Below are 243,269 nucleotides of genomic sequence, written 5' to 3'. Positions count from 1 at the left end.
TTACCCTTTCATAAAGTGGTAGTTCTCACTTCATAGTACACTAATGCCTACAGGGGGTACAAAACAGACTTTTAAAGGGCATTGTATAAGATTTAATAATATTTTATTTCTTCACACAAAATTACATTGCATTACATCTTTTTGAATTGAGATTACATGACATTACATTGAATTATTAATTGAGGTGAAATTACATTACGTTCTAAATCATATATACACATGGTCATTAATTAAGTACCACCAAAAGTAATTGTCGATTGTAACGAAAAAGGGATCAAAACAGAAGTCAACCAGTTGTATATAAATACCCATGCAGTTGGCATGAAATTCACGTGCTGACTTAAATGCATGCTTTTCATGCTAAAGTTCTGTCATGGTACAAGCGACTGAGGGGTTTGAAAAGGTGAAATGAAGTACGGTCTCTTTCTATCTCGGATTTCACTGAAAATCGGTCTGAGATTACGGTCCCGAATTCAATACTATATATTATCATTAAATCATCTCTCAATTATCTGGACACTCTCTATGATGGATCTCGGAGTGAAGTCTCGGCCCGACAGACTAACCTACTATGAAAACAAACCCTATAATCTCGACTGAGTATCATAGACAGCCAGCCGGCCAATTAGCGGTAAACTCGGACCGACAGACTAACTTACTATGAAAACAAACCCAATAATCCCGACTGAGTAGCGGTACACAGCGGCACTTACTTTGATTATTGGCAACTGACATTAACCCCGGTTATTACTGAGATGAAGATATCAACTAGTGTCACTCTCGACACCTGTTAAGACTTCGGACCCGTGAAGGTCCCGGGGTAGAACAGGCCTTCAGCAACCCATGCTTGCCACAAAAGGCGACTATGCTTGTCGTAAGAGGCGACTAACGGGATCGGGTGGTCAGGCTCGCTGACTTGGTTGACACATGTCATCGATTCCCAATTGGGCAGATCGATGCTCATGTTGTTGATCACTGGATTGTCTGGTCCAGACTCGATTATTTACAGACTGCCGCCATATAGCTGGGATAGTGCTAAGTGCGGCGTAAAACTAAACTCACTCACTCACCCAATTGCGGAGATCGATGCTCATGTTGTCGATCACTGGATTGTCGGGTCCAGACTCGATTATTTACAGACCGCCGCCATATAGCTGGAATATTGCTGAGTGCGGCGTAAAACTAAACTCACTCACAGTTAAGACTTCGAGCATCTGACATGAACATTACATGCTAAAATGGCGGACCGACAAATGAAACGTCGTCGGATTGAGCTGTCGTCTGGCACAAAGTTAAAGTTGATCGAAGAACTCTTCCCAAACCCCTTCAGAAAGACTTGGCCGAAAAATACAAGATAAGTAAGCAAACTGTATCCGATATTTTGAAGAAAAAGGATGAGTACAAGGTACAGTTTGAGACGAATATCGCAGCCGACAGAAAGAGAGTAAACATGGGTAACTATGAAGATATCAACCACGTTTTGCATGAATTGCTGGTACGTGCACGAACAAAAAGCATACCTCTGTCAGGACCAATACCGAAGGAAAAAGCAATGCAGTTTGACGTTGAATTTAAATTTGAAGACTTCAAGACATCGGACTACAATCGGCGACTATAATCAATTGTGACGAAACTGGAGCTCTACCGAACAAGACATTATCGGAGACAGCAGCAAAAGGAGGAAAAGTTTTCAAGGAAAGACTGACTGTGTTATTGTGTTGCAGTGCAAGTGGTGAAAAACTCAAACCTCTCGAATTTCGTTAGTTTCACATTAATTTCCGACTCGCTGTGCGCATGCGCAGAGCGTGTATAAATACCTACTGGTCAATTCCGCTTTGGACGTACGTTTACCGATAGTGTAAACACACGCTAAAGAAAACGAAAACTCAAACCAAATACGTAGTTTTATTTCTATTACAACTTAATTTTATACCTGTGTCCAAGAGCGTCCGTCGTGTTCACTCTCGGGTGGTAGTTTAGGATGGTGGACAAGAGACAGGGAAGACATGAGTCGGTGTTAGAGATGAAGACAGCAGCAGCCATATTTTATTATTGTTTGGTTGAATGATGGTCGAAATGGTATACACAGTGGTAAACATGAGACATAAGGCACATCGGGACTGAGTGGCCAATGATCCCGATGTGGAGACCCGCTCTGTCACTCACACACATTCAGAAGTCCGACGGCGATTCTTCATCGTCGACGTAGTCGTAGGTGGGGCGACGGCCTTGGCCGACACCTCGACTAGACGCACAATCCGCCCACTTCTGTCGATGATCTAGTCTCCATGGTTGGTCTTGCTGGTTGGTCTCGCTGGATGGTCTCGCTGGATGGTCTCACTGGATGGTCTGTCGACTGACCATATCAGTCAGGTTTTTATACACAGGGCCATTACGCCACATTGTGCATTTATTTTGTTTCAGACTGCCTGATGTTGGCGGGAGTTTTTGTCATCTACAAGCATTACTAGAGTATTTGATACATACATTGCATTAGAAACCTGTCCACAAGATGTAAAGACGTAAAGATGTTTCGTGAACATTGTGACCCATTTGTTGTGTGGAGCTTCTCATCGCTGGGCTTTATAGACTTTTTGGGAATCAATGTAGAAGAGGAGATTTTCAGTTTCAGGTTCAATCGATGTAAAGGTGACCAAAAGTTTGTCTTGGAAGAGTTCCGCTGACTACATATATTAATCCTTTTGCTCTGTTCAACATGCACGAAGCTGTGAATTATATCCTTTGAGACAACAACTCCACTTGCAATGTTCATAAGATACAGACATGGCACTGAATGGATTTACGTATCAATCCTGATTAGCACATTGGCATTTCTAGTGTTCGTTTTACAATGGCTTATTCAGATGGAACATCAAGAAAACAACATCAGACGCGTTTTATAAGAGGAACTTCAAATGGGAGTGTTTGGTCCTTCAGTGCCTACTAGCAGAGGAGAGAATGCTGGCTCTTCATATAGTTAATGGCATGGCAATATTGCAAATGTGCAGAAAGGGAACTGCTTCAAGATCTGGAGACTTGGATGATGCATTGAGATAAATTCGGAATAGAACTGACTGCATTAGAGCTGATGCTGTTTGGGACAGGTATGCCAGGCAAGAGTCGGTCGAAGTAGGGGAGCGAATCAAAGGTGATCGTCAACGTCACAAGACACACCACTACCAAGACACTGGGACAAATCAGTGGTCCTCTCAACAAGTCTAGTCTTGTCGCACATACGAACGAACGATGGAGTTCTGTTGGTCCGGCCATGCTACCTGTTGGTAGGCCGGAGGCATGCCAAGGTACATTTGTAGTTCTTAGGACGTCCTGACCTGCCTTAACAATAACTGTAAAAAGAGATTGAACGAACGGTATAGAACGTGTAATGATTATATAAATTACAATGCTCGTTTGATCATAACCAGCTGTCAGTATGTCTGTCTCATCTGTATCCGATCCCCAGACAGTTGGTATTACGTACAAACAGGGAAGAAATGCGCCTTAACCCCATGTGAACAACGTTTTCAAGCAGTTCAAACCCGTCTTTAGTCAGTTTCTATCCGTTCTGGATTAGACCTACTACTTTCTTAGCATGCACTACCCAGCTCTAACTCTTTCTTAACTCAACCAGTTCGTATTCAGACACCTCTTCCCGTTCGCACTACATTCTCATTCTGATTTTAGCGTGTGCAGTTGTAATAGCAGAATGTCCTGGTTTGATTTCTGTAAGTACCCAGCCCATTCTATTTCCGTTGTCAGTTTCAAGATGGAAACATCGACATCATCATGCCTCCACAGAAACATGAGGGTGGACCAAGAAAGACATCTTATTTAATGAAGGGGTGATGCATTCATGACATTCATCAAATGATTCTCAAGAAATTGTAGGACTCATGATCATCAAGTTCATGAAATGTTCCACTGCTGTTCCCCTCTCATGTTACAGACAGTTTCTCACCCAACAAGTTCTTGTTCGTTTCCTCCTTTATTGCTCTACCAACCCATTGTATTCTTGTTCTGCTTCCAATAAAAATTCCAGCAAATAAGCATTCAGCATGTTGACAGCTGCCAATTTGTTCATGTTTCACAGGCAGAATTTTTTATCCCAAATGGAGAACATGTTAAAAACGCATGTCGGTATACCCTACCGTGTCATATCGTAATACACACAGTGTTGTCAAAGTAAGACCTGTGTGAGACCCACATAAACGCAGAACGAGTAGAACTTGATGAGAATCTATTGCGCTCTTTCAGAACCGAGTATAGAAATGAACTACAAACTTCTAAAGAACAATTCATTTCGGTTTGAGAATATTTGCACGGAATACCAAAGTAACTAAGAACATAATGCGGTCGAGTTTCGTCTGTCTGCGAACGGAGTTGACCTGGTGGAAACCGTGTACAAACGTGTTGCAACTGATGCCCAAATATATTATGTCTGCACACATCCCCATTACGCTTGAAGTATGGAGATTCCGTTCGTCACTGTCCCAAATCATATCTTCATTACACCTGACAGCGTCTTATTAACACACTTCGGAAACAGGTCAAAACACTTCAGTGTAATATCAGACAATGTCAGAGAATGTTCCAGATTGTACACGCATACAAGGCAGCCATCAAATCCCAACGTCCATAATAGCAGGGTGAGTGAGTGAGTGAAGCGTTTTAACAATAATTAGTGTAGGATCGATCCCCCAAAGTGTTAGTTTTAAAGCCATTCTCAAGGATTCTCACGTTTAGTGAAGTCCTACATTATTATGCCCTCATTTTGTGCAGTTCATCCAGTCTACCGAATGTGCCCTTCCCCGAAACAAGACACAAGAAATGTCATTAAAAAGCCGGAATTTCACAAGAATATCTTTAAATTTTAAGGGAATAAATAGGAATTTGATACATTTATATAAAACATGTATTAATTTATATGTTCTATTGTCTGCAACTAGATCTTAATACACGCATAAGCAATGTAGCAATTATTCAAAACCAGATTTAATCCATAAATGTACAATCTACGATCATTTAGATGCAAATCTGAATAAACACATAAACTATCTACGATTATGTGAAACCAGATCTAAATCCACAAATGTTTAACCTACAGTGTACGATGACTGGAAGATGCATCCACACCAAGACTTGTATCTACGTTACAGCTGATTCAGCAAAAGAGCATGTACCTGAAAATGTAACCAAGAGGTATTCTAAACAATGGCTAGTAAATATAACATCTTATCATATGGAAAAAATAGCTGACTAGGAGCAAGAATTAGCTCTGAAACGTGTGAAGAATAAAAAAGAAGTACTGTTATCAATAAACGTGTCGTGTGTTTAAAGTTATATTGTTGTTGTTTTTAGAATATCTCATACCCGGGAGTATATCATATGTACTTTGTAAATCACCTAGGTGTCAATATTGTTGTTTCAAATGGATATTTCTTTAACGTCAAATTCATCCATATCGAGAGATTTAATTCAGTCAAAATGTATTATCCTACTTAGTCTTTCTAGGATGCATGTCGCATCACAACACATCTTTAGAACTAGTTTGCACAAGGAAAGGATGAACAAACCCACCACGAAACATGATGGGCTAAAACAATTCAGTGTCCACCATAGCACCATATATTGATGATGAAATGCATACAGCAATAGATGTGATTTGGGTGTTCCGGTGGTGTAGTGGTGGATGTAGTTGTGTCGTAATTAGTGGTGGCTGTGTTGCGTCCCATGTTGTGTCGGTAGCTGTGCACGTGGTGTCTATATGTAGTGGTGCATGTGGTGGTGGTGTCCCATGCATTCATGGATGTTGTGGTGTACCCACGTAAAGCCGGTGGTGGTGTCGCATGTACATGTATGGAGGTGTCCGATGTTGAGATGACTTCTCACTTTACACAAAAAGTAAACCAGACATAGTGAAATTGATATTTCGAATCCACGTAATTTTATCTTGCCAGTTGAAAATTGAGGTCTCAGAATTTTATTCAAGTTAGGATAAAAGTTATTTAACAAACGATCATAGATTCAAATCGTTTTTACTGGTTTGTATTACAAGGGAGTAAGCGCAGCAGTTAGATCAGTGAAACAAGAGCGCGTACGGTACGTGATGAGCGTTAACATAGACCTACCCAACTTCTTCTCGGCGTTTTATTTAGTGTGCATACCCCCTTGTAATACAAACAAAGAGAGTGATTTGAAATCACAATCGTTTGTTAAATAACTTTCATACTGAGATGAATAAAATTCTGAGAAGTAAATGTTCAGTTGGCAAGGTATAAGAATTTGCAATCTTAATTTCACTTTATTCGATTTACTTTTTGTTTACAGAGACATTCATTGGTACGTTTTCACGGCAAACAGACTGTAACCGCATAATAACACGAGTGAGTCACGAATGCGATGAGCAGTGATAAGCACATCGCAGTTTACAACATTACCACCCACGGACGACAGTTTGTTTTAATTCATTTGCATTGAATGATCCATACACCTGTGTCACTTTGAGTTTAACATGAAATTTTAAATTTACACTCCGTCATACCTGTATTGTATTAGCCGTTGATTACGTTTTAATCATATTGTCTTACATAAATAAGTCTGTAATTAATGAAAAATGTTTTTGTTTCGTTTTGTTTCAAAAAAGAATATTACCAGGTCTTTCTTGGCTCACGCTAAATCAGAAAACATGTCTCTGTGCAAACCCTTGTGATTGAGGTGTTTCAATAGCTTTAACCCTTTGTTTCGGTTTCGGCGACTGGGATAAGGTTGCGTAAGATGGCTGGTTTGCCCTTTGTTGTTTCCAGCTCCACACTTTAAGTGCGCGACCGAAGCGAGCGACTAAACCCGCTTGAAGTCTGAGCACCGACTCACAATGATGTGAAATATTCGTCGTAAGTCTTGAGATCCTGTAGAGGCAGGGCGACAGAGGACCAGACAGGCAGGTGTTTCCAAATATATTTTGAAGAAAATATGCGTCTTCATGAATGCTTGTTTAATATACAGTGCGCATTCATTCTATCACAGTGTACAACCATTTAGGTACAGATGGGAAAGGTTGATACTGGTGTCTGCATGTAAACGGAGTGGTAGTGTAGCCTAGGTTTCAAGTGTTGGCTAGTGCCAGTGTTCGAGTCCCCACTTCTGAGGCCTGTCTTCGGAATATTGCCAAAGCGGCATAAAGCCACACTTACTCGCTGTTGTCAAACCAATCTACACACGCGAGAAATGTGATTACTGATGCTTATGCATGACTCATTTCTTTCAGACGCAGGAACCCTGGCACATTCTGGATTTGGTGTTGTGTCCCTCTAAACCCTTCCACCTGGACTTCAGTACACTGACTTTCCGAGGGACCGATGGGATGAGCTTTCGTCTCACGGTGGCTCCATAGTACGTCCGCTCTCCGCGTAGCCCCTCGCTGACTGTACATGGAGTAGGTTCGGTGTTAGGGCCTAATTGTACAGTCAGGATGGTTGTTACAGCAACCCAGCTAGTTTAGGGTTGGCACACCCTGTGGCCCCAGTCTTTTCAGCATCCCCAGTAGGCCCAATGCTGACTGCACTTGACTGGTAGATTTAGGTGGTAGTGTAGATAGGGCCCCCTTCGTGCATGCCCTGTACGATGCTATCTATAGATAGTATAACTTAGTGTTAACCCACCATTCCGTCCTTCAGTAGGTACCTCGAGACAAGGCAAGTCCCAGATGGTCATTTTGAGAGTTTGGGTACTGGCCGACTGCGCGGCCACCTGCTGGTAAAGTATTTCAATATTTAAATTGAATATTTAGATAAAATCTTGCTTTCACGCCCCGGCATATTTGTTTTGCATTTAAATCTGTGGGGATCGTCGAATAACCGAATGGTTAAAATGTTCATCGATGACACTCCAAACAACCCCGAGTCGATTTCCCATATGGGAATGATGTGTGAAGCATATATTTGTTGTTGCTCACCGTGATATAGCTAGAATATTGCTAAAAGCGGTGTAAAAAGTGCACTCACGCAGTCATAATCTGTGTGGGAAGTGTTCTTTGCCCTTTTTAGTAGAACTGTCCCTTATGTAGCAGGGCTGCGTCAGTCACGCACAGACAACAGAAACTGCTTTTGTTGTTCCTCAATGGCCAACGGTTTGTGGTGAATACAGGTGAAAACAATAACCCTGAAACAATCAGGTGTACAATAAAATAGATGCAGCAATATACACTTGCTATTTAGACAGATATACACATATTATTCATGTATATGCTGTAACGTTATAAAATAGTTGCTTCAGTAACCAATTACTTTGTACAAAATGTCTTCCATTTGAGTTACATCATACTGGTATATAAACAATGGATAAACCTACCAGGTGTGTGGGCCTAGGTTTATTTCACACCTGGCGACGCTGTTGTCTCTATCAAACGATTGTCTGTAGAGGAAATAATAATACTAATATGTACAGACATGCTAATATATACAAAGAATACTCAGCAATGATACAGTATTCAAACATACAAATTTGGCTGTAGCTGAGCAAGATATAAAACAATACAAGAATAAGATCTCATTCATTCATTCATTCATTCATTCATTCATGGTTACAAAGCTATACTTGTGTTCATCTGTTTATAACACACCTTGCCTTATATCAATCATGTTATTAATATTACATTATAATGGATTCTGAGTGTTTATTGGACCATTTACACCAATAAGAACATCAAATACACAGTACTATGCGTTTAAGAATAGCAAACACTTATACAACTACTAGATATGTCCAAATATGATATCGCATGAACAATAAGTAAATAAAATAGCCAAATTACCTCAGAATGCGATCCACACCTGAACAACTGACGGTTGAATGTGGAGTGACCACAAACCTTGTAATGTGTAAAAGGTGTAAAGCTTAGCTGATTGCCCAAGCTGGCTATGTAGACAAAACAAAGGACCTAGGTGGGAAAGGGCTTTTGTTATTGTGTTGTGTGGTGAACATGCGATAAGCATGCTCAGTGAACTGGCTGTGAGTGATAGTTAAGGCAGGCTGAGTAACAGGATAAATAATATAGCTAAAACTATGTAATGAATTTTGAAGAATTTATTTACATGAATTCTAATCAATATACAACATGTTAAAATATACAAAATCTGTCACTGCCACAAGCAACCGTTTCTTTCAAACACTCTTTTGAAGAAAACATAGAATGCAATGCAACCTTGTTTACCATGACGTCTACTGCAAAGTTACACCTTGAGTTTCATGTTTGAATTTGTTTCACGTGTAGGCATATAACTTTCATTTATAGACACAGTAAGTACCAATGATGTAAAATATATTCACTTTACTTTTAGGAACGTGGATACACACCATCGTCCTGGGGGCAGAATTGGGCCCTGAAGTCCCCCAGAGGAAGGACGACTGCCAAGAATACATTCCATGGACAGAAGTGGTACAAGGATTCTTCTGGAGGATGTGGATGTGGATTTTGTCACAATGTACTATCCGTGTCTACTACTGCAAACCCTCCAGTAGAATAGGTACCGTTGCACACGTTGAGGGAACACGGTTCCAGAGTGGTGTTTTTTTCTCAAAAAAGTTTTTTTATCTCTGGTTTTACGTGTCGGGCTACAGTTACCTTTGACCTTGTTCAAATCTCAAATTTGAACTAGGTAAATTTAGACACACATTCTGCGGCAACAATTTTGGTGCTGTTCCATGTTGGGAATGATGACATTAAAAACGTAATCCGCACAGTTGGTCCAACTGTACTTGTTTGTTTTGTTTTTGAAAGTTGTGAACTCCAGAGGAACTGTTTTCGTCCCCGACTTTATCACCGTGCAGAAGTGCTTGTTTTTGCCATACACTGCCATACACTGCTGAACACAGAAACAAGTCCAACGTCAGTACACGGGCATCGTATAATATCTACAAACCAGAACAATACAAAAGCCTAACAACATTACCAGGTCACATCGCATAGACTTTTAGTTCAATGTATGTTCCAAACAATCCAGTGATGTCTGTACATGAGAGTGAGTGAGTGAGTGAGTGAGTTTAGTTTTACGTCGCACTTAGCAATATTCCAGCTATATGGCGACGGTCTGTAAATAATCGAGTCTGGACCAGACAATCCAGTGATCAACAACATGAGCATCGATCTGCGCAATGGGGAACCGATGACATGTGTCAACCAAGTCAGCGAGCCTGACCACCCGATCCCGTTAGTCGCCTCTTACGACAAGCATAGTCACCTTTTATGGCAAGCATGGGTTGCTGAAGGCCTATTCTACCCCGGGACCTTCACGGGTCATGAGACAAGACATTAAATGAAAAGCTCCCACTAACAGTCTTGGAAACAAGTACATGTTTGGAAACAGTATCTGCAACCAGTCATATTCCTTTACCACTTGACCATGGTTGCAGCATTTGTGGTGGTCAGCTTATCCCTTTTCTTGTGTTCTGATGTCGAGAGATCCTGCTCCCCCTGGATTGGTTGAACTGACACCGAGTACATGCAAAATCTCAGCATGAGTCAGCAGAGAGATCTATGTCAATGCAGATGAACTGATATATTGTGCACAGAGGCATGTCTTTTCGTATGACAGGTGATTGTTGCTCGAACAGCTTTGGCATGTAGATGACTCCAATTCTGACATGACGTAACAAATAATATGAAAGAAAGTGAAGAGACGAGTTAATTGTAAGCTTCTGAATGTATCAAAAGTGATTAAGAGTTATTTGACAGACCACTTTGAATAGCTACAACAAGAGCTTAGACACAGTTATCGATCGTGAAGTATAGTTTTCTAATACTTTGGATAACGTATTTTAGGAATGTGAAGCTTTTATTAACAATAACATTTTTTTCTATACTGTGTTAAACATGTGACACCAAATGAAGTGTTTGTTTTATAGATCAGTACAAACTTAGTCCTCTGCCATGTATAAGTAGTAAAACTACAATGGCGGCCACCTTGGCAGCCATTTTGAATTCTGGGTAATATGAAATAATTCCATATAACGTGCTGTCACTCTGGAAGTAAACAGGAAACCAAAACAACTGATTCTAGTTACAAGAATAATGTAAACTTTCAATAAATAAATCACCATCACACATTAACATGAAAAGTCGGAGAATCGCTTAAACTCCTTGTCTCAAAGAATAAGTATTACATAAAATGAATAAGCATTATATTACCATGACATGACCATACAAAATTCCTTGATTTGTGCCCAAGCCGCCATTCTAGAAGAGACAAGTGTCAAAGACATCAAAAGTATCAACATTGGATGTGAACTGGACACATTCGGTGTTAATTTTTATGTAAATTTAACTGCCGAGAGTGCACACGACAATTCAAGATGGCGGGCAAAATGGCGACCATTTTGATTATTTTTAAAAGCAAAAATATGTTAAAAAATATACATCCTTTACCAATACACAAAAGTCAAAATGAAAGTGATCAGATAGATAGTAGTAAAACTATTCATGATTAACTTTGAGATGTTGTTGGGCAGCAAACCTAATGTCATGAAAATGCTCACAGACCCCCATCACATAAAATGGCCTATGAAAAAAACTGATACCACAATCTAAGAGTATTACAGGCCTTTTCATGAGCCCAAGATATCATACTAACTGAAAACAGTGGGGTCAACCAAATCAGTTCTTGGGAGGCTACGGCATCAGATTTTTCACCTGCCTCCTCCTGGACTACAATGTGACCGTGAAGTATCTCCCACCAAAAACCACATCTGTGCTTTAGCCGTTTGACCAAGGCAATATCCGTGCTTTCAAGCATCGTTATAGGAGGCTGTTAATGAAATCTTTGCTATCACGTATTGATGATTGTGAGAGTGCTCCTGAACTTGCGAAATCAATCACCGTGTTGGATGCTGTGCAATGGATTCATACTTCGTGGCAGGAAACTACGAGTTTGACCATCACCAAGTGTTTCAGGGCATGGGGATTTTCCATTGATCGTAGTTTTAATCCTGATAATGACAGTGAGGATGATGACATTCCGTTGGTAATGCTTGTTGCAAGCATGGCAAACACAGCCTGTACAGCTCAAAACTTTGTTGACTGCGACGCAGATTTTCCAACGGAAGGTCCAGGTGACAAGGAATGGGAAAATGGCATTTTGTCAAGTTTTACTGACGATGCGAAATGTTTGGAGGATTGTGATGATGCAGGTGATGATGATGAGCCACCAGTCAAAGACCTACCATGCGCACAAGTATTGAATAAATGTTCCGAGAGATCAAACATTTTGCCATGGTGAAAAATGAATAACATCTGCGTCATAATGTCGCACATCTAGAATCTGTCACTGAAAATATGGTCATCAAACAAAAGATGACAACCAGTTCTCAATCCTTGCTGACAGATTTCTTTAGGTAGTACATGTATGTCAATAAAAAGAAATGAATTGTTTATCTGTGTTCCTGTTGTATTTGTCAAGTGTACATGTATCTGTCAAGGTAAGGGACGTAACTTCATTTTCTAACCCAAGACTCTACTGTCCGGACTTCTGTCTAATTCGGACCTACTTGACGGTCCCAAAAAAGTCCGAATTAGACAGAGTATTCTCATTGCCTTCTTATCGAAGCATCAATAAGTGAACAGTGCTGAAATTGAACTTGTTTGGACATGCCGAGGCGAAGACTTTCTGAAAATACCAGATGGCAGATTATTGATATGCATGAAGCTGGTTTGTCATGTCGCAGCATTGGGTCCAGATTGAATATCAATCACACTGTCATAAGTCGCCTTGGAAGGAGAGAGGTCTGATGTGAGTCCCGTCGGTGTGGTTATAAGCAGTGAGCAGCCAGAAGACCCTGCTGACGACAAGCTACGAAACAGTGAGATCCTGGCTGACCTGAACTCCAAGCTGGCCCATCTATCCCCATCGCAAAGAAATGACATGCGGTCCCTCATCGAGGACCACCTGCTTGTATTCCCCGATGCCCCAGGGGTAACCAACGCCATGCAGCTGGACGTGGATGTAGGTGGCGCCGCTCAAGTCAAACAGCATCCCTACCGCCTTAACCCTGCTAAGTGGGCCCGGTTGAAGAGTGAGATCGATGCCATGCTACAGCAAGGAGTCATTGAGCCGAGTGACAGCAACTGGAGCTCCCCCTGTCTGATGATACCCAAGCCTGGTAATCAGTTCCGCGTGTGTTCAGATCTGAGGCGAGTCAGCCTCCTAGTCAAGGGAGACTCACACCCACTACCAAGGATTGATGACTGCATTGACAGCATTGGTCAGGCAGTGTTTATATCAAAGCTGGATCTACTCAAGGGATATTACCAGATTCCCCTTACCGAGACAGCCAAGCAGATCCTTACCATTGCCACTCCTGATGGGTTGTACAAATACCGAGTAATGCCCTTTGGTTTGAAGACGTCCCCGGCTGCATTCCAGCGCCTGATGAACCTAATGCTAGCAGACCTCCCCGACGTCAGTGTTTACTTGGACGATGTCGTCATTTACTCCAACACATGGGAACAGCACCTGGCTAGCCTCAACCAAGTGTTCAGTCAGTTCCAGATGGCCAACCTCACTGTCAACCTGGACAAGTGCGAATTCGGACATGCTAAAGTGACCTTCCTGGGAGAAGGGATTGTGGCTCCTAACAACGCCAAGGTTACTGACATCATGAAGTTCCCTCAGCCCACTTCCAAGTAGGAGATCCGGCGATTCCTCGGCATGGCAGGCTAACTTCGCCCTAGTTCTGCCCTAACTTCACCTACGTAGCAGCTCCCCTGACTGCCCTCCTACAAAAGAAGGCCAAGTTCACCTGGACAGAGGAATGCAGCAGAGCAGTCGGCCTCCTTAAGACTATGTTGTGCTCTAAACCTGTGTTGGCTGGGCCGAGATTCGACCAGCCCTTCAAGTTAGCCGTAGATGCCAGTGCAACAGGGTGTGGTGCGGTGCGGTGCTATTCCAGGAGGACAAGTCCGGCTTCGATCACCCTGTCAGCTACTTCTCTAGGAAGTTTAACCGGCATCAAAAGAACTATTCCACCGTCGAAAAGGAGGCTCTAGGACTAGTCCTTAGTGCCACGCGACTTGCGTTTGTATCCCGCAACTTGGCCAATGGTGCCGACGCATCACATTACCCCACTTAGGCTGTTTGAGCCGTGCTTGACTAGTTCTCATTTTCTTACCTATAATGCCATGTAATTAACATCTCATCCTTTGATGTGCTTACCCTCTTGCAGAGGAGTCCACTAGTCTTCAGTACATGTAACTTCTGTCCTTCTATTTGTTAATATACCAAAGATAAAACCATTTATGCCGCCCAAATTCTCAGGTATACTATGTACTATATCAGGGTTTCGCTGTCTACACAAGTTATGAACCCATTGACCAACTATTCTCCTACATCTGTTTGTAGTAGGACTCTCGCTCTACCTGATCCGGTGCCCCTTTCGCCTATACCTACTCTTAGGACATAGTTATAGCCTTTGATATACCCAACTGCTAGCACACGGCTGTGCAGGTCAGAGATGAGTGGACATTTTTCATCTCGCATTGGGTACTGTCCACTCCGACGTCCGCGCGGCTGAGGTATAGCCGACCATGCACAGTCACTCGGCACCTTGGGGAAGACTAGACTGCTGCGCGCAGGTTGACCGGCTACCTTGCTGTCAAGAGCTGCATCGTGAGACGACCGGAAGGCTGATCTTGGGAGTCCAAGACAGGATCTTGTGATGGTATTTCTACCTCTCTTTGTCTGTCCGGTCTATTGGTCCTCCCTCAGTAAGGGGCACCAAGCAATTTATGGGCCGACCCCTGGCCTTGTCTGTTAAGGCGAGCTGTTGTTGTCACTTAATTCTATGTTTGTTGATCTAGCGGCTTGTTGTTATGCTGGTGTGGTACCCTGCACTCAATAAATGTTTTAAACTCACAGTCGGGTTTTTGTTCTTGGAACGTTTACTGGATCATTTTCCGTCCAGATTCCCTTGACGGTAGGTGACACCGTGACAGGCACTGAAATTGTTTCCTCTGAGCCTTCTCCCAACAATTTTGGGTGATGAAACTCACATTCTGGAAGGCCAAGGAAAAGCAGAACTTTCTAGAGTATGTCATTGTTACCTCAGCAGCTGATGAATCAGAGGTACTTAACACTGTACACACTGTAAACACATATATGCGACAAGCCATGCTTTACAGCGGTTTTCATACCGGTTTATCCCATTATTCAGGCAGATCATGCACTAAACCATCACACCACTTGTAGGGGAAATGTGGACCCACACGACCAGCACAAACAACGGGATGGAAGCCAAACCATTTTGTGGCCTGTATTGAAACTGGTGAGATGGAGAGTAAGTGCACTATGCCTGATACAAAAGCAGAGTTTTTCGAAGTGAAAACACAGAAACATATACTCAGCTGTTAGCGAATGGAAAAAGGCATCCCAAGAAGGCTTTACAATGTTTCTTACAATCCCATACCAGGGATATGAAGGACAGCAGCAGTGAACCAGCTAACAAAAAGCTGAGAATATCTGTGCCTGGCATTGATTCATTTGAGTCGAAAAGCAGGATATAACGGCATTGACGTTGGGGATGCTGTTTCAGGGAAAGTTAACCGCAGTTCTTTGAGTAAAGATTAAAAGAAAAAAATACCTGAAACGTCACTTCCATCCCACTTCAGAATATGACTGGTTTGTGTGGCAAACAAGGGCTCGACCACAACATGAATAAGTAACACGTCTCGTATTCTAGCTCAGCTGTTTGAATAAGCACAGTTGGCAAGTGTACGGCCCTTCAGCAAGTGAAGGAGGCTGAAACAAATCATCAAGAATGCCAATTCAACCTATAAAGTTGAAAAGAAAACGTGATGAAAAAAAGCCTGCGAAATCGGAGTTCAAACGATTCACTAACTTTCCTCCTGAGCCGAGGGAAAAAGTGGTTTCATCAGCTGTGCTGCGCTGCGCCCATAACGCATGCTCAGTGAATAGGTTTGCGGAGCTTGAAACAGTATGCATGTCTGGAGTATGAGGTCGTGAGCAGTAGTCTAAACTTGGTTGTGTACATAAACAAGTAAATAATCTACTCGTTACATAAAAAGGTTGTTGATTGTGGTACGCAGCCTCTGTCACAGAGAAATCTCAATGTCTGGTTTATTGACACATATGTTTGCCTGCCTGTCTGCTAAAGACAATATGCAATACACAGCTTCGTTACACTTGAGTGCACACCACCCGCTATGACTGGGTTCGGTCTCCAGAGGGCTCATTTGAGGGAAGTAAGCCCAAGTACAAACTATTGCACTTTTGAATCGCTATTGTACGCTTATAATTTTGTTTATTTTTTTTGGTTTTACTAGCCGCATCACGAATAAGTGAGAATTGTGTTTTAATTATGTTTGATTTATTTTGTTGCATGTGACCTTTAATAATTCTAATTTTAACTTTTTAAAAAGCCCGTGACTTTACGATTTCAAAAATGGCGGCGCCCTGTCTGAGGATGAATGCTATTTAAGTTTGTTTTCACCGACTTACAACTCAAAATTACATCCTACTGATAGTAAAACATGTATTTGATTGATGGACAATAGGATTTTGCATGACACTGCTTATAATAAAACAATTTCACTTTTTGATGCAAGGTGCATGGGTGTTAATATAATATTACTTACAATATTATTGTTACTTCGACCACAACCTCGCTTCTGAGGAAGAAATAGTTATGTTGATGCAAAATCCTTTTGGTCAGCAATGATTTACTACAACTAGTAAGAAGCTCTGATTTTATAACCACCCCCTGGAACCACTGATCTGTAGAGGTGCAGTGATGGTGTGACTGTCCGCCTGCATTTGCAGTGATCGTGTGCATGTTTTGGTGGTGAATCTAAGATCAATGTTAAAAATCTAGTCACTATTTGTGAAACACGAATAATATCGTTTAAATATTAACATTTCATGAATGCACAGGTTCTGATGGTGATATGTTGAAAGTTTCAAGCTGCTAGGTTAAACATGAAGAAAGTAATCGTTGCTTATTGGCAGAACATATCTTTTCACGTAGACAAATACTGATTTTATTTCAAATATATTTCCACTTTTCCTATGAAAGACAAACAGAGAAGTTATTGTACAAAATGTAAACCACATATTCAGTGAAGTGATCGCGGGAGTACAGTGAACACATAATTCAGTGATCGGAAATTTGGAATATGCAGTGATAGGAAATTTCTGTACACTTTTTTTCAAAATTTATCGAAAATATGAAATAAGTACGTTTTTTGATGTAACAAAGTATATTTTCAGTCATTTTCAGACTTAGCAACATGCATGAGGGGGTTAGGTGTTGATATTGCCCTTCTATGGATGACTTTTTCTGCAGTTGTCAATCACTGTGCAGAAACACGGAGATTTGAAAATAGAGACAATGACAGTAACACTTAATAAAAACAAAGGCAATAATTCATATTTACCAAGCCTACACGTATGATAATGTATATCAAGCCAACTTGAGGGTACAGAAAGACATTACCCATCTGCAAAAACACACAATCTCTACCCATAGTACCGTAACCCACAGCTAGTCCCCCAAGCAAGACAGCGACTCAGAGACACATGGGTGTGTCGCCAAAGTGTGAAAACTGATCAGTGATGTCATTTGGTAGAAATATGCGTCGTACTTCGACTTTCCATTAACTTACTAACAATTACTCACAGAGATTTGTTGTTGACCAACTGATCAGTGGTCACCACACAGACAAGCATATAGACGGAGGTTTCCACAATGTGGAGTACATACAATCGATCCGTGTATCATGTGAGGCGTGTAAAGAGAACAAATTGTACTTTTTGCACTATTTTAATATACTCTGAATAATTTTCATACAACACATTCAGGGATATTTGTAGTTCCAAATATATTACTTGGAATTATACGTCATTAGTATCATCAATACCGGTATTGTGAATTTAGGTTTATGCTGCCCTTAGCGATATTCCAGCAATTTCCTGTCAGGGGACATCAGAAATGGGCTTCACACCTTGTACCCATATGGAAATCAAACCCGGGTGTTCGGCGTGAAGAACGAACTCTTTAACTTCTAGGATACCCAACCGCCACAGTAACGGTGTTGAAGGAAGGCTAAATTCACCCTTAAGTCTGCTAGGGTCATTAATGAAGGGCCAAGCTATTCGCAACAACAATTCAAACAATTTCAAACAAATACAACTGGACTTTTTTAAACCGTCTTAAGAGTATGGAAAACCCATTTAGTTTTTTAATGTCCGATGCATTCTGTTTCAAATGGCACACATTTTGTTCAAAATGTCGACATGGAAATCCATTTGTTGACACTGGCTGAAAGGAGTCAGACCTAGACTAATGCTAAGTCTCTGAATAGATAATTATAATTTTGATGGCAACCAACAAACCTATCATAAATTGAAAAGGTACAAGATGGTTTTGGTTACATATAGAGGTACAAGTTAGTTTCAGTTACATACGGAGGTACATGGCAGTTTCAATGACATATAGATGTACAAGCTAGCTTCAGTTACAAAGAGAGGTACAAGTTAGCTTCAGTTACATATAGAGGTACAAGCTAGTTTCAGTTACATATAGAGGTACAAGCTAGTTTCAGTTACATATAGAGCTACAAGTTAGTGTCTGCTATATATAGATGTGCAAGCTAGTTTCTGTTACATAAAGATGTACAGGTTAGTTTTAGTTACATTCAGAGGTACAGGTTAGTTTCAGTTATACAGAGGCACAGGTTAGTTTCAGTTATATAGAGAGGAACAAGCTAGTTTCAGTGACATATAGAGCTACAGGTTAGTTCCAGTTACATATAGAGGTACAGGCTGGTCTCAGTTACATATAGATGTACAGGTTAGTTTCAGTTACATACAGCTACATGCTAGTTTCAGTTTTATAGAGAGGTACAAGTTAGTTTCGGTTACATACAGAGGTACACGTCAGTTTCAGTGACATATAGACGTACAAGCTAGTTTCAGTTACATATAGAGATACAAGCTAGTTTCAGTTACAAACAGAGGTACATGTTAGTTTCAGTTACATATAAATTATAGAGGCACAGATTAGTTTAACTGACATAGAGGTACAAGCTAGTTTCAGTGACATATATAGAGGCAGAAGTTCGTTTCAGTTACATTGGGGTACAAGCTAGTTTCAGTTACATATAGATGTACAGGTTAGTTTCAGTTAGATATAGAGGTACAAGATGGTTTTAATTACATATATAGGCACAGATTAGTTTCAGTTATGTATAGAGGTACAAGCTAGTTTCAGTTACACATAGGACCCGTAGAGGTCCCGGGATAGAATAGGTCTTCAGCAACCCATGCTTGTCGTAAGAGGAGATGAAAAGGGGTCGGGTGGTCAGACTTGGTGACTTGGTTGACACATGTCATCAGTTCCCAATTGCACAGATCGATGGTCATGCTGTTGATCACTGGATTGTCTGGTCTCGATTATTTACAGACCGCCATCATATAGCTGGAATATTGCTGAGTGTGGCGTAAACTAAACTCACTCACTCACTCAGTCACATATAGATGTACAGGTTAGTTTCAGTTACATATAGAGGTACCAGCTAGTTTCAGTTATGTAGAGAGGTACAAGATGGTATCAGTTACACACTGAGGTACATGCCAGTTTCAGTTACACATAGATGTACAGGTTAGTTTCAGTTACGTATAGAGGTACAAACTAATTTCAGTTATATATGGACGTACAGATTAGTTTCAGTGACATATCGAGGCACAAGCTAGTTTCAGTTACATATAGAGGTACGGGTTAGTTCCAGTTGCAAATAGAGGTACAGGTAAGTTCCAGTTGCACATAGAGGTACAGGTTAGATCCAGTTGCACATAGAGGTACAGGTTAGATCCAGCTGCACATAGAGGTACAGGTTAGTTTCAGTTGCACATAGAGGCGTGTTTTAGTTTGAGTTACATATAGAGGTAGATGTTAGTTTCAGTGACATAGAAGTACAAGCTAGTTTCAGTGACATATAGAGGCACAAGCTAGTTTCAGTGAAATGTAGAGGCACAAGCTGGTTTCAATGACATATAGCAGTGCAAGCTAGTTTCAGTGACATATAGAGGCATAAGCTAGTTTCAGTGAAATGTAGAGGCACAAGCTGGTTTCAATGACATATCGCGGTGCAAGCTAGTTTCAGTTACAAATAGAGCTACAAGTTAGTGTCTGCTATATATAGATGTGCAAGCTAGTTTCTGTTACATAAAGATGTACAGGTTAGTTTTAGTTACATTCAGAGGTACAGGTTAGTTTCAGTTATATAGAGAGGAACAAGCTAGTTTCAGTTACACATAAACGTACAGGCTAGTTTCAGTTACATACAGATGTACAAGCTAGTTTCAGTTACATATAGATGTAAAGGTTAATTTCAGTTACATACAGAGGTACAAGCTGGTTTCAGTTTCATATAGAGGTACAAGCTGGTTTCAGTGACATATAGATGTACAAGCTGGTTTCAGTTGCATGTATTGGTACAAGCTAGTGTCAGTTGCATGTATTGGTACAATCTAGTTTCAGTTGCATGTATTGTTACAAGCTAGTTTCAGTTGCATATATTGGCACAAGCTACTTTCAGTTGCATATATTGGTGCAAGCTAGTTCCATTTACTTCTAGAGGTTCAAGCTAGTTTCAGTGACATGTAGAGGTATAAGCTAGTTCAGTGAAATATAGAGGTATAAGCTATATTCAGTTACATACATAGGTATTAGTTAGTTTCAGTTACATATAGAGGTTGCTATTATTATATGATATGATTACTATATGAACCTATGTAGAGTATTTAACAATGAAGCTTATATGGGTCAGTTTGATAAAAAAATGGCCATTCACAATTTGCAAGAAAACCAGCATAGCCATCATACTATATAGTCGAATACATGTGTGTGTGTGTGTGCATGCGTGTCACCGCTCTCTCTCACACACACGCACTTTTTGTCCTGAGAGTTTATTTATTTAATAACCATTGAATATCTTATGCAAATGAGGTGGGTACTCCTTTACCAAGTGTGTGCACCCCGTTTTTCAAAAAGCTGCATCTTTCCCTATGTTCTACAAGGGAGACTATATATAGAGGGAGAAGAAACTCACCGAAAAGCCGCTGAAAGTATGCCTCGGGTGGTTATGTAACCAGTGTAGCCAATATGGCGGCAGTGTAGTATTTAAGACTGAGCTCTGTTTATTTTCAATTTGCTGAGTGTTGTGACAATTGAAATTGTACATGTAGAAGATAAGTTAACTATTTTGTCACTTCCGTTTTAGTCAAATAATTGATATTAGTGTCCGTATTAGGACAGTAGATTTGCAGTAAAGTTTCAAGTCAATTTGGTTCGCTGGCTTCCATTCTCTATTCACCGCGAAGATGGACTAAATTTTGCCAATAGAACCTTCTTTCACACATTAGTTTAATTTTTAGAAGGGAAAGATGCCTTTAGATGAAATGTATTTGCAAGTAGTAGTGATAGTTTTATGACTTAAAATATTATTTGGGTGTATTTGAGATGTGTGAAAAACAAGACATATCGCCGATCTGATCTGATCCGCCATTGGTGCTTGTGATGCTTGAGAGTTATAGTTCCATAACTTCTTTCTTGTTTATCTTATTATTTGACAAAACTAGAGAGGCGTTTACAATGCTTTGTGACAGTTTTACACTTTCTGTTTTGAGGGGTGTGTCACAGTGTCAGTTAACATTTTGTTAATGTTCATTCCATTCCCCACATGCAATAAGATATCTGAATTAATTATCAATGTCAACAAAAATGACTAAAGGTAGATTTTTTAAAAAAGGACAGCTGATGTTAACATGTGTTCTTGTGAAACTTCTGCGTTCTTTAACATGTTTTGGGAGGGAAGGCCGCAGTGTATGAATTATTCTTTCATTCATTCACATTAGTATTTCCTTTCATTCGTTTTCTTTCTTTCTTTCATTCATTCACATATAATTCTTGCTCTTACTTCTTACTATAATTAATTCATTTAATTATTGTAAAATTCCGACTGATACAATTTTAAACACAGATGAAGTTGCACTGGGAACGAGCCAAGTCACTGTGTGCGAGGCACACGTTAATTTGTACAACTGGTAAGGAAAGCAAGCGAGTGACCTATCCCTGTTGCAGATTATCCGGTTCTACCATTCCCGATTAGCAACTTGGCGAGTCTTAAAAACAAGACTACTGTCACTAGTACTGTTGTGTTCGCGGTACAGCCACGTACGCGATCGAATGGTGTTCGTGAGAAACAAGAATCTTGAATTCACACTGTTGAAGTGTAACATGCTTTCATTACACAATTCTCATGACATTTGATCTTATGCTCCACCTGTTAAAAGTTGCCCCACATATCCCTATCGCACGGGATGCTACATCTAACAAGTGCTGATCACACCTTGTTTATATCACCGTAACGAAGCCGTTTCAACTCTGACCCCACTGTATCATTACGCCAGGTACAAATATTTATTCATTTATTAATGAGGAACAGAACTTTTAATCTTTATATGCGAACAATAATGTTCGTTGGTATAAACAGAACGTGGTATGAATACTTTAACTAAACACAACTGTTGCAATAATGGAACAGAACTACTTTTATTCGAACTCACTTCCGTTACACGCACCTGTTGGCGATACGGTTAGTGAATGTGATAATCTGGGCGAGACATGTCAAAGTGGGTGGGAATGGACTGGTCATCTAAATGACATGGAAGAGAACGAATCGTATGAAGAAAAATTAAGAGACATATTTGATTTTTATGACGAAGATCATGACGGATATATAGCTGTGGATCATGTACAGAGTGTGTTAACGAAGGAACAATTCGGTGCTGCACAGCCTCAGGTGTGTTAGCACAGTAAACATGCGTCGAAAGGGGATCCATATACTTTTTCAAATGTATTTACACGTATTGGAAAATGTGTTTGTTTCGGTATGAACTTAAGAAAGTGATAGTTAATTAAACCGCCTGCATTTATCTCTCAATCTGCGATCTCTAAAATCAATCGTTGTGATGTCATCTGTTGAGCTTGTAACTCTCCTCAATCATACAAGCAGGAAGAGGAAGCGATCTAGTAATTAATATGTTTGAAGAAATTCGTTTTGAAATATTTCCCTTGAAAAAAAATCACCATAGTGAAGAGTGTTGGAAAGTTGAATAAGCCGGGCATGCATTAAATGTTCATTTCCCAGTCAGAACCCAGTTGAGGCGTGACAACTGAAAATATGTATTTCAGCTCAGTATGCATTTCTTACTCTTAATGTTCACATCCAAAAGTGCTCTCTTTTATGTTTTCATATATTATGTGTCATAAGCATGACAATGCGAAACACAAGCAAACACTTACCGTGTATTCAACTGGTGTATTTCTTTGTATTAAGAACTTCCTGAAATGCCAGCATCATGGATGGCCATGGCAACATGTTGGGATTTAGATTATATGAGATATAATATATGAGTTTATTGTTTTAGGAAAAGGCATATTACATTCAATTTTAAACATCTGGTGTCATAAAACCCTACCTGGGTATCCCAGATATAAATAGGTCACCAAGTGTTTGAAAATGTGACTAAACAGATTTGGAGGTGAGACTCAGTGGCTTAGCTGTAAGTGTTACATGTTATTGTGATCATGGTGATGTTGTGGGATGAAGCTGTCAGTTACTGGTTTGTCTGGTCAATAAATTCATTTGAGGATCTAAACAAATTTTTAGTTCTCTAAAGCTGAAACCTGGTTAGCCTAACAAGCCTAGATGCTTATATATACTCTTCAAAAAAAAAACTAGGGCATCTTCATTTTTTTTATTTATGATTAAAAATATTTAGGAGATTAATCAAAGTCAATCAATGTTGATATGATATTATTGAATGTATTTAGAGTGCATCACCATTTGCACTTTCTTACAACCATAGTTATTTGGAATGTAGTCGCTTTTGAAAGATGATTGGTGTATGGCATGTAATTTGCATGTGGCCATATACATGTGACTGTTTTGTATGATTATGCATGTTAATTGAGAGATGTGTGTCATCTGTGATGCACATGTTAGACATTAATCTCTTACCCACATGCCTGGATATGATGCTGACAAACCCAGAAACACAATTTGTGGTCCTGGGCGAGTGAGATTGTTCTAATGGAGCAGAAAAATGAGTACCCTGTGGGATAAGTTATGTGGCTATTATGTGGTTTTAAACCATACTATACAAACCTTTAATTTATGCTTGTCATTCTTTTCCAAATATTTGGAATTGCAATGTTTTCTATACATGGATATTACTGTTACACTTATCAGTGTACTAATAGGAAATTTATCAGAAATATTACTACATGTTATTATATAAAGAATATTATATGGAAGTTGACAAAGCTAATCATTTATGGCATATATTAAAGCATATTAAGTAATTTGGGGCTGTTGTTTCAAAGGCATTTTGAAGTTGGTGGAATCAAACTAAAAATGCTTTATGGTTCAACTTCTTTATTATTCAAGGTCACAACGTTTCGAGACAATTCGTAGTCTCTTTTTCAGGTGAAGTTAGGATAAAACTAAAGGGATGTAGTATATATACACATAACAGTCGACCAATAACAATGGGTAACAAGATATACAATGGCAGAGGTTGAAATAGTACTTGATTCATGTACCATGGCTCAGCACAAGTTGACATGGCACAGAAAAAAAACTTGTCTCACTAACTATACTATAGATTGATGTTTAGATGGAGTGAGACAGCACTCATGTATAATAATTTACTTATGTTAGTCCAACATAAGTATTGTACCACATACAAAAATATATGTGGACAACAAGCATATATATTTATATATTTATACACTTTCACAATTGATTCAAACAGCTTAAGACATATGTATGTTTTTCTGTATTTCAGGAAATAACTGGCATAATCAACCTTTTGGACCCTGATGGAACAGGCATTATAGGCTTCCGTGACTTCTGTGAAGGGGTTAAACAGTTAGCAGCCATTCAAACTCAAGGTAAGGCAATTAACTAACTCTCTAAAAAATAACATGAATTCAGAGTTTTTCCTACCTTTGCATGACTGTCATCATGGTCATTATATTGTCAAGAATATGAACACCTAAACATGCACAACATTGGTTTGTTCATCCCTTGCAAAAACATCAGTGCAATAAATTCGGTAAAACCATGGGTTAAAGCCTGGCTCCAAGCATGGTACACATTGTGTAATGACTGTAAAGCGATGACCTAATGAACTGTATATTACAATGCATGTTCTCCATATATGATTGGGATCATCAATTTATCCTTCATTGTTAAACAAACATATACATATATATTGCCACATTGTCTGTTGTTTGAGTAAGTTAATGAGATCAGCTCTTCAAGAAAACTAATTTGAACATCAAACATGCGATGTCTTGTCATTGGAGTACCAACGTAGCAGATATATGTCTTCATCCAGAACAATAACCAGACAAAAGCTCGGAATCCAATAAAGAATAACAGAAAAAATCCACATTCTCATGACAGACAGACTGAAACAAAGCATATTTTCAAACTTTTCTATTATGTAGCAGTCGTCTCTTCAGCTGGTCTTATGTTCATAATCCATGCTTGTAGTCGATCATTTATTGATAAGTGATCGATAGAAGACATGGATAATAGATTATTGTTTTAGAGATCGATTCCCATTACAGGATGGTCGCATGGGTAGCTAGTGGGGTGTGTTGCATACTGTAGTTAACAGCTCGGAAGCTGTCTTATAAGGAGGGTAGCATGGAGTACATGGGCGAATGGATAAGAGAGACCTTGTTCCACTCAGTGTCGAAGCAAGAGGGAGAAGTGCATACTGTGAGAAAAGATAAGTACAGTCATCCCTCGCAAAAACGCGCTTCGCGATACCGCGGAGTTGGTTAAACCGCGGGGTAATCTGTGGCTCCCATAAAAAGGTTGTACTGCGATCACACCCCTTGACAAAATCGAAAATAGCTCATCAACAAATCCGCTGCTGCGCTCTTATAACTTACGTAATCTAGTGAAATTCAGTGCAGGTGGCAACTGACAGTGTTTATCGTACATATCCGTTGTGTTTCACACGCTTAAAACATGGAGGGTTTTCTCGATAATAATCATACCAACATCGTAGTAGTAACTTATGAAAAACGAGACGTGCTATCAGTCGAGTTACGATGAGTACTTACAATGTTTGCTGTGATGCAACACACTCATCCCAGGATGTATGGTGTCAGAAACCACACTTTCTTTGATTAAATTCAATCCCAATTTTTTTTATTAAAACTGTTGACAGAGACAACGGAAACACCGTGAGAGCATTACCTCATTCCATACACGTACAACTTCCACTTACCTCATTCGCGAGGGTCCGTCCGTTTTTCGGGCCTACCCCGATAGCAGCAATATTCACATTATTCTTAGCAGTCACCAACAGATTACAGTCTCGTAATCCATGGACTCCGAGACCCGCGTTATTGACTCATTGAAGTCAGTTTCAACAATTAAATGGGCAAAATTTTGTTTTTTTACAATCAAAGTTGCAAGTATCGCGGGAAGTCAGCTGTGACTTGTCAAACTATCTCCTATGTAAATTGTATCAAGACAGGTAACGGCCTGTGTTCATTGTTATGTTAAATATGTTTGCAGAAAACTTGGATTATATACTACAGATAGCAATGTAAAATAATCTGTTGCAATAACAGCTTAATATGTAAAACATTCTTTGATGTAATATTATGGGATCGTTTTTACCTGAATCACCTGTACATTGGACCAAAACATCTGTGCACAGCTGATTGCTATTTCCGGCTTAGTTGAATAACTACAAAGGCGTACATTCACGTTAATATACGTCTTTGATAACAGGTAGCATAACTGGTGCAACAATCAGGTTATCATGTCTAGTGATTTTTGATTGCAAGTTTCCCATACATATATATATTTTCATTTTCAAAATATAACACACACAAGTCTAAAATATCCAATAATATATTGAACAAACCGTGAGCAAGGTACAGTAATTCACAATAGAGATTTCTAGTACAATGCAGGTGAGTCAAATCTAATGAAATGGGTAACAACATATAGTACATTTATATCAACTGACCAAAGTCTTAGTTTTCAGTGAGAAACAGTTCTGCTAAATGTTTCACAGCGAGCAGTTTTGAATATAGGTCAGGCGTTGAAGTGGCAGACAGATGTAGGTAGGCCGAATGGATGGCACAACTCCATTATAACTCCGAGAGTAATTCCGTGTGTGCGTCCCGTCACCAACCTGCCATTACATACTCGGTCACTGATTCTTGAGCATTCCAGCGAAAGTATGGAACCTTCACGATTGGCCTGGTGTTTACCAACAGTCAAAACACACACTCATATACAGAAGAATTCCTAAAGGGAGGCAACTCTAAAGCCCTACCGTAAAAGGCATGCCGCTAAAATACTATTACTGATGATACGAACTGTGACCCATAATAAATATCACTCAACACTGTAAACATCGTGACCCCATAATAACTATCACTTAATCAATAACAATACAAATTACAGAAAATACACACTCGTAACACAATGCATAAGTATCTTTTCTTGCTGGCAATATAAAATGTTCCCCAAAATGAAGTATAACATAACTAGGTAAGGTCTAGCATAAATTAGGTAACCTTTACAAACTTTTCTATACCTTTATTTTTCCAGTACACTCTCCTGAAAACAGTTTGCGTGGAAGCTGTAGCCTTGAAACTCTGGTACCAGTTGATATACCTTCTCCAGAACCTTCGTTAACAGAGGTTTGTACTGTTCCAGGTTTTCTTAATGTCTTTACATTCTTGACAAACTTATAGCTCAGTGATGTAGAACACAGTCTCAATGTGTGAAATCTGCTCCAGGACAGTAGTAATACAGACGAACCCTGTTTACCCGGACGCTTTGGTTTCACTCAAAAATCGTCCGGATAGCGAGACGTCCAGTTAACTGGATCAAACATCCAAACCGTAAAAATTAAGTGAAAGTAAAAAATATTCATGTACGCATATCAATAAATCAACAGTCAGTAGTAGTAACAGTGAATCATCATAACATATAAGTGTACCGATAATACATGGAAGGCGGAACGTAGGTTACCATTTGTCAAGTTGTCTCAGACGTAATTGTGTAGCGTGTGGAGCTTCAGATGGTAAGTTAAATGAAAAACATAAATCGATGACACAAAGTTTCTATTTTGCCAATTGCATATTCTTTTGTTAATTTTAAATGCCCTAAAACATACGACATCGTATTGAATTCATGCTGTCTGCAGAAAGTAAATTTCCGGACGGGATCACATGACTTAGATCATGTGGCAGGCTATTTTTAACTTGCATCGCGACAGATCTCTCTGTCCGGATAACTGGATCATTTTTCAATGGAAATGTATGGGAATGGTTTGAAAATTCGCCGTCCGGGTCCGGAGGCACGGGGTCCGGTTAAGCGAGTACAAGTCATGAATGTAAGTTTCGTTTCACATAAAAATTGTCCGGAAGGCAGGGTTTCCGGATATGTGGGGTCCGGGTAAACGGGGTTCGACTGTATACCATTTTAGTTGACATTTTAACCTGTAGGCTATATATCCATGTGAGCTTCATTTCTGTTTTTAGATTGATGCCCTAGTCACAGATTAGAGTTTACATTGTACTTATACAGTAGGCACTTACTTGTTTTACAAACAAAACTAAAATATTATTAGTAATGTATATGAATGAACATCTACTGAAGTTTGAACAGCAGGCAGAAGGGGATGGCTGACGTTGAAGGTTATACTCTTTGAGGCTTTTTTTCTGTTAGTGAAAAACCACCAATGTGCTTCATGGGACTGATCAAGAGAAAACAACTTTGTCACTGAAATGTGAAACATGAGATAAAACATCACCTTTTTGTATATATTTTTTCATAAGAAAAAATAGGATGTTTAAAACCTAGAGAAATATGTTTCAGTATGTAAACTGCAGTTTTTATGATATAAATTTGAAATGATTTTACACATAACTAGGGTTGTGCAATTTTAGGGTTATTAAGTGTAGATATATTTGACCTGTTCCTGCTGAGGTTTGAAATGATTTTGCTATTTCAGTCATGAAAGCAGTTTGTTGTCAGTCCTTTTACTGTCAATTAGCATTAGTTTTAAGGTGGGATGTAACATGTTTGTGCTGAATGCAAATAATGTCATATCACATTCTAGGACCCTATAGAGTGATGAAAATAAGAAGTTGCAATTTTGAGTAAATTTACTAAGGTAGATTACCAAGATAGGTTCACATAATGTTCTCAACATGTTTCATTTTGTAATAGTTAAATAATTTACATATTTCAAAGTGAAATGAGTGATGTTTGTACAGCTTATATGCCGGCTGGGCGTACCAGTTTGATACAAACTTAAGGATCAAGTTATAATAATAACAGCTTTTGTAATGCACTGAATTTCACACCATGTAAGGGCATGCTCAGTCTGATTATTATTACCCCACATAACCCAAGCAGGCCGTGAGGCACTTGAAGGTTAACAACCTCAACTTATCCCACTGGGTGCTCATTTTCTGCTCCATTAGAACAATCTCACTTGCCCAGGATCACACACCATAACTTACGACATCTGCATGTCTGTAAGACGGACTGTAAGCACTGTCCTTTGTGATACATGTACATTTAGAAAATGCAAACATAGTAAAGCATAAACTATATTGAGATTGGTGTTGTGACTGGGATCCCACAGGTTTTTGTTTCATTGAGATCCAACCCCCATCCAAATTAGGTATTCTACAGAGATGTGATCTCAAAAGAATTTGGAAGCTTTTCCCTTGAGAAAAGTTTGTTCCAAAACAAGCTTGAAAACTGCTGGCCCAAACTCTTCCAGTTGACATGTACTGCCATGACAGTGCACACAACACTCTTCACTTTTTCAGTGTTTTTTATAATGCGTTCAATTCTTTGTTTGTCCAGATTGGTTCTTGGTTTGTGAGCAACACACCCGTGCTTGTCGGTTTCCCATTAGCAGCCCACCTTTTTATGTGGTTTTCCCATTAGCACTGCTATAGCAGCACATCCATGCTTGTTGGTTTCCCATTAGCAGCACACCTCTTCATGTTGATTTCCCATTACCACTGCTATAGCAGCACATCCGTGCTTGTCGGTTTCCTATTAGCAGCACACCTCTTCATGTGGGTTTCCTATTAGCACTGCTATAGCAGCACATCTGTGCTTGTGGGTTTCCCATTAGCAGCACACCTGTGCTCATGGGTTTTCCATTATCAGCTTGCCTCTTGATGTGGATTTCTGATTAGCAGTACACCTGTGCTTATGGGTCTCCCTTTAGCAGTAAATATCAAAGCATGCATCACTTAAGGCTTTCCTGTCATATTATACATGGGATGTGACAGGAGTACTGTTAAAAGCAATGTTCACACCAACACATTCATTTTATTGTGTAATTATGTGGAAACCAAAGAGCATAGGGGAGACTGGGGTGTATTGGGACAAAATTTGTTTTATTCAGCCTATCTCCCTTTTAAAATGGATTCACAAAAAAAAGCAAATCTTCTAATCAACACTTTAATCACGCACCAGGAAACCGACTTTTATTTCACAAATATTGAAATTAACAGTGCCAGAGTGATTTATGAAACCAGAATAAAATAATGCGCCCCACCTTGTGGTGCATTGAGACACACAGTTGGATGGATTTGGACAATCATTAACAAAATGCCGAAAGCATCTTCACAAGAAAATAAATTATTCTAAATATATATCTTAGAATGTAATTCTGTTTCAGAACCTTAACTCATCAGAATCATACCTTCAAAAACAAACAACTAATTAAACTTCAATAACTTGATAACTAAACTTCAGCAAGAAGCTCAATCTAACGCCCTTTTCAGAATGTGACAGTATTGAACAATAAAATGCTGGTAGAAAGGAATTCCAGTAACATTGTCTCCATTCAATGTGAAACTCCACTTCCACAAACAAAAGTAGAAACTATTAAGAAAAACTGATCTTGCAGATGTACTCTGACTTGAAAATACTTGAACAAAACAGAGCAGTCCTGTCATATGGTCAGATCAGAAGAAGTCAATGAGATTAATAATATCAAATCTTAGTTGCTTTGAAGCTCAGGCTGTCCCTCCAACAGAAAGTGGTTTAGGAAGTTTAGCGACATCTTCAATAGCAACAGACCCGTGAAGGTCTGGGATAGGATAGGCCTTCAGCAACCCATGCTTGTCATAAAAGGCAACTAATGGGACTGAGTGGTCAGACTCGCTGACTTTGTTGACACATGTCTTAGGTTCCCAGTAGAGCAGATCGATACTCATGCTGTTGATCACTGGATTGTCTGGACTCGATTATTTAGCTGGAATATTGCTAAGTGCGCCGTGAAACTAAACTCACTCTCTCACTTGCATGGCAACAGTGTCAATGTCCTCCATCTCTGTGAACATAAACTGGATGGTCTTGTTTTTCAGTTCAGAAAAATGATGACATACTGGTCATGTAAACAAAATCACATTCATATATTTGTGGAGCAGTGGGACATGACAGTAGTGGTCCAGCTGGCCCAATGCACCCTGACCTACCAATGCACCCTGGTCCAGCTGGCCCAATGCACCCTGACTCACCAAACGTTTAATTTTAATGCCTTCCTGACAAAACCATGTCATCAAAGACTTTCATCTCTTGGCTGATTACTTTTAATTAATCACTTATAATTTATTTATGTAATTGGGTAGATAAAGCTTCAACATAGGTATGAGAATTTGACAATGAAGTTAAAAACTCATGTTTTACTAACCAAACTTCTGTTAACCATGCTGTGTCCACATGCTACAAAAAATGCCAGGATACATGATGTCACTTCCTTTAGGTTACATTGTTATGTGATTGCACGCCTATAAATAGTGGTTTTAGGCAGTGCACCCTGTGTCCCAATGCACCCCGGTCTCCCTTATAGTGTAACCGGGAGTTACACTCTCGGTTTATAATGATTTATTGTTAATTTAAATGTTAATTAAAATAATTTTGTACATTATAATTTATGAGTTAGGAAGTGTGTATGAATTGTGTGTTAAAAATATCAAAGAAATTGTACATGAGGACAGGGAGCGCAGATAGTAAGGGATTTAGGTAATTAATTGATTGTCCGAACTCGCTTGACATCGGGCAGTATTACAAACTTTGGCGTTATGTCTATATCAGTAAAGACAGAGTACGTTATCAAGGATAGGGGGGATACAAGCGGAAAATTGTTAAAATGGACACGGGGTGATGTAGTGGGGGATTAGTAGGGCCAACTGACATGGGCGATGAGATACAAATTGTGTTTTTTTTCATTTCTATAAGTCTTGATAGTTTATCAAGACTTAAAGGTCACATGCAACCAAAAAATCAAACATAATTAAAACACATTTATCACTTATTCATGACATATAATATACATTGATGCTTTTAAATAAACAAAATTCTAAGCGTACAATCGCGATTCAAAAGTGCAATATTTTGTACTTGGGCTTACTTACCCCGAAACGAAGTGCTCGGGAGATCGAACCCAGTCACAGCGGGTGGATGTGCACATCCATGCATTATCCATGAAGAATGTATATAGAGATGCTGGGTTTGGAAAATACATGTCCTCTGAATTTGCGCTCGATCCAATAAAAAATCATGTCAGTAGAGATAGTAAACTAATGCGTGACTGGAATCTGTCATCCGTCAAAGTACAAAGCAGGACTTGAAACTGACAAGAGTTTGCACCAGTTTCCGTCAGATGCAGTCATCTGAAAAAAATGAGTGTAGTTTGTTTGCAACCCACAGACATAAAAACATGTCGTATGTGTCACACGTGCCTAATTACATAATGTGGCAGACACGGGACTCGGGTGCACGAGTCATAAATCAACTTATTTTCTTTATGTCGTATAGTCTGATAGGTGTTAAGTTCAAATTGCACGTGGTCAATGATTGAAGCTGTGTATTGCATGTTGTCTTTAGCAGACAGGCAGACAGACATATGGGTGTGAATAAACCAGACACTCAGCTTTCTCTGTGACAGAAACTGCTTACTACAATCAACAAGTTGTTTTACGTAACGAGTAGATTATTTACTTGTTTGTGTACACAACCAAGATTAGACTACTGCTCACGACCACAGACGCTGGGCATGCATACTGTTTCAAGCTCCGCAAACCTATTCACTGTGCATGCATTATGGACGCAGCGCAGCACAGCTGTTGAAACCAGTTTTCCCCCCCCAGCGCTGGGGGTAATTTAGTGAAACGTCTGAACTCCGATTTCGCGGGCTTTTTTTTCATCATGTTTTTTCCAACTTTATAGGTTGAATTGGCATTTTTTATGATTTGTTTCGGTAAGTGCATACCTAAAGGTACCAGAATCTGCAAAGTTGTGTTTTACGTTGCATGTGACCTTTAAGAAGCAGGTATAGAGATGGACAATTAAAGGACAGTCCAGCGATGTGTCATGTTTTTAGAATTGTGGGTTGATAGATTATAGACTTTGATGTTAAGGGGACTGGGATAAAACTAGGGGGAAAAGTTAGATTCGGGGAGACAGTTTGCGGGGCTAAGTTAGACGGTCAGAGGTCGCTGCACTCCCAAAGATTCAGGATTGCTTACAGTAGGTTTGTAAAGCACCTGAATAGTCTTCTATATAACCGTTGATGATAACTTCCATAAACCACTAGACGATCTACGAGAGACTTGGCTGTTTGTTCCTGTTTCGAAACCACTTGAACACGAGGCCCATACAAAGAACCGGGTCACAATAGCATACTGTATACTAGTATATGTCTACTCCTCACAGACTCCTTTGAAGCTATCAAAAGTAAGGAAGAACTACTTCAGCATGGTTACCATAAAGACTTTATTCTGGCTTTTTGGTGGTCATATCATGCATCAAGCTTCTTCCAAGTGTGTGACACCTTATCTCAGTAACAACGGCAATTACAGGAATCTCAACAACTAGCCCTTTATCCCTAAAATATTGTGGCCTTTCTATAGTAGAGTTATAGTTTTTCAGTGCAAACGTTCAAGACTTTGGCTTATTATTTCTGAGGTGCATTTGCCTTTTGCATTGTTCAAACAGATTGCTGAATATCAAAGTGCTGATCCTCACAGTCTAATTATAGCAACTGCACGATGCCATTTAGAAAGTGGTCAAATGCAACATATGTCACATTTTCTGAGAAAGTGAAATCCCAAATATGATATATGTTGCATTTGACCACTTTCTAAATGGCATCGTGTAATCATAGCTTTCGGCCGTGGGAGCTGTGCCAATTCACACTTATCAGAGGGGTACACAAAGCATGCAGTCTAGACTACCAGTTGTCCGACTTTCATTTTTGTGGAGGTCACGGTGGCTGAGTGGGCTAGGCGGCTGACTTTGTGTGCTGGCAATTAGGTGCCTGACTCTGAAGGTGCAGGTTCGAATCCCGGATGGGACTCAACCAAAAAGTACTAGAATTTGTACTTGAATTTTAATTTGAAATCCCAAATATGACATATGTTGTAACTGCACAGTGTTGATTAAATACCTGATTTGCCTTTTCTTGTTTTTTGTCATTATTAAACGATCACAGTTGATGTCTTGATGAAAGTTCTAAACTGAAGATGACTCCCAAAAGCTTGTCCGTGACTCTCATTACACCAGGGAATCACGATGACTCCTAAATTTTTATGCCTAAGACAAACATTGGTGAACGAAATATTTGTATGGAACATTTCTTACACTGTTTGATTTATCATTGATAATATCATTGTGGGAAAGTCGGACATTCTGTGATGGGCAAGTTTTCCTAATGCTGCTGGCTTGCTTTTCATATATGGCAGGGATCAAAATTATGAGTGCCATTGTGCTGATGGATTGGCTCTTATGGCACACTTGATTTGTTTGTGAGAGTGCATTAAAGTATGTTTTAACCATTATTATCTTTCATGATTTAAAATGACTTTATGAACAATGATCAATTGTATAGGTCAGACAGCTACTCATCAATGTCTTTTGAAAGCTTTGAGGTTGGTAAATAAAGAAAACTACATACCTAGCATTGTTTTGTTACTCATGATTTATAAGTGAATGTTACAATACAATTACAACTTTTACATTTATGTCAAGTCATGTAATGCTTTGAAGTTTAGTTTAACAGACCACAAATTTGTGATACACCTGAAATTGAGATGGCACACTTAAATTATGATGGTGTCAATAAGGCACACTCAAAGAAAACTTAATTTCGATCCCTGCATTAGCAAGATGTAATAGTTTTGGAGAAAAGACATAATGCATTTGCTTTCAGGAGGTTCTCTTGTAAAAAATTATCAGTAAAACATGATGAAATTATAAATCTTTCCTTATCCTGACTCTATCTATCTATCTCCTCTTCCTGGTGAAGGTAGTGGAACACCTGAAATCCCTTGGAGTTCCCTTCTAAAAGAAGCGGACGTAAAAATACACTCACCCACAAGTAGCCTCCCCTCCCACGCACATGGTCAGCTGATTGGCCATGATTATCACTCTCTCTTTATTGCCCAACGAGGGCGGCTGGAGGCACCTGGGGTCCCGTGTACGGCGATAAGTTTTTCATTCCTTTGGTCCTTTAACTAAATTTGTGTTGTATGGGATATTTGGCTTTTGTATATACATCAATTTTGTGATTATTGTGTCTTTATGTAACATGTATTTCATCGTGTCTACAGTGTAGATTACAGCTGTCAGAGGTTGGCCCACACTTACTTTGTTCGGCATGTAAGCCCTTATGCTCTTCTGATACTCTTTTGTGTAAATTTATCTGAATCAGAATTTATTTTATACATACGGTCTTGATCGCAGACGTGCAAGAGACAGGCAACATTGGCTCACATTAGCCATGTCTAAATCTGGTTAGATAAATTTGGGTAACCGTTTATTTATTGTTGCTGACATTCATTCCAGTGATATGTCAGGCATATCTCCGAGGTTACGTCCAGGGTCGGGCAAGTCGTCTCCGAAAACTCGGAGACCGTCTAAAAAGGCAGGGCAGTCACAGTCAAAGAAATCTAAGTCATCAAAGTCGAAGTCCTAGTCTTCCAGATCATCGCTGAATTAACATTCTTCGATGAAGAAATCGTTTGGGGTAGAGATCGTTCCCCTACAAGAACGACACATCTTGGACGAGCGTCTGTTGATGATGTGCAGTGAGCAAGGTATCAACCAACGTAGTCAATGTGTGTCGTCCGCTAGATCGACACCGACAGCATCATCAACACCTCAGAACCCTTTATGATCATCATCAAACATTGCAGACATTGTCAGCAACCTCGGGCATCGCAGCAAGCAACTCTAAAACTCAGCTGTCACTGCATTCAACGCAGCCATTTGACGTAGGCTTCTTCATGCAGCAGTTAGTGACACAGATAATGGGCCTTATGAAGAAGAGAGAAGACTGCACTCATCAACAGTGTCAACTGCAACTCACGAAGAGCACTCGTCTAGACCTGCACTCATGCCCGAAGACGAGGGAGAGGTGTATGCACGTACATGCTCCAGAAGATCTAGGTCCCTTTCATCTCTTTGCAGTACAGAGAAGGATCCACTCACGCCAAATGAGGTTAATCACTCATGTGAGTGCACTCGCGGATCTACTCATCAATGCAGAAGATCTGCCACAGTCTCCCCAGCTCATAAAAGGCGCCGTCTGCAGTCATCCTCCCCTCCAGACTTGGACTTACAGAGTCGGGGTCGTAGTGAATGTGTCTCACTCTAGAAGGTAGAAACCACTGAGAGTCGTTGCTGGGGGAAGCCCTCTTCTCGGATTTGGAAGTCTCATCGTGGATCACGGATAGCTTAAACTTAGTCTCACCATGTAACAACTCAAGTGAACTTAATACGTACAAGATGAAGAATTATGACATCGATAGGTTATTGTTCCCGTCAATAGCTCCCATATCTACGATCCCTGAGACCTTGTCTACAGTGTTTAAATCAGCAACCAAGTTTCAACAACATGTGTCGCCATTCAACGCAGCTCATTTCCCTCTTCATTACATGGAGCCATTCATCAGAGCACCTGATGTAGACGAAGGTTACATGGTAATCAGCACAGTCTGCAGCAGATCCTACAAGGTAGAAGAGTAGTATAGGGAATAGCGGTTTTGGACCACACTCCATATAAGCTATATAATCAACAATAACATGAATCTAGACCCCTCCTTCTTCACAAACTCCCCAAAAAACAGGCACTGCCCATCTGCATTCACATAAGCACATAAGGTGACTTTGGGGTCTGAAAAATCCTTTCAACTGTGTAGGGGTACCCCACACTAATCAAAACATAAATGTTTAAATGTGAACTAGCTGGATATGGCCTCACATGATTGAGAAAGTGAGCTCGCCGGCTGAGAGCTGGTTACACAATGTATACGACCTCACACGATTGATCAAGTCCACGCCGGGCTTACCCCACATCAATCTAAGATATTGTCTTCAGCAAAGCAGTTTAATGTGTAGTTTCTATTATGCCGTTGGTTTTCATAATAAATGCTTGTTGGGCTTGTTGTATCCCTTGTTTTATAAATCTTTTTTTCTCGTCCTCGCTTATAGAAGAACTTTTTTATGAACCTTTGATCAAATCTCTTCTTTCATTTTGTTGTATTTTTCTAGTTCGCCTAGAATTAAACAAAACTCCTTCTGAGATTTTATTGTCATTGAGTGCATTTGGAACATGATCTTCTGTTGTGTTTAACTTTGTGCCAGCAAGAATTCTAATTTCATCTTGTCTCTTTGCTTTATGATTCAATTTGCGGGAAACAAATTTAAACACCAACCCAACTATTCCCGTCACTACAGCTGGTAATTCAAGTCCAAACACCACCGGTGCGACTATGACTGTTGTCAACAGCCCAACTCCTACTGCTCCTAATCCCATGCTAGCTGCCATTAGGTTGGTATCAGCACCATCTATGTAGTTTAAAGCTCTATTGTATTTTTTATGTAGTGATGCCCAGATATCATGCTCATGTTCTAGCTGATGTTTTATTTCACATATCTCTTTCAGTAGAAATCTGTCTACACTTCCCTTTATATTTCCTTCATCATATACGGATCGATACAGCCCCATTCTATTTGTCTATAATATAGTTTATAAATTATTTTTGAATTATCTGTCATTAATTTTTGAATGTTATATTTTAAGCCTATAAGACCTAAATTATAGTACAGGTAAACGTGTGAGACAGAAATATCTGCGTCATCTATAATACAAACCCCATCGAGGCTTCTTGATGGTGGGTAGCCTTTCCTTATTATGATTCGACAATGTTTATTCTCACGCCTTTTATCCCAAGATATTTTAAGACCACCTAAAAGTAATCTTGGAATTGAAATGAACAAATGAATTCGAAAAATAATCTTCTTGGTAATCGTATAAATTGTTAGCGGCTAAAATGGCATACGAGGGGCCAGCTGTGGCTAACATGTTGGCATTGTGATCTGGTATTTGTAACACTTTTACAGCATTATCTTCTACGGGTCTAAAGGACGTTGTTAGTAATTTTGGAAATGAGATTATTTTTATTAAAAATGATGTAAGGGTTGGTTAGTTTTATTTTAATTAACCATTCAAGCTCTGTAAAATCTACTAGTGGCTTTCATTTGTATACGTTGTCTTTAAAGTATATGAGGTATGGGGTGGCTTCCTCACCAAGTAAATTGAATCTTTTTGTGTTTCCTAGATCACTGAGTGTTACATTAGACCTTACCATTGTTTATAATACTGTTAGAAAATAGTTTCCAATTGTTTTTCTGATATTAGCACATGTGCGTACTTTAAATTAATAAAATCGAAGTGCTCAGATAGAAAAATCTTGGTTAGAGATACAGTGTCATCCACTATCACTGTGGCTCCAGGCGAACAGGTGTCTGAATCACCCCCAACCCGCACGTACATTTTGCAAACTTCACCCTTGTGATTTCTATGCCACTGGATTTTGATTCCTTTCATGATCTCAACACTGCTCTGCGATGGTTCACCTAGTATGACTTGCATGGCCAGCGTCGTATCATCCACGAGGCTTTCTAGGATGGTGGCCACACCATCGAATTCAGTAACCAACTGCAATACAGCGTTCTCCCTCGGTTTACATGACAGCATGTGGGTTGCTCTACTCAAGACTGGTGTGATGATTACTCTGCGTCTTTGTGATGGGATGTAAGCCACGAGCAGGGTTCCGTTGTTTACGATTTTGTTTAGGTAGTGGTCTTTGTTTTCCATGAAAATGTATGGGGAAATTAGTGTTACGTTGAGGAGCAGGTTGATTTGAACTGGTGATATCATCCATTTGTTGCTGCTAGTGCGTATTAGATAGTACGGTATGTTTTGATAAGTCTGTTCTTCCAGTCAAAGTCTAAATCGCGAAATTTACCACTGAACGATGGGTGTATTCTCCATTCGTCTGCGTCGTTGCGAACTATATCGTATCGTGTGTTGCTGTCAGATCCTAATGTATCTAGGTTAAAAGTACTACCAGAACCACCAACGACGGCAGGAACTTCAACTTGTCTGTAAATGCTGTTCATAAGCTTAAAAGCAGATATTTTACCATCTATTCCTGAGTCATCAAACCCTCAAGTATCACCTAGGTCTGATAAACCAGCATTAATGCATTTTTATATTTGCATTCCTGGCCCTTGATTACTAACCATTTTGTATATGTAGTGTTACACTTAGGTATCCTATATTTAGGGCTCCTTGCTGCTAAGCAGGAGATCTATTGTAAAAAGAGCACCAGTTTACAGAATCGCTTGAAAACAATCAGGCAGATGCCCATCGAGGTGTAGATATTCCCCATTAAAATCTCAAGGCTTCTAGGCTCAATAGGAAAGGGGAGATAAATCAAAATTAATTAAATTTTTTCAATTTCAACTTCAAATATCTCCCAAACTACTGATCCTACGAGTTCCAGATTTCTTGAGCAGATGCGCAATCAAACTGTCTAGCATTTCGTCTGGACGAAAAAATGCACCGTTTGGCCTCTATTTTGGATTCAAGCTTTTGGTGCTAGTTTTCAAACAAAATCCTGATTGCTTTACTCCCAAAATCTGCTGCACTCAAACTACAAGACCTACGGCTTTCAAACTTTCCAGACGTTATGCCTATCTTGACATGTTGAGTCGCTAAAATACACCTTCTGGCCGCTGACAGAGTGTGCTTTTACTGAAAGAACAAAACTACATTTGAGACGTGCCCCAAGTGAAAGAAAAAAGTCGGTCACAGCTCATGGCAGCAGACAGCGGGAATCATGCAAAAAGGCTTGAAAGAATGTACCAGTCATGGTAAGCAATACTATCTTTCAAAACCCACAAGTTCCGGCAGATTAAGAAAATAGGCACTTCTTTTTATCACCGACGGCCCAGGGATACGCGAGGGAATGTGTGAAGAGTAACAGGAGATTACCCTCACTAAGCATATGACGATTATGGCCTCTTCTTCAATCACTCTGTCAAGCTGTTTCATGGAGACAAGTTAGTGATCTTTGCGCAGGACTACACACCACCATTCTCCATACTCTGCATGTTCAACAATTTCGTTTCGTTTAGTAATATCTGTATAAATATATGTGCTTTGGTGTATGTAGTAGCTATTCCGATATTTAACGTGTGAATGGGCTGGTATGCCAGCAGTTTAATGAGGGGGGTCCTTTTGAGGCGCAGTTAGTGTAATCGCTCATACACTCGGAAAACGATTGAAATAAACTACTTACCCCTCTTTTTGAAAAACAGATAATGGACATGTTTGTAACTTATTTGCAGTTTAAATTGTTTTCGAACCTTTACTGGGACCCATCCTTCAAACTGTCTAAATGCCAAGACAATAGTTGTACATTTCATGTCTATTCTTATCCGACGCATGATTTTGCATGTTTTTCTCGTGTAGGCACATGCGTTTCTCCTCTTGTAGTGTGGTGGTATCGCCGTTTTGGCGATATGTTTGATTACTTTATGCATAAAAAATAGGCGCATGGTAAATGTTAAAAGTACTATCGCTTACTGCATGAAGTTTATTGATTACTGACAGTTAAATGTGATTCACGACTTGTCAAGTACATTTCGGCATGCAATGCAGATCAAGAGTATAACAACATAATGTTTAGAAAAGAGCTAATAGTAGTAAGTTAGGTTAGGTTAGGTAGTGGAGCATGCCTCTGGCGTCGTGGCCCTTGCATGTACCCTCTCGTTTCTCCTCTTGATTATATTGATGAATTGAGCCCATTCATTATTTCTGTTTTCAAGGGCTTCTTTAAGATTGTTGTTGGCTGTTGACCTGATTTCATCATATTCGGGGCATCTGAATAAGATGTGCTCAAGATCTTCCTCTTCTTGATTACAAAATGTGCAGATGGGGTCAATTGCCAGATGATATTTGGCTAGATAGCTCCGACAGGGAAAGTGGTTCAGTCGGATTCTAGAGATGGTAACTTGATCCGTTCTTTTGATATTTTTGTAGAAAATTCTGTTGGGTTTTTCCTGCAGTTCAAAGTACTTTCGACCTTTGCTGTTATTGAGCCAGATATTTGACCATTTATCACTAGAGGTTTCCTTCACTCTGCATTTCAAACTAGGTAGAGATGACATAGGTTTTAGCAGAGGGCCACACTCAGATGCTTGCTTGGCAAGTTCGTCAGCCTTTTCGTTCCCAATAATCCCTACATGGCTTGGGATCCATTGTAGGCAGATGACAGTTTTCAGGGTTTGTAGCAGACTGTTGATGGCTTTGGTTTGATGGTAGTACTCAGTAGGTTTGTATGACAACAGAGTGTGCAGGGATGATAAAGAGTCAGTCAGGATGGTGTAAGGACCGGAGTTGGAAAGATCTTTAATTTCCAGCAAGGCTCTTTCTATTGCTGTAAGTTCTGCACTGAGGATTGAGCAGGGGGTGAGTGGAATGATGACACTACTCTCATCGTCTTGGAGATATATGCCTGCCCCAGCTTTTCCATTGTTTGGATCCAGGGAGCCGTCAGTGTAGATCTTTCTGTATTCTGAATATTTAGTCTGGATTAACTCCAAGGCTAGCATCTTCAACTTGACTGGGTTTTCTGACTTATTGGCTTGTTCTGGAATTGATGTTACTATGGTTGGAGGTTTCCATTGCCATGGTGGTATATCATTCATGATTGCTGTTGGAGAGAAGTTGGGGTCTGACCTAGAAGGGAGATAGATGTTTCTTTCCTTGAGTAGCCTGCTGGATCTTGCATAGAAGGAGTTCTTTGCTTTGTTTTTCTTGAGATGCCCTGGAGAATCTTTTGGAAGGAAGTGATTTTTAATCCTTCTGTTCAGGATAACTGATTCCGAATGGATCTGAAGTGGAGGGATGTTTGCTTCTATCTCAAGTGACCCAACTGGCGTGGTTTTCAGAGCACCAACTATGAGACGGAGAGCACAGAGCATAGTAGTAAGTTTTGAATGCTTTAAAAAGAAACTGATCAGCAGATATTAGTGACCGAGGAAATTCATACATCAATCAATTTTATAAAATAAACAGGAGCAGTTTGATTGACACATTTATAAGAAAAGGTAAGAATCTTGTATTGAACTCAAAGGTTAGCAGTTGTGTTGTTTGTGCTTACTTCTTAGTTTGGGTCACGATCCATATTTCATCAGTGTTTTGGACATGTTGGAGTTCGGTAAACTGTTCCTGGGTTATATTTCCCAAAGAGCTATTTACATGGTCAAGTACTGCTTCTTCCAGTGATAGCTGTCACTGCTGGAGTTTTCAAACGGGCTAATAGAATTACCTCTGATAACAAAATTCCACTGACAGGCCACAGTATGAAGAATATACTGTCGTTACATTTTGTTACGTATGAACAAATGTTTATTTGGTTACGGATATTGTGAACCAAACTTTCCTAGTAACACATCTTTGTTGAGTCAGGTGCAAGAGAAATGCATGATCAGAGACACTCAAACTGTCCTACAGTGTTAAACTATTTCCATTTTAAGTCACATTTTCACATTTGAATGGCAGAGTGAAGGGCCTGCTTCCTGCCTTGGCAAAATGCGCAATGCATACCTACCACTTGATTTCAAAGATAATTCGCAGGAGGTAGTAAGCAACTGTGCTTCATGTACTGTATACAAGATAGCATCCAATAAAAGGCATTCGTCACTGAAGCTGATATCATTGGCCTAAACCCGAGAGACAACGCTGTATCACCTGCATGTTAGGGAAACTTGTTCCGATAATACATTTTGTAGTTTGTGACTGTTCGAACTAAGTTTCCCTTTCTTTTCAGATTCATGATATCTGAGTGACATTTTTTCAAAGGTTTTGAGAACAGCTTCTAGAAACTTCCAGTAGTTCCTGTTGAAGTGAGTGAGTGAAAGAGTTTAGTTTTACGTCGCACTTAGCAATATTCCAGCTATATGGCGACGGTCTGTAAATAATCGAGTCTGGACCCGACAATCCAGTGATCAACAACATGAGCATCGATCTGTGCAGTGGGGAACCGATGACATGTGTCAACCAAGTCAGCTAGTCTGACCACCCGATCCCGTTAGTCGCCTCTTACGACAAGCATAGTCACCTTTTATGGCAAGCATGGGTTGCTGAAGGCCTATTCTACCCTGGGACCTTCACGGGTCTCCTGTTGAAGAGCATTCAACTATTGGTGATATTCATATTAACAAACCATTAGTACTTTTAAAAAAAAACGTCAACGTGTGAGTTACAAATAGTTGAATTGTATTCATCGTTGCTTTTAACTGTATTTACATAATTATTTTTTGTGTCTAAAATTGATATTTTTAATTCAGAAATATCACTATTTGTTAAATTTTTATACTGACACGATGAAAATGACTCGGTGCGATCCTCATTGTAGTTTTCTGTTTTAACTGGGACAGCCCTCAACAATGTGGAAGGATGTTCATTTTGTACATTATCCGTTGTGCTAAGCTGTTCAAGATGAACACAAATCGTGGTATGGAATGAGCTCTGGTACTTTTGTACAAGTGATGACAGACTGAGGGTTTATATCGCTTGTTGGCAGGCCTAGTGTCCTCGCCAACAGTGTGTTTTTCATATTATTGTTGTCTACCGCTACTGTTCCATTTGAGTCGTTTATTTTAAGTTCAGCTCCTAATGGTTTGAAAATTTCATCATTTAGAGAACCCATGCTGTAGTAACCATCAACTATTAAGTTTCTGATTCCATTGCCGAATATCTTATTATTATTTTTATTAATGTTTGTCCATCATGGGTAGTAGTTTATATCGCATAGTGCTATTTTGAGTTGGCCAGACGTGTTATCAGTAGCGTGTATAAGTTGAATGGTCTCACCATTCTTTATATCTGGAAGTGTAATGCACATATTATAATTTAAATTATATATAATTATAATAATATAAATAATGAGGGGTAAGTAGTTTATTTCCATACTTTTGCGAGTGTATTAGCGATCACGCCAGGGATACTCTACAACACTCTCTATATAGGCCCCCTGATTACACCAACTACGCCTCGGAAGGGCTCCCCTCATTAAACTGCTGGCGTGCCAGCCCATTCACAAGTTAAATATCGCAATTGCTATTATGTACTCAAAAGCACATACATTAATACATATATTACTCAGCTTTGAACATGCAGAGTATGGTGAGTGGTGGTGTGTAGTCCTCTAACTTGTCTCCATGAAACAGCTTGACAGAGTGATTGAAGAAGAGGCCATAATCGTCATATGCTTAGTGAGGGTAATCTCCTGTTACTCTTCACACATTCCCTCGCGTATCCCTGGGCCGTCGGTGATAAAAAGAAGTGCCTATTTTCTTAATCTGCCGGAACTTGTGGGTTTTGAGAGATAGTATTGCTTACCATGACTGGTACATTCTTTCAAGCCTTTTTGCATGATTCCCGCTGTCTGCTGCCTTGAGCTGTGACCGACTTTGTTTTGCACTCTTTTCTTTCATTTGGGGCACGTCTCAAATGTAGTTTTGTTCTTTTAGTAAAAGCACACTCTGTCAGCGGCCAGAAGGTGTATTTTAGCGACTCAACATGTCAAGATAGGCATAGCGTCTGGACAGTTTGAAAGCCGTAGGTCTTGTAGTTTGAGTGCAGCAGATTTTGGGAGTAAAGCAATCAGGATTTTGTTTGAAAACTAGCACCAAAAGCTTGAACCAAAATAGAGGCCAAACGGTGCATTTTAGCGACTTGACCTGTCCAGGCAAAATTCTAGACATTTTGATTGTGCATCTGCTCAAGAAATCTGGAACTCGTAGGATCAGTAGTTTGGGAGATATTTGAAGTTGAAATTGAAAATATTTAATTAATTTTGATTTATCTCCCCTTTCCTATTGAGCCTAGAGCCTTGAGATTTTAATGGGAAATATCTACACCTCGATGGGCATCTGCCTGATTGTTTTCAAGCGATTCTGTCCATTGGTGCTCTTTGTAGCTCTGGTACAAAATCTGGTGGAATAATAAATAATAATAATAATAACAAAAACTCGAACAATTACAATAGGACTTTTAATAAGCCCGAAGTATGTTATCCAATGACATAAATGCCACTGACTTCACATATATGAAAATCTTGGTTGATGCAGATGGTTCGTATTTCAAAACCGACTTTGTAGATGTGTTTGGAAAGTATAAGCTATTAGTCACTGATAAGAAATTTGTCCACACGTGGTTCAATAATCCGATGCAGTTTTGGCAGAACCAACTCAATTTCACGATATGGTGTGCTACAACTGGGTGTAGTCTGGCGTTGACAGACACAAGGCGCAATGCCTTGAGTAAATCAGTTTTCACATTTCATGTATACTACCAAATAGGCGTATCCTCAAAGAGATCAGTGCCCCGCTTCCACAGGACAAGGTATGGAATGTAACGAACAACCAATATGATAGACGGTGTTACGAACGAGTTCGTAGTGAATTCGGTTTTGATACGAAGACGGACTGGCGTTTGCCCGGTTTAAACCATGGTTTAGGAATTCCTTACAGCGATGGGATCTCAGGAAAAGCATTCAAAACAGATTTAGTAACAAAATTTGCGGAAAGTGATCAGTTTGGGCAATTTTTTCAATGTACTGTAAATCGACAAAGTTCTCCGTCGTGAATGTTTTGCGAGATAAACAACCCAGTCAATTCTATGTCTTGTTTGTTTTGCGAGTCCACCTCTTGTAAAACCAAGTGGAATAGTTGACAAGATATAATTTGTAAAAAGCACACCTCCCAAAGACAATAGCGATGTACATACACACGCGCTCCCACCATGACTGATCACGTGATTTACCAGTGTAAGTGGGGATTACAGTCATAATGAAAAGGTCAAAGGGTGCTTATGTGCACACATGCCTTGACATATGTAGTTCATTGTCTTAACTCAGTAATTAATTATTAACTCAGTGTCACATTGTTTGTTTTAAACATCCGGAATTATACACCTTTAAATGGTCAGTCAGTCAAGACGACCATCAATTCACAAAATGTTGAAGTTTGTGACTGTAAAGAAGCGAAGAATGACTGCAGCTAACAAGGGGACTGAAGACGGTATGAAGGGAACACCAGACACTACTACAACAAAATGTGGTGTGAAACGGAAACACGAGAACAATCACTTTTCAAGGGAGACACGTGCAGAGATTGCAAAATATGCGGCTGAACACGGTAACACAAGGGCAGCTAAACATTTTAGCACTTTAATGAAGAGGAACATTGGTGAAAGCACAGTGAGATTTATGAAGAAATCTTACTTACAAAAGAAAGGTGAAGATAAAACAGCAGAAATTGACCAGTTGCCATATAAGAAGATGGGTCGGCCACTGCTCCTTGGAGAAATTGACAATCTCGTCAAAGATCACGTGATAGGCATTCGGAATAGTGGGGGAATCATCAACTTTTCCATTGTTATTGCTGCTGGGGATAATTGCTTATTGCAAAGGGGATAATAATCATGGGCAGAGTCGTTTTTGAATCGATTAGGGTTTGTGAAAAGGAAGGGTACAAAGGCTGCGAGAAAACTCCCGGACGATTTCAAGAAACAAAAGGACCAGTTTATTTCTGGAGTGGGTGATATGGTCACCGAGTACAACATTCCCCTAGAACTTGTGATCAACTTCGACCAAACAGGGGTTAAGATCGTTCCAGTCTCCAACTGGACACTGGCGACACAGGGGTCGAAACAAGTAGAGATTGTAGGTCTTGAAGACAAGGGGGAGGTGACAGCGGTGTTGGGAAGTACTGCTACAGGTGAACTCCTCCCACCGCAAATCATCTGTCAAGGAGTGACAGACAAGTGCCACGCCCAGGTCAAATTTCCAGCTGATTGGCACGTGACACACACAGCCAATCACTGGAGTTGTGAGCAAAGTATGCTTGACTACGTTGAAAACATACTGGTGCCTTATATGAAATCAGTCAAAAAGAACTTTAAATTGCCCATTAGACAGAAAACTCTTGTAATTTTTTATGTGTTTGCAGCACATCGCTGCGACTCTTTTTTGAACTTGTTGAAGCAGCGACTTTTGGTTTGGAAATTCGTTCCGGCTGGATGTACAGGGGAATTGCAGCCGATGGATTTGTCCGTGAATACCTCCTTCAAAATTGTCATGAAAACCCACTTTACACAGTGGTATGCCGAGCGTGTTGCCAAAAACTTGAAAGACTGTGTTGACAAGCGTGTAGACTTGAGGATAAGTGTCATGAAAACTATTCACGCGAGGTGGATCATTGCAAGCCTTGATGCTCTCAAGACAAAGAAAGAGGAATTCGTCCGTGGCTGGCAAACTATAGTGCCTAGTAATCTATTTGTGTTCATAGTACAATAGCAAATATGGCCGCCATGTTTAATCACATAAACACAGACTAGTGTTAATTACTGAACAAAACGAGAGAGGTTAATTATTACGTCTGGAAGGTTTTGCGCCAACAGTTCATTCGCAATACTAGCAAAACTTTCCTGCTCGCAAAACTTTGTCGATTTACAATATATTAAATAATATTGTTCCTAAACCTACCAAATATGGACCACAACCAGTGAAAGATGCCAGCGATGATTTACTGTAAAGTAATGAATGGAGAGATGATCGTATGAATTTTAAAGGTGATGTTGCTTTCATAATCCAAAGTGGAGCAGCCTCCAGGTTCGGAAGATGATTGGAAAAAATTTATGCTGGATACACTTGCGCTGGTATTATCCAATTAAATGATTCGATTAGAATGTATGTGTGGGCTGTTCTCGGTGCTCAATCGCAGACATGCTCCAGCATCATAGGTCATGGAACCGCTTACGACGCACAGAAACAGATCGTGGCTAATATTGAGGATGCTATCGGATCACCAGTAGATCTACCTAGTGCTATAAAACGATACCAGGACACGCTACAATATGCCAGGTCAAAAGTCGACTACATGTTTGGTGTGGGATTGTACATGGCTCCGAGCGACAAGCGTCTGATGATCAATAAAAGAAAGGGCTACAACAATGAAATCATCGTTGCCATGGCCGACTGAAAATTGGGTGTTAATGCTGATGTAAACATCTCCTACATACCACCATCCACTGGGGGAACCCCCGCTACGGGTAGTGGCATCACCACCAGAGCTAGGGGTTAACCCAGTGATATCGTCCTCATTATCCCCCACCATGCAGACGTCCAATCAGCAGCATATTGTTCGTAAAACGGCGCTGGTTGTCGGAGGTGTCACGGTCGGCTTGTGTCTTATTTGGTTAAAAATTCTGTAACATACACCAACCCAGCCAAGGCGACGATTAATGCCCACAGATTTTGGCCAAGACACAAGGCAGTTTTAACCAGTGTGCTGATCAGCCATGATACGATACTTCCTAGGATGCCGGGCAGGGCTTCTGCGGCCGAGTTTAGCCAGGGCCTCCCCGAGCAATTTCAGATGTTTTTTCATCTAGTCTCTGGTGTCACCACTCGGTGTGGGATGTGGTGGAACCACACTGGGTGAACCCCCACTCAGCTATACGACTAGAGTCGATATGATGAACCCCAATGCCATCACTTGCAATGGTGATGCCTTGCTTTCAGAACTATATTCGTATCCTGTTGGCAATGTGGTTTCCTTGTTCAGTGTTCTATCGATTGTTTCTCGAATGCGGCTGATCTGGGATCGCATCTGTTCACGATTTGAGGATGAGGATTCCAATCGTGTCCGTCTCTTGTCTTCTAAATTGCTTAGTCTTTCCGTGATACGACGCTTCATATCCTCGTCTTCTGTTTCTCTGAGTTTGTTTTTTTCACGAGCTTTGTGCTCATCGAGTTCGTTCAGTTTTCCCATGTTGTTCACGAGTTCTCCGTGTACATATTTCAAGGCTTCGTCTAGGCCGTACAGTTCCCTCATTAGAAATTTAAACCCCAGCAACGGTTTGTCCCAGTAATTACTCAACAGTTTTTTTTATACTGTCCGAGGCTTCTGTAGTCACCACTACTACTCAGTTCGGATCTTGCGGTTAGCAGATCTTGAACGACCTTCAGAGGAACCTTAGGTTTTGCACCACCATAATCATGCATGTTTAGTTTTTCATGGATAAATTCAGTACCATGTTGATTGGCTAGAGTCGACATGGCAAGTGGTTTTCTAGTGCACCTGTTAATGAGGTCAACATCCAGGTTATCCTTAAGACGTGGACTACCCTTATCATCTATGGTAAACTTTGAATAGTCTCAGCCCTGAGGCTCGGTGTAGTTTCTATCACTTTTTCATCCATTGTAGTAATCGTCCACTGCTGGTTTCAAAAGTTGGTTGCTCAATGGTGAACTAGTAAACGAAGTATCTTCATCGTAATCAACATCAGGAGGAGCAGTAGCTCCAAAATCATCCATTTGGATATCATCCATAGTTTTGAAATTATAGTTTTATTAAATATTAATATATATGAATGTCATATGGTAGAAAACTAAATCCTTTTTGAAGATTAAGAGAACCACTAGGCGTCAAAGCCATGCGTCAAGTCGGTTACTATTACAAACAATTCCAGCAAGATAGATCAGAACCAAGTACTTTTGGTTAGATTCCCAAACTTGGGTGAGAACTACGTCATAGTGCCAGGTACGTTGACTTCGGACGATGGCGACAAACGGGAGCTCGTGAATAATGTGGGCCGTGCTATAGTCAACCATAAAAATTAGCGGCAACAAGGTGCATAACATAGATGATAGCGATGTATATTACTGTTACACAGACCTGTGGAAAAGTGAGGGAGAACGTGCCAACAGTGCGTACCAGGGAATCAGCACCAGAAAATCGAATAGGTTACATATCGGGTACGCCTTCACACCAGAAGAGACAGCCAAACTACCGGATAGTGTAAAATCAATCGCCGAAGTGTATGGGAATAGGTTTTGTATCCCGCTTGACTTTGAGTTGCTAATTGGGCAACTTTTACCAAGCCGAAGTGGGCAACTCACGTTCAACGATTACAACAAGGTTGTGCATACGCCGGGTGGTGATGAGAGTAGTGATGGAATTTTATTGTAAAGAATCAACTGCCAGGTCAACCGGACAGACAGTTCCGCATACTGGCCTTGTCTTCAGTCTTGGGACCTCATAATATGCAGGACTGACTTATCATTATGACCAGTCAGAGCATTGAAGATATACATTGCACGTACCAAGTTTAGAAGACAACATTTCAAGCGCCTATTTATCCCTATATCTACAGAGACACCTATGGAAGTATCCCGCAACACTATCTCAGTGTGGATCAGAGCTGTTATACTAAGAGCATATAAAGCAGCAAGATTGGAACCTCCGCGAGCCTCCAACCTGCATGACGTCAAAGCCCTAGCCTCTACACTAGCGCTACATGGGAATTGCTCACTATCAACTATATAATGGAGGGTGCTTTTGGAAGTCAAACACAGTGTTTGCTAACCATTACCTACGAGACAGCCATGGAGGACGTCACTGGCATTCATTTGTTTGGGCCTCTCGCCGTTGCTTAGCAACTAACAGTTCCCCGAAGGCTCTGAGTTCACTCACCCGATTTATCATGGTACTTGTGGAAGCCAGACGCTCTGCGGAATATAATGGTGGAAAGTCCATGCCCACGTCTTGTACAGGCTAGCATGAGTGATTATGACCCTGTATTCTTAATGAAGATACTTGTACATGAAGAAATGTCGCAACTAGTCTTGACATTTAGTTGCCTCAGAAACTAGCCGGACGCTAGTTACTTTTGAGGTCATCACGTGCCAGTATGGAAGACAAGTTTGACTGGATGTGATTCTCCCCAGAATCTGCAACGAATATTAGAAGAAATTATCGCCGTTACAAGTCCCCAAAGGGGGGAAGATTTGGACGTAATATTAGCAGAATCTGTATGACAGAAAACACGCACTAGATCGTGTATAGGGCGTGTGTGAAATAGGATCCACATTGGCAATTTAAATGTTGCAGTCATGTTAGAAATTTACTATAGGTATAAGCAGACTGTGTGTTCTTTTAATTATTTTCAAAATCATACAAATATGACAATAAACTAATTAGGGTTATGAGACAAATATAAAGACGTACATTGGCTGTGTTATTTTTCCGTCCTAACATTTTTTTACCATTTCTACCACGGTAGAACCAATGTTATAGCAACAATGTCAGGCTACTACCTTTTTCAGGAATGTATCCATCAATATCCACATGAAAGAACGATATTCCATTCATCTGCAGCTGGTAAATAACCTTGCTCTCTGTCATGTGTCTTACAACAGTATGATTTGCTAAAAAGTAACACATCGTTTCACATCTCTCACATTGGTGAAAACCTGATAAACCTCTCATTGGTCACCCAATATAGCACACCTGGCAACTAAGTGCATGATCTCTGCCATTCTAAGTAATTTAGTTAACCAATAATGAGCAATCAATCAATCAACGCAAGGGTGGTTGATTCTTTGAAGGGAGGATGTTGTTTTTACACTCGCACTTTACGACAGGGTGTAGTCAGTATAGATTAGTACATCTACACACACTGCCTTTTGACAAATCCGCTGTAGAAGATAAAAGTAAATAATCAATCAGTGTGTTATCGGTTAATCCTTTGATCGATGTTTGTTTTTGTAAGTCAGCTGATAAACTCTCTTGCATCACTTACATGCACATATTACATAACATACAATACATTTACCACTACAGACCTTAATTTATAATGTTGAGTATTTACTCCAGACAGGAGATATACCACTAATTATACCTGTTCTAAATTCATTAACTGACCATCACGTGAATGATGACAAAGAAGATGTGTAGGTTTACACCAACAAACGCGAGTTAGAGCAATCTCTGTGTTGCATGCATTCTGAAAACACTTATGGGCCGAAACTGTTTTGAGTATACCAACGGAACTTCAGTACATAAAAAATACACACAGGCATTTGCTGTGTACTTAGGTAAAAGGTGTAATCAGGTTTTTTTACGTAAGAAAATCTTCAGATTTCTCTACCAATGGCAAAGTCATTGTTTTTAGTTTTTGGACTGGAACAAGTGGCTTGCTACGTGCCTGTAGACATCATAATTTGACATGACATGATTAAATATCGAGATAAAAAACACAGAAATAGGATCAAATTGGATAAGTTACAATACCATCCAGGCATCAGAAAAAAAACTACACTGCTGGGATATTTTGTTACAATCAGACAAGCAATACCATAGATATTTTTAAATAATGGCATATGATGGGCATCCGGCCTCCTGATTGTTTCAGGTGAAGAAATTCTGCTAATGTGGACCGGAGCCCAGTCTCTCTGTTCATCACGTTCGAGGGAGCGGGCGCTGATCAATTTGCAACTTGGTTTTGTAATTAGACTGTTAGCGAGAAACGTTATTCGCTCTGCATCAGTGCCCCTTTAAGAATGAATGTAGCCTCTTTTTTTCTTCAGAAGTGATGAGTCGTAAAACCACTTATCTTACTGTTTTTTTTGTGTGTTTTTTTCAGAGACAAATAGCAGATGGAAAGCATCCTTTTCCAGACTATGACATTTCCAGCTTTAATGAGCCCAGTAGTAGTGATTTTGTTGTGAACGGTGGCCTGTCATCCACCCTGACTTTCAGTTCTCATCTGGCTCCACCAACCTCAGAGGACGAAGGGGATAGTGCCATTAGTGGCAAGTCATCAGAGCTTAATGACAATAGGTATGTATTCAACATGTATGACTCAACTTAAATGGATATTAAAGCTCTGATGAAAAAATGCACTTGAGGGGTGACTTCACAGGAGGATATTGTGATGTTTGAACAGCATTTGTAAATATCTTAAGTTCAAACTGTAGTTATGAAATACAGACTGTAGTATTCAGATGGGACTGTGAGGGCACTTTGTGTTGATAGGTGTATTTGTGTCTGAATAAGCTGCCATCATAAACCCTGGTGCATTTGACTATTGTTTACGAAATAGACCAACTGGCCAGCATAGGCATTTAAAATTTGCTGTCTAAAAATATACAGGATCAACATGTCTTAAGCTACACAATGTCTAAGCTGGCTAGTTGAATACAGCACTGAGCCAGTCAAGCAAGTGAACTTGCACAGTAGTATGACAACTGATAGTTTTGGTCCAGGTCCCTGTATAAGGTTTATTTAAAAAAAAAAAATATGGTAATCACATTGTTTTCTCTTGAACATTCCTCTAATGATTCCCTATCCTTGCAGTGAAATAAGGCAACCCAATTTGTGTGTGGATCCAAAGACTGATTCATAAGATGTCTTGGAAAAGCTAAATATGAGACCAGATCTCTCTTTTTGGTGATTTTTTTGTTTGTGCTGCAATCACGTTGGATAAACAGTGTCGATTTTCCCTCGAACTTTTTGTGAAAGGCTCGCAATCAGTCCTGTAAATGTACTCCCTTTGTCAATGTTATACACTGCATTGTTCATCACCCGTGTCTCTATCTATTTACTGTAAATTTGGATCTCATTTCACTGTTGGTAGGCACACATACCTTGACTGAACAACTGAATAATGGGTATGCCCTGAATAATCACTTTCACTTGGTAATCTGAGGGTTCCAGTATTTTTTGTAGACTCTTTGAAACCGCGAAAATTCTTCCACCATAATGGTCAAAATGTCCATCATTAATGTTAAAAGCAAAGATGCTAACTGCTTAAGATGGATGTTGAGATCTGCTGTATTCCCCCCAATCCTGGAATTGCAAAGTGACCTTTGTGCTATGGGCTTAATTTTGATGGTATAGACGCACTCACACCACTCTCCCAAAGGTAGAAAAACAAAACAATTTGGCCATCAATGTCTTCTGACACAATACGGGTACTATTGCGCACTGAATAACCCAGCTGTGGAAAACATACCCAGCCAGGATAATTTATTCCTAATTGAAAAAAAAATCAATTTCACTACAGGTGGAATAAAATTTTGAGGAGACTATTCAATGATCAGTCAAAGCATAAGGGAAAGAAACACTTATGTGAATGTTGCCTGCATGGTTACAGTAGATTAGATCTTCTTGAAGTGCATAAGGAAGACTCTGGAGGTGTGGAACATAATGCTTTTGAGATTGACAAGCCCGAAGAAAATAAAAATAAGCATTATAACAAATGCCCATGCCCTATGACATCTATGCTGATTTCAAGGTACTCATCAAACAGGTCGAACGTGTCAAGCCCAACACAACTGAGCAAAGTTCCTTTTACAAAACACAGGAACACGAGGTACGTGATCATTCGATGCAATGGACAGTTAAATGCTCCTGTGATCTACAGAGGCCACGACTCAGCTGAAACGTTTCTCATTCATCAACAATCAGGGACACTTTATCTTAAATTGTGCCCATGCGCATGATGAAGGATATGACCATTGAACCCACTAAACATTGACTCATTGTCATGTGTGGAACCAACCCCTGAACGTGGCAGAGATCATTGTCACATCACAGGTACTGAGGTGCTGCTCACAACACTTGCAGTTTGAAATTAAGAATCAATCTCCAAGAGATACCCATCCTGTGGTGTTTCACAACCTTTGCAGGTATGATGCCCACCTTATCATGCAGGCCATCTTGAAAATCGATGGCAACATGAAGCGCATTCCCAACAACATGGAGAAATACATCTCCTCGTTGGCACCTTCACCATGACCAATCATTACACTACAACTTCCCTTTTATTTTTGAGTAAGGGTACATACGAGTACATCCACGAGTACATGGATGATTGGTCTATTTTGACTAGACACTGTTCTCTCCAATCGACTGTTTTTATAGCCCCTTAATCGAATCCAATATCACCGAGGACTATTACACCCACTCCCTTAATGTGTGGGAGAAACTAGGTCTCTTTGCCCGAGATGATCGACGTTGATGACATCGCACCAGATTCAAACAAAGGCAACATCCTCAAAGTGGACTTGCACTATCTCGTGGAATTACGCAAACTGCACAACAGGTATCTGCTCGCTCACTGTGTGAACTTTCCCTACCCTTCAATCAACTTTATGGCTACTTTTTCCCACCCTTGTTCCTATTTCATGTTTGAACCAATACAGTTCCCAAATACCAAATTTTTAAAAATGATATACTATAACAAATAATATTACAAATGTTTTTCTTTACTTTATCATATATTATGTGATTGCTGTTATCATTTGACCCCTGAAGGTCCCGGGGTAGAATAGGCCTTCAGCAACATATGCTTACCATAAAAGGCGACTATGCTTGTCGTAAGAGGCGACTAACGGGTTTGGGTGGTCAGGCTCACCGACTTGGTTGACACATGTCATCGGTTCCTGATTGCGCAGATCGATGTTCATGTTGTTGGTCTCTGGATTATCTGGTCCAGACTCGATTATTTACAGACCGCCCCCATATAGCTGGAATATTGCTGAGTGTGGCGTAAAACTAAACTCACTCACTCTGATTTCACAGGCTTTTCTTTTCATTGTTTTTTTTAAAAAACTTTTATAGGTTGAATTGGCATTTTTGATGGTTTGTCTCAGTAAGTGCTTACCGAATGATATCAGAATCTGCAAAGTTGTGTTTTACATTGCATGTGACCTTTAAATTTTTTTCCATAAATAGAACAAAATTAGATAATAAACAGCATGGTAAGAGAGCAAGCAGCCTGTGTATGTCACATCTTATTTACCCATGAAATGCGTGATTGAATGTTTACATCTAGTGGTGACATAAATTGAACAGATAAAGAGATAAAGAACTAATGCATTGTGTCTTCGTAGAAATGGCAGCAGTAGCAGCATGGGTATAGAGAAATATGCTGTTCAAACATGTATGTATTCAAATCACAACACACAGGTTAGAGGCAAGAATGGACTATTTGGCAAAAAAGTGTAACAAAATTAAGTCAAAACTACTGTCAGTTTGATGTTTGTAGTAACTTGGTCTCCTCCTTTTGATTTAAGAACAAGGGTGGTGAAGTCTCAGGTGGCCTAGCTAGGCCTGAATCTCCTCCTTTTGATATAAGGACAAATGGCCTAATGAGGCCTGATTTCTCCCTCTTGACGTAAGAACAACGGTGGGAAAGAAATGGCCTAGCTAGGCCAGAATCTGCCCTCTTTCATAGAAAACAGAACAGAAGTTGTTTTGCTCCTACTGGTTTAAATAATTACTCAGAAATGGCCTGAGCAGCAAATGTGTAGTATATGGTATGACATGTATCATGTTTTTAAGGATCTTTTGACAACAGCGTTTTCAACATCTTTTCAGAAATTACAAGGCCCTTAAGGCTGACAGGTTGCAATTTATGATCCCTGCTAGTTGTAATCCCTACTGTAGTGCTTTTTAAAATCTGCTTGTTATCAACTGCAGCGTGTTAGCGCGAAACATGGGGATATAGTATTAGGCTCTGTCTGTCTGTATGTATGTATTTGAATATCTTAAAGAACAAATAAACTCAATTTTTGGGTACTCTTTTTATCACTGCATATGAAGACTCCTGATTTGTCATGAACGGAACACCATTTTTTAAAAAAATAACCCTTGTGGTTAATTAATACCGAGGGATAAAAAGTTGCTAAAAAAACATCTGCTTCTCTCTCGCCCGCAAACGAAACCACAGACAGATTACGTAATTCTGTAACCAGAGCCCTACAGTGATGTCATAGAAGGAATGATTTTCAGTTAAATGTATAGAAAATGTGTAGGAAGATCGTCATTTTGCTGATTTCTCGACGTCACCAAAGACATGCCGAATTGTTGTGTTGCCGTCAATTGTTCCTACGGGTCGGGTGATGGTGTCACTATGTACAGATTTCCACTGGACCCTGTAGTTTGTGCTTAAATTGGTTGTTACTGTGTGCAAAGTGAGCATTGTGGAAGCCTGTGGTATATACTAAATCGGATGGTTTGCCCCCTACCATGCTTCCAGGATAGGAAATGGAGTTCAAGTTTCATCAAGTTTATAAAATCAAGACTGCTTACTACGCATTGCTGACCAGAAGGATTTTGCATTGATATAACGCTTTCTTCCTTGGAAACGACGTTGTGGTTGAAGTGACAATATTATCATAAGTAATATTATATTGACCTCTTCCAAGAGTGAAATTGTTATGTTACAAGAAATGTCATGTATAATCCTAATGTCCATCAATAAAATACATATTTTACTACCACTGAAAAGTAATTTTGATTTTGTAAGTTGGTGAAAACAAACTTAAATAGCATTCATCCTAAGAGAAGGCGCAGCCATTTTTGAAAATTGTGAAGTCAAATCCATTGGCATTAATTAAATTATGGTTTGTTTTCATCAAAACGTTAGAAAAGTTAGAAAATCAAAACTACATAAATGTGTATTTGAATCATTACCAAAAGGAGTTTGCATGACACAACCTGTAACATAACCTGAGCGAGGTTGGTGTCGAAGTGAAAATACAGGAATGTAATATCTAGACATTTTATAGTTTGCCTGTATCAATCATAATTCGCACGCATGTCGTCTGCATCATTACACTTCACGATGAAAACAATGATTCTGTTGAAAGCTATGACAACTTAATAAAAAGTGATGTGTCTTTTAACAGGCTAATATACAAAAACGTGATGTATCGTTTCAGGTTTTTCACAATGCTGTATAGTTTCATTGGTTACCCAAGATAGCACACCTGGCAACTAATTGCATAATGTGCGTCATTCTTTTTAAAAAGTTATTTAGTTAGCCAATAATGAGCAATCAATCAATGTATTGACGGTTAATCCTTTGAAGAGGGGTGTTGTTTTTACATAGACACAGACATGACAGAGTGTATTCAGTATAGATTAGTAAATGTACAGACATAAACACTACCTTTTGACAAATGCCCCATTTAAATCTGCATAAAACCAATTAATCAATCAGCGTGTTATCGGTTAATCCTTTGCTTGATCCAGACACAAGAAATGCCAAATTGGAGCCTTTGTCGGTTAATCTAAGTGGCATTACCACTGATAATACCTGTTATAAATCCATTAACTGAGCATCAAGTGAATGATGACAAATAACGTGTAGGTTTATACCCCCTAACATGGATTACAACCTAGAGACACCAAGTGATTTTGACAGAATCGTCTATGAAAACAAGGGTTGTAACTCGAAAACTAGGCAAAGCAGGAGATAGTAAAAGATAGTAGATTGTGAGAACATATTATAGCTTTCATTTTTCACAACAGCTTTCGCGATTTCAGGTTTGTACAAACCTGTAAATGAAATAGTTTAACCACTGAAATGTAGATGAATACTGCACAGACCCTCATTTCTATACCTATAATTACATCGCGGAGATGCGCTGCTCTGATTGGTTGAAGTTTCGTTTGCGGCTGAGAATTTTGCAGTTGACAAAAAGGTCGATTTAAGTTAATTAAATTGAAATGAGTAGTTTTAATGACGAAGTTTCATTTACAGCGATGTCAGCGAGTGATTTTATATTTGTACCCTACTAGAGTATATGTGATCTTTAAGAACCGTTGACAAGATTCTTTTCATATTTGGTATCTATTTTTGCCACAGTAAAAGAAGGGTCTCAGTCAGGTCTTTATCTCAAGGTCACAAGAGTACTTTAGCGCTTTACCTTGTCAGTGAGAAATCTCAAGAACCATTCACTGGATTTTCTTCATATTCAACACCAAGCTTTATTTAGGAAAGGTGCAGGGCCCAGTTGATTTTGGTTCCTTCAGTTAATTTATCAAGGTCATGGAGACTGTGTTTTTTTTGGAGTTTCATACACTGGTCAAGGTCTAACTCTTCAAATATTTTTGGACTCGTGAAGGTCCCGGGGTAGGATAGGCCTTCAGCAACCCATGCTTGCCATAACAGGAGACTATGCTTGTCATAAGAGGCGACTAACAGGATCGGATGGTCAAGCGCGCTGACTTGGTTGACACAAGTCATTGGTTCCCATTGTGCAGATTGATGCTCATGTTGTTGATCACTGAATTGTCTGGTCCAGACTCGATTATTTACAGACTGCCGCCATATGGCTGGAATATTGCTGAGTGCGGCGTAAAACTAAACTCATCCACTCACCCATCAAAAATTTTTGTGTTTGAACAACTACAGTGCAAGATATCAAGGGAGTTTGCAAGTAATGTTTTTGTTGACATTTTACTTCATCTTAAACTACGACCTTCACTTTCATTTCTTTTTTAATTGGATTTGATAACATGCTGTGGGGGATTTGGTCACATTAGTGACAATGCTTGTAGAATTTTGTCCTGATGTTAAGGATTGCCACAGCAGCAGTTATATTGGAAAATTAAGAGATGTGCCATCTTTGACCATTTCAATTGAGTGAAATTGTTACATTATAAGCAATGTCATGTAAAGTCCTAATGTCCATCAATAAAATACACATTTTACTACCAGTGAAAGTATTTTTGATTTTGTAAGTCAGTGAAAACTTAAATAGCATTTATCTTCAGACAGGGCGCCGCCATTTTTGAAAATTGTGAAGACACGGCCTAAACATCCGTTAGAATTATTGAGATCATGGTTTGTTTTTATCAAGTTGGAAAATCCAAACTACTTTTAACTAGTAAATAAGGCGAAAGGGATATTTCAGCCTACAATCCTGTCATTGAGTCCTTGCGGCTGGAACGTATGGAGCTAAAAAATCCTCTTCAGTTCGAGAGATCTTCTTTTCTTCATGGTTGTCTCAGATTCCGGATTGTCTTTGAGTTGGGTGATGATTTGGAATTGTAAATCGTTTTTGCCATGATGTTCCGAGTTGAAATGAAGTGCGACGGGTTTGTTGCGCTTGTGGATGATATCAGTGTAGTTTTCTGTTAATCAGATTCTGAAACATCTTTTTGTCTCACCTACATATTGTTTCTTGCAGCGTTTGCAAATGAGGAGGTATACTACATTACGGGACTGGCAAATGTAGCGTTGTGTTTTGAAGGCCTTTTTGGTGACTGAACTGGTGAAAGTGTCACTGTTGCTTAATATTTTGCAGATTTTGCAATTTGCTTTGTTGCACTAATCGTCGACGAATTTCACTGTCTGTCCACTAATTTGTGGTAGTTGTCTGGGATAGGTCAAAGTGGCTTTGACTAAGTGATCCTTTAAAGTCTTATTTTTGATGTTGAGTTCCATGTTCATGGGATTATAGTTACTAACTAGAACCATTCTATTGTTTATTTGGTTCTTTGGTAGGAGAGGATAAGAGAGATTTCCTGTCCTTTAAGTCGGACCTGGTTTTGTTTTGTTGTATATATTTCTTTGTATACCCTTGCTGTAGGTATGATGAGGCTGTGTTTTTCATATTCCTCAGGAGTTGAACAGATGTGTTTCAATCGTGGAATCTGACTGAAAGGAACATTCATTTTGATATGTTTAGGGTGACAAGATGTATACAACAGGTATGAGTGCGTGTTGGTGGGTTTGCAATAAAGTGTGAACTCCTGTTTGTGGAGATCTTTATTGTATGAGACCCAGGTGTCAAGAAATGCAACTTTGTTTCTTAAGAATTCAGCAGTGAATTGTAGTGCGATGTGCGCTATTGAAATACTATCCAGCTGGGCATTTTGGAGCTGGATTTGCATGCACAATAAGCTGATAGTGTATGGTTTTGACGTTTGGGCTCTGGTTTGGGCAAGCTCAATGGGGTATGTGGCTTGTATCGGTGGTGGGCTGGCCACAAATTGTGAGGGAATTATGTCTCCTTGAAGGCATGTTTCCAAAAACTATGTATGCTTTCGGAGGCGGGCCCTCTTTTAGTTAGCATTCCGGACGTCCCTATATGTAGGCATCAGGGAGTCTGCTACTTTAACCGCTTTTGACTTGGTGGTTACATTGGACTTGGGTTTGGACTTGAATGTGAGTCTTCTTCTTTTCCTCACGTCCGGTGGGTCGGGTCCATGGACCTGTACCTCAGTGGTGATACTAGAGAAAGAGCTCTCTGATATGATCGGTGTAACCTCTTTGGACATCCTGTCCGTGCAGTAGAGAGGGAGAAGTTGAAGTAAAAGTGTGACTACACTGGGCCTGATCGGCTGAGATGTATCTTGGTTACGCATTTTGTATGAAGTGTACTCATCAGACGAAGATACTGGAGGCGTGTGTGCCTTTTTATAGAGTCTCGGTGGCGGTGTCATCTATGACATCACAGAGGTGTTCTCATGCCGTGACGTTATGGCGGCACAGCTTGTCAGTGGGGGATTGCCCGTTGGAGCACTGCGGCATGGGTTGGCTATATTTAGTTTGCAACATGTCATATTTGGGATTTCACTTTCTTAGTAAAGTACAAATTCTAGTACTTTTTTCGGTTGAGTCCACCCGGGATTCGAACCCGCACCCTCAGAGTCAGGCACCAAATCGCCAGCACACAAAGTCAGCTGTCTAGCCCGCTCAGCCACCGCGACTTCCACAAAAATGAAAGTCGGACAACTGGTAGTCTAGACTGCGTGCTTTGTGTACCCCTCTGATAAGTGTGAATTGGCACAGCTCCCACAAGTGGAAGTCGCGGTGGCTGAGCGGGCTAGGCGGCTGACTTTGTGTGCTGGCGATTAGGTGCCTGACTCTGAGGGTGCGGGTTCGAATCCTGGGTGGGACTCAACCGAAACAAGTACTAGAATTTGTACTTTACTAAGAAAGTGAAATCCCAAATATGACATATGTTGCATTTGACCACTTTCTAAATGGCATCGTGTAATCATATATTTAGTTTGATGATTAGGCTTTTTAAATCTACCCTTTGTTTGGGCATGTGATCCCAATTTGGAATGTTGTGAGAACAGAATGAGTTTCGTGACTGTATGGTCAGAAGGATAATCTGACTTTTGTTTTAAAATAAGCTATTTGTAGTTGGGATTAATTAACAAATAAATGGGTAAAACAATGCGTGTGTTTGTTGTTTAGAAAAGCTACTCTCTGGGTTAGAGAGTCGGGGTCCCGAGTTTTTGGCTTGATAACTGGGGAGGAAAGACAACACTACTATTGAGTGAGTTGTTCTCTATACAATTTAATAATCGGCTTGATTGGAGTATACAAAAGGTTTTGTACAATTGGATATATAGCACTAATGTGCCGAGGCAACTGGCTGGTTGCCCCACTTTGTACTGCTAATTCCGTGAGAGTTAGTAGCATTGAAGTTTTAAGAATGTCCTCGTGGGTTGCTTCAGGTTTTAATCTCCTGGTAATCCTTTAAGATGTCATCCAGGAACGCGGATCCAGGCTGGATGTAGCCGGCTTCACCGGGATGGATTCTGTTGGGGACATCGTCCCGATTTTGCTGGCGGTACAGTGATAAGTTCCTCCTCGGCAATGGTGTGTGACCAATTAAGGAACGGCGGGACAGGCATAAATCCCATGTATGTGGCTTGCTCTGTAGCTGGATGTTTCCAGATGTTTTTGAAGATTGGCCCCACTAAGAAGCCCAAACCAGGGCCTAGCCAAGTCACCGACAAAGTTATCCATGAAGAATCTTACTTTCTCATTACTCACCATACTTTCTAAAATGCCAATCAAACATTTCATCTCTATGTACATACATTGAACTCTCAGAACCAGCCAATGAAAGATGCCATTACATTTGAGTCTACACACACTTGCTCTGAATAGGTCAGCTGCTTCGTTTGGAGGAAAATAAACCCAAGAACAAAATTTTGCACTTCTGATTCGAAATTGTACACTTGAAATTTCATTTATGTGTTTTTTAGCAGTCAGCTATGTATATCATATGTCATGAATAAGAGATGATTGTGTTTTAATCATGTTTGTGTGTTTTGGGTTGCATGTAACCTTTAAAGTAGAATATTTATATAGTCAAAAGTTAATTAAGGAATGATATCTGGCACCAAAATGAATTGCTTGAGTGTGTTTGTAATTTTGTTGACAGCCGCCATGAAGTGACTGATGAAGAAAACTATGAGGATTATGGGGAATCGGAAGCAGATGTATCAGATCAGGGACTACTGTGAGTACTTTAAATCTAAATAAGGACTCTTAATAATAACTGGAAGGCTCTTTACTGAAAGACAACAGTGGTTTTAAAAAGCCTTGTTAGATCTGCTAGCCAAAGTTGGCTTTTATCTAGGTTTACACATAAGCAGTGCTATTAGTTTGTGTAAAGAATAGCCCTTGTAGTGGATCAGGAGGATGGTGCTGACCCACACTAGACATTGACAAGACAAAACAAAACCTTCTTTGAAAAAAATCAACTGACATTCCTGATGTTAAAATCAATTGTCTATCTGCACTGATTCAGAAATTAATATATCTCTTGTAAAAATATTGCGGGCATGATCATGAATCAATAACCTGAAACTAGAACCAATATGGAAGGGAGGTAATAAAAACCCTGCATCCATGAATTTCATGGAGCTAATGGTGGCGGGAAATCAACTGTTCTTTTTTCCACCCATCTGTTTTTCAATATGAAATCAACGCCGGAAAAGTTATCTTTGTCCATCACAGGTAATCACTCGGTTGGGGATGCTGTCACCCATTTGGTTGAGAATGACTCTGTCATCTTCAACATGAAATGCAGCGCAGTTGCAGATGGTCAGTGGCTAATAATGATGTCAGGTTGATTGTAATAGTGAGGTAACCACATTGTACGGGTGATTTCAACAGCTTTTTGCAGGTTGATTGTAATAGTGAGGTAACCACATTGTACGGGTGATGTCAACAGCTTTTTGCAGGTTGATTGTAATAGTGAGGTAACAACATTGTTCAGGTGATGTCAACATCTTTTTGATAACATTACAGAGTTTTAAGAAACTGAGTCCTTCACTCTTATGACTTACAATAATTGCTCTTATCTTACAATATCAAAATTTAGATTTTTTTCAATCCTACCAACTCGAATGTTTTCAACTGTATTTTTATTTTGACCACCGAACCAAGGTTTTTTTTTGGGAGAAAATCCATAAACCAATTAATGAAAAAAATGTGGTCTGAGCGATTTGTGTAGTTTCATCATTTTTTGTCCAGTAGCATGTGGTTGATCATCTGACATCCACATGTCAAGGTACAGTGCTTACTTTGAAATTAAGATTGCAACTAGTGAGACATTGCCGTACTCTTCGACAACCAAGGGAATTTTGGGATGATGTTTAATGCTTGAAGCTTTTCAACTGTATCCACAGTTCATATAATAGCATGCTTTGACTGTATAACCAATTCACCATAACCCCAGTTTGGTAATACGGTATTGTGGAGGACCTCAGATTCTATGGACATACTGTACCAGAATATGAATTGTCTGTACCCTTAACATTATTCCAAATCGTTAGTGTTATTGTATAATTGTTCTTATTGACATTCCTAAGATGCTTACCATGTATTGGTAAGTATTATTGTTGGAAATGCCTGCCTGTCTGAGACAGGTTATTTCAGTACAAACTGAGAGATTCTCAAATTCACCTGCCCGACAGTCAGGTGAAAGATTAGACATGTACATGAAGATATTCATCATATTTCAGGATAATAAATCATTATTAATTTACTCGTAAGAAAAATGATGAATTCCAGTTGTATGATAAACTATGTCAAACAATTATTTGCACTCAGGTTAGTTTTGTTCAGGTTTGCAAGTCTTACATCTAACCAGTCCTGTGGCTGAAATTTTCAGGAGTTTCATACAAGAAATGAGTTCTTTGTTGGTCGTTTAGAGTTTTGTACACCTAAGACTGTTGAACAACTGGATAAAATTGTATTTTACCCCATTAATACAGAAGTGTAGGTATGACACTACTGAGTAAGAATGAGTGACTGGAGGTTAATATTCTTTCAGCCTAATCGACAGTTCAACATATGTTAACATCATGATGTAGGGAATGAATTCTTTGAAGAAAGATGACTGTTTCTCGATATTGTTAGTGTCCGTACCTTTGTAATATACTACAAACAAAAAGTAAGGGAATACACTAGTCATATATAAACTTAGACTTGATAAGGTTATTTATTCTCTAAGGTAAATGCATACTGTTTTAATGGGCACTTTAAACAACATGCTAGAACTTGGAGTGATTCAATATTCGTTGAGTCTGAGTGAAATGAAACCTTACATGAAGACCAAGATTTTCAGATTGGAGACATCGGTTGGACTGGTATCTGGTGAACAAGACAGTTAAATACTTTGGAGCTAGGTTATTGAGGCACTCGAGAAGAAGGATGATGAGTTTGTATTGGATTCTGTCTTATATGGGAAACCAGTGTAGTCCGTGCAGAACAGGAATTATGTGATAGTATTTCTGTGATCTGGAGACAAGTCTAGCAGCAAAATTCTGTATCTGTTGGAGATTTCCTATTGAGGACTGAGACTGGCCATAGACTAGACAGTTGCAGTAGTCCTTGCAGTAAAATAGAAATGAAATATACGCATGGATCAATGAACAAGTTGTCTTCTCATCAAGGTAGCCTTGCATTTGGGAGATGTTACATAAGTGGTAGAATGACTTGCTGCATACTGACTTACTATGAGTATCAAGAGATAGGCGAGAGTCAAAAACAAAACCAAGGTTTCTTACTTGGAACAATAATATGACCGTCAATGTGGAAGATATTCAACATCTCACCTTGAGGTAATGATAACTTTATGCTTGGAGTTGGATACAACAGCACAAGACACACATGATGAGCAATCAACATGTCCTATGACTTGATCCCCTTGCAACCTGATTTTGACTGAAGTTAAGGTGCGGATTTCACCAGTCTCACAGACCTTCTCAGCTACATGTGTCAGATTGACTGCATGGACTACACCAGCCCTCAGTCTCAAGTGAACACCTCTAGTTTTTTTGACCAGCCTATGTGCATGGACCTCACCAGCAACCAGACCAGCTCTGCCTTTTAGTCCACATCAACAATGCTTTTCGGGCTAACCATATGATGCTCAACAGCAGCACAAACCACACCAGCTATCAGAGATATTGCCACAAACAGCACAGGCTTTTCAAACAGGGCAGGCTCTGCAGAGTCTCACAGAGACATCTATTATGACATCTGTCAAGATCTGTGACGTCATAACTCACTGTGTAATCATCGCAGCATCAGTACCCAAGACTTACGTCATCAATAACTTCAACAGCAAGAGACATTCTGTCTCAACGTAGGTCTATTTGTCTTCTCTGTAAACATCTTGATTTGTAAGTTATACATACGAGGGGATGTCAATAAGTTTTGAGCCTTGCATAGAAAAACACAAAATATTGGTATGAACCACATGTATTTTACAACATAGTCAAGAGTCAAGAGAGTCAAGACACTTGTTCCATCTTTCTGCCAGTCGCTGATGCCGTCTCTGTAGTAGGTGCCATTTTGGTCCTCAAACCAAGCCTCAGTAGCAGCAATAAGTCCATTATCATCCTGAAATCTACGACCACGCAAGTGTTTCTTGAGATCTGGGAACAGATTGTAATCACTTGGTGCCAGTCTGGAGAGTAGGGGGGATTTCGTACCCGCATTCCTGGACAGCAGCGGCTGAAACGTGAGAGATGTGTACTGGAGCATTGTCTTGATGTAGAAGAATACCACATCTGATCTTGCCCCGGCGCTTCTCCTTGATTGACTGTCGCACTTGCCTCAACAAGTTAGCGTAATAGTCCCCATTCATTGTTCTTTTGGTAAGTAATCTGTGTGGATGAAGCTTTTGCTATCCCAGAAGACTGTCGCCATTACCTTCTGCACTGATCTGGAGGCTTTGAACTTTTTGGTCCAGGGAGAAGTGACATGTTTCCATTCGATGGATTCTTATGTGCTCTCAGGATCATAGTGGTGGATCCAGGTTTTATCACAGGTTACTAGCCTAAAGTGAAAATCTTCTGGATTCTTGTTGTATCTGGTTAGCATGGAGTTGCTTATGGTGACCCTTGTTTGCTTCATTTCATCTATAAGCATTCTTGGCACCCATCTTACGCACACCTTACACATGACGAGAAGTTCATGAAGAATTGTCTCGATGGATCCGTGTGAAATGCCTGTGGTCTCCTCTAACTCGAGTGTGATTGGACGATTTTCCGGCACAAGTCTATATGCACTCTGTCAATGTTTTCCTGACTAGTGCTTGTTGTTGGGTGACCTGGACGGGGGTCATCTTCAAGACTCTCTCTACCATGCTTAAATTCATTGACCCATCGTTTGATGGTAGCAGATGAAGGGGAAGACTTCCCATAAACTACTGAAAGCCTTTCTTCAATGTTCTTCGCCGAGTTTCCTTCAAGAACTAAACACTTAATTACTGCTCTATACTCAATTTTATTCAATAACTTCTGAGAGTAGGATACCAAAACTTATATATCACATCAGCTACACCCCAAATTTTCAATGTCGTACCATAGGCTGTGACACCTGGGTATGAAAAATGCTCAAGGCTCAAAACTTATTGACATCCCCTCATAGTTGCCTTCCACACCTTGCCAAGGGTACTCTGGGTTTAATAAGCATATGTGGGATTCTGTAATCAAGTGTTAAAGGGATGAATGTGTAAGAATTTTGAAATATTATCAACAATGAGAGGAAGTATGTTATAAATTGTACTTTGAATCTGATTCTGCATCCTGACTCCTTATCTACATAGCAAAAACACTTTTTATGATGTCCAAATATACACTGTCCTGGCCTGTACATGTACGTGCAGTGGAATACAGCATGGCAAACATACAGTGGAATACTTTTATAACGAACACGGATATAAGGAACTGATGGATATAGCAAACTGTTTTAAAAGTCCCGGATTCACCACTGTATATTATCATATAAAAAAAGTCGTGAAGAATGAATGCTCTATAACATACTAATGGCTATAGCAAACTGATTTCGAATCCCCGCGAGTCCCAGGTAACACTAATTAACGGTGTGAATAGCAAACTGAGCAAACTCAATCAGTGTCACTGCCAGTTAGCGATGCTCACTTCGAAATCCTCAGCAGGCCCATGTCAAAACTGACGACATCGTAAAGGCCGTTTCCGATCAGCTTGACGGAATATCCCGAGTTGATTCGGAATGCGATGATGAAGACACGAACATTGATGAAACAAGACTGTGGGACGTATGCAGTTGGTCAAGCGTGCACAGAGTAAGATCATTGACTTTGTAGTGAAAAGAACGTAATATGGATGAATGAATGCGTGAATAAACTGAGTAGGAATATGTTGTACTGAATAGTGTGTTTTATTGTTCTTTCAATGGGATTTTCGTGAATAGCGAACTATGGATATAATGAACTAATTTCAGTGGTCCCTTGTAGTTCGTTATAAAAGTATTTTACTGTAACTGTTGTAGTGTTGTCCTTGACTGTGATGAAACAAGCTGACAATTCAACAAGGGGAAACACAACTCAATAGATGTTTGAAAATTGTATTCAATAAACCTGTAGACAAGAAGCAAGTACCTTTAGCAATATCATAGTGTTGCTTGGTCCTTTATTACTGACCCAAGATAAGAGGTGACTGACGGTATCAGGTGGTCAGACACACTGACTTTGACGACTCATGTCGTCAGTTTCCATTTGCACAGATTAATGCTTATGCTGTTGGTCAGTGGATTGTCTGGTCAAGACTCGATTATTTACAGACCACTGACATTTAGCTGGAAAATTGCTGAATGTGGCATTAAACAACATATCAACTAACCAACATTCTGTTAGCATCTTTGCTATGCTTGTGGTTTCAACTCAGGCCCATCAGTGGTACAGCCCAGAGCGCATCATAGAAAATAACAATTACAGAATTCTTTGGAATAGTCACATATACTGCTTCAGGCTTATCCAAGTACTGTCCAGTACTGACAGTACATTGATGAGCGTAAGCTAGGTAAAGTCATTCACCAAGTCTGCACAGTGTCACTCACTTAAAAGCAGCTTTCTGGGAAACCACTGCACCATGTCAATCTATAGTGTGTGTAACAAATCCAATAGCATTCCAACCATGTCCTTTGCTTGGACCAGTCACATCCCACTCTCGATCACCAAAATGTGAACTTATTCAATCTCATGTTATGCACTTCTCTCTCTACTTGGACCAAGGTTGGGAAATGTGTGTCATATACCAGTAGTAACCAAAGTAGCCACAGCAGAAGAGTAAGTTATTTTTAAACTTTATTCCTTCCCTTAATGGTCACATGCAACCTTTGCAGATTCTGATACCTTTTTGTATGGACTTAAAGAAACAAATCATCAAAAATGTCAATGCCACCTATAATGTTGAACAAAATGTGATGAAAAAAAGCCAGTGAAATTGAAGTTCAAACGATATACTAAATTTCAGAGGCCAGTGAAAAAGGTTTGTTACACTTGAGTGCACTCCCACTGGCTCTGACTGGGTTCGGTAATGCTGCCGCTTCCTTTTGAGGGAGGTAAACCCAAGTACAAAATATTGCACTTTCGATTTGCGATTATACGCTTTTGTTTGCATTTTCTAAATCAGCAATGTGTTTTATATATCATGAATAAGTGATAACTGTGTTTTAATTATGTTTGATTTTTAGGTTTTATGTGACCTTTAAGATGTAATTAAACCCCAATTATTATACAGATCTAAAATAATTCTAAAGGTACCAATGCAACTAACTAATCTAACTACCTAACCTGGCTGCACATACATTTCTGCCTGCCACTAATATTGCTAAAGTTACACAAACAATACTGATACTAACTACAGTGGACTCTGTCAATATCGGCATCACTTGGGACCAAACAAAAATGCCGGTTTTGACAAAGTGCCAGTATAGGCAGTTTGCCTCATGACTCCGACGCACAATGGAAGTCGTACTGTCTCTTGATCATTCATGTTAATTTCAAACTTCTCAATGTATTCACATCTCCTCTTCAAAGTATCAGACACTGTCTGACTGCCGATGCTAATGCTTTCTGTGTGGGTCGTGGCGTTTTTAAAATCTCCTATCAGTTGCACTTTTTGTTGAAGTGTCAACTCACATCTTGCACGTTTTGGCAATACTGACTGTTATACTAGTAACATTATACGATTTTACCTTAAATACCCTCTAATTACTCTGTGTATGTGACACGTATCACTCACTAGTTAACAAGATACTGATTGACACTTCCCGTTTCTGAATAATATTGGGAAATGTATTGTTACAGTGTTTACAGTCAAAATGCCCACTATTCATCACTCTGTGTAAGGGACACGTATCACACACTAATTAACAAGACACTAATTGACACTTCCCATTTCTGAATAATCTCGGGTAGTAACCGTGAATTGTATTGTTACATCATTTGGACCTAATTACATCAAAAGGTTGCGCCGTCTTTCATGTGCCAGTTTTTACAGATTTGTTTTCATAACAATTTGTTCGTTGGGACTGAAAAACAATGCTGATATCCGGAGTAGACAGAAGACGATTTTTACAGATGTTTCTATATGATAATTAAGTGCATTTCTGCCGGGACTGAAACTCTGTGCCATTGTAGACAGAATGCCGATGTTTACAGAAGCCGATATTGGCAGAGTCCACTGTATACTAACATGCTAATCACCACACTTATATTGATCTTGACAATGTTCCGCTATAGCTGGAACTGTCAGCTCTGTAATAGTCGCATGAGGACCCACTACTGTCATTCTCTTTCTTTTCAGTGAATTTCACCCACAGATGTGGATGTGTTTTGCTTTGTCTGACACTCATGTCTATTTTTCATCATTCAGCACTTCATCAGTACTGTCGTGGTAGTTCGACTAATTTAATGTTTCCTATCTTTGGAAAGATCCCTTTCTCAGTGGTAATGGTTTCTAGGCTCAAGCATTGACTCTCAGGGGAATGTTTCAACTACGGCCTTTCAAATATTTTCTTTGTCTTGCACACCAGGATCGGTGACCCTCATGCGTTGACCCTCTCTCCTCCAGGGCTCCATTACCACCTCCAATGGTGGTTGGACAAGTTCACCTCCTCGATCATCAGGTGGCAGAACTGTGGTCTTCCGCAGACCATGTGTGTTACATCAATGTTTTGGAGTTCAGGACAGTCATCTTGGTAGCTTACTGGCAACACCTTCTTCAGTCTATCAGTCTTCTGGTTCAGTTGGACAATGCTGCTGTTGTGTGGTACATCAATCGCATGGGTTCCATGGGGTCTCTGCAGATCCGTCATTGGACACAGCAGTTCTCCCACTAGATGGATTTCAGTGAACATCACTGTCAAGACCAATGACATTTGAGGTGTGAAAAATGTCTTTGCTGATTTATCCGTCTCTCTCAGCTTGACCATTGCTGACCGGAGTGGAAACTACATCCACAAGTCTTCCAGACTCTTTGACTCCTGATGTCGACAGTGGACCTCTTTGCAACAACACTCAGCTTCCAAAGTGTGTGTTGCTGATCCTTTGGCATGGGAACAGGATGCATTAGCCATCCCAGTGCACACTCCTCCAGTTAAGCGTAATACAGCTTTTGGTCATGCCTTACTGGACAGCCATAAGTTTTTTTTACTTCCACCCAGCACTATTTCCTGACTGTAATGACCCTCACTCAGATCAGCTTCATTGGTCACTGCTCACACTTCATCTACAAGCTTGGTGCATTTATATAAATCGTTGACTGCAAAGGGATATTTCAGGCATGTTGCTTTACAGCCTGAGACCTCTCTGAAGTTCTTAGACCTGTCAACCATGAAGGCCCCGGGGTTGAATAGGCCTTCAGCTACCCATGCTTGCCATAAAAGGCAACTATGCTTGTCATAAGAGGCGATTAACGGGATCAGGTGGTCAGGCTCACTGACTTGGTTGACATGTCATCGGTTCCCAATTGCGCAGATCGATGCTCATGTTGTTGTTCACTGGATTGTCTGGTCCAGACTCAATTATTTACAGACCATTGCCATATAACTGGACTATTGCTGAGAGCGGCATAAAACTAAACTCACTCGCTCACTCTTAGACATCTCACGTCGGAGGATTTTTTGAGCATGTCATGTTTAAGATTTTCTTCCTCCTGGCTTTTGCAATTGCTGCCTGCATCTCCAGGCCTCATGCACTGGATTTCGCCTGTGTGCACTTCAGACAGTTTTAGGTGGGTTTGTCACCCAAACCCAGTTGCCAGGACAGCCATACACACTATTTGCATGCCACTGTGTACTTTTCTGGGCACTGACTACACCGAGGGTCTCCCCCTATGTCCTTTGTGGACTTTAAGAATCTATTTAGCTGCTTCCAAGGACCGTTGTAGGTTACCCAAGAGACTGGTGCTGCTATTGTCATTGGATAAGATGTGTTTCTTGCATCAATCAATTCTTTCTTGTTGGTATTGATTTTCATTAGGCTTAGGATCACTTTACCTAGCTTGAACCAGTTCCAGTTAGTACTATCATACCCATGACTTTAGAGACTTGGGTAGAGGTGGTTGACACACGATGTCTACTGTTATATCAGGGAAGTGCTGATTTTTTGTTTTCAAAGCATTCCACCCCAAAGTTCCTTTCTCACCTTTGGTGGGTATAGTGGCTTCCTGATAAATCGCAGTGAGGTAGGGCTTACTTGTCAAACTGCATACTTTTGCAGCAACAACCTTTTGCAACAACCACATTAATTTGGGAGTGCCCACTCCCAAGAGTTTTTGTCCTGAGCAAACCAGAGGGGATTTCACACAAGAGAAACCCATCACAAGTTCAGAGTTACCATATTGGGAGTTTGTGGTTTCTCCTTCTCTTTCTGTGATCTCACGTTTGTTAAGATAACCTTTGAGCAACCTATGACTGTCCAGTTAAAGGCGACATGGCTGAACGGATTTAAGCGATCAGACAACGGCGGGCACAAACCTTTTCAAGGTATAAGTTCAAGAGGTCTGGGCGAATGTCCACTTTTGCAATTTGGCAAGCTGGTTCTGATTTGTCAGTCTCAAAGGTTACCTGAAACGACTTCCCACTGATGTTTGTTAGCCTCAGTAGAGAAGTGTAACGAATAATACTGAGACTAAGCTTACATAGACTGGATAACTTTGAAAATTTGTAAATTTTATACTTACATACTTATCCTATTTCACTCGATGGATTCCCTCCCAACCTTCACCACATCACAGATTACTTACGGCTCCAAGACAATGACAGTAGTGGGATGCTATGTGACCATCTGAATGCCTAGTTCGCATTACAGAGAGGAATGACAGGTCCAGCAATAGGAGCCAGCAGCAATCAGGTGGAGAGAGAGAGGCCCAAAAATTTGATTCAACTAAGCCTACAGCATGGTTCCATGCCTTGGTCAAAGTAGAGACACAAGTGCATACTGTAAGATAGGATAAGTATATAAATATAAAATTTATAGTTAAAATTTTATTCCTGGAGAGAATGTAAATATAAAATCCTGATTAGGTAATGAATATCTTGAGACTGTTCAACACCTTGTCAGTGACTATCATTCTTTAGCACTAACAGCATATTTTAAACAACGTGATGGCATGGCTTATTACTTCTCTTACCACCATTGCTATACTTGTGACTTTGACCCAGAGATGCACCCATGGTACAATCATGAATTCAGGCATCTTGAAAATGATGCTTTGAATACTTAGGACAGCCAAGGACAGCTACGTTCAAGGACAGATTCCTGGCAGCAAATGCAGAGCAGGAGAGTGTCCAGGATCTCCATTGGGAGCACACCTATTTTGACACTCTGGATAATGCTGCCGGCTGTAGTGAAGGGGATTCTTCATATTCTCCAGAAGGTTCTTGGTGGGTTCAGCGTGATACTGTTTCCAGAGAGAAGTCCCATTAACGTTCTGTAGAGGGAGCTGATGATGAACCTTGCCATCCTGAATGTGCTGGCACCACCCAAACTCTGTCTGCTGCATACTCTTTTCAACCCTGTACTAAATGAGCAGAATTTTAAATACCATCAGCCAAACTGTCCCTAATGATAAGTACTTTTTAAGTAACATGAGAAAATCGAGAGAGCATGAGGCTTGATCAAAATGTCTGTAGCCTCACCAAGAAAATGGTACAAATGCAGTTATTTTAATGTTTTCTTTTTCTACATATTATCTTTCAACCTCAAGCAAATTGTTTTTTTATCCTGCACTATCTGCAATAAATGTGTCACAGCACAATCTGCAATAAATGTGTCACAGACTTTAGGAAACAAATATGCAAGAAATATTTTGTTTGTTTGAGATAGAAGACAGATCAGTAGAAGCTAATATCAAACTTAGATATTAATGAGCATAAATAAGAAATTTGAAACAACAATCATTTGTAAAAGTGACTGTCCCCTTTCATGTTTACTCAAAGCTTGTTTTGGAGACACTACCCATCCCCCTTTCAGAAGACATAATCTTTTACTTATTCATGTATAATGCCAAGGGTTCAACTAAATACTGAATGGTCACACAAGTGTCAGTTTTCTTTACGTTGCAAATATTGCCAGCTTGATATCTAGACACAATGTTTTTGTAAGACTGAAGTGGGATTGTCCTTATAAACTAGCCCTTGTCTAAATTTAGATCACACCCGTGAAGGTCCCGGGATAGAATAGGCCTTCAGCAACCAATGCTTGCCTTAAACGGAGACTATGCTTGTCGTAAGAGGTGACTAATGGATGGTCAGTCTCGCTTACTTGGTTGACACATGTCATTGATTCCCAATTGCGCAGATCCATGCTCATGTTGTGATGACTGGATTGTCTGGTCCAGACTCGATTATTTACAGACCACCGCCATATAACTGGAATATTGCTGAGTGCAGCGTAAAACTAAACTCACTCACTATATTTATTTAGATCAAGTAATCCAAATCTTGATGGGAAGTCATCCAGTACCATAGTAAGACCAGAAATTATTGAGAATTTTGGGAATATGTTTAATTGTATTTCTAGTATAAAGAACCTTCACCAGCTATACAGTGCTTGGTTTCATTCAAGAGGACAACGCTGTTACTCCTTTTTCAAAGGGTTATACCCCCAAGATTACTTGCTAGCAGACGACATTTTCAGTAATCTTCAGTATGGATGATTTAGTGAGGAGGAAGTTTGTTTTAGAGTATTAATACAAGGACACCAGATCAGCTAAAGTGATTTCAGGTAGAACAGGCACCCCTTTGTCCACTGTTTATTGTGTTTTGAAATATATTGCAAATGCATATGACATTGAGCACCAGGGAGGCGCAGATTGACTGTTGGTGACAGGAGGCAGTTTGGTATTCTTTTTTCTAAAAACAGAGGAATTTAGAAAACTTAAGGCTGGATATTATGGATAGAAGAAATGTGGCTGTCTGTGAGGAGACAATTAGGACTGAACTGCATTCTATGGGTTGGCAGAAAAGCCAAGGAGTTCCTCTCCGATCATGAAACCTGAACAAAAGAAGTGAAGGTGAAACTGGTGCTTACAGCAAAGAAATTTTACTTGGGACAATGTGATTTTCTCAGATGAAAGTTGTGTCAGGCTGTTTCCTATTATACTGAAATTCAGTGCCCAAAGTGCAGTCTGAATTTTAACTTGTGGGGTCGCATATCGGGCATCACCTGTTTGTGTGTTTGAAGGGAATATGAACAGTGACAGATATTCTCGAGGGACATTTACTTCCATCTCCTCATGTGTTCTATGGATTTTCCAGCAGGGCAATGACTCAAAACACTGTTCAAAGCATTCACAGGCCTGGTTTTGGACCCAAAATATGACCTAATTAGACTGGCCTAGCTTATAGCCCAACCTAAGGACAATAGAAAATGTTTGGTTACTCATGAAGGAAAGTGTCAGTAAGAACAATCTGACAAATATTGCTGAAATGAAAGAAGAGGTGGTCCATTATTGGGGCAGCATGGACCACGACTTTCTAACTTGTTTGATCTGTAGTATGCCCCACTGCACTCAAGCCTGCATTGTTGCCCATGGTGACTAAATACTAACTGTTCACCTTTGTTAGAATCTGTGTTCACATTTAATATGTGAGTAATGAGTGAAAAAATGTTAGCAATCTTTAAATTGGTCACACTATACACTAAGCATATTGTATATGTTATCTGAGGGCATACCATTATTCAAGAGGAATCAAATGACAGATTGTTTTTGAATTTCTGCAATTTTGTTAGGAATATTATACCACAAAATGTTGTGATGACTAATATCTCGTTAACAACATTACCAACATATGTGAAATGTTTAGTATGGCTTGGAATGTTATTGCAAGTACATGTGCAGTATCACTGATATTGGAGAAGTACACGAAAAATGATGATGTCCTGGTTTCCTCAACAAATATGTAATACGCAAGGTCAGTTGTCTTCACTCGAAGTAAACAGCTCCAGATATTCTAAGACTACAAGTTTCATGTCTTGATGTCTTCAACTTAAAAGAAAATTCTTTTTCAGTACTCCAGTAACTTTAAGGAAAAGTCAGGACAAAAGGGAAATACTGTCAAGGCCTCACAAACGAACATGGTACAAACCTTTTTATTACATATTATTGTTGTTCCAGTGTCTGTGGTGCTATTTTGCATGTATGTTTCTAACACCAGACCTTAATTACCTGCTTATACAGTATGGTTCAAAATTATTGAGAATAGCTAAAGCATTTCATATTATTAAACGAGAACAAATCAGATAAAATTGAATGTATTGTGAAAGTGAACTGACCTTTTCATGTTGTGTAGGTAACAATTTAATATTTTATCAAGTCTCCTTGAGCTTCACGGCACAGTCTAAGACGGGTAGGCATACTTCCTATCAGAGAGGTTAGTGTCTCGTGAGTTATGCTGTCCCAGTATCGGACCACTTCTCTCTTCATGTCTTCAATTTTTGTCAACCCCTTTTGATTCACACATTCCTTCATCATCCCCAAATGTTCTCAATGGGATTTAAGTCAGGACTATATGCAGGAAATGGTAATGCAGTCACATTTTTCTCATGAAACCACTGCTTGGCATGTTTTGCGGTGTGTTTAGGATCATTACCTTTCTGCAAAATCCAGTCATTTACATAAAACACATGTGCACTTGGAAGGAGAAAATTATCTAATATGTTAGTGTAGCGTTGACTTGTCAGATTTCCCTCAAACACACACAGCGGGGTCGTTCCTAATAAGGATATCCCTCCCCATACATGAAACTTTGGGCTGTATTTAGGTCGTCGATACAACGGTGCTGACGCAGACTTTGTCCATATTTTCACATTATTGGGATATACCCATATTGAGCTTTCATCAGTAAAAATCACATTTTCCCAGTCAAAGTTTTCATGTGCCAAACACCACTCAACACGCCTGTCTTTATGTTCTTGTTTCATGAGAGGAGAAGGAATTCCAGTCTTTTTCTCCCATCCAAGATCAATCAAATTTCTTCTAACTGTAGATTTTAATACAACTGTTGATCCCCGTTCTATCATTTCATACCTGATGTTGGAGATGCTTGCCCTTTGCTTTTTAGACGCTAAAATTCCCAGCCGGACGCGATCTGAGAAGTCCAATTTTCTGGGTCTCCCTGCTCCTTTCTGGTGCCCCAAATCCTTTCCCTCTTTAAAATTCTTCCTAATCCTATACACAGTAGAAAGAGGAGTTCCTGTTCTCTCTGCCAATGTATTTACATCATCAATTCCTTGATTACACAACTCAAAAATCAACCTTCTTTTATCTTCAGCAGACATTGTTGACAGTGCTGAGGAAAATGACGTCTGCTACAAATCCAGGGGAGGTAACTCTAATTGTACTATACTCAGTAGGCCAAGATGAGTTACCTCCCTTATACCATTACTTAGTTTTAAGTATCAGTGAATCAGTTGAGGTGTTAGGATAGCTCAAAGTAAGAAGAAAAATTCTCAATAATTATGAACCAGACTATATATAATGTGCTTACATTTGCATGTGGCTTGCTTGTACCTTATAGTATATACCTGTTATTATTTCTAGCCAAGATGTTAATGTGTATGTTTGGTAGATCTTAAAGATCCAACATTGAATCAGTGTAATAGGAATGTATGTAGTCAGTAATTCTATGTGTTATTGAAAAAGTGGGGAGCCTGCTATATATAGAACCCCATTAAATTTTAGGTGTAAGTATTCCGTCTGGGTTGTGTTGGCTGTGTCCTCTTCTCTTTGTGATGTGTTACAGATTTATAATAGATTAATTTTTTTAAAAAGAAATCAAGGGGAAGTAATACTTATCAAGTGAATTTGCCTTTTCCATGGCGCTTTGTGATAAGCCTTCATGTTTTTCCTGTGTGCTGACACTGTGAACACATGTTTGAACTGCCCTTGGATTCTACTTTCTTCTGTCAGCATTTATTCATCTACTACAGCTCTTCCTCAACTAAGTTAGAACTTTCGCATTGGTCAATGGACGTTCCTATTTCTTGAGTTATTGACTGGAAATTGGAAAAATGATGGACTTTGTGACTTCCGTATTTTTCCTGCAGTTTTCCCCGATCCATCATAGTGAGTATTAGTCTCATTAATCATATCTCAAAGGAAATGCGTTGGATGTCAAAACTTTCAATTGGATAAGGGTCTTCATGCACTCTGTATTTCATGCTCACCTGACCCGCCATGCCCTTTGTCCTAATGTTGTGTATTGTCAGGATATGTCAAGAATGGAATGGAATATTATGAGCAAGGCTTGTCTTAAAGCCAAGAAAGGTATGCTTTCCTCTTCCTTAGACACTGTACAGAAAGCTTTCACCCTCTGATACTAAACCTGCTTCTGTTAGGTTTGAGCTGACTGTTATGATCTATGTCATTGTCCCATAAGGAAAATTTGAGTGCCTTATTTGGACCCACTCTTAAAGATTTGGAGCAACACAGTTTTTCAAAAATGAAGGAATTAAAATGCTCTTTTGCTAGTAGCGCTTCCTGATCAGTACTTAACAATTTTGGACTCTCAGTCAGATACAATTCCTAATTCTCAGGAGGACCAGAACTCTCAATTAACTAGCTGTAAACCCCGTTCCGGTTATGCTACTGTCACCACAGAGTCTGACGGACTGGGCAGTAATGATCATAATGTAGCCACAGTTACTGGCAATTTCACCATTACCATGCACCCTTCATCCAATGATACTGGCATTCATATAAATTGATATAAATAAGTTACCTAGTCCCGAATGACCACTTATCAATTAATGAAGGTATTATCACTGTCCCATCAATGGACATGGAGACTGCGAATTTTACTCACGTCTTTGCATACTGCGATAAAGTGGCTTTACCCTGTGTACGGTACCTCCGGTTTCAATGGCTATTTGAACTGCAGTCTTCTGGATCGCTGACTTCTCAAAATGTACACAGTTTACTACTACTTCATTCCACTATGGTCTTGGCCATGAGTTAATTTAACAAAACAGTCTCTAAAGCTTCCAATGTTCAGTCATTACTCAGGATTACCCTTCGGCAGTTATATCATTCATGATTGCATGTTCCCTTCTACTACTGACCTGGATAAGGATTTACATTTGAAAACTGCTCAGTAATTAAACAAGACACTATGCTTGTAATGCTGGCTCAAGTGACAGCCTTAGCTAACACTATTTTGAATGTAGTGCGTATGACAATGCTAAACATGCTGAGGGGGATATAGTAGAAGGTCTGGAGTAGAACAGGCCTTCAGCAACCCATGCTTGCCATGATGGGTGACTATGCTTGCCCTAAGAGTAACTCACTCACTCATTATTGTTTTCAAGGTCATAGTCACACTTTGAAGATTTCAGCACATTACTCTGTATGTCGAAATTGTCAGCAAGATACCCCAAGAATGGTTCACTGGATGTTCTTCATAGACTTTGAAGACTTCCCTTGAATGTTTTTCAATATGCTATGTCTTTATTACCACTTTTGAATATATCATTCACTAGTGGAAGTCGCGGTGGCTGAGCAGGCTAGGCGGCTGACTTTGTGTGCTGGCGATTAGGTGCCTGACTCTGAGGGTGCGGGTTCGAATCCCGGATGGGACTCAACCGAAAAAGTACTAGAATTTGTACTTTACTAAGAAAGTGAAATCCCAAATATGACATATGTTATCATTCACTAAGACATTCTTGTCAAGGTCAAAGTGATTCTGGAAAATATTTGTGTGTTTGAACAACCCCAGAGCAAGATATCAAGAGAGGTTGACTGGTCGTGCTTTTGTTATCCCCCAGGCATGTAATGCTGGTGGATATAGTCGAGGCCTCGTCTGTCCATCTGCCTGTCCATCTGCCTGTTCGTCTGTAATCATTTTGTTTCCAGAGCATAACTCAGAAACTGTTCAATATTTTTAGACCAAACTTGATAGGTATAATAATCTCAACCTATAGTTATGCCTTTTGCTATTTACAGAGTTTTGGCATTTTTGTTCTTTTTTTATCCCCCAGGCATGTAATATAGTTGACGCCTCATCTGTCTGTCCGTCTGTCTGTAATCATTTTGTTTCTGGAGCATAACTCAGAAACCGTTCAATAGTTTTAGACCAAATTTGATAGATATAGTAATCTCAGCCTATGGTTGTGCCTTTTCCTATTTACAGATTTATGGCATTTATATTTTTTTCGTTTTTCCGTGGAACATTTTGGTGTTAGTCTTATGGTAGGATGGGCTTTGTTTCCGGAGTAGAACTCAAAAACTGTTCAATATTTTTCTGCAAAACTTGGTAGATATATCAATCAGAACCTAAAGTGGTGCCTTTTGCTATGTACAGATTCTTATGATTTATTTTTTTCACGGTTTCCATGGAAATGTTTCAGACGTAGTCTCATTTCCAGAGCAGAACTCTCAAACTTCTTAATATCTGCTAGTAAAACTTTTTGATTTTGACAGGTTTTTGTGATGTATTATTTTCTTGGTTTCCATGGAAATGCTTCAGACTTAGTCTCAAAATGGAGGGGTGGGCTTTGTTCCCAGAGCACAACTCGAAAACCATTTCATATCTTTCAACAGATCTTTGCAGATATATGAGACAGATCTTGAAATTATGACTTTGCTGGTTACAGATATATGGCATTTACAATTTTCATGATTTCTAAAAAAACAATGAATAACTCTCCGATTATTTGTCCTTTCAAACATGTGGGGGCCGGGGAATATGTCATCTTCTGATGACTCATGGATTCTTTACACGATGTTTCAGAGTTAATTCTTTGCTCCTTTATCAGGTGAATGTTAAGTCAGTACTAAGAGTATGTATAGACTCATGCACGCATGCACGTGGGCTGTGGGGTGTTGATATAAGTGAGAATGTACAAAGATAACAATATAATAACGGAGGGATATAATCGACGCCTCAACTGTCTGTCCGTCCGGCCATCCATAATCATTTTGTAGCATAACACAAAAACAATTCAATATTTTTACACCAAAATTGGCAGATATGACAAACTGAACCTAAGTTTGTGTCTTTTGTTATTTTACATTTTCATTTTTTTATCCCCCCGGCATGTAATGCGTGGTGATGTAGGTGACGTCTCGTCCGTCCGTCCGTCTGTAATCATTTTGTTCCCAGAGCATAATTCAGAAAGCGTTCAATATTTTTAGACCAAACTTGATATAGTTGTGCCTTTTGTTATTTTTCTATTTTTCAGAGTTTTGGCATTTTTATTTTTTTTTCGTTTTTCCATCTAACATTTTGGTGATAGTCTAATGGTGGGATACGTTTTGTTTCCGAAGCAGAACTCAAAAAACGTTCATTATTTTGTCAGTAAAACTTGGTAGATATATCAATCAGAGCATAAAGTGGTGCCTTTTGCTCTTTACAGGTTTTTGTGATTTATCATTTTCTCAGTTTCCATGGAAATGTTTCGGACATAGTCTCAAAAGTGAGAGGTTTGTTTCGTTTCCAGACCAGAACTCAAACTCCGTTTTATATTTTTCTGCAAAACTTGGTAGATATGCCAATCAGAACCTGAAGTGGTGCTTTTTGCTATTTACAGGTATAATTCAGTATTTTCTTGGTGAGATGTGTGTTTTGTTTCCGTAGCAGGACTCAAAAACTTCTTAGTATCTGTCAGTGTTACTTAGTAGATATGTATGGCAGACCCCAAAGTGGTGCCTTTTGCTACTTACATGTTTTTGATTTATTATTTTCTCCGTTTTTATGGAAATGTTTCAAACTTAGTCTCAAAATTGAGGGATGTGCTTCGTTTCTGGGGCAGAACTCAAAAACCGTTCAATATTTTTCTGCACACCCCAAAAGTGGTGCCTTTTGCGACTTACACTTTTTCTGATTTATTATTTTCTCCGTATTTATGGCAACGTTTCGGACATAGTCTCAAAAGTAAGGTATGGGCTTCGTTTCCGGAGCAGAACTCAAAAACCGTTCAATATGCCATCTTCTGATGACTCTTGTTTTATGTAACGAATAGATTATTTACTTGTTTATGTACACAACCATGGTTAGACTACTGCTCACGACCCCACACTCCAGGCAGGCATACTGTTTCAAGCTCTGCATACCTTTCCCTGCGCATGCGTTATGAGCGCAAAGCAGCATAACTGTTGAAACCAGTTTTTCCGCCAGCGCTGGCGGAAAATTACTAAATCGTTTGAACTCCAATTTTGCTGGCTTTTTTTCATCGTGTTTTTCTTTTCAACTTTTTAGGGTGAATTGACATATTTGATGATTTGTTTCGGTAAGTGCATACCAAAAGGTATCACAGTCTGCAAAGTTGTGTTTTATGTTTCATGTGACCTTTAACCTGTGCTCATGTATGGGGGGATGTCAGTAAGTTTTTAGCCTTGAGCATTTTTCATACCCAGGTGTCACAGCCTATGGTACGACATTGAACCTTGGGGTGTAGCTGATGTGATACATAAGTTTTGGTATCCTACTCTCAGAAGTTATTGAACAGCTCACATTGACAGAAAGAGACCCCCTTCACGGCAGTGAAAGTGAATAAAATTGAGTATAGAGCAGTAATTAAGTTTTTAGTTCTTGAAGGTAACTCGGTGAAGAACATTGAAGAAAGGCTTTCAGCAGTTTATGGGAAGTCTTCCCCTTCATCTGCTACCATCAAACGATGGGTCAATAAATTTAAGCATGGTAGAGAGAGTCTTGAAGATGACCCCTGTCCAGGTCACCCAACAACAAGCACTAGTCAGGAAAACATTGACAGAATGCATATACACTTGTGCATATAGACAATGAATGGGGAATATTATGCTAACTTGTTGAGGCAAGTGCGACAATCAATCAAGGAGAAGCGCCAGGGCAAGATCAGATGTGGTATTCTTCTACATCAAGACAATGCTCCAGTACACATCTCTCGCGTTTCAGCCGCTGCTGTCCAGGAATGCGGGTTCGAAATCTTGCTGCATACCCCCTACTCTCCAGACCTGGCACCAAGTGATTACAATCTGTTCCCAAATCTCAAGAAACAAGTGCGTGGTCGTAGATTTCAGGATGATAATGAGCTTATTGCTGCTACTGAGGCTTGGTTTGAGGACCAAAATGGCGCTTTCTACAGAGATGGCATCAGTGCCTGGCAGAAAAGATGGAACAAGTGTCTTGACTCACAAAGGGACTATGTTGAAAAATAAATGTGGTTGATACCAGTATTTTGTGTTTTTCTATGCAAGGCTCAAAACTTATTGACATCCCCTTTTATTACTTGTGGGATGGCTTGTTTGAAGACACCTGATGTTTTGATCAAATGTTTCCTCTTCTTGTTCTCATGAGCAAAGCATTAAGGGAGATGGGAAACTGATTGCCTCAACATCATATTCAAGCAGTGTAGAATACACTGGCTTGGACTGGGAGATCCTTTGAGTTGGATTTAGGGAACCCTTTGCAGAGTTATGCTATTATGTTTTTCTTTATAGAACCCAATCATGAGTTGTGTCGATACTTACTTTGGATTGGCTCGGTGCCATCTTCTTTGTGATTTCCCATGGTAGAAGTCTTCTACACCCACTGTTACCCTGGCATTTATAAATGGAAAGTGTGAGATAGGATAAGTTTCAAAATTTGAAAATTTTACAGTAATTTGAATATTCATATACTTATCTTATGGCACATGATAAACTCTTGTTCATCCTACCTGTCCCTGCCTGCCTCAGAGAATCAGTATTTCACAGGGGTCACATGACCAGAGAGGTCAAGATGCTGGGTGTGTTTGGACATGTTGTTTTGAAACTGAACACATTCTAAGGAGATTCTTCAAAGTCACATGTAGCACAAGACACAACTTTGCAGATTCTGATACCTTTTGGATTTGGGATTATCGCTGTGCTTAAGGTTAAAAAATGAGATGTTTCTTGTGATTACAAGCATCTTGGGTCTGCAGTAATACAAAATACTCTGGTCCCATACTTTCAGATTTCAGGAAACTAGCATTAGGAATATGAATTTCATTGCTAAAAATGCCCAGTAGGAAAACTGGAAAAGTATTTTGATTGTGATGTCAATGTCTGTTTATTGACCCCTATATGTTTGCTTGTGTGTCTGCTAAACACAATATGCAATACACAACTTCAATCATTCACCACATGCAGTTTGAACTAAACACCTATCAGGATATAAACCATCAACAAGACTGTTGATTTATGGCTTGCACCCCTTAGTTCTGTCTCTGTCACAGTATGTAATTACACAAACAGGCAGGTGTGATACTTGTACACATAACATTTTATTATGTCTATGGGTTGTAAACAAACTACATCCATTTTTCTTGGATGAATGGATTGGATGGAAACTGGTCCAAAGTCAGATTGTCAGTTTCAAGTTCTGCTTTGTATATGGACGAATGATAGTTTCCAGTCACGCAGTAGTTCACTATCTCAGTATTTATTGATTGGATCGGACGGAAATACAGAGAGCATGTATTTACAAATCCAACATCTCTATATACATTCTTTATGAATAGAAACTTCTTCTATTGTATATAATGTGATGTTTCGGCATGGATTCTTATACTGCTGTCACTCTTGCTTGACAACTGTTTGAATCTGTACCACATTGGAATTAAAGAAGTTGTTATCAATAAAAATCTCAATGCTAATCAAACAGATCATCTCTATATACACACACAAAACCCTCAGGCTATTGGCAAGTGAACCAGCCAATAAGAAGTCATTGGTTCACTTGAGTGCACCCCTACCTGCTCTAATGGGGCTGCATCTCCCAGGTGCTTTGTTTTGGGGAAAGTAAACCCAAGTACAAAATATTGCACTTTGATTCACAATTGTTCGCTTATGATTTTGTTTATTTGTTTTGTTGTTTTTTCAGTCTTTATTATATATCATGAATAAGTGATAATTATGCTTGGTTTTTTTTGTTTGTATGTGACCTTTCAAAGGAATTTAGAAGTTCAATGTTTCTTAGCTAGTTCTTGCCCATTCGTGAGGTGGATAATCAAATAGTGAACAGTACTGTATATTTATATGGATGGATTATAACCCAGATATGTAAACAAGTATGTACAAGCACAAGAGTAAAAGGCGATATAATTAAGTATGTACAAACAATGAGTTGAAATGAAAGAGATGACTACAATGAGGCAAGATGAAAGAGAGGACTACAAGATTGTCCTATACCCTTGAATATAATTACACACTTTCTTATAATTTTTTTTAAATGTATGTTTTCAATGGACAGTTCAAGAACCCAAAGAACACAACAATTGATTTTAATACCAGGAACATCATTACGGTGGCCCTGAACCATGGAACTACATGGTTGAATACTAAACGTACAGTTTGTACCTGCAAGAAATGTAAACAACATACCCTTTTAGACAGTTGTAGAATCAGGCTTGCTTTATTTATTAATGTTGTCCAGTTATAGAGCTAAGCCTATGTTTTTTCAGGTCCTGTTTGTTTCAGTAATTTTGTCTTAAAATGATCTATGATTAAAACAAAATATGCAAAAGCAGGGTTCGAAATTAACGCTTTGAGATAGCAGATTTGCTATTCAAAATCCTGTTATGCTACCTGAAAAAAAACACACAGTAGCAGCAACTTTCTACCTGGCTTGTTTTAGTGAACCACTGATGTTCATCAATTAGCTATCATTTTCAAATAGAACATCTCCACTTGCGCGCTTTCCCTCGTAAACGTACCAATTCTGTTATTTTAACTTTAAAAAATGCTCATTGTACTTACGCATGGCAATAATCACATAACCAGTCAGCTCAGTTTCCATGTGCAGTACTGCTTGATATGTTTGATAATGGAGATTCATCTTTTCCTAAAGCATAAAGGTTGTGACCGCTGCAAATGTCTGTACAAATAACTTCTACGGTTCCAACACAGCAAACCTTTATTCTGTTCATCATTCTGTGTACACTGTGTCCCTGTTGTTGCCGGGTGAAAAACCGTATGGCAACGCTGCTTTCTGCCTGACACTGTCACTTGCGCCAGCCTCCCAAAACTGCATAGCACCGCATGCCCCTCCCCCAGTTATCTTCCCTTTTTTAGTCATGTGACTTACCACAGATCACATGATCCCAATGTAACTATAAATAGGCCATTTGACCGCAACATTCCGGCCCCTTAATTGTTACAATTAACAATTACAATAACATACTCTGCATCAAACATGTGGAACATATTCATTTGTAAATAAACTGATACCTTCAAACTGAACATAGCTTTATAACTGCCTTAATAGCTCTGAGAATGTGAATTGCTCCAATATACACTCATACACACGCTATGACTGCATAATAAACTTAAAATACCCATTGGTTCAATTATAAAAAATGTACATTTCTCTTCACTTCTGTACAGCTCAACTGTAGAACTGAAAACTGATACTGTTAACAGTCACTTTCAAGCAGTAAACACAGCTTTGTAATTGGTCTGTTCAAGACACCTGACTTCGTTCTGACTTCAACACTGCGCACAAACCCTTTGTGATCATGATAAACTTTCTCAATCCTTGCCATAAGCCATGAATTTCTGGGTGCTGTTTCATCCACAATGAGAACTACATCTCCCACATGAACAGTGCGACGTAACTTCAACCACTTTTGTCGCACATGTAGCGACGTGAGATACTCTCGAGACCACCTCTTCCAAAAGAGATCTGCTAAATATTGGACTTGTCTCCATCGACGACGTGGGTAGGCATCACTCTCAGAAAATATACCAGGAGGCAGGTTTGGCTTGCCTTTTAACAATAGCAGGTGATTTGGTGTCAAGGCATCTAAATCACTTGGATCATCTGAAACTCTTGAAATTGGCCGACTGTTAACTATGGCCTCTACTTCACACAGCACTGTGTGTAATCCCTCATCATCTACAGGCTGATTCTTGAGAACTGAAAAAAGTATCTTCCGGACACTACGTATTTGTCGTTCCCAAACACCACCATGGTGTGATCCAGTAGGGGGACTGAATATCCATTCCACATTTCTCTGTATCATACTTTTTTTAATGGTAGATTGATTCCATTGCCTTATTGCCTCCCGAAGTTCTCTCTCTGTGCCTTTCAGATTGGTACCATTATCTGACCTGATTTGTTGAATCTGACCCCTTCTCGCCACAAATCGTCTCAAGGCGTTTACACATGAACTGGTATCAAGTGAGTGCGCAACCTCAATATGAACTGCACGTGTGGTCAAACAAGTGAAAATTACTCCATATCTTTTGACCAGGGCACGCCCACGCTTAACTTCAAAGGGACCAAAATAATCCGCTCCTACAAATGTAAATGGAGGATCATTTGGGGTAACACGATCTCTGGGAAGGTCAGCCATCTTTTGTTCTAGAACACTAGCATGGTGTCTCCTACATGTAACACATCTGTGAATCACTCTCTTGATTAAAGAGGTAGCTCCAATTCTTTGGCTTAATGCATCTATCAAATGAAGTGCGCTCCAGTTGCGGCAATTCCGCAATCCATTTCTTCCAGCAAGAGAGATACTTGTCTGGAATCTCATCATCCCAACCGCATTTTATCCTGCATAAGTCCTGCAATAATTGCTTTGCTGGTAAAATAACTGGAGCTACAAAGCCCATTGGGTCATAGACTGAACTTGTAATGGAAAAGATGCCCCTTCTGGTTGCTGGTTTGTCTTTTATTAAAATCTTGAACACAAACTGATCTGATTCAATGCACCATCCAAGTCCTAATGCTCTTTCCATTGGTAATGTGTCTTGGTCTAAGTCCAAGTCTTTGAACTTTACTGCTCTTTCTTGTTCAGGTACTGTCTCCAAAACTGACCGACTGTTACTCACCCACTTGGTGAGATGAAAACCACCTTTTGAACAAACATCACTTATGTCTGCAACAAAGTTAATGGCATCTGTTTCCGTTTTTACAGATTTCAGGCAATCATCAACATAAAAGTTTCTTCTGATGCTATCAATTAATTCTTTGTCAAAATATGCTGAGTTATCTTTCCCTGTCAATCTGAGTGCATAGTTAGCACAACTTGGACTTGATACAGCACCAAAAATGTGTACTGTCATCTCATATTCTTCTAAATCCCTTGTAATGTCACCGTCTGCCCACCACAAAAAACGTAAGACACTGCGATCACTTGGCGGCACCCTCACCTGGTAAAACATTGCTTCAATATCGGCCATTAATGCAACAGGTTCTTGACGAAACCTCAACAGGACCCCTAACAAAGAATTAGTCATATCCGGCCCCTTTAGCAACTGGTCATTTAATGAAGTTCCCTGATAGCGTGCAGAACAATCATAAACCACCCAAATCTTGCCTGGTTTTTGTGGATGATAAATGCCGTGGTGTGGTACATACCATGTCTTCTCTGTGCGATGACTGTCATCTGCTAGCACCTTCTGTGCATAGCCCTTCTTCAACAAATCATTCATGAATGCTGTATAGTCCATGTGAAATGATTCACTTCGTAGAAACTTCTTCTTCAGTTGCTCTGCCCTGTATTCTGCTTGTGCTCTATTGCTGGGTAAAAATTCAGATGATGACTTAAATGGCAAAGGGATTTCATAATGTCCATCAACAAGCTCAGCAGAGTCCATAATGTTCATAAATAGCTTGTCATTTTCAGACATTTCTGGCTTGTCATCTATAAGCCTTTCACTGAAGTCTTGGTTGTACTGACTGATTAGATGTTTCTCTAAATTCTCCAATACATCAATTCTGTTCACTGACACCCTTGGCAGACACTCATCGATGTCGCCGCAGTCACCACTTACAGTCCACCCTAAAAGAGTCCGTACAGCATAAGGTCCACCTTGCTGAGAGTTGATGATCTGCCATGGTTCTAGAGCAGTGGGTACATTACTTCCTATCAACAACTGTACTTCAGCATCAATCTGTGGAGTAGTATAGGGAATGACAGTTCTAAAACACTTTCAAGAAAAGTCTCTACAAAGCCTTATTTAGTAAATAAGGCTTTGGTTGGGTCCTTAGCTCTTGCTACTATTACCCCTACTACTTAACGTGTGTTGGAGGTAACACTGTGCCGTACGGTACGATCAATAATTCTTCTCTTACAAACCCCCTACCCGGCCCATCCCTCAAGTAGTATAAGTTAGGTTCGTCGGCTTTCATATCCACTTTATCTATGTTGTAAGTTTTGACTGACCATATAGGATCGGTGGCCCGCTTACGGCTATCACCCTCGTGTTCCCCCGGCTGGTATAGATACATTACCCCTACTACTTAACGTGTGTTGGAGGTAACACTGTGCCTATGTCACGTTTATATCGATGAAACAGTTTAATGTGAACCGCCTACGATCACTTTGGTGTTCGTAATAAAGGCTTGCTGGGCTTTTTGTATCCCCTGTTCTATGTACTTTTTTTTCTCGTCCTCGCTGATAGCAGACTTACGAGACTTGGACCGAATATCTTGTTTCTTTCCGTTATATTTTGTGAGTTCAGAGAGGATTGAACGAAACTCCTCTTCTGAGATCTTACTATCAGAGAGTGCCGTGGAAATACGCTCACTCACTGTGTTGAGCTTTGCTTCGGCCAGAACCCTGATCTCGTCGTGTTTCAATGCCTTACGATGCAGTCTGCGTGATACTAACTTAAGCGCCAACCCTGCCAACCCTGCCACCCCTGCCGTTATTTCAATACCTAGCACTATAGCCACGATGGTGGCCAACAACCCAACACCTGCCGCCCCTAGTCCCATGCTGGTTGCCATAAGGGTAGTGTCAGCCCCGTCCACGATATTAAAAGCTCTATTGTACTTCTTACATAGTGCTTTCCGCGTGTCACGGTCTTGTTCTAGTTGGCGTTTCACATCACATAACTGCCTCAAGCGGAACCCATCTACGGTTTCCAGCGTCTTCGCAACTTCCTCTACGACTGGGTACAGACCCATCCTATAATATATATTTTGAAAGATATTTTAATTGGGTTTCAGTTAAAAGTCTATCAATGTATTTGAAGTCTACAAGGGATAGATCATTACCAATGATAATAGGTGAGAGGCTAATAGACTTTCCTGTTGTAATAAAAACCCCACTGAGGTTTATTAAGCGGTTTATAGAACCCCAGGTGGTATCCTGTTGTATAATAATACAACAATATTGGTGCATGTGTTCGTTAGACCAGTGTATTGACACCCCGGGTAAAATTTGGTGTACTCTTGAGGTGTTTTCATTGTCTAAATCAAAGAAGACTTCTATGATGAGTGTGAAAGGGACTAATATTCTTTCAGGATTACTAAATGTTAATTTATTATTTGACCTAGCACTTAACCCATTTTTTTTCCTGTCCCAAATAGTTATCATGCGTAATTCCCTTTCCGGAATGAAATCCCCGGGCCAGATACCGTTGTTCCTAATCTTAGTGGTATACCCAGTATCTGCGTCTAATGTGATATAAGGTGAGGCGAGTGTTAAGTTGATCAGCCATTTGGGCTCTTTAAAATCTGATAACGACACCCGTCTGTACACGTTGTCTTTGAAGTGCAGGATATATAAGGCGTCTTCCTCACCAGGCTGATCGAATCCCTCCGTATCTCCTAGGTCGTTAAGCATAGTGTTGGGACGATGACTGGTCATTGTTATACTATTTACGATATAATTTCCAACTGGTTTTTTGATAATAGTTCAGGGATGAACTTCATACCCATGAAGTGTATGTTGTTAGGTAGGAAGATATTGGTTAGTGATATCTTGTTTTCCACGATCACGTTGACCCCCTGCAGACTGGTGTTGGAGTCGGCACCCACCCGCACGTAAACGTTGCAAACTTGATACTGGTGTCGTTTCACCCACCCGAGTTTGATCCCATTCACGATCTCGACATCATTCCCCGATGGTTCCCCTAGGTAGACTTTGATGATCAGTGTTGAGTTTGCCGGTAGACTCTCTAGTAGAGTGGCCACGCCTTCGAATTCAGACACCAACTGCAATTTCACGTTTTGTATGGTCGGTTTACTCGATAGCATGTGGGCTGCCACAGTGTTGACTGGGCTGACGACTACGCTACGTCTCTGAGTTGGGACGTAAGCCACGAGCATGGTTCCATTGTTCACGACTTTGTTTAGGTGGTTGTCTTTGTTATCCGTGAACACGTAGGGAGAGACGAGTCTAATATTGATAAACCAGTCGTCGTTATCGGGTAACAACACCCACTTGTCATCTTCGGTGAAGACGAGCATATATGGCTTGTTTCGGGCGACGGTAGTGCTCTCAACATCGTCTAAGTCGAACAGTTTACCCCCGAACGATGGGTATATTATCCAGTTATCACCGGTGTTGACAAGGGCGTACTTAGTGTTGACTGTTGCTCTTGTGGTATCTACTATATCACTTAGGGTTCCACCGGAGACTTCAACGCGTTTGTAAATGTTGTTTTTCAGTTGCAAGGCGTACGATTTACCATCTACTCCGGGAGCGTCGAAACCGCGTGTGTCTCCGAGGTCGGAGATCCCGATATTGGCGCATTTTTTCACTCAGGGCCCTTGTGCGCTGGTCATTTTACATGAAGCGTTAAGCTGAGGTATCCTATATTTACAGGATTATGATTTATATCTAACACCGATATCAGCTCAGGTATGTTGCCCTGGATTAATCTCTTATACTGCCGTGGTGAAAACGACTCGGTTCTACCGTCGTTGTATTTCTCAGTTTTCACCGGCACTGCTCTCAGTATAGTGGAAGGGTGACCTCCTTGAATGTTGTACGTTGTGCTCACCTGACCGAGATGAATGTACAGCTCTCGGTACGGTACTAGGTCGGGTAACTTCGTGCCTGTGACGGTTGTTGTTGGTTTTATCTCGTCAGGAGACATACCGAGTATCCTCGCTAATGGTCGGCCGAGCCTCAAGGAGGTTCTTCCGTTGTTGATTAACACCACTGTGCCGTTTGAGTCGTTCCTCTTGAGTTCGGCTCCCAGGGGTTTGAAGACCTCGTCGTTTAGAGAGCACACGCTGTAGTAGCCGTCAGTTATCTGACTGCGAGCCCCACTGACGAACAGCTTATTGTTGCTGGCATTGATGTTAGTCCATTGCGGTAGGTAGGTGATATCGCAGAGTGCGACTTCGAGTTGACCTGACGTGTTATCGATCGCGTGCGTCAGCTGAACGGCCTCACCGCTCGTTATTCCTGGAAGTGTCATGTACATATTATAATATATAAATTATATATTATAATATGGATTTAGCACACTTGAAAATCGTGGTGAATGCAGATGGTACGGGGTTTAAAACAACCTTTATTAATATCTTTGAAAACTATATCGTGACCGTTAATAACGCGCAGGCGGTGGTAAACTGGAATCAAAACCCAATGCAGTTTTGGCAGAACCAACTCAACTTTGCTGTGTGGTGTGCGACGACAGGGTCGGGTGTGACACTAGACTACGGTATAGACGAACTGAGTAAGGCAGTCATTTTGTTTCATATTTATTATCAAACGAGACGAATATTGAAGGAAATAAGTGCTCCTCTTCCCCAAGATAAAGCGTGGAGTATGACGAATAACCCCTATGATAAACGCGCTTATGAACGTGTTTGTGGGGAGTTTGAGATTCCAACGAATAAAGACTTTCGCCTTCCTGGTGTTAACCATGGTCTCGGTATAGTTTACGTGTACTTCTACAGGTCAGGAACATATAGGGCTGGTTCTAAAGATGGTTCATACAACCCAAGCAAACATACATTTACAGGTCCCACAACGAATGAAAAGGTCCATGTCAGCTACATAAAGCAAACCAATCCTGATGCAGCCACAGCCTGGACTAAAATGATCTCAAAAACATCGAAAGAATTCACTCGTGCTGGTACAATACGCTTGAACGACTCGATTCGAACGTACGTGTGGGCGCTGTTGGGTGCGCAGTCGATGACGCGTTCCAACATCCTCGGTAAGGGAACTGCTTACGACGCTCAGACACAGTTCGTTGCCAACGTTGATGATGCTATCAATGCTCCAGTTGATATCCCGCGGGCCATCGACCGTTACCAAAACGTGTTAGAATACGCCAGATCGAAAGTCAATTACGTGTTTGGCGTGGGGCTGTACATGGCTCCGAGTGATATGCAACTGATAGTAAAAAAAGTGGTGGGTTATAACAACAAAATAGTCATAGCCACGGCGGATCAAAAGTTGGGTATCAACCCCGATATTAACGCCCCCTATATCCCACACATCCCACCACGTGAAACGGGTATAGTGGCGCCACCCCCGGAGTCTAAAGTTCATGTGCCTCCCACACACCCCCATATGCATGTGGGGGTACCCCCCTATCAGCAGCATATTGATAATAAAACGGCCCTGGTGGTTGGTGGGGTAACTTTGGGACTTATTTGGTTAAAGATTTCTTAGCCGCTACGTACACCAGACCCGCCACGGCGACGATGGCTGCCCACATGTTTTGACTGAGCCACATGGCAGTTTTAGCCAGAGCGCCCAACAACCACGAGACGATGCTACCCAGGATGCCGGGAAGGGCTTCGGCGGCTTTACCAGCTAGTTTAGCTAGGCCTTCCCCGAGTTTTTTTATCCAGTCTTTAACACCGCCGCCTGTGGGAGTTCCCCCGCCGCCGGCAGGCCCCACAGGGGTACCCCCTGTCAGTGACACCACCAGGGTTGATATGATGAAACCCAATGCAGTCAGAATGCTGGCGATGGTGATCCCTTGCTCCCGGAACAATATCCGAATCCTGTCTGCTAACGTGGTGTCTCGGTGGAGGACTTGATTGATGGTTTCCCGTATACGGCTGACCTGGGATTGAAGCTTTTCTTTGAAGGAGGACGCTGTCTCCAGCCAGACCTTCTTTTCCTCTTCCAAATCACGTATTCGTTTCTCAATGGGGGGCTTTCAGAACCTCGTCCTCAGTTTCACCGAGTTTTTTCCTTTCATAGGCGATGTGGTCGTCTATCTCACTCATTTTGGCCGTGCTTTTCCAGAGATGACCACGAATGGTTTGCATTAACAGGTCCAACCCCCGCAGTTCCCGAAAGGTACTTTTGAGCCCCGGGAAGGGCTCGTTCTCGTAGTCGGCCAACACCTTTTTAATATCATAAGTCATGTTTTGATCCGATGGGGCGTCCCTGATGCCTTCCAGACATTGAACTAACTCCGGAGGAATCTTAGGTCGCGCGCCACCGTAATCTCTGAAGCCTAGTTTATCGCGGATAAAGTCAATCCCATATCGCTTTTTCAGTGTTGATAAGGCAAGCGGTTCTCTCGAGTTTTTTTGCATGAGCTCGCTCCCCGGGTGAGCCTTCAAACGCAGCGTGCCATCGATGATGGTAAAATCGGAATAGTACCTTCCCGGCGCCTTGATGTTGTCTCTCTTTTCAACTTTGTTGTAATAACCGTCGACTGCGCCCTTAATGAGTTCGGCCCTTTGCTTCGATAATGAGGTCTCAACTGCGTCGACAGCCGGCTGTAGGCCCGTACTGAATGAGGTCTCCTGGTCATCATCGAATGCCTGGGCACTATCGCCCGGCATCTCCGTCATATCTATGTCTTCATCCATTAGTATTAAAAATATATTTCTTTTATATAACAATGTACGGTAGAAAATTAGATCCTTTCAGAAGATTGAGAGAGCCATTAGGAGCCAGAGCCGTGCGCCAGTCGGTGACCATCACCAACAATCCCAGCAAGATAGACCAGAATCAAACTCTGCTGGTTAGATTTCCAAACCTTGGTGAGAATGACCTCATTGTACCAGGCACTGTTCGCCTGGCGTTCAATATCACGTTGACCTCCGACAACAACAAACGCGAGCTAGTGCGGAATGTGGGTAGAGCTATCATCAAGAAAACGACCGTCAAGATCAGCGGTAACGAGGTGCTGAGTATCGACGACAGCGACGTGTTTCACTGCTACGGGGATCTCTGGAAAAGCGAGGGAGAACGAGTCAATGATGTGTACCAGGGTATCAGCAAATCAACCCGGTCGCGCATAGGGTATGCCTTCACGCCAGACCAGCTAGACAAGCTATCGGACGGTGAAAAGGCCATCGCTCGAGCATACGGGAATCGATTCTGCGTGCCGCTCGACTTCGAGTTGCTCACGGGACACGCGCCGTTTTACCAGGCCGCGCTGGGTGATAGGCTTGAATACGAGCTCACGTTTAACGACTATAGCAAAGTAGTGCGTACGCCGAACGGTGATGAGGCCAGTTATACCATAGACAACATCTCTCTGGAGTTCGACATGGTCACTGGCCCGGAGCTGGCCAGGCAGGTTCGAAGCCAGTACTCTGGGAAGATGGCCATTCTGTACGATCGCGTACTGAGGCATAGATCAGTCGTGCGAGATAAGAGCGACACTGTGTGGAATATCAACCTGAACGTGCCGGTGCAATCGATGAAAGGTATCCTGGTCGTCCCAGTGGAGGATTACGAGCCATTCCGGAGGGACAGCGAGAAGTTTTTCAACCCCGAGATTGAAAAGGTGGAAGTGACCATCGAGGGCGTGCCCAACCAGCTGTTCAGTCATGGTATGAGACCACACCAGCAGTGGGATGAGATAAAAAAGCTACCAGGGACAGTGGGGGGAGCCCCACATTATATAACAAAGGACCTGGGCCTAGGCTCCGTGCAGATCGGTGAATACCTGACCACCAAGTACGCCCTATGGTTGGACATGCGATCCACGGATGATGATAAACTGCACGGTAGCGGGCGCCGTATAGATAACGGCAGCGAAGGGATAACCATCCAGATTACTAAGAAGGCTCAACCCGCTGGTAAGTTGAAATTATATCTGTACGTTATTATGGACGCGCAACTTAATATAGACAATGGGAGATTCGTGCAAGCCATCTACTGATGGGGGGTACCCCCCCACACCCCCCAACAATAAACAGTCCCCAATGCCCCACCTCCCCACTGACCCACACTGCGCCATAGTGTGCGGGCAGACTGGCTGTGGGAAGACCGTTTTCGTGTTGGATATGTTGGAGGGTTACTACAAGGATGTGTTCGATAACATCGTTATCATGTGCCCTACTCTGAGCATGAATAAAACGTACGCGCGACCTTGGGTGATGACGGACCCGGACGTACACAAAATCGATCCTGGAACACGCCTGCAGGACTGGTTGAAAGCTCTTCACGAGAAATTTAAAGGGGAACCGACGCTGTTCATACTGGACGACTGCAGCGCTAATCGCGAGATAACAAAAAAGAGAGACATGCTATCGTACCTGGCCTTCTCCGGCTGGCATGCAAATCACAGCGTCTGGGTGCTAACGCAGAAGTTCAACTCGGTGTTGAAAGACCTCAGGGAGCAGACGCGATGGGTGGCCTTATTTCACTGCAAGGACAGGGATTCGTTCGAGGAGTGTTTGAGAGAGAACGATGTGATGAGCAAATTAGAACGGGAACGGGTGAAGAAACAGCTCGCTGAAACTAAACACGCTAAGCTCGTGCTCAAGACCGACCAACCAGTAGCATATATAGTATGCTAAGCAAAGCTAAGCAAAGCTAAGCAAAGCTAAGCAAAGCTAAGCAAAGCTAAGCATATAGCTATGATATTTGAAGTGTTTGTCGTGTGCAACTTAACCTTCATTTCTCTGTGTTTTGTCTGCATCGGGTATTATATAGTTAAAACTAAATCTTACTTGTTATATTATAAGATGGAGTGTGAGGAATTGCTCGAACAGTTGGGGGTCTCCCCCACTGGGGGTGTGGGGGATTCCCCCAAGCGAGAGAAACTGGTGGCGTTGGCTGTTGGTGGCAAAGCCAAACATTACTTTGGAGACTACACTCCGGATAAAATTCACAAAATGTCAGCCGAAGAAATCGATAAGCTGTATGCTAGATACGAGTCCCGGCTCGGAGCAGAAATGACAAAGACAATAGGATCGGCTATGACCCAGATATACACCGGTATTGTGTCATACTTCCTTCCCATTCCACCAGAGCGCCGACTTTACCTGTGGGAGGTTCTAGATAAAGACCCTTTTATCGAACACGCCGTGAGCTCTATCAGCTGCGGGCTATACCACAAATATGGTATGTTGTTGGCTCCAGTGACGGCGGCGATTATCACGGCAAAACATTGTCAATTTGAGAGAAAGAATAATAATAATAGTATAGATGGATGCCAGGGAGGAGGAGGAAACCCCAGTGGTGGTACCCCCCACACCCCAGTGGGAGGGAAACCCCCACACCCCCAACAGTGAGGGAAACCCCCACAGTGAGGGAAGTGACCCCTTCACAGGAACCCCCAACAGTAACCAGACAGAAGAATCCTAAGAGAGTAGCTGCCGGTAAAAAACGGTGGTGTAACCAACATAAAGTGACCAACCCAACCCGACTGTTGTTGGCTGTAGGCGTAACTGCTGCCTTGGCTATCTCGTGGTTATATACACGTGAGGGAAACCCTCACCGTGAGGTGGTACCTGAGGTGGTAACCCCCACTGTCGACCCGCATATCATGTTATAATTTAAAATATTTTTATATATACATAATGTCTGAGGGGAAAACGTTCGTCAACGACGCATACCACGCCACAGTGGTCGCCAGTCTAGCAGTAGGGTACGCTCGGTTGACTAAAATGGTGCTTAAACAACCAACTATCAAGCTAGATTTCAACCTGCAGGATATGGGTATGCTCATAATGAACCTTGGTATGGCGATGGCCACAAAAGACATCCTAGTAAAACAAGGGATAATACCTGACAATATAATGAAATAAATATAGGATGGCCACGATAGCTATGATGGTCGGTGGGGCGTTAGTGAATGCCCTGGCATTTTCCGGGAGTAATTTCCTCTTCTCGAAACTACGAGATGATCACGCGGCTGAAATACAGGAAGAAAGGAAGCGGCACGATCTCGCTACTGAGAACTTACAAAAGGCACAGGCCGAGTACGCTAAAAAACGCCTCCAGAGGATCGATTTTATTAACGAACAACTCCAGCGTGAAAACCATGCCGTTCAAACATTCAACGATGTCGATGAAGCAATGAAAGAATACTACCTACTAACTGGTAAACGATTGGAACCGCTCAATAAACCCACACTCGCTCAGTACTACACACCATCCAAGGGACAAATGAATCGTGAACTGGGCTTCATAGTGTTGGGTATAGCAGCTACTGCGTTGGTTGCGAAGCAATTAAATTAAATACCTATATAAGTAAACATGAGACCCGCTCCATACCGATGCGAATACATACTTATGGGGAAGACCGAGGCCTGTGGTAGGAAATGCAGGAATCAGGGGTTCTGTTGTTTCCATATGGGAAGTCCTAACTACACGTGTTCTGTGTGTGGTATCGGGGTTAAAGGACACTACTGTCTATGTAAAGCTCACGGAGCGAACGTAGTCAGACATCAACTCATCTACGAGAATAAAAAGGACTACATAAAAGAACGTAGGCGACTGCTCAAGATAGACTCCAAATAAATGCCACATATTTTTTATCAAGGGTTACCTCCCTTTACTGTGACCCAATTAGACATTGGTTATGTTAGGTGTAAACACTATGACTACTGTGCGCGAGCTGAAGCGGGTCGCAAAACAGAGAGGTGTGATCGGGTATTCTAGAATGCGGAAGTCAGCATTGTTGAGATTACTAGGTTTAGAAGCCCCTCCTACGGTAACACAATTAAAAGCTCAAGCAAAACAGCTTGGATACACGGGTTATTCAAACCTGGGGAGAGCCGGGTTAACAGCATTGTTATCACATGCCCCCGTAGCACGTCCCACTGTAAAACAACTGAAAGCCGAGGCACACGATTTGGGTTTAGGCGGGTATTCCCGCATGAGAAAACCACAGCTTGTAGAATTATTACGACAGAATAGAGCTATTGACCTACAGTTCGTGCGCACTGAGCGCGCTGTAGGCAACTATTTGAGAGGTTGGCGCATGCACGTTGATAGAAACATAGACATTACAGATATCAAGCCTCTGATAGCTGATAAGGTCAACCAGGAACTAAATAACCTAGGAAGTATCAAGTTTCAGATCACAGTGAAAATGTCGCTCGATAAGCAGGTTGGGGGTCCCACAGGGACCACTGAGTATGTTCAGCCTTACTTCCGAGGTCAACAAGAGGTCGTCACACATACAGAGACCATTGACGCATCAATCGATACCAGTTTTCAGCAGATACGAGAATACCTAGAACGCTACACACACTTGGGGTCCGGGTGGGCTGTAGATAAAATCGATAATGTCTATCTAGACATAGCTAACTACGTGCCATTCAGAGGCGGGTCATACCTAGCCTTGCCTCACTACTATAGGAACAAACATGCCATAGTAAACGTTAAGAATAGAGGAAACGATTGCCTGAGGTTAGCTATCAGGTCAGCCTTATTTCCAGCTGACACTAATCCGAACAGGCCTTCTAATTATCCTCAGGATGATGGGCTCAACTGGGATAGTATAGATGAACCCACCCCCATATCCCAGATCACTAAAGTAGAAAAACAGAATAATCTGGCTATAAATGTCTTTGGACACGAAGGTAACAAAACAATAGTACACAGGGTCAGCCCGGTGAAGGATCGCCAAGTTATCAATATATTCATGATCCAACGAGGTGAAAAGTATCACTACACGTGGATAAAACATCTCAGCCGGTTGTTGCACGACCAGTCGAAACACGATGGGGAAAAACACTTTTGTGTACGATGCCTACACGGTTTCAGTCGAGCTGATTTATTAGAATCCCACCGGGAGGATTGCCAAGGTGTGGGGCAGACGGCCATACGAGTCGACATGCCTAAGGAAGGTGATAATATCCTAAAATTCAGTAACCACAAGAACCAAATGTCTGTGCCTTATATCATATACGCCGACTTCGAAGCCTTGGTTGTGGGTGGGGATTCCACCAGTGATGCCGCCGGCGAGGCTCCCTTCACCCACAAGACACAAGAGCATAAAGCCTGTGGGTTTGGATACATTGTCGTCCGTTGTGACGGGGAAACGAAAGCTCCGGTAGTGTATAGGGGCCCTGACGCGGCTGAAAGGTTTCTAAAGTGTTTGCAGGAGGAAGAAAAAATTATTAGGAATGCATTGTATAGAATAGCTCCCATGCGTATGACCCGAGTCGACAGGCTAGCTCACGCTAGTAGCACTAAATGTCACGTGTGTGACTCACCACTTAACGGTGATTCGGTGAGAGATCACTGCCACATAACTGGTAAGTATAGAGGCGCCGCTCACAGCGCGTGCAACCTCAAGCTTAAAATCAACCCTAAGACAATAAACATCCCCGTTGTCTTTCACAACTTGAGAGGGTACGACTCACACTTGATCATGCAGGCCATTGCGAAAATCGATGGTAATATAACGTGCATCCCCAACAACATGGAGAGATACATCTCCTTCAGCTTAAACGGACTTAGGTTCATTGACTCGTTTCAGTTCCTCCTGTCGTCACTTGACAGTCTGGTCAAGGCCAACAATACCTTCCCTATCACCGATCGATACACAGACGCCGAGACTAGACCCCTGCTTATGAGGAAGGGTGTGTACCCCTATGAGTACATGGATAGTTGGGTCAAGTTCACCGAGACCAGACTACCCCCTATTGACTGCTTTTATAGCAAGCTGAATGAGGCGTCCGTCTCACGAGATGATTACTCGCATGCGACTAACGTATGGAATAAACTGGGTTGTAAGAACCTGGGTGATTATCACGACCTGTACTTGAGGACAGATGTACTGCTGTTAGCCGACGTGTTTGAGACGTTTAGGCGGACGTGTTTCAAGCAGTATAAACTCGACCCCGCATGGTATTACACCAGCCCAGGTCTGTCGTGGGACGCCTTGCTTAAAAAGACCGGAGTTAATTTGGAATTGCTCACAGATTACGACATGCACCTATTCATTGAGAAAGGCTTGCGAGGTGGGATTTCCATGGCATCCAAACGATACGCGAAAGCAAATAATCAATACGTGAAAGGTTACGATCCTAACAAGCCAACCAATCACATTCTAAACCTCGACGCAAACAACCTGTACGGCTGGGCCATGAGTCAGTATCTACCTACAGGGGGATTCGAATGGGTACCCCACGTTGATGTTATGGGGGTTGCACCAGATTCGAACAAAGGTTATATCCTCGAGGTTGACTTAGAGTATACCAAGGAATTACACACATTGCACAACAGCTACCCCCTGGCCCCCGAACGTATGAGGGTTAACCCAGACTGGATGTCTGAGTACCAACATAACTTGTTAGGTGGGCGTGTGACAGACGTTGAAAAACTCGTGCCTAACTTAATGAATAAGACCAAGTACATCGTTCACTATCGCAACCTACAGCTGTACCTGTCGTTGGGTATGAGGCTGACCAAAATACACAGGGTGCTCATGTTCGACCAGAGCCCATGGATGGAGCCCTACATCAGAATGAACACAGACCTACGAAAAAAAGCCACCAGTGATTTTGAGAAAAATCTCTACAAGCTCATGAACAACTCGGTGTTTGGTAAGACTATGGAGAACCTGAGGAAACGCGTGACCGTGAAGCTGGTTCGGTCGAGTGAGGAAGACAAGCTCAGGAGATTGATAGCCAGTCCGGCATTCAACCGTAGTAAGATATTCACAGACAACCTGGTTGCCCTACACATGAAGAAAAGTCACATAAAATTCAACCGGCCTGTGGGGATGAGCATCCTCGATTTATCCAAACACCTGATGTACGACTTTTACTACAATGAGCTCAAGAAACAGTACGGCGACAGGTGTGAAGTGCTGTACACTGACACGGATTCCCTGCTGATGGAGATTCGAACCGAGGACGTGTACGAGGACATGAAAAAACACCTCGATTTATACGACACCAGCGACTACCCTAAGACCCATGCCATACACAGTACGGTAAATAAAAAGGTCCTAGGTAAGATGAAGGACGAGTGTGCTGGCACGCCCATAGCCGAGTACATAGGTTTGAGACCTAAGATGTACTCCATACTGAAAGCCGACAATAGTGAGATCCGGAAGGCTAAGGGGGTTAAGAAGTATGTGGTGAAACAACACATCAAACACGCCAGATTCAAGGAAGCCCTGTTCAAGACCCGTACCTTTAGACATAAAATGAACACACTTAGAAGTGATGGGCATAAGATATACGGACTGACTATAAACAAGACGTCCCTGTCGCCTATGGACACGAAACGTTGGATAGCTATTGATGGGATAAACACATACGCGTATGGACATGAAAATTTGAGGCTATTTACTACAGCCCGCGTGGGTACTGGAAAGGAGCTAGCGCAGTAGATAAGCTAGCTAAAATAGCGCGAGTACCCCCGGAGGAAGCCAAAGCGTGGCTTGAAAAACAAGCCCTGTGGCAGATCTATTTGCCGGCACCACACTACGTGCCTAGAAGGAGGTTCGGTATTAACATACCTAATAGCGTTCACCAGGCAGACCTACTGTTCCTACCCCACGACAAGAGGTACAAGTATGCCTTAACCGTAGTGGACGTAGCCAGTCGTTACAAGGAAGCCGAACCCTTGACCACGAAAGATTCGGCCCAGGTAGCCAGAGGATTCGAACGCATATACAAACGCAGTCCGCTGACGTGGCCAACAGAGCTGCAAGTTGACCCCGGACGGGAGTTCATGGGTGCCGTGTCACAACTGCTAGCCAAACACGATACAAAGGTCAGGCGTGGCACGGCCGGAGCCCATCGCAGCCAAGCCATAGTTGAGAGATTTAATAGGATTTGGCTGAGCGCTTGTTCGGCCATCAGTATGCTAGGGAGATGGTCACCCCTGGAAAACGATCGACTGAATGGGTCACGAGGTTACCCAAGGTGGTGTCGGCAATCAACCATGAAGTCACCCGTCTCACCGGTAAGAAACCGGCAGACGCTATCAAACTAAAATCAATAGTTGCAGAGTCGGCCGCTCCATTGCGTGGGAAGGAGAAACAGATACCAGATAGGGCCCTAGTTAGGTATCTATACCAGCCGGGGGAACACGAGGGTGATAGCCGTAAGCGGGCCACCGATCCTATATGGTCAGTCAAAACTTACAACATAGATAAAGTGGATATGAAAGCCGACGAACCTAACTTATACTACTTGAGGGATGGGCCGGGTAGGGGGTTTGTAAGAGAAGAATTATTGATCGTACCGTACGGCACAGTGTTACCTCCAACACACGTTAAGTAGTAGGGGTAATAGTAGCAAGAGCTAAGGACCCAACCAAAGCCTTATTTACTAAATAAGGCTTTGTAGAGACTTTTCTTGAAAGTGTTTTAGAACTGTCATTCCCTATACTACTTGTGGCAATGTAACTTCCTCTAAGTAAGACCACTTACCCAAAGCTTTCCAATCAAATGCATCATTTCTGGTGACCGGAATCTCTTTCTGAGTGTACAGTTTTGGTAACTTCACACAATTTTCACCCTTCAAATCTGTCACTACCAAGCCTGGCACTGTATAACACTGAACTGACCTTTTCTGATTCATAGTCTGCAACATAATGTGGGTTTTCCTACCTTCTATACCCAAATTTCTCATCAGACTTTCTGTACAAAATGAAGCAGAGCTTCCATAATCAAGAAATGCGTAGGTTTTGTAACACCTATCACTATTCTCCAACATCACCCTGACAGGCACAATAGGCAAAGTGCCGCTTGTTCCACTACCACAACCATATGTCACACTTTCACACATGCTTACAGAGTTATTACAAGCAACCTTCACATCTGTTTTAGTGTCTCTAGCATTATCCTTGAATGCATTATTATCTTTGTCATAAAACTGAGAATGTAAAACAGTTGCATGCATGCGTCCACACACATTGCATTTCAGTCTGTTAGTACAATGTTTACTCAAATGCCCTGAGCATAAACATCCAAAGCACAAAGCTTTTGATTTGAGAAAGTCAAGCTTTTCAGAATATGGCATATTTCTCAGGTTCTTACACAAGTTCAAATCATGCTGTTCCCCACAAAAGGAACACACTGATGGAAATTTCCACTGTCTGTTTGACACCTGAGAGTTTCTACATTTCATCTTATCAACCATTGTTCTGTCTTGTGTTTCGATGTTAGTCACAAAGCTACTGCCTCTTGTACTTTTCATCCTGTCTTGTCTCTGTCTGTTCACTCTTGGTGGCACTTGTTTTCCATCCTCAATGTTACCATACAATGGATCCGCTAATATCTGTGCCTGTTCTTCAACAAATGTAACTAAATCTTGGAAAGTTAGCTTTTTGTCCTTTTTCTCCTGAATGGTAAACACAAGGCTACGCCATCTGTCCCGCATCTTGTAAGGTAACTTAGAAATGATAATTTTCATGTTTTGGGGGTGCTCCAGCTCCCTCAAATACTCAATGTCTGCCATGCTGTTGTAGCACTCAAGCAGATATAATGAATATCTGTTCAGTTCATCACTATCTTCAGCTTTAATATGTGGCCATTGTAGAGCTTTCTCTTTGTATGCTGTAGCAACTTTAAACTTGTTTCCAAACTTGGTCTGAAGCAGCTGTTTAGCTCTTGTATAGCCACGCTCCGGATCCATGTGAATACAACTCCGCACCAATTCCCCTGGCATTCCACTAGTAAACTGCTCCAAATAATAAAGTCTATCTTTGAAACTGTCTGTCTTACTTTCTATGCAGTGTTCAAATGCCATGATGAATGTCTTATATTCCAAAGGATCTCCTCTGAACACAGGAACTTTTCGCTCTGGTAACGTAGCTAATCGCTGATTCTCAATGACCATCTTCATGGTGGCATTTTCTATATTGTGTGGAACACAATAATCCTCAAGCACTTGTGTCTGAGGCACATGTTGAACGTAAGTGTGACTAGTTGGAAACTGTGCTGTTTGAGGAACAGATGTACCACTCTGAACCACTGGAGGAACAGATTTACCACTCTTAACTTGTTTGTTGTGATTCATTCTACTCACACTGTCTGTAATCTCCAGTTCCTCAAGTGCTTCTACCTGAGCATGAGCAACTGCCAATTCTGTATCCATCGCTAACTTTTCTTTCTTCTGTTTAAGATAGTATTCTTCCTCCTCTAAGGCATGCCTCTGCTGAAGACACTCAGAACGTGCCTTTAACTCTGCCAGCTTAGCTACCATCTTCACTCTTGTAGATGACACACTACTACTATCTGAATCTTTGGAGCAGTGACCTGAAGATTTCTTGCTGTCAGATTTATTTGACCGAGCACTACATGCTACACTAGCCTTCTCAACCTTTCCAAGGCTCTGTGCATTATCTTCTATCCACACCTCCATTTCAGCCTTGAAACTACGAAACATACTGTCCTTTTTAGCAAACCATGACTGAACATCTGCATCAACAACTTTTGGTGTAACTATATTGCAATATGAATCATATGACTGAAGAAAAGCACTGTATTTATCCTTCCATTTAACATAATGTTCCTGAATATCTGTCACTTCAGCATTACTCTTCAGCAAATCTTCAATAATGCTCTTTTCTTTTGTTACAATCCAACAAAGTTTACACTTTTCTTCCTTTAATCTCTGTATTTTATACAAACGTCCTTTCTCTGACAAAGTCCTTGATCTGACAGACATACCGTCTTCCTTTAAGTCTGTGTTCCTTTCCATCCTATCTAATTCGCCTTCTGACGACATGCTGACATCAACTATCATTTATCAATGCAGATATTCAACTTGTAATTCAAAACTGCTAATTTCTGAGTGAAACTTCAGACCTCTGACTCTGCGCGACGAGACAGCGGTAAACCGGAAACATGCTTGCCACTTTGTAAACAAACCTCAGGTCGTCGCTTCCGGTTACATGCACGAGATTCACGTGCGAAGTGGGAAAATTCGGCAGATCCAAAATACAAACAAAGTCACTATAAGTCAATATTTCACGACAAAGCCCTTTCAGCGTTCAGAATTATCAACTGTCATTGTAATATTTGAGTGTAGAGTGCGAAATATCAACTTAACTGAACACCACGTGCGCTGTCAAACTGTGTTGTGTTGTCCACGCTCTCTCGCTGTCCTAGGTTTTTCAACTTTTTGTGACCGCTGCAAATGTCTGTACAAATAACTTCTACGGTTCCAACACAGCAAACCTTTATTCTGTTCATCATTCTGTGTACACTGTGTCCCTGTTGTTGCCGGGTGAAAAACCATATGGCAACGCTGCTTTCTGCCTGACACTGTCACTTGCGCCAGCCTCCCAAAACTGCATAGCACCGCATGCCCCTCCCCCAGTTTTCTTCCCTTTTTTAGTCATGTGACTTACCACAGATCACATGATCCCAATGTAACTATAAATAGGCCATTTGACCGCAACAAAGGTGATTAAATGTCATCTGCTATTACTTTTGCAGAACTTGATACCAGTACACAGAGGTACTTATCATGCTATGAAATAGTTACATAATGTATTTTACGCAGTAGGAAATGCTGCTTCCAGGTAAAAGAATTTGCTACCTATTACTGGTTTCTTCAAGACTTCTGATATATGAATTATAGATTCAAACAAGATATGTAACATGACGATTCACATGAAGATTAATTGAACATTTTGTAAAATACCTTATACATTGCCAAAATTAAATAAAGAATAATTATCAATGTGATAGTGTTAAAAATGAATACACTATGAATATATCTCTTCAGCTGCTTTCTAGAAATGTTAGTTACTTATTTCCTCTCCATGAATTCTTCACTAAAAAACCTGAAGAAATAGCAACAAATCACTCATGTTGAATACATGAAGGATTTTAAAAAACTTAAATATATATAGGTTATCAAGCGAGTGTGTTTTAGGATGGTCAATATCCTTCATTGGGAGTAAACATTGTATTTAGTGAGCCTTGGCAAGCTCAATACATAGTGTTTTTTGTTAATGCAGGGTATTAACCTTCCCAAAACACACGAGTGTGATAACCTATTTATCATACAATGTCATTCTTACTTTAAAATTAAAAAAAACATGATTTCATTTGCCACAGATCTTGAAACTAAACTTCCAGAGATGTGCCTGCATATCTATGACGTTACAAATACGTGCGTAGTAATATGTGATGTCACAAGCTTGGTGAAGCAGTTTTCTACTGATCACTCATTTGACTGCGTTATGTCATGTAGTTCCCGCCCTTGCGAAAAGATCATGAATTCTTCATGAAGACTTCATGAAAACTTCATGAAAACTTCATGAAGAATTCATGAACATTAAATGAGACATCTACTTCATGATGAGTTCATGAAGATACTTCATGAAGACACTTCATGAAGAGTTCATGAAGAATTCATGAAGATACTTCATGAAGAGTTCATGAAGATACTTCATGAAGAGTTCATGAAGATACTTCCTGAAGAGTTCATGAAGATACTTCATGAAGAGTTCATGAAGAGTTCATGAAGATACTTCATGAAGAGTTCATGAAGAATTCATGAAGATACTTCATGAAGAGTTCATGAAGATACTTCATGAAGAGTTCATGAAGATACTTCATGAAGAGTTCATGAAGAGCTTTTTCGGCCTTTTTCTGCAACACAAGTCACATAATCTGACCATGCCATGCAAGCTGGCAGGCAACATATAAATTCATCACCAATAGATGTAACATAAATTAAACATCAAGCAGCAAAGAGGACACAAACAGAAAACTAGATTTTGATGGGATTTCCTTTTTATTCAAATCTTCAGCAGAAAATTCTCATTAATTATTTAAAAACAACACAAGAACCTGTACCCAAACATTGTGCTCTATAATTAAAGAAGATGTCATCCATATTTACTTGTTCTATCTTTACTACAGCTTGGATGTCAATCAGTCTGTATCCAGGAAAATGAACTCATTAGGAACACCATTTCATGCAGTAGATTGTAATATGCAATTTCAGAAAGTGTAATCCCTTCAGACTATATGTTTTTAAGTAGACAATGAGAGTCACAACCAACAGAGAATTTACAACAGGGCATTTAATCATCTACCTGGAAGTTGTACATGGGGCATCACAATTAATCTCAGAAGACACAGGATGGAAGAACCTTCAGGAAGAGCAGTGGTAACATCACTGAAGATGCCCACTTTGGTTTACGAATGGTTAGTGACTGAGTTGAGTTCCAGCAATATCACAACAAGGAACCCAAGAGAAGGGCTACATACATTGTACTCATGTTACGAATCAAACCCAAGTCTTCAGTGCGAGAGTGAACACTTTGGCTCAGGAATATAATCATCGAGGAGAACTTCATCTTTGTGTTTCAACATTTGCAGAATCGCCCCCATTTCCTCAGAATCGCCCAGTGGAAATCTAAAAAACATTGCAACCAACAACATTTAATCATAGTCTTTCCATTTCAAAGAGTCTAAAGCAAATACTGAAACTTTGTTGTTTAAAAAAAAAAATAGCTCAAAATGTTAAGTATATATAACTTGTTTCAGATAATTTTTCACCTGATTAATTAAACTATTTTAAATAATTTAATAATTTAATTTTACACTGATGACCTTAAATTATTTTAATACAAAGAGTGCATATCAAGTAACAAAACTGGCTTCTTAATCACTAGTCTACATTCATAATCAAACATATTCTGAAATATCTGCATTTCCCAACACTTAAAATAATCAGCACATCATAAAGTAGAAAAACGTATCTTCATGTAACTGAACCTATTTCCAACTCAAATAGATGACTAAACATTGTGGCACATTCACTTTTAATTTACAATCGGTAATTATTCCAAAACTGAATACAAAAACGACAGAGAGAAAATGAAACATCCCTGAAAGTGCCTATAGCAATTATCTCCCTTTTCATTTGAATTTATTTTGTTGTTTATAATCTAAGCCAAAAAAACTTAGCACCAAACTAGCACCTTGAACTCTGACACCATCTGCATGTGCTCAGATTTAAGTCACCAGCATTACATGCCCCTGTGTAAGTCCCATCGTACACAAAGTTCACATTATCATTCCGTACACATTACTGATTTTCCTTCTGAGACTAAGAGACATACACTGTGTTAAAACAACACTTGATACACTGCTATATGTTTAATAAATGTTTCTGTCATTCTCCTCAAAGAGAGTTGCTTATCCCTTCACCAATGTTTGTTTATGCATATTCTGGCACTCAAAATAATTTCAAAATTGTTGTTATTTACGTACCGCTCATGGAAATCACCTTGCGATGCATCCATAGGCAGTTAATCTAGTCGATTCCTTTATCTTGAGACAGTTCTTGACATATCCATCGTTGTATTATCCACGAAATGCGCGAATCACAAATTCATTAGTGATATTCATCGCCTGAATCGTTGTCTGTTGGCGAAGTTGCATTTGGCGCCCTCCGCCTCACTCTCGCACTCGAAGACAGCAGCAATGGCGTCATGCTGGGAAATGGTCGTGTCTTTCCGTATCGAATGTTGCAAGTTTGAAGTAAAGACATTTTTTGATAGAAAAGAAAAATTAAGTGTAAATATAAAGCTTAGATCAGGAATAAATCGTGTCTATAAATAAAATAAGATGTATGATTATTGTTATCCGTTCTTAAAGTCGCAATAGATTTCGGAAGAACAAATGTGGGGCAGTTTTGGCGCGAAAGTTACTCCATCATACCGACAGTGTATAATTTCTCGTCTTATGAACAAATAATGGCAAGAATTACAATATTTAGGTATCAATATTGAAATTAGAACTTGTCAATATACATGTCGTATTATTGTCAACGGCGGGGATCCCGTAAAAACATGTTCTGAGTTCACGTTCCGTTGTCGATCATAACTTGGAAGAATAGTTTATAATGCACATGTCCTTGGTCATAAATTTTATTTCATTATTCTAAACTGACGTAGTTTTAGGGTCATATCGTGCTGGACAGGGAGTGACAGTGGAATGTGTTCTAAAATTGAGAGCATTGAATGTTTTCAACGAAAAGATCAACTTGCGGGTTATGAAAGCTGTCAGAAGCATGGCGATATCAAAATATTTTTCCACGTTTCTTTTTTTTCTAGTACCGAGTCGACTGTTAATGTTTTTGACAGTTTTATGTTTTTGCTTCGTTATGAACTTTGCGGAAGACGTTCTTGCGATAGTAAAGTATCTGCATGCATGTCCGATCGTGAGCAATCACGGGAGAAATTCAAAGAAATGAGACGATTTTGACAGGAAAACTTTACTTTATGGAGTAAATATGAATAAGGAAGACAAGTAGAAAACTTCCACCGTACCAACTGGTTACGCAGCTATTTTAGGAAGGTAAGTTTTAACTTGAACTGTCCCTATGTTACTAAAACAACTCCTGTTAGGCACAGAATCGTTTAGCGTTCATTCATGCATTGTTTGTTGTATAAATTATGAAACAACAACAAAAATTACTAGACAAACACTAGTAATGCCACAAGAGATAGGATTTACAGATAATTTAAACTTAATTAAATATGTGGAAAGTATGTTTATGCCTCATCTGTAATCATTTACATAACAACTTATGTAACATGAATAAAAGTATTGCAGCTTGTAATATTTATTCTGTATTTTCTTTTTAATGTAGTTTACTCTGGAAATTTGTAGTGAATAAGATTAGACTTACTTCATGAACAAAAACTTCATGAAGTAACATATAACTTCATGAAGTGTGAAATAACTTCATGAAGTTGAAGAACTCTTCATGAAATATGTCTTCATGAAGTAACAAAACTTCATGAAGTGTGAAATTACTTCATGAAGTTGACGAAGTCTTCATGAAGTGTGTCTTCATGAAGTAAGTTCATGAAGATTTAAGCGAAAGTTGATGAACTTCATGAACTCTTCATGAAGTCTTCATGAACTTCATGAAGACTTCATGAACTCATGAACTCATGAACTGAGTTTCGCAGGGGTACCCATTGTATGATGAAATCAAATATGTGCATGATTATCATTCTAAACGTGCTCAACAGAGATTACTTAGTATGCAGTCTCAGCATTCAGGTGGAACTAGTCAAGATTTACTCTCTCAGACTAGGAGATTGGTTAATCAGTTTATAGTATGATGCCAACCTACATGTTCCCATAAACCTGTGTTGTTTACCTTACCTACACTTTGCAATCAGTGGTCAAAGGTTCAAACTGCTATCTGGCTTATCACTATTGGCATGGTCATTTATTAGTGTTACCACACTGATCATTATCTCATGAGACCATGAAGGTGACTTTCTATGAACTGGCAAAAGAAGTTGTGAATAAAATATACTGCCATAATTCTCCTCTCGCACCTATCATACCTGTGTTTCTTGGGTCATCCTCAGAAGTCCAGATTCGATCCAACTGAAGACATCACATAATGTCCCGATATGTCCCTCGTGTACACTTCACTGAGAATTATATCACACATGTTCATTGAAATTAAAGTTACTTCACAACTATTGCATATGAAGTAACAAGTATCACATGATAGAAATTTAAACTGAAATTCCTTTAATTTTGTTTTTGTCTCTTTCAGTCCCAACAGAAGACTCACATCTGCTGCTTATGCTAGGTGAGTATATGAAAAGATTTCATTTTTCATGTATACATACAACTGTCCAGTCAAATGGTGTATGCCTGTACAACTGTTTAGCTGGCAAGCTGTACTCATGTAAATGCCTGTTTGTCTTTCATCGGTGCACTTGTTATACCCTGAAGAGGGTGGGGGTAGGGTGGTATTAAACTTGATTCTTTCCGCAGCGGTACTTCACAAGTGTTAAATAATTCTTCATCAAAATTGGCAGATAGATAGGTTAGTGGCATACTGGTGCCTTTTAGTAGTTTGGGATTTCTGAATGAAATATTTTTGGCATTTTCAAACTTAACTCCACCGTTCTATATACATGCCAAAACATTTGACATGATCATAAGTAGTAGACATATTCATAAAGAATACCATATATCATTGCATATAAACTGACCCCCATATACAAGGCGATCCCCTAACTTGACCCCTAAAATCAGTGTCAGTATGGTATGTTTTTTGCATAAGTTGACCCCCCTCTGCGATGGGTCACAGTCAACTCACAAGACAGTCTTGGATGTAAAAAGTAAGTATGCAAAGTGAGAATAGTACCTGATTAAGATTATACTGACCATTATTCTAAAAATTTGTTTTTTTTCCTTTCTATATCTACAATAATACGTTAACCTGACAGAATTAGAATTATAAACTGTTTTTCTCAGATTATACCCGAGGTTAACTGGGCTATCCCGGACGATACCCGAGGTATAATATGGGCTGGTCTAGTTTGTACCTGGGGAAATTTTCAGATCATTCCCATAGATTTCCATTGAAAAATGATCCAGTTATCCGGACAAAAGATCTGTGCAACGTGCATGTGTATGTGTCACGGCAATAACGTTTACCGCATGATTATGTGATTTCATTCTTAATCTATCAAAAGGCATTTCATGTGAATTGATTAATTAACCATCAAACCAATACAGATGCGTGTCACTCGGATTGTTCATTAGGATTTTGCGGGTGTGAGAACATCTTATCAGTAACTAAAACACATGTTAAGTAGGATTACGGTAAACCACACTGTAATTGTACTGTATATAAATCGACCCCTGCTACCTGTCGCAAGTTAAAAATAGCCTGCCACATGATCTAAGTCACGTGATCCCGTCAGGAAGTTTACTTTCTGCAGACAGCGTCACCGCGTGATTCAGATGGTACTTGTAAGTACTTTTGCACTTTAAAGTGTGATAGGTACTCTTCCCGTGTCTGTGACAGAGCTTGCCCATATAGTGTGGGTGCTATGCCCAATAAAAAACTAACAATAATGACCCTTCTCTGACTTTCATATTCTAATATGCGTAATATTACTTTGGTGATAATGTCTGAATACTGACGCAAAATATATATGTGGATGGACCCAGGAATATCCCTACTCTGACTTCATTCCAAAGAGGTAATTTGGAGCACATTATTGACATGCATGAATGCAATATGGCATAGATACAAAAAGGTAATAATGTACTGGACTGTGATCAGGCATACCTGGTTTCACTCACAGGCGACCACCACAGGTCGGAAAGATCGCTAAACTAAGTCCCGGTTTACTATCCAACCCCCTTACTGTATAAACTCTAAAGGTGCATCACCAAATCATGGCGACGTGATCGAAAACAGGACAATTACGCACTCGTCATTGAGTATATCATATTTTAAAAGTCTCATGAGTATGAGAAGCTTCTGTCCACATTTCTGATGTGTGTGGGAGGCATGTACACAGGACTTCCGAGGGGATGACTTAGTTTTGTATGCTTCCGGCACAGCAACTTGGTCTTTGGCGATTTAATAAAAATAAACAAGTTCATCCCCTCATCATCCAGAATACTACTTTACAGGTAAAACTAACAAAAAAATTGCATATTCAGCAGATTTAGAATTATGTTAAAACCTGCAAGGTCTCAGTCAACAATGGTGGTTACAACTACCTGCAGCACTGTTTAGAAGGGAAGATGCATTTGCACTATTGTGCAAATGACAGTGAAAGCTGTGAATAGTAAACTTTCAACAAGAATACAGGCATGAAAAATGTACAGAGAAATCAAGTGTGATTGTTCAGTAACAAGTTAAGGCAGGTTAGGTATTCAATGAGCACAGATCAGCTGACTGGAAAACAATAAACTAAGTTGTTTCAAACAACTGCCAATTACAGTCTTAGATTTTCTGAACTTTGGGCCCAGTAGCATTGCGTCAACCTTGAAGCATGCTTTTAAATTCACCGTGTATTTGAAATAGCATGTGCATCAAATATGCATGTTTTCTGCATCAGGACAATTACTACCCCTTTATCAGTTATTTAGCATGTCAACTAGGATGTAAGAAATTTAGAATGAATGGTATATGGCATTGTTCATTAAATATGTTATGCACGCAAACCTCATTTGCATACTATATCTATATCTGCATCATAAATGCACATTTTGACATGAAATTTCAAGGGATGAAAACACAGGGTTCACACAGGTCCTGGAACCTAGGAAAAGTTTTGGAAAATCAATATTACACCGCCAGGCCTTGAAAGCTATGAAAAATGGGCACATATTTAGAAAAGTCCTGGAAAAGTGCATGTGAAATTTCAGTCCATGAATTAATTTTTGTTACTCTTATTTTAAAATTACAATGAGATGGGATGAGATTTTGCGAAGAACCTATCTACCAGCATTCTGTGCAGCTCTGAACATCATTGTTTAATATAACAGTGGTGCGTGGCAGTGCTGTAAGGAGTAACAGAATTTTGCTTAAATAAAAAAATGTGGCTGGCAAATTTTAAGAGTTTTGAATCATTTTTATGACGATGAAAAGTGAGAAATTGAGCAATTTTGCCCATCTGTTTTGTTTTTCCGATGAAATAAATATCAAGCAACATAATATTTAATTAATCTATGAATCCATTGAGTAAATTGATAATATTAATCAATTATTCATTTCATACATCACTCCAGCTCTCCGAAACTTCCATTTGTAAATGGCGTGAAATGACAGAAAGGGAAACAAGGTCAACTTGTTTCACAGTTTGTGAACAGTAACTGTTACTTGAGATTGGCTCGGGTACTATGCCAGGTGGTTGTACTTCTAATGCTGCATGGCTGTGGAAGTATTCAGGGATAAGAAGGAGCCCACAAGGTAAATTCTAAGTGGAATGTTGCCTTTGCATGAAAGACATCGATGTTACGAGTAAGGGCAAGACAGCCCTTAAAAGTCATTTAAAGCCCTCCAAACACAAAACTCTTGCAACTGGAGCTGAACAAAATTATTGATATAACGAACATGACCGAGAAGAGTTTGGAAGAAGCTGTTCAGTCTACGTCCAAAACAGGAACTTTGGAGTCATTTGTGTCATCAAATGACGTTTTGAAGGCCGAGATACTTTGGACACTGAAAGTTGTGAATAGCCATTATTATTTGAAAAGCTGCGATGATGTTGTTTCATTATTTCAAAGTATGTTCCTGGATAACAACATTGCTGCAAAAATGACATGCGGTGAGAGGAAGGCTGCATACCTAGCCACATTCGGAATTGGACCGTACCTGAGTAACCAGGTCAAAGAAATCACGAGGTCTTGAAGTTAAACTGTTCTTCTCTTCAATGAATCAGTGAATAACAAGCTACAGAAGAAACAATTTGATATTCACACAAGAATTTGGAATAGGTCACAGGTATGTGTAATTAGTTTGCAATCTTGATCATATATAAGTGTTGTCAAAATTATAACATTATTTAGTAAATGATAATTAATTAGTTTCAAAGTGCCAAAATTATGATGACATATTAAATAATGAATAATTATGAAATGATTATTCCTCTGATGTGAATGAAGTATTCGTGATTTAATAATAGCTGCATTCTGCCAGCTGAGTACTATTTAGATGTAACCTAAACATAGTAATTAGTATACTACAGCCGAATAAAAGAAACAGTTATGTGTAAAATTCAGAGGTGGAAATTATGACTTGCCCGGTGCCAAGGCCAGAGATTTTTTTTGACAAGCAAAGTTGAGTTAAATATGTAGTTCCTTGTTGTTCATTTTACTCTTACTCTCATATTGTGCATTATTACACACTTTGTCAATAGTGTCGGAGTACATGATAAATGTTTAAGTTATTTTTATTTCTGTTGAAATAGGTTTAGAAACAAATTTTTCATTAAGTGCTTTTAATTGTTGCAGGTTACATCAAGGTACATCAACATTTATGGGACATGCATCGGCACAGGAACTTTATGCTGAATTTCATGAGACATATGGGGATATCAGTTTTCAAAACTTGCTCCAGCTATCAGTGGATGGTCCAAATGTGCACTGGAAATTGTATAACCTACTGGCTGAGGATATTGAGAAGGTATGCCACGAAAAACTTCTTAATGTTGGTAGTTGGGGGCTCCTGGTTGTTCACAATTCATTCAGGGCTGGTAACTCTGCTTCCAGGTGGGATCTTGAGTCTTGGATGTCATCCTTGTTCTGCTTGTTTGATGAATCTCCAGCTCAGAGAGTGGACTTCATCAGTGTTACAGGAAACTAATGTTGTATTTTTACAATTGAAAACAAGTCATTATTTGTTACATACAGTACTGTACAGTGTTTGACTTGTTATATTGTATATTTTTAAAAAATTTAGTTTATCATTTGTGTTGTGTTTGTGTGTTGTATTTCATCTTTTTCATGTACATTTTGTTCCTGTTTTAGTTCCTTATATTACAACATTAATGACTGGGTAAGAAAAAATTATGTTGTAAGTTTTGTGTAATTTCTGAATTCTTAAATGCAAACGTAAAGCCTTTATTAGAGCTTAATCACTGATTTCTTAAATATGTAGCTGTTAAATTGACATTGATTCAGGTTTTATCATTGGTGTTCGGAAGTTAAATTTATATTTGAATCTTTTTTCCAGGCTGGCAGTTATTCCTCTACAGTTCTGCAAAGACAGATGGTTGGAGAATGTGGATGTAGCAGATCGTGTACTTCAGGTGTGGCCACATGTCAAGATATACATGCAGACTGCCAAGTCAAAGAAAGTCACAAAACCACAGAACAAATCCTACAAACCTTTGTTGACAGTCAGCAAGGATGGCTTACTTGAAGCGAAAGTACAGGTCTTTCTGTCTATTGCCAAGGTGATAACCCCATTTCTGACAAAGTATCAGACAGACATGCCCATGCTGCCCTTCATGTCATCAGATATCTTAAAGGTCACATGCAACGTAAAACACAACTTTGCAGATTCTGGTACCTTTAGGTATGCACTTACCGAAACAAATCATCAAAAATGCCAATTCAACCTATGAAGTTGAAAAAAACGCGATGAAAAAAAAGCGTTTCACTAAATTCCCCCCAGCGCTGGGAAAACTGGTTTCAACAGCTGTGCTGCGCTGCGTCCATAACGTATGCGCAGTGAATAGGTTCGCGGAGCTTGAAACAGTATGCATGCCCAGCGTCTGAGGTCGTGAGCAGTAGTCTAATCTTGGTTGTGTACACAAACAAGTAAATAATCTACTCGTTACTTAAAAAAAACTTGTGAAGTTCCCAGTGAAGTATCGTCTTGTTCTCTCCCTGGAATGGATGGTGCCTGTTGTACTTATACCAATGAAAGAGAGAAGCCAATACCAGTTCATGCAAACCTTAAATCTGCTGGTAGATGCTAAGAGAGTAGATGAAGGCTTGTGTGACACTATATATAATCTGAATTCACACAGTTCAGGGAGGATATGATTAACAGTTCATAAAGTGAGAAGTTCACTCAGTTTGAGCTTGGACATAATAGATTGGACAGCTTTTACTATGAATATCTCAACACGTCAAGTGAGTACAGGAATCTGTGGAGGGTCACCAAGATGCTACTTCTGCTATCCCATGGACAAGCCACTGTTGAAAGGGGTTTTTCCTATGATAAGGAAGCCATGTTGGATAACATGGCTGAGAAAAGTCTTGTTGCAAAGAGATCCATTCTTGATAATCTTGGCCAGGTTGGTGACATAGGAAATGTGGAAATAACAAAGAAAATGCTTGTAGCTGCAGCAGGAGCCAGAAGTGCATATTATACCTATTTGGAGGAACAGAGGACAAGTAGGAAAACACAAGAACAAAACAGGAAGAGAAAATCTCTGTTGGATGAAATTGAAGAAAAGGAAGAGATTCGAGGGAGATATTACAGCATTGTCAAAATCTGCAGATGACTATGCCTTTTAGGCTGAAACTGTGAGAAAGGTATCCCTTATTTCAAAGTCAAATGCAATGAGATCAGCTGTTAAAGAGAAAGAACAAAGAGTACAAGAACTCAATGAACAGCTTGCTATTAAAGTGCAGGAGCTGTCAAACAAGTAATGAACTGGGTCGGTGTGGTTTGGCATTTGATGTGTGTTTGGATGTTTTAATGCAGGAACCCCTAAACAGACATTTTGTGTGGTTGACAGTCATGCATATATACCTAAAGTCATTTAATAAACATGATAAAGGTGTTTGTTTTCTTTCAAGTTTTAATTTTGTGTTTAGGCACTGGGTCCATATTTGCCCTTGCCATGGAAAATTCAGAAAATAGTCTTGAAAAAACATGGAAAAGTCAGAGAATTTAGGTTACTTTCAAGTGTATGAACCCTTAAAACAACATGATTTGTTCTCCTCTAAGCTTCTCTGTTTTGGATGATTTAACCAAAAATGTTAAAAACAAAACTAGGGAAAAATGATAGTCAGAGAATATTTAACAATCAAACTTGAGCTGTGTTGAAATAAATGAAATAAATGCCCCAAACCATTTTATTTTTATTTCTCTGAGTACTTTAGAAAATACTTAAGAATACTTTATACAAAAGTTTATAAGATTAAAATAATTGTAAGGGAGCTAACTCTAGATGGCCCATTATATTGCAGAATCTGAACCACATCGTATTTAAGAAATACAGTTCGTTCTACCACCATGTATAGTTTAATAAAGCACACTTTCGCCCTGAACCATTATATCATTAAAGCACGAGGGCAAGCTAACTGACGCGCTGTTCTCTTGATGTGTCAGCCCCCTACATTAAGACAAACGTTACTAGAGCAACAAATGATGAACGGTTTCGTTTCGGTTTATGTTCGAGTTAGATATCTTCTCCAGATACATCTGTGATTCTCTTAAACCATACAAGGCAATATGACCATCTCATTTCTACTACCAGTGAAAGTGTGGATCAGTACATTCAGCTGAAGCTGACTAGTCATGTGACATTCCACAATTGCATTGTAGGAATGTAAACATGACCGTGTCTCTGTAAAGTTTTGAGACATTTTGAGACAGAGACATTTTATCCTTCGGAAAACATAAACGTAATGTTTCCACCAGTGATGTTAGCTGTGTGATGCAACTGCAAACCAAGAAACGGGATGTGATGAAGCAGTTTACTGTGGGAGGCTGTACGAGGCGATGGCAACTGACAGTCATCGTGACGTCGGTTACATTGTGACGTAATGCACTAAATTTTTATTATGAGGGGGCATACTGAAATGGCTCAGTGACGTAATGCAAAAGGTGCACATTATCGTCTGATAAAGTATTGTCAGCGCCTTTGATCTTTCACCGAGGCTTCTTAGAATGCCATATACTGAACTGGTATATACCGCTTTACTGGTAATATTGCACAGCCCTATGTCTGACTAGGTCGTTGTTATTCTTAGGGGGTTGGGTCATCAACTGACTGTCATCTGGTGGTATAGAGGTGTCATCTTCTAAGGGAACTCTCCTTCCTCATATAGCATTCCGGCTACCATAATCCAGAGGGAATGTTGACATTATAATTAGGAACAATTAAATGTATTGTTAGAAAGGGGAAGCGAGATGGGTGTCAATATAATGCTACTTACAACATTATTCTCACTTTGTGTCGTACATAATCCTTTTGGTCATCAATCACTTACAACTAAGTATCGTTTTCTATCTTGTAATTGAGGTTGGGATGGAGCTATCTGATTTATTATATACTACAGGCTTCCACAACGTCTGCTTCAGATTAAACCCATTCAGCACGAACTGCGGGTCTGGTGGAAATCTGTCCATGGTGACAAAATCATCTGACCCCTGGAAGCAATTGGCGGCAACACAAATTTTGACATGTTTTTGTTGAAATGGAGAAATCAGCAAAATGATGAGTCTGTTACACACTTTATGTTCAACGAACTGAAATCTTTCCTCACATCACATCACATACGGCTTGCTGCAGTGCTCAAGCGACAGAGTTATGTAACCTGTCAGTGGCTTCTATGGCTGACGAGTGAAACTGGGTATTTGAAATAAGAAAGTTATTGAAATATGAAAATAAATAAATTATAATTATAACTATACTAATGATATGATATATTATAAAATCAAGATAAATTTTGTAATTTTATTTTAATAATTGGCATTTGATAATTGTGTTGGGTCAAGATTAAAGGACCGCATGGATTTAACATAGTGATCTTAGCTGAGATCGAACTCAGGTTAGGTTAGTCAGGACAAGTGGACACATGTTATCGTTCCCCATTGTGCAGATCGATTGTTGCAAACAACATGATTCTTGTCTGTTGTATGTATGTATGACTTTATTCAATGTCCACCTGTTTGACATGTCCATCAATCCACCCATTCCAATTCTAATTCTCATATTCATATTTCCGTTGTCTTTTACAGTAGATTAACTGAAAATTAATCGTTATGATAACTGCAGCGCAAAGATCATTCTGTGCACGTGTGTCCTGATCTTTACCTTCCTTTACATCATCCTTCTGGACAGACAGGTAAAGTTTCTGCTCATGATACCAAAAGGGATGTCTTTTCAAGTATCAAGCATCCCTTGGCCTTGATTTTATGAGTTGTGACTAATACCCTTTCAGTGGGGTATGTTAGTCTTCCATCTCAATGTCGACTAACTCAACATCAAAACCAAAGCCAGTCATATTCCTGGAGTAGAATGTGATTGCCAATGCCTTGTCCCAGTCCAACCATCCATCCCCAACATTGTCTTCTTCTTCCCAAGACCCTCCAGTTGATGATGATCTACCCATTATCATATCCCCAGTAGGCCTGTTTGCCATAAGGTTTATCAACCAACTTCTGATCTTCACCATAGGTGTTTAACATTCCATCTCTCTGACCTGTACTCCATGGAGCATCATGTTAAGTTGTGTTCTGCCTCTTACAGTTGCCAGGCACATCCTTTGACTAAGCTAATGCAAAGGAATAAGGGTCAATTTGATGCTGCCAAAGAACTGAACGTCAAAACTTGAAGATGTTGAGTTGTGTTTCTTTCACTCGGCCTCAGTCAGTGTCTACTAGCCCAATTCTAGTTGCAAGACTGTAATTATGTACCTTGTGAATCGTGACAAGGCAAGGTCTACTTATCGAGTTGTCCCTTTTCTTGTACAAAGTTTCTTCAAAACACTACATTTCTCGAGAGTACCCATGTCTCTTGGTGTCGTGCTTAATAAGTCAAGCTGTTCTGGAGAACCCATTACAAACATGGAAGTTGCATGCAGTCGTAACAGGCCTCCCTTTTGCATTGCTATCTACAGTTGTCAACAGTTGACACAGTTCTGTACGAGCAGTTTGCACTGTCCAGACAGATAGGTACTGTATATTACTGGAGATAAGTCAAATATTGAGGACAAAAAAGACGCATGCTAGGTTATGACCTGTGACATAAATGCTTCATGCATACATTTAGCATTAAACATCATGTTTGAGTGTAAAGTTCGAGGTGATGAAAGCCAAGATGTCATTTTCATTAATTATCTCCCCGAAACATTGTTACTTTGTTCCTTGACAAGTTAAGGATGTGGACCCGTTGACGAAGCGCATTTACGAGATTTTTTTTCCAATAAAATTGAGCCAAATAATTTATATTTCTACTTCTGTCAGGTTAATGTATTATTGTAGATATAGAAAGGAAAACAAACATGGATTTTTAGAAGAATGGTCAGTATAATCGTAATCAGATATTATTCTCATTTTGCATTCTTACATTTTACATCCAAGACTGTAATTGCCAGATGAATGGTAGTGTGAGTTGACTGCGACCCATGGCGGGGGCCTGCTCATGCATGAAACATACTATTTTGATGCTGATTTTAGGGGTCAAGTTAGAGGGACTGCTTATCTGTGTCTCTGAGGTCGCCTTATACATGGTAACATATGGTACTTAGATCACAATGTTGGCTCCAAACAGGAATGATCATCGAGAGCTAGTCACTTGGGCAATTAGTGCAGCAAGCTGTAAGCTTCATTAGAGACTAGGAAGCTAATTAAGGAGAGGACCAGTCTCAAAGCAAATTTAACTGTTGTGTTTTGTAAAAATGTTGTGCAATATTACATATATGTGACACATTAATATTTGGGATTACACTTTCTAAGTGAAGTACAAATTCTAGTACATTTTGTTGTGGTGAGTGCCATGCAGGATTCAAGTAGACACCTCAAGCACCTAATCACCAGCACACAAAGTCCCAGTCCTGGTAACCCGCTCAGCTGCCATGACTTCCACCAAAATGGAAGTTGGACAACAAGTAGTCCGAACTTCAGACTTTAGGTAGCCCCCTGATCAGTGTAAATTGGCATGTATGATAATTACATTTATGTGTAGATAAATGTTACAGCCTCATGGTAAGGGGTAGTTATTTCAAAGGTTTGTAGCCAAACACACCTGTCGATAGCAAAGTGTTATTAGTAAATTTTGTGTTTGTCCAGGCAGCTTCAACGAGATTCACATTCTCCCAACAGTACAAGGAGAAGTAGCTTTGGGTCAGATATAGTCTACGATGACATAGATGGCAACTTCCAAAACATAGATGACCGGGTGAGTGGTTATTGTCTTGTGTGTATTCCTCTCCTTATAGACACCTGCACATGTGGAATTCTTGGTCTTTTGCTGTGATTTGACCATCACACCCTTGGGGAATTTTCCGTGATGTGTAACCTTTTCATTCAGTTGTGAAAGCAGATGAACATCATAATGGCCATAATTGTCTGATCATGCGGAAGGTAGTCCACCAGTAGGATTCAGAAAACCTCAGACCTTGCCTTCTTCATCAGAGGAAATAGTGATGAACCCACCTCTCATCCAGGGTTACAGATGTCTCAGCAGATCAGCTGTTGGGCTTTGTCTGCTAATGATAACCAGGAGCCTTCCTGATCAGCAAATAGAAATTGGTATGGGTACAATGAGTGAATCCCATTTCTTGGGCCTCCTGCATTGATATTGCTGGAATACTGCCCGAAGTGGCTTGTGGCTAAACTCACTGCTGTGTCTTTCTCCTTTTGATGACATTATGTCTCATAAAAGTCATAAGCCTGAATTATCAGCTTATAGTCCTCATGTTTGTGCAGAGTCTATTTGGTTTTTAGTACTGACAGCAACTAAGTAGGAGATAAACATCATGTGTTGGCCAATTTCCGGGTGTTATTGAGTATTTGTAGCATGGGAATGCATTTGGAACCCGTGCTTCAGATACTCAATAACACCCGGAAATTGGCTAACACATGATGTTTATCGACATTGTAAACACAAAAGTAAACCAAAGGGTTTTACTGTCTGCACTCGTTTACATTGAGTACTGGTCATTCTGACTTTATGTCACAATATGATTTGAATGAGGTCACCACTGTTGATGACTCAACAAAACAATTGTTTGCAAGGTCAATACGCAGTGAATAGTCTTGCAGTTTCAAGGAATCTAATACCATTTGATCATGTTTTTCAACCAATCAGATTACAGAACACACTGACTTTTGGCTTACAATTATTGATAACACACCCATGGTGGGGAATGGTGCTGTATGTATTGTTTATTGAGTTATAACTTTAGGCTGTGTACATAGCTATGCTTCACTGAATAACATAGCTTCATACACACATATAACTGATGTAACAGAAGCATATTTGTGCATGTATATTTATCTGTATATTTAAAGTTAAAATACATCTTTCTTCTTTCCTCACAGATGAAGTATCTTGAATCCCAAATTCACAAGTTGTCTGACAATCAACTCACCACACATTCAACTTTGAAAAAAGAAAATTCTTCTCTGAAATCAAAGTAAGTGAAAATAACCATGTAGAACATTGTTGTTCATGGTTTACAGTCTGTTGGATTCCATTTGAGAACTGATGAATCTCTAACTCGAAATCTAAGAATTGCAACGAATCCAAATTTGCACAGACACATGAAATTGACAGACCAATTCTGACTCAGAATCACACAAACTAGAGTTGGAGTTGAGTTAGTTTGTAGATATTTAGTGTGAAAGTCAGGTCACTAGAATGATCATTTTTAAGCTAGATCTGTTTCTTTCTTTGAAGAACCAAGCCTTTCTGTTTGTGTTAGACATTTAAAACAGCTTATGCAGATCCAAAAATGTGATATGGTGAAATTCAGTGTCATGGTTATGAAGGCAGGAGGTCATGTAACTTCTATTTAAGCTTGAGACACAGGACATATGTTATAAAATATCCTTTGCAATGTACATACTTTTCTCCAAGTATCTGAATGAGTAATAAATTTTCTTGTTAATATTTCTTGTTAATATATCTTGCTTGAGATTTAAAACTCTCTGTTTTATAGTTGTTACCATAGATGGATCCAGGTGATGTGTGCAGGGATGCACCCCCCTCCTTTTGTCCTGAAATTTTGTTTAAAGACGATTGAAAATGAAGTGAGCACCCCACCTTTCTCAAAAGTATGCAATCCCCCTTTCTCAAAAAGCTGTATCTGCCTGGGTGTTGAAGCTGCATATTTCTTTTCAGTAATATAGGTACTGGCACGGAATGTACTTCATTGAGCAAGTACTTCATGGATGAGTACTTTGTCGGTATTTTCCAAAATAAGAAAAGATGTCTTTAGAAGTGCATAACACTTGGCTATAAAAGTAGAATTTTTCCTTATCCTGACTCATGCTAATTGCTTATCTCCTCTTCCCTGGCAAAGGTAGTGGAACACCTGAAAATCCCTTGAAGTTCCCTTCTAGAAAGAAGGGGAGGTAACATACTCTCACCCATGTGTAGCCTTCCTTTTCCCGCGCCCTAGGCCACGTGACCGGTCATGCTTGTCACTCTCTCCTTATCGCCCGACGTGGGCGACTGGAAGTACCTGAGGGTCCCGATACAGCGATAAGTGGTCTTTTAACTAAATTCTGCTCGTATACGGTTTTTGGGTATGTATATGCATTATATATTATCAAATTTGTCGTAATTATGTCAGTATTAAGCATGTATTTCTTCAATGGAGACTTAGTCCCAATTGATGAAATCGTGTCTACTATGTAGATTGCGACTGTCGGCGGTTGATCCTCATTTAATTTGCCCAACGTGCAAATCCATATGTTCTTCTAATAATTGTTGTAAATTGTATAGAATTGTCTCATTCAGAATTTACTCTCTGTACACGGTCTGTTTATCGACGTGCTAGGGATAAGCAACGGTGGCTTGCATTAGTCATGTCTAAAACAAGTGATTTAAATTCAGATAATTTGCTAACTACGTTTACTGAGATTCATTCCAGTGAAATGTCTGGCGTTCTCTGAGGCTATGTCTGGGGTCCGGTGTGTTGTCCCCTGTATCTCAGAAGAGATCTTCCTCAGAAGCAGGACCGTCTCAACCGAAGAAGTCCAGGTCATCGAAGACGAATTCATCTTCTTTGAAATCATTGCAGAAATCGTTTGGAGAAGAAATTGTCCCTCTACATGAACGACTTATCTTCAACGAACCAACACAGTCATTGGGTGACATCACTCATGGAGGCATGAAGATAGACATTATCGAGCATCGTCATCGGAGGAAGCCCTATTTTCAGACTCTGAAGTTAAATCATGGATCACAAATGGACTTGACTTAGCTTCACCATCCAAGGACTCTAATGAAGCTAATACTTACATGATGAAGGATGACGAGATTGATGCACTTACATTCTCGCCGTTACCTCCAATATCTATGATTCCTGAGATGTTATCTACAACGTTTAAGTCGGCATCCAAGTTTCAACAACATCACCCGTCATTCAACATTCGTCGCTTCCCTCATCATCATATGGAGCCCTTCGTCAGAGCACCAGACGTCGATGAAGTTTATAAATTAACAGTCCTGCCTGCAACAAATCTTACAAGGTAGACGACGAGAGACTTGCTCAGCTCGACACAACTACAATGCGCATTTTTTTCGGATTAGAGCCATCAACGAGACTTGCATCGCAAAGTTCAACAAACCTGCCAACGAGGAAAAGAGGATCATCCTGTCAGCATTCATCACTCAGATGAGGGATCAGCAGTTCATTCATGTTTGAACACCTCGCCTCAACTAGTGCAGGACTGAATCTACTTTGTTGGCAAGAATAATGAGGAAGCAAGGATGGTCACCCAAGACTCCAGAGAAGTCATGATGATCAAGTCCATCGACACCTTGACAACGGGGCTCAAGCAGACAAGTCAGCGTTACACTAACAAGTCCCAAGTTCTTCAGTCCAGAGAGAGGAGGTAAACATTGAAGATTAGGGTCTGAACAAGTGGAGTCTCCTACCTTCAGCCGTTCCCATACAACCATCTCAAATGGGTGGACGTCTCAACTGGGGAATTCTCAGCTACAAATACGTCACGAAGATTCTTTGAGATGACTACAAGATACCACTGCAAACTACACCTTCAATCACAAGAGATGATGGTATTATTTTCGGGGAAAGAATTCCGACACATCTACCTTGAAAACAGTCTGTGTACATCAGCTTCAAGCGGCGGAAGTTTTTTCGCGCGCTTTACCTATCTAGACACGTGCTCGCCACAGGGTTACAGACAAGCCTGAGTGCTAGTAAGGGTATCACCATTTGAGCAAGATTTCACAATAATCATTTGAACGCTACACTGGTGACATCATGTCTACAACCTGATTGGTCCCAGAGAGACAACGCCCTGCTGGTGACATCACGTCTTCAATCTGATTGGTCCCCGAGAGACAATGCCCTGCTGCTGACGTCATGTCCTCAATCTGATTGGTTCCCGAGAGACAAAGCCCTGCACAGAATGTGATGTTATTGTCCCAGTGTCAGGAAGTCGTCTACGTTAAACTTTCTCCCTTGCAATGATGGAAAGATGTCGATTACACACTAGATTGGCCGTCTACAGCATCATTTGATTCTTCAGGCTTCATAGAGGTCTTCTAACAGCAGATCTCCTCAGATGTCAACTCGTTCACAGTGAGCAGGGTTGAGGATCTGAAGATGAAGAATGACGTATCTTCATGGCATACAAGCTCATCGTGAGAGAAGTCAACTTAGTGTACAGGTGGACTTCACTATCAGGCTACTAACTCAGCTCGGATAACTTGCGAATCTGAATTCCTTGGGATTGGATTCATCACTGCATTGAAATATATCGCTGTCCCAGAGGTGCGGTGGGTCTAAGGTCAAGCCGATGTCAGAACAAGTTCTACTCTCTCTCCGTTACCACTACAACAGTGACGATGTCTACTCGGTCTGCTCACGTCAGCTGAGGACATGACCAGACGAAGACACCTACAACTACATCTATGACCGCGATTCCTGAGTCACGGTTTCAAGTCTTGACCGGTTTACGGTGCTGGACATCTGAGATAATACCCGCTTTGGTGGACTCCCCAGTCGAGGGCCTGCACAGAAACTTATAAGTTACAGTCGGCATTCAACAACCATCTCCTTGTAGACACGTCTCTCGAAGGATGAGGTGCCCATGTAAACAATGAGGTTGCAGCAGGAATCTCAAGAAGGAAGATTACTCTTCCCATCAACCAGTTGGAGATGAAAGTGGTGATGCATGTTATCCATCACTGGTTGACAACACTGAAAGACAAGCTGCTGATGATCCATACAGACAACTCACCAGTGACTTTCTACATAAACAATGAGATCGCCATCTCTACTACACCTGGCGTTTCAACTTCGACATGGTCGACAGTCTGATTGTCCAAATAAAAGCATGTCACGAGCCAAGAGTCTGCAACATCATGGCAGACGCCTTATCTTGTCCTCTTTGTCCATCACCAACAGAGTGGATGCTGCAATGAAAGGCATTTCAACTAATCTGCTAGACATTTGGATCTCTGCAAATAAACTTTTTTGTAACAAGGTTCAACAAACAGACGACAAATTTAGAACCGTTACCAGATCCGTTTGTCTGGGTAACAGACGCTGTCAGCATCCCATGGGAAGGACTAAACACATTCACGTTTCCCCCCTCCAGTGCTGCTACCAAAAGTCATCTAGAAAATAAAACAGATCAAGAGGCTACAACTGACTTTGCCCGTGCCTTACTGGCCAATGAGACATTGGTTTTCATCACTCAAAGAGGAGTTAGGACAATCAACACTACAACTACCAGATTGGGAAAATTTTCTCGTCCATCTCTACACGAAACAGGCACACAGCAATCCATCGGCATCCCGACTTAACGTGTGGAACGTATCAAAATCTGTTTTAAATACAGAGGATACTCGACGAGTGCTGCGAATTCAGTTACCTTAGTCATACGGAAATTCACTTGCACCCTTTATGATGACAAGTGGAAGCGGTTTGAGACATACACCAAGAAGAACGGCTTCACAGCGATGAAGACAACATATCCGCAGATAGAATATTTATGTCGCCTACGATATTTCAGAGGTCTGATAGGCTCTACATCATCTACATACTTGACAGTTCTCAGCTCAGTCATCACCATGGAAACGGGGACCAAGCTGGCTGTAGTACCCTAGCTACTACTACTACTACTACCCTAGCTTTGTTATGCTCCTTCAAGTTGGAAGATCAACAACGTAGATTTAGAACTCCAGCATGGGATCTAAGCATCGTACTCCAACATCTCACAAGTGATGCGTACGAGCCGCTTGATCGGGCCTCACTTGAACTGTTAACTCAGAAGATGCTATTTTTTACTTGCCTTGGCTACAGCTACATGAATGTCAGAAATTCATGCTCTAGACTTCAACTGCATGAGTTTTGATGCAAGTCATCATCAGACAGCTCATCTGGGTCTGCAATGGGATTTTCTTGCGAGAAATCAACAGCCAGGTCAACCAGATTGACAATTCCACATACCGGCACTGTCTTCAATCCCTGGACCCCATGATACCCAAGATTTATCCTTATGTCCAGTCAGATCATTGAAGATGCATCGCACATACCAAGTCTAGAAGGCAACTTTTCAAGCACCTGTTTATCCCTATATCTACTGAAACACTTAAAGAAGTATCCTGCAACACTATCTCAGTGTGGATCAGAGCTGTTACATTGAGAGCCAATAAAGCAGCAGGATTGGAACCTCCGCGAGCCTCCAATCCACATGAAGTCAGAGCCTTGGCCTCTGCTCTACATGGGAATTGTTCGCTATCAACTATTATGGAGGGCTGCTTTTGGAAGTCAAACACGGTGTTTGACAACCACTACCTACGAGACATAGCCACAGAGGACGTCTCTGGCATTCATCAGTTTGGGATTCTTATTGTTGCTCAGCAACTAACAGTTCTACGAAGGTGCTGAGTTCACTCACTCGTTATATCACGTGACATGTGGAAGCCAGACGCTCTGCGGAGTATAATGGTGGAAAGTCCATGCACACGTCTTAAACAGACTAGCATGAATGATTATGACCCTGTACTTGTAATGAAGATACTTGTACATGAAGAAGGGTAGCGACTAGTCTGATTACAATATCTTGACAATTAGTTACACAGGCACGCTGAATTCCTATATTTATGTGTCAGGCGATATACAAGGAGAGAGTAACAAGCATGGCCGGTCACGTGGCCTAGGGCACGGGAAAAGGGAGGCTACACATGGGTGAGTGTATTTTTTGTCCACTTCTTTCTAGAAACTTCAAGGGATTTTCAGGTGATCCACTACCTTCGCCAGGGAAGAGGAGATAAGCAATTAGCATGAGTCAGGATAAGTATAAAATATCAATTTTATTCAGAAAATTACATTATTAACATATGTCTTTCTGTTTCAGGTTTTAATTGCATTAGGAATACTATGTCATTAATCCTAAACTCTGAAATTATTATATTGCATGAGAAGTATTTTTAGTTCTAAATAAAGGTGGTAATGGGTCAATCAGAAAAACGGTGGGTATTCCATTATTGCATGCTTTGCAATCCTTTCAAGCAGATGATAATGGTATTAGTACCTACACCAAAACAGCACACTCACTGCAGTAAAGAAGCCTACTATCCATAGAACTTGGGTTTCCTTCATCTTTCCAACGTCTGAAATGCCTCGCGAAGAAAATCCTTTGTAGTTTCCCTATCCTTCTTAAGATCTCTATCAGTGTATGTCATTTTTTCAGAGTTCATGACCTTGAGGCCCAGCTGCAGCTAATGGATGTTAGAACGGAGGAGAGATTGAATGAAGAACGTCACAAGCACCAAGAATACATTGTGAGCTGCCAATACTGATATAAAAATATATGTGAAAATCATTAAGTGATGCTTGATGTTCAGACTGGAATATCTAACCTGCCCTCATCCTTGTAAACACTCATCCTGGTTCCATTATGCTTTATTAACCCCTAATATTTATTTTTGTGTGTGTGTGTCTGTGGGTAGGTGGGTGAGTGAGTGAGTGAGAGAGAGAGAGAGAGAAAGAGAGAGAGAGAGTTGAGGGTATAGTCAATGCCGTCCATCCATCTGCCCCTAATAATTTGGTGTATGGAGTATAACTAAGAAAAAAAATTCAGTATTTTTCAACACAAGCCTTCTAGATATATCAAATAAAACCTAAATTGGTGCCTTTTGTAATTTACACATATGTAACTAGTCAATGCCACGTCTGTCCGTCCATTATCATTTTGTTTCCGGAGCATAATTCAGAAACCGTTCGATATTTTTAGACCAAACTTGATAGATATGATATTCTCAACCTATAGTTTTGCCTTTAGCTATTTACAGAGTTTTGGCATTTTTATTTATGTATTTTTTTTTTTTTCCATGGAACATTTTGGTGTTAGTCTAATGGTGGGGTGGGCTTTGTTTCCGGAACAGAACTCAAAAACCGTTCTAGATTTTTCTGCAAAACTTGATAGATATATCTATCAGAACCTGAAGTGGTGCCTTTTGCTATGTACAGGTTTTTGTGATTTATTATTTTCTTGGTTTCCATGGAAACGTTTTGGACATGGTCTCAAAAGTGAGAGGTGTGTTTCGTTTCCAGAGCACATCTAAAAAACTTTGTAATATCTGTCAGCAAGAGTTGTTTGATATGTGTAGCGGATCCCAAAGTGGTGCCTTTTGCTTTTTACAGGTTTTTGTAATTTATTATTTTCCCGGTTCCATGGAAATGTTTTAGAGTCTCAAAATGGAGGAATGGGCTTTATTTCTGGAGAACTCAAAAACCGTTCAATATTTTTCTGCAAAACTTGTTACATACATCAGTCAGAACCTGAAATGGTGCCTTTTGGTACTTGCTGGTTTTTGTCCTATATTATTTTCTCGGTTTCCATGGAAATGATTCGGACTCAAAAGTGAGAGGTGTGTTTCGTTTCCGGAGCACATCTCAAAAAGTTCCCGATATCTGTCAGCAAACCTTGGTAGATATATGTGGCAGACCTCAATGTGGTGCCTTTTGCTTTTTACAGGTTTTTGGGAGGTATAATTTTCTGCGTTTCCATGGAAACATATCAAACTTTCGGTCACAAAATAGAGGGATGGGCTGCATTTCCGGAGCACAACTCAAAAAGTCCTAAATGTCTTTCTGCAAAACTTGGCAGATATGTAGGGGAGACCCTAAAGTGGTGCCTTTTGCTATTTACAGATTTTGTGATTTATAATTTTCCCAGTTTCCATGGAAACGATTTGGACTTTGACTCAAAATGGAGGGATGGGCTTCGTTTCCGGAGCTGAACTCCAAAACCGTTCAATATTTTTCTGCAAAACTTGGTAGATATATCAATCTGAACCTATAGTGGTGCCTTTTGGTATTTACAGGTTTTTGTGATTTATTATTTTCTTGGTTTCCATGGAAATGTTTCAGACATAGTCTCAAAAGTGAGAGTTGTGTTTCGTTTCCGGAGCAGAACTCAAAAACCGTTCAATATTTTTCTGCAAAACTTGGTAGATATATCAGTCAGAAGCTGAAGTGGTGCCTTTTGCTATGTACAGGTTTTTGTGATTTATTATTTTCTCGGTTTTCATGGAAACATTTTGGACCTCGTCTGAAAAGTGAGAAGTGTGTTTCGTTTCCGGAGCAGAACTCAAAAACTTCTTAATATCTTTCCATAAAACTTGGCAGTTTCAATTTATGGTGCCTTTTGGTTTTCCTAAGGTTTTTGTGATGTATTATATTCTTGAAGACGTTTCCATGGAGACGTTTTGGACTTAGTCTCAAAATGGAGAGGGGGTCTTTGTTCCCAGAGCACATCTCGAAAACCATTTCATATCTTTCAACACATCTTGGCAGATATATGAGACAGATCTTGAAATTGTGACTTTGCTGGTTACAGATATATGGCATTTGGAATTTCCATGAATTCCATGGAAACAATTCAAACTTAGTCTAAAATAACAATGAGTAACTCTCCGATTATTTGTCCTTTCAAACATGTGGGGGCCAGGGGGATATGTTATCTTCTGATGACTCTTGTTTCAATTGGCATGAATTGATATAATACGCATTATGATTTTGATGTATTTGGTAAATGCACATATATATTTTGACAAAGCGTAAACGTAAATATTTAGTGTTTTTACATAAGGTGACATTTATTTATTTCTTTTTGCATATTTAAATTTTTCTACAGCATGTTGTACGCAAATATGCAGCTTATGTGGAGTTCTGTTTCTAGTGTGTCTTTTCAGGGAGGCAAAACAAAAAGAGCAAGCATTTTGTCAGGGTCATTATTTTCTGTACATTAGTGCATTAAAACATCTGACAAATACATGAGGACCAATCCCTTATAGCCATTAAAACTATGAAGAGATACTAAGAGAAAATCCAAGCATTCCTTTAATAATTTCCAGTTTTCATCACCACCTTTGGATAGCAGTGTGTGGAAAATCTAAGAAATAAATAAAGTAACACTGCCATGAAATGGTGTTCCCTTATTTGTTTCCCTCAGCATTTCATCATGTAATCATAGCTGAAATGTAGGATTCAATAGAGATGTTTTTGTGTGAATTATTCATAGTGATAACTATTGTTTCATGTTCCTGAACTGTTCCACTGCATTTGGAAATGTGCTTTGTCACAGTTCTCATCTGAGAACTGAGGAAAGTATCAGGGGAGCTGCAGAGCTTTGTGGCTCTCACTGTAATACATCACCTTTCTCATTTGAACAGAGTCATTTAAGAATTTTCATATTAAATGCAAACTAACTACGATCTACTTTTGCAGTTTTGTTTTTTTAATTTGCAGGCTCGACAAAACAGAGAAAAGTCTGATGCACAGATGGATTATGTCACACAAAGGTCAGCTTTTTATGTATAGCATTTGACATAAAAAATGAATGGTATTATGATAAATATTAATTTTCAGAATTACATGATATTTGTGCTAGCTAAGACACCGAAAATGTTACAGTCACAATGAATAACTTGGTGCAAGGAACACTTTGAAATACATGTATGTCAACAAATCCGAAAGTGTGCATAAACGTAAACCTTCCCCTTGGATTATAGTAGCCTTATTTCCATGGAAATGTATAGAAAATCAACAGAATTTCTTTACACGTTATAACTCTTCCTAGTGCTTTATCTTACCAGTCCTTGAATAATCTCCCCTGATCCTTACATCATTCTATCTTTTAACGTGCAACCATTCATAATTTTTCTTTATGATTAACACGTAACTTGTGCAGAGAATCAGTGAAATTAATTAAGTCATCATTCTTCGCTAAATAGGTCATTTACATTTGTACTTAAATATCATAATATTCAGTCACATTACACTTCAATATTGTGCTCTTTTGTCATGTATGATAACTGTAAAAGTTTCTTTCCCCTTCATGAGACTAGCACCTTTAACCCTGAAAGATGACATGTTAAGAGAAAGCATTGATGCATCGATAAAGACAACAGAGTCAAAATTATACAATTGGGTTAAAGCCTAGGTGATATGGTCCTTAAACAAAGTCAGCAGTATTTACATTGATGTAGTCAATGTATCTCTACTACATAGTGGCTCTTACCTTGAGAAAAAACGCCATCAACATGAAAAATAGACACGGCACCTGTTGTCATGAAAAATTGCTGCCAGACCTTCCTCCTAAAGTAAAGATGATTGTTTAGTCTTTGTGAGAATAAAAACACCAACACTGCTTTTGCAAATCATCCAAATAGTAGAACAAAACAATTTGGCTATCAGTGTCTTTTGAGACGAAGGATCATTGTATATCGAGTTATCTCCGCATCCACAATGTTTCCACACATTCATTTATTCCTGGTCAAGAAGGGTGGTAAATTTCATTACATGTGGATTAAAAACTTAAAGGTCACGTGCAACGTAAAACACAACTTTACAGATTCTGATACGTTTCCGTATGCACTTACCGAAACAAATCATCAAAAATGCCAATTCAACCTATAAAGTTGAAAAAAAATGCGATGAAAAAAAAGCCCGCGAAATCGGAGTTCAAACGATTCACTAAATTTCCCCCAGCGCTGGGGGGAAAAGTGATTTCAACAGCTGTGATGTGCTGTGCCCATAACGCATGCGCAGTGAATAGGTTCGCGGAGCTTGAAACAGTATGCATGCCTGGAGTATAAGGGTGTGAGCAGTAGTCAAATGTTGGTTTTGTACACAAACAAGTAAATAGTCTACCTGTTACAATAAGGCTGTGGTAAGCAGCTTCTGTCACAGAGAAAGCTCAATGTCTGATTTATTCACACCAATATGTCTGCGTACCTGTCTGCTACCGACAATATGCAATACACAGCTTCAGTCTTTGACCATATGCAATTTGAACATAACACGTATTTTGAACTTAACACCTATCAGGCTATACGCCATAAACAAAATAAATTGATTTATGAGTCGTGCACCCAAGTCGTGCAGCATTATGTAATTAGGCAGGTGTGATACTAGTACACACGATATGTTTTTATGTCTGTGGGTTGCAAACAAACTACATCCATTTTTCTCGGATGACTGTATCTGACGGAAACTGGTGCAAACTTTTCAAGTTTGCAGGCGTGCAGTTGTTCACCATCTCTAATGAGATGATTTTTGATTGGATCAAACGCAAATTCAGAGAACATGTATTTACAAAACCCAACATCTCTATATACATTCTTTATGGATAACAACTTCTTCTAGTGTATATGATTTTGTTTGACAGCGGTATATGAAACCATACTGAAAGGATGCATCAAGTACAATAACAGAAGTTGTTATCCATAAAGAATCTTACTTTCTTGTTACTCACCATAGTTCTAAAATGCCCATCAAACAGATCATCTTTCTGTACATACAATGAGTGCACACCACCCGCTATGACTAAGTTCTGTCTCCCGAGGGCTTTGTTTTGAGGATCTAAGCTAGAGTACAAAATATTGCACTTTTGAATCGCGATTGTACACATATAATTTTATTTTTTTGTTTGTTTACAAACAGCAATCTATATTATATTTCATGAATAATTGATGATTGTATTGTAAATAGGTTACAATTTTTGTTTGTATGTGACCTTTAAACCGATTGTACAGATATCGAGCCAGACTTTTGCATTGCTTGGTGTTCGCAAGGCATGGGAAAATATCGCACAGGACATGAAACAACTATTTGGGTTCCAATCAACTACACAAAATATGGAATGCAGACAAAGATATGCAAACAGATACAAATCCGAGTAAAGAGTCTTGGATGTTGCCCATCGGTGAGATAGCTCTGACCGCCAGCACAACCGTATTGCCTGCTTCAGAACTGTCGACTTTGCCCACCATCCTGGACTTTTATAGCTGCTTGGCGAGGCTCAAGGCTCATGTGGAGCAAACTGTGACCATGGTGACAGCTCGTGTGGAGCAGTAGTATTACAGTGGGACTTCCGGATCAGGTGCCCTTAAGGGCTTTATTAGGCTTAATTTTGTCCCATCCCCCAAGCTTGTCTGCAGTGTTTATTGTATTCTCTGTGCACTGAACCCTGACATGCGCTGAACTCTGACACACACCCTGAACAATGAGAGTGTTCTCAAGCCTTCTACAGCACATGGTTATGCAGATAGGAAGAACGCACACACCAGTCTTTCATCAGTTGTTGAATTATTTTGATACCCTTGCTGTAAGGTGTGCCATTTTTCCTTGACTTGATCTTGTCCAACAGTGAATCCACTTTCATAGGTATTTAACTGAAACAGAACTCACATATCAACTACAACAGCACCCAAGAATGGTCGCAGAGGTTACAAAATGGCAGTCATAGAATCCTGAAACAGCATAAATATCGTCAAAGATGCCAAGCCCTCATGCCAATGTGAGGATTAAAGATTTTTTTAAAATATATAAACAGTTTGACAAGGCCGGACACTTCGGTGTACCCCACCTACCTGCTTTGACGATTGCTAACCTACCATTGCATGCAATCGATTAAAACTTCATCTAAACATAATCATGGGTGATTAGCCTATTGATCACCACCCATGACACCTACCAGTTCTGTATTGCTATTTCTACACGTCAGCTTTGACCCTCATCTAAACAAGTTTGACACAAGTGGACAACTCCAAACAACTCTCTATGTCCAATATTTTTTCTCTGTTTCCATGGAAATGTTTTGGACATCACCTCAAATTGGGATGGGCTTCGTTTCCAGAGCAGAACTCAAAAATCGTTCTATATTTTTCAGCAAAACTTGGTAGATATATCAGTCAGAACCTAAATTGGTGCCCTTTGCTTTTTTCGGTTTCCATGGAAACATTTAGGACATGGTCTCAAAATGGACGAATGGGCTTCGTTTCTGGAGCATAACTGAAAACACGTTCAGTATTTTTCTGCAATACTTTTTTAATTTTTTTGTTTTTCCGTGGAAAGTTTTGGTCTTAGTCTAATGGTGGGGTGGGCTTCGTTTCTGGATCATAACTCAAAAAACGTTCAATGTTTTTCGGCAAAACTTGGTAGATATATCAGTCAGAACCTAAATGTGGTGGCTTTTGCTATGTACAGGTTTTTGTGATATATCATTGTCTGGGTTTCCATGGAAACGATTCAGATCTAGTCTCAAAACGGAGGGATGGGCTTTGTTTCCAGAGCACAACTTGAAAACTTCTTAATGTCTGTTTGCAAAACATAGCATATATGTGAGGCAGACCCCAAAGTGGTGCCTTTTGCTATGTACAGATCCACATTTCTGGGATTTCCTGCTTCCTAATCATATCAGTTTATATTTTGGTTGGGTGACCAACATGTTACTTGTTTTGATCCAGTAGAACCCTATTATTTTCAGCTTGTTGACCTCACCATCCTCATCCATAACAAGATAGGGGTAAGTCAGGGTATTATTGAAGGTAATTGTGAAGTCTTTGAGACAAGTGTAAGCATTGCCGTTTTTCTGTATATAGATCGAGCACACATCATTTTGATGTTTTCGAGGCCAGTGGAGGTGAACTCCTGGTATAATTTCAATATTTTGGGTTGATGATGCCTTCTTTCAATATGAAGCGTGAAATTGATTGGTATCCCTTGTTTGAAATTAGATTTGTCTTCGAATTCAAGCACCAACTGTAAACTCGTATTTTGACTACCGGTCGACTCGACTCGGTTCACTCACGCAGGTACTGTCTGGCTTACCGAAGATATTCAAACGACCGTCTGGGCCCTGCTGGGTGTGCAGGTGCAAACGCATTCCAACATATTGGGTCGTGGTCAGCATTGATCTGCCGAATGCCCTCGAACACTATCCAGACATTCTTCAATACGCCATTTCGAAAGTTGACCTCGGACCCTGGTCGATATGATGAACCCTAAAGCTATCAGAATGGTGGCAATGGTAATGACTTGTTCCTAGAACGTGTTAATCCTGGCGGTCAGTGTGCTTTCCTTGTTTAGAAATTGATCAATGGTTTCATGTATAGGTTCATCTAGAATCAAGGCACTTCTCAATTTGAGGAAGCAGCTTTCAATCGGGTCAGTCTCTCCTCTTGCAAGTTGTGCAATCTGTTCTCAATGTAACACGATACTAATCGTGTTGTCATCTTCCAATTGCTCGGTTTTCTTGTAAGCGATATGTTCGTTGATTTTGTTCAGTTTCCCCATATTGTTCTCGAGTTCACCAGATATATGTCTTAAGGCTTCAACTAGCCCTTTCAGTTCTCGAACAGAAAATTCAAAACTGGGCAAGGGTTCATTCCAGTACATGTACATGAACACCACCCTTATCAAGCAGGGGATCTATATTGCCACCTTCAGCCATGATTATTTATTTATTGAACATATATTTATTTAATATTTTTAAAAAATGATGTTGCAATGTGGACGCAAAATTCTATCCTTACTGATGATTTAGAGAAGCCTTTGTGGTCAAAGCTGTGCTTCAATCTGTGATGATCCCCAGCAATCTGAGAATGATCGATGAGAACCAAATGCTGGAAACCAATGATGTCATCATTCCAGGGACTGCTTGTCTGCCCATCCAGATCAGCCTGGAATGTGACAGTGGAATCTGGGTCATGCAACTGTCAAGAAAACAATCACCATTAGTGGAAATTAAATTTTGAGCATTGACAGTGACATGTAGGTCAGTTACGTGGACCTGTGGAGAACGGCAAACAAATGGGAAAACAGGAAGAACCAAGGGATTTGTCCAGTCTGGTGTCCATTGACTCCGTTGAGCATGGGGTACAGTTTTGACCTAGCCAAAAACACACATGGCCATCTCCAAAGCATTCAGCTCAACTTTGATTTGCTATCACATGCCGTTTTACAAAGCCATGCTGGGGCACAGGCTGGAGTATGTTTAACAGTTATAGCCAGGTGATTGTGACTGAGAGCAGTGAAGAGGATCGTTACACTATCGACAATATTTCATTGGAATATGACTGTTTTACGAACCTAAAATTGCCCTTCAGATTTGGGCATATTAGCCATCTTATACGATCACATGCTGCGGCAACGGAAGATCATCACCAACAAGTCTGACATGCTGTGCAACACCAGCTGTTCAACGAAGGCATGCAAGCCTACCATAAGTGTAACGGGATCCAAAAGTTACCAGTGAGAGAGACAAGGTGATGACGGATCTTGACATGCACAGTTTCACTGCAAGCGCAGGGAGGGATTTGTTCAACGAATGCTTGAGAGAAAACCATGTGATTCTGAGGAAACAAGAACACAACCGCATGAAAAAACAGCCTGCTGAAATGAAACACACCAAATTCCTGTTGAAAATGGACGAACCCGTAGCACATAATGTTCACTAGCTGAAGCAACATTCAAGCAATATTCAAGCAAATTTAAGCAAATATATGTCCTAGCTCACATGTTCGCAATTTTTGTGGCATTCCACCAGACTTTCCAATGACTCTGTTTCGCGTAATATTATTTTATTATATTTAAAAATAGTTTGCTGTTTGCTGTATTATAAGATGGAGTGCAATGAACAGCTCGAACAAATGATGGAGAACAAACACGACATCAAGCAGGAGAGACTGGTGTCGCTGGCGGTCGGTTGCAAAGCCAAACAATACCTCGGCATGACCTCCCCTGCAAAATTCTGAAAAAAATGCCCACTGAGGACATCGACAAGTTCCACACGTGATACGAAGCCTGACGAAATGAAGAAAACCATAGGATCGATTATGATGGAAATCTACTTCATTGTCGCGTCATATTTCCTTCCCATTCTGTTGTAACATCGTTTGTACATGTGGGGAGACATCGAGAAAGATTCGTTCATTAACCATGCTTTGAGCACCTTCAGCTGCGACATGTTTCATCGATACAAGATGATGCTGGTTCCTCTGAATGCGGCCATCATCGCGGCGAAACATTGTTGATTTAAAGAAAATATATAAACCTTACTATACAAAATGACGGAGTAAAAAACAACAATTACCTTTGGAGGAACCTGTCCCAGAACAACAAAAACCACCGATGACGGATCCAAAAGTGAATCCTCAAAAAGTACTCACAAAGGCTGGCTGGTCAGACAGCATAAAAATCCCTCAAATGGATCACATACGCCGTAGCAGCGGCATGCATTACCGCCATGACCGCATTGCTGTACAAATTCAAACCAGTAGGAACAGCATTAGCAACAGCACCGGCACTACCTGTAGATCAGTTAGAAGTACATCCTCGTACGATGTATAAATAAAAACAAAAACATTTTATATAAACACACCATGTCTAACCCTGACAGAAAAACCAATGTCAATGACGTGCATCACCGCTGTGGCTATGCTTAATTGAACAAAATGATCACCAAACAATTGGCACCTAAACTTGATTTCAGCCTGCAAGTCCAGTTTGACCTATGACTGGGGATGGCCACCAAAGTGATGCTCGTCAAGCAAGGCATCATTAAGGAAAACACATTGAAATACAAAAATATGATATACATATATGAAGATGGTTACACTTCTGGTTGTGCATGGTCTTGCCTTGAACGTGTGTTTACGGGCTATTGCTACCCCATGGATGAAATCCAGGTAATCCTCTAGAAGCAAACACTAATCATTTGCTTTAAAGTGATGAAAAGCCTGATACATGCTAAATGCCCTTTAAAGACCTGATACATGCTGTCAGAATTTATATGGACACATAAGTTTACAATTCCATAGTATAATTTGATATTATTGAGTGTTTGAACCTTCTTGAAAAATGGCTGATTCACAACAAGTTACACGTACAAAGGCCAGCGGGTGTGTTGATGACATCCTAGCATTGGAAAAGAGAATTGCAGACTTATTTAATTCAACAAAACAGGAACTGCAAGACTTGATTGACGGGGTCAGAAGTGATTTTCAAGAAATGAAAAACAAAGAAACCGAACTTGAATTTGATTTTGCAAATCATGATACAGAGATAATAAAGGTACGAGAGGAGCTTACCCATAAACGGGAAAAGCATGCGCTTCTTGTGACAGTATGTATTGAAAGATATACACGACAGACGATCAAACCTGCTTTTCTACGGTATCCCCGAATCACCTCAGGAAAACACAGAGAGGACACTGCAAGAGTTTCTGGTGGACAAACTTAAATTCTCAGAGCAAAGAGCTTTTGATATCTTCTTTACCCCAATGCTGTGCCAAGCATTATTGCCTCCTTTTTTGTATATGCGAAACCGAGAGGCGGTCTACGGTGCCAAGAAACTTCTCAACAAATCGGGGATAGGTATACAGACTGACCTTCCTACCCACCTGAAAAAGAAATGAGCCATTTTGAGTAGACAGGCTGCTTCCTTGCTCCAAGACACTGGTGTCTGGACACGGGTGAAAATGGTGTCCACCAAAGTGGTTCTTGAGACATGAGACCCCAGGAAACCTGGATCCCTGTGGGTCAGATACGACAATCAATAGTCAGCACCTCAAACAGTTTTGTTCACATTTTTGAGGATGCTGCATGGTCCTTTACTTTTTGTTGATCTATGTTCACATATTCAAGAATATTGAAGGTATTGTTTTCAATACCATCAGTGCAAGTACAATTGTTCCTTTGAGATGTTTATGTCAGTCTTTATTTTACATATTTCATTTGAATGCCTTCCTTACTTCTTTTTCTGAGAATACAAGTGTTCAGTGTTAATAAGTTGCACTCCATGCCATGTCGTTCTGAGCACAACAGGTCACACGGTACACAGCGCTCAGTGTTCAGTATTGCCATACGTGTCTGACTTTCACAGCCCAGATTATTTTTGTGTCTGGCCATGCACTCACAAACTGTAAGTAATTTAAATCAAAAACATTTATCTCACTCATACATATATTACGTATACATTATATCTAATAAGTTACTGATGACGATTTCTTGATATAATGAGCTACGGTTTGTAGGCATGACATGTAATATAGTATGCTAACCTGCTGAGGTGTTATGATAGCCATGATAGATGTCACTAGTCACATATTACCTGGCCATAATGTTTGTTCACACATAGAGAAGTTATCCATCACAACCACACTTTGTGTTTAACTCCTTAACTACGATTGCAGTGACAATGGTACTTCCATGATATGGCTGGAATTTATCCCAGATGAACTCTTTTACACATTATTTTTCGAGAACAAAAGTTTATGATAACATTAGTGTTACATGCCATGTTCTGTTTGCTGTATATAACACTTGTGTCGTTGTGAGCACAGCGGGTCGCAGGGTAAGTCGCGTCAGCATGCGAATCTTGCTTGATGTTGCTCTAATATTTCGAACGCATGTGAATGTCATAAGTGGGATAAAGGACAAGGTATGATAAGGGTGGTTTTTGGCCCACTAACAGAATTGACTGAAAACGTTATTTGTTTAGAGACATGTTAGCTTTGCATAAAAATGCTACATTTTACATGATCTGAGGTGTAATTTCACTGCAGAGGGGCCAAGAATGGGTTTTATGTTCCCATGAAAAGTAACAAGAAGTCTGAAATATCACTGTGCCGTAATGACTTATTTACAAATGTCATTTTATTTACATACAAATTACAACAGTTGCACGACAGGTAGTCATGCTGAAAAACATGTCAATGTCAATCATAATGTTTTTAACCTCAAGGGGCCCAATTAGGGTTGCGAAACATTGTTAAGTCAATTACTTGCCAACTGTGTCCCCAAAACTCAGAAATTATTCACAGCCTTCTTTGCAGATGTAATCCATGGGTCAATTTTACAACATGTATGCATGATAACCAATCATGTTGTACTAAGAATCACAGGGGCCTGTTTTGGGTAATGCTACATTTTGGGCATAGCTTCATTTTAACTAGTAAGTGTTACAAGTCAGCATTTACAACCAGTTTTAGCAAATATACAGTTAACATCTCAATCATCATATGTTAATACAATAACCAATCATGTTGCACTAAAAATCACAGATCTTGACCACAAAGGGGCCCATTTCGGGTGCAATTTCATTGTCAGCACAGGTTCATATTAACACCATGCAAGTGTTAAAGTCAGTATTCAGAAGACTGCATAGAGTAATTATTCACAACTTATCCACTTTAAAGATACAAAACATCCACTATTACTCTTCATTCACACAATCATCAATCTCAGTTTCTGATTCACAGTCAAGAACTGCAGTATTCCCATAGTGTATAAACCTAATGTAGATCAAAACATATAAATTATGAATTTTAAAATACTGGGAACAAAGGCAACTAGACTGACTTGAAAAAGGTGAATGGTCAGTGTCTTAATAAAAGATATACATGATGTTAATTAAAGCTGGTTTCAACAGTGTACAAACTGCAGAAAAAATTACAGTATTTGGATTTGATGTGAAACAGTTTAGTTAGACATTGTAGACTGGATAAACAAACTTTGAAAAAAAAGAAAGAAAAGTTACATGGATTTGAACCTGCATATCTGATAACAAAAAAAATCAACAGTCCACTATTGCAACCATTAGTCCACATATTCCTTTGCCTCACAATGTGAATTTAAGCTTATATATTACACTTTACAACTATATATATGTATGACTTCACGTCTGTGTTCGTCATCTGCTAGACCTTGATACAATGTTCTTATTCTAGCTAAAAAAATTCTTTTCATACAGTTAAGTGTAGTCATTTTGGTTAAATGAAGTCTAATAGGTCATTGGAAACATCAATGTGCATAAGGTCTTGGAAAATGCTAGGTTTATACTTGGCAATCCTGTTAAATGAAAGTGTTATTTTGACAGTAACAGGTGACTCAAAGGTGTCTGATAAATAGATGACATAAAGACTATGATCAAATTCTGACATAATAACAAAGATTCTCACCTTTACAATGCTGCTTGATCATATTTTGAAAATCTTCAGATATCTTGTTACTTTTCTAGCTGAGACCAACAACCAAAAACCAATGTTTACCTCTCATAAATCAGCCTTGAGAGTGCCTTATGATATTGAAAATTTTAACAAAGATGTTTGATATGTGTATTTTAGAGCACAAAACCATTTAAAATATAATGTACCATGGCACAGACCTGTAAATGTGAATTATTGTTTTTAAAGATGTTATTTTATGTCAATGTTTATTTTTTGAGATGTTGTATGGGGCAATTTCATAAACCGAAAAAAATGTACTTTTTTAAAGATTTTGATGTGAGCAAAAGCGTGACCCACCACAATCTTTTAGGTGTGCATTCTAATTTACTCTCTTCATATGTGGTGAAAAATTGGAATGGGTCACGCTTTTGCTCATACTTTTCTATCACTCTGAAAATCAGAAAATGTAGGTTTCTAGAAGATATTGTAAAATATGTTAACTTTGAGGTCGTCAGAGAGGAAAACTAACAACACTAAAAACATAAAAATGCAATTGGAGGTAACTTCAACAATTAATTTAGCCCTTTTTATGCTAAAATTATCGTGTTGTAAAATTTTGATAATCATGACATGTTGTGGGCCAATAAGGGCCTCTATCATACCTTGCCCTTTTGTGTTTTGCCATTGTTTCACAAAATGTATGTAATCAAACTCTTATGCCCTCTTTTTTGCACAAGCGTGGGTGGGTAGTGAAACACTATCTCTGTCGACACAAAATAGCAAGGACAAGGGACGTAGATATTGGAAGTTCAGCACATCATTATTACGGCATGGGGAATATATAACATTGATAAACGATTTACTCACTGTAGTCCAGTCATCCTAGCTCATATACAGCTATACAGCTCAACCTAGAACAAATTGCAATAAAAGCTGACTCTTCTGTTTTGTAATCCATATAATGTGTATTTTAAGATACAAAAAGTATAGGACTGTATAATGAACGAAAATTGCATTTTTCCCGCCAAAACGCACGTGCATGTTTGTTCGTCACAAGACGATTGAATGAGCACACTATACAGAGATTTGTCACGAAAAAGGGCATTTATCACTGAAATTAAATTTAAGTGCACAGCCTATTTGTGATATATATATATATACACACACACACACTTGTAATATAAAACTTCCAATTTACCGTATTTAACATAAATACAAGCAACAAGACCATAATTCTGTGTATAACGCACTAGTTCATAGATACATATAACAGCAGGTTGATCCATGTGTCTGTTACCAAGGGATTTCTAATCATCATTTCATTTTATGTGTATGTTGAACACCAGACAGTATGAACTAAACGTGTGTAAGTATTTACCGTATTTACAATATTACCCGAACTTAAATCAGTATAATAACATTGTCAGAAAATGCAGAAGGTACAGTCACGTCACATAAACTTTGATAAGACAGGATGTAGTTAGTGAACGGAATTAAATGTTTTTAAACAAACCTCACATGATGATATGAAGCCAATAGGGATGCATCGTGGGACTCTAATATTATATTAGATGTCATCTTCAACATGCATTGAGTTGCTGCAGCTGACTCCCCTACATTCACCACATCCTGGAGAGCATTCCAGACCATGTTTCTTACAGCTGCACCGTGCTGAGCCGCAGTCAGTCTTACAGTTACATCTGATAATTCTAAGCAGGTGCTCGGGGGCTGGTGGCTGATCTGTGAGAATGGGATATAGATGACCATTTCGTAGTTCCCATCTCCAGTTCTCCGGCAACATGTCCGACGACCTCTGTCCCATCCACTCCTGAACTTGATAGTAGACACGCATTGAATGATATTTTGCTGCAGCTGCAGTTGGAGGCAATTGTTTCGGCTTGACGAATGTTGAATATGCTGCCACTTTTTCACAAAAGCGGACATGGCGCAATTTGTCCAGACCTATGTCTGTGTCATCATTGAACAATTTCACGAAAACTCTTTCACCAGCTTTTATGATATCTTCTCTCTCTGTAGCCACACTGAATGCAGATGCCTGTTGACAGGGAAAGGACATGTCAGAGACCAGTTCTTTTACCGCCGACGATTTTCCAATTCCAAACGCTCTACTTGTAGTATCGCATCCTGTAAAAGCGTGGATGAACAAGATGTTACTGCAGATGACTTCTCCTACCTTCCGCTTTGTTTCCTTTATTTGCCAGACTTTCCTTTTCTTTTTACTGTTACTCTTTGCCTCTGTCATATAGTAGATTTCTGATGACTCTTCTGATAAACTAGCGTGGTAGCATAGAAGTACCAGCAGGTCTGTGTCCTCACCAATTACAACAGTCGTGTGTTCCTTTGCAAGTTCCACAGCTGTCATGACAATTTCTAGGTCTGCATCACTACGTGCGTGTTTCACTCTACATCCCTGTTCCTGTAAGGCTGTACCAAGGAGATTGATGAACCTCTGTTTGTTAGATTGGTTGGCCAGGAAGTCTTCCTTTTTAGAATTGAGTAACAGGTTCTTTTCACACTTAACTTCTACTCCAGCATCCCCCCGTCTAAAGTGAGCTATATCCTTTATTGTTGGTCCAGCTTCATATCCATCAAACACAATGGTCGCCGTTCCATACCTGCTACGGACATATTCCATGTAGAGCTGAAGGATGGTGTCGTAAGTGCATCCTCGAGGCCAAACTACACGTTGAAGTAGAGCTCCACCATCAAGAACATATTCTCGCTGGACCGTGTGTATTGGAGGTTGCCAATCAGGATTTTGTAATAAAGTCCACGAGTCAGCAAGTGCAGCTTTGTTGGCTGGTAGAGGAAGACCTGATGGTTCAAAGAGTGCAGGAGGAATGTTGCACAGTTCAAACTCCAGCACTGATGCCAGATTTTCGCCCATGTTCCTTGCACTGGTTACAATTCTTTGGAACAGAAGTTTAGGATCAACGTGTACTTTATCCCCCTCAAACTGTACAGATGCCTTAGAGTGAAGTGTACAAACTTGGTCTTTCTTTTTGAAGACATAATCTTGAATGGACACTCCAGTCATTTTGTCAAGTATCTTCTGTCCAACATATTTGGCATTCTCAACATTTACAGGTTTGTCAGCTATTTCTCCGGTTGCAATATTGCGGAGACTAGTGTCATCACTGAAAGGATTCCTCTCTTCTAAGAACGATAACACTGTCAGAATGTCTTTGTTGTCCTTGTCCATTCGAGCCTGGGTAGCATCCTTGTGTTGCTCATTAGTGAGACCCATGTAAGACGTTGAATTTCTCCAATGCCAAACCTCCATTAGTTTTGATGCTACGCATGAGCATCTGCTCTATTACTAGGTCTGTTGGCAAGCCAGCCCACAAACGGTTGCTACGACGAACAACATGGAGTCCTCTCTTGAAATCTCTGTAGACTTCTTCATGAGTATTTTCCAAAGCCAACATCTTTTGGAGATACAAACGACTCGACTTGGCATAAAGAGAATGTCCAGAAGCTGCAAAGTAAGGAATCATTTCCCTGAGAGATTCAAGATGGAGATCCCAATTACCAGTTCTTTCAGCCTTTATGAACCTTCACAAAATGTCTATCATCTCTATGTATTGCAGCCATAACTTTGATGTTCTTCTATCTTTTAACTGTGTCTTGTACTCATCCAGTCTAGACTTTACTCTGTTTAGGACAATGTCTTGACAAATGTCCTCAGTTGATAATTGCCCTCCTAGAAGGTGTTCAAATAGATATACTGCATGTTTGAGATCGTTGTTGGTCACGTCCTTTGTGCTGCACCATCTATTCTGAGGAGTACGTTCTGAATCAATATGTTCATCACACTTGCAAATCCAAGGATATTCAAACGCCTGGCCTAAGAGGAGTACATTGAGAGCTGTGTCCACAAGAAAGTGGCCTTCTGATGGCTCGGGAAACAGCTTTACCTGTCATCATGTGTGGAACTGCATTAGGAGCATACACTGTCTCCAAGACCTCACAAAGTCCAGAACCCAACATAAGGTGACCAATACAACCCAGGAATGACATTTCTGTATGAAAGGATCCAAGTCTTAGAACAAATGCTTGGAGATCTTTATCTGCAGTTGCAGTTGATACAATGGTAGTTGCCTTCCACCAAAGTGGTTGATCAAAGGTGATAACAGGTGTTACATTTTGTTGTCTTGCTTGAACCCCAACATACTTCAGTGTGGAATATATGCATGACATGTCACCAGGATTCATATCAATCATAGGCAAGAAGGTGACAGTTGATATCCCAGCGTGATCTCCTCTGTGAACTGACTGCATATAACCTGACCAGGAGGTTCTCGGAGACTTAAGTGGCCACATAATCTTCCAGAGAATGTCCAAAGCTGATGTTGGGTCAGAAGACTCTTCACGATTACAAGATGAAAGTTCTTCATAAACTGTACATGCCAGTCCATTCCAGTCGGATTTGTAGAAATGCATTCCAATTCGGCCAACTGCTACAATGTCTTTTATGCTTGGATTGCCTCTTGTGATTGGCTTGATGGTGTTTCTCCCTGGTGTGGCTGTTGAAATTATGCCCATTCCATGGAATGTGTTATTACCATCTAAAGTGCGCACGTTGTGGTCGATGTTATCGGCAACGAATTGCAGGGATGATCCAAGTTCGGGGTGTGAGACTTCAGGACTTTCTGTTGCTGCTCCATTGGCTTCAAACCGCTGTATATGATGAGCAGTACCCATGTTGATGAAGCAAGTCTATCAAGAATCGTGATGCAAAGTGGTGATGCATTTGGACACCAAGTCCAATTTGAAGTGGTGGTACCAATGATCTCAGCCGAGTTGCTTGCATGACAGCTTGCCCAATGGAAGCAACTTTAACTTCAGAGCCTTTTCCATTAAATAGGTGAGTCAACAGAAGTCGAAGGGATTGTGGCAAGTATTCAAGTTGAATTTCAGTTGACTTGATATCATCAATGCTAGGATAAGTTGGATGGTTTCCGCTTATGGCTTTTATGTCACATTTCAGGAGGTCAGCAGTTGCTCTAATCAGGCGCATCTTCTCTCCATCTGGATCTGACTTTTGGGGGGTCTTGTAGAAATCATACAGAATAGATGAAGCATTGTGTCGGAAGGTTGCAACATCTGGTTTTCCATCTGCTTCAGCAATGATTATTTTATAACCAAAATGTTCACACAGTTTTCGTTTCATGTATTTTACACTGTAGGGTTCTTCATTAGAGTTCAAATAAGAAGCCATTTTTGAAACTAGATTTGTTACTGTAACCTGTTCATCATCATTTGCTTCAATGTAGTCAGCAACTTGCAAGAATGCAGCAAGTTTCACAGGATCCTCCGGTCTTCCCTGGTGTGGCTTCTTTCGAGGTGTTGGGGAATAACTATCTACAGCTTGAGGCAACTTTCTGTTTGTCCTGAAATTCACACTGCATGAGTTGTGGTAAACGGCATCCACTGCAAAACAATCGCCAGCATACTCAATTCTTGCAAGAACTTTTGTAGACCATTCATCACCTCTTTTCAAGCAAATATTTTTTATAGTTTCCTGGAACTGCTTTTCGGTCCTAACCGGAATCACATTAGATCTGTGAGTCTTCCAATCTGTTTTTACAGTCTCTCCACAGAACAAGCAATCTGTTTGGAAGCTGAACTCTTTTTCTTGCGACCTTAAAGATCGTGTTTGATTTTCTTGGTCTTGATCCTCATTTTCCGTAAATTTTCTTTTATTAGAGGCAGCAATACTGAATTTATTGATGTGTTTGCGTCTGCACTCCTGGTGTATATATTGTCCTTCTCTTGTTTGTGTGCTTTCTTCGCGCAGAGCACTTGCTCTGTTGATGCTTGTGCTTCCTTTTTCACTGAGTTTTGATGTAGGTTTTCCATTTCCAAGCAGGTCTCCACAGAGGACACACACATTTAGGTCATCGTAACATCTGCAAAAAGTGTTTTGGTTGTCTTGATAAATATTATAGTGTTCAGGTGTTGTTGTTGTTATTGTTTTTACTTTTCTATCGATTAGAAAAGTAATACCATGCCAGTTATGTCTCACTTCTTGTTTTTGTGTGTTTCGACATTTCGACTGGCAACGTTGAATGGGGTCAACAGCTCTAAGTGAACTATTGTCCAGTATCAACTACGTCAATAGTTCTCCGCCTTGACGGTTAATATATGCAACCTATGAATATATCAGACATCAGTCATGTCAGTTAACTTGTACATGTTTGAAAATAATTACCCAGATTGCGCTGGACTGCCAGCGACGGTACATTCGTTCGCCATCTTGTTTATGTGACGCAGTCTACGGCAACACAGCGAATAACACCGGCCATCTGATTTTTCGTATCAAATGTGCACGTTTTGGCATTACAAAAAATAACTTTTTCGAACAAAATCGTTCATGATACTTTTCTATACTTTTGATATGTTGAAAGTACACAACTTAGTGACATGTTCCAGCAGAAATTGTTTTTATTGCAATTTGTTCTACCCCTTTTGCAAGTGTTACTGGACTAATGAGACTAAGCATGAATATGCAGATCCTAAATATACTGTTGAGGAAGTAAATGACACTGATGATTCTGACTTACTCTTAACCACTGTTTTTGGAAACACTCTTAATGAAACTTCGAGGGAAATCTATTTCATATTCATCATATTTAAAAAAGAAAAATACAAAGAACTGGAAGAGAACATATGTCGTTTGGAAGATGAAATAAGAAATGATTTCCAAAATATTGATGAATCACTTATCTCAAATCTTTCAAGTAATAAAAGAGAATAAAAAATGAAAGAAGAAGACAGTTTCGCAATGCAATCCAATGGTATGATGAAGGGGAGAAACCTACGAATTATTTTTGTCATCTAGAGAATAGAAGGGCGGTGGGGTAGCCTAGTGGTTAAAGCGTTCGCTTGTCACGCCGGAGACCCGGGTTCGATTCCCCACATGGGTGCAATGTGTGAAGCCCATTTTCTGGTGTCCCCCGCCGTGATATTGCTGGAATATTGCTAAAAGCGGCGTAAAACTGAACTCACTCACTCACTCACTCACTCACTCACTCAGAATAGAAATTACTCTTAACAAACTTATCAATTCTCTTATTACAGATAGTAGTAATGAAATATCAGATGGAGAAGTAATAAGAAAGGAACAGAGGAATTTTTATGAAAATTTGTATCAGTCAAAAAATGCAATTGATGATGACGATAAAGCTATATTCCAAACTATTGACACCCCTTCCTTAAACAGAGACCAGACGAATTAGAAAGCAAAATATGCCTTGAGGAACTGTCATTTGTTGTTAAATCGATGAAGAACAATAAAATTCCAGGCCTCAATGGCTTCCCAGTTGAATTCTTTAAGTTTTTTGGAAGGACCTTAAAATTTGGGTGCTGCGGTATGTGAGAGACACTTTTAAACCAAACTGTTTTACAATGACTATAAACAGAGCAGTGATTACATGCATCCCTAAACCAGGCAAAGACGGACGATTCTTGAAAAATTGGCGCCCTATCTCCCTCCTTAATGTATTGTATAAGATCATAAGCTCTTGCATCACCAACAGGATAAAAAAGACACTTGATTACCTCATTAACGAAAACCAAACAGGTTTCATTCCTGGAAGATGCATAATGGAAAATATCTGACTCCTCTACGACATTATGTGCGAAACTAAATTGCAAAATGAAAAAGGTCTGTTAATCCTTACTGATTTCGAAAAAGCATTTGACACCGTCTCCAATAATTTCATACAGAAATAGGTAAATATATTAATGTCAAATGTTTCTTCATGTGTTGTACAGAATGGACATTTGTCAACTGTTTTGAAAAGCAAGGGGCTATAGGCAAGGTGATCCAATCTCCCCATACTTATTCTTACTTGTTGCAGAAATATTAGGGATAATAAGAAACAAGGAAAAAATAAAAGGAGCGAAACAAAACGGAGCATATTATTAGCCAGTGTGCTGATGATACTGAACTATACTTGGACGGTTTGGAAACATCTCTTAATGAAGTAATGAAAACACTTAAAACTTAAAAACAATATGTCTGGTCTAAAAATAAAAATAAAAGAGTTTGGCTTGGAGAAATGGTCGGCAGTAAGACGACTTTATCCCGTGAGTTTAAGCTATACTGGTATAGTGATAATTTAGACATTTTGGGAATAAAACTAAAGGCAGACCTACAAAACCTGTATGCGATCAATACCAAAAAAAGAGACTTGAAAATATTAAAAGAATTCTGAGTTGGAAAAAGTGGAATTTAACACTGATTGGAAAAATAACTGTTATAAGAACTTTGGCCCTCTCTAATCTTGTTCATGTCTTCTCTTCTCTCCCAAATCCACCAGACGAGTTTATAAGAAACTTGAACATGCTATTTTTTAATTTCATACGGAATGATAAGAGGGACAAGGTAAAACGAATCAATTTAATTGCAAACATACGAGGAGGGTGGTCTCAGGATGGTCGATGTAAAAACTTTTATTGATTCTTTAATACTCTCATGTTTAAAGAAATATGTTTTAAAATCAAATAGCTTTAAACTAGCCGGTTTTCCAATAGAACACATCTTTCGGTTAGGAGCCAATATTATTAAGTACTACACTATTACAAATCCGTACTGGAAAGATGTACTTGATGCCTGGTGCAAATATATAAAGGGATATGCAGTTAACGAAATCCTTATGCAACCTCTTTGGTTTCGCGATCCATGTCTCATAATTAAAAACTGGTTCAAACAAGAAATTACTCATATCAAAGATATATTCATTGACAAGGAGTTACTCTCATTTGCAGAACTTACGAGAAAACTTGATATTAATGGCACAGTACTTGACCTAAGCTGTGTCCTCCTTAGCATTAAAAAAAATATGGAAAGAAGTTATTCCAACAGTGGGTCACACACCCACAACAAACACATCGATATGTTCACCTTGGAATGATTTTATTAAACTCCCTAATGGATCAAGATCATTTTATGATAGTCTCGTGTCTAAATCCAACTTACCAAATGTATGCGATAAATGGGAAAGAGAACTAAACCATCATATCGACTGGAAGACCACATTTTCGCAATGCAGACAAACAATCAAAGACACAGAGCTTTTGGATTTTCAATACAAGTTTATACACAGAATTATCTATACAAAACGAGAGTTGTTTAAAATGAAACTGGTTGATAACGACACATGTACATCATGTGGCCAAAGTGAGAATATTTATCATGTGTATATTGAATGTCCAACTATTAGATTATTCTGGAAAGAATTCACCAATTTTGTTAACCATGTCTTGTACAGAACAGTCATACCCTCTGCTCAGGATACACTAGTTTGTGCTAGTAATGATCATTTGCTCAATCACATGATCATGCTGGCAAAGTGCCACATTTTTGTCATGAATATTATGGGTATAAAACCAAATTTCAAAGAATTACTAAATGATGTTTATGATATCGAGAAATATATTGCTCGAAGCAGTTCTGAGATGAATTTGTTTGAGCGAAAATGGAGTTTACTCCAAAATGCTCTGTGACTGTGTAAACAAAATAGCTTTCACCTCAGTGTTTCTCCATCTGTCCCAGTTTTTACATGTCCGTACTCTTCCCACCCCCAAGCCCTAGTGGAAATTGTAACAAAGTCTCATTCCACTCATATAATATATATAATACTGTGAAATCTGTATCCAAGTGAAAGTGAATAAAAAAGTTTAAAAAAAAAAAAAAAGATGCCTCTTACAATCGCAGCGATGGTCTGCAGGACATTAATCAATACCTTGGCTCTTTGGAGAAACAATTACCTCTTTTTTTAAATCCGAGATCGTGTGGAATGGAAATGTCACAATTTGGCCATGGAGCAACTGCAAGCTGCGGATGCAAAAACAAGCATCGGAAGAACACCTGACTCCAATGCGAAACCCTCAAAGACGTCGACAACACCATGCAGCAATACTACCTGCTGACAAGCGGCTTGACCCCCTCTGCGACGAACCCACCCTCCCTCAGTATTACACCCCTTCCAGCTTGATTGGGAGCTCATCTTCATTGCTCTCGGTTTAGCTGCAACTATATTCATCGCCAAGCAATTAGACTGAAATATTTATATATGTGTATAAAATATATTTACATGTTTATAAAGGTGGGACGACAGGCACCATTTCAGTGTCAGTACATGCTTCTCGGAAAAACCAAAACATATGGCAGGAGGTGCACCACCAACAGTTGTCGCATGCACATTATGTCCACTTGAAAAGGGTTTGTCATCTTCTTGCCAAAAGAGATATCAACGAACATAACTGACTCCTCAGAATAAAAATTTAAGAAAACAACCTATTAGACATTTGACTACACATTTGAATGTGTCAACCTATTAGACATGTGTTATTTGAATATAAGAATTGTTTTGTTTTTTTTAAAAAAAAATATTTCGCCCATTGATATAGGAATCATGACGACCATTGGTTGACTCAAAGCAATGGCGAAAAAAAGGTGGATTGGTGGGTTATTCTCAAATGAGGAAACCCCAACTACTCGGCTTGTTTGGAGACACCAAGACGGTTGAGTTAAGGTTCGTGCTGGCATACCAGGAAAACAGTGGTCAATTCTAATATCGATATCGATAAACTCAAGCCCTTAATCGATAGTAAAACTTCATGAGGAGTTGGGCCATTTGAAAAGTATCAGCTACCAACTGATGAAAATGATGCTTGAAAAATCACAAATGGAAGGCAGCACCGAGTCCGGCGTGCCTTATTTCCAAGGCAAGCAGGAAGTCCTAACTCAATAACTCAAACAGAATCAGTCAAATCAGTGGTAGATACCACCAACAAAGTTTATCTTGACATAGCGAATCATGTGCCTTTGAAAGGCAGATTGTACCTCCTGGTACCCAAATGTTTCCAAGATAAAATGCCTAAAAAAGCATAAAAATAAAGGTAATGATTATTTACAAGTAGCAATCATAGACTCCTTGCATTCATCATCATGATCAATCCAGCTATCCCTTGATAAGAAATCCGGCCACGACTTTTCGGGCATAGACATGCGCACACCTATCTCTCAAATCGCTCCAGTGGAAAAACAGAACCCCTTGGCTATTAACATCTTCAGTTACATAGGATAAGTGCACAGAATCAATATATTTCTGATTGAGAAAGACAACCAGTATCACTACACGGTGGATAAAAATCTGAGCTGGTTGTTATACGACCAATCAATGCACAAAGAAAAGAATAATTTCTGCGAATGATGTCTGCACGGTTTCACGCGAGCTGACTTGCTGGAATTGCAATGGGAGGATTGCTAGGGCATGGGAGAGATGGCCATCCGAATCGACATGCTTTGAGAACATCAAAACATCTTCAAATTCATCCATCACAAACATCAAATGCCTGTGCCTTATGCCATCCATGCCGACTTTGAAGCCCTCATCCAACGGATCAACCACGACACACTGTCCGTCGCAAATTGCAGTTTCACGTTCAAAATACAGGAGCACAAAGCTTGTGGATTCGGAAAGATGGCTGTTCGATGTGGCAGGGAAACGAACGCTCATTACTCGACCATTTGGTCAAGGTCAACGACACCATCGCCATCACCAACGCAGCAACTCGGTCTCTGCTGCTCCAAAAATGCGTGTACCCGTACAAGTACAGGGACAGTTGGTCAGACGAGTTTGACGAGAGAGGACTACCACCCATTGATTGCCTTTACACCTCCTTTTTGATGGCTCGAGATTATCGTCCCTTGATAGTTGGGTGAAGGCCAGTGATAACTTTGCTATCACAAATCGATACATCAATGCAGCGACTTGGTCTTTGGTGTTAAAGAAGGGCATGTACCCATACAAGTACATGGACAAAGGTCTTGATTCATGGAAATGAACTTTCAATAAAATGTCACTGTCCCCAAACAATAGATCGCTATTGATGGTGCCATACTTATGCGTACGGGTACGCATGCTTAAAGTAGAAAAACAAATAGTTCAACATGTAAGCTCTGCTGCCATTTTGCTTGCCCTAGTAACGATGTGTTGGTCATGGTCATCTTGCTTGCCTTGCCAAGAGAATGTCGGCTGAGCACGACATAACTAAGCTGGGGACATCACACTGTTTACCTTGGTCACCATGTGACATACCAGCTGTGTGGGGCCTCACTCGCAAAAGTTTCTGACGCTAGCCCAACTCGATCTCCACTTACTGGATTCCAAGGCCAACGCTCTACTATCAGGCAGTCAGGATGGCTGTGACAGTCACGCAGCAAATGTTAGGGGTCAGTGCCTCTGAGCTTGTCTGGGCATCAGCGATGTCTCCCCACTTGAAAATCATTAATTTGCATCTAATTTCACATCCTGTAGGACTGGATTTTTTTTTTCTGTTCCAGAAGACCTGTTGCAATTAAGAGTTCTGAGCCCAGGTTACCAATAGACCTCTTTTTTGCTTATATCATATTACTTCATTTATGTGGATTTTTTGAGGCATTATAAACACAAACACACACACACACTCTCTAATGCATAACAGAAAATTGTTTAAGCTTTCATCGGTGTATTATTAAAAAATAATTGCTGTTGACTGATCCCTTGCAAGAAAACTTGGAAATTATTACTTTAATTTGTATATTTCCAAACCATACCTATGTCATCTCACCCCACGCCCGACAGCCAAGCGAAGTACTAGTACCACAACTGAAGCTACCCACCCCCTGCACATCCTGCCCAAACACACACCTGTCGAAACAGTGTGGCAGCCCCCGAAAAGCAGCCCACCTCCACATCAACCATGCGACCTCCCTACACAGCTACCCTCGTTCTGGAGCCAAGAAAGAGAATGACAGCATATAGGTACAGAAAGGCTTCACAGCCATTCTGAGGACAAATCTGCACACCCAACAGAAGTCACCAGACCACCTAGACACAGAAGCAATGGGGATGCGCACAGGCAAGCAGCACCAGAGAGGCCACAGCAGGCCCACAGCCAGCTCACAGCCAGTCCTCACCCAGCTGCCGAATACAAGACAGCACAGAACGCGAGACAGGACAAGTTTTTAAACATATTACAAATGTAATTAGTAGGACCGTAATTAACCTTTAGCATACCATAGAAGGGACTGTAATAGAACCATCACCATAAATACTACTCAGACAAAGTGGTGGTAACACATTCATGATATTTATAATTCAATACAAAAGATAACTGTATTTTTGGTGATGGCAATTTACATTCAATGTTGGTGAAATTGGCATAAAAGGCTTTGCTTTTTCACAGACAAATCTTTGAAAGTTAGATTTTTTATTTGATTAAATGACTGTCACACTTAAGAATATTTTGGGTGTCTTTCATCTGGATGCAAGATGGTTCTTGAGGAATCTGCACTTCTCGGAGGCAAGGCCATCTTCCAGCCTTGTCCTGGGATAAACATACTCTGCTAGTGCAGAATATTGCAGTGATGTGGAACATTTTTGTTTTGTTTTTTCACTTTTATACTTTTCAGTCTGAGAAGATTAAAATAAAGGATGTAATATATTTATTGCCACATTCTAAGAATCAGCTCCTAAGTTACACAGGACAGTGATCCAGTGTCAGCCTGGCTTTACTGAACAACAATTGATTTTAAATGTACCTTTTATTAATCTTAAGACTATGTCCTTTTGTTGTTGTAGCTGATACCTGTATGCTGTATTTGAGCAATGTTGTATTGTGTAAGTGGCTGTTGAAATATATTCTTTGGACTTTAATTCCAGGTGCATTATGTTAGGCTGATGCTTTTCTTTTCATCACTCTTTAAACCATGTCAGACTTGTATTACCTGATTATGATGTCTATGCTTTTGACCATAGGCTACAGAAGGTGGAGCAAGATAATGAGAAGTTGACACAGGAGCGACTTCAACTGCGTACAGAAATTCACCACGTAAGAACTGTGAGTACTTTGAGTGTTTATGTTTTTCATGATAAATCTGTTTCTGTTGCAATCCATCTGTTGAATTTTCATGAACATTCGTCCAGATTAATTTCACTGTGACTGTGTTTTGACAACAGACTAGTCTAAATGAACTGATACCAATGACATCACCACATGGTTTTAGTTTTAGTATTTATGGCTAAATAGAAATATCAGGCAGAAAATCTAATCTAAAATCATATTTCTTATTCTGTTACTACAAATGTGATTGCAATACCTACCAATACCAAAATGTCTATAAATATAGTAAGGTAGAAGTCTTGTGTAGATAGTCATTAATCACCCAATACTACACTGACCTCAGGCTATGCTCTCAACATGCAAGTTAACATTTTGTATTTTGTAATTTCATGCAGGAAAAATTGGACCTGCAGGATGCATATGACACCCTCTCTGATGAGCAGCAGAAATTACAGACAGAATTACACAAAATTACGCAGCAGAGTGAGCGTGAGAGGCAGACAACTGGACAGGTGAAGTGATTTCTATCATTTCTAACTTATCCTATCCCAAATCATGCATTTTTTACTTCTCTGGTTTAGCATGTAAACAATCTGGAAAAAGTTTGCTGCATTAAAACAGGAATCTCTCAAACCATTGTCATCACTAGGGATGAGAAGTTCTAGGTGTAGTGAGTATGTATCATGATATAGTTTATAATTGCAAATTTGCAGATTTTAAATTCAGAAGCATTCTGAAACATCATTGCAAGAACTGAAATTCGTGTTTGAAACAACTAACAATATTAATACCATTGTCTTTGAGACCTGGATGTTGTTGAGAAAAGATTAGGAAAAAAGAATGAACTTTTTGCCTTCGCAGACTCTTTTCACCGGTGTTTGGCAAGTGGATGACATTAAATTTATGATAGCAAAGGCTATTTTAAATCACCCAGTATACTGAGTATGATACTGCGATATGTAGGAAGGAAAGGACAAACCTCAATAAACTGATAAGACTGAGCACCCTTTGTCATCAACATCATCATCACCAATAAACAATATGTCAGTCACTACCTGAATCCTGTGTCTCATTCTAGTGCAGCCAGGCTGTAACTGTGATATGGGGATGCTTGGTTTCTAGCGACAAGGGACATGGACAGAATATTTTCTTTTTAACTCACGTAATACAGGTTTTCTGACTGCATTATTTTGTGTTATTTTGTGTTCATTTTCAAATGCCCTTCCAATGATTTATGACTAGTCTGGTCTAAAAAGTGTTTACATTTTCAACTGACTTATTTGGAAAAGTAGAACTTTGTTATTATTTCATGATACATGCATACACACATTATATATGGCTGTGATAAATACTGTCAACATGAAATTCCTTTTCATCAATCTGACCTTATTATTTCATTCTTTTAATTAAATGCATTTCATTGATTGAGTGAAGTCTGTTAATGAACTTGTAATTCAGAAAACATATTTTATGTGTTGGAATCACGAACAAATGTATTTTTGGGGCTACTAAAATGTTCACTTGAATATTTCAGCTCTGTCACTAATGTAACAGTTGTTTTTCTCGAGCATTTGGCAGGTGGTGTAATACTTTCTTGCTAGCATGTTGTGTGTTTAATGCGTTTTCCTGTCATATGTTTGAATAACGATACATATTTGGCAACAAAATATGTAAATAGATGCTTCTTTTTCTAAGATGATACAATTATTGATACATTTAAAACCAATATTTATGTATTGTTTACATGTTGCAATTGGATCAAATTTTCCTTATGTTATGAGAGTTATAAATGATTATTTTTCATTCATAAAGATGGGAAGTTAGAACTTGTTACGAGGGTTGGCTGAAAAGTTCTAAGCCTCACTGTGAAAAAAAGTTACAAAGTCCACGTTTGTAATTTATTTTTCTACATAGTCCCCTTCCAAGTTCACACACTTTTGCCAGCGATGCTGCAAAGCCCGAAGAAATCTTCTTCAGCTACCCTAAAAAAATCAGTCACAGCGGAAATGACGTCCTCATTACTTGCAAAATGGCGACCGGCGAGTTCCTTTTTCATTTTGGGGAACAGGTGGAAGTCAGAAGGAGCCAAATCAGGTGAATAAGGAGGATGGTCAATGAGTTCAAAGCCACAATCGCGGATTGTTGACATGGCCACCACTGATTTGTGAACAGGCGCATTGTCTTGGTGGAAGAGGACACCTTTAGCGATCATCCCTCGTCGTTTGGCTTTGATTGCTTCTCGCAACTGGTTCAGTAGATCAGCATAGTATCTGCCGTTGATAGTTTGACCTTTTTCAAGATAATCAATGAGCAGAATACCCCCGGAATCCCAAAAGACTGATGCCATCACCTTTCCAGCTGAAGGAACAGACTTGGCTTTCTTCGGAGCTGGTGAATCAAAATGCTTCCACTGTTTTGACTGTAGTTTTGTTTCTGGTTGAAAGTGATGTATCCAGGTCTCATCCATGGTTACAAATCGTGCCACAAAATCATCGGGATCTGCTTCAAAACGACGCAAATTGTCAAGGGACGTCTGGAACCTGACACGTTTCTGTTCTGCTGTCAAGAGCTTTGGCACCCATCTTGCAGAAACTTTAGTCATTCCTAATTTGTTGGTGATAATATGCTCAACCCTCTCATGAGAGATGCCCACTACACTAGCAATATGTCGAGTAGTCAATCGTCGATCATCCATCAACATATCGGGCACTCGCGTGATGTTTTCTGGAGTGGTTGCTGTTGAAGGCCTTCCTGAGCGTGGGTCATCATCAAGGCTTTGTCTGCCACGCTTAAATTCTGCAGCCCACTTCTTTACTGTGGAAAATGAAGGAGCATCATCCCCTAGAGTGGAGACTATGTCAGCATGTATCTGTGTTGGGGACATCCCTTTCTTTTGCAAGTACTTGATGACTGCCCTGTATTCAGTTTTGTCCATTTCTGATGATTTCAGAGGGTAGGTTTACCAAAAGAGCTGTAGTTGAGATAAAACTATTAGTACGTTTGTAGTTCTTGTGTCTATGATTCACTAAATGATTGTCCTCATTGGTGGCAAACACCTGTCTCTACCTGGTGGGGAAAAACCACTCAGACTAAGAACTTTTCAGCCAACCCTCGTAATCTCTGAGATAAAAAATGTTGATATTTTCATGGACAATTGTAAAATATGAACTGCTGATGTCCAAAGTGGAACTTTATTTACATAATAATGCCACAAAATAGGAATCGTGACATGGATATTGTGATATGTATCAATTCATGAAACTTATTCATCATGACATACCTGAAGGTATGCTTTTAACTGCACTGTGATATCACATTACCCTAAATGTGCTCCCCATTCAGGCATGGTATCATATGGTTGAGCTTATACTAGGAGTGTTCTGATTGGAAAGTATTACGAGCCAATCACGGATAGCCTTACTTTCGTAAGAAGTAGCATCTGCCCGGTGGCCTGCTGCTTGCTAATTCCATAGTGGGCATACAACTTTATTTTATAGCAAGTCCTGTGGGCCAATGCATTTTCCAAGGGTATACATTAGACTGTGTCACTGACTACTGGAAATATTTTGAAAATAATTTACAATTGTTGCAGCTAGATGATGTCTGCATAGTTCATGATCAATCAAACCATAACTTCCACAGATCAGCCTTCCCATTTATCTAAACCAAATGTGATTGGTCTAGGGAATGCCTTCAGCCAATGAACAGAGATGGTCCTTTCTGATAAGTTTGTCACAATCATACATCAGTTCATAAATTACATTTTTGTAACATCTTATATCAGTTTCCTATTTTTCATACAGGGCTGGTTACATGTTATCAGGGCCAGCAACATTTTTGGTTATCTGTGCTTTATAGGAGTTTCATACTCTAGGCAAGATCTATGTGACTCTTCAAAATATTTTTGTGTGTGAACAACTACAGTGCAAGATACCAAGAGAGTTTGAGAGTAATGTTTTAGATGACATTTTGCTTCATCTTACTCTATGACTTTCACATTCATGTTTTTTACGTTTGTTTTGATCGTAAGCGGCAGGGGATTATGTCACCTTAGTGACAGTGCTTGTTCAAGAACGTTTAGATTGACATATGCATTTTGCATTATTTGTAGATTGGAAGTTAGAACAGCCATCTGTTGAATGTTGGTTTTAGATAAGCACCATATTTTTCGGGTACTCGGTCCAAGTTGGGGCTGACCTGTCGGGTCTGACCTGTCGCGTACCAGAGTCCCAAATTTTGGACTTGTGAGAGCCCTAGTGTCTGGGGGCTGTTTAGAAGCAAAGGCTGGCCCAATTATTGTCTTTAGACATAATTTACTAGGGCTGTGTATTGCCCTGAACTTCATATTGCATAACATCTTGTATAACATTACCATACATTGTTAAAGAACAGCTATGGAGTAGTATAGGTAATGGAGGTTCTGGACCGGAGAGCAGAATCACCTGCTAATTTGCAGGGAAATCCGAAAGTACACCCACATCTAGTACTAACATACAGCCACTTTTTGATCTACGAAAACCATCCACATATAAATTTGACAGAGGTGAGTAACTCTATCAAATTTGGAGGGGCTACCACAATAAAGGCACTTTAATCTTCAATTGGATGTTTTATAACCTTTCAAACACTCCAAAGTGACCCACTCACACTGTTTTATGTGGGGTGTCTCCCCAACAACAGGTGAATGGGTTAATAACTTCAGGAAGTTAGAACACACCCAGATACTATTGACCGGGTATTAGAAAAAATTTGAGATCATTACACTAATTAATGGAGCCTTAAAATCTGTAGGGTACTATGACTTTCGGCAACCCCAATGCTATGGAAATAAGAGCTCAACGTTTCAAGATTTTTCAATTAGATATTTGGTACCCAAGTAAGTATTTAGCAACCTATCTACATTTCCACAAATATGGCAACCGAAGCAACTTTCGAAAATATGGGCTTGCGAGTTGAAAAAGGTGTGGCATACCACCTCCTACTGGAAAATACTTCGCCGGTTTCCAAAGGAAAGTTAACACAGATAATTGTATGATTTCTCATTTCAAATATATAACAATTCCAATGGAAACTAGTTTACAACATATCTTCCATCAACCCACCCATACTATATGCATACTGTTACTTCTTTACACAGTTAAGGATATTGAAATTTAAATAGTCTGAGCTACGGTGCACATTGTATTACATTACCTATGTCTTTCGATAAAAGAAGTATTAACATGACCCGATTTCAATGAATGATGTTTGGTGCTCTTTCTCATAAAGAAATGATTCAACAAAACACTCAATATTAGCAAAAGTCACTGTGAATTAGGTAAAGTGCACTTTCTTTAGACTGAAAAGAAAAATGAAAAAACATTGAAATATTAGAAACGTAGCCTTATGACAAGATAGAAGCCTATGTTTATCAAGGAAAATATCAGCTCATGAAAACTGTTGATTTTATTCATTAGCTTATTATTGTTTTACAGATTGAGATAGAAATGCAGCAGAGAGGGTTTGGGTGATCCCGGCACAGTCAGGCTGGTAAAGCTCATCGTCAGCTCAGGGCCCTTGTCCCCTCTACACTCAGCCCAGACAGCGAATGGGACTTCTCCCAGGAAACACTACCTGGTCGAACCCACCAAGAACTTTGCGGAGAATATGGAGGCTCCCCAACACTGCAGCCTTCTGCATTACCCAGATTGTCAGAAGGGCTGTGCTCCAGGTGAAGAACCCGGGCACTCTCCTGATCTGCCCCAAGAGATCAGGAGGTACCAAACCAAGGGCACCGAGAACAATGGGGAGCCTGACGAAAGGGACAGAAAATTCAATGATATAAATAATTTCATTGGTTTTATCAAAAAGGACAAGATGAGGTTTGTTGGCTGGAATTCGTCTCAGGCTGTATATTGGCCTATTCCAGAGAAGTTTAAAAGCATCATTTTCCAGGACGCCCTGGACATGTCCTCCCCCTTGTAACTTGCCCGATCCATCATGAGTTACCTTGCCACGTTTCAAATGAAGAGTATTACATTTGTCGAGCCCAAAACTCATGCCAATATCATTAGAGAAGGACTCGACAAGGAGAACCTGTTCTTTCAAACTGGTGTCTCCTTTGGCAAGGAGCTCGATGTCATCCATGTAGAGGAGATGAGTAAGAGGTGTTGGCGATCTGTGCTGAGGAGGCCCGGGATGGTAGCCTTCCTCCCTATTGAGCAGAAAGGATTTAGAGACAGACAAAAAAGCAAAGGACTGAAGGAGTCCCCCTGAAAAATTCCCATTCTGATTGGAATAGATTCCGAAGTCTGCACCTCCTTGCGATTACATCTCAAGTTGAGTCGACCAGCCACTCATTAAAGACTTGAGTAAATCAAGTAGTCGCTCAGGGAGGTCAATACACTGAAGAGACTTCAGAATCCATTCGTGTGGGACAGAGTCATATGCCTTTTTGTAGTCCATCCAGCACATGGAGAGGTTGCGATGGTATGTCTTAGCCTCTTCCAAAATCATTTTCTGTACAAAAAGTTGATCCTTGCAACCCCAACATCCCTTTCTCGCCCCCTTCTGCTCTCTGTAAATTATCTCATTGGACGAGCAGTAAGATGACACGAGGTTTGTCAAACACCCTGTGAATAATTTATATTGAGTATTCAAACACGTGATAGGGCGGAGGTTTTTGGGATCAGTCAAGTCTCCCTTTTTGGGGAGAAGTATTGTGCGACCTTTGCAGAACCATGGAGGAACATCCCCTTTGTCCACAAGAGACTTGAAACAGTGAAGTAATGGTGCTTGGACACACGGAAACAGTGTCCAATACCGGTTTCGAATGCCATCAGGCCCTGGAGCTGTATTAGATTTGGACTTTTTAATGACACTTTTCAGGCAATCTGGTGATATGTAACAGACAAGCGACCTAGTTACTTTCTCATGCATTGCGTCAGTATACCGCTACATTCTAAACATGTTGCGATATGTAATTGTTACAGTTTCACATTGTGGTATACCGGCATACCGGTAATACCATGCAGTACCTTGCAAATCATGGCAAAGCGAGGTGTACCTACTGCTCAGTTGCATCCCTTTGTGCATGCGAAGGTTGTGCCCAACACATCGCCCAGGAGTGCCCTTGTCCCTTAAAGTCATTGTGCTATAGCAAGTCAAGGTGTTCTGGAGAACCCATAGATCACAAGCATAAGGGAGTCGCCTGCAAGTGTAACAGGTTGTCTTCAGTATTACTGTTTGCACTATCTGACACAGTGTAACCAGCAGCTCGCAGTCCAACATTGGATAAGAGGAAGTCATGAGATAATTTGAAATTTTAATTATTTTTAACTTACCTTACCATAGGTCTTTTGCATATTACCTCAAGTTTCACTAGAAGAGATCAGACAGTTGTTGATTCGCCATTCCCTAGATGGCTACCTCATGTAATCTACGAATGTAGTCACGGAAGTGACGTGATCTCCCCACTCGCACGAGAGCGCAGAATCCAAAATTTACTTTTACTTCTAGCGTTCGTCTGTTCGGACGTGTTTGGTTCGCTTAGTTTACCTACTTTGTGGTTCAATAAAGTTGTTTCCTCATGGGTAGGTATGGTTTGTATCCCTTAGGTGTGCATCTTAAGGTAAGTAATTATTTAACTGCACTTACTTTGCTACCTCGTGTTGTTTTTTTCTCTCACTTCGGGGTGGGTTCGCCCGCGTCGTGTGTGAGTGCGGCATGGCGTCCGTGGGGGTATGATATCTTGCTGGTTTTTCTTCCTCCTTGTGGTTTTCCATGTCGATTAGTATTTTTGCCCATGTTTCACTGCATTTATATGTTTTTTCGTGCCACGTTGCGATGTACGTAGGCAGCCTTTTTGGTTGTTTGGCCTTCGCTGTCACGAATTTACGGGCGTGCCTACTTTACAGTGGGGGTGCGTTGGTGCTGCATTTCTGGTATAGGGGTGTTTTTTCTACCTCCTAGCGTTGGTTTCAATGCATTGTTATGTTTGTTTGTTGCACTTAACTGTGTATGTCTCCCCAGTTTTGCACTATCTGCTAGGGGCAGGAATCAGCGAATATCCCCACCCTTGGTGCCCAGATTGTGCATCTCTAGCCTGCACTTTTGACGGACGCTGCCAGTACTGCGAGGCGTTATTGGTGGCGGATTTCAAGACTTTTATTGCAGCTAAGAGGAAGCATTTTTCACAGCGGAAGAGAAGGTTGTCGTCTCCAGCGTCGTCGTTGGGATCTCTGCCGGATGACCCTGACTTACAACCGCCTTGTGCCGACGCCTGGGATGGGGCGTTCGTCTGTGACGCCTGTACGTTTGTCCCCGGAACCACCTCGCTCGGATTCCATCGTGGATCTGTTTTCATCCAGATGCCTTGTCTCATCTGGAAGTCCAGAGGTTCCTGCGCTCTCTCCTGACGCCCGGTGCTGCTGCGATGCCAGCGTCTCAACATCTCGACACCAGCGCCTATGCTGACACCAGCGCCTTTGCTTACGCCAGCGCCTATGCCTACGCCAGCGCCTGTGCTTGCACCAGTGCCTCTGCCTATGCCTATGCCTATGCCTACGCCAGCGCCTATGTCTACGTCAGCGCCTATCCCGTTGCCGGACCCTATGCCAGCGCCAGCGCCTTACCGTATACCCAGGGTGTTGCATACGTTGTCCAGGGAAGAGGTTTTACGACAGTTGGATGAAGGGCGCGCTCGGCGCTTGGAGGGAGAGCGCTCTTGGCGCAGATCTCGCTCCAGGTTCCCTGGGAGTCGGCGATCCTGTACCCTCCACAGAAGTCTTTGTCAGTGCTCTCAGTCCCCACGACGCCCTTTGAATGAGGACTCTCGCTTTACTACCAGGTGAAGACGTTGCTTGCACTCCCAGTCCATATCACCTCGACGCTTCTCTAGAACTCGGCGTTTGCGGTCGCCTAAACCACCTTGGATCCCGTCCAAGGAATCTGCTGCTCATGCATCGACTTCGTCTCCTACACTGCGGCGTGATTCGAATTCCGTTTCCTGGGAGGACCTGGAAGAACAGGTTTTTGGCCCGGACTTCGACGAGGAGGCAGGAGGCGACGGCGATGGTGATGGCACTTCACTACCCTTATCAGTCGTCTTTGAGTGGACTGCTGACAGGTTACCGTACTGCCCTTCGCCTTCGGCTGATTCCAGCAACCCTGCTGCAATTCATTTATCGCCGGAGCTACTCATCCCGCCTGATCCTATGGTGGCAGACGCCATGGCTGTATTAGATGCGGTCTTTGCAAAATTGTCATCTAATCTGAATTTCAAAGCGTGTAAATCCAGGAAGTCAGATTACAAGATACACAGCCTGGTTTTCGCGGACAGCGTGGCTGTCTTGGTTAAATCTCAGTAGCGGTTATTGGGCTCCTCGAAGCTCTCTTACAGAGTGCAGGATTCTAAGCGGGTGACCATTGAGACTGAACTCGAGCGGATGCTTGAGCCGTTGTCTGCGCTGGTGTCAGCTACCTCGGCGGCGGCGATGGACTTGTCTGAAGACAACGCCTCGAGGATCGATCACCGTACCAGATATTCCTATGCTGGTAGGCGGGAGACTGGGTGTCCTTTGGAGGGACTGGTTGCATCCTTGAAGATCCTTACATTACAATTTGTCTACATATACTTCAAGCGGAGAAAGTTTTCTTTCACGTGCTTTACGCATTTTGTCACGAAGATTTTTCAAGACAACTACTAAGTGCCACGCCTAACTACACCTCTTATTACAAGAGAGGGCAGCATTTATCTTCGGGGAAAATTCCAACACATCTACCTGGAAAGCAATTTGTCTAGGTCAGTTTCAAGTGGTGGAAGGGTTTTCGCGCGCTTTATTCATTTAGACACGTGCTCGCCAAACAGCATGGTTACTGTCAAGCCTACAGGCTAGCAGGGTATCACAAGATTTCATGGTGATCAGTTACCTGCTACATCGGTGACGTCACGTCTACATTTTGATTGGTCCCCGAGAGACAACGCGCTGCAAAGGATCCCAGGGACGTTACATCTACAATCTGATTGGTCATCGAGGGACAACGCCCCGCGCAGAATGTGTTGTTATTATTCTAGTGTAAGGAAGTTGTCTGCAGATGTCGTTTACACTCTAGACTAGCAGTCTACAGCGGCATTGGATTTCTCTAGTTGGCATAGAGATCCTCTAACAGTAGTCTCAACGCTGCTTATCAGTAGGCGTGCAGCGATGTATGGCAGTTTCTGATCGGACAGACAGCCAGCTATAAATAGACTTACTTGAAATGTCAACACATTCATAATGAACAGCGTGGTTATTCTGAAGTCGAAGAATGACTTCATTATAAGTCAGCTTGGATGACTAACTAACTCCGCGGGATTTGATTCATCACATCGCCGTCCCAGGTTTGGGGGTCAAAGCTCAAGGCGATGTTAAAAGCAAGCTCTACTCTGTCCGTTATCACTATGTCAGTGATAATGTCTACTCGATTTGCTCACGTCACCTTAGGATATGATCAGACGTAGACGTCTACTATTACGTCTATGACAGCATTTTCTTGATCATGATTTCAAGACAGGTTTATGACATTGGACGTCTTGACACCACACCTGTGGTAGACTCGCTGGTCAATGTTTGCGTAGGAACTTACATATTAGAGCCGTCATTCAACAACCATCTTTAGGTAGACACGTCTCTCCAAGGATTGAGTGCCTATCTAGTCAAGGAGGTTGCAGCAGGATTCTGGAAGAGTGGAGCTCTATCTCTTCACATCACCCAGCGGTGATGCATGTCTATCATTGGTTGACAGCACCGAGAGACAAGCTACTGATGATCCATACGGTCAACTCAATAGTAGCTTTCTAGGTAAACAAGGGTCAAGGAGCCCTCGACCTCTACTACACTTGTCGTTTCTACCCTTCGACGTGGTCGAGTCTGATCCTCCAAAATAAAGTATCTCACATACCAGGAGCCTGCATCTTCATGGCAGATGCCTTATCTCGCCCCCTACGTCTATCACCAACGGAGAATATGTTGTGTCGAAATAATCGGCTTCCAGAGTGGGACCAATTGTTGTACCATCCTCACAATCGGACACTGCACCAGGTTCTGTCGCTGTTTCATCTTTGTGCCTGGACCATCTGTGAAAGTCTTGAGGGCCAAGGGGTACTCATCTCAAGTGGCGAAGTTAAGCACAGGGTTTCCACTCAGTCACTTTATGGACCTGGAGGTGTGAGCGATCAACTGTCGTGGGAAGGTCTGGACGCTTACAGGTTTCCACCACCAGCCCTTCTCTCAGAAGTGGTCGCTAAGGTCAAGCAGACTGAGAACCTGCGACTGCTTTTGGTCGCACCTTCGTGGCCAGCCAGGCCATGGTTCCCCGACCTTCGACGGTTCGCAAGCGGAGAACCATACAAACTTCCAGAGTGGTTGCATCTACTTCGGCATCCACACAGTCGACAACTGCATCCGGATCCACTGCGATTCCATCTTCACGCATGGGTCATTTGCAGAGGGCGTTAAAGGCTAAGGGCTACTCCACGCGCGTGGCGAGCGTTATAGCTCGCGCGCATAGAGTTTCTACCCGATCCCTATATGACGACAAATGGCGCTCAAAGATCCCAAGATCCTATGGCAGCATCCCCTCAGTTTGTGTCAAAGTTCCTTCTCTTTCTACGGAACTTTAGACATCTCAAAGGCAGTACCTTAGGCACCTATCTGTCAGCATTGAATTCTGTCCTTGCGATCAAGTCAGATAAACAGATCTCAAAGCGTTCAAGCTGGAAGACCAGAAGGCCAAGTTTCGTCCTCCAGCTTGGGATCTTAATGTCGTTCTACAACATCTTAGAGGACCGCCGTATGAGCCGTTAGAGGAAGTCTCTTTTGAACACCTATCCAAGAAGACGGCTTTCCTACTAGCATTGGCGACAGCGGCCACAGTCAGTGAGATCCATGCTCTTGACGTCACACAGATCCGCTTTGAACAGTCAAGGCACGGACGAGTCCATTTGGGTCTGCTATGGAACTTTGTGGCTAAGAACCCGCTTCCCGGGCAGCCCAATAGGTTATTTTCCATCCCTCCTTTGTCTACGATCCTGGGTCATCATGACTTGGAGGAGGAACTGCTATGTCCGGTCAGAGCTCTGAGATGTTACATTAAAAGGCCAGCCTCTAGGAGACGGTCCTGCAAAAGACTATTCATCCCATTTGCGTCGTCCTGCAAAGGAGAGGTAAACAGGAACACGATTGCCCTTTGGCTCAGATCGACAATCCTGGCTGCCAACGACGACAAGCTCCTGCCTCATCCGGTAGCAAATAACCCGCACGAGATCAGGGCTTTGGCGTCTACAATGGCCCTCCATCGGAATTGCACGGTACCGCAGATCATGGAGGGCTGTTTCTGGAAATCATCAACTGTCTTCACTTCTCACTACTTGAGGGACCTGGCAGTTGAAGATGTGGAGGGGTTACAGTCATTTGGTCCACTGGTAGTTGCTCAGCAACTTACCCGACCGTCCGCCCATTAGGTAATAACGCTGTTACTTACCGTTGGTCTTAAGATTAACCTCACCCCCAGGGTGCGTCGGTTTTTCTTTGGAGTTCTATTGGGTTACTCTTTGTCCTGTTCCAGGTGTTGTCCTGAGACCATTGGCATTGGTTTCCCAAGTTTTCCTGATGCATGTGCACTGTTTGCTGAGGGATGGTTCTCCGGAGTCCATATGCATAAGACCTGTGGTAAGGTAAGTTAAAAATTTATTAAAATCTAAATATTTTAGATATTTAAATACTTACCTTACCATAGGGCAGTGACTCCCTCCCAACGCTGGATGCTCCTGCCCACTTTGGACTCTTCGGACCCTCCGGTTGGCGGTAAAAGTAAATTTTGGATTCTGCACTCTCGCGCGAGTGGGGAGATCATGTCACTTCCGTGACTACATTCGTAGATTACATGAGGTAGCCATCTAGGGAATGGCGAATCAACGACTGTCTGATCTCTTCTAGCGGAGCTTGAGGTAATATGCATAAGACCTATGGTAAGGTAAGTATTTAAATATCTAAAATATTTAGATTTTAATAAGAATTTGTATATTGATATACTTACCCTGTCTCAGGCAGTGGATTCCAACCTGGGCCCTGTTCCACAAAGCTCTCATAAGGCTGAGATCTTGTAACTTTCCTATACTGTAACATAGGAGGTAGGAATGCTAGAGGATAGGAAATTTGATATTCAACATATCTGTGTGATTTTATAGTCATAGATGGGTCCAATGCCATGCTGATGCAATTCTTACACAGTGTTCACTTTGCAGACATTATGAAAATGTGCATCAAGAAATAAGTTTGGCATCCCAGGGTCAAATTCTGTCAAATTCATCTTTTTAAGAGAAGCTGTCAGGCGACTAGTTTACTTCCTCATGTATATACATCCAATTTGATGAGATTAAACTTTGTTCAGATCATTACGTTATATTTGGTTTGGTTTGTCAACAGTATTTTTATAAGAAATATAATAACCATGCTGACTGTTAGTTTTTGCAATACATGCCTGGGGGATGTAGTCGATGCCTCGTCTGTCCGTCCGTCCGTATTCATTTTGTTTCTGGAGCGTAACTCAGAAACCTTTCATTATCTTTAGACCAAACTTGATAGATGTAGTAATCTTAGCCTATGGTTGTGCCTTTTGCTATTTACAGATTTTGGGCATTTTTATTTTTTTAGTTTTTCCATGGAACATATTGGTGTTAGTCTTATGGTGAGGTGGGCTTCGTTTCTGGAGCAGAACACAAAAGCCATTCAATATTTTTCTGCAAAACTTGGTAGATATATCAATCAGAACCTAAAGTGGTGCCTTTTACTATGTACAGGTTTTTGTGATTTATTATTTTCTAGTTTTCCATGGAAATGTTTTAGACCTAGTCTGAAACGTGAGAGGTGTGTTTCATTTCCAGAGCAGAACTCAAAAACTTCTTAATATCTGTTTGTAAAACTTAGCAGATGTGTGGCAGACCCCAAAGTGGTGCCTTTTGCTATTTCCTTTTTTTTATGTATTATTTTCTCGGGTCCATGAACATGTTGCTGACTTCGTTTCCTCGACAACCATTACATATCTTTCAAAAGATCTTGGCAGATATACGAGACAGATCTTGAAATGGTGACTTTTTCTGATTACAGATATATGGCATTTATTCTTTTGATGAATTCCATGGAAACAATTCAGACTTGGTCTAAAAAAACGATAAGTATCTGTCGGATGATTTGTCCTTTCAAATATGTGTTGGGGCCGGGGGGATATGTCATCTTCTGATGACTCTTGTTTTCATGTGATGTGTTTTTTTATAACTGATGGTCTGCATATCCATGTTAGCAGTTTGAGACCTTTGATTTCATGACTAGTGTTTATTTTGTCCTTATGGGTTACTGTGAGAGTGATTAAGAGCTTGATAAAGATCAATTTGTGTGTTTCTTTGTACCAGCTCCTGGATGAACTTGGAAAAGAACTGGAGGACTTACGCAGGTACAAGATAGAGCAGGAAACATTTCAAGGGCGGAAAGGAAGTGTGGGGGATCTACCAGCCCGCTATCAAGATCTGCAAGCTGAATTACAGAAACTGAAAGAGGTATAGAAAATGTTTTCTGAGCAAGTGAACACAATGATGTCCATATATTTGGACACACATACACAGTCATACCTCACCATAATGCATGTCAAGGGATATTTTATATTTTTTTTTATAGAATATTTATATAGCGCACATATCCAGGCAACTATTGCTTGCTCAAGGCGCTGGTATTTGTTTCCTTCGATCATTGGATGTCCGTCTCAGTGTCACAATCTCTATTTTTATCAATCTCATCTCCCTGGGGAGTATACAACTCTTGCAGCCACTAGGCGCACCAAGTTCATTGTGGCTCTCTCATCATAATGATTTACCCAATTCACAGCTGGGTGGACTGGGACACATAGTCACAGTACTTTGTCCCAGTTTACTGCATGTTGCTGTACCAGCAACTAGGTGTAAGCACATATTCATGTAGCCACCATCTGGTCATATACCAACGGAATCATGGGTTTTTGTAAGTGCACTGGGTTGTACATGTATACTGTACACCAGGGGTTGTGACAACACGGAAAGAGTCTGCACACAAAGTTGACTCCAAGGTTTTTACACCCGGTCACAAGTGGGTTCGATACTGACACCTCAACCTCACTGGATCCCTGGCCTGGTGCTTTAGCCAGCCCGCTCACCACACCTCCAAGGGGTGAATGGCATAAATGCTGAGTAAACCTGTCTTTTCCATCAGCATAACATGTCAGATATACTCTGAAAACCATGTTGTATCATTGGGGATGAGTGAGTATTTTTATGCCACTTTTACAGACATGAGAAATTTCTGTGAATCAGCAGATTTCCATGTATTTGGTTTCATTTTCACCATTACTGAGATCGATGTAAATTTGCTATAAAAATTTGAGGGTGAGGGTGTGTAATATCGAAAGGGAAGCGCCGTTTGTGGAACACGGAAGTGTTTTCTAACAGTGTGCAGAGTTTATATTGCTAACGTGGAGAGCGAACTAGCGAAACCTACATGATGTGTTGAGTTTCTGAACCCCAGCTCTTAGTATACAGCACAATCAATAACCTGTTCTAGTGGTAATGTATAACAAGTGAATTACTGTACCTTTCCGTCCGTGGTACAGCATTTCGCGGGAAGATGGCCACCATTATCAAGCGATGTGAAAATGACGATTGTCTAAAAGACATTGACTCGTTTGAAAAGAACAAATTTTGTTGGAAATGGCTGGAAAGCAGCCCCCTTGACCCCCGGCTTAATTTTTCAGTGTTTGTATCACCCCTGATTTAATGCGGGGGGAATACAACGCCTCGTCTGTCCATCCGTTATCATTTTTTAGACCAAAATATGATAGATGTAGTAATCTGAACCTATTTTGGGCATTTTTATTTTTTGGGTTTTTCCATGGAACATTTTGGTGTTGGTCTAATGGTGGGGTAGGCTTCGTTTCTGGAGCATAACTCAAAAACGTTCAATATTTTTCTGCAAAACTTGGTTGATATATCAGGCAGCAACTAAAATGGTGATATGCTATGCCTTTTGCTACAGGTTTTTGTGATTTGTTAGTTTCTCAGTTTTCATGGAAATGTTTCGGACTTAGTCTCAAAATGGAGGGATGGGCTTGGTTTCGGAGCAGAACTCAAAAAATGTTCAGTATTTGTAGACCAAACTTGATATATATAATTATCTCAACCTGTAGTTGTGCCTTTTGCAGTATTTTTCGCAAAACTTGTTACATACATCAGTCAGAACCTAAAGTGGTGCCTTTTGAAACTTACAGATTTTTGTAATTTATTATTTTCTTTGTTGGATGGAAATGTTTCGGACTCAGTCATAAAAGTGAGAGGTGTGTTTCGTTTCATAATATCTGTCAATAAAACTTGGTAGATATGTGTGGCAGTCCCCAAAGTGGTGCCTTTTGGTATATACAGGTTTTTGTGATTTATTGTTTTCTTGGGTTCCATGGAAACGTTTTGGACTCAGCCTCAAAATGGAGGGATGGGCAGCGTTTCCGGAGCAGAACTCAAAAACCGTTCAATATTTTTCTGCAAAATTTGCTAGATATATCAGTCAGAACTTAAAGTGGTGCCTTTTGCTATTTTACAGGTTTCCGTGATTTATTATTTTCTCCATTTCCATGGAAGTGTTTTGGACTCAGTCTCAAAAGTGAGAGGTGTGTTTCATTTCCGGAGCATAACTGAAAAACTTCTTAATATCTGTCAGTAAAACATGATACATATGTGTGGCAGACACCAGAGTGGTGGCTTTTCCTATGTACAGGCTTTTGTGATTTATCATTTTCTGGGTTGCACTGAAGCGATTTGGAGGGATGGGCTTCGTTTCCAGAGCAGAACTCAAAAACTTCTTAATGTCTGTTTGCAGAACTTGGCACATATTTGAGGCAGACCCTGAAGTCGTGCCTTTTGCTATTTGTAGATTTTTGTAATTTATTATTTTCCCATTTTCAATGCAAAGGATTCAAACCTAGTCTAAATAGGGAGGGAATGGCTTTGATTCTGAAGCACAACTCGAAAACTCAGTATGTTTAATCAAAACTTGCCAGATATGTGAGGCAGACCCTTTGCTATTTACAGATTTTTGTGATTTATCATTTTTCAGTTTCCACAGAAACGATTCTGACTCAATTTCAAAATGGTGCCTTTTGATATTTACAAAGTTTTGGCATTTCTATTTTTCCCGGTTTCCATGGAAACAATTTGGACTTAGTCTCAAAAATGGAGGGATTGGCTTCATTTCCGGATCACAACTCGAAAACCATTTGATATCTTTCATCAGATCTTGACAGATATATGAGACAGATCTTGAAGTGGTGCCTTTTACAGATATATAGCATTTATATTTTTCATGATTTCAATGGAAATGATTCAAACTTAGTCTAAAAACACATCAGGTAACCTTCAGATGATTTGTCCGTTCATATATGTTGGGACCGGGGGGATATGTCATCTTTTGATGACTCTTCTTTACGATTTGTCAATCTCATGTTTGCTTGTTGCAATATTCCAACAATATCACGGTAGGGGACACCAGAAATGGGCCTCGTACATTGTACCCATGTAGGGAATCAAACCCGGGGCTTCGACATGACAAGCGAACACTTTAACCACTGGGATGGGACTGCTCCTAGCTGGAGGTGAACAAACAAACTTTGTAAATAATAATAGGATAATAGACACTGGGGTGAGATTCTCTAAATATTACATCAGATTTAAATAGAGAATCTCACCCAGGTGTCTTATTATATCAAATATATCAACCCGAGTTGATAAAGTAACAAAATAGCTGAGGCTCAATGAGTGCTGATATAATTCATATCAGTAGACAGAAGGGTGAGATTCTGTTTGTCATCCAAAATCATTCTTCATTAGTTTTCAATGAAAAATGTACATTTCTGAACACAGTACTGCCATTAGATTTGCAGTGCAGCGATGTCATAGCAATGTTTCATCAACTTCACATCATAGCATTTTCAGGGCATTGTACAAAATCTACTGTCAAAACTAGGAGATATTCTCTGATCTCACACAAGTGATATCTCCTGTCAAACACAGTTTTGTATGATAAACAACAGAGTATATATAGTGGAAACTACCATAAATATTTAGATGAATTTTGATAATTTGCAGTTTTTTAAAGATATGATGAGAAGTATGTAGGTATAGCATGTTCCGACAAACAACAGATTAACATTAACTATTAGCAATAATATCTAATTGAATGGCATAATATCATTAGGACATTATTGAATGAGGCCAGTTGGAAACAGGAACAACAAACAACCATGAGAATACACAAATCAAGCTTTTGGGCCCTACCTGAGAAAAAACTCTTACAGATGTGCCTTTCGCTGTTTGAAGTAAATCAGAATTTAAATTTTTTGCTATTTCAAAGGAAACACAACTTAAAATTGGTTATGGTTGCCAGCGCAGAGATACCCCCAAACAATCTTTTGATGATGGCAACCACCAAACGATAATGATCACATCACACACTCAAAAATTTTATGCTTGCAAGAATTAATATCAGTTTCAGTGATCTTGTCTATTTGTATTATCAGTATTGCCTCAGCGATGCAAAATAAAACAGAAACATTTGGGTCGAGTAGTGACTAGGAAGCTAAGTGACGTTGCTCACTCATAACATTGTGCCTTGTCTTATTGCGCAGCTGTGATGAGTAAAAATGGCATTTGAATCCATTCAATCATAAAATGGTTCGATTTTATGGCGTGTAAGAAACAGATTACTGTACTCATGACCATATGATACTATTTATGTTACAAGTCATAAGCTAAATGGTATCTGACAAACACTGGTATAGTAATGGTTTAGTTTTTGATTACTGTACACATAAACAAGTATCAGTGCAAACATTGTCTCATACCTGTTCATGCAGTTATGCTCACTTGAAGAAATCAATCATAGCCATTTGCACTGGCTGTATAGAAAAGCGAGAGGACTTTCGCCGGTCAGTTTGTCACTGTCGATATTCACAAGATCATTGGCAGTAACAGTCACAGTTGCAACTTTTGTACAGGATCATAGTACATCGTGAAGTTCCAACAAGGCTGTGTCTTCTTGTGGGTCCTCATTTAATTGGATAATATCCACATGACGAAAACAGTTAGCATTTGTCTTTTCTTTTACAGCTAGAAAGGCTTGCTTGATCATCCATGTTAATTAATTGCAGTGACCCACAAATTGACACGCCTCAAAATTAACTCGGTGTCACCTTGCTACTCAGAGGTAATGAATCTTCTCACGCTTCAGAGACTGCTGACTTCTTTTTTACGGCACACAATGCCTTCGGTAATCATGTGTTTAAACATACAGGTGCTCAACCATCCGGATATACAAGACAAAAAAAACACATAATTTAGTGCTTTGTATGTGTACATGACCATACGGTTACGGAAACCTGATTTCCGGATAGGTGAGTAATTTAACAATGTTTTAAGGAATTTCCTTTCAGAAGGTTCGTATAAACGGGGCACAACTGTACATCACATGACTAGTTTTACCTGGTGCTGTGTTGTTGAAAGGAGTGTGACAACAGTTTTCAGGTCTTGTAACTTTGTTCTATTCATTACGATGGTTTAAAGACATATTTCATGTTCTTATAGCAATGTATAACCATTCATAGACATTTAATAGATCTATGATTCTAAACTTGTATTTCAAGAATATATATTGGCAAAGTGGGCTGCAGGTGGATGCATGGTCCCAGTTTCAATACCAGAGGACCGTCTCAAGGAAATGTCAGCTTCTGTACATTAAAGTAAGGACCGATGCCCTTATTTACAACACAGGAATAATTCTGGGCCTGTCATATGTGTGTTAAGGGGAAAATTGGGTCTTGTTACACTTTTAAGGACACCATGAACCTTGCAAGTGATTATGCTGATCATCATCATCCTTATCCATTGAGCTTATGGTGGTTGTGCAGCTTCACTAATAGATGGAAATATTAAGGAGTGAAATTCCACACTATTCAGGTTTCAAGTTATGGTTAGTATATCCTCCAAAAGACTGGTATCATGGCATCTTGACCAAGAGAGCAGAGTATCAGTAAACTCAAACTCATTGAAATGGATGTTGCTGCTTTGAGCACACATCTCCATGCAGGATTTAACTGGCCCCCAGGTGTTGGACATATCAGTTCATATCAACTGTAAGAGATGAAGTTACCTTGAAATTCAGCACTGGCCACTGCATCTTCAAGTAGGGCTGGATAATTCACAGATTCTCATATTGCGATATAAATTACAATAATTTTAGAGATATTGCAATACATATTGTGATATACTGACTTGAAGTTTTCTGTCCAAGTGCATACTTCATAAATTCATAATAGCTCTCACAGTGTGTGCGAGATCATTTTCTTCATTGCTGTAATGCTTTCAGTCTCCCCATCCCCATCGTTTATGGCTGTTTGCCAGTGGTTGACAGATTAAAAGAACAATGAGAAATGTTTAGTTGAAGTGTTGCAAGACAGTTTTGTGAAAAGGTAATTGTATAGCATGATTTTCATGGTCAATATTGTTTGCTTCAACAGAATGCATTTCAGTGTAGTATGTAATTATTGTTTCTGTCAGTGATTCATTCAGTTTCAACTACAATATATACATGGTTAACATGAACTATTACAAACTGAAACACAATCATGATTTAGGTGAACTATTTTAGCTTCAAATCTCACATGTTCACCAGTAGCTTCAGATCCTTCACTTGAATGTTGTCATACACTCCCCCAAATTTATAAGACTGTTATGATATAAATTATATAATGTGTCCCATTGTGATAGAAACAAAAAGAACAAAACAATGTGGATTATGAAATGGTCACTCAGAGCCAGAAGCTATACTTTTAAGTCCAAACAAAACAATGGTCTATTTGATGCCCCTTATTTCCTTCAAAATATCACATATGAAGCCATTCAAACCCACAAAACTTAAAGCATTCGGTAGAATACAATCTGACGTCCATCTGACGGTAGTAATGGACTTTTTCCGTCGCTTTTGATAGTAACAAAATGAATAAATGTGATTTGGTCTCATTAATCTGACAATATGGAGTTCCGATACATGAGGAGCAATGAGGATTATGAACACAAATTCTGCCATGTAACGAACATCATATAACTGCCATAAAACAGGAAGTCAAGTCTATATAAAACTTGCTGGGGGAGCAGTCATTTTGTCATTTTATTTTCTAGACCTATTTTTAAATGCAAGCAGTGATGTAGGTTTTGTAAATGTGAAATGAAAATAGGGATTGGTTTTGAAATGATTCAGAATATTAACATGTGACCATGAATGTGATCTGCACTCTAAATTCGATAATTTGACATCCTCGTTAGTCCGTCAATTTGTTGTTCAACGGACGATGTCGGATTAGCAAGACTTGACTGTATTTGCCACTTTTTAAGATACTTTCACTTGTAAAAGGTTACGTGAAGAAATAAACATATATTTGGCACTTTCAGCTACAGCCATATAACTGGAATATTACTGAGTGTGGCGTAAAACTAAACTCACTCACTCACTCAACAATGCCACACTTAATACAAATTGAAAGAAACCAGTCTGTCAGACGTTTGGAAGCTGGAACGTGTCTATGATGTTGCTCGTCATTTGAACGTAAACATTACCACAATATGAGAGCAGTCACCAAAGGATCACCACGCCTTGACAAGAACGGCATCTGTTCTTGTCAACCCCTTTACCATTTGAAAACTTAATGATGTCATCAGTCTTTGTTGCCAATGAAATGTCTTCAATCAGTTTTTGTCTATCTAATGTCAAAATATACATACATATATTCTCTATGCTTGACATGCATTACTTTTGCATGTGATTTTATATTTAATGATATAGAATTAAATAAGTAATGAAAAGATGACAGTAAGCATTGTGAAATTGGAAGTGCTTTAATTGTTTAATTACAATTCCTTTGTCTTTCTTGTATGTATGCATTTCCTAGCATGATGGTATTGGTTTTAGAAAACATGAATTGGAGAAAAGGTGGGGAAAACACAGCTAAAAATGTATTCATCTTTATTATAATTGATAATGGGTTACCACTAGTTTTCTGATTTCTGATCCCAAAACTATGCAATCTACTTAAGTTTCAAAGGGCCCAATATGGTAACTGACTGTTTTCGCTATGAATGACAGTGAACTGGTGCAGTCACTTCACACATGAGTAAACTGAAATTAATGTAAACAGTAATGACAGAAATAAATTTTGATTGTATTCCTTAATAACAGCTATAAGCAACATGTACACTATATCAAATGTCTTTGTCCAACTGGGTTTTATAAAAGAATGGATGAGAATCTGTTAATTACTTTATAGAATATTATGGAACAACAAAAGATAAGATAAGGTAAGATAGTGCTTTATTGTCCCAAAGGTAATTTTGTGTCCATCAGAGTTAAAACATAGGAATGCAACATAAATGAGATGAGCCAATAACAATGACATCATATGCATAGTGAAGAAAAAAACAAAAAGTATATTATTCATAAGACTAATATCTAACAATAAAAATGCTAAGAGAGTATCATTAAGATTTGCTGAAAATGGCTACGCTAACTGGAAGAGCTCGGAAGAAAGATTTAAAACACAGCACGTGTCCAGTGTGTCCAAACTATCAAAATTAAAACAAGCATTTTTTTCTGCAGCTCTAACAGTACTATTTCATTTGTTAAAATGTGACAGATGTCCATACCAGCACTACAAGTTAAAATATACTATATACATGATTTAAATAAGATAAAGACAAAAAAGTGGAATGAGTGTAGCTTTTGTACGACTGGTATATGTAATAGACGTCATTGGCATTTTGAGTGAAAGTCAGTTTGCCATCAATTATTGTCCCCAGGTACTGGTTGATCAATGATGATAAAGGGTGTAGTGGTCAATTTTTTTCCTTCAAAAGTCAATAATAAGTTTATTAATCTTCTTCAGATATTCTAAGGAAGTTATTGCTGCACCACTCTGTAAATCCTGACACTTCTGTTTGTTGTCAAAAAGCAGGCTGCCTATGGCTGTATCATCTGCTGATTTCACGCTATCATAGTTGGGTTCAGTTCACATGTTGTCCTCTATGCAGTAGAAGAGATGCTGTCCAACTTATGAGTTGTGGACATATATCCAGATCACTTAGCTTCTTGAATATGTGAGGTTGAATGGTATTGAAAGCCACATAATATACATCATCATATTTTTACACAAAATACATTGCAGCAAAGTTGATAAGACACTGTATTTGCTCTGATTAATTTTTATTTTATCAGTATGTGGAAATTGAGTAAATTATTAGTAAAAATTATGTCACATAAACCAAATATTACCTCTTTAGAATGTAAATTTCAGCATATATCATCACAGATTGATGATGTTCATTTGTAATAATCTGTTTTTCTACAAGTCATAAAACATCTGAACAGAACTTTCAAAGTATCGTTTTAGCATCGCAACACACGCAATGGTTAAATCCTCTCTTAGTTTATTTGCACACTTCTAGAATAGATACAAGTGTCATAAGCTGTGGTGCAACAAAATCTGGTCAACTAGAACTAATGATATAATCATTTGAGGTACACATTTGTAGGATGTATTTGGCAAGACACATAAATCCACAGCAAAATAAATCATGCCAAAGACTAGCAGATGTCAGACTAATAAAATTGTAATACCAAATATAGCATGTGTTACTATGAAAGTATACTTTGAAAACAAGGGTTCATTCCCATTATGACTACTCCCAGTTTGACTACCTATTCAATACCCAACCTGTTCCAGTCGGGTGGTTTTTAATTATTAGCTCTTTCCACTCAATCAGGCAGACTGTTCCACCAACACATAAACAATCATAGCTGTACCAGGTTCATACAATATCTATTGGACATCTTTGATTAAACATTATTTTTTATACTTACCTGGTTGAAACCCAACAATTGCCCTAGCACTCTCCGATGCGCTCCATGTCTCTACTTATACCACAGAGAAGAGAGACAGCCCCGTATGCAGCTGGGTCTCGACCCCCACAGGTCATGTGACCCCTTCACACGTCATTCCCTGGCGGCAACAGAGGCCACCCCCCTGAGAGGGAAGAGGGAGGGAAATAGCGACTTGTTGGCTTTCAACCAGGTAAGTATAAAAAATAATATTTAATAAAAAATGTCCAGGTTTTTACATACTTATCATAGTTGAAAGCCAACAAATGCCCAGGATCACACAGTAGGAGGAGGGCTAGAGGGGGTTAAGACCCAGATCGTCTCTCAACCTGTAGTAGTGTAAGTCGTTCTGATGAGACAGACTGATGTCCGTCACAGCAATATTGCTGTGGTATGCCAAAGTAGCAGATGCCGCCTGATTGTGTGTGGGTTGGTTTTCGCGGGTGCTGGGAGGTCAGCAGCCTTGCTGGCTTCTATCACCGCTGAGCAGAGGTAAACTCTCAGTGCCCTTTCGTCAGTTTCCCTTGTGCTCCATTGGGAATGAGAAAGAAACAACCTGCGGCGGCCCAATCTCAGGGTGCGGGTTTGGTCCTTGTATTTCTGCAGCGCCCTGACCGGACACAATGCAAGCACTCCATCCTCATTTGGGTTCACCAGTGGAGTTGAAAAGGGGATGTGGAAAGTGCGGCTGGATTCGTCCGCCTCTTGATTTTTACACACGAAAGAGGGATCGAGCCCTAGAATAGCCGATGCACCATTCTCCAGTTTGAATCTCAAGAGGTCTACATGAAGTGCGTGGATCTCGCTGATCCTAGCGGCTGAAGTCCATAGCTACCAGAAAGGTCGTCTTGACCATCAGCCTAAGGATGGGGGCTTCCTCTAGGGGCTCATAAAAGTCCGACTTAAGATGGGTCAGGACTATGCTCAGGTCCCACTCAGGGGCTCTGGGTTTGCATCTGCCATCTGCCTGCCTGAAGCTCTTGATGAGCTCCTTGAGTACCCTTGAGACATGATGACCGCCAGGTTGGTGTTGATGGAAGAGGCCTTGAGGCCTCTTGCAGTTCGTAGGTGGACCAGATAGTCCACCATCTGGGGAAGGGAAGCAGTGTCAGCACAAAACCCCTGATCCTCGGAAAAGGAAACAAACGCTTCCCACTGGAAATCATACAGTTTCCTAGTTGTCACCCTCTGCTATGGCAGAAGTGATCCAGTTGGAGTACCCACTCCTCCTCAGACTCCTTTGTATACTAACCAAATTGAATACCTGAGGGTTCTCAGTATCCATCTGCTTGGCCGACTTAGGAGAAGATCCCTCCGGAGAGGTATCTGTACAGGCTCCTGATTGCAAAGTTTGCAAAGGGGTACACACCAAGTCCAAGCCGGCCTCTTGGGGGCTACTAGAAGAAGCTTGAGATTCTGCATCTCTTGTAGTTTGATTATTAGTATCGTTGGGGGAGGGAAAAGGTAGGCGTCCATCCCTTCCCAGTCTTAAGGACGGAGTGTCTAAGGCCCAGGCCTCTGGGTCTGGTACAGGGGACACATACGTGGGCAGTTGGTGGTTGAGTTTGGTGGCATTCAGGCACACCAGTGGCCTGCCGAACTAAAGGTACAGCGTTTGGAAGGTCCGAGGGTGCAGTTGCCACTCCGTGGAGGGGGGGCTGTCCAGACGAGAGATGTTCTTGGCCCCTGGGATGTGCACCTCCCAAATGGTCAACCACAAGCTGTCCGTCAGTTCAAACAGTTGTAGTGTTAACTGGAGAAGAGGATCCGCTCTGGTCGAGCCCTGGCGGTTGATCGCCCAGGCCGCCACCAAGCTGTCCATGTGAACCAATGCCACTTGCTCCCTGAGAGCTTCCCTCAAATTGAGGATTGCTAGCCGTACTGCATCCAATTCCAGGAGGTTTATGTGTCGAGACCGGAGGGAGGAGGAACTCCATACCCATAATATTTGTTCAGTCCCCATGTGTGCTCCCCACCCCTGAGTGGAGGTGTCCACAAAGAGATTGAGTGACGGGGTTGGAGGACGGAGGGGGACACGCCAGAACACATTCTCGTCTTCTTCCAACATTTGAGGAAGTGGAGAAGATGATCAGGAAGTCTGATGGGTGCAGTGCACCAGCCTGATGTGATGGTTCAAGAAGACCTGAAGAGGTCGGAGGACGAGTCGCCGTCTGACCGTTAGGTCTTGTGTTGACATCAGAAGACCCAGTAGCTTCTGCTACAGACAGAGGGACAGAGGTCCGTTCACAACCTGGTTCATCAGAGACCGGAGTGTTGTCATTCTCTCATGTGGCACGAAGGCTTTGAACCGAGCTGTGTCTAGGATGGCCCCGAAAAACTGTCGAGATTTCGCCGGCACTAGGTCCAACTTGTCCAAGTTTACAAACCATCCTAACTGCCGTAGCAGAAGAATTACAAAGGCCAGTGAATAGTTGTGATCAAAGTCATCATCTAGATACATCACCAACGGGACCCTGTGTTCATGAAGAAAGTGGACAATGGGTTGAGTTACTCATGTGAACAGCCTGAACGGAAGGACCTTCTACTGAAAGTGGCGACCTCCCATGATGGCACGGAGGTACCTACAATCGTGTGTATAGATGGGGATGTGCAGGTACGCATCCTGAAGGTCGAGGGATATCATGTAGTCCGAGGGCTCCAACAACCGCATGACTGATCTTAGCATCAAGAGTCGAAAATATGGCAGCTGTACGAGGAAGGAGGAGTTGAACTCAAATCGTGAGTCAGCCGCCATTTTCCCCGAGTTCTTTTGCAGCCTGATAAATCCGGAGAGTAATAACTGCCTCCTTGGCAATGAGAGTTTCCACCTGTTCCAATATCAACTTGAACCTGTCCAGAATGGGAAGCCTTTCGACCGCATGGCAGGTGATAGGTGGAGGGGAGGAGACAGGGATGTGGAAGCCTGACTCCAGAATCTGATATGCGAACTTGTCTAGTCCGAGCTGAACCCAGTTAGGTACATATTTCGAGAGACTACCCCCTACAGGCCTTATGGAAGGATCTACTATCGGAGGGGGGAGGACTGGACCCACCCGTCAATTGGGATTCAGGGAGGTTTGCCTCCGCGCTTGGACCCACCAAGTTTCTTCCCAGAAGTGTTGGAAGGGATGGAACCCCTGCGGCCTTCCTTCTCTCCCCCTTTCTGAAAGGACACTTGTCCTGTCTGTATTTTGGGAGTAGACTCCGTCTTTTGGGGGGTTCGGTTGGACCACTTCCATGGGTGCAAACGACTTCTCCCTCTGGTTAAGGCAAGTCTCTTAGTCAGCTCCTGTTGCTGATACTCATGCCTCGAACGAAGGGCCTCCGGAATCTCTCCCACAAAGAGAGTTCCCATGGAGGCGGAGATGTGGTGCAGAGAATACCCTGATGATACCTGCTATGCCTCCGGCCACGGATCCGAATGCACGGTATAGAGACTCTGCACTGTCTTCCATGCCTGCTTCCTTGGAAAAACTTGCGATGGCCTGACAGGCGCAGGCTAAGTAATTGGCCGAACCTAAGATAGACAGAGCCTCCTTGTCAAGGTGTGACAAGTGTGCATCAGAAACCTGGAAGCAACCTGGTCCAACGTCGGGGGTCTAGTGGTATTAGGGAGTTAGCCAAGAGGATGTTGCCTGTCCGTAAGAACTAACGGAAGACGGAGATGACCAGGTCCCACTGCTGCCACCTCCGATTGAAAGTCACTTCCTGCCTCCTGAAGGTGACAGTGGGGTGGGAGGGCCTTCTGAGGGGAACTGAGGGAATCCTCGCCATATAAGGAAGCCACCCAGCCTTCTTAGCAGTGGATGGGTGGTCCTCAAGTTCTACTAGAGGTACCCCCGAAAATTTAGCCACAGCCACCAGATGAGCTACCGGATCTCCTGTAGGTGGAGAATGAGGGGAGGGTTATATATATATCCACCTCATCCGGAGGGTTAGACTGTCATGGGGGAAGCCAAAAGTACCACCCTCCAGGGTGAATAGGAAGATTCCCGTACAGGGGGAAAGGGACCTCGGTGGAGGTTTCGGAGGGCCCAGACACTGGTCTAGAAGGCTCGAGACAAGTGTCTTCACTGAGTCAAGTACCCTAGCAGTCAGAGAAACTTCATTCTCCTCCTTTTGGATCTCTTTTTCCTCCTCCTTCTGTCCGGAGAAGTTGAGGGGGAGATGCTGGAGGAAGCCCCCCATGCACGAGAAGGGGCCCAAACTTGCAAACTGCTCGTCCAAAAGGACGTCATTTGGACCAGAGGATCCGTAAGTGCTTCCTGCTCACTTTCAAGGTTGAACTCCTTCGACCGCTCTCGAATAACACCGTATAAATTATAATAATATCTCGTCCTCACCTGCCGAGGCCAGAAGGGAGAGGGGAGTATGAGGAGATGGAAAGTGAGAAACCCTTGAGGAGGTGGAGGAAGCTGGGGAGGTAGCCGAAGCAGAGGGCTTTTTTCCTCCGAGATTCCTGTTTGGATCTCCAGATGGCGGCCAAGTAGGCCTTGAATTCCGAGTCAGATAGATCCTTACATTCCGAACAATGGGAATCAGGTGCACACGTTGGTTTGCACCCCCTGCAGACCGCATGAGGGTCTTTCTGACTCTTACGAGTACTGCATCTCCCACAGTAGGGGGTGTATACCCAATCCATAATAGGCTGAACTGCGGACATCCGTGGTGCAAATACCCATACGAGTGCGGACCCTTAATACCCCGAAGGATTCGTCCACACACCAGAGGGTAAATCAGGAGGGTTTGGTACCTGAAAGTTCGGTACACGGAGGGTTTGGTACCTGAAAGTTCGGTACACGGAGGGTTTGGTACACGGAGTGTGACACGAACCCGAAGTGTCCGTGAAGTCGTTAGCTCTGGGACCAAAGGGTTCATCAGTGCGTGACTCCCGCTCACTCCAGCCCATGCGCGGGACACACATGCAATCCGGGACGGTAGCTACCTGTTGAACAGGTGAAAAAGTGGGTCACAGCTACCTGAGACTAATGAAGGTTAATTTGTCATTAATTCAAAGTTGTAACACCAATCCTAGTAAGCCTACCCAAAGTAGGGGGTAACAGCTACTTGCTGGAACCCAAAAATAGTGCAAAACCCTTATATGATTTACCATATAAACTGCATATGAAGTGAATTAAGAAGTTATTGTGCTGTATAATATTTTGAACAGTGGGCAGCATAAGCGATATGGACTTTGTAAACACTGTAGGGGATCTGCCATTCACAGATCTATGCAGCTCTTGGTTTTAACATAGGTTTATTTCATCAAAGCAGAAGCCTGGATTTAGTGGCTTACATAAATGCTACACCAGTACATTGTTCCGAAAGCTGAATGCATAATTGAAATAGTATGAAAACAAACAATAATACTGAGGAAAAATAATAGACAAATAATTGAATAATAGGCAAACAAATGAACTGCCACTGAAAGTCAAGTTATATAATACTTGTGATAGTAAGTGGAAGCAGTTACACCAGAATAGCGTTAACAGCTCCATCAGTATTAAATTCCATGACTTAATCATGCTCAGTAAAATGGTTGAGAATATCTTTGAGAATATCTTTTGAGTTCCACAGTTAATAGTCTGAATGTAAGTTGGAGGGACTATGTCCAGTTTACAAAACAAACAACCTATACTACAAGTTTGCAAAGTTTTAATCCGAATAGAGGAGTTATCCCCAAATATCGAAGCAAACAATGAATGATCACAAGATCCCTGATTCGCTTAGCTTCTGATCATTATATGTAGGCCCTGGGAGTCTCCCTTATAGATTTGTTATACCCCCAGCATGTAATGTTGGGAGGTATAGTTGATGCCTTGTCTGTCCATCCATCTGTCCATAATCATTTTGTTTCCGGAGCATAACTCAAAACCATTTAATATTTCTGAACCACAATTGGTAGATATAATAAACTGAACCTCTGGTTGTGCCTTTTGCTATTTACAGATTTTTGGCAGTTTTTACTTTTTATATATAGTCGACGCCTCGTCTGTCTGTCCGTCCATCTGTCCGTAATCATTTTGTTTCCGAAGTATAACTCAATATTTTTAGACCAAACTTGATATATATAGTAATCTCAACCTGTAGTTGTGCCTTTTGCTGTTTACAGAGTTTTGGCATTTTTAGGAGCAGAACTCAAAATCTGTTCAATATTTTTCTGCAAAACTTGGCAGATATGTGTGGCAGACCCCAAAGTGGTGCCTTTTGCTATTTACAGATTTTTGTGATTTATAATTTTCCCAGTTTGCATGGAAACAATTCTGACTTAAGTCTCAAAATGGAGGGAAAGGCTTCGTTTCCAGAGCACAACTCGAAAACTGTTCAATATCTTACCGCAAAACTTGGCAGATATTTGAGGCAGACCACAAAGTGGTGCTTTTTGCTATTTACATTGTTTTGGCATTTTTATTTTTCCTGGTTTCCATGGAAACAATTCTGACTTAGTCTGGAAATGGAGGGATGGGCTTCATTTCCTGAGAAAACCATTTGATATCTTTCAACAGATCTTGGCAGAAATATGAGACAGATCTTGAAGTGGTGCCTTTTGCTGTTTACAGATATATGGCATTTATATATTTCATGACTTCCATGGAAACGATTCAAACTTAATCTAAGAAAACATCAAGTAACTGTCAGATGATTTGTCCTTTCAAAAATGTTGGGGGCCAAGGGAATATGTCATCTTCTGATGACTCTTGTCAAGTATACGGCAAAGAAAGTATACATGTAGTGTAAACTTCACACTGGAAAACTGACTCATCATTTGATTGTTTCAATGTTTAGATACCTTAGAAGATACTACAGGAAGACAAATGAGCTTGCTCATCTCATTATCAACACTCAAGTTTTATGTCATCTTATGAAGAACATTAGTTATTTTGTCTTACATTTATGTTTGCTGCCAAAGCCAGTTTATTTCCAAACTGCAGAATTTCATTGTGAAAGACATTGTTTATTGTGTTCATTGACTGCCAATTTCTGCTTAACTATATATTGCCTTTTCCTTTACTGCACACAAAGATGTATATGGATGAATGGAGAAACTTGTTCAAGGTTTGTACACATTGTTAACTTGTCAGGATGACATGATCTGTGAAAACGTCTTCATATATGACTGTGTTTAGTTGTTAATGGTTGGAGCCATAAGAAAATATAAATGTTTGTACAGATACTTTAAGAACAATGCATCCTTTATGAGATTTATAGTAATTAAAGTTTCTGGAAGCACCCTCTGGTGTCAACATATCATAGCTGTTGACATACAATATAGAATGCTCTTTCTGTGAAGCTTTCAAAGAGAGACAAACCATCACTGGAAAGTTTAAACATATAAGGCCTGTTTTATGGCAAAAATGGAGGTCATTACCAAATCTGAAGCACATCTCTCTCTCTCTCTCTCTCTCTCTCTCTCTCTCTCTCTCTCCCTCCCTCCATCCCTCCTTCTCTCTCTCTCTCTCTCTCTGTTTTGAGTCTTAACATATGTTCACATGAAAAGAGTAGTTTGACAAATGATGTGATAATTAATTTGTTTTTTGTCCACACAATACAAAATTATGAACAGAAAGAATTATCGGATGAAAAAAAGGGTAAACTTGGATATCAAATAGACTGCTATTCATCCACTGTTGTTCATTTGATTGTGCTCTAAATTCTCTCAAAATCCTTGCACTGAAATCATCATCTGTTCAGAAAGCACTTATAAAAGGGGGCTTATAGGGTTGGTAACAGCCATTAGGGATATAGTTTGTTCAACAGGTTCAAATCCATGTGCTATAAGGGCTATCCTTTGAAAGTAGTTCCTTAAATTAAGACATAATGTAAAGAGAATGTGGTTGCAGTTTTATTATCCCCCACATTACATTCCGGGGGGATATAGTCGACGCGTTGTTTGTCCGTTCGTCTGTCAGTCCATCCATAATCATTTTGTTTCCGGAGCGTAACTCAGAAACCATTCAATATATTTAGACCAAACTTGATAGATATAATAATCTCAACCTATAGTTCACCCTTTTGCTAATTACCGAGTTTTGGCATTTTTTTTTATTTTTATTTTTTTATTGTTTGTCCATGGAACATTTGGATGTTAGTCTAATACTGGGATGGGCTTTGTTTTCAGAGCAGAACTCAAAAAACGTTCAATATTTTTCTGCAAAACTTGGTAGATACGTGTGGCAGACCCCAAAGTGGTGTCTTTTCTATTTTCAGGGTTTTGTTATTTATAATTTTCTAGGTTTCCATGGAAACGTCTCAAACTTAGTCTCAAAATCGAGGGAAGGGCTTCGTTTCCAGAGCACATCTAGAAAACTATTTGATATTTTACCAGATACTATGAGACAGATCTTGAAGTGGTGCCTATTGCTATTGACAGATATATAGCATTTATATTTTTCATGACTTCCATGGAAACGATTCAAACTTAATCTAAAATAACATCAAGTAACTGTCAGATGATTTGTCCTTTCAAATATGTGGGGGAGGTGGGGGGATATGTCATCTTCAGATGACTCTGTCATATATATTTCACCACCAAAAGAAACATGATTAGTGTGAAATGATGACAAACTACAAACTTTACTTTCACAAACGACTACAATATCTCGAAAGAAAGCATTTACTTTCACACTGCATGAAGGAATTTTCACTTTTACAGAAACAAATGTTAAAGTCAATAACAGGTGTGACTTCCTTTGGTATCAGCAACAACTGCACATCTACTCCCCATGCTATTGAAGAGACATCCTATGAACAACTTGTGAATGTTGTAAATGTCAACAACACTCTATTGCAATATGCAGTTGTTGCAAGTGAACTGGACATACTCTCCGTTGGTGAATTAGTTTTTCCACCCAAGGGGGTACAATTTAAATCCAGACCTAAAGCTGGCCAGTCCATGGTGTGGAAGTGCTTGTCCTGAAGGATTTGCTGAAAAACAAGATGATGTCTTTGCACAAAATATGGACGAATAACTAGTCTCAACACTTTGTTGATGTAAGCCTGCACAGTAACATGCCAACCAGACCTTGCCCATTGTCATGTTGAACATGACGTCCCCAGCTTATGGCACCCCAAAACATCAGGGCAGGCCCTCACCAAAGATCTCTCTCCAAAACAGAGAGTCCTGAGAATCTTTTACCTGGACAACACCTTATCCTCATGATGCTGTTTGCAGTATCAGTACAAAAGCGACTTTCATCTGAGAAAATGATGTTGTGCCACTGTCCATTGCACCTTTTGCGGTGGACAGCTGCCCAGTTCAGTGAAGCACATCTGTGTTGATGGCGTCAAACATGCACCAATGTATGGTCAACAGCACCATAAACCAGTCAGAGTGAGACAGAGGTGTGCAGTATTGTCTCTGATTGGTCTGTTGTGTCTTCCTATGGTGTTATGATGGGCTGTTTTGGTAGATGGTATGAAGTGATGTCTCAAGAGAGTGTTCACAATGTACTGGTCTTGAGGTCACGATGTACTGGTCTTGTGGTCACAATGTACTGGTCTTGAGGTCACAATGTACTGGTCTTGAGGTCACAATGTACTGGTTTTGTGTTCACAATGTACTGGTCTTGTGGTGACAATGTGCTGGTTTTGTGTTCACAATGCACTGGTCTTGTCGTCACAGTCTACTGATCTTGAGGTCACAATGTACTGGTCTTGTGGTCACAATGTACTGGTCTTGAGGTCATAATGTACAGGTCTTGTGGTCACAATGTACTGGTCTTGAGGTCACAATGTACTGGTCTTGCCGGTATAACGAAAATGTGACTGAAGAAGTTTTGCTGTGTCCATTCCTTAATTAGCATCATAAGAGCAAAAACATCAGGCAAAGAATGTGATTGTAACTTCACAATGTATCTCTGCACAGACAAAATGAAAACCACTGAGGTAAATATTTCTCCTTTGTCATGAAAAACAGTATTGATGGAATTAATTATATATCAGAAGACTGTTCAACCCTGTGGATTTATGTCACAGGAGACAATGATGAATCTCTGAGGATGCTTTAATCTGTATGATCTATTACTGAAAAATACTCACTGGTGCCTGTTGCTTCTTTTTGATAAGATGTCCCTACAAGACATGACTTTCAAGGGGAGACTTCAACATTGCCCCTTCCAGGCTTGAATATTTTACTTCTATCTTTACTGGATCATCTCAATTTAGTGGAATTGCTGAGATTTATGATTAATTAATAACACTGGGGAACATGAAAAATAGCAAGTTCATTCACATACAACTTTTACACAATAGACACATGGCATACACAATATTTGGCATTAAGGTATTCTCATGCTAATACTCTTATTATGTGCTACTACTAACTGGTATAAACCTGAGCCACCGAGGCTGACCATCAGCCTATAATTGGTACATATGTTATCCAAGCATTGAGCACGAACTTGTATTCGCAGCATAAACCTAGAGCCTGATGTTATATTGCAACTACTATCTATACCGGTTTTGAACATACTTAGACTGAGCATCGGGCATAGTAACCCCAACATGGGGTGCCGCCACTACGTACAGGTGCCTTAAGTTGGCATAATGATGGGGGTGAAAATATCCCCTTGATCTTTAGGATACTGACTGCCACAGTGATCAGGAATAACCTTGTTATGACTGAGAATACCCCAAAAATGAGTAGTATATCATAAACAGACTTATATGCACACATGTCATAAACTATTGGGTGACAAACTACCTGTGCATACTGTGATGGCACATAACAAGATATATGAAAAATGGGAGACCAATAACTGACTAGACTATGGCACTGTCAGAAGTACAAATGCATCTTGAGTATGATGTAATCTGGAACATTCGCTGCAGATGTGGCAGCGGCAAAGAGGAAGGAGTGTCCATTGCCCTGTCAGTCATTGAGCCTGCTTTGGTAAGTACTGATTTTAGGCTTTTAACAAACAAAGGGAGGATGTTTAGCTGCGGCTCCAGCTGCCATGCTTTGTGTAACATGCCGACACCTGGCATGAACTGGGCAACACAGATGTTGAACAGCATGCACCATATGAGTCACACCTCATGATAGCGGTTCTGTGACACAGAGGTGCACCAGGGCCTAGGAGCCTCCAAGCTGCCACCTCAGCTCCCCCAGTCATGAAAAAAAGTAGAGTTTTGTGCAAATCTAGTTCCGAAAGACAAAGGCTGTCTCTACAAATTCCTCTAGTGGAAGTGCAGTCCAGTTAGAGATATTGCAAATGCATGGATTTTGAAAAAATGCCAGGAACCATGCAATCACACAAAGTCCATGCCGCGATCCAATCGAGTCGTTTGTTCCTTCGGGAAGCGAAGAGGACAGACACAACCACCAATGCACAGACTGCCTCGCCACCATATCGGAACTCCCTGCCATCTCTGAATCGGACAACTCGATGCCATCAAGTGCGGTGCCATCGACGACAACATCAAAGAAATGTGTTCTATGGAAAAACAAAGCGATCGACTACACACCCCAGAACACTTCCTACTGGAGGTTTCAGAAATAATAGAGATCCCCAACTGCATCCAGAACATACGACTATGCCTGTGCTTACTGGTGCATTCAACACAAACTTTTCTTTGACAGATTGGCAGACAAATGTCCATGCAAGAAGAAAGATTCCTGTACCTTCTGACAGCTAGCAGGGAAAGCAGAGCCACCACAGGGATATCAGAACAGCATTCAGCACACACCATTGCCCAACTACAGTGGGCCTAAGGACATTGAAGCATCATCACCTCCATTCAACAAAACGTCCGGACGTTCCGGAAGAAATCAATACATGCAAAAAGTTTGCCATAGCAAAATACAAAGGGAAGAACCCGACTGTTGCTGCTACTCGATTTGTCAACGACTGCTGGAAAAATTGTTCCGGTGTATGGCTATAAAATACGAGAAGCGATTCGAGATGCCAGCAGAATAGAACGCCTCTTATTGGGAGGGGAAATGGACTGTTAGTGTGGAGTACAGTCACTGTCAGCTCTAAAATCTACAGGCCCTGAATGAAATCTTCTGGCCGTTTTGTTAAAGTCAAAACAATAAAAACCAAACAGACTGCACAGTTTCACACTGTTTCTACAAAATCAATTAGCAAAGCCAATGGCACAGTGATCCTTGAAGTTTTTAGTTGTTTTTAAAGACTGGTGTTGACATTGTTATGCAGAAAGTGCTGAAATACCAGTAAGTGAAACTGTAAGTTGTCGTAGCAGTAACACGACGGATCATGATTGATTCGCAAACGTTAGTAATGAAAATAAATTATGGAAAAGGTAGCATCTGTGAAAAAGATGGCAGACAATTTACTGAAGGCCACAAGGGCCTGCACATATCTGAAACTGCCAGCCCTTTACAATAACAACTGGCACTTGGCATAGGGGTCAGCAATTATGTTTTGAAAGCTGCATCAGAAAGGCTCCTAGGCCTGTATTATAAACAGTTCTTATGCATGGAGAGAGGACTTGTGGCAGCTTTCACTGTCTTTAATTAGACAGTGCATCAGCTGTAATACTGTCACGACCTGGTAGATGTAGAGCATTGAAGACAAGGTAAAAGTAGCCGCATTCAACACTGATGTCCTCACCAACAGCATAATCACTGGAATTGTTTTATCAGCCCTTATTCAAAATTGTAACAGTTGACAGATTATCACAGACAAAACAAATGCTCCATGAAGTCCAGAGGTGACCCCACAATGACGCTGCCATTATGATGGGATATAATTCATATAAGGCTATAGACATATCTCCTACTATGTCAAACAGTTGTGTTGGCCGCTAGTTAGCACACCACTGACGCTGCAGCATTGGTAAACAGTTCAAAATCAGGAGCAGCAATCTCTTCATAAAGAAAGAAAGATTTTCAATTCCACAGCCTGAGAAAAGTACTCCCCATGTTCAAGTCAGTACATTCTTTGTTCACACACACATGGTGATACAACTCTGGCACGGAATGAGCTAACTTACCAAATAACTGATAAAGGAGGGCCCTGGACATATAAGTTGCATGGTGAAGTTCAAGTGGCCAAGCACACCAAGTAGCTTCCTTTTTGGTGAGTACTTCATGTTGACACTTTTGACATATATAGGAGACAGGCTTCTGTGTTCTATAGAGTTCAGAATAATGCCTAGGTATTTCAGGCATCATGTTTTCCCCGCTGTCTTGTGCATGGATAGAGGAATATTCTTTACTGATTAAAGAGTTATGGCTGGGATCTTGTTGAGTGCAGATAAGTCAACAATCAATCTTGTTTTGCCAGAATATTTGCCTTTCACCAAGCTATTTGGATTGATTTTATGGACGATAAATTGTGTCTGCTGTAAAGGTCCAGTCAGAAAATTTTTCCCAATTCTGTTTGCAGGGGAAAAGATGTATCTGCTGGATTACAAGGGGAGAATTCAACTTTGCCCTTCCAGGCTTGAATATTTTACATCCATCTCTAGTGGATCATCTCAATTAGACTTGCTGAAAGAACATTGAGGACACATAATATTTTCAGCATATGAACACCACATGGTAACTAATGTTACCAACTTAACTTTGTGTGCTCATATGGACAATCTAATGTTACAAGGTGGTGTACAAGAATCACAATACAATACATTTAATTCACAACCTTAAACATCAACATACTATTACACCTTTAATTGATGCTGATTAAATCAATTCATTTCAGAACAGATACTCATCACTTAATCATGTCACCTGGGGTATCAGTGTATCTTCACTGGTTTGGTATTTTGATGAGACATTTTTCTGACTACATGCCTTCTACAAGTATTGTTCTATCTGTTCCATGAAATGAATAGAGTCTTCATCTGCATAAGACCTATTCCTTTTCACCAGACATTGTGCGAGAATGGCCAGCATGGCCTTAGGGTTCCCCATGGTTAATCAATCATGGATAATATACTGTAAATCATTAAATTTTTGCGAGCATGATATTTTTGCAAAAATTGTGAATGACTTAATCTCGCAAAAGTATCATGACGCAATTTGCTGGTAGAATGCAATGAATAATCAGCAAACAACCTGTCCTATCTTCGCTTTATTATTCACCACTTCATATAAATTAACAATAGATCTAGACAATACATATATTAAGCAATGAAAACAACGTAGAGAATGACTAATTACCAGCCTTACTCACATGTCACATGTCAAACAATGGATACCTGAACAAAAGTCACTCAATCAGTACGTCCGATACTCGAGACAGGCACCAACCATGCAAAACACATTTTTTGGAGACTGTTTGAAAGTCTGAGACCATCCAGCGGGCTTGGATAGCTTTCATGACACTTGTCTGGAAATCAACAGCTTCGCCGACACTGACTAAACTGGTCCTTAATCAGTGCCAATTTATTAGAATCATTCCATTTAATTTAATCCCTTTGAGCTGTTTTAAGCTTATCTGACCTATGCAGCAAGTGTTGTTTTTAGGAAAACATCACTGATTGCATACATGCGGAAGTACTCCACTAAATGGTGTTCAAGATTAGCGGCAAACTTTAATATGTGATTGAATTTACTTCAGATAAAACTTTCAGATGCAGGTAAGCTTTGAAACTGCCAAACTAAACTATGTTTTGAGAAAATATCATGACGCAAAAACGTCTGTTGGTCGCCACTCGCAAAAATATCATGACGCGAAAAATTTCATGATTTACAGTACTTATCCACACGGAAATTAACAGATTCACCCTTCATCTTCAACAGAACTTCTGCCATGGCACCATTTAAGGATATTGTTGTCTATTGAAGATCATTATATTGTCATCTTGAATATTCTTATTGAAGGACCACAAAATTCTGTGCAGCTTCCTTAAGCATGATCCCTTAGTTGTTCTTTCTACTTGTTTGGAGGATCATTAACTGTGACACAGTGTGGGATTGGCAACTGTGTTTTGTACTTTATGTTTTATTCTAATGCAATTGCAATGAAACTGATAGTCTATGGGAGAATATGTCTCAAGTTGTCAGTTCCAGTCCCCAAGAAACCTGTGAAAAATTAGGTCATCAGCAGCTGGTCATATTTGTAGACTAATGGGATCACCTAGCCTTTAGAAAAGGACATGGGCGTGGGGTATTTACAAGAGGTTTTCAAATAGACCCCCCACCACTACTCCCACCGCCCACCCCACTCATCCAGATTATCAAAAAGTCAATTGCAGGAATATACTTCAAGAATAATTTTCTTACAAGCATGTTTACAAGTGATATTTTGTCATAATGTATGGTTACAGGAAAGGGGACTTAAGTTAATGACTTCATTTCGAATCCAGTAGAATGTCAGAGAGAAGACATAACTTTCATGAGGTTTACCAAAAATCCATTGGTTGTCGGTGCCATGTCCCTTATGAAGGGGTCAGTTCATTCCTCCAGTTTTGAGAACTTAGTAGACATAAGCCACTAGGCTGAGAGCGGTCACTGATATGCATTCATTCCCAGGAAGCTAACAAGACCCAATATCAGACAACCCCTTTAACCTATATAGCTAATGAGTTACCACTTAGTACAGAAATGATTACTTAGTCCATGACATCAATGAATGATGTCAGTATCTCGACAATTATTGCACTTGTGGCCATTGTGACTGGTCATCAGAGCTGCACATCATCAATATTTTATCAATAACGCATGCACAAGACGGGAACACAATATCTTTCTGGTCACTTACAAAAATCAGACAAAAGCAATACGTAGTACTCTGAGTAAAAGTGAGCTCTGACAGCTCACATAACAGATCCTCAAACCATTCCTTGACAATCACACACATCTGGAAGGACTAAATCTTCAGACAAAATACTTTATGAATGTGTATTTATGTAGAATTGTGTTCATTCTTCAGTGGATGTCAGAGCCAATTTTTCCCTTCAGTGTATAATGATTTTGATGTATTTGATACTTAAATGAACTATCAAGCAGTAGTTAAGATTGTGTATAATTATTATGAACAGTATCTCTGTATCAGGAATTAAGCTGTCTCACTTCTCGAAATTTCCTAGCCAATGTGAGTGATGTGTTGATAGATGCTATGTTGTCTGTTTTATGCATGGACATATTGGATAAGAAATTTTTCTAACACAACTTAGATAATGTCACATTGAATAGTGATCTGTTTTAAATGATAATGTCACATTGAATAGTGATCTGTTGACATTTAAAACAATAATCCCGGTCATACAATATATCCAAGATATAATTTGTACATGTATGAATAGTTCACACTCTTGGAAATACATGCATCTTTACACTCTTCAGTAGCATATGTTCACAGTGAATGTTCTTTGATGTTTTTATTGAAATTTGCAACATAAGTAGTGAAATATTTTAATCCAGAAAACACTTAGTAAAAGATATAATTTTTCCAATCATTGCATCAAATTTGTTTTACATTATTTTATTGGGTTTGTTTTTAAACAGAATTACTGGTAGATTGGGAGGAAAGATGTGCACAACGTAGTTTACGGGATACCAGTAGAGGAAGATATCATTTGACGTAGTCATTAAAGAAAGTACGGTAGCATGCAATGTTTTCATGTTTGACTGAATATTTGTCTTGGATAATATTGTTTATATGTTGAATAGCACTTCAGAATGGCCTTAAAGTATTTTACTAGCAACTTATTGTATTTAATGTCACAAACAAAATAATGCATTATGCTTACAGTAACGTAAGATATATACCATTTAGATTAAACAAGATTGTTTACTTGTTTTACTGAACCATCTGTTCTAGTGGGACCAAATGGGAATACCTATATATATTTAGGCCCTGATTCCATGGCAGTATATCACAAACATAATGTGTTTGGTCCAAGTTCTAAGTTCTAATGATTGTTATGTGTAGGATACTGTGCTCAAATATAGCCTTTCAACAAAGATTTCTTGTTTTGGGGAGGGGGTTGTGTCTATTCATAATGCTGATATTAAAATCAAATATGCTTATGTATCTGCAAAGCATGTAGCGTTAGTCCTAGAAACATGTTTCTCTATGTTTTGTACAAGTTAGCACTGAGCAATATGATAGGGGACTGTAAATATAGGAATTGGGTCCACACAGTTCAGTGATTAAGAAAGGGTAGGATACTTTATGGATTACAGAATCCATAAGTATTAACTTTTTAAAATAATAAGTTATTATTTTTTATGAAATCTAGGCAAGCCTAAAGAATTGTCTGCAGATGATATCCAGTTTACTACAAATTGCACTATGTGGCATGTCACTTGTATATACAAACATTCTGTTTGTGAACTTTGTCTGTTTATTTTCTCAATATAGAGGCTTCTCTCAGTCATACTACTACTACTACCAGTTATCAATTTCTCACATGCCATCAACTGTTACAGGAGAACAAGATTCTGAAAGACTCCAATGAGGACTTAAATGCTCAGCTTCTAACTCGATGTATGGAGGAGGGCAGGTCATTGCTGCGAGATACTAGTGGCACAACACTTGCAGAGGAACTAGAACATCTCACAAAGGAGGAGGTAATGTGTTGTTGGTAAAATAGCCAACTTTCACACCAATGTTTAAATCTGAGCGAAGGCATTGTCAAGATGCTTTCATCAGCGAACTCTGTGTATTTCATAGTACCTTCTTTAGGGAGAACCCATTACATTCTTGATTGTCTGAGATTTGTACCAATTTGGCTCTCTGTCTCTTCATGTCTCCTTGTTCTTTTGATTAGAATATTGTGGACGAAGATTTTAGAAAGCAGGTAAGAGTTTGCTACTAACCACACTTATGTCATCTACACCCAAAATCATATACTGTGCAACTATTCCCAGGCTCTTCACAGACATCCAAGACTATATGTTAACCAGAAATCATCAAGAGTAGATTAACCTATTCAGCCCATTTGGATCTGGTAGTATCTCAGTGACCAGCATTGGCTCAACTATATGCAGTTTAAACGATGGCAAACTTTAAAACCATGATATTATCAACTTAAAATAGGATCATAATATGTTTGTTGAAGAGGTCATTCATCTCAAGCATTTGAGATCATCATATAGAAGGAATCTTTTTAACAATGTTGGTAGTCAATTGATCATTTGTTTTTGTGAAAATAATTAGAATTGTTCATATAATCTGCATAATATAAACTGTAGGAAATGAATTGAGAGATTATTAGTGGTTTTATACTTAAATTTAAGCGGGTTAAGGTAGTGTAAAATATGTATCCTCCTCAGAAGGTACACCGTTCATTGTATATTTCATTTGCAACAATCTTAATTATTATCCCCCTGGCATGTAATGCAGGGGGATAGAGTCAATGCCTTGTCTCTCAGTCCGCCCATCCATCCGTCTGTTATCATTTTGTTTCTGGAGCGTAACTCAAAAACCGTCCAATATTTTTAGACCAAAATTGATAAATATAATAATCTGAACCTATGGTTGTGTCTTTTGCTATTTACAGATTTTGGGCAATTTTATTTTATTTTATTTTTTTTGTTTTGTTTTTCCATGGAACATTTTGGTGTTAGTCTAATGATGGGGTGGGCTTTGTTTCCAGAGCAGAACTCAAAAAACATTCAATATTTTTCTGCAAAACTTGGTAGATATATCAATCAGAACCTAAAGTGGTGCCTGTTGCTGTTTACAGGTGTTTATGTGTTATTATTTTTTTGGTTGCCATGGAATCGTTTCGGACTTAGTGTCAAAAGTGAGAGGTGTTTCGTTTCCATGGGAACAACTGAAAAAAATTTTAATATCTGTCAGCAAAACTTGTTAGATATGTGTGGCCAACCAAAAAGTGGTGCCTTTTGGCATTTACCGTTTTTTTATGATTTATCATTTTCTGTGTTTCCATAGAAACAATTCGGACTTAGTCTCAAAAAAGAGGGATGGGCTTCGTTTCCAGAGCAGAACTCAAAAGCATCTTAATATCTTTCTGCAAAACTTGGCAGATGTGTGGGGGAGACCCTAAAGTGGTGCCTTTTGCTATTTACAGATTTTTTTTCATCATTTTCCCAGTTTCCATGGAAACAATTCTGACTTAAGTCTCAAAATGGAGGGATGGGCTTTGTTTCAGGAGCACAACTCAAAAACTATTCAGTATCTTTCAGCAAAATTTGGCAGATATTTGAGGCAGACCCCAAAGTGGTGCCTTTTGCTATTTACAGATTTTTGTGATTTATCGTTTTCTCATTTTCCAAGGAAGCAATTCGGACCAAATCTCAAAATGGATGGATGGGCTTCATTTCTGGAGCACAACTAAAAAACCACTGCATATCTTTCAACAGATCTTGGCAGATACACGAGACAGATCTTGAAGTGGTGCCTACTGCTATTTACAGATATATGGCATTTATATTTTTCATGATTTCTATAAAAATGATTCAAACTTAGTCTAAAAAATGATCAAGTAACTGTCAGATGATTTGTCCTTTCAAATACGTTGGGGCTAGGGGGGATATGTCATCTTCTGATGACTCTTGTTTAGTCCTGTCCTGCATGAGATCATTCTATAATTTTTAATAGGCAGTCACACATGTATAATTTACTTTGAACTTCATATTTTGTGTTTGAAACACACTGTTTTTGAGTAACATGTAAATTGTTATGATTCTACTATGATAGTATGGAATTTACCTTACATTGTCATTCAGCGTGAAAACATTTGCACAACCACACCTCTAATGAAATACTTCCCTCTTGCTTCATATTGACCAAACCTAACCTGTTATTGGTTGCATTTCCCAATTGCATCCTGTCCTTTGGATTTTTAACTCTTTAACATGTCGTGTTCTTATCAACTTCACATCAGTGTTTAGGTCATGGTAATGGTGGTCCACAACATTCCATTGAAACTTGGCTCTCATTAGGGCAGAGCTAGCCTCCTTCAGGAGACTTCATCACAAACAGAAAGTACTGTCTTCTTAAACTTGATGTTTAGGCTTTATCAGTTACTAGCCTACATCTCTGAACCTTTGGAGCAGCCAGTTCTCCATTTACAGATTTTATCAAAGAATGCCTTTTAGATCTGAGGCAGAGGCTATGTTCCGTCAATGCCTGCTTTCAGTTTTGTCCAGTTGTCATGTAGCTGTGAAGCCTATTGTCTTTCCGAACTGAAGGAGATACTGGATTCTTGCATGTAAGAAGGTGATAGATGGGATGGGCATATTTATTGTGACCATGCTACAGCCCTTTCCAAGCCTTGCCATTGTGGCAGTATGTAGCATTGCTCTCATCTGACACACTTATCCACTTGCATAATCTTTCGATGTCTCTTCCAATACAAGTTGTTGGCCAACTCCCTCAGCTTTGGGTATAACCTGTAACTGAAAGCCGACTCTTGGCCCATACTTTGATGTTACATGTTACACCTAGCTGCCAGATTATGTCATTTATGTCACCCTTTTGGAGGAGAAACTGACGTGAGAAATTATGGTTGATGTTTTCTCTCCATGGTTCTTTTGTTCCAGTTCTGAAAGGCTCATAATGATCCTTCAGTCAACTATTGTGAATAGTATATGCACCTGCCAACGTTGGTGATGCTTACATTTTATTCTCAGCTGTGGCTGCTCATACAGGAAAGGAGCTAGTTAGCATCACTGGACTTACCTCATTCAGAAAATTCATTGTTCCAGGTTTCTGTGCAAAGTACTCTCCACCAAAATATTTATGACTTCTTCTAACAACGGGTGATCAACTTCATTTCATTCCATCACAGTGGCTACATTTCTATTGGAGTCAATCTAACTTGTTGCAGAATACACATGTAGTTCCTTTGAGCAAATGACAAGCTTCAGTACTTAGTATTTCAAACAGGAGCATGTGGCAAGTGTTCATGTGACTTCTAACCTATCATTTTGCACACATTCTCACCCTGTTTGGGAGTCTTCATGTCACTGTTTTAACTTGGTTCTAACCTTGCCTTCATAACCATTTTGATGCCTCAACAATGTTGACAAAGCATGTAGCAAGTTAGATGTTTTCATTGGCAAAATGGCAAATGAATTGTTAAGAACTTTCCACTCAAGGATAGCAAGTGATTCTTTTATGCCATGCTTGATCACTCCTTTAAGGACTAGTATTGATAGTAATGAACTACTGAATCCAAGGTAGAGATTCCTGGTTTACCAATAGGATGCTTGGTATTAACTCACATTTCCTCTATTTCAGCTACTTGAGAGGCTGAAGAAAGAACAGGAAATCAACTTGAGATTGAAGCAGTACGTTGACAAGATCATCCTAACCATCATTGAGAAAAACCCATCTCTCCTAGAAATAACGAAACAGTGATCATTGGGTTAACGTCACCCTCAATTTCTTGTGCGTTGAGGTACTTACATATGTCTATATCTTTTCTCACATACACAGAGATTCCCCTACACACAACCACATTCACATGCAAGCATGTGCCCATGCAAGCATGCATGCAGCTCCCACTCCACCCCACCCCCTTCACACTTTCTTTATACAATCTATATGAAATGGTGTGTTATCAGAGGAAGTGATTATTTATTCAGCTATATGTTATTTTGATTATTTGACAGACCACTGAATTGAGATTTCTGCACAGATGATCTCCTGGTAGTATGGCACAATTCCTGCAGCAGTGACATGAACAGTATGAGTAGTTGCGAACTGCAAGAAATGAATGCTGAATCAATGTATTTATTTCAAGTCATATGTACATTTTTGTTTGCTCCACTAAATACTAATACACTGATGTTCATGTATGTGTACAAGTACGTAAAGAAAGTCACATTTTTCTGTTCAAATTCTATATTCCCCTCAGTGTCCTGAGTATAGACCTATCTAATAGCATTCTCATCTGAAAACTTTCTTGGCTTTGGAGCTAAATCGAGATCCTAATTTGCTAAAATGTTTTGTAATGATCCACAAGCAGGTATAATGAAAAGTAGGGTTCAAGGGAAGTAGATGTGACTTACATGCCTTTTAAATGCCTGCTGCTGCCTTCCCACAGTAATTATGTATATATATTATTTAACTGGGTATAGTCCACCCCCAAGCATAATGCGCATCCACCTAGAGGAGTTAGTATTTATATCTGAAACAGTTATTTTATTGGCACTAAGTAATTCAAGTTTTGCATTTATATTAGTTGGAAATTGTAAAGAATATACATATATTAGAAATAACATAAAGTTTTCTTTGGTTCAGCTGATCTCTGTAGTCAGATGTTTTTTATGTATGGATATGTTTCCCTTGTCACCAGTGAGTCTCACAATCACAAAAACATGTTGACCTATCAGTCAAACTACTACAAACACTACTTTCAATGTGTCAGACTAGTATTATGAACAATAACTAAAGTCTTTTTGATGGGGTTATTCCTGATAACTTGCAAGCACGATTTTGATGAATTGAATGTCAGCAACATGGAATGAAATTTTAAAGAAATTCAACAGGATAGATAAAACATGTCTAGCTATTCAACAAGTATGCATTGATGCAAGACATCAAGTATGCCCCATACAACAATCCTATTTACAATGTCTGTGAAAGCAAAACAATACAATCTTGTGATATAATTTGCAAAATTACCTTGCCTGAGACATTCTGGTGAAACAATGCCTGTTGCTTAGATCATCAAATGTGCATAATCTCCTCTCAGTGATCTATCATCTCTAAACTCATTGCCATTGAATAAGCCCAGTGACATTGAGAGTTTTCAATGGTTGTTCACTAAATACAGCATGTATTTTTATAGCAAGTGTTTATGAAAACACTACTATTTTAAATCTGTTTTATTGCCATTTCAACTTGAGTCATGGGGCTAAAAAGGAAATTAAATTGGAACTAATGTGCATTTATATTTTTTTCCGATTCAGTTATATTTATATTTATGTCCACAAGTGCAAGCTGCACATCCCCAAACATCCCCAGTCCAAAACATTTTTATTGAGGTGTATTTTTGCAATAAATGAGGTATTTTAATATTAACAACAGTAATAAAAATGTGCTTTGGGTCAATGGGGGTTGTACCCTTTCTCGTGCATTTTAAAGGATGTGAGTCAAAGCTTCTTATGACTTTATAAAATGACACACAACATTGCAAGGATGTATAAGTTGAACGAACAAGTTTCTTATAATATCTGACTCACAATGTGTTAAAACATGCTTATGAAATCACTCTGATTGCAAGTGTCCAAGCTCCAAGTTTTATGCAAGTCAGAAGGGTGCTAGCTATCTTTGAAATACAAAGCAACTAAATAGCACCCCTTCTAAGCAACTGTGATGATACATCTATGAAGAATGAATTTCACTACACACAAGAAAATAGATATGGTAAGTTTAGTTTGACTTCGAATTTGAATGACACAATTCAGCCATAGAAGGAAATGTTACCTGAGTTTATGTAGCAAGGGTTACCAGGGAGCAGGGAGTCCTGTATTGGAGGGTCTTTGGGACTTTTCAGGATTCCTGGACTATGAAATGAGGGTCCCAGACACTTGAATGGCATTATTAGATTTTTCCTTATCCTGACTCATGCTAATTGCTTATCTCCTCTTCCCTGGCAAAGGTAGTGGAACACCTGAAAATCCCTTGAAGTTCCCTTCTAGAAAGAAGCGGGCGCAAAATACACTCACCCATGTGTAGCCTCTCTTTTCCCGTGCCCTAGGCCACGTGACCGGCCATGTTTGTCACTCTCTCCTTATCGCCCGACGTGGGCGGCTGGAAGTACCTGAGGGTCCCGATACGGCGATAAGTTCTTTCTTTGTTTTAGTCTTTAAACTTAATTCTGCTCGTATACGTTTTTCTGATATGTATATGCATTACATATCATAAAATTTGTCGAAATTATATCAATATCATGTATTTGTTCAGTTGAGACTTAGTCCCAATTGATGAAATCCTGTCTACTATGTAGATTGCGGCTGTCGCGGTTGAACCTCATTTAATTTGCCCGAAGTGCAAACCCATATGCTCTTCTAATAATCGTTGTAAAATGTATAGAATTGTCTGATTCAGAATTTACTCTCTATACACGGTCTGTTTATAGACGTGCTAAGGACAAGCAACAGCGGCTTGCATTGGTCATGTCTAAAACAAGTGATTTAAATTCGGGTAAATTGTTAACTACGTCTACTGAGATTCATTCCAGTGAAATGTCTGGCGTTTCTACGAGGCTATGTTTGGGGTCCGGTGTGTCGTCCCCTGTATCTTGGAGGAGATTTTTCTCAGAAGCAGGACCGTCTCAACCGAAGAAGTCTAGGTCATCGAAAACAAAATCATCTTCTTCGAAATCATCACAGAAATCATTTGGAGAAGGAATCATCCCTCTACATGAACGACTTATCTTCAACGAACCACCTTTGATTCTACAGGTAAATATCAACCAACACAGTCATCAATTGACATCATCTAGATCTACCCCAACGGCATCTTCTACACCTCTCAACCCAGAGGACAATCGTCAGACAATGCAGTATTGTCAGACAACGCAGATTTCGTCAACAGTAGACAACTTTACTGCTCAACCATCACTACAAGCAACGTTTAGAAGAGGAGAGATGACTGCAGTCGTCATCATTGATGACTACAGCTTGGCATGAGCACTCACCTAGAGCGGCACTCACGTTAGAGGATGAAGAGGATGTGTATGTACACACTCGAGGAAGATCGTCCTCAACGTCAACTTCTTCAGGTCGAAGTCGAGAGAGAGATCCAACCATGCCAAGTGGGTGCACCTGTTTGGGTGAGTGCACTCACAGGTCTACTCGTCAATGAAGAGGATCTTCTTCAGTCTCCCTAGCTCCAGTCCGGACAGAGAGATCCACCTATGTCGAGTGAGTGCACTCGCATGAGTGAGGATTCACTCTCGCATGGATGCACTCGCAGAAGGTCTTCGTCACTCCCCCAGTTCATCAAAGGCACTATCAACAATCATCACGACCCTTAGCCGTGGACTCTTATAGGAGGATCGTCAACACGCGATGAATGTTTCACTCATGGAGGCATGAAGACAGACAATATCAAGCGTCGGAGGAAGAAGCCCTATTTTCGGACTCTGAAGTTACATCATGGATCACAAATGGACTTGACTTAGCTTCACCATCCAAGGACTCTAATGAAGCTAATACTTACATGATGAAGGACGACCTTGATGCACTTACGTTCTCGCCGTTACCTCCGGTATCTATGATCTGCATCACCAGTAGCAGATCTGTTTGTCTGGGTAACAGACGCTGTCAGCATCCCATCGGAAGGACTAAATGCATTCGCATTTCCCCCCTCCAGTGCTGCGACCAAAAGTCATCGAGAAAACAAAACAGATCAGGAGGCTACAACTGACTTTGGTCGCACCTTACTGGCCAAGGAGACATTGGTTTCCAGCACTTATAGAGGAGTTAAGACAACCAACACTACAACTACCAGATTGGGAAAATTTTCTCGTTCCTTCCCACACGAAACAGGCACACAGCAATCCATCTGCGTTCCAACTCAACGTGTAGAACGTATCAAAATCTGTTTTAAATACAGAGGATACTCGATGAGCGCAGCGAAAGCAGTTACCTTGGCCTTACGGAAATTCACTTGCACTCTTTATGATGATAAGTGGAAGCGGTTTGAGACATACACCAAGAAGAAAGGCTTCACATCAATGAAGACAACATATCCGCAGATAGCAGAATATTTGTGTCGCCTACGATATTCCAGAGGTCTGATAGGCTCTACATTATCTACATACTTGGCAGTTCTCAACTGAATCATGATTTTTTTTATTTAAACATATTTTATTCATGAAGAAAGGGATTGGGCACAAGTTATCCAACTTAAAAAAGCCCTCTCCTGAATCATCACCATGGAAACGGGGACCAAGCTGACTAAAGTACCCGAGCTACTTGCATTGTTACACTCCTTCAAGTTGGAAGATCAACAACGTAGATTTAGAGCTCCAGCATAGGATCTAAACGTCACACTCCAACATCTCACAAGTGATGCATACGAGCCACTTGATCTGACCTCACTTGAACTGCTAACTCAGGAAATGCTATTTTTTACTTGCCTTGGCTACAGCTACACGAATGTCGGAAATTCATGCTCTAGACTTCAACTGCATGAGTTTTGATGTAAGTCATCATCAGACAGCTCATCTGGGTCTGCGATGGGATTTTCTTGCAAGAAATCAACTGCCAGGTCAACTGGATTAACAATTCCACATACCAGCACTATCTTTAATCCCTGGACCCCATGATACTCAAGATTTATCATTATGTCCAGTCAGATCATTGAAGATATACACCGAACCTACCAAGTCTAGAAGGCTACGTTTCAAGCACCTGTTTATCCCTATATCTACTGAGACACTTACGGAAGTATCCTGCAACACTATCTCAGTGTGGATCAGAGCTGTTACATTGAGAGCCAATAAAGCAGCAGGATTGGAACCTCCACGAGCCTCCAATCCACATGAAATCAGACAGAGCCTTGGCCTCTGCTCTACATGGGAATTGCTCACTATCAGCTATTATGGAGGGCTGCTTTTGGAAGTCAAACATGGTGTTTGCCAACCACTACCTATGAGACACAGCCGGGGAGGACGTCTCTGGCATTCATCAGTTTGGGATTCTTATTGTTGCTCAGCAACTAACAGTTCTACGAAGGTGCTGAGTTCACTCACCCGTTATATCATGACTTGTGGAAGCCAGACGCTCTGCGGAGTATAATGGTGGAAGGTCCATGCACACGTCTTAAACAGACTAGCATGAATGATTTTGACCCTGTACTTGTAATGAAGATACTTGTACATGAAGAAGGGTCGCAACTAGTCTTGATTACAATATCTCGACAATTAGTTTCATCAGAAACTAGCAGGATGCTAGTTACTTTCGATATCACACATTCCAGTCAGTGAAACCTTCAGCTGAAGATAAGTTTGACTGGATGTGGTCCGTCCAGAATCTACAATGAATATTAGAAGAGCAGGACTATATTATCGCCATTACAGGTTCCTGTTTGGGGGAGGGGGGGAGATTATTGGACGTATTTTTGACAGCCAGCAGAATCCAGCGTGGCCTGACCCACCGCTGTTTCCGTCAGATTCCGTAAGCAGTTAGCATGAGTCAGGATAAGAAAAAATATGTAATTTTCTGAATAAAATTGATATTTTATGCTTATACTGACTCATGACAAAAGCCCTCCCAGCCTTGTGTTGCATGCCTTAATTGTTCATTATTGATGGCCTATTATTGTCCAAAGAAACTGCACTTTTTGTTAACAAGAGACATGAGTTTGTGTTGGTTGCAACTATTGATTATGCAGACTATGGTTTGTGTGTGTGTCTGTGTCTGTGTGCTGACAGCCATTAAAAACACAATTTGAAATTCATCCTTTGTTTACTAACACAAATGTCAACATCTGTGAATGATTTCGTCTGAAAATATTCAGTCAACAACAATATCAGATGACATCAAACAAAGGAGGGGCCACTTGCAGTCAGTATAGTGTGTGTCCACCATGCAGGCGATGCCACCGGATTTTGAAGGTAGCAAGGCATAAACACTGTTCAGGCACTAACATGATATTGTCTTGTCAGAATTGTTCAACTTGCCATATCAGCAGCTGTTTTCGCAAGTGTGAAACTCGGATGCTGCAGTCCTGTCAAGCTGTCGTCACAGCTTGTCGTCTACGGCTCAAAATCGTTATCTGAGTCAGCCAAGAGAGAAAGGATGTCCATCAAAGTACATTGCGATCATCACATCTGAAGCACTTTGGCTGAGCATACCAATAGCCTGATTGCTTTTGACTTGTCTCAAGCACGGCAGCTTGTTTCATGAATGTGTATGTGTTTACAAGAAATGTCAAAGATTCACTTTTAAGCATCAGTGTTTCGAGAGGAATGTTCAAACTGAAAATGAATAATAGTCCTTTATCCCTACATCCTCTGTTTTGCAGGAAAAAATGTGTTCAGTAAAACTTTTGCAAGTTCCAGTGCAACGCATACCAGTTGTGTTTTTAATGGTTTTCAGTATCCTACATTTAGTAGTGCAGGGATCTACAGTGTCATTTTTGCATCTTTGTCAACAAAAGACAATATTTTAGTGAAAAGTGCCTTGAGACTTTGAAGAAAGATATTTTCTTACATTGTTACATTTTTGGGCCATATTTGAAGTTTGATCTTAGATTACACAATAAGGTTGGCGTTAAATCATTAAGACATATAGGATTGGGTGTTTTTTATAAGATAACCAATGTTGAGGACAAAGTGACATTTTGGAATGTACTGTGTGATTGTGTCTGTTGAACTTCACTCTGTGGCAGAAAAATGCATGCATATTTTTGTGGCGGTTGAAAACAATGCCACGATATTTAGTCGGCATACAATGCTGGTTACAAACTTCTTGCACATAATTTTGTGTGTTCATGTTAAGCCTTGAAAGGATGTTTGGATTGAATATAATATTCCAGAAGAATTCGTCTGAGCAGGAGTCTTGAAGGCATGAACTATTATATGGTTAACAACTTAACGTGAGAATTCTGCTCCTGTACTTAGTGTATGTGAGCTGACATATGAAGACATTTTGGTAAACATAAGGTAGGATTTATGTACATACAAAATTATCCAGTAACAATGATTGTAATCACGTTTCATGTCTTAAGATTCTTCCAATTTCTAAATGCCTATCAAATACTTTACTCTCTTGGTTTTGTTTTGTACATGTAAATAAGGGAAGTACTTAGCTTCCTTAATTAATGACAATTTAGGTGTACATGTATGTTTTTTCATTGTTAAATATATATTGTTGACAAGATGAACGTATGCTTTTATGGAATGTATATATGTGTCATTGTGAGTGAGTGAGTGTGTGTGTGCGCGTGTGCCACATATAAATATGTTTATATTTATTATTTATACTCAATAAACCACACAACTATCAACATTCCCAAGTTGGATCTGCAGTACAGACCATTTTATCAAGATGAGTCAAGATTTATGTCTTGTCAACATTTTTGGATATCAGTCTTAAAGAACACATTAAATGTCCTTTGGGACATTGTGGTACCTGACTTGTTGGTCCTACCTTTCCATGAAAGTGCACTGTAGAAACATTCACTACTGTGATATATTTCTGAATTAATCTCATCGTGCAACTGTTTATTTCAGCAGAATGTGTTGACCACATGAATGTGTAGACAACTACTTGGTACAAAGAAACTACGAAGTGTTACATAGTTTGTTAAACTATGAAAAACTTGATACATGTTTGGCTTTTTATTATTGATTTTAATGTCTTCAGTCTGTCAATCACCATGTTGCTTTTTTGCTTATACTGATCTTTTAAAAACATCTGTGTTTTATTATTGGTTGCAATTGTATCACTGGAATGTTGAATGAATAAATGTTGAATTTGGTATAAGACTGTCTTCTCACCAGTGTGAAGTATGTAAACCGTCCAAGATATATGCAACTTTACATTCCATAGTTTCATGTGTTGTTAATGTTGATTTATGTAGATGTCAACCAAATCATCTTGAGTTAATCATTCCCATTCGAAGAAATGCTACTTTTAGTGTTGGTCGTGTATTCTTGACATGTAGATAAATGTTTAATTTTGTGCACAACTGGTCATTGATCAGTCTCTATACTTGATCATGTGTCTGTTTAGCAACATTTATTAATATCACAGCACAAGTGAGAGTAGATACATTGCTCCTTATCATTATGTGGCCAATCGGGCACATTTGTGCTGTGAGACTGTAGTTTAGAGTTGCTTTAAATGTTAAAGATGGACTGAAGCCAAATGATATAGTTTGCATATACATATATGAGGTTTGAATAATATCAGATATTTTGGTATTGTTAACATATCAGATATACTGTAGCTACATTTTGGATGCATTGTTGGGAATTTGTGAAATTTATGACAGCAGTATGCTATTGTAAATAATGTATTCTATCAATAAAGTCCAACCATTTTTATTTCATACAACACTGATTCACCTGGTTTAATTTTAAGTTCACCAAGTTTCTAGTTTACCCAATTTTTTGTCATTCGTTACTTGATTGTCTGCCTGAAACACCTGGGCCCACTTGCTTACAACAACCTTTTTTACAATCAGTCTTAGACACCAACAATGAATCTGTCATCATACTATTGCCTTGATCCATTTTTTCACAAAGCCGATATTTGCTCAGTTTTAAGACGGAATGGATTAATGATCGCTATCTTAAATAAGATTGAACTCCTCAACAAGGTCGAAGTTCTTAAACTTGACTCTATACAGTTGTCTGCAAGCACAGCGTGCAACGCAAGCGACAAGAGGAACTGATCATGGCACACAAGACTGTCATCTCTCAGTCGTACTTTGCAGCAGGGAAACTCTAACAAGTGCTGTAGATTATCTATGCTAGGAGAGGTATCATGTGAAAACCCATCCCCACAAATACAGTATGGTTCAAAATTATTGAGAATAGCTAAAGCATTTCATATTATTAAACGAGAACAAATCAGATAAAATTGAATGTATTGTGAAAGTGAACTGACCTTTTCATGTTGTGTAGGTAACAATTAAATATTTTATCAAGTCTCCTTGAGCTTCACGGCACAGTCTAAGACGGGTAGGCATACTTCCTATCAGAGAGGTTAGTGTCTTGTGAGTTATGCTGTCCCAGTATCGGACCACTTCTCTCTTCATGTCTTCAATTTTTGTCAACCCCTTTTCTTCATCATCCCCCAAATGTTCTCAATGGGATTTAAGTCAGGACTAGATGCAGGAAATGGTAATGCAGTCACATTTTTCTCCTGAAACCACTGCTTGGCATGTTTTGCGGTGTGTTTAGGATCATTATCTTGCTGCAAAATCCAGTCATTTCCATAAAACACATGTGCACTTGGTAGGAGAAAATTATCTAATATGTTAGTGTAGCGTTGACTTGTCAGATTTCCCTCAAACACACACAGCGGGGTCGTTCCTAATAAGGATATCCCTCCCCATGCATGAAACTTTGGGCTGTATTTAGGTCGTCGATACAACGGTGCTGACGCAGACTTTGTCCATATTTTCACATTATTGGGATATACCCATATTGAGCTTTCATCAGTAAAAATCACATTTTCCCAGTCAAAGTTTTCATGTGCCAAACACCACTCAACACGCCTGTCTTTATGTTCTTGTTTCATGAGAGGAGAAGGAATTCCAGTCTTTTTCTCCCATCCAAGATCAATCAAATTTCTTCTAACTGTGGATTTTGATACAACTGTTGATCCCCTTTCTATCAATTCATACCTGATGTTGGAGATGCTTGTCCTTTGCTTTTTAGACGCTAAAATTCCCAGCCGGACGCGATCTGAGAAGTCCAATTTTCTGGGTCTCCCTGCTCCTTTCTGGTGCCCAAAATCCTTTCCCTCTTTAAAATTCTTCCTAATCCTATATACAGTAGAAAGAGGAGTTCCTGTTCTCTCTGCCAATGTATTTACATCATCAATTCCTTGATTACACAACTCAAAAATCAACCTTCTTTTAACTTCAGCAGACATTGTTGACAGTGCTGAGGAAAATGACGTCTGCTACAAATTCAGGGGAGGTAACTCTAATTGTACTATACTCAGTAGGCCAAGATGAGTTACCTCCCTTATACCATTACTTAGTTTTAAGTATCAGTGAATCAGTTGAGGTGTTAAGATAGCTCAAAGTAAGAAGAAAAATTCTCAATAATTATGAACCAGACTATATTTGAAGGAAACGATTATAGAGAAGATAGCATACATTATTTCGACATACAAACTGTCATGATTTAGGAACTTGAATGTGATGTTGCAATCACAGAAATACTTACCCGTGTTATATGAAACTCTTAAAACATGAAATATGCATTAATAAATGTACATCTTGATTTAGTGCCATGATACATATGGAAATAATCGATTATAAATATGAGAGAGAGGTTTCTTTGGAAAAACAGCAGCATACGGAAAGGGGTGGGTGGACTCGGAGTTTGTGCTACCGGAGCGTTCAGAACTGACTTTATTGTGGCCCATGCTTTTGACAAATGCTGCAGTATTTATATATACCTGTGTGGTGAATACTTATATATAGATGCATACTCAATTTTAAATTTCAGAATGAGAAAGAAACGTGATTTTGCACATTAACTTGTATTTAATTGTAGATTGCGTGAATGTTAAACAGCCATTGCTAATCACATGCAGACACCTCTCGCTTTCAGTATAACATTAAGTTCTTTGATTATCAAAAATGTTTCACATTTCTTCCATCATTGAATTGGAAGGTAATGGTACGTTATTATTTACTATAAACAAAAAGAATGGGGACAGCCAAACTTCGATAGTCATATAATTATGAACTACATGGTGAGGTCATTTATACTCCATGGTAAATCCTGAAGACTGTACAGATTATCCCTGGGTAAACGTAACTTTTTTGTGTGCTTAATGGACACTTTAAACGACACATCAGTACATACTACGCAGTCAACTATACAGAGTCAAAGACAAAATGTAATTTTTGAAAATTGAATAATCTTTCTCTGATAATACATCTATGTATCCGAAATGGGATCCCTATCTCTTGACTCTAGAAAAACGTTAGCAAAACCCACTCAAACCCATTCATTCATCGTGCAAGTAACGTTAATGCCAAATCAGGTTTTGCAGTCGATCACGTGGTCTTCGAAGTTTTCTTCATTTGCACGTGTTTGCATTGGCCTCAAGAATTGAAACAAAACGCTTTTAAACCACAGTTTTAACGGTACTTTAAATGCCACGATTGTCAAATGTGCAACGTGAACGTGCCGTTGGGATGTTGCAAGCGGAAAGATCGGTTTTTGACGTCGCAAGAGCAATGGGGTGCAGCCGTCGTACTGAATATGACTTGCGAGGTCGTCTACTGGCACCACTTCTGATCGCCCAAGGGTCTTTCGTCCACGTGTGACGTCACGAGCAGAACACCATCAGATCGTCCTACGTGAACGATTCCTGCCGGCTACACGAACCAGGGCAGAGATGTTTAGAGGTCGACTGTCCCTACAGACCATTCGAAATCGGCCAATCTGCATTCTCGACGTCCATATCGTGGGTCAATATTGACGCCGTTTCATCAACGTCAACATCTGCTGTGGGCCCAACGTCACCTCCGATGGACCCAGAGAGACTGGAATCGAGTGGTCTTCATCGATGAATCCAGATTTACCCTCAGATTCGCGGACGGCAGTCATAGAGTCTGGAGACGACGTCGTGAATAGTACGCCCAATGTGTAGGGTGTAGCCTGATTGAACTGATTGTGACACTGTCAGTGTATCTCGTGCATCACACAGGAATGAAATTCGGCAAATAATAACAAGTTAACCATCTTACCGTCTCTTGTTCTTTTATAGTGCCCTGAATATATTTTTCTTTCATGGAGGATGGTAATGTCCCTCCCTCCCTCCCTAAAGCGTACACAGCGCTTCTACGAAATGAACACGATCAGTACACAAACATGCCAGACTCGATGACATTACAAAATTGTCACCTATCAGAACTCCTCCCTCCAAAACGAGGCTTAAGTATCATTGGCTCGAATTTATTTTGAATGTTCCAACTGTACATAGAGAGAAATTCCACCCGAGAGACAAATTCAGCCTGATTATAACGTTGCTGGTGTTTGCGCCTCCAATCAATGACCGTTATTTGAAAAACTCCAAGTAAACATGTAGCAAAGTACTATGAAATTTGATGTCGCTCATCGCTCATGGCACGTCCACTTTGCACAATGAACGATTAAGCCTTTTGACACGTGAAGTTATCTCATCTGATATTGACGTCTGAAGAACGTTTGATAATTCTCTTGCTCCTTGTTATGTAATTTCAACCAACAGCTAAGGATTACATAAAATCAACGCCTTGGGTATGCTGGAGACTGAAATGGCCTCAAAGTGCCCAGACATGTTGGTGTCCACCGGAACACAATCTCATCTTTATAGGGACGTTTGTTTTAACATTGAGAGTGAGTGAGTGAGTTTAGTTTTACGCCGCACTCAGCAATATTCCAGCCACATGGCGGCGGTCTGTAAATAATCGAGTCTGGACCAGAAAATCCAGTGGCCAACATCATGAGCATCGCTTTGCGCAACTGGGAACCGATAACGTGTCAACCAAGTCGGCGAGCCTGGCCACCCGATCCCGTTTGGTCGCCTCTTACGACAAGCACAGTCGTCTCTTATGGCAAGCATGGGTTGCTGAAGGCCTATTCTACCCCGGGACCTTCGCGGGTCTTTAACATTGAGAAGGAAGGAAAGGTGACAATATATGGAACAACTTCGGTGTAGGTTCGAACACCGTTATCAAGCAAGTAATGAACAGCATAGGGTAGATGAGCATATATACAAGCACTTGTATATATGCTCCTATATCCTCATGCAGTTCATCACTTGCTCGATAACGGTGTTCGGGGCGGAACTTACACTGAAACGTCGCTCTCATAGCAACAAAGAAGTTGTTCATCCATATTTTCATCCTTCCTTACTGCCACAACTTCTAGATGCCTCTCAGAGAATTAACATATTGAGCACACGAGAGATTTGTTTCCGATCGGCCGTTCTCGATTGACGTGAAATCTGCAAGACAGCCTAATTCGACAGACCCATCCAAAGAGTCGGTTCCAGTCTGCCAGTGTAAACATCATTCGAACCATTCCTAGCTTACGTCCAAAAAGACTGGTTTGTAACTGAAACTGCTGAGGGATTACGACATGCACCTATTCGTGGGAAAAGGCTTGTGAGGTGGGATTTCCATGGCCTCCAAACACTCCGCCAAAGCCAGCAAGACGTACGTGGAATTTGGATTTGAACAAATTATGTACGCGAATTGGACTCAGAGTACCTCCGAGAATTACATAACTCGCACAACAGCTATCCCCTAGCTCCCGAATGATTGACGGTCAACCAGGACTGACTACCAACGAAACTTGCTGGAAAACAATAAGACAATATAATATGTCTCGCTTGCAAAGTGTGCCGGTGGGCAGGTAGTAATGTTGCATGTCGTCGATGTCTTTGAACGTTTGAACGGTGTGGTTTTCGCATTGAAGTTGGGCGTTGGTAAAATCAATTCTTTCCATGCATTCTTCTACGTAGTCTGCTTGAACGTCCTGCACTTGCTCCATGGCCAAATTATGACGTTTCTGTTTTGCTTCAATCTCGGCGGCATTGTCTGATCGTAATGCTCTAGTTTCTTTATCTACAAACCAGTCAACAAATCTTGAAATGACAATTTCTACACTTATTTTTTTATGGATTCTACTTTGGAGTTGTGTTCGTATTGCCCTGCTACTTTGATCCCTAAGCAGAAAACTTTGCGTTGGTCGCAGAAAGTTCACTGAATGAGAGGCCTAGTGGTGAAACAGTCCTAGGGTCATTATAGCCCAAGTCCTACATGACTGCAGAAAGAGAAAGCCGGCAGAGTGTTGGATGAATTGAGTCAATATAACCTAAGATGTCTTGCTTTGAATGTACGTGGTCAGAGACAGAAGCCATGTTTATATGTTTTCTATTATCACATTTCACATGCCAGATGTATATTGCTTTCTATTTTAAAGTTTTAGTGTTGATGATTTTGTCCGATACTTTCTGATGCATACCACTCAAACAAGAATAGCGGATATTACCACTATCTAATGCCGATGCATATGTGAAAAAGTGATATATATACATACATATGAAACATTTCCAAAGGAATGGAATCTATTGTCACAATTTCTCTAAATTTCTCTTTACCATCTGTTTCCTCCATGGCTTCATCATTTGCTTTTTATCAATCTTGTAAATCCAATATCCAATACAAGGCCACGGTGATGCTTCTATTCCGCAGTGAATGACAATAACGAAGCTCTGATGCGAAAACCAGGCAATTATGAAAATAACAAAGTATCGATATTTAATGAAAAACTGCAGCAGCATAATTCATGTAATCTGTTAAACTAAGGTCGAGACAGCCACTTTAAGCTGACCATTAGATATAATATTATTGGGAACTAAGAAAATTGGTTTATAGATAACACTAATTGACACTAACACTATTCAAACACCGGCATACATGAACCACCACCATCACATCCACCAATGCATGGTGCACCACCACCCTCATACAACAGACACTACCATCACATCCACCAATGCATGGCGCACCACTACTGGGATAAAAGAGTACACCACAACATCCACCAATGCATAGGGCACCAGTACCGGCATACATAAGTACACTAAAACATCCACCAATGCATGGGGCACCTCAACCGGCATACATGAGTATACCACAAAATGCACCAATGCATGGGGAACCACCACTGCCATACATGAGTACACCGCAGCATCCAGCAATGCATAGGGCACCACCACCGGCATACATAAGCCACCACCATCACATCCACCAATGCATGGCTCACTGCCACTAGCATATATGAGTACACCACAACATCCACAAATGCATGGCGCAGCGCCACCGGCATACATGAGTACACCGCAACATCCACCAATGCAATGGTCACCACCACCCTCATACATATACAAGTGACACCACCATCACATCCACCAATGCATGGCGCACCGACACTGGCATACATGAGCACATCACAACATATACAAATGTATGGGCCACCACCACCCTGATACACATACATGAGATACCACCATCACATCCACTAATGCATGGCACACCGCCACCAACATACATGAGTAGAAAAGAAGATCCAACAATGCATGGCGCACCACCACTGGCATTCATGAGTACATCACAACATCCACCAATGCATGGGGCACCACCACAGGCATCCATTAGCCACTACAACCATATCCACCAATGCATGGAGCACCATCAACGGTATACATGAGTGTACCACAACATCCACCAATGCATGGCACACAACCACCGATATACATGAATACACCACAACATCAACCAATGGATCGTCCACCACCACCAGTATACATGAATACAACATTCACCAATGCATGGGGCACCAGTACCGGCATACATAAGTACACTACAACATCCACCAATGCATGGGGCACCGCAACCGGCATACATAAGCCACCACAATCACATCCACCAACGCATGGTGCACTGCCACCGGCATACATGAGTACACCACAACATCCACCAATGCTTGGGACACCACCATAGGCATACATAAGCCACCACCATCACATCCACAAATACATGGCGCACCGCCACCGGCAGCCATGAGTACACTGCAACATTCACCAATGCAATGGTCACCACCACCCTCATATATATACATGAGGCACCACCATCACATCCACCAATGCATGGCACACCGCCACCGGCATACATGAGTACACCACAATATCCACCAATGCATGGGGCAAAACCACAGGCATCCATAAGCCACCACCATCACATCCACCAATGAATGGAACACCGCAACCGGCAAACATGAGTACACTACTATATCAACCATTGCATTGTACACCACCACTGGCATACATGAGTACACTGCAACATCCACCAATGCAATGGTCACCACCACCCTCATACATATGCAAGTGACACCACCATCACATCCATCAATGCATGGCGCACCGACACTGGCATACATGAGCACATCACAACATATACAAATGTATGGGCCACCACCACCGGCATACATAAGCCACCACCATCACATCCACCAATGTATGGCGCACCGCCACTGGCATACATGAGTACACAACAACATCAAACAACGCAAAGGGCACCACCACCGGCATACATGAGCCACCACAATCATATCCACCAATGCATGGCGCACAACCGCCGGCATACATGAGTACACCTCAACATCAACCAATGCAAGGGACACCACAACCGTCACACATGAGTACACCACAACATCCACCAATGCATCGTGTACAGCCACCAGCATAGTTGAGCATACCACAACATCCACCAATCCATGGTGTACCGCCACCGGCATACATGAGGACACCACAACATCCACTACTGCATGAGGCACCACCGCCGGTATACCTGAGTGCATCACAACATCCACCAATGCATGGGGCATCACCACCATCATACATGAGTACGCAACAACATCCACCAATGCATCTTGTACCACCACTGGCATACATAAGCACATGATTATACCACAACATCCACCAATGCATGGGGCACCACCACCAACATACCTGAGTACATCAGAGAATCCACCTATGCATCGTGAACTGTCACCGGCACACATGAGCATTCCACAACATCCACCAATGCATTGTGTACCGGCACCGGCATACATGAGGACACCACAACATCCACCAATGCATGGTTCATCACCATCGGCATGCATGAGCCACCACTATCACATCCACCAATGTGTGGCACACCGCCACTGGCATGTGGCACCACCACCGGCATACATGACTGCATCACAACATCCACCAATGCATGGGGCACCACCACCGTCATACATGAGCCACCACCATCACATCTACCAATGACAAGGCGCACCGACACTGGCATACATGAGCACACCGCAACATCCACCAATGCATGGCGCACCACCACCGGCATACATGAGTACACTTCAACATCTACCAACGCATAGGAGACAAAAACCATTATAAATGAGTACACCACAACATCCACTAAAGCATCGTGTACAGCCACCAGCACACATGAGCATACCACAACATCCACGAATCCATGGTGTACCGCTACCGGCATACACGAGGACACCACAACATCCACCAATGCATGGGGCACCACCGCCGTTATACATGAGTGCATCACAACATCCACCAATGCATGGAGCATCACCACAATCATACATGATCCACCACCATCACAACCACCAATGCATAGTACACCGCCAGCGACATACATGACTACATTACAACATCCACCAATCCGTTGCGCACCGCCACCGGCATACATAAGTACACCGCAACATCTACCAATGGATGGGGCATCACCAAAGTCATAAATGAGTACACAACATCCACCAATGCATCTTGTACCGCCACTGGCATACATGAGCACATGATTATACCACAACATCCACCAATGCATAGGGCAAAACCACCAGCATACCTGAGTACATCAGAGAATCCACCAATGCATTGTGAACTGTCAACGGCATACATGAGGACACCACAACATCCACCAATGCATGGTTCACCACCATCGGCATGCATGAGCCACAACTATCACATCCACCAATGCGTGGCACTCCGCCACCGGCATGGGGCACCACCACCGGCATACATGAGTGCATCACAACATCCACCAATGCATGAGCCACCACCACCACATCCACCAATGACAAGGCGCACCGACACCACAACATCCACAAATGTATGGCGCACCATGACCACCGGCATATATGAGTACACTACAACATCCACCAATGCATGGTGCACGACCGCCGGCATACATGAGAACACCGAAACATCCACCAATGCATGGGGCACCACCACCCTCATACATGAGACACCAAAATCACATCCACCAATGCATGGCGAACCACCACCGGCATACATGAGCACACCACAACATCCACCAATGCATGGTGCACTGCCACCAGTATACATGAGTACACCACAACATCCACCAATGCATGGGACACAAAGACAGGCATACATAAGCCACCACTATCACATCCACCAATACATGGCGCACCGCCACCGGCATACATGAGTACACCGCAGCATCCACCAATGCAATGGTCACCACCACCCTGATACATATACATCAGGCACCACCATCACATCCACTAATGCATGGCACACCGCCACCGGCATACGTGAGTATGCCACAACATCCACCAATGCATGATGCACAATAACTGGCATACATGAGTACACCACAACATCCACCAATGAATGGCACACCACCACTGGCATACATGAGTACACCACAACATCCACCAATGCATGGCACATCACCACCGATATACATGAGTACACCACAACATCCACCAATTCATCAAGTACAGCCAAAGGCATACATGAGTACACTATAACATCCACCAATGCATAGGGCACCATCATACTCATACAATAGACACTACCATCACATCCACCAATGTATGGTGCACATCCACTGGCATACATGAGTACACAACAACATCCACATATGCATGGGACACAACCACCGGCATACATGAGAGACCACCATCACATATACCAAAGTATGGCGCACCGCCACCGGCATACATGAGTACACCGTAACATCCACCAATGCATGGCACACCGCCAAAGGCATGGCGCACCGCCACCGGCATACATGACTGGATCACAACATCCACCAATGCATGGGGCACCATTACCAGCATACATGAGCCACCACCATCACATCCACCAATGCATGGCGCACTGCCACCGGCATACATGTGTACACCGTAACATCCACCAATGCATGGCGCACCACCACAGGTTTCCATAAGCCCTCACCATCACATCCACAAATACATGGCGCACTGCCACCGGCATACATGAGTACACCGTAACATCCACCAATGCATGGCACACCGCCAAAGGCATGGCGCACCGCCACCGGCATACATGACTGGATCACAACATCCACCAATGCATGGGGCACCATTACCAGCATACATGAGCCACCACCATCACATCCACCAATGCATGGCGCACTGTCACCGGCATACATGTGTACACCGTAACATCCACCATTGCATGGGACACCACCACAGGCTTCCATAAGCCACCACCATCAAATTCACAAATACATGGTACACCGCCACCGGCAGACATGAGTACACTGCAACATCCACCAATGCAATGGTCACCACCACCTTCATACATATACATGAGGCACCACCATCACATCCACCAATGCATGGCGCACCACCACCGGCATACATGAGTGTACCACAACATCCACCAATGCATGGCACACAACCACCGATATACATGAATACACCACAACATCAACCAATGGATCGTCCACCACCACCAGTATACATGAATACAACATTCACCAATGCATGGGGCACCAGTACCGGCATACATAAGTACACTACAACATCCACCAATGCATGGGGCACCGCAACCGGCATACATAAGCCACCACAATCACATCCACCAACGCATGGTGCACTGCCACCGGCATACATGAGTACACCACAACATCCACCAATGCTTGGGACACCACCATAGGCATACATAAGCCACCACCATCACATCCACAAATACATGGCGCACCGCCACCGGCAGCCATGAGTACACTGCAACATTCACCAATGCAATGGTCACCACCACCCTCATATATATACATGAGGCACCACCATCACATCCACCAATGCATGGCACACCGCCACCGGCATACATGAGTACACCACAATATCCACCAATGCATGGGGCAAAACCACAGGCATCCATAAGCCACCACCATCACATCCACCAATGAATGGAACACCGCCACCGGCAAACATGAGTACACTACTATATCAACCATTGCATTGTACACCACCACTGGCATACATGAGTACACTGCAACATCCACCAATGCAATGGTCACCACCACCCTCATACATATGCAAGTGACACCACCATCACATCCATCAATGCATGGCGCACCGACACTGGCATACATGAGCACATCACAACATATACAAATGTATGGGCCACCACCACCGGCATACATAAGCCACCACCATCACATCCACCAATGTATGGCGCACCGCCACTGGCATACATGAGTACACAACAACATCAAACAACGCAAAGGGCACCACCACCGGCATACATGAGCCACCACAATCATATCCACCAATGCATGGCACACAACCGCCGGCATACATGAGTACACCTCAACATCAACCAATGCAAGGGACACCACAACCGTCACACATGAGTACACCACAACATCCACCAATGCATCGTGTACAGCCACCAGCATAGTTGAGCATACCACAACATCCACCAATCCATGGTGTACCGCCACCGGCATACATGAGGACACCACAACATCCACTACTGCATGAGGCACCACCGCCGGTATACCTGAGTGCATCACAACATCCACCAATGCATGGGGCATCACCACCATCATACATGAGTACGCAACAACATCCACCAATGCATCTTGTACCACCACTGGCATACATAAGCACATGATTATACCACAACATCCACCAATGCATGGGGCACCACCACCAACATACCTGAGTACATCAGAGAATCCACCTATGCATCGTGAACTGTCACCGGCACACATGAGCATTCCACAACATCCACCAATGCATTGTGTACCGGCACCGGCATACATGAGGACACCACAACATCCACCAATGCATGGTTCATCACCATCGGCATGCATGAGCCACCACTATCACATCCACCAATGTGTGGCACACCGCCACTGGCATGTGGCACCACCACCGGCATACATGACTGCATCACAACATCCACCAATGCATGGGGCACCACCACCGTCATACATGAGCCACCACCATCACATCTACCAATGACAAGGCGCACCGACACTGGCATACATGAGCACACCGCAACATCCACCAATGCATGGCGCACCACCACCGGCATACATGAGTACACTTCAACATCTACCAACGCATAGGAGACAAAAACCATTATAAATGAGTACACCACAACATCCACTAAAGCATCGTGTACAGCCACCAGCACACATGAGCATACCACAACATCCACGAATCCATGGTGTACCGCTACCGGCATACACGAGGACACCACAACATCCACCAATGCATGGGGCACCACCGCCGGTATACATGAGTGCATCACAACATCCACCAATGCATGGAGCATCACCACAATCATACATGATCCACCACCATCACAACCACCAATGCATAGTACACCGCCAGCGACATACATGACTACATTACAACATCCACCAATCCGTTGCGCACCGCCACCGGCATACATAAGTACACCGCAACATCTACCAATGGATGGGGCATCACCAAAGTCATAAATGAGTACACAACATCCACCAATGCATCTTGTACCGCCACTGGCATACATGAGCACATGATTATACCACAACATCCACCAATGCATAGGGCAAAACCACCAGCATACCTGAGTACATCAGAGAATCCACCAATGCATTGTGAACTGTCAACGGCATACATGAGGACACCACAACATCCACCAATGCATGGTTCACCACCATCGGCATGCATGAGCCACAACTATCACATTCACCAATGCGTGGCACTCCGCCACCGGCATGGGGCACCACCACCGGCATACATGAGTGCATCACAACATCCACCAATGCATGAGCCACCACCACCACATCCACCAATGACAAGGCGCACCGACACCACAACATCCACAAATGTATGGCGCACCATGACCACCGGCATATATGAGTACACTACAACATCCACCAATGCATGGTGCACGACCGCCGGCATACATGAGAACACCGAAACATCCACCAATGCATGGGGCACCACCACCCTCATACATGAGACACCAAAATCACATCCACCAATGCATGGCGAACCACCACCGGCATACATGAGCACACCACAACATCCACCAATGCATGGTGCACTGCCACCAGTATACATGAGTACACCACAACATCCACCAATGCATGGGACACAAAGACAGGCATACATAAGCCACCACTATCATATCCACCAATACATGGCGCACCGCCACCGGCATACATGAGTACACCGCAGCATCCACCAATGCAATGGTCACCACCACCCTGATACATATACATCAGGCACCACCATCACATCCACTAATGCATGGCACACCGCCACCGGCATACGTGAGTATGCCACAACATCCACCAATGCATGATGCACAATAACTGGCATACATGAGTACACCACAACATCCACCAATGAATGGCACACCACCACTGGCATACATGAGTACACCACAACATCCACCAATGCATGGCACATCACCACCGATATACATGAGTACACCACAACATCCACCAATTCATCAAGTACAGCCAAAGGCATACATGAGTACACTATAACATCCACCAATGCATAGGGCACCATCATACTCATACAATAGACACTACCATCACATCCACCAATGTATGGTGCACATCCACTGGCATACATGAGTACACAACAACATCCACATATGCATGGGACACAACCACCGGCATACATGAGAGACCACCATCACATAAACCAAAGTATGGCGCACCGCCACCGGCATACATGAGTACACCGTAACATCCACCAATGCATGGCACACCGCCAAAGGCATGGCGCACCGCCACCGGCATACATGACTGGATCACAACATCCACCAATGCATGGGGCACCATTACCAGCATACATGAGCCACCACCATCACATCCACCAATGCATGGCGCACTGCCACCGGCATACATGTGTACACCGTAACATCCACCAATGCATGGCGCACCACCACAGGTTTCCATAAGCCCTCACCATCACATCCACAAATACATGGCGCACTGCCACCGGCATACATGAGTACACCGTAACATCCACCAATGCATGACACACCGCCAAAGGCATGGCGCACCGCCACCGGCATACATGACTGGATCACAACATCCACCAATGCATGGGGCACCATTACCAGCATACATGAGCCACCACCATCACATCCACCAATGCATGGCGCACTGCCACCGGCATACATGTGTACACCGTAACATCCATCATTGCATGGGACACCACCACAGGCTTCCATAAGCCACCACCATCAAATTCACAAATACATGGTACACCGCCACCGGCATACATAAGTACACCGCAACATCTACCAATGGATGGGGCATCACCAAAGTCATAAATAAGTACACAACATCCACCAATGCATCTTGTACCGCCACTGGCATACATGAGCACATGATTATACCACAACATCCACCAATGCATAGGGCAAAACCACCAGCATACCTGAGTACATCAGAGAATCCACCAATGCATTGTGAACTGTCAACGGCATACATGAGGACACCACAACATCCACCAATGCATGGTTCACCACCATCGGCATGCATGAGCCACAACTATCACATCCACCAATGCGTGGCACTCCGCCACCGGCATGGGGCACCACCACCGGCATACATGAGTGCATCACAACATCCACCAATGCATGAGCCACCACCACCACATCCACCAATGACAAGGCGCACCGACACCACAACATCCACAAATGTATGGCGCACCATGACCACCGGCATATATGAGTACACTACAACATCCACCAATGCATGGTGCACGACCGCCGGCATACATGAGAACACCGAAACATCCACCAATGCATGGGGCACCACCACCCTCATACATGAGACACCAAAATCACATCCACCAATGCATGGCGAACCACCACCGGCATACATGAGCACACCACAACATCCACCAATGCATGGTGCACTGCCACCAGTATACATGAGTACACCACAACATCCACCAATGCATGGGACACAAAGACAGGCATACATAAGCCACCACTATCACATCCACCAATACATGGCGCACCGCCACCGGCATACATGAGTACACCGCAGCATCCACCAATGCAATGGTCACCACCACCCTGATACATATACATCAGGCACCACCATCACATCCACTAATGCATGGCACACCGCCACCGGCATACGTGAGTATGCCACAACATCCACCAATGCATGATGCACAATAACTGGCATACATGAGTACACCACAACATCCACCAATGAATGGCACACCACCACTGGCATACATGAGTACACCACAACATCCACCAATGCATGGCACATCACCACCGATATACATGAGTACACCACAACATCCACCAATTCATCAAGTACAGCCAAAGGCATACATGAGTACACTATAACATCCACCAATGCATAGGGCACCATCATACTCATACAATAGACACTACCATCACATCCACCAATGTATGGTGCACATCCACTGGCATACATGAGTACACAACAACATCCACCTATGCATGGGACACAACCACCGGCATACATGAGAGACCACCATCACATATACCAAAGTATGGCGCACCGCCACCGGCATACATGACTGGATCACAACATCCACCAATGCATGGGGCACCATTACCAGCATACATGAGCCACCACCATCACATCCACCAATGCATGGCGCACTGCCACCGGCATACATGTGTACACCGTAACATCCATCATTGCATGGGACACCACCACAGGCTTCCATAAGCCACCACCATCAAATTCACAAATACATGGTACACCGCCACCGGCATACATAAGTACACCGCAACATCTACCAATGGATGGGGCATCACCAAAGTCATAAATAAGTACACAACATCCACCAATGCATCTTGTACCGCCACTGGCATACATGAGCACATGATTATACCACAACATCCACCAATGCATAGGGCAAAACCACCAGCATACCTGAGTACATCAGAGAATCCACCAATGCATTGTGAACTGTCAACGGCATACATGAGGACACCACAACATCCACCAATGCATGGTTCACCACCATCGGCATGCATGAGCCACAACTATCACATCCACCAATGCGTGGCACTCCGCCACCGGCATGGGGCACCACCACCGGCATACATGAGTGCATCACAACATCCACCAATGCATGAGCCACCACCACCACATCCACCAATGACAAGGCGCACCGACACCACAACATCCACAAATGTATGGCGCACCATGACCACCGGCATATATGAGTACACTACAACATCCACCAATGCATGGTGCACGACCGCCGGCATACATGAGAACACCGAAACATCCACCAATGCATGGGGCACCACCACCCTCATACATGAGACACCAAAATCACATCCACCAATGCATGGCGAACCACCACCGGCATACATGAGCACACCACAACATCCACCAATGCATGGTGCACTGCCACCAGTATACATGAGTACACCACAACATCCACCAATGCATGGGACACAAAGACAGGCATACATAAGCCACCACTATCACATCCACCAATACATGGCGCACCGCCACCGGCATACATGAGTACACCGCAGCATCCACCAATGCAATGGTCACCACCACCCTGATACATATACATCAGGCACCACCATCACATCCACTAATGCATGGCACACCGCCACCGGCATACGTGAGTATGCCACAACATCCACCAATGCATGATGCACAATAACTGGCATACATGAGTACACCACAACATCCACCAATGAATGGCACACCACCACTGGCATACATGAGTACACCACAACATCCACCAATGCATGGCACATCACCACCGATATACATGAGTACACCACAACATCCACCAATTCATCAAGTACAGCCAAAGGCATACATGAGTACACTATAACATCCACCAATGCATAGGGCACCATCATACTCATACAATAGACACTACCATCACATCCACCAATGTATGGTGCACATCCACTGGCATACATGAGTACACAACAACATCCACCTATGCATGGGACACAACCACCGGCATACATGAGAGACCACCATCACATATACCAAAGTATGGCGCACCGCCACCGGCATACATGACTGGATCACAACATCCACCAATGCATGGGGCACCATTACCAGCATACATGAGCCACCACCATCACATCCACCAATGCATGGCGCACTGCCACCGGCATACATGTGTACACCGTAACATCCATCATTGCATGGGACACCACCACAGGCTTCCATAAGCCACCACCATCAAATTCACAAATACATGGTACACCGCCACCGGCATACATAAGTACACCGCAACATCTACCAATGGATGGGGCATCACCAAAGTCATAAATAAGTACACAACATCCACCAATGCATCTTGTACCGCCACTGGCATACATGAGCACATGATTATACCACAACATCCACCAATGCATAGGGCAAAACCACCAGCATACCTGAGTACATCAGAGAATCCACCAATGCATTGTGAACTGTCAACGGCATACATGAGGACACCACAACATCCACCAATGCATGGTTCACCACCATCGGCATGCATGAGCCACAACTATCACATCCACCAATGCGTGGCACTCCGCCACCGGCATGGGGCACCACCACCGGCATACATGAGTGCATCACAACATCCACCAATGCATGAGCCACCACCACCACATCCACCAATGACAAGGCGCACCGACACCACAACATCCACAAATGTATGGCGCACCATGACCACCGGCATATATGAGTACACTACAACATCCACCAATGCATGGTGCACGACCGCCGGCATACATGAGAACACCGAAACATCCACCAATGCATGGGGCACCACCACCCTCATACATGAGACACCAAAATCACATCCACCAATGCATGGCGAACCACCACCGGCATACATGAGCACACCACAACATCCACCAATGCATGGTGCACTGCCACCAGTATACATGAGTACACCACAACATCCACCAATGCATGGGACACAAAGACAGGCATACATAAGCCACCACTATCACATCCACCAATACATGGCGCACCGCCACCGGCATACATGAGTACACCGCAGCATCCACCAATGCAATGGTCACCACCACCCTGATACATATACATCAGGCACCACCATCACATCCACTAATGCATGGCACACCGCCACCGGCATACGTGAGTATGCCACAACATCCACCAATGCATGATGCACAATAACTGGCATACATGAGTACACCACAACATCCACCAATGAATGGCACACCACCACTGGCATACATGAGTACACCACAACATCCACCAATGCATGGCACATCACCACCGATATACATGAGTACACCACAACATCCACCAATTCATCAAGTACAGCCAAAGGCATACATGAGTACACTATAACATCCACCAATGCATAGGGCACCATCATACTCATACAATAGACACTACCATCACATCCACCAATGTATGGTGCACATCCACTGGCATACATGAGTACACAACAACATCCACCTATGCATGGGACACAACCACCGGCATACATGAGAGACCACCATCACATATACCAAAGTATGGCGCACCGCCACCGGCATACATGAGTACACCGTAACATCCACCAATGCATGGCACACCGCCAAAGGCATGGCGCACCGCCACCGGCATACATGACTGGATCACAACATCCACCAATGCATGGGGCACCATTACCAGCATACATGAGCCACCACCATCACATCCACCAATGCATGGCGCACTGCCACCGGCATACATGTGTACACCGTAACATCCACCAATGCATGGCGCACCACCACAGGTTTCCATAAGCCCTCACCATCACATCCACAAATACATGGCGCACTGCCACCGGCATACATGAGTACACCGTAACATCCACCAATGCATGACACACCGCCAAAGGCATGGCGCACCGCCACCGGCATACATGACTGGATCACAACATCCACCAATGCATGGGGCACCATTACCAGCATACATGAGCCACCACCATCACATCCACCAATGCATGGCGCACTGCCACCGGCATACATGTGTACACCGTAACATCCATCATTGCATGGGACACCACCACAGGCTTCCATAAGCCACCACCATCAAATTCACAAATACATGGTACACCGCCACCGGCAGACATGAGTACACTGCAACATCCACCAATGCAATGGTCACCACCACCTTCATACATATACATGAGGCACCACCATCACATCCACCAATGCATGGCGCACCACCACCGGCATACATGAGTACACCGTAAAATCAACCATTGCATGGGACACCACCACAGGCTTCCATAAGCCACCACCATCAAATTCACAAATACATGGTACACCGCCACTGGCAGACATGAGTACACTGCAACATCCACCAATGCAATGGTCACCACCACCTTCATACATATACATGAGGCACCACCATCACATCCACCAATGCATGGTGCACCACCACCGGCATACATGAATACACCGTAAAATCCACCAATGCATGGGACACCACCACTGGCTTCCATAAGCCACCACCATCAAATTCACAAATACATGGTACACCGCCACCGGCAGACATGAGTACACTGCAACATCCACCAATGCAATGGTCACCGCCACCTTCATACATATACATGAGGCACCACCATCACATTCACCAATGCATGGCACACCGCCACCGGCATACATGAGTACACCACAACATCCACCAATGCATGGGGCAAAAACCACAGGCATCCATAAGCCACCACCATCACATCCACCAATGGATGGCACACCGCCACCGGCATACATGAGTACACCACAACATCCACCAATGCATGGGGCAAAACCACAGGCATCCATAAGCCACCACCATCACATCCACCAATGCATGGAGCACCGCCACCAATGTACATGAGCACACCACAAAAGCCACCAATTCATGGTTCATCACCACCGCCATACACGAGTACACCGCAACATCAAACAATGCATGGGACACCACCACCGTTATACATGAGTACACCACAAGATCCACCAATGCATCATGTACAGCCACCAGCATACATGAGCATAAAACAACATCCACCAATCCATGGTGTACCGCCACCAGCATACACGAGGACACCACAACATCCACCAATGCATGGCTCATAACCACAGGCATCCATAAGCCACTACAATCACATCCACCAATGCATTGAGCACCGTCAACGGTATACATGAGTGTCCCACAACATCCACCAATGCATGGCACATCACCACCAATATACATGAGTACACCAAAACATCCACCAATGCATAGGGCACCACCACTGGCATACATGAATACACCACAACATCCACCAATGCATTGGGCACCACCATGATCATACAAGAGACACCACCATCACATCCACCAATGCATCGAGCACAGCCACTGGCTTAGGTGAGCACACCATCATCTCCACCAATGCATGGCACACCAGCACCTGATTACATGAGTACATCGCAACATCCACCAATAGATTGTCCACCGCCACCGGCACACATGAACACACCAAAACATCCACCAATGCATGGGGCACCACCACAGGTATACATAAACCACAACCATCACATCCAAAATACATGGCGCACCGCCACCCGCATACATGACTCCACCACAACATATACAAAAAGCATAGGGCACCACCACCTTCATACAAAAGACAATACCATGACATCCACCAATGCATAGCGCAAGGCCACCAGCATACATAAGTACACTACAACATCCACCAATGCATGGGGCACCGCCACCGGCATACATGAGTACACAACAGTAAAACAACAATGCAAAGGGCACCACCACCGGCATACATGAGTAGACCACAACATCCACCAATGCATGGCGCACCGACACTGGCATACATGAGCATACCACAACATTCACCAATCCATGGTGTACCGCCACCGGCATACATGAGGACACCACAACATCCACCAATGCATAGGGCACCAGTACCGGCATACATAAGTACACTACAACATCCACCAATGCATGGGGCACCTCAACCGGCATACATGAGTATACCACAAAATGCACCAATGCATGGGGAACCACCACTGCCATATATGAGTACACCACAACATCCACAAATGCATGGCGCAGCGCCACCGGCATACATGAGTACACCGCAACATCCACCAATGCAATGGTCACCACCACCCTCATACATATACAAGTGACACCACCATCACATCCACCAATGCATGGCGCACCGACACTGGCATACATGAGCACATCACAACATATACAAATGTATGGGCCACCACCACCCTGATACACATACATGAGATACCACCATCACATCCACTAATGCATGGCACACCGCCACCAAAATACATGAGTAGAAAAGAAGATCCAACAATGCATGGCGCACCACCACTGGCATTCATGAGTACACCACAACATCCACCAATGCATGGGGCACCACCACAGGCATCCATTAGCCACTACAACCATATCCACCAATGCATGGAGCACCGTCAACGGTATACATGAGTGTACCACAACATCCACCAATGCATGGCACACAACCACCGATATACATGAGTACACCACAACATCAACCAATGGATCGTCCACCACCACCGGTATACATGAATACAACATTCACCAATGCATGGGGCGCCAGTACAGGCACACATAAGTACACTACAACATCCACCAATGCATGGGGCACCGCAACCGGCATACATAAGCCACCACAATCACATCCACCAATGCATGGTGCACTGCCACCGGCAAACATGAGTACACTGTAACATCCACCAATGCGTGGCGCACCACCACCGGCATACATGAGAACACCGTAACATCCATCATTGCATGGGACACCACCACAGGCTTCCATAAGCCACCACCATCAAATTCACAAATACATGGTACACCGCCACCGGCAGACATGAGTACACTGCAACATCCACCAATGCAATGGTCACCACCACCTTCATACATATACATGAGGCACCACCATCACATCCACCAATGCATGGCGCACCACCACCGGCATACATGAGTACACCGTAAAATCAACCATTGCATGGGACACCACCACAGGCTTCCATAAGCCACCACCATCAAATTCACAAATACATGGTACACCGCCACTGGCAGACATGAGTACACTGCAACATCCACCAATGCAATGGTCACCACCACCTTCATACATATACATGAGGCACCACCATCACATCCACCAATGCATGGTGCACCACCACCGGCATACATGAATACACCGTAAAATCCACCAATGCATGGGACACCACCACTGGCTTCCATAAGCCACCACCATCAAATTCACAAATACATGGTACACCGCCACCGGCAGACATGAGTACACTGCAACATCCACCAATGCAATGGTCACCGCCACCTTCATACATATACATGAGGCACCACCATCACATTCACCAATGCATGGCACACCGCCACCGGCATACATGAGTACACCACAACATCCACCAATGCATGGGGCAAAAACCACAGGCATCCATAAGCCACCACCATCACATCCACCAATGCATGGCACACCGCCACCGGCATACATGAGTACACCACAACATCCACCAATGCATGGGGCAAAACCACAGGCATCCATAAGCCACCACCATCACATCCACCAATGCATGGAGCACCGCCACCAATGTACATGAGCACACCACAAAAGCCACCAATTCATGGTTCATCACCACCGCCATACACGAGTACACCGCAACATCAAACAATGCATGGGACACCACCACCGTTATACATGAGTACACCACAAGATCCACCAATGCATCATGTACAGCCACCAGCATACATGAGCATAAAACAACATCCACCAATCCATGGTGTACCGCCACCAGCATACACGAGGACACCACAACATCCACCAATGCATGGCTCATAACCACAGGCATCCATAAGCCACTACAATCACATCCACCAATGCATTGAGCACCGTCAACGGTATACATGAGTGTCCCACAACATCCACCAATGCATGGCACATCACCACCAATATACATGAGTACACCAAAACATCCACCAATGCATAGGGCACCACCACTGGCATACATGAATACACCACAACATCCACCAATGCATTGGGCACCACCATGATCATACAAGAGACACCACCATCACATCCACCAATGCATCGAGCACAGCCACTGGCTTAGGTGAGCACACCATCATCTCCACCAATGCATGGCACACCAGCACCTGATTACATGAGTACATCGCAACATCCACCAATAGATTGTCCACCGCCACCGGCACACATGAACACACCAAAACATCCACCAATGCATGGGGCACCACCACAGGTATACATAAACCACAACCATCACATCCAAAATACATGGCGCACCGCCACCCGCATACATGACTCCACCACAACATATACAAAAAGCATAGGGCACCACCACCTTCATACAAAAGACAATACCATGACATCCACCAATGCATAGCGCAAGGCCACCAGCATACATAAGTACACTACAACATCCACCAATGCATGGGGCACCGCCACCGGCATACATGAGTACACAACAGTAAAACAACAATGCAAAGGGCACCACCACCGGCATACATGAGTAGACCACAACATCCACCAATGCATGGCGCACCGACACTGGCATACATGAGCATACCACAACATTCACCAATCCATGGTGTACCGCCACCGGCATACATGAGGACACCACAACATCCACCAATGCATAGGGCACCAGTACCGGCATACATAAGTACACTACAACATCCACCAATGCATGGGGCACCTCAACCGGCATACATGAGTATACCACAAAATGCACCAATGCATGGGGAACCACCACTGCCATATATGAGTACACCACAACATCCACAAATGCATGGCGCAGCGCCACCGGCATACATGAGTACACCGCAACATCCACCAATGCAATGGTCACCACCACCCTCATACATATACAAGTGACACCACCATCACATCCACCAATGCATGGCGCACCGACACTGGCATACATGAGCACATCACAACATATACAAATGTATGGGCCACCACCACCCTGATACACATACATGAGATACCACCATCACATCCACTAATGCATGGCACACCGCCACCAAAATACATGAGTAGAAAAGAAGATCCAACAATGCATGGCGCACCACCACTGGCATTCATGAGTACACCACAACATCCACCAATGCATGGGGCACCACCACAGGCATCCATTAGCCACTACAACCATATCCACCAATGCATGGAGCACCGTCAACGGTATACATGAGTGTACCACAACATCCACCAATGCATGGCACACAACCACCGATATACATGAATACACCACAACATCAACCAATGGATCGTCCACCACCACCGGTATACATGAATACAACATTCACCAATGCATGGGGCGCCAGTACAGGCACACATAAGTACACTACAACATCCACCAATGCATGGGGCACCGCAACCGGCATACATAAGCCACCACAATCACATCCACCAATGCATGGTGCACTGCCACCGGCAAACATGAGTACACTGTAACATCCACCAATGCGTGGCGCACCACCACCGGCATACATGAGAACACCGAAACATCCACCAAAGCATGGGGCACCACCACCCTCATACATGAGACACCAAAATCACATCCACCAATGCATGGCGTACCACCACCGGCATACATGAGCACACCACAACATCCACCAATGCATGGTGCACTGCCACCAGTATACATGAGTACACCACAACATCCACCAATGCATGGGACACCAAGACAGGCAAACATAAGCCACCACTATCACATCCACCAATACATGGCGCACCGCCACCGCCATACATGAGTACACCGCAGCATCCACCAATGCAATGGTCACCACCACCCTGATACATATACATCAGGCACCACCATCACATCCACCAATGCATGGCACACCGCCACCGGCATACGTGAGTATGCCACAACATCCACCAATGCATGATGCACAATCACTGGCATACATGAGTACACCACAACATCCACCAATGCATGCCGCACCACCACCGGTATACATGAGTGTACCACAACATCCACCAATGCATGGCACATCACCAAAGATATACATGAGCACACCACAACATCCACCAATTCATCAAGTACAGCCAAAGGCATACATGAGTACACTATGACATCCACCAATGCATAGGGCACCATCATACTCATACAATAGACACTACCATCACATCCACCAATGTATGGCGCAGATCCACCGGCATACATGAGTACACCGTAACATCCACCAATGCATGGCACACCGCCAAAGGCATGGCGCACCGCCACCGGCATACATGACTGGATCACAACATCCACCAATGCATGGGGCACCATTACCAGCATACATGAGCCACCACCATCACATCCACCAATGCATGGCGCACTGCCACCGTCATACATGTGTACACCGTAACATCCACCAATGCATGGCGCACCACCACTGGCATACAGGAGTAGACCAAAACATCCACCAATGCATTGGACACCACCACAGGTTTTCATAAGCCCTCACCATCACATCCACAAATACATGGCGCACCGCCACCGGCAGACATGAGTACACTGCAACATCCACCAATCCAATGGTTACCACCACCTTCATACATATACATGAGGCACCACCATCACATCCACCAATGCATGGCGCACCACCACCGGCATACATGAGTACACCGTAAAATCCACCAATGCATGGGACACCACCACAGGCTTCCATAAGCCACCACCATCAAATTCACAAATACATGGTACACCGCCACCGGCAGACATGAGTACACTGCAACATCCACCAATGCAATGGTCACCACCACCTTCATACATATACATGAGGCACCACCATCACATCCACCAATGCATGGCGCACCACCACTGGCATACATGAGTACACCGTAAAATCCACCAATGCATGGGACACCACCACTGGCTTCCATAAGCCACCACCATCAAATTCACAAATACATGGTACACCGCCACTGGCAGACATGAGTACACTGCATATACACCAATGCAATGGTCACCACCACCTTCATACATATACATGAGGCACCACCATCACATCCACCAATGCATGGCACACCGCCACCGGCATACATGAGTACACCACAACATCCACCAATGCATGGGGCAAAACCACAGGCATCCATAAGCCACCACCATCACATCCACCAATGCATGGCACACCGCCACCGACATACATGAGTACACCACAACATCCACCAATCCATGGGGCAAAACCACAGGCATCCATAAGCCACCACCATCACATCCACCAATGCATGGAGCACCGCCACCAATGTACATGAGCACACCACAAAAGCCACCAATTCATGGTTCATCACCACCGCCATACACGAGTACACCGCAACATCAAACAATGCATGGGACACCACCACCGTTATACATGAGTACACCACAAGATCCACCAATGCATCGTGTACAGCCACCAGCATACATGAGCATAAAACAACATCCACCAATCCATGGTGTACCGCCACCAGCATACACGAGGACACCACAACATCCACCAATGCATGGCTCATAACCACAGGCATCCATAAGCCACTACAATCACATCCACCAATGCATGGAGCACCGTCAACGGTATACATGAGTGTCCCACAACATCCACCAATGTATGGCACATCACCACCGATATACATGAGTACACCAAAACATCAACCAATGGATCGTCCACCACCACTGGCATACATGAATACACCACAACATCCACCAATGCATTGGGCACCACCACGATCATACAAGAGACACCACCATCACATCCACCAATGCATCGAGCACAGCCACTGGCTTAGGTGAGCACACCATCATATCCACCAATGCATGGCACACCACCACCTGATTACATGAGTACATCGCAACATCCACCAATAGATTGTCCACCGCCACCGGCACACATGAATACACCAAAACATCCACAATACATGGCGCACCGCCACCCGCATACATGACTCCACCACAACATATACAAAAAGCATAGGGCACCACCACCTTCATACAAAAGACAATACCATGACATCCACCAATGCATAGCGCAAGGCCACCAGCATATATAAGTACACTACAACATCCACCAATGCATGGGGCACCGCCACCGGCATACATGAGTACACAACAGTAAAACAACAATGCAAAGGGCACCACCACCGGCATACATGAGTAGACCACAACATTCACCAATCCATGGTGTACCGCCACCGGCATACATGAGGACACCACAACATCCACCAATGTATAGGGCACCAGAACCGGCATACACAAGTACACTACAACATCCACCAATGCATGGGGCACCTCAACCGGCATACATGAGAATACCACAAAATGCACCAATGCATGGAGAACCACCACTGCCATACATGAGTACACCACAAGATCCACCAATGCATCGTGTACAGCCACCAGCATACATGAGCATAAAACAACATCCACCAATCCATGGTGTACCGCCACCAGCATACACAAGGACACCACAAAATCCTCCAATGCATGGCTCATAACCACAGGCATCCATAAGCCACTACAATCACATCCACCAATGCATGGAGCACCGTCAACGGTATACATGAGTGTCCCACAACATCCACCAATGCATGGCACATCACCACCGATATACATGAGTACACCACAACATCCACCAATGCATAGGGCACCAGTACCGGCATACATAAGTACACTAAAACATCCACCAATGCATGGGGCACCTCAACCGGCATACATGAGTATACCACAAAATGCACCAATGCATAGGGAACCACCACTGCCATACATGAGTACACCGCAGCATCCAGCAATGCATAGGGCACCACCACCGGCATACATAAGCCACCACCATCACATCCACCAATGCATGGCTCACTGCCACTAGCATATATGAGTACACCACAACATCCACAAATGCATGGCGCAGCGCCACCGGCATACATGAGTACACCGCAACATCCACCAATGCAATGGTCACCACCACCCTCATACATATACAAGTGACACCACCATCACATCCACCAATGCATGGCGCACCGACACTGGCATACATGAGCACATCACAACATATACAAATGTATGGGCCACCACCACCCTGATACACATACATGAGATACCACCATCACATCCACTAATGCATGGCACACCGCCACCAACATACATGAGTAGAAAAGAAGATCCAACAATGCATGGCGCACCACCACTGGCATTCATGAGTACACCACAACATCCACCAATGCATGGGGCACCATCACAGGCATCCATTAGCCACTACAACCATATCCACCAATGCATGGAGCACCGTCAACGCTATACATGAGTGTACCACAACATCCACCAATGCATGGCATACAACCACCGATATACATGAATACACCACAACATCAACCAATGGATCGTCCACCACCACCGGTATACATGAATGCAACATTCACCAATGCATGGGGCACCAGTACCGGCATACATAAGTACACTACAACATCCACCAATGCATGGAGCACCGCAACCGGTATACATAAGCCACCACAATCACATCCACCAATGCATGGTGCACTGCCACCGGCATACATGAGTACACCGTAACATCCACCAATGCATGGCGCACCACCACCGGCATGCATGAGTACACCACAACATCCACCGATGCTTGGGACACCACCATAGGCATACATAAGCCACCACCATCACATCCACAAATACATGGCGCACCGCCACCGGCAGCCATGAGTACACTGCAACATTCACCAATGCAATGGTCACCACCACCCTCATATATATACATGGGGCACCACCACCGGTATACATGAGTGCATCACAACATCCACCAATGCATGAGCCACCACCACCACATCCACCAATGACAAGGCGCACCGACACCGGCATACATGAGAACACCACAACATCCACAAATGTATGGCGCACCATGACCACCGGCATATATGAGTACACTACAACATCCACCAATGCATGGTGCACTACCACCGGCATACATGAGAACACCGAAACATCCACCAAAGCATGGGGTACCACCACCCTCATAGATGAGACACCAAAATCACATCCACCAATGCATGCCGTACCACCACCGGCATACATGAGCACACCACAACATCCACCAATGCATGGTGCACTGCCACCAGTATACATGAGTACACCACAACATCCACCAAAGCATGGGACACCAAGACAGGCAAACATAAGCCACCACTATCACATCCACCAATACATGGCGGACCGCCACCGCCATACATGAGTACACCGCAGCATCCACCAATGCAATGGTCACCACCACCCTGATACATATACATCAGGCACCACCATCACATCCACCAATGCATGGCACACCGCCACCGGCATACATGAGTATGCCACAACATCCACCAATGCATGATGCACATTCACTGGCATGCATGAGTACACCACAACATCCACCAATGCATGGCGCACCACCACCGGTATACATGAGTGTACCACAACATCCACCAATGCATGGCACATCACCAAAGATACACATGAGTACACCACAACATCCACGAATTCATCAAGTACAGCCAAAGGCATACATGAGTACACTATAACATCCACCAATGCATAGGACACCATCATACTCATACAATAGACACTACCATCAGATCCACCAATGTATGGCGCACATCCACTGGCATACATGAGTACACCGTGACATCCACCAATGCATGGCACACCGCCAAAGGCATGGCGCACCGCCACCGGCATACATGACTGGATCACAACATCCACCAATGCATGGGGCACCATTACCAGCATACATGAGCCACCACCATCACATCCACCAATGCATGGCGCACTGCCACCGGCATACATGTGTACACCGTAACATCCACCAATGCATGGCGCACCACCACTGGCATACATGAGTAGACCACAACATCCACCAATGCATGTGGCACCACCATCCTCATACAATAGACACTACCATCACATCCACCAATGCATGGTACACTGCCACTGGCATACATGAGTACATAACAACATCCACCAATGCATGGTGCACCACCACTGGCATATGAGAGTACACCGTAACATCCACCAATGCATGGGACACCACCACAGGTTTCCATAAGCCCTCACCATCACATCCACAAATACATGGTGCACCGCCACCGGCAGACATGAGTACACTGCAACATCCACCAATGCAATGGTCACCACCACCTTCATACATATACATGAGGCACCACCATCACATCCACCAATGCATGGCGCACCACCACCAGGATACATGAGTACACCGTAAAATCCACCAATGCATGGGACACCACCATAGGCATACATAAGCCACCACCATCAAATTCACAAATACATGGTACACCGCCACCGGCAGACATGAGTACACTGCAACATCCACCAATGCAATGGTCACCACCACCTTCATACATATACATGAGGCACCACCATCACATCCACCAATGCATGGTGCACCACCACCGGCATACATGAGTACACCGTAAAATCCACCAATGCATGGGACACCACCACTGGCTTCCATAAGCCACCACCATCAAATTCACAAATACATGGTACACCACCACCGACAGACATGAGTACACTGCAACATCCACCAATGCATGGCACACCGCCAAAGGCATGGCGCACCGCCACCGGCATACATGACTGGATCACAACATCCACCAATGCATGGGGCACCATTACCAGCATACATGAGCCACCACCATCACATCCACCAATGCATGGCGCACTGCCACCGGCATACATGTGTACACCGTAACATCCACCAATGCATGACGCACCACCACTGGCATACATGAGTAGACCACAACATCCACCAATGCATGGGGCACCACCATCCTCATACAATAGACACTACCATCACATCCACCAATGCATGGTACACTGCCACTGGCATACATGAGTACATAACAACATCCACCAATGCATGGTGCACCACCACTGGCATATGAGAGTACACCG

At 41.2% G+C, this 243,269-nt stretch overlaps 1 protein-coding gene and 1 pseudogene across 2 annotated transcripts; both read left to right on the top strand.

The window, feature by feature from the left end:
- Positions 1-22,620: 22,620 nt before the first annotated feature.
- LOC137283765 (rab11 family-interacting protein 4-like) lies at positions 22,621-211,831 on the top strand. Of its 2 annotated transcripts, XM_067815440.1 has the most exons (16): positions 22,621-22,864; positions 24,915-25,020; positions 27,719-27,810; positions 53,001-53,197; positions 63,343-63,420; positions 76,759-76,827; positions 112,116-112,151; positions 122,850-122,958; positions 124,104-124,198; positions 130,461-130,551; positions 133,523-133,575; positions 157,841-157,922; positions 158,321-158,437; positions 172,354-172,497; positions 199,281-199,421; positions 203,062-211,831. In XM_067815440.1, exons 1-16 carry the CDS (start codon positions 22,727-22,729, stop codon positions 203,179-203,181), a joined length of 1,668 nt encoding a protein of 555 aa, XP_067671541.1. In that variant the 5' UTR covers positions 22,621-22,726; the 3' UTR covers positions 203,182-211,831. The 2 variants fall into 2 exon arrangements, with proteins under 2 accessions (XP_067671541.1, XP_067671542.1); XM_067815441.1 differs by lacking the exon at positions 76,759-76,827 and having other exon boundaries at positions 22,622-22,864.
- Positions 115,428-118,329, top strand: LOC137283232 (uncharacterized; annotated as a pseudogene).
- Positions 211,832-243,269: the final 31,438 nt, after the last annotated feature.

Source organism: Haliotis asinina, chromosome 5, assembly GCF_037392515.1.
Source record: "Haliotis asinina isolate JCU_RB_2024 chromosome 5, JCU_Hal_asi_v2, whole genome shotgun sequence".
Taxonomy (NCBI): Eukaryota; Metazoa; Mollusca; class Gastropoda; order Lepetellida; family Haliotidae; genus Haliotis; species Haliotis asinina.
Note: the sequence above shows the minus strand (reverse complement) of the source record. Positions and strands in the feature narration are given on the sequence as shown.

Bases quoted from the DNA above. Each gene is read 5' to 3' on its own strand.
- LOC137283765 (XM_067815440.1), top strand. From the start codon at position 22,727: ATGGAAGAGAACGAATCGTATGAAGAAAAATTAAGAGACATATTTGAT. The intron at 27,811-53,000 runs GTTTGTACTGTT...TGTTTTTTTCAG, and splicing joins CAGAACCTTCGTTAACAGAG to AGACAAATAGCAGATGGAAA. The intron at 133,576-157,840 runs GTCAGCTTTTTA...TTTTGACCATAG, and splicing joins ATGGATTATGTCACACAAAG to GCTACAGAAGGTGGAGCAAG.